The sequence below is a fragment of the Mytilus trossulus genome, chromosome 14, assembly GCF_036588685.1.
Source record: "Mytilus trossulus isolate FHL-02 chromosome 14, PNRI_Mtr1.1.1.hap1, whole genome shotgun sequence".
NCBI classification, from domain to species: Eukaryota; Metazoa; Mollusca; class Bivalvia; order Mytilida; family Mytilidae; genus Mytilus; species Mytilus trossulus.
In genome coordinates this window covers 48397571-48625547 of record NC_086386.1, presented here as the reverse complement: position 1 = coordinate 48625547, position 227977 = coordinate 48397571, and the positions used below count along the sequence as shown (strand labels likewise).

At 32.6% G+C, this 227977-nt stretch overlaps 3 protein-coding genes across 4 annotated transcripts; 2 read left to right on the top strand and 1 right to left on the bottom strand.

The window, feature by feature from the left end:
• Positions 1–31480: 31480 nt before the first annotated feature.
• LOC134697830 (zonadhesin-like) lies at positions 31481–135223 on the top strand. The gene is made up of 52 exons (XM_063560117.1): positions 31481–31487; positions 33285–33518; positions 34486–34587; positions 36468–36712; positions 39530–39840; positions 49374–49672; positions 51335–51537; positions 56662–56854; positions 57832–57933; positions 58960–59067; positions 60053–60157; positions 62056–62163; positions 63598–63699; positions 64648–64755; positions 65177–65278; positions 87552–87659; positions 88101–88202; positions 88913–89020; positions 89717–89818; positions 97974–98081; positions 98612–98713; positions 99052–99159; positions 99848–99952; positions 100329–100436; positions 100916–101017; positions 101343–101450; positions 103370–103474; positions 103940–104044; positions 106166–106267; positions 107209–107316; positions 108114–108215; positions 108823–108930; positions 110499–110600; positions 111889–111996; positions 112599–112700; positions 113429–113536; positions 114521–114622; positions 115095–115202; positions 116124–116225; positions 117302–117409; positions 117974–118075; positions 118973–119080; positions 120311–120412; positions 120687–120794; positions 122243–122350; positions 122904–123142; positions 123709–124028; positions 130858–131153; positions 132091–132296; positions 133343–133538; positions 134603–134686; positions 135174–135223. Exons 1-52 carry the CDS (start codon positions 31481–31483, stop codon positions 135176–135178), a joined length of 6834 nt encoding a protein of 2277 aa, XP_063416187.1. The 3' UTR covers positions 135179–135223.
• LOC134696555 (uncharacterized) lies at positions 44015–47265 on the top strand. Its single transcript, XM_063558411.1, has 2 exons — positions 44015–44228; positions 45010–47265. Exon 2 carries the CDS (start codon positions 45010–45012, stop codon positions 47068–47070), a length of 2061 nt encoding a protein of 686 aa, XP_063414481.1. The 5' UTR covers positions 44015–44228; the 3' UTR covers positions 47071–47265.
• On the bottom strand, positions 91696–96836 carry LOC134696556 (uncharacterized). Of its 2 annotated transcripts, none has more exons than XM_063558412.1 (5): positions 96747–96836; positions 94866–95511; positions 93819–93950; positions 93479–93524; positions 91696–92706 (listed from the first exon to the last, which is right to left on the bottom strand). In XM_063558412.1, exons 2-5 carry the CDS (start codon positions 95490–95492, stop codon positions 91910–91912), a joined length of 1602 nt encoding a protein of 533 aa, XP_063414482.1. In that variant the 5' UTR covers positions 95493–95511; positions 96747–96836; the 3' UTR covers positions 91696–91909. The 2 variants fall into 2 exon arrangements, with proteins under 2 accessions (XP_063414482.1, XP_063414483.1); XM_063558413.1 differs by lacking the exon at positions 96747–96836 and adding an exon at positions 96352–96467 and having other exon boundaries at positions 91697–92706.
• Positions 135224–227977: the final 92754 nt, after the last annotated feature.

Below are 227977 nucleotides of genomic sequence, written 5' to 3'. Positions count from 1 at the left end.
GCGTAAGATACCGAAAAGATATTCAAACTCAGAAGTCGAAAATAAACTAACAACACCATGGTAATAAAAATGAAAGACCAATAGACAACAACAGTATACAAAACACAACATGGAAAAACAAAGACGCTGCAAACATGACTATCTACTCATATTTTTAAATTTGTTTGTATTTTAAAATTGTATTCAAATGACGTAATAGGTTCTTTGGTTATAAAAACTAATTCAAACAGGTAAACACCTTTTTTAGTTTTTCTGTTATTCAATTCTTAATTCTGTTCTTTTGTGGAACAATTATGAAATTAAAACTGTTAAAATAAGTGGTTGCCAAGGACGGTGAATGGTTCAAGGGAATATGGGATAATTAAGGAACATTGTGTATATACCACCGAGCCAAACAAACCCATTTATGTATATATATGCTTATTTTGCCAGAAGGAAAGTTTTTCCGCCTTGTGCACTCGGATGAAACAAATGAGAGATCATTATCAAAATAAATCCTTCAAAACTTTATAGATACAAGGCTCAACTTAATAGGCAACTTGATGCTCATTACAACAATCACCTAGACAGTGATGACGTCATATATTCCAGATGGAAATGGTTAATGTGACATAAATCAATTATAAGATTTGTACCAGTTAACGAAATGCAAGAGAAAACAATTACGGCATTTTTCTACTTCAAGTTCGAATTCCACGGAGATATATTAACATTTTAAAATAATGATTTTGAAATTATCTTTAAGACAAACGATACAAACGTAACATTCTATTGTTTCCTTTTTCCGTTCCGTATACATGTATTTTAACTGAAGCAAATATACAGAGGGCGATCACAAACCATGAGTCGAGGGAAGACAAACTACCCGAAAGCCAACACGAAATAAGGGATAAGACAAAAAGTTAGGTCTGAGGCATGAAGACTAGTTCTCCGAAAACTCAGGTACTCCGGGGTGCTTACCGCTGCCTTAGCGACAACAATTTATGTTGATCATGTGCTGTTAAACCGGGAGATAATCAAAAAGAAGTAAAGCCATAGAACAAAACTGACAACTTTAACATATTATTGGTGATCTGGTTCCATTACGGTCGCTGGTCATTAATATGATATTTTCGAAGATATGTCATCAACTTTATCTTCAAGATCATTTGGTTTGAATTCTTCTTTGTAAGAATCAATTATCTTTAATTATCTTTATCAGGAAAACATTTCTATGAACATCAATTTCTGGACAAAATTCAATTGTGAGATACATAAACTCTATTAAGGGGTTTCTGGAATTCTGCCACTTGAAAAATAGAAAGTTTATACTGGGAAAATCAGTCTTGTCTTTTGATGTTAATTGGTCTCATCATGCACTTACTATAATTTATTTTTCTATTGTCTACGATGGCTTTAATTCAAATTTCAACTGTTCAGATACAATTGTCACTAAACGTTGTTTTATTTGTAACAGCATTATCGATGAGTTAACCAGATATATGTGAAATATCGGCCTTCATTTCACTTTAGCCGTTTAGCGTGTTAATTGACCTAATGAAACATAAACATTAAGAAACAAGTCCGTGTCAAATGTTAAAAAAAAAAGAACGAGAAGATAAGTTTTACTTCCCTATTAATTTATTCCAATTTTGTTTAGGTAATGGCAAACTTATGAATTTAAGTCGTTTTGTAGAAAGAATGGTGCACAATTATTCACAAAAATTGAAATAGTATTGGTGAAAAGAAAACTAACTCTAACTAACTAGTTGTCAGTTTGTTTTAGATTTTTGAGTTTCACTGCCCCTTTAATTGGTATCTTTTTTCCCTCTCTTTTCTTACCCTTCTAAAACGAAATTGGCATTTGTCTCGGTGTTATATGTTTTATGTGTTGATACTTTCTGTTATATTTGTGTGTTGATACTTTCCGTTATGTTTATAATTTAGTTACGAGTGATGGTTTGTTGTTGGTCCTTTGTTCTTTTTTTTTTAATTTGGTTAAGATATAATTATTGTGTTGACTTACTTGATATGATCAAATAGTTGAGCTTTAATCATTATATATAAATTATAGTGATCATACCTTTAATAACTACTTTCGAGTTGTTCATGGCAAAAAATGTAAAATCACAAAATTATAAAAACAAAAAAAATCAAATTCGGGGATACAAAGTAATTGATAGTTTTCTATGTTATATTTTGTGAATCGTTGCCTGTCTATTGGCCGTTAATCTTTTTGTCCATGATGTTTTCAGTTTTTTTATTCATGAGTTTGAATGTCCCTTTAAATCGGTATCTTTCGATTCTGTCTTATTTTATATGATAGAGCTGTGCATATTATTTTATAAATTTCGTTCACCTGAAGTGATATACTGGATATCCTCCATGAGGGACACCGAAACCCTAATAGTTTAAAACCAAAGACGTTACATTATCTAAACGGGTTAAGGGCATAAGAACAGGCCAAATTCATCGAAGTTCAACTTTGCCTGATTGATTTAGAACCTTTGTCTGTCAATAGTTTTTTAATTATCGAACGGTTTATTTAACAACACAGTTGTAAAAGTGGAGCGAGCAATTCAATAGGGATATCAAAAAGCAAAAGTCGGACACAAACTGGCAATGATTGAAATCAACATACTTTATAACTTTTACTGTCACCATCACAAATTGATTGCCTCACCAATGACACGTTTCGCCGTCTCAGATCTTTTAATACCAGTCTGGTCGTATGTAATTTCAACAATTATGTCATATTCCCCACTATGATGTATTGACAGTGCGAATTTGCATATTGGGCGATGTATGTATAGAAGAAGACGCTCACAATCTCGACGCACACGGTTTCGCTCTTTTCTTTTTTTGGAGTTCATGCCAATCCATCAGTTTTTATTTCTTGCCTTGATTTGTTTAACGATATTTGAACAAATTACAGATGCCTGAATTTATAGTTAAACAAAAAAAGATGAGATATAACATTTGCTAGAACTAGTCTTTTATAATAGCTGATTGGTCTCGTGTTATGTAACACAAAAGATCGTTTGTAATCTGCTGATTCCTTTTGTCTTGTGTCAATATATATAAATAAACTCCTCATAGATACCAGGACTAAATTTTGTATATACGCCAGACGCGCGTTTCGTCTACAAAAGACTCATCAGTGACGCTCGAAAGTTAAAAAGGCCAAATTAAGTACGAAGTAGAAGAGCATTGAAGACCAAAATTCCTAAAAGTTTTCCCAAATACCTCTAACGTAATCTATGCCTGAGGTATAATATTCCTCTTGTTCTCTTGGATAAAAAAATAATGTGCTTTTCGTCCTCTTATGTCAATAGATTGTAATACACGCGTCTTCTTAGATCAATAGGTTATATTCATCTCGTCCTATTGGATCAATATATCATATTCCTCTTGTTCTCTTGTTCTCTTGGATCAATAGGTTATTTTAATCGTCCTTTTGAATCATTAGATTATATTCCTCTTGTCCTCTTGGATCCATATATAATTTTCCTCTTGTTCTCCTGGGTCCATATATAATATTCCTCTTGTTCTCTTGTTATATTGGATCCATATATATAATATTCCTCTTGTTCTCTTGTTCTCTTGGATCAATAGATTATTTTATTCGTCCTCTTGAATCAATAGATTATATTCCTCTTGTCCTCTTGGATCCATATATAATTTTCCTCTTGTTCTCTTGGATCCGTATATAATATTCCTCTTGTTCTCTTGTTCTCTTGGATCCATACATAATATTCCTCTTGTTCTCTTGTCTCCATATATGATATTCCTCTTGTTCTCTTGGATCAAAAAATTATAATGCTCTGGTCCTCTTGGATAAATAGATTATATTCCTCTCGTCCTCTTGGATCCGTTTATTGTATTCCTCTTGCACGTTCTCTTGGATCAAAAGATTATCTTGCTCTCGTCCTCTTGGATCAATAGATTATATTATACTTGTCCTGTTGAACGAATGGATTACGGTAATTGTTTTGGTCACAGTCGTTCTTTTGTTATTTTGAATGAATGTAAAGGTTTTGGCGGGGTTCGTGTCGCTCAGTCTTTAGTTTTTGTGTTGTAATTTGTGTAATATGGTTTGTCTATTGGTCTTTTCATTTTTAGCCATTGCGTTGTCTGTTCAATTTCGACGTACGAGTTTTATTATCCCTCTGGTATCTTGTCATTCTTTTAAAGGACAGTAGACTACTTACGACAAAACATATGTGCACCATCCATTGTCAGTTGTTATGATTCTCCAAAAAAAAAAAAAAAATCGAACACCAACTTGTATTATGAACCGCTTGAAATTATCATGTTTAATTTCGAGGTCATAATTTAGTCCACCGTGTCGATGTATTTGGATCACGAGAGAATGTTTTGTTGCCACGAATCTCAAGACGGCAGAAGAAAAGTAGTTAAATTAACAGATTAAATCCCTTACCCTACAGTGTCTTTTCACAAGGTATTGACGTTCATAGCAGGAAATGCATACTATAATGATCATTACCCAGTCTGGGTTTGTTTGAGATTTATTCAATTTGGTCCGTTTTTTCTTTTGGTTCGGTGCACTTTATGAATTCAGGAACTAAGAAAATCGCTTTACTGTTACGTAATTTTAAGAGGAGGCAAATCACGGCCTCCAACAATGAGCAAAGCCCATATCGCATAGTCAGCTATAAAAGACCCCGGAATGAGAAACGTAAAACAAGAAAACTAACGCCCTTCTTTATGTACAAAAATTTAACGTAAAACAAATATGTAACACATAAAAAATGTTGATAATTGTCGAGCGGTTGGTTTTGTCTGTTTTGTGGACTTCCTATTTTGAATTTACCTTGGTACTCAATCTTTTTATCATCAATATAAATACTTATTAATTTCAGCGAATTCTGTTTGATAACTATCGTAACAGGTGTTTTAAAGTTCATCGGAATTATGTTATGCCTTTGGTATGTGACTGAATAATGATTGACATTTTGCTCTATTTCGTTTGATTTTGACTTTTATCCGAAACTTTATGTGTTAATGATGGCAAATGTGCAAAGGGTTAAATTCTAATTAAACATTAAGATTGCGCGTTGATGTATGATGAAACAACGCACTTTAAGGTCACATAAAAAGCGAATTTATTGTGATTATAATGTTTAGGGAAATGTTGAATCAATGCATGCATACATACTGAAATAATTCCGCTGTGGTATTTTTTTTTACGTTGATTACAAATCCTTGATGTATTAAACCGACAGAAACCCATCAACTATAATAGGAAAACAACACAGGAACACAGAAGTTCAACAAAAACAAAAGCCAACATAATAGAAGCGAACTATCTGATAGCAACTGTTAAATTCCTGATTTGGTACAGGACATTTAAATGAAAAATGGTGGGTTAAAAATGGATTTTTTTAATAACCAAAACTCCTGCTTATATGACAACACACACAAGACCACTCACCAGAGAGAAACGCACATTCAAATTTTCTGACAGTCGACACAACTTGCAACCCACAAACAACAACGAACATCTTCCATCATCAACAGACATCACAGGATACTGTGAAAGTACTTTAATTCTTGGGTATCAATTTTCGTGGTTTGAGCAATAATTACATATTCGTGGGTCTTTAAATTCGTGGATTTTTTTTTTTTTTTAAATTATTGAAAAAATTAAAGCCTTTAGAAATGAATGTTACAAATAGTCTGGATTGAAGGTAATTGCAAAGTAAACATTGACCCGTGTAAGTGTAAATCGTCGTGACAACACTAATTAACCCAAGCCAATGTGCTCAACAGATTAAGGACCATCAAAGGTGTTAATTAGGCTATAAACATGTCACATGAAGAAATTAGTATCATAAACAAATGCTATAAACATATCTTGAATTGTCAAACAGTTCTTATCAAACTCAAGCCCAGCATGAAATTATTATTTCCCATATGTACGAGAACTAAGGATATAAAATGAACACAATATCATACTAGCATATAAATACCGGAAATCTGACTTTAATCAAAAATATAGATCAAAAGTTGTACAGTTTAGGTTATTAAAGATTACATGGGTATAATCCTTCATGCAGTTGTAGTTCTGTGTCTGCTTTTAAAGTATTCTCAGATTCGAGGTTATTCAATATATTCTCTAGATCATATCAGAAGTCAAACCTTCATGGGGATTTTTCCATGTCTTGTTTCTTGCTTGGACACTTAATTCGTGGACAAAGTCATCCACGAAAACCTCGAAAATTGGTACCCCACGAATTAAAGTATTTTCACAGTATCACAAACAGTAACACAATTATGTAACGGGCATGCAATCTCAAACTTTATACATTTTTTTTCACAATATCAGTACAAACATTTTTTTCTCACAATAATGGTTTTGAAAGACAATTTTATAATTATTTGTACTACATACGACGAGACGTAATACACGATCCAACCAAAACCATAACAGAAACCTACAAAATAACCACATGACTGTTGGCTGTACGAAATACTGCGACACATCGTTTAGCAATGCAAATTCACACTCGGTTGTATACCAGTTTTGTTCAGTATCTTTGTACTTATCAGACATACGACATAGATGTTAAACCACAATCTAAACCGTGATAAAAATATCATTAACGTATTATTTAGATATGTAAACACCTTACGACGGAGCCGAGAGTATGTTACTGCTGAGAAATGGGAAATTTATAACTGAGAAGTTGAAATCATCCCGTTTGTCAAAGAAATAAGTGTGGAGTCGTTAATCGGTGTTAATATTTAGGATAATACAGTAACTAGTATCAAGGTATGAAGCAGTCCTTTTTGTATCAGTGGTATCTTAATTTCAAGCTCACTGAGATATATGAGATGTAGAATATAAAAAAAAATATAAAAATACTGACTCAAATACGGGTTATTCAGTGAAAGGACATCATCAATATATAAAAATTAAAGAATGTTGCATGGTGCTTTTTATTTTTGTCTTAAAAAGGATCTGAAGGAATTCTGCTTCATAAGAGTACAAAAACAAGTGGACCAGAAGGTGTGCGCAATAAGTACACATTGGGATACCGACTGTCCGTTGAAATATTAATCCTCCAGACTCAAAAAATAAGTTGTTGAATAAAATGTCTAGCATTTTGATATTATCATCTTCAAACTTATATATACGATCTCCATTTGTATTAGAGAAAGCTCTGTATTATTGAGCATGGAGAATATTAGTGAAAGGCGTTGGATAAAAATCAACGGTCTTTAGGTTACTACAAAATTGCAGGTATTGTGATCTAAGATTTAGCAGTAGATCATTATATTTTTTTAGAATCCGCATCTGACTGACACCACTGATTGAATATAATCTCATCACAATACTTTGAAAGTCATCGTTTACTGTTCATAGAATAGTAGTCAAAATTTGATCCAGCTATGTAAAGTTCTTTATACGAAGTAACTCGGTTAATTATAAGCACAGAGCCATGTCATATGTTTTGTTATCAAGTATAATGGCGGCAGCTGCAGTTTTTATGTAGAAGAAACGAGCGTTTGGCTTATAATAAAGTAAAATTACAAAAATACTAAAATTCCGAGAAAAATTTAAAACGGAAAGTCCTTAATCAAATGGCAAAATCAAAAGCTCATACACATCAAACAACTGTCATATTTATGTCTTGGTACAGGTTTCTTATATAGAAAAGGTTAGATTAAACCTGGTTTAATAGCTAGCTAAATTTGTCGCATCAAATTCCATTATATTGGCAACGATGTGTGATCAAAGAAACAGACATAATAGGAAAAAAATGTAAAAAATAGGGATATATTAGTCAACATTGTGTTATAATCTTAATCTATAAAACAATCAAATATGTAAGAAAGAAACACAAAAATAGACACAAAGCACATTAATAAAAATGAAAGACAAGAATACTAAAATGTACAGTAGTACAATAACATAATGACGGGATGTATAAGCACAGAGCAATGTCATATGTATCAAAGAAAAATAAAAGGCATATACTAGTAGACAATGCACATAGAAAAACATGAAAGACAAGATTTTTTTTTTATCATAGAACAATGACAGTATGTACAAGTACAGAGCTACGTCATATGTATATAAAAAAATGATATAATTAATATTAATTATAGAAAAATGAAAGACAAGATCACAAAATATTATCATAGAACAATACTGAACTATAAGCCTGGTATCTTTGATAACAATTCACATCACTGGATCGATGCCGCTGCTGGTAGACGTTTCGTCCCCGATGGTACTGCCAGTTCAGTATTCAACACTTCGGTGTTGACATGAATATCAGTTATAATTTTAATAAATTAACTGATTGCAAAAGTATGAATTAATCGGAATTCTCTGAAAAATTATCCTAGGCATATATTACCCCAGCCATATTTGGCACAACATTTTGGAATTTTGGGTCCTCAGCCACAGGCACTTGTCTCAGAAAAAAAAAATTCCTATATACCTTATTATAACACAAGGTACTTAACTTGCATTTTAGAAATTCTTCAGCGGTTTGCAAAATTATTACGATTGACATACTTTGGTAGGATTGCTACGGATGATTCCGAAAACAAATGTAGGCATGTTATACACCATTATATAGATAAATCAATTTAGATTTACGATGTAACAAGCTTTAGTGGGGTTGACAGCCTATAAAGCGACATATAACGGAACTTCGTCAACACCTAACATTTTTCTAAAATGCAAGTTAAGTACCTTGTGTTATAATAAGGTATATAGGAAATTATTTTTCTGAGACAAGTGCCTGTGTCCTTAGCTCAATGTTCTTCAACTTATTTTGCTTTCTAACTATTTTGATCTGAGAGTCACACATGGGTCTTATATAGACGAAACGCGCGTTTAGCGTATCAAATTAAAGCCTGGCACCTTTAATAAGTTTTATAAAAATTGTGATTTTTTAAAATTTCATCCTTTGTTACAATGTTAATGAAAAGGTATGCTAACTAGTTGTGCTGTTTATTCCGAGTTAATTTGTGAGACATTGCAAATAACAGTTTTCGCATACGAAGACAGTATTTTTGTAGGTTTTATCTGCTGAAACAACGACATATTTGTCCTGGAGAGGAAATCTACAGTTTTCTTCTATGCATATAGATATATATTTATTTTATAGTAATTTATAATTACTACTTATTAAATTGTATAAGAATTATATTGTTATTATTTCAGGGTCATTTTTTTAGATATTAACATCAATTCTGATGAAATAAAGAACCTATCAACGTGTTTGTGTTGATTTAAATACATGGGAAGCAAGACTACATTTTATAATAAATAAAAATAGAATATATCCAGTATATATTCTAATAACATAAAATCTTAATTAACATAAAACATAAAAATATAGCTATACCACAGAGGTTTAATCATTCACAACAAAAAGATACTGGTAAACATATTGAAGTTAAAAAAAGTTGTTATCTTTTATCTGAACAGTTCTTTTAACGATAAAAATAATATGCCTGAGTAAATATCTGGCAATTTTTAGTTTTTAAGTTAACTTGTCTACTCTGGTAGGTCAATACCGGTTTGACAATTCACTTGCGGTCAATGTGTTTAAACTTTTAGTAGTTGTTATTTGCCGATATAGAGCAACAAGATACATGTACTGTACTGTCTGAAAAGCTACTGAACGACACGGACTTCAGTGCAAGCAAGTTATCTTTTCAGCACTTAATTTATTGAAGGAGGCTTGCGGGTAAAATATTTTTTTTTTGAAAAAAATGAAGCATTTATTTTTCATTACAAATTTTATTACTTAACTTTAGAAGTTATCTCCTTTTGGTGCAAAAATGTCATTTTTTGGCATTGAAATCGAAGACATTTTTCTAACTCATCAGTGACCTCTATTTTTTTTATTGTTGTTTTCGAATAAACTGTACATCAACTAAATAATTGTAAAATTTTAGCGATTTCTGTTATTTAGTTCTTTTTTAATTTAGATATTACCTCTTTTTCTCCTATCAGTTCAACAGAAAATAAGTACTTTTACAAAAATTGTGAGCGTAAATTATTTCATTTTTCTATTAAGTATAAGATAAAGTTCATTTATAGAAAAGTATAGCGAAATCCTATATTAGATAGACGAAAAAAATATTTAGACCCGCGAACCCCCTTAAATTAAAGTCAAGTAATCTAAAAACTGTTTGAAAGACTAATCTCCATTTACAGATTAATGTTTCAAACTTTTCAAAGAATTTTCAGATCAAAATGTTCGTTTCGGACTAAACAGACTAAAATGTGTTAACTAGTGTAGATCAGATGTAGTGTACTCCTCTTGTTTGTGTAGTATTTCATGTTCAATAGTGATGCAAGTATTCACCAAGCTGCTGTAGAAGCTAAACAATGTGCCTTCACTATCATATCTGTCTTTTTTTGTAAACAAAATGCCCAAACTTAATTAATTTCTTTATAACAAGCAAAACGTTATGATAAGTGAGTCAATTGTTACGTCACAATATATGAGTAATATCCTGAAATTTCGTTCACCTTCAATTTATATTATACGAGGAGCACTAATCACTGATCTTTTAGCGAAAATATTTTAACTGATCAAAATACAAAAAAAATCTCACTATCAATAATTATTATGAAAATTAAAAGATCGGTAGAGCAATCTGTATAGTAACGACGAAAGGACACTGAATACTTCCACTAAAGAAAAATACATACGGGCACAAATAAAGGCAACAGTAGTATACCGCTGTTCAAAACTCATAAATCCATGGACAAAAAACAAGAACGGGGTAACAAACTAAAACCGAGGGAATCGCATTAAATATAAGAGGAACACAACGACACAACGCTTAAAAGTAACACACACAGAAACGGACCAACCATCAGACAAAATCCCACGAGAATAACAAATATAACATCAAAACCAAATACATGAATTTGGGATAGACAAGTACCGTTACAAGTCTTATCGCAATGTGAATTTACACTCAAAAATAATAAGAAAAAAAACAAACGACTCAACGTTAAAATGTAACACACACAGAAACGAACTACAATATAACAATGGTCATATTCCTGACTTGGTACAGGACATTTTTATAGAAAAAATGGTGGGTTGAACCTGATTTTGTGGCATGTCAAATCTCGCTCCTTAATGGCAATGTTATATAATATAAAATTGAAATGACAACATAATATTACAGGACAACAATACATATAAATAGGAGAACGTTTTGGACAAAGAAATACATGATTAAAAGATAACAAAAGGCATCAGGTCTCAAATTCAATACGCCAAAATTGCGCCTCGTCCACACAAGACTCACCAGTGACGCCCAGATATAAAAGATCGAAAGTGAAAAAGTTGTACAGCACTGAATATCAAAAGTTGAAAAAGGTTGTGTCAAATACGGCTATGTTTTTCTGCTTGGGATAAGAACATCCTCATTATTTAGAACAAATTATGCTATTGCAAACAGTTAATTTTATCAAATTAATCATCAACAAAAACGGCTGAACAAAACAAAAGTAACGGAAGATCTCTATAAGTAGACTGAATAGTTTTATATCACATAATGACATCTACGTTTCTGATAAAATTAAACTACAAATACCCCACACAAATCCAGGGTGAACGCAGGTAAATAGTTCTACTAGCGGAATTCCTCATGCTGCTCAAGACAAGTTAAAGATCAAATCATAAGTTAAATTCTGGGATGTCTTAAAGACATGATTCTGATAGCAATAAATGAAAAATATCCGCGGTAATCTGTAACACGGTATTCGATTACGGTCAAGCAGATCATCAAGGGATTTTTTTAACTTCCGAAGTGACGAGTTTTAAATACTAGTACTTTATATTCTTTGGTGCGTAGCATCTCTTATAAGCATAAACCATTGCCATAAGAGAAGTTGGAAACACAAGATATATCTAAGGGATTTTGGAACCCTCACTTGCTTGAAACCAACTAGAGTTGGTACTCTCAAAGTAATCATAGTTCCAATTATAAATGCTGATTGATGTATATATATTAATAAGTTGAAAAGAATATCTGGTTTATAGACCAGTTGCCAGATCCATCAATGCAACTGTAACATTGGTATGTTACAACTTATCTAACAGTATATATAAGAACACCCAATGCATACGACTATGCGTTGTATGTTTAACAGGTAATGCAGATTCATTTTCAAATTTAAAAGCGCGATACGGAACATTTCATAACAATGAGCAACATTATTATGAATCAAGAATATATTTTTTGTACGTTTTATTAATGAAACACATTCAACTGATTAGGAGCGCAATCGAGTTTAGATTAAAAATAAAGGATTCTTTACAAAAAATATTAGTAGTATTATTGTTTGACTTTAGAATGGGATACCGGTGTGTCGATATACGAGGTATCGAAGATATCGATATAACACGTTAAAGCAAAACACATATAACAGTTGATTTTACGTTTTTGAAATAAGAAAACACTTCTAAGATGATTATTTAGATAAAAAAGGGCACTGAAAAGAAAACATAAATATAAAACTGTATCATAATTCTGAATATGAACATGAATCATTTAAACTAAATATAACAGGTATAACAGCAGTATCTCTTCAGACAACTACTTGCGATTTAAAAAAAGTAAATACAAATACTTTGTTCACATTGGTATTGTTGTATAATTGAAGCTGCAGTGACATTTATTCGTACAAAAGACGGTTAGGTATTGTATAGACTACAGAAATATAAATATGTTACAACAAGGGATACCAATCCATTACCCATAATTAACACTTGTCTTAATTGTTTTCATATTTGGGATATATTCAGGTAAATACTTATGTTATTGGAAATAATAAGATAAATACTTATGTTATCGTAAGATACATTTTGTTCACTATAACGGAAAAAAAATTGGTTTATGTCATTGGCTATAACATCTGATAATTTTTCTTTGACATATTAAATTCCTTTTACGCCTTTAAACCTGTATCCTTTTGATCATGCTTTCTAATAAAATTGAGAATGGAAATGGGGAATGTGTCAAAGAGACAACAACCCGACCAAAATAAAAAAAAAAAAAAAAAAAAAAAAAAAAAAAAAAAAAAACACAACAGCAGAAGGTCACCAACAGGTCTTCAATGTAGCGAGAAATTCCCGCACCCGGAGGCGTCCTTCAGCTGGCCCCTAAACAAATATATACTAGTTCAGTGATAATGAACGCCATACTAATTTCCAAATTGTACACAAGAAACTAAAATTTAAATAATACAAGACTAACAAAGGCCAGAGGCTCCTGACTTGGGACAGGCGCAAAAATGCGGCGGGGTTAAACATGTTTGTGAGATCTCAACCCTCCCCCTATACCTCTAACCAGTGTAGAAAAGTAAAAGCATAACAATACGCACATTAAAATTCAGTTCAAGAGAAGTCCGAGTCTGATGTCAGAAGATGTAACCAAAGAAAATAAACAAAATGACAATAATACATAAATAACAACAGACTACTAGCAGTTAACTGACATGCCAGCTCCAGACTTCAATTAAACTGACTGAAAGATTATGATTTCATCATATGAACATCAGGCACAATCCTTTCTAAGTTAAGTGCATATCTCTATTTTCTGCTTAATGGTCATGCTATTTATAAATGGGCTGTGCGTATTTGTCTAGCTTTTTTTTGTAAAGAGGTTTTCTAGAAATGGCTAATATAAACCAACAAAAAAGTCCAGCGTTATGATGTTAGAGCAAATTTTTTCAGTATTTGTACCATTCCTCCCCAGTAGGTGGTGAACGTTATGATGATTCGTGGCAATAATATTGTTAGAAGCTTTTTCAACTAGAACAATTCCAAAATACTTACACCCTAGACTGCAAAACAATTAGTCAAAGTTTAAGTGTCATGGATTTTTATGGTTATTCTTTTTTTATCAATGAATTTTACGATCCGATGTATAAATTTGGATTCTCATACTATTTGAACCGAATGTACTAAATGGAATTAATGCACGAAACACATGGAACGAGCACTGAAGTAGTGCTTTTACGTTTATTTTACCATTATTACATCATTATGTTATATAACATGAAGAAAACATGTGTCATGTGCATTGTATTACGTTTTGGTTCGTTAAAAACTAATAATACTATTAACCCTAGATTCCCGATCTCTCTATAATATATGCCCAGAAGATTCTGTCTTAAATGTCCTGTAGTGTTTTCCTGTCGTGAAGGATTGTACTCCATTTTTGTTTCATAGAGTACTACAGAAACACGTATCCAACAATGTAATTTTGCGCTTTTAACAACAAGAATATATCATTCAAAAGTACCTATCTGTCATATTGCATATGGAGTTATATGGTGCAAGCGTGTATATTTACAATTAACATATATTACTTATACGATGTATATGTAAAAATAAACTCCTTTATCAATAAGGAAGATGTATTTTCCTTTTGTGGAAATTCATTAACTTCTACTTTCCATGTTTTGTAAATCGATTCGAATTTCGTTTAATAAATTTGTGTTTTATCAGCGTAAAGATGAAGTCAATTGAGCAGTCTGTACACGTTAGATCTTTGATTACAATGTGTAAGCACGTGTAATTAAAAGAACAACAGGTGGGACATATTGCCACCAAATATATTTACAGAAATGTAATTGATTATGGCTAAATATCCCTTCTATTGTTGAGAAAGACCTGACGAGGTCACTATGGTCCTTTGGATTTTAGTTCTTGCATGTTCCATTGCCATCAAAGAGATAACTGCATCAGGTAAAGTGGTTCTTAACATTCTCCTTTTATCTATATTGCATTGTAACAGTTATAGAATGTTTTTTGTCTTAATAAACGTATTTTTGCATTTTTGTCATAAATGGTTTTGTTGTGTCATAAATATTAATAAAATATAATCGTGTTTGGAGATTCTTGTTCAGAAGATGACGCGTCACTGCTCTTACACAAAAGATTTGCATCTATAAGGTTTACATTTTATCGTGGAAAAATAAAAACTAAATATGAATTTGTAATGAAGATTGAAAAAAGACGACTTTCTTTCCGTCTTAATATTTATATATATAAATGTTGAAATTCACACTTTATTCTTTTCCAAAAAAAGATTATAAATCCCCTGTCATTCAAAAATATACCACAATTCTATCATCATTTTATTCTAAGAATTTGTTAACTCGCATTTTCCGTAGAAGTGTTGCTAGAGTATCAAAGACGTTGTTTTTAATGGTTTAGATTCAAAATAAAATGAAGTTAAAAAAAAATTTGTTTACATAGTTATGTCAGAATAGTTTTTACGTAAACAGCACAATATTTCATTGTACAAATACATTTACAATGAAATTCAAAGAAGTGATTGTGATATAGTTGTTTTAATCCAAGACATTCAAGACTCTGGTAGATAGATGTTTCATTGAAAATCATACCAAACCTTTTTGATTTAGAAGAAAGTAAACTTAATATACTAGTTTGTTAAAACTTAACTAAAGAGGCAACACAACTTATATGAATAACTAAATACATTTGACCATACAATAGGCTGCCGCACATCTAACCCCTCAGGCTGTAAAAATGACATACAAACAAAGACTAACAGCACCAACGAATAACGTTTGATCCAGATAACTTTGATTGTTAAAGGCAGACAAAATGACTCTGTGGGGTTGAATAAAGTTTCCATTTTAATTTATTTCTGTTGTGTAGTTTTGAAATATTTATATAAAAAAAACCGGTTACTTTCCTTGGAATTTATTTATCAGCAGAGTTATTATCAGAAAATCTTTCCATCTTTATTAAAATTCATTATAGCATAGCTTCGTGTGTATATTTTAAGGTTCAAATAATTGCATTGCCTATTTCTAAATCCAGCACCAAATTATAAACCCCTGAAGTTAACCATAATTTTGTATGATTTAGATAAATTACGTGCTTTTTATGATTCTTTCTATTTGGTCGACAGATAGCACTTTTCTACTCTATATACCACACTTCCAACCACGAAATCAAAGAGACGTTCTCTCTTTTAAATAAATGTTTCATTGAAAAATCGCTTGTCCCACTTGAGGTGTATATATTTCACAAGTTGACGTTTTAGATTTTAATGAACGTTATTCACGTATAACTGGTAAACAAATAAACTTTGTGATTTCGTTACTACAAATCAATTTAAACTTACTAAATTCTATCATAATACAAATGTATAATAAAAAAAAACCTTTGAATTGTCTGTACCTGTATATTTCTTACTAAAACGAGATACACAATCGTAATTTGTTGAGTGATCTTATTCGTAGAGTCCTTAAATTTAGATACGATCCATGTAAACGAATTGATCATTTGAATAGATATAAAAAGAAGATGTGGTATGATTGCAAATGAGACAACTGTCCACAAGAGACCAAAATGACACAGACATTAACAACTAGATGCATTCCTAAAGGTTATCAACTTTGCAAAAATAACCAAATATATATGAACAGTAATAAGTTCGCATGTTTACTTATATCTTGGCATTGACCAAAGCGATGCTTTGTTCATGTTTTTTGTTACGTCTTCATCTTAAATCTCTTTGATGTGTATTGGTTGATACTTATGTCTTTGCGAACATTAATTGTTCATCATTTGATTCAAGTCTGTCATGTTACCATTCGTAAATTGGATTGTTCTAGATTTTGCCGTTAGTTTTCTCGATTGAATTATTTTGCATTTTTCATTTCAAAGTCTTTTTCAGCAGACTATACGGTTACGGTTGTTCACATAGTTGAAGGCCGTGTGCAACATACACTTTTTGCTTATGTCCACGTCATTTGAACTATTGGACAATTGTCCCGTTGGCTATCATGTCATCTTAGGCCTTATTTCTGTATTAATAAAATTGAGAAAGGAAATGGGGAATGTGTCAAAGCGACAATAAACCGACCATGTATATTTATAGAGTCGTGTAACAGTTAATGTCAAGTACTTTGTGACAAGTTTTAAATTTTAACATTATGAGTTTAGCAAATACATAGGCAATAGACTTTTTCTTTTTATAGGAAATTTTGAGACATTTGTGATTTACAGGCTGATATTCAATATGCATGTATTTAAACTGAAGGATGTTTAACATTTTTTGTAGCTGAACCTAACGATGCCATTATTAAAAAAAATTACATATAAGTGCTAACCTTATAATAATCAATATTTTAAGATGAGTTATGCAAGACATTTTTACTAAGCCATATACTACTCAGCAAAATGTCATGCATATGAGCTCTTAATTGTTCAAAAGGGCGATTTTCTTAATGATCAGTCACAGTTTAATAAAGAACACAGAGGTGAATGTTTCAATCGATCCAAAACGTTAGAAGGGAGTGGCGTATATAATGAAAGTTAACAAAGCTATGGTCTCTCATAAGTCCACAAAGAAGTTGACTTCAATAAAAACTGCAAAAACAAACGTTTTTTTTTTTACCATAATCCTGACTTGATACAGACATTTCCCGCAGAAAACTAGGTTTAAAACTAGTTAAACCTTCCACTTACATGACAATTATTCTCAATGTTACATATAACTAATTTTCGATTCGGTGTTGCAGATTTATGACTTTATGCAAAGGATAAAGTTACAAACATCAATTTGTTCATTCAAAAGTATAGTAAAACATTAATATGTCGCGATTGTAAACGAAACCCTTCAATTTTGAAACGTTCGTCACAACGAAGCAATAGATTACAAAATATAATTATCACGTTGTGAAAAAAACTGATAATAATAATGAATGAAAAGTACAACACATTATTGTTATCATTTAATTTTACCATTTTCTCTAAGTATAGCAAATGGCGAGAAGGGCAAGTTATAGTTTTACGATTTCATTTTTATGATACATATATATTGGTATGGGAAAACATTACTAACGTACTTTCCTTTCAACAAGTTTATACTTTACAGTGACACACCAATTATCTGTATATGGCCAGTATCAAAGACTCTGTATGTGCCTGTCCCAAGTCAAGAGCATGTATTTCGATGGTTGTCATTAGTTCCTGTCTGTCATTTTTTGTTTTTGCAAACAGTTATTAATTATAAGTCATCCGTTTTCTCAATTAAACTGTTTCATTTTTTTCATGTCGAGGCCTTTCTAGTTTATCCGACTACCAGTATATGGTATTCGTTTTTCTCATTGTTAAAGGCCATACCGTGATGCCTATAAGCTATAATTGCTAACATCCACTTCATTCAGTATACTTTGTGGAAAGTGGTCTGGTTAGCAATTCGATGATACCACATCTTTTTTTCATAAGAAAAATTTATATATTGAAAACCAGAAACTATTCCAAACAAGTTCTTTAATGGTAGTTGTCTCATTTGGTAATCATGCAAAGCTCCTTATTTATTTATTTCTGTTCTGTATGTGATTATTTACAAATTCAGAACACAGCAAGTATGTTGGCCTTTGATTGAAAAATATGACCTTAAATACTTATAATATTTTAATAACTGAGAAAAAATTCTACATGACTTGCTTGTTTTTCAAAAGGATTTTTCTGCTGTAGTTCAAAATAACGGCAAGATGTTACTGAAATGTAGTCACAAAAATACCCGGCGAGCTCCAAGTTAAATTCAAATAGAAGAAACACCTGACAAAACCAAGCGCTTGACTAATTTATCAAACAGAACGACAGGGAAACAACTATCATATATCTAACATGGTAAAGGATTTGCAAACCGGGTTTTATGGCTAGCCTAAACTGATGATAAACTTACACACTTTTGTGGAAAGTTCTGTAAGGAATGATAACGCCTTGAAAAATTACTAAAGCTAGATGACACTTAGTTTCATATCAATTTTGTGATGAATAATTATATCTATTCTTTTGAATTATAATATTCTTGTTCTTGGAAAATTTTAACATTTTTTATCATTAATAATGATTGACTTTGAACAACAAACTTTTTTTTTCAATATTAAATATTTAGTCTGTTAAATTGAATCAGAGACTAACAGTAATATTTCTCTTTGGCTATCGATAAATAATTTCCTTATATATAATTATAAATAGCAAGTATTTGTATAGTTCTAACTTTATAAATCGTTGTAAATAGGGAAAACAGATCCGGACATCCTGGCATTTACATTTGTCAGGAGGTGATGCCATCCGGAATCCTCTAGATTTTTCATCTATTTGAAGGGGATTACTGATTATTTATATTGCCGATTATTTTTTTACCAGAGGTAATAGTATGTCAAAAATCAAAAAAGAGATATTATATAGTGTCTTTAACAGTATTAAAACAGTAAAATTACTATATTCAACTGGTTACGATATATATCAATTAAATTAATTTGCAATAAGTCTATGGAAAATCTAGAGGAATCTTATCCGCATCACCTCTCAACATTGTTTACATAACAAAAATGCTAATCATTGATTGGTCAGTTACATGTTGTGATGTCACTGCAGATCTGATCTAAACGGCTAGTTATACGGGACTGTATCATAGGTTTTAACTCGCATCTTTTATTTAGGAGAACAAAACTCCGAAATAATATCGGCGGGAAATATGACCCATAACAAAATGAAAAAAATATCGAATTCCAAGTAAATTTAAAACAGGTAAAACCATAAAACTGAGAAAAGCAAACACTATTAATCAACGAAACAAATGAAAAACAGCTCCCATGGTATACTAATTACAGATCTTTATGCTCAAAATTCAATGTAAAACGTTGCAAAACAGAAATATGATAAAACAGCCTAGCTAAGTAGTATAAATAAATATGTGTTAACTGTAAACAGGTTGTGGTATTAATCAAATGGGCTATATCGTCTTGGTACCTGTTTTGACGCGGACCAGAAATGACGCACCAATTTAGTTTTGGGTTTTATATTTCTAAAATAAAAGCCGTGACGTCATTGATAATTACTATTCTCTTATGGTTGGGGCCTGTTATCTATTTCTCGCATGAATAGATAATTCTCGTATCACACTGTCCGGAGTGTGATACGAAAAATTGATACGAAAAATGCGTTAATTTGATTGGCCAACGAAACCTCCTGAAACGATATTGCGGCATTTTCATTGGCTATTCTTTAGGTCATTGTTGACAGTTAAAGGTCACAATGATGTAGATTTCCTCCATTGCAACGGAGATAAGCGATTTCTTCAATAATATAGAAAATACGCACACTTTTCACCTTATTATATATTCTTATTCAAATATTATTACATTCTGAAGCGTACAAAATGTTTAAAAAAGTCTTATGTTGAAGATTGACGACGAACAGGACATATGACGTCACAATGCAGTTATGTTCAAGCGACTGGGTCGACGTTTCGCGGATTTTTTTTATTAAGCACCAAAAGCATGTTTACCATAAGAGAAATAGGTTTCACAACTCGGGAGAATTAGATATCGTTTGATATCAACTCTCTTTATTTAATTTAAATAGTAATAACAAACTCGCCACAGGCTCGTTTATTATTATATTGAAATTAAATAACTCGAGTTGATATCAAGCGATATCTAATTCTCACTCGTTATGAAACCTATAATTCATAACATGATGCCATTGATGGTGAAGGTCATATGACTACAACATAGATGCCTAAAACCCTGTCCAGAAATGTTTTTATTGCTTGAATTATTAAAGATAGTGCAATTTCCGCCATTTCATTAAGGTCAAAAACAGTCTACCCTTCCCCAAATGATTATCAGTCCTAAATCCACTTTGATCGGCAAAAGAATGTAAGCGCATGCTTCCCAAGTTTGTGTTTTTCAAATCATGTGACTGTCATGTGACATAGTTTTACATTTAAGCGGGAATCCCTGTAGAACAAATGATCATCGCTTATATAATTTTCTATGGTTTATCGATTTTTTTCATTCATTGTATGAAGTATACATTGATAAATGTATAATGGTCAATGTTGTTTTATGAATGCAATTACTTCTTATTTTCAAGTAGAAAGAATATATATGTCACTTTGATAAATTTTGAACAATTTAATATAAAATTTTAAATAAAATATAAGTTACAATTAAATTAATGAAAAATTTGTGTTGCTATCAACATGATCATAAAAGTGACTGTAAATGTCAAAATTTGTTAATAAAATTGAATTTTTTGATTAGTGTTAACTTTAAATTATCCGGATTGAAGCATCTTTTCGAACATCAGGTACATGCAAGTGTTTTGTACTGGTTTGTAAACAGTGTGTCATTACTGGTACCCTTCACAAGTTGACAGTCTGTTTGTAATGTTAGCAAACATGATTTTTATTGCTATTACTGTTTCAAAAATCAACTGTTTAATGATTGAAATATTTTAACAAGTAATTAATCTTTCATTCTGTTCTGTTTTTCTAATTCTTTTAAATGGTAGATTAAATGTAGAGACAAACACAACGTTAGGTCTGTCATTACTGGTTCCTCGGGGATAGTAAGAATCATAGTCACTTCAACACCTAGTAAATACTAGTTTGAGATTACTCTTGACGTCCCAGGGCCGTAAATTGCCTTCCCTATAAGGGGAGGCAGTTGAGGTTTGCCGAGCGATGCGAGGCGACAAATTTTGTGGACCTTTTTATGCAGAAAATGCAATGTAGTTCCCCAGAATTCACCTCTTGATAAATTTGTGTAATATTTCAATAAATTAGCGCCTGGAATATATTGAAAATATTTATTATCCAAAGTTAGATAACGTGTGCAGGTAAAGTAAGATTTTTTTTCCTTTGTCCTGCTTTATAACTCTTCAAAAGCTATTATTACTAAGTTTTAGGGAACCAATTTGCATACTTAAAATGAAATGCCCCCTGAAGTTGAATATTTTTTTTATGGTTTATCAGGGTTTTTGGCTGTCCAAATGGAGCTATTTTACTTCATTTCAGAGACACAATTTTCAAACATTAAAATGAAAATGCATATTTAATAAAACTTTAATTATCAAAATCAAATTATTATAGGGTAACACAGTTTGTTTACACTGAAAGTTTTATTCGGTTATTTGTCAAATGCTAAAGGGATTTTTCTGTGCCTGTTCGAATCCCATCTCTTTAGCACTTATATGCATTCAATCTTGCAACATTGTGACTTCTATGTAGATGTATGTGTTGCATAGAGAGACTACACAATCTGCTTTCCGTCATTGTTCACCTGTTCCATGTTTTAATTGCATGACATTGCGTTTGAATGCTTGCTCTATCGAATATTTTTACCCAACCTCCTTAATAGGCGTAAGAGTAACAACCAGTACTATTAAAATAAAGCATGATTTTAACCATTTGTTTGGTTTTTTTTCAGTGTTTTTTTCTTCCTTTTTTCTCCCTGCATGCCTCTATGTAATTTACGGCCCTGTGTCCAACGACTGTTTTGCCAGACAAAAGAATTAATTGGTGTCAGAGTAATCCTAGATGAAGTAAATGCCTAGTCACAAATCACCAGGTAAAGTCATTAGTTTATTTGGTACCAGACTTTAGCCAAGGGCAGTGGCAATGCACAGGGTTTTGTTTAGTGGGTCAGACTATGTTTTACTGTCTGGCGATCGCTATCCAATTTAAAAAAGTGACCAGCAATTGACAGTAAAACCTTGTCTGATCTAAATATTGGATTTCACCATATTTTTCTATAAATGAACTTTATCATATATTTAATACAAAAATGAAAAAAAAATTGGGTTACCATTCATTTAAGCTCACAGTCTGCTGCCCAGGGCAGATCCAGCCATTTTAAAAAGGGGGGGTTCCAACTATATGCTTCCATTCAAATGCATTGATCAGCCCCATAAAGGAGGGTTCCAACCTTGGATCTGCCAATGGTCTGCCTTCAAAAATAGCATACATTTTTTTAAAGGTACTTTTTTATCTATTGAACTAATAGGAGATATAGAGGTAATATAAAAATGAAAACAGAACTAAATTACAGAAATCGCTTAAATTACCAATAGTTTAGTTTAAGTACAGCTTAATAAAAAAAAATAATTTAAAAATATAGGTCAATGATGAGTTACAAAATATGTTTCTATATAATGCCAAATCATTGCATTTTTGCAGTAAAGGGAGATAATTTGGAGTTTTATCAATGATATATATACATACTTTAAAAGTCATATGGGGGCAAAACAAATTTATTTGTTAGGTTGATTTTTGTACACCATATGATAAAGTAACAACTACAAATGTAATAAATATAATTGGTAATGATTTTTTTTATTTTTGATGAAATTTTGTACTCAAGCACTGAAAATTTTTATCCCATATGGGCCATTATTCAACAAATGGGTTAATTTGACCAATTTTGGTGATTGTCCCTAACTAATGATAAAATTATGAATGGAAATATGAAATATGTAAAAGAGACAACAACCAGACCAAAGTGCTGATAACAGCCATGGCCACCAATGTGTCTTCAATGCATTGAGAAAATCCCACACCCAGAGGTGGTCCTTGGCTGGCCCATAAATTAAAATCTGTACTAGTTCAGCATTTTCAGTGAAAATGGAAGTCATACTAACAATGACTAAACTCTGAAAACATATAAATGAATATATTCATTACAAAGAGAACATTTTTCTAATAAGCTGCAAGTCATAAATTATTTATACACATTAACTCAATTCATATTATTTATGATTAGTCCTATAACATACATTTAAATATGTATGACCTTGTGTGAAATATTTTCTTTTGTTAACTTTCTGATAAATTGTTATTTGTTAATATTTGTTGTTTTTCTATCAATTACCTGTGAAATCTTAGCTCTTATGGTCCTTTTATGTATAATTAAATGATATAGTCTATAAAAAAAAGAAAGAACATCTGGTATCCATCCGCTGAAACCAGTGTCTCGCCTTCTTTTGCTGTCTCATTAAAAGGTATCATGCATGGTAAATTGTTTAAACAGGGTCCCAGATAGCTTCAACTAGATGAAAAAGTTGTGTAATTTTAGAACTTATCCGGAAGGGAATAAATAGCGATTAGGTACGTGTATTAAAATTTTAAAAGCGTTAACCACAGAGTGGATGTAATGTTTCCTGGCAGAAAAACTAAGTCTGGATATATATATTCTTTTTACAAAATTTACTTCAGGATACTAAACGAGCTTCTGTTCAAGTTTGGTAGAAATCCATATCAGTTTAAAAAAAGTCCAAAAAAGCTTTAACCACAGAGTATATATTTGTGGACACGGCTGACAACGAAACTGAAGACTGAATGTAGAATGGCTATCAGCTATGTCTTGCTTTTTTTACTGCTTTACATCTTAGCGACAGTAAGGCTACCCAACACTGAGCCATCAAAAATTCTCAACTCAATGCAAGTCTTTAAATTGCTCCTAGCACCTTCTAGAGTGGAACTCTTAGCAAAAAAAAATTTAATAGACTTTGTAACATGTAAAATGTAACACACAAAATTGGGTCCACTAAAAAATAAAACAACAAACTGGAAAGTTGTAAATACTTAAAACTAAAAAAATATTTAAAACAAAAAATTATTTAAAACAAAAAAATATTTAAAACAAAAAATGATCACACCGGTGACATCCCATTTGTCCGACAACCATAATTCCGACAGCCCACTATTCTGACAGCTCATTACTCCGACAACCCATTATTCCGACAACCCATTACTCTGACAGCCCATTATTCCGACTGCGTTTTTCTGTGTATGGTATAAATTTTCTATAAAAAGACCAATTCCGTTCTCTATGATATGTGTGGTTGTCCGTCTTGATTACAATTATTCTTTCCATGCGGGATATTTGTCTCAGTATATTGGATTTGATACACATACTTATAGCAACTGCTCAGTCTTTACCCTCGTCCAATATTCGTTTTACATGTCAAGGTACTTTATCTATCTTTATATTTCGTTGTTTGTGTGTCCAATATCAGTCTGTGCTGTTCTAGTTCGGTATTTTTTGCATTTGTGTCTTGATCTACCTTTTTTTATAAAAAAAGAAGATGTGGTATGATTGCCAATGACACAACTATCCACAAGAGACCAACATGACACAGACATTAACAACTATAGGTAACCGTATAGCCTTCAACAATAAGCAAAGCCCATACCGCATAGTCAGCTATAAAAGGCCCCGATATAAAAATGTAAAACAAATTAAAACGAGAAAAAACTAACGGTCTTATTTGATGAACAAAATAAACCCGGGACAGTGGTATAACAGTCAGTACAACATAAGAATGAACTATAAAAATCAGTTGAAAAAGGCTAACTCATCAGATGGACAAAAATACAAGTGGACGTGGCCGGGTACTTGTACATCCTGACAACAAAAAGACACAAGGAACAGATCTTAGAGTACTCGCAGTTATCTGAAAGTTAGTTCAAAGCCACTATTTCAACTAATAAAAAAATCATGCATCTAAGCTTTAAGACTTAACTAGATCTTCGGTTCCCACCCCCTTTTCGCGTATCAGGAGAGTGATGTTTCCCCCACTATTAACTTCATAAATAAATACATCGGAGTTGTATAACACTACCTGCCCTCTTTGGTCGCAACACTTTCTCTCCTTGTATCACTTATCAGCATTCTGAGTTTTATTTAAATTAATTTTGTCGCAGAAATATACAGTCAACGCTGTTGGAACTTTTCAACTACCAATAGTCACTTTGTTCAATATGATGGAACTTTTAAACCAAAGGAAGATTACAAAGGAACTAGTTATTTCGGCTAGTTAGTTCTTTCCGTTATTTCCAAATTTGAAACAAAAGAGCATTTACATTTGTTTTTGCCTCTCCATATTTTGGATATATATCATGTATATAAATTTGCTGCATAAGACAATTTTTATTTCATTTTGAGTATTCATGGTATTAAAACATTTTTGTTGAAATAAAAAAAAATTATTAAGCTCCATGTACATGTTTTATTAGGATTTGAAACAGAAATATTCCAATGTCATTAATTCATTTAAATATATTTTTTTTCATTTTCCAACAATTAGAGGGATGATGATATTGAATATATGGCAGGGTTTGAAGTCTGATTAATTCATTCCTAGCCAGCTACTTTATGTTTGCTGGAAAAAAAGAATTGCACTTGCAAAGATTAAGTACTTGGTTGAGAAATTTGAAATTTCATCAATACTGACAAAAATGCATGTTGGGAAAAGTTAAGGTCAAATAAGATATCCTGTACTAGCTTTGTGGTTATTTGAAGAATAGTTTCAAAAAAAGTGTAATGAACTATCTGCTTCTGTATTGGCCCTGCAGGATTTTCAATCAGTTGTATAATCATGATAATGGCCCTCACCACTTCTTTGTACTGATAACCATGATAACCAAGAAATCAATGAATCTCAGAAATTTAACTATCATATATATTCGTCTTAAATTTATGAGATATAAAACCCTGAATTTATTTTTTATATTTTATATTTCGGCATAATTTGTTGAATTTGTCCTTTGTTATATTTAAATTTATTCAGAGAGCCTCAGGGCAGATTAGTATTTTTACTAACTGATGTTACCCTCTTTAAATAAACTCTTTATTAATGTATCATTATAAATAATTCATGATATTTAATTACAAAAGAAGTTTTCTCTAAAAGACTTTTCTTTGGTGAATATTTTTGCACCCAAATAAATTGGAATTCTAATGCAATTTGTAAGGATAATTTTCATTGGACAATCCGACATTGACAAATATTTATTAGAGTTAGATTCCACATTCAACCAGTCTCTGGCGGAAATTAGTTTGTTTAAAGTATTATAAAAAAAATACATTTTAAACAAGTATATAACATGAAAAAGGCAAATACATGTATTAACAACTTACATCATGAACATGTACAGGAATGTTGCATAACTACATTTTAAACATATATACAACATGAAAGAGGCAAATACATTTGTGTACATGTATTAACAACTTACATGTACATGTATGTTGCATTGATCAACATGTATAGAACATCAAATAAAACAGATTCATTGCTATAAAAATGACTGTCAGATATTATAACTATGCATATGCCAAACACACTTACTGGCTCCTGTTATAGTATAGGGGCCTTTTTTGGCTGAGTGGTCCAAGTAGTCCAACTACTGAAACACTAGCTATAGCCAGTCAACACTTCAGTTGTGAGTTTGATCCTGTGACTGGTAGGTGGTGCACTTGACTTTAAGAAAGGACAAAAACACTTAACACTTACATGTTTTTGGGACATGCACTTGAAATACAGCAGTGTAAAATATAGCAAACATTTAGCTGGTACTTAAATTTCACTGTCCATGTTTAAAGAGTGTTATTGACTGAACCCAATTACAGTTTTATTTGCATTTGTCTATATGGCTTTCTTCCAGTAATAAAACATGTTGACATAAAACAATAGTGTCTTAAGGTGGTACCTAACACTACAGGGAGATAACTCTGTAAAGTCAGCTAAGCGTTTTAATTACGCTGTGTTGTAAAGGGAATATTAAGCTTCTCTGTGATCAAAATAAGTGTTTGTCAAACTGCTATACAACCAGTGTAATTTTTCTGAATAAACGGTTGGTTCAAATTTTTTGAAATTTATATATTTTTGTCAAAGGGTCAAAGTTAATACTTTGTCAAAATTTTAAGAAAATTGAACAGCCAAATTAATTTTAGTTCAGGGGTTGGGTACCACCTTAATAGTAATACTTTGTTTTCTTTAACCTTGAAATGTTATTGATATCAGTTTACTCCTAGATTTGTTATATGAATAAATAAATAATAATTTTATTATAGTGTCACATATTTGATCAGACAATATATATATACAACAAGTCATAATACAAACAAAGATCAAATATCCAGCCATAGAATAGACTTACAAAATGACTTATGAGACACTGAATTCATTATATTTTTAAAAATGTTTGGATAAGGCCACACTTAAGAATATTTTGGTTTGCCCAAACCCTACCCAAAGGTTGAGACAGTGGGTAGGTAGGTAGGCATTTTTTTTAAATTTTTTTTTAAAAGAAATTGAAGTATCAGATGTTTATTAGTCTTCATGCCTATTTGATTAAAAAAAAACTTCTTCAAATCAGGACAATAAAAGAATTTGAGTAGGCAGCTTTTTTCTGGGTAGGTAGCGTTTGGGCAAACAAAACTATTATTTATTATGGCCCAAAACATTTCCAAAGTTTTTATACTAATTCTACATGGTTAGAAGAAAAAATACACAAAGTACTGACCTTTGACAGGCATCCCTGTTAGTAATATTTGAGGAAAACTAAATTTCTGACAGTTACTGGTACTATAGTCAAATGATAGTAGATTAGTGGAAAGACACGTTTTCTCTTAAAACTTGTTATGCTTCTTCAAAGGGTATCTATGAATGTTTTTAATCATTATCATAGTTTGTCTCTTTGCAACAATGTTAAGATCATAAAACAGAATGAGTTTGTTTTCCCTAACCCAACCTACCTAGACAATAGGTGCAATTAAAAAAAATATTGTCTTGATGTGAGAAAGTTTTTTTTTAAATCAGTTTTTTTTTTAAATCAGTTAAAAAATGCCGACTAAAAAAACATCTGAAACTTTTAATTCTCTTTGTAGAAAAAAAGAAAAAGCATACCTACCTACCCACTGACTCTACCTTTAGGAAGGGTTTGGGCAAACACAAATATTTTTAAGTGTGGCCTAATTTATTTTGTAAAGATATATGCATTGTAATCCCATTTGATTTCCTTGTACTGTATAAAGTTGTAATATATTTTGAATGATCTTTTAACTGGTTTAAAAGACATCATCCCTTCGTGCTAACATTACTCCTTGTATCAGTGATGATTTACTGAGGGTCTGGAAGGGGGTAGGGTCTTAAATTATGTTTTCTTTATATTTTTGACTATTTTTATGTCGCCACAGTAGCCAAGGGGGCAAGAAGTGTGTCCCATGTTCATCTGTCTACTGTCCAGAAAGTATCCATAATTTTGTTTCCATTCTCTTAAGGTTCATCATAACCTTTTGGCTAAAATGGCCGTATTTACACCCCAAATTTTACTCTGAGTACAGACTAACCTATACACCTGCAACAGTTTTAAGGGATGGCAGGAACTAGATATATAAATTTTAAATGCATTTTATGTTTCAGAAAATTATTAACTTTTCTAGATTTTGCTATCCATTTTTTTTCGTTCCTGCAGAAGGTGCAAAAATTAACTAAGTAGTGAAAACGATTGAGAAGCTCCCCTCATATAATCAATGTTGTGAGTAGTATTGACTTAAATGGACAATAGACACCTGTATACAATAGGTGATTTAACAGGTTTAAACTGTGTAACTGAGTGGACCGTATCAAATGAAACTCGGGTGTTTGTTTATTTTGCTATCTTCTGCAGACTGAAAAAAATGCACATCAAAATGCAGGTAAGTTTTTCATTTTCTGAAACGTAGACTTCATATAACTTTTATATATCTAGTTCCTGCCATGCCTTAAAACTTTCCTGAATGTGACAGTTTGTCTGTACTCATAGTAATTTTTGAGGTGTAAACACGGCCATATTTTTCAATTCCTGATGATGAACCTTAACTTAAGTTTGCCTCAAACAATATTATTATACTTATACACAATGCATATACCGGTAACCTCAAAACACAGATCAAATTTTTATCATTCAGGAGTTATGGCCCTGTATAAACATGAACGTTTTGAAACCTGTCGTTTCTGTTTCTGGTCCCTTACTTTAGTTTGCCCCAATTAAGTATTATATGCTATGAAACTTATACACAATGTTTATTACCTCAAAACATTGAGTGGTGTTTCTTTTATGGTTCATAAGTTATATATAATGAAAAATTACTATATATAAATCTGTTGTTTCCCTTCTCTTAACTTAGTTTGCCTTAACCATAGGTTATAAAACTTATGCTAACAATGACCACAAAATAGTCTGTAACTACATGAACCCTGCATCTGTATGTGTAAGTTGACTTGTGCATTTTTACAAAATGGGCATTTGTGGCTCATAGACACATTCTCCATTTATTTTCTCTCTACTTTTTCTTTTTGGTCTGTTATTTTCTATTCCTTCTATTTAGTACCTTATTTAGTATTATTCTCTAATAAATTAATTTTGGATGTAATGCGTCTTCTGATTGGCTGACGTTATTTTGTTATGAGCCCATAGACATAATTTAGTCATGTGACTGTAACGTCATCAACGTTTTTTCATTGTTTTCTACGGTTTAAAATGGAATTTAGAATTAAATTTTAAGAAATGACTGTAATATTTTTTCTGTCTATTCGAAATAACATAAAAAATGTGGTGCACACTGTTAAATAACCCGCTACACACGTTTTTCAGTGTGCACCAAAATTTTTATGTTATTTCGAATAGACAGAAAAAATATTTCAGTCATTCGTTAATTGTTCTTTATTTCTCTTTTGGTGGAATATCATGCTTGTTCATACATTTATATCTATTTTTGGTGAACTAAAATATTAAATAAATTTCTATTACAAGACTGTCAACCAACTATTTTTTCACTCCAGTGGTCAGTTTAAGTTTATAGGTTGAGATTTTCTCTACAGTAAAATATAGCTATGCTTGGCCTTTAATAGGAATATGGATTTTTTGTCACAACGGTTATTATGCCTGTTTGACAAATGTCATATGGTGCTTGCCCAATTCAATGTTTCAGTGATCAAAATAAAAAAAAATCCCAGTACAAAAAATAACAACATATCAATCAGATTTTGACAATGTAGACCAAAAATAGTTAAGACCATGTAGACCAAAAACTGGTAGACAAATTCTTTTGGAGTTATTGCCCTTAGATGACATTTTTTACCTTTTTTTTGTTTGTTCAATGTCTAGAAAACCATTATAAATATTGAATAGAGAGACGCTTGGAAAGCAAACATTTTTAGGAAGGCAAAATCTACAAATAAGCCATACATGGATGAATTTGTCTATTTGATTCTCCTTTTAAAATGAGTTATTGCCCTTAAATTAATTTTTTTAAATTTTGTATGTTCTTTTGTTTGTTATCTTAAAAATTTGATAGTTCTAATAGGGGAGATAGGACCTTTATTGGGACTCCAGGATCAGGTGTTTTTAAGCTAGGGATTTCAGGATTGACCCTTTCAGGATTCCGGAATTCTATTTTTTCGAATTTCGGGACCTCAGGATTTCGTGTTTTTAAGCCTGGGATTTCGGGATCAGGACCCCTCCTATCCCCCCTCTTCTAAGAGAAAAACTTTAAATGGCAAAAATAATCATTTAGGTCAAATATGATCTAAATTGTCAAGCAACTCCTTGATATCTTTTGACATAATGGCTTAAAGGAGATAAACCTTATTTTTTGTGTGTTTTTTGTCTTACGTATCTTGAACACTATTTTAAAAGAGAGAAACTTTAGAGAGCAAAATTGATCTAAAAGACAATGTATAAGTTTATAAAGAGGATATCACCAGTTGACTCCTTTTAGGAGTTATTGCCCTTAAAAGACATTTACTCAATGTTGTCTATAACTTTGAATACTATGATACATGTAGTTAAAGAGAACTTTTAGATAGCAAAAATGATAAGTGAGAGACTAAATCTATTTGTAAGTGAACATGGCAGAATGGTAAGTCAACTATACAGGAGTTTTTGCCCATATTTAAATATGAATCTTACCCTTATTTTTGGATTTTGGGCAAAACTGTAGCAAAAGAGAAACTTCAAGCAACAAAAATGATCAGCTGTAGATTCTGTTGGATACCAATTTTGTGGATAAAAATTAACCACAAGGTTGAATGTTCAACGAATGACAAATTTCCTATAAGCCGACTTCCACTAAACCATGATATTGAAAACCCATGAACATGCAAGTTTCGTGTAATTCACGAAAATTGGTACATTGTACATGTACCACCAAAAATAAATGAATCCACAGTAAGTCACATACTGTGGATTCATTTATATTCGTGGGTATCAATTTTCGTGGTTTGAGGAAAACCTGTATTTTCGTGGATATTTAATTTCGTGGTTTTGACAAAGTCTGCATGCATTCCTTAAGAATATTTGTTATTCGTTGAACATTTAAATTCGTGGTTCTCTTGTACCCACAAAATCCACGGAAATTGGTATCCATTGAATATTAATGAATCCACAGTAGCTGAAATTGACATACCACTGTTGATTTATTGAGTTATTGCCCTTAAATGAGTTTGATTTTTAACCAGTTTTTGCATTTTTGGCACTAATAATAGAAGAGAGTACCTGTAAACAACAGAAATGATCAGCAAAAAAGAGAAGTTTAGCGTGTGCACTCTTGTTTAACCAGTTATTGCATTTTTGGCACAACCTATAGTTGAGAGTACTTGTAATTACCTGTTTACGTAGCAGTAAGCAACAGAAATGATCAGTAAAAAGAGAATTTTAGTTATGAATTATATTCTAGTCTGCAATATTGGATAGTGGCCTTGGTTTAAGACTCAGTTGAATACCCAGGCTCTAATTTATTAGGTCTATATAGCTTATTCATTATGCATTATAACCACAATATTTGTCATCTTTGTTATGTGATTGAATCCATTAAAAGTAGAACATGCATAATTTTTCCATCTGTTAGTTTACAATTGACCTTTTCCTTAGTTTCAGAGGTCATTCACATATAAAATAATCCAAATACTGCAGCATGTTGTAGTGTGTCATTTTAATTTACAAACCAGGTAGGACTTTATAGCACCTATAATTATGTGTATTCAATTTACTGAAGATATTCATCTTTGGAAATTCATGGTTAAAAACCCTGTGTTCTATGGTTCAGAAAATGTCTGCTCTTTATCTTCAGAACCAATATGATTTCAAAGTTTATACTTGACATATAAAAAAGAAGATGTGGTATGATTGCCAATGAGATAACTATCCACAAAAGACCAAAATGACACAAACATAAACAATTATAGGTCACCGTACAGCCTTCAACAATGAGCAAAGCCCAGACCGCATATAGTCAGCTATAAAAGGCCCCGATAAGACAATGAAAAACAATTCAAACGAGAAAACTAACAGTCTTATTTATGTAAAAAAAATGAACGAAAAACAAATGTGTAACACATAAATAACGATAACCACTGAATAACAGGCTCCTGACTTGGGACAGGCATATACATTTTTAACCAACATGCATATTAACCATCATTAGAGGATTTGTCCTTAAGTATGTACAAATTCCTAGGTCAAAAGTCTGTCTGTCTGCCTGTCTGTCCCTAACAAATTATCCATTCAAATTGGACTTGATGGAACAATTGGGTATCAAGATACAATGTATTATTGTAACATTAAGTGACATTAAACACAAATCAATGAATAAATTCACCAATCCTTTCTATTTTTAGGTGACAAGACTGCAATTTTATGTAAAACAAGAAGATGCAGACCAGGATCGCTGGAGAGGAGAGTATGTCGGATACCTCATTCCAAAGGCATTACCTCAATCCTAATGATGAGGGAATATTCCCATAACCTCTGTGAAAAGGATGTGACCTTCGGAGCTGACAATAGAGGAAGACTATGGACTGATGGGGGATGTGATGGACGGTTTCAAGTCTGTTATACTACACGAAAAGCTGGTATTTTATTGATATCAGATGCATGCAGATTTAAATTGCATATATACATGTATAGCGTACCAGCCGTATGGTCACCTATATTTGTGAATGTCTGTTTCATTTTGGTCTTTTGTGGATAGTTGTCTCATTGGCATTCATACCACATCTTTGATTTTTTCTTCAGCAGAGTACAAAAATTGCGGTTGATAATGATTGTATTGATGAGAACTTTTTATGCCCCACCTACGATAGTAGAGGCGCATTATGTTTTCTAGTCTGTGCCTCCATTCTTTCGTCCGTTTGTTCGTTCATCCTTTTGTTCGTTTGTCCGTTCGCTTTAGGTTAAAGTTTTTGGTCGAGGTAGTTTTTGATGAAGCTGAAGTCCAATCAACTTGAAACTTAATACACATGTTCCCCATGATATGATCTTTCTAATTTTAATGCAGATTATAGTTTTGACCCCAATTTCATGGTCTACTGAACATAGAAAATGATAGTGCAAAGTTCAGGTTAAAGTTTTTGGTCAAGGTAGTTTTTGATGAAGTTCAAGTTACATCAACTTGAAACTTAGTACACATGTTCCCTCTAATTTTAATTCCAAATTTAAGTTTTGACCCCAATTTCATGGTCCACTGAACATAGAAAATGATAATGCGAGTGGGGCATCCGTGTACTATGGACGCATTCTTGTTCTGGAATATTTTTCCCAAAAAAAGTGATAAAACAAGTTTTCTTTTCTTTTAGATTTCTTCTTAATTAAATTGAAATATGAATATGAAAAGTTGATGTTTTTTATTTATAATTTCAGTATGCTTTGATGACAGTGAATGTGGTACTAAGGCTGGATGTTTTTTATTTATAATTTCAGTATGTTTTGATGACAGTGAATGTGGTACTAAGGCTGGATGTTTTTTATTTATAATTTCAGTATGCTTTGATGACAGTGAATGTGGTACTAAGGCTGGATATTTTTTATTTATAATTTCAGTATGCTTTGATGACAGTGAATGTGGTACTAATGCTGAATGTTCTGAGGGAAACTGTCGCTGTATGAAAGGATATTTTGGAAATCCTTACCATCTCTGTGAAGGTTAGTACAGTAAAACCTGACTATACCAAATCATTGAGATTATGTACGGTTTTGGCAGGTATTCGGTTTCATCAGGTTCACAGCGCATAAAATGTGGTATGATTGGTCTTCAGAACAAGTTTGGATTAGAGAGGTTTCCAGTTTATTCAGGGTTTGGTTTAGTCAGGTTTCACTGTATAATGAAAGATATCATATATAGGCAAAAAGGAAAAAAAAAATGTTCTCTCGAAAACAAAAATCATAAAATTGTCAAAAATCTTTCATATGACAATAGATCAGATGTTCAGTTAATAATTAATAAGGAGATGAGACAGTGTTAAACAAGTTTTTGAAAACTCAACCCTCCCTCTACCTAGGGCAGTGGTGTAACACTACAACATAAGAAAAAGTATTAGAATCAGTTTCAAGGGGTACAATCAAAATCACGTGATAGATATACACACACCGGAAGTAACGGAAGTAACAGTCGAGCAGACCGCTTGAAAAGTAAGTAGTCGTATTTACTTGTTTATATCAACAAAATTTAATAAATAAGGTAGTGCACCGAATGTCGGATACTATCTAGTTATGAAATACACAATTATCCTTGCTGGAAATCGTGCAGTTAATGCTAACACTTCGACACAAAAATTATTCGAAAATTTGGAACTGTGTCGAAGTGTTTGCAATAACTGCACGCTTTCTAGCAAAAACAATTCTGTATTTTAAAACTGCATACTATCCGACATTCGGTGTGCCAACTTATTAATCAAAATTTAATTGATATAAACAAGATAATGCAACTACTAACCTTTCAAGCGGCGAGTTCGACTGTAACTTCCGATGTGTGTATATCCATCACGTGATTTTGATTGTACCCCTTGAGTTTGAAAGGGTTTGTCAAAAAGACATAAAATAACCTAAGCACTAACTACTATATGAATACCAAAAGTAACTGAAAATTAGTTCCAAGTCCAATTTCAACTAATAAATGAACAAGATTCTCCCTAACACCAATACTAATCAGTACACACCTAAGCAATTATATACAAAGATGTCATAAAACAGTCTTGAGAAATGCATGATCTTATGTCTTACATGTACCAAAATATTAAATAGGAAAAGGATTAGGGTCATATGTTATAATATGTTATAATAAAAGAAAGTAATACATGTTAAGTTATGTATTAAACTACATGTGTTAAAAATAAAATCAATGTTTAGTACAGATAGAGTAAATATTCAATAGTCAATACAATATAAGATAGATAGAAATAAGAAGATGTGGTATGAGTGCCAATAAGATAATTATCAATCCAAGTCACAGTTTGTCAAAGTAAACCATTATAGGTCAAATATGGTCTTCAACATGGAGCCTTGGCTCACAGCAAGCCTTAAAGGGCCCCAAAAGAGACTGGTGTAAAATCATTCAAACAAGAAAACCAACGGTCTAATTTATATGAAAAACAAAAAGAGATGTGTCTGGTTAAGTCTTTAAATAACCAAATAGTTTCTATGAGTACATGTATTATATTAATTTGCTCATTAATGTGAAAATAAGGATATGATATCTGATTCTACAAAGTACTTATTTCTGTTAACGTGTATTTTGTGAAATACATTTGAATTTGGGCTTAAAACTTCTTGTAAAAACTTGGGAAAACCGCTTCATATTGAGATCTTGTCACAAACAAATAGATATGAGCAACAGTAATACCTGAAAAAATATCAAATTTCAAGATGTCATCTATACATTTACATAAATGTTAATAAATGTAAAATATCTTTTTGGATATATAAACTTTAATATGTCAAATATGTTAATTTTAACATCTTTTATATTGTATTAAGGTTTCAACTATTTTACTTTTAATGACATCAGGCATTTGCTTTATTTTAAGATTTGTGCACCTGTTCTGCATATGGAGATCCACATTACAGACAGTTTGAAAAGAAGTATTTTACATTCAATGGCTTTTGTAAATATACCATGACAAAGTTTGACGATCCTCATGGAAACTGTTCCTTTAATATTGAAGTAAAGAATGAGCAAAGGGGAAGTAGAAGGAGAGTTTCCTATACCAGACTGATAGATGTATATATGTATGGTATGAAAATACAACTTCATAAAAAGAAAAAAGTTTATGTAAGTAGATTGTGTGTTTAATTCACAAGCTTTTCAAACTTTTTAAATAGAATTATGACACATTTTGATTGTGTGTGTAATCCACAAGCTTAAAATAGAATTATGACATATTTTTATCTCAATTACCAATGGCCCATAAGTAACAGAAGAAGTGACGCCCACTTTTCCCCCTACTTTTTAAACGCAAATTAGATGGAGCAAGAACATTTTTGTGCATGTCAAACTATTTATTTTCTCCCCACTCCATTTTCTGTTTAAACACTAATTAATCAGAGCAGACATTTTTTGTGTACATCAAACTATTGTTTTGTCAACCAATTTTCTTGCTCCCCACTCCCTTTTCCCCCTTCTTTTAAACACCAATTAAATAGAGCAGGACATTTTTTGTGCATGTCAAACTACTGTAAATTCTGAAATATTGCGATGTTTTAATAATTTCAAAAACTGCAACAGGGTTATAATTGTAATAATTTAAACTGACGCATTTTGAAATATTTTATATGAATAAAAAAGGATTTTTCTCAATATTGCAAAGATTAAAAAAGATTTGAAATAACAAAATCACGATATTAAGTGCACGCAATAATTTCTGAATTTACAGTATTTTCTTGTCAACCAACTTTCTTGCTCCCCATTCAAAACTACCTACTGCATGCTGCTTATAAATTGGCCAAATGGGTTTCATTCCACACAATAAAATTCTGTTATTACAACCTGAAGAACAGAATTGCAACTAAGATCGTTTTCCTTTATGAGAGAAAAAAGTTGTTTTTTCTTTGAGGATCTTAATTTTTGCTTGATTTGTTTACTTACACTAGTACACACTTCATTAGAAGTCATTAATATCCGATCGTGTTGTGGTTAGGCCTTAATTATCTCGTCAAGTGTAAAAGATGAAGTTTAATCTATTTACTAAACTATTGATTTGGACTCTTGTGTACCTAAGTATTTTTTAATAGTTTTTCAATCTGTTACAAACATTAACAGGTGGACTTGAATTATTCATTGATGCAATAAATTATGAAAGAGAATTGTTTATACATTGGAAAGGTGTGTCTAAATTAAAAAAAAGTAGGCAAGATCATTAGAAATAGTATATGTATATTGGATTGTATATGACCTCAGTAATATATCCCACAAAGTTAAAGAGAGAGAATTAAAAAGAAAAGAAAAACAAGGGAAAATGGTCTTTAATATCTAATAAACATTGTATCTTCATTCCAATATTTAGTTATTACTCTGTACCTAAATGTAATACCAAGTAAGCATTGTCTAACTTTTTATACCTGTAGGTCTAGTACAAAGCTGTGTTATTTATTCTATTGAACCTGCATAGAAATGAAAAAAATATCATTAAAACAAACATTATATACTAGTATATATTTGTTTAGGGGCCAGCTGAAGGACGCCTCTGGGTGCGAAAATTTCTTGCTACATTGAAGACCTGTTGGTGACCTATTGCTGTTCTTTTTTCTATGGTCGGGTTGTTGTCTCTTTGACACATTCCCTATTTCCATTTTCAATTTTATTAGTTAAAATTTTCCTTCTTTGCATTGTTCAGCTTTAATATGTTTAAGGAACGAAATTGTTATAAGTATTTGACAAGATGGTAGTTTAAATATACTACCAACTACCAGAACATTTTAAGTTGGTATGCTCAATCCTCCTTTTATGTACTTTGCTTTATAAACATGTATTAGGAATCTCTATATATTAAAAAACAATAAAAAATGATATTTATTTTACTGTCTATGTTTATTCAATAAAAGATAAATGTAATATATGTTCATGTATGAGGTCTGTAGCACTTTGTTTTTTATTGTGATATTATAATGAGGGCGGATCCAGCCATTTTAAAAAGGAGGGAAGGTCCCAACCCAGGACAAAGGGGGGGGGGGGGGTCCCAACTATATGTCCCCATTCAAATGCATTGATCGGCCAAATAAAAGAGGGGGTTCTAACCCCCCCCCCCTGGATCTGCCAATGATAATTAAATTGGACTACTTTGCCTCTTTAGCATGCTGGCATGTCAGTTAACTGCTAGTAGTCTGTTGTTATTTATGTATTATTGTCATTTTGTTTATTTTCTTTGGTTACATCTTCTGACATCAGACTCGGACTTCTCTTGAACTGAATTTTAATGTGCGTATTGTTATGCGTTTACTTTTCTACATTGGTTAGAGGTATAGGGGGAGGGTTGAGATCTCACAAACATGTTAAACCCCGCCGCATTTTAACGCCTGTCCCAAGTCAGGAGCCTCTGGCCTTTGTTAGTCTTGTATTATTTTGATTTTAGTTTCTTGTGTAGAATTTGGAAATTAGTATGGCGTTCATTATCACTGAACTAGTATATATTTGTTTAGGGGCCAGCTGAAGGACGCCTCCGGGTGCGGGAATTTCTCGCTACATTGAAGACCTGTTGGTGACCTTCTGCTGTTGTTTTTTTATTTGGTCGGGTTGTTGTCTCTTTGACACATTCCCCATTTCCATTCTCAATTTTATTCTATATTTCTTCATTATTTTCACATTCATTAAATATAAAGTTAAAAAAAATCACTATGAAATATATAAATCTTATATAAGAGCAAGATTTTTACTGAAAGGTTTTACAATTTATTTACATTTTGTACAATACAAAAATCTTTTCTGAAGCTTTCATGCACAAAAATAGGAAAATTAATGATGAAAAATACACATGTTACAATCTAATGTAATGCATAATATGAAAAGAAATACTTTTTCTATGGAGTGATTATCATTTAAGTATTTCCTTATAAATAAAACATTTTTTGTAATTGTTTATGTATTTATTTTTAGATAAATGGCTTATTACAATATATGCCAGTCAAACTTGTGCACCAGAATGTGACAATCTATAACACTGGAGAATATGGCCGTCTGGTCACAGGGTGTGGCGTATCAGTCTTGTGGAATGGCAAGTCAGAGGCTATTGTTATGGTACCTAGAAAGTATGGTGCAAATCTTACAGGTCTATGTGGGAATTGTAATGGGAAAGATGATGATTTAGTCACCAGGGACGGGACAGATGTGTCTGGAAAGAGAAATTATGAAGTGCTTATTGGTGAAAGTTTTGAAGTCAAAGATGACACTGGTTTTCAAACAGAAAAGTTAGTTTTGTTATGATGTTTATGCTAAGATATAAGAAGATGAGTGCCAATAAGACAACTCTCCATCCAAGTCACAATTTGTAAAAGTAAATCATTATGGGTCAAAGTACGTTCTTTAACACAGAGCCTTGGCTCAAGCCAAAAAGCAAGCTATAAAGTGCCCCCAAAATTACCATTGTACAACCATTCAAAAGGGAAAACCAACAGTCTAATTTATATATAAAATGAGAAACTGACTGACTCTATAGATTTTTCCACGTCCATTAGTCTGTATGTACATCTATATTTGGTTAAGAATTGCAATGTAATACATGTACTTGAAGCAGAGGAGGCAATGACAAAACTGAAATAAAAACATTTATAAGCATTCACATTTCACATTTCCATGGAGGTAATTTAGCCTTGCATCATCAATCATATTGATTTACATAGTTGAAATGTCCAAATATTGCCATTGTAATTTTTACATGCACTCTATCATCAAAAGTGTATGGTTTATTATAGGCGATCATTTGTATACCAAGAAGAATGCTCTATTTTCAAATACAGGCAATTTCAGAAAGTAAGGCCACACCAATTTGATTCCTTGTTCGACGGACCCGCCCGCACCTATTTTTTTCAAAACAGATTTTTTTAATTTTTATTATATTCCCGCTTCCCGCATCCGGAAATGAAATCATGTCCATTTCCCGCATCGTTTTTTTTGTAAATATAATGTAAAGATCTCAACATTTGTTTTTTAAAATCACAGTCTAGCCTTTATATAACGATTTTAAACCTATCAGCACCCCACAACACTGTAAATATCTGCGAGAATATTTGTTTCAGAATGGAGCCAATTTATTCCAAGCGAGAGTGCTCCGATATAAATAGAAATACCAGTACAGAACAAAACGTTGGTTTCTTTCCCCCTAACTTATATTCCCTATAAAAAAAATGTTCGTTGTTAAAATAAAGTACAAAGAACTTCTGAAGGATTTGCCTTCAACTGCAATTATAGTGTATGGTGACGGTCATACCTGCTGCAGGTTTGTTCTGGTTGATTCAGAGACCTGTCGTTCAGCAGTTATCGTTTGTTGATGTGGTTCATTGGTAAATTTTTCCCGTTTGGAAATATAATTTAGATCGTTGGTTTTCCTGTTCGAATTGTGTACAATACTAAGTTGTGGTCCCTTATAGCTTGCTGGTTGGTCTTGATCAAAGCACTGTGTAAAAGGCCGTACTTTGACCTATTACATGTTATTATCAGGTTGGGACTCACCCTCCCTCAGACAAGGGCCTTGAAGGGGTCATTTTACCATGTTTACTGTTCAGTCTGTTGTAGAAAAGAAAATAGAAATACTAAGGATTTGTACAGTGCTACTATACAAAACCTTTGACAACTTAGAATTTTTTACTCAAAAAGAGGAGAAATACATTATATTTTAAACAACTTTTCTAAAAGAGGGATGGGTCCACTTATTTTGAATAATATTAAACTGTTAAAGTAAATGTGTTAACATGGTTAAAGTCCAGGAATATAACAAAATTCTTGGACATGTTTTGACCATTTAATACCAAATATTATAGTTCTTTGGGAAAATATAAGCCCTTTTGTACTTAAAGTGTTTTTACAAAAAAAATATATTATGACTTTAATATTTTGACCCCTCATAAAAGGGATATTCATAACATTAAGGGGTTGTTCTGAACCTGATTATGACTTGGATGGAGAATTGTTTCATTGTCAGTCACACATACATAGACCAGATTTAATTATTCAATTATTTCTTGTCGAACAGGGAAAAATACTTCATAAATTAAAGAAATGTCAAGGTACAAGTGATAAATCAAGTTTTAATATAGCCAAAACCTACTATTTTATGTTTACAAAAAAAAATTATAATCGCTCGCCTTTACTTTTTAAGCTTCGCCTCAAAAAGGACAAGGTATGATAAGCTATTGCAACTGGCCCCCTATTTTTCCCAAAATTAAAATGAGTAAAACCTGTTCAAAATCACATTATTTTAAAAGCTAATTATCAAATCTTTCAAAATATCAAAAGAACTGTCATGATTATGTGTGTTAAAATGATTAAATGCCTCGCTCTATTCCTCTTAATTCGTGAATTTTAACGAAATCGTGATTTTTGTGACCCTTCCAGCACAATTTAAACTATGAGCGGACGCGAGTACCACGACGATACTTGTGTGTGTTGTTTGTTTGACATATATGATTAAATGTTTTTAATATAATCGTGGTACTCGCGTCCGCTCATAGTTAAAAAATAACATTTCCTCCCCAAAAATATGCCGTTTTTTGACGGATGATAAAAGTATATAAACCAAGGACCGGATCGGACTATCATTTCCGAATCTGCATTCTTAAAGCTGAACCTACGATGCTGGAAACAAAATTAATGTTTACCGACGAAATGGGATAGGAATAGTTTGTGTGTTTAATGGTAAGTATTCCTTCATGGTTTTATTTAAGAAAATGGTTAAATATTGTGAACAGAGGATATATAAATAACTTTTTCAAAGCTTTCAGTTTCAAGTAAAATGAACTAGCATCCAAATATATCGGTATTTTTTCTTGTGCATTCTTTTATACCCTTTCTCATTAAATGTCAAAGTTTGTGGGGCAATGACTGTTTGTTATTCCTGTTAATCAACATTCAAGTTATGTCACAGTTGATTATAAATGAAGTTCCGAAACATGTACTCAGCCGGCTGCCTCCCCCTCAAAAGACAATTGAAAAAAAATACCACATATCGAATATTCAGATCATCTTCAGAGAGAAAGACGGTATAAATTTATCTTCAGAGAGAAAGACGGTATAAATTTATCTGAAGTTATTAAAGATTTATAGATTTAATCGAAGTTCATGTACAGTTCTTTAGAAAACAAAGATTGGAAAAAAGACGGCCGAGTTTAATGAGGGGCCTAATGGGGGGTCCTCATCACGGATCACGGAAAACAAAAAATATCTATCACGATTCACAAAAAATTAACATTACCAAATCACGACTTAATTTCCTCAAAATCACAGATCACGATAAAAATTGGCATCTTTCACGGATCACGAAATGAAAACATCCTCGATCACGAAGAACGAAATTAACCCATCAGCCCCCTCTTTAATGTAGCAGACGATTTTCAATGATTTTTTTTGATTCAAGGATAGTACAGCAAAAAAAATATCGGAATTTTTCCATGAAGTAAATTTGCAAATATATAATCTATAACCTATGCAAACACTGAAATTAAATATTAAAAAGGTATTTAGAAACAACGTTTAACACTATGTAAATACACCATATCTATAAATACATCTTATTTCTATGAAATATTAATTGTGCGTCCGTGGCGTAATAGGTTAACGGTGTAGCTGGAAATCCTAACATAAAGAGTTCGAGTCTCACTATAGTGAATATTTTTGGAAATTTGTTTTTCAATATAATATTCTTATACTTATTCAAACAGCAAGTGCAATGCAGATAATGATTATTAATTTCCTTTTTTTTTGTTTTTTTACACATTTTGAATCTTAACAGCGGAATATATTTAGAAAAATCGTATGTTTTTTGTAATGTGTCTGCGTAGCGTGACATACTCGAAAGAATGAAAACAAAAAAAATAATTCATACAATTAAGCAGTTAGTCGAAGTACTGTGTTAATTTGAATACGTATATGTATTTTCCGACTTGACAAATTATCTGCGTTTTGAAAGAAAATAGCGGCCATCGCATTTCGTTTAAAACTTGTTTTTAAACATTTTTTTTTTATAGATTATATCGTTGGTTTTTCTGTTTTAATGGTTTAACACTATAGTCATTTTGGGGACCTTTTATAGCTTGCTGATCGGTGTGAACAAGGACACCATATTGAAGACCTTACGTTGACTGTAATATGTTTTTACTTTTACAAATTGTGACTTGGATGGAGAGTTTTCCCATTGGAACTCATACCTTGTATCTATCCAAAATCGGAAATCTCGGCGTCAGCGTTTATTTATTAATTGATTCGAATAAGCAGGAATATGCACATTAGAAAAACTCAGAGATTGGAACTATCATTCAAATCGATTTACAGACTAAAAATCGTGGTATAAAAAAATCTATATATAAAAAAGAAGATGTGGTATGATTGCCAATGAGACAACTACCTACAAAAAGACCAAACTGACACAAACATTAACAACTATAGGTCATCGTACGGCCTTCACCGATGAGCAAAGCCCATACCGCATAGTATGTCGGTCTATAGTGTTAAACATCGCCGGATCGTTGTGTTTTTTTAATGAGTTCCTTGTCTCTCTTTTTCAGTTATATTTAAAAAATTTCACAGATAATGACAGAATGGCATGACCTGTAAGAATATCACGTTTGAACCAATGTCATAACAGGTGAATATATACATAGCAATTATAAAACAATTATGATTTAGAAAAAAGAGTTTTGCCAGATCGTACGTCGTTCGCCTATCCGTTCATTCATTGGAATCACAAAGAAAGACCGAAATCCTATTCACCAAATAAAATAGCATGTATCACAGTTGTCCTCAGTTGATCCTAATGCTAATCTATCTGATATTAGTATTTTGGAAATTATTTGTGGAGGATCAAAAAGGGGAAGGCGTCGGGGGGAGGGGGTGTCAATGGAACCCAATCTGATATTTTACAAGTCTATGGATCTCTATAAAATTGTACAGAAAGTAAAACCCGATAGTAATTTTAAGATGTTCTGGCCTCGGACCATTTAGGGAAAATGGGCCAAAACTATAAATACCTCTCCAAAATTTTGGAAAAAAATGCTAATTCTGAACAATTTCAATAGAGTTCAATATTCCAAATATTTGAGTTTTTAATATGCTTAATATAACCATTTTAATTTTGTACACTTTTCTAAATTGAGGTCCAAAACTTAAACTTTGTTTGATTAAAAAAAGCCGGACATTTACTTGGTCGCAAACCCTTTAAGACATTTTAACAACAAAAAAAACACTGTGTAGAATTATGGGTAATGTTATGGAGTGGAACATACTGTAAAGTCTTTTGATTTGACGGTTAAAATTATATAATACATTAAAACAAAATAAAACATATTAGAAACATAAGTACGATGTACAATGTAGACTGGTAATTTCTGGAGGCAAAGAAGTATATGGGCAAATAATTTCTATTGCAGATGGTTAAAGAATACAAGTGTTCCTTGTGTGGGAAGTGTCACCTTAAAGATAGACGTCCTATTAAGTCTACACCTTTAAAGAAATATGTATCATCAATAATTGGACGTAATGTAGAAAATGATGAAGTTATCTGTGGAAAATGTAGAACTATGTTTAACAAATCGGCTAAGACAAATGTACAGACGAACAACAATACTTCTGAAGACAGTGATTCTGAATTTGTGGTAGAAAATTCACCAATTATCGATATCCAAAGTCCAAAAACAATTCACCTGAATATTTCGTCAACGCATACTTCTCATAAATACTGTATAATATGTAAGAAAAAAGGAAATAAGCGTGTTAAACTATGCGTTGTTCCTTTGAAAGCAAGAACACAAGCATTTATACAAAACGCAATATTTGTTGACTCTAAAGCAAGATGTTGCACGTCTCATCTTCAAGAACATAATTTTTCTCGAGCATCACTGATGATCCTGAAAGCTAAATACACTAAATCTTTCTTCAGCCGTACCGAAATTGTAGCTCTTCTAGAAAATGTCCGGCTTACTATGTCAAAATCCTCTATTTTGGATTTTGATAATCCATCTAGACTAACAGACGATGATTATTTTAACTTAACTGGGTTAACAAAGCAGCAGTTTGAGGATTTGTCAACTTACACTACTACAATACGTCAATCTAATGTAAGATCTGTTCGAACATGTTTGGCAATACTTTTGACTAAATTACGCACTGGTCTTCCTAATCAAATTCTTGGAACTATATTTTCACTGACAAAAAGCCAAGTTCAAAGAAGTATACACAGCGCTCGAACTTCTTTGCAGTCATTTGTTACTCAGAATGTAGGGTTTCAGCACATAAGCCATGTTGATTTTGTTGAGAATCATACAACTGCCACTGCTCAAACACTTTTTGGCAACAACGAAAAAGTAGCTATTATAGTAATGGACGGCACCTACATATACATCCAAAAAAGTTCAGATTACAAATTCCAACGCCAATCATATAGCTTGCATAAACATCGTCCTTTGGTAAAGCCAATGGTGGTTGTTGGGACAGACGGCTATATTCTTTCCGTTTTAGGTCCCTACTTATCCAATGGTAAAAACAACGATGCAGCTATTACTAAACATATGGTGGCAGTGAATGCTGAAGGAATGAATGAATGGCTTCAACAGGATGATGTATGTATTGTCGATAGAGGTTTCCGTGATGTTGTGGAATACCTTGAACAACAGGGTTACTCTGTTCAGATGCCACTATACCTTAAAAAGGGTCAAAAACAGCATACAACAGAAGAGGCAAATAGCAGTAGACTAGTTACAAAAGTCAGGTGGATTGTAGAAAGTGTTAATGGTAGGCTGAAACAATGGCGTTTTTTTGACAAGGTTGTTTCCAACCATTACATCCCTTTCATCGGAGAATTGTTACGGTTAGTTTGTGCATTGTGTAACAAATATCGACCTGCAATTGCCAGCTCAAATGCAGATGATATCAAAATAGCTGAGGTAATGCTTGATAAATGCAAGAAAGGAAATTTAGTTCAAGCGATTGTTGAAAATGAGGGATTGATAAATAAACGGGTAATATATACACTAGTTGATGGATCCTCAGCGGATCAGCTAAAAGATTTCCCGGTCTTGTCCGAGGAAAAACTCTGCCAGATAACAATGGGGATATACCAACTAAAACAATCCCCTTTATATGTTAGAGAGCATATTGGTGATGACAGTGTATATCAGCTATATGTTTGTAAGATCAAGGAGAACTTGATTAAAATCAAATTGCAGTCTCGTTTTAGTAACAGCGCTACCCACAATGTATTTGTACAGTATACATTAGACGGTGAAATAAGTGGGTGGTACTGTACTTGCAAGGTTGGAGCCAGAATTGTTGGATGTTGTGCCCACGTATCCAGTGTACTTTGGTACTTAGGATTACACCGACTTCAAAATACATCTATTAATAGTCCCAGATTTACGAAGTCAGTTTTGGATGCCTCAGATCTACCCGAATTAGACACTGACAGTGACGGTAGTTCTGATGTTGAGGAATGATTCTACAATGTGTCTAGTAGTCGTTTGGCTCCGGTGGCAACTTCTTAATATTTTAATGATTTAGAACTTTCCAGAAACATTTATATAGTCAGACATAACAAAATAGTATATATAAGTAAGGATGAACAGTATTAATAGGTATTGGAAATAATTTATTTGTCAATCTAGATTTAAACTTTTTATTCTTCAGCTACAAATGTACTAGTATACCGTTTACCTAATGTTTTATTAGTGTTTTATTTGAAACTAATGTTGTTGTTGAAATCCGCTTTGTTTATACACTGCTGGAAAGAGTTTCCATTGGCATTCATACAGCATATTCTTAATTCATATCATTATATGGTTATTTTCTGTCTCATTTGGTCTGTTGAGGAGAGATGTCTCTGTGACAATCATACCACATCTTCTTTTTTATATGTATATTCATTTTGTTGCCAAATTATTATTGTATACTATAAATGAGATAATATTTTGTTAAGTCTACTGTTTTTATGACTTGCTGAGGGTAATGGGAAGCTATCAGTAAGATTAATAGATGTTTATCCTGTTGTCCTGCAAATATACCAGGAAATAGCAAAGACCATTGACTGTTTCTTTGTCATCATATATATTTTTGGTTAAGCTTTCTGAGAAATCTTACTGAAAGGAGGACATTGGCTATGATATTAGATCAAAACTATTTACTTCTGCTTTATCAAAGCGGCATTCTTTTATTTTTCCATTCTGTATAATATGAAACGTAAAGCTGGTATTGTTTTTAGTATTAATGTCCAATAATGAAAGATTAGATGACATTGACTAATATTAAAATGAAACGAAGTTCGATTATCACAAAACATGTATTTTGAAATTGGACAGAAGCACCACATTGGATTCTGATAATGTGTAATTAATAGCTTAGTTTATTACATGACATGGGTTAATTGTAAAGTTTTTGTTTTTTAGTCCACTACCGACGACGTCGAAGGGACTATAGGTTTGCACTCTGCCACCTGTCTGTCTCTTGCTCGTTCGATTTTTACTGTTCTACTTGTGCTGTATACTGCTGCATTTATTTTTTACTTTTAACATAAAAATAATTACCATAGCTGTTATATCTATCATCTAAAAATTAATATATAGCAGTGTTCCTTTCACCTTTAACTAGGATTTTTCAAAAAAAATAATCATGGATTCTGAAATATACAAATTCTACTGGGCTTGCTTTCAAAGTTTTTTTTAACTTCAATTCATTTGCAGTTATGTCAGTATTTTAAATCTGAGTATATGTTTCTAACTCACAACCTTCAATGTTTATTTCACTTATTAAACACTTTGTTCAAATAGACTTCTTTTTATTTATTTAAAACAAAACAACTAAAGTAAACATCGTGAAACCTGGAGATTTGAGATTAATAGCAATGATGCAGTAACCCTATGACACAAAGTACTAATTTTTTTGTTCATAGAAAATACGTTTTTTCTATTTACGTTATTCAAAGAAGGTGACATAATTTCATATAAATACACATGATGGTATTTAGCAGATTTGTTTTGTAAGTTAAAAAGATGCCATATCGCCATTTGCAATTCTCAAAATCACTATTTTTTGTATAAAAACAACCTTTTCACCAAAAATACTTACCAAGTATTTATAAAACTTGAAAGATGTCTGTAATAGATTTCACTTCTCATTCTTATAAGATTTTGAGAAGAACTGGTGAGTAGTACCGAAGTTCCGGCCATACATGGTATAATTCTCAAAATCAGTGATTTTCATATAAAAAATCAAGTTTTACCCCCAAAAATGTTGTCTGGTCCCAACAAAAATTTAACATGGTCTTTTACTTCTTTAGATATAAATTGTGTTAAAATTTAGCAAAAATCTGATCAGTAGAACAAAAGTTGTATTCCAGTAACTCACTTCAGAAGGAAATCTGATATAAAAGGTTACATATAGAACTACATTTACATATGCACATGCAGTGACGCGCATGCGCGTGATAGCACCAAAAAATTACCATATTTCAAATGCCACGTCCCTAGGCTTGAATTACTGCCATTATGGATTATTTTCAAGAGGGGGCCAAAAATGGTCCTTATCATACCTTGTCCTTTGCAAATTAAATATTTTTTTATTAAAATTTTCAAATCGCTCGCTCGCCCCAATTTTTGGAGTCCAAAAATCCGTAGAACAAGAAATTAAATTGGTGTGGCCTAACACCAGGTTGAAAATACAGTATGAATGATATATAAGAATAAAAATGCACCTGTGAATTATCATTACTTAAGATTTAATATTTACGAACATTCTGTTTTTAAAGATGTGAGACCAAAGCTATGGATGATCCCTGCACTGGTATCTTAGACCAGTATGTAGAGAAGATGGAATATTGTGGAATGCTACATATAAAAAACCAAGCCCATAGTCCCTTCCGAGACTGTATAGAAGACCATCAGGATTTGGCGGAGACTTTGTATGCTTCCTGTCGATATGATGTCTGTGCATACTACCATGATGTCCAGCGTAGAAATAAGATCGTGTGTGAATCGTTAAATAGCTTGGCCGCTGAGTGTGAATCTAGAGGTGTGATTGTCAAATGGAGGAGGGAAAACTTTTGTCGTATGTATTGGTATATAAAATATATGTACAGTCTTTGTATGGGCTTCCCTAAAAGACTTGCCCAAGTTTGAAATAGTTTATTGTGTTAAATAACCATGATGCCACAATTGGTGCCTATCCTGCATATATAAAGGACAAGAACATGTAAATGAGATACAAGTATGAACCCTGCATTGTGCTTAACAGATATTGCACATGCTAATTATATATAAAGGTTACAGTAAGACAGTAAGCATCCCTTACTTGGACACATTATTCATACTTAGAGTCTAACCTTTGCATTTAGGGTAGTTCTGAACAGTAAATTCCTTATTTTAAGTCAATTGCTTAACCAGACAAGGAATCAAACCCTTTACCGCACATACTTGATTTGAGCATACTACCACATGACCACCAAGGTGGCTTTGACCCAATAAAAAATTTGTTCATGATTGATTAACTGTTTATTGATCTTTTCTATATTTAGATGTTCTATATTTAGATGTTCTATATTTAGATGTTCTACTATTTGCTGTTATGGTTCATCTCAAAAGCTTAAATTGCAATGACATTAATGTAACATTTGTACATTACAAGAGCTAAGCAAAAATTATGGAAAAAACAGCTTTAATAGGATTAGTATGTTCAATTAGGTAATTGATCAGTGTGAAAATTCCTAACATACAATGTCATATTTCATATCTGAACTTTAAGTTTAAATTTATTCAAAGAACAAGAATCACTTGTTTAAGGTGGTACCTAACACTACAGGGAGATAACTCTGTAAAATCAGAAGAATATTTTAATGACGTCATGCTGTTAAGGGAATATTAAGCTTCTCAACGATCAAAATAAGTTTTTGTCAAACTGCTATATAACCAGTGTAATTTTTCTTATAAAACGGTTGGTTCAATTTTTTTGAAATTTTTATATTTTTGTCAAAAGTTCAAAGTAAATACTTTGTCAAAATTTTAAGAAAACTAAAGGAGCCAAATCAATTTTTGTTCAAGTGTTAGGTACCACCTTAAATATTCTTTAAAAATTATTATAAGTCATTGATATCTATTCCAACACAATACAATCAGCACAATACGTAGCAGTATGCTTATTTAATGATTCTATCCCATATGATCTTATTGTATGGTTTTTCATACTTTTCCAATCCAGCAAGGAGATCTTTGCAGCAGTCTTTCATATTTATTGGATATTTAAACTCACAACTTCATGTGATAGGAGATTTTGTAAGACACATTTTTCCACTTTATCATGGCACATCCTGTCTTGCCTTAATCTGTTCAAATATCTTTTTGATAACTTTTAGGTCTGGCATTTATTAAATTACAAACATAAGGTCAGTAAAATGTTGTCCTGCAATAATTTGTTTCCTTTAGAAATAAAAATAGAAAATAAAATGGGTCTTCAGGTTTACATATCAACTCAGGGGCAGATCCAACCATTTTAAAAAGGGGGGGTGTTCTAATTACATGTCCCCTTTCAAATTAAATGCATTGATCAACCCCAAAAAAGGGGGGTTCCAACCCCGGACCCCCCTCTGGATCCGCGCCTGCAACTGCATTGACAATTTCTTTCTTTATCAACCTTAGAAGATGCACCAATATTTGATAATATCAATCCTTTCAAATGAGTAAATTTCAATGTCCCTTTCTGTTCTTTCTGTTACAGCAATGTCATGTCCTTCAAACATGAAATACAGTTCTAATGTGGGTGGCTGTCCTGCAACATGCCTAGATCCATACCCTGATCCTGCCAAGTGCCTATTTCCACCATCAGAAGGATGTCAATGTTTACCTGGCTTTGTTAGCAGTGGGGATAACTGTGTACCAGTTGATGATTGTGGCTGTGAATCAAAGATGGGTTATATACCAGTATGTCATATTATCAATAATTATTAGAGTTTTTTGGGAGGGATATAGTAATGTCATTAACCATTTCCTTCATAATCATGCAAAAAAAAGAAATACTCTGTAATATTATTTCCACTGGAACAAATTCTACAGAATTTGTTTTTTCCAGAGTATATGATATTTGTTCCAAATTTATAAATAGAAATATATATTATGGCATTGTTTATAAGAAGATTTTCAGAGAACTTCTGTTAGGGGGGAACACATTTGCTTTGACATTTGTTAGTTGAACATGTCATATGTATGTTACACTTTGTTTATACTAAGATGTGTGAGCTTTTGATTTGTTATTTGGTACATTTTGGTAAGGGACTTCTTTCTCTGTTGAATTTTCCTTGGGAGTTTGGTACTTTTGTCATATTACTTTTTAAGGGGTGTACTACTGCAAATCCAATAATTGCCAAATTTTGTAGAATGATTATCCATGAGATAATTAACTTAACGTTCTTGTCACTTGATAGCATTATAAATCATGTTTAGACATTGCTATTCAACTGTTTTTGTCGAGCCTGCAACTTTTGTTGCAGAAAGCTCGACATAGGGATAGTGATCTGGCGGCTACGGCGGCAGCGGCAGCGTTAGCTAACTTCTTAAAAGCTTTATATTTTAAAAGCTGGAAGACCTGGATGCTTCATACTTTGTATATAGATGCCTCATGTTATGAAGTTTCTGTCAGTCACATGTCCAATGTCCTTGATGTCATTTTCATGGTTCAGTGACCACTTGAAAAAAAGTTCAGATTTTTTGTAATGTTGAATTCTCTCTTATTATAAGTAATAGGATTATTATACATGGTATGTGCGTACCTTGCAAGGTCCTCATGCCCGTCAGACAGTTTTCACTTGACCTCTACCTTATTTCATGGATCAGTGAACAAGGTTAAGTTTCGGTGGTCAAGTCCATATCTCAGATACTATAAGCAATAGGGCTAGTATATTCGGCGTATGGAAGGACTGTAAGGTGTACATGTCCAACTGGCAGGTGTCATCTGACCTAGACCTCATTTTTATGTTTCAGTGGTTATAGTTAAGTTTTTGTGTTTTGGTCTGCTTCTCTTATACTTTATGCAATAGGTCTACTATATTTGTTGTATGGAATGCTTGTAAGGTGTACATGTCTAGCGGGCAGATGTCATTTAACCTTGACCTCATTTTCATGGTTCAGTTGTTATAGATAATTTTTTGTGTTTTGGTCTGTTTTTCTTATACTTTATACAATAGGTCTACTATATTTGTTGTATGGAATGATTGTAAGGTGTATATGTCTAGCAGGCAGATGTCATTTGACCTTGACCTCATTTTTATGGTTCAGTGGTTATAGTTAAGTTTTTGAGTTTTGGTCTTTTTATCTAATATTATATGCCAAAGGTCAACTATATTTGGTGCAGAGCTCCAGATAAGCTGCGCATTTGCGTGATCACGCAATACAAATAATAGAAAACCCAATGCAATTGACCATTGCAGGGTTCAATAACCCAATTAATTTAAAGGAAAGCCCAATTATATGCCAAAACCATGAGTTCTCAACCCCTTTGTTGGCTACCGTTTGCGTTATTTACCCTAATCTGTTTTCACTTGTTGCGTAAATCTGTTTTGATTGTATTTATAATTGGAAATGTCCTTTCGTTCTAAAAATAGTTCCCTGCATCAAGTAGCTGAAATGGGTCCCTGTTGGAATTTTCCCTTGCTCAAAAGGTACACGTGTTTTTGAAATCATTTCGATTTTCTCGGCGTTTATCCAATTAGCGTGTGTCATGTTGTCATATTTTTTTCGAATTGCTCGAGATTTTTCATAACATACATTGAATTAAAACGAAAGTGAATGTCCGATAAAAATATTGAATAGAAGCATGTTTTTGGCTTCTTTTGAATAACTGAGGGAAAGATATGATGATAACAACACTCAGCCAGTGTTTTTAGGAAGCGTCCGTCGAACCCATAGGCGTGTTTGCGTACCTTAACGAGAACATTGCTAAAAAACATGCTTGTCGTGCTGAGCTTGGTAGAATTCCACTCAAAAATAAAATTGTTTTTTCAAGCATAAATTTTCTAGAGCATATACTTTCATCAGAAAATACACTTGTAAATCAAATTTTCTGTGCAACAAGATTTTCAAACCCTTGGATCCTAAAAACTCAGTGCATTTTACAAAAATTAGGATATTCATATCTTGTTGAAAAAAGTTGTCTAACAAAGCAGCACTTGGGACAAGTAAAACAGAGAATTTATGATCAATACTTGCAAAATCAAAATGCAAACATACAGGAGTCTTCTAAGCTCAGTTTCTTTCGTCAAGTCTACAAAATGGGTCAAAGACCATCATATGTTGATTCACTAAATAATTTAAATGATAGAGCAGCAATATGCAAAATACGCATAAGTGCACATCCTTTAATGATTGAAAGGGGAAGACATCTTAATATTCCTAGAGAGAAAAGGTACTGTCCTGTCTGTAAAAATGGTGAAATTGAGGATGAACAACATTTCTTATTAAAATGCAATAAATATACTTCAAAGCGAGAAATATTAGAAAATAAAATAAATGTTGTATTTCAAATACAGCGTAACATTACCGTTGATGAAAAAATATCTCTATTGGTCAATAATAACTCAGCATTATTACTAAGACTGTCTTCCTCTTTCATATCAGAGTGTCTAAATATAAGAAATAGTGAACTTATATGATACATCATTTTGTAACTTTTCATAATTTAGCATGATATGTTATCATGGAACCTTTCATTCTACCATGTCAATTATTATAGTTGTATGTATAGGTCTTAATCATTTATTGTTAATGAGTTTGTGCCAATAAAAATATTTGTATTTGTATTTGTATTTGTAATAAACACGAGACTTCGTCAAAACTGAATCAGTTGCCGTTAGAAAATGTGAAAGGCTAAATCAATTATGAAATGATATGTTATTGGAAACCAAAAGTTCTAATAAGGGATAACTTAACCCAGATTTATGTTAATTGAATAAAACAAAAACGTTCAAGTATAATTAGAGTTTATACATGTATACTATTTTTTTTTCGTTTTACGGTTAATGAGTGAATACACACACAGGCATTCCTCTCAGAATTTTTATATAAAGGTATATAAGAGAAAAATAGATCTGAGGCGAGTGCCTGGGAATACTCATATCCGTTATTTACAGTTTACATAAGATGTGAGAAAATACAAAACTGGCAGAAGGTTTGAAACGGGACACAAATTAAACCTACAATTACTCGTCAGTGAATTAAGAAAATAAAATAGCTATATTATTCAAAGAAAGAAACATATTTAAAATGGAAAAACATCCGGGGTTGATATTGTCTAAATATTAAATAGTATGCTGATGAAACAACCCAATACATTAAGGAGCTTGGTGGTGAAAAACCCAATTTGATATTAACTCGAGGGGTGAATTTGAATTGAAAATGCAATTAAAAATCTGTATCACCCAATTACGTAAGAAAATGGTGGGTAAAAACCCCAATTTGTGAATTCTTATCTGGAGCTCTGTTTGGTGTATGGAAATATTTTATGATCTATATTTCAGTCCTGCACGTTTTATTAGACCATGACCTTAATTTCATGGTTTATTGCACAGTGTTAAGTTTTTGTGTTTTGGTCTATTTTTCTTTAACTATAAGTAATAGGTCAACTATATCCAATGTGTGGAAGCATTGTTAGCTGTACATGTCTGCCTGGCATGGTTCATTTGACCTTGACCTCATTGTTATGGTTCATTGGTCTTTGTTTAGCTATCTTTCTTAATGTTAAGTTTATATGTGACAGTTGTAATAAAGCTTTATACTTAGGACTATCAACATAATATCAATGATTAGTAAATGAGCGAGACATTTCAGTGTGTGCACTCTTGTTCTTTATTGGAATATTCTATCACTTGCTGTCTAAAGAAGGTGTTATATAGTAAGGCCAAAAAAAAATATATGTCTGTTTCCTGCTGCCAAGGCAAATAAATCAGGGTTTGAAGGTCAGGATTTTTTTTTTTTCATTATTTTTTTTTTATATAATTTTTGCACTCCCTGTCAGATTTGCACTCGGTTAAATGTCATGTTTGGTTAGGGTCCTGTACCCCAAAATGATTTAATCTCTTTAAAGAAGCTTTAATTGAAAAATCCTCCCAGTGCCGACATTTTTTAAACCTTAATTGTAGCACATTAGTGCTGGGATCAGCCATTTTGATTGTTTGGGCATAGTAAGATACGGATCTGGATCGGACTGGAAACGAATTTTTCCGGACAGGAAACAAATTTTTCCGAACCGGAAACGTTTTTTTTTCGGAATTGAATAAAAAGATCTAGGGTCGGGGGTTTGAGTCAGGGTCGGTCGGGAAACAGGAAACAGACATATATTTTTTTTTGGCCTAATTGGAGAGTCTTTCATTTTATCAGTCAGTTTTGTTTGATTGTATTCTTGTTGGTTTGTCATTTTTCAGGAAAATTTGCTTTTTTGGGGATAGTTGATTTCATGGTTTTTCCTTAGTCTGCATACCAACAGATAAGATAGAAATGTGTATTTTCTTGAACATTTCAACTTTTACCCACAAAATCCACAGAATTTAGTATCCCATGAATAATAATGAATCTACAGGTTGCATTTCTGTAAATATTGACAATGTAATTTCCAATAGCAACTCCTTTTACGGCTTAAACTGTACCACTTTAACTAAGAAGTTTTGAAAAAAATGTAATCCTAGAATTGATAGTTCATATGCACCACAATTTTTTTCAAAGGTCAAAATATAGGTCTGTGCAGCATATTTTCAACGTTTATATGCCCTGAACTTCTCAGAGTTTAAACTAACACTAATTTTTTTAACTACCTCTACCTTGAATGAAAGGTTACCACAGATTTCAATGTAAACAATATGCACATGTATATTTAGTGGTAACATTTCAAAGTTATGTCTCTGTGAGATGGAACACAGAGAGCATAACTGGGAACCAGTATGTAAACAAAATTAATTTTCTATGAATATACAAGATCTCCAACAAAAGAGGCGTGTTTTGAGAAACAGCTGTATTTACTAAGTGCAACCTACAGTATTAAAAATAAATATTTATTGACAGGTTGGAGAGTCTATGATGACATTAGATTGTTCTAGCCTGTTAATTTGTAACTATAACAATGGAACAGGATCGTTAGTAACAACACCAATCAAATTACATTGTCATCAGTATGCCTCATGTGGTCTGAAAGGAGGCAAACCTAGCTGTGCCTGTAAACAGGGATACTTTGGTGATGGGGTAAACAGTTGTTACCGTAAGTTCTAATATTTAAAAAAAATATAATTTGAATTATAAATGACATAATCTAACAGATTAATTGTAACAATTCTGGACATTTTAGCTTTATACAATTTTTTAATATTTTTTTTATTGATTTAAAGTTCACATTTTACATGGAAGTTTAGATTTGTTCATACCTAAGATATGTTTGGTTACATCTTCTGACATCAAACTCGGACTTCTCTTGAATTGAATTTTAATGTGCGTATCGTTATGCGTTTACTTTTCTACATTGGCTAGAGGTAAAGGGGAGGGTTGAGATCTCATAAACATGTTTAACCTGCCACATTTCTGCGCCTGTCCCAAGTCAGGAGCCTCTGGCCTTTGTTAGTCTTGTATTTTTTTTTAGTTTAGTTTCATGTGTACAATTTGGAAATTAGTATGGCGTTCATTATCACTGTACTAGTGTATATTTGTTTAGGGGCCAGCTGAAGGACGCGTCTGGGTGCAGGAATTTCTCGCTACATTGAAGACCTGTTAGTGACCTTCTGCTGTTGTTTTTTTCTATGGTCAGGTTGTTGTCTCTTTGACAAATTCCCAATTTCCATTCTCAATTTTATATGATGTCCCTGTATACCCATTAGATTGTTTTGTTGAGCATACCTGCTATGCTTGTCAAATATAAAGGGTCATCTAAATCTTCAGATCTCTTAAGATAACTTCTACTTTGTATCAGACTCCTTCAGACAGGAAGATCTCTAAAAGTATTAGAGTATAAGGGTAGTTTTGTAGAGAAAATATTGTTGTATTGTACAGGACAATTTTAATGACCAATGAAGTATACCTTGAATTTAGTCTTAATAGTTGACTTAACTTTGCTTATCTTGATTTTGAGAATTTTTATCATAACTAAAATACCTTTGAGCATATTTTAAGGCATTGTCCTGTCTATTGTGGATTTATATATCAAAAAATTCACATTGTATCCTTTTTTGTTGTTTTTGTCTACAGCTCTTTGTAATGGAAAGAAATGTTCTGATTTTGCTCACTGTGAGGACAACCGCTGTGTATGTGATCATGGTTACCATGGAAATGCCTACATTGAATGTGAAGGTGAGTATGTTATTATATTCCACTTTAGAAGGACACATTTTAATTAAGGGTTCAGGGCTTGGTGGCCATGTGTTCTACGTAGTTTTACTACTGTTTTCACTAGCCAGTCAACAGTAAGGTTGTGAGTTCAAACCCCGCAGTTGGGGTGAACTTGACTGCAATCTTTATTGTTTTCTCTAGGCACTCCAGCTTCCTCTACCAATAAAAACTACCATTGCAAAAAAGCTCAAAAGGTGCTTCAAAGTGGCTTTAAAACACCAACATTCATAATCAAGGTTTCAACCATACAGTTGATATTGTTAGTGGTTGCTTTACAGTTTTATAGTGTATTTAATGTCAGAATTTAGGATGCTTTATTGTAATCTATTATTTACTAATTGTAAACTTCAGCTTTCTAGATACTTTATGTCAAGTGTAACATCATTTCTCTAACTTTTGTTCTTTTTTCACATTTCCTGAGCAGTGTGAGAAAAATATTCCCCCTCACTAGTGAAAAATTGTGAAGTTGAGTTTACTTGTTCTCTTTTGAATTTTCTTATTGTGACGTCATGAAAAAAGGCGACCATGCCTGATGACATCACATCAAAAATACACAACTTTCCTCAAACTTTTGAAAAAGAAAGATAAAAATCTTTAGAGAAACAGATTTCACCACTGTAACTGGTGTATTACGATATTTCTGAACTCTCAACAGTTAAAATTTATTTTTTTAAAGAGCTCGACAACTTAACTGTCTCGAGTGGAAAAATATCATTATACACTTGTTGCAGTTGTGGAATCTATATAGAAATCATCTATATTCTGAATTGTACATGTATCACCTTTCTTCATGCCTATGTTTAGCCAACGTTTAAATTCTTAGAGTGAAACACCACCTTTGGGAAGTCAGAATAACTGAATTCTGAAAAACTATAATTATTACTCCTCAATTTTTTAATTTTTAATGCAGGGATATTTTATGGTAAGAACTGCCACTGTGAGGCTGTGTGTGTCAATTATTTTAAATTAGTTCTTGTTCTTTTACAGTTGCCGGGATATGTTATGGAAAGAAATGCCACCGTAATGCTGTGTGTGTCAATTATAACTGTGTTTGTAAACCAGGATTTATTGGTGACGGATATCATAGTTGTCAGAGTAAGGCATTATGGGTAATAAAGTTGGACAAGAAGAGGGGGTATTTTATGATTCATGCTGTCTGTGTTTATGATTTTGTAGACTAACTATTTTTTTTTTTTTTTTTTTCCCCAGAGATGACTTAAGAAATATAAACAGACAAAATTGCGGAGCGGTTGTCAAATATACTTAGATGAAAAGGTTATTTTAAACAGTTTTTTAAATTTAATGTGAAATCACATTTCTCAAAAATTACAGTTGAATTACAACATTGACAAAGAAGTTGTGTACTGATTCACTTAGCCAGGCATTACTCAAGCAGAATTTCAACCTATGGTCCATTAAATAGCATACTGTTAACAGATTAACTGAATGAAGTTTTCAAGTGCAGAATTAAGACCTTGATATGACGTAAATAAAGTGCAATACAGTGAAATCATATTTTTTTTTAGAATGGTCACTTTACATGGATTAATCTCCTTATACATGGAGAATTTCAGGAAAAGAATTCTTGTCTTGAGTAACTAAGTGATATCTGTAGATTTTTGACACATTAGTGCTTATTGTTGACTTGCACATAGAGTTTGCGTTTTTTATTTTTTTCGTAGAAATGTAAAAAAAATACCTCCTTCTACACTTGTATGAATGCCTTTCCTTTCCAACTTTTTAATGTATTTTTAAAATTCTCAATCCTCTTTGTAAAATTTTTGGCTACCTGAAACAATTTACCTCAAACAAATTTTGTAAAAATCACATGTCAGATTCATGTAAGGTAATATGCATCTAGATTTAAAATGTAGTGTTAAATATCAATCACATATCAGTCCACTCTATGCATCAACCTTGAGAATAAATTGACCTTGAATATATTCATGTAAGGTCAGACTCCAACATTTTAAAAGTTTTCATACACAGCTGTAGGTACAACGCATGAAACCAAAATATCACTTTTTAATAGGTAATTGGAATGTGGAATAGATTAATTTTTGATTTTATATAATTTCAGAATTATGTAATGGACATAGCTGTGTTAAGTATGCCTTCTGTGATGGACATAATGGATGTAAATGTAGAAATGGTTTCCATGGTGATGGATATTCAAAATGTGACAGTAAGCATACATAAGTGATAGATATCTTTAAAATTCGAGTCACAAATTACCATGAATTTAAGAATCCAACTTAATATATTTGTTTAAATTTAGATAAATTCATATTGAATGTGAATTAATAGATTAGGACTGCATATATGAAGGTATTAATTTTATAGTTGTACTGATTTCAGGCTAAGTTTCAAATTGTAGTCAAAATTTTGAATTTTTGTGTGTTCAATTTGCTATTCAATATATTTAACCCTTTCCTCCATAGTGACACCTTTTGACACCACCCCCTTTACTCCATAATGTTGCCTTTTGATGCCTGTGTAGTACCTCAGTTGAAACGCTTTGACTACAAAGTGTCTGGAGTAGACTAAATAAAATTTGTATCCAATTTGAAAAGGAATATCATAAGAATATCTGACTAAAATTTATTTGATGAAATATTTGTTTTTCACAATGCATTAATACTTGAAAGCATATTATCAGAATTTTATTGAAAAATTCTATGCCAATCCAGTATGCAAAAAAAAAAATTCAATGGAGTTAACAGTAAATATAATATCTTAGTTACAGATTAGAGCAAAGATCATCTGTTCACGAGAACTCCTTTATACCACCATAGAAGTTCTTGGTTTACTTAGAAAAAATATAGATTCAGATCAGTTCTAGTGTTTGAGACATAAAATGCAATGAAAGTGATGACTATGCAGTATGGGCTTTGCTCATTGTTGAAGGCTGTTCAATGACCTATAGTTGTTAATTTCTGTGTCATTTTGGTCTCTTTTGGACAATTAATTGTCTTATTGGAAATCATACCATGTATTCATTTTTAGCTCACCTGGCCCAAAGGGCCAAGTGAGCTTTTCTCATCACTTTGCGTCCGGCGTCGTCCGTTGTCGTCGTTATCTGTCGTCGTTAACTTTTACAAAAATCTTTTCCTCTGAAACTACTTGGCCACAATCATCATTGGGGTATCTAGTTTAAAAAGTGTGGCCGGTGACACGGTCAACCAATCAAGATGGCCGCCATGGCTAAAAATAGAACATACAGGTAAAATGCAGTTTTTGGCTTATAACTCAAAAACCAAAGCATTTAGAGCAAATCTGACACGAATTTCATTGTTTATCAGGTCATGAAAATTTCAGATGAATCGACCAACCCGTTGTTGGGTTGTTGGGTTGCTGTCCCTGAATTGGTAATTTTAAGGAAATTTTGCTGTTTTTGGTTATTATCTTGAATAATATTATAGATAGAGATAAACAGTAAACAGCAATAATGTTCAGCAAAGTAAGATTTACAAATAAGTCAACACAACCAATATGTTCAGTTGACCCCTTTAGGAGTTACTGCCCTTTATAGTCAATATTTAACATTTTTCATAAATATTTGTAGATTTTTCGAAAATATTTTCCACTGTAATTACTGGGCCAAGTTCATTATAGATAGAGATAATTGTAGCAACAAGAATTTTCAGTAAAGTAAGATGTACAAACACATCACCATCATCAAAACACAATTTTATCTGTTTCCATTGTTTAATATGCACATAGACCAAGGTGAGCGACACAGGCTCTTGAGAGCCTCTAGTTTTATATATATTTTATGTGTAATGATTTTATATTAAATAATTGTTTATCTGAATATCTACAGCATAATGAAATGGTGTGACAGGGAAAATACCACTAGAATAATCTTCTGAACACCCCAAAATTAGTTTCCTAACTTAAGTTTGCCTCAACCAAATATTATGAAACTTAGACACAATTTTTATTAATACAAGATACATATCAAGCTTAAATGTGGATTGTTTCACTTTTACTGTTCTTGAAGTATGTCCCCTTTAAAACTTCATATGTGAGTGGGGGCATCATCTAGGTCCTATGGACACATTCTACCTTAATTTATTTTAGAAATACAGACCTGTGGTGGACGACTTTGTGCTAAGCAGGCTCATTGTATAAATGATCAGTGTATGTGTAAGTCTGGTTACTATGGACAGGGTGCAACAGAATGTACAGGTATGTGTTAATCTGGCTGTAGTGGACACAGATCTTGTAAAGTATGTGATAGTCTGCCTATTAAATACCAATATTTGAGTAAATAGAAATTATTTTAAAAACAGACTACGAAATGCTGACACAACCTTTTTTTGTCGAGCCTTCGACTTTAGTCGAAAAAGCGAGACTAAGTGATCCTACATTCCATCGGCGGCGTCGTCGTCGGCGGCGTCAACAAATATTCACTCTGTGGTTAAAGTTTTTGAAATTTTAATAACTTTCTTAAACTATACTGGATTTCTACCAAACTTGGACAGAAGCTTGTTTATGATCATAAGATAGTATCCAGAAGTAAATTTTTTAAAAATAAAATTCCATTTTTTCCATATTTTACTTGTAAATGGACTTAGTTTTTTCTGCAGGGAAACATTACATTCACTCTGTGGTTAAAGTTTTTTAAATTTTAATAACTTTCTTAAACTATCCTGGGTTTGTACCAAACTTGGACAGAAGCTTGTTTATGATCATAAGATAGTATCCAGAAGTAAATTTTGTAAAAAAATAAATCATTTTTTTCCATATTTTACTTTTTAAAAATGGACTTAGTTTTTCTGCGGGGAAACATTACATTCACTCTGTGGTTCAAGTTTTTAAAATTTTAATAACTTTCTTAAACTATCCTGGGTTTGTACCAAAATTGGACAGAAGCTTATTTATGATCATAAGATAGTATCCAGAAGTAAATTTTGAAGAAAAAAAAAATCCACTTTTTTGGATTTTTACTTTTAAATGGACTTAGATTTTCTTTCAGTTAACCTTACATACTTGTATTAAAAGTCTACAGTTAAAGTTTTTAAATCATTTATTAGATTCATAAACTATGCTGGATTATTACCAAACTTGGACAGTAGCTTCTTACAATCAAAAGATTGTATCAAAAGGAATATTTTTATTGATCTTTTTCCTCATTTTTGTTGCGCCTGCGATTTACATCAAAAGTAGGCGAGACACTGGGTTCCGCGGAACCCTTAGAAATTTTTCCAATCTACACTACTTTGTCTTGCTCAGTAGAATCACAACAGAGTCAAAAAGTTTTATATGCTGTAATGTTTCATGGTGCAAGAAAAGTAAATTTTCATGATGAAATAAATGATTTAAAAAAAAAAATTGGATAAAGATAAAAAAATAAAAGAATAAAATTTACTCATTTTATTTATTAGATAAATTTAAAAAGAATGGTATAACAGCAGAATAATTATAACCTTTGTCAATAAGTTCATCATGCTTAATAGAAAGATACTATTGCATTTGTGTCCTTTGTCCATTACATTGCCTTACAAAACTATTAATGAAATTTTTTGAATAATCTTTTTGTGGAACTTCATAGATTGTCTCCCCTTCCTAAAAATGAAATAAATTACTTTGCTATGTAGTAATTATTATTAATTATTTTAGAATTATGTGGTGGGAAAAGATGTGTTGGTAATGCTGTTTGTATCCATGGCAGTTGTTTATGCAAAGAAGGTTACCATGGAAATGGTTATTTTAATTGTGAAAGTAAGTTATTCAAACCATTAAATCAATTAAAGTCCTAAAAATAATCTCCCCTGCTTCCATATTTGTTATAATATTGTTTGTATAATTCATTAAATAGACCTTATCATTATTTAGGAATCTGTGACATTTGACCTCAGAATATGCACTTTTATTGACTGTATACTTTGTATAAAATTCACTTTGGCTTTGAGGAGTCAGACTTTGCTACATCAAAATTTGATGGGAACCCTTGTTTTGTCCAGAAATATCCAATAAGGTGTATGAAGGCTAACAATACTGATAGAGTAAATAACTTAAAACAAATTGTTCCTTAGCTACTGCATTAGATATAACTGCTAATGACAAGAACACACCATTTTAACCAATGCTAACAAAAGTAATGTCTATTTTTATGCCCCACCTGCGCTAGTAGAGGGGCATTATGTTTTCAGGTCTGTGCGTTCGTTTGTCCGTCTGTCCCGCTTCAGTTTAAAGTTTTTTGTCATGGTAGTTTTTGATGAAGTTGAAATCCAATCAACTTCAAACTTAGTACACATGTTCCCTATGATATGATCTTTCTAATTTTAATGCAAAATTAGAGTTTTTATCCCAATGTCATGGTCCACTGAACATAGAAAATGATAGTGCAAGTGGGCCATTCATGTACTGAGGACACATTCTTGTTTTGTTTTTTTTGCTAATTAGCCATAAGATATCTGTGTAGACATATTGTGTTCATCAGTAGTTTATATTATACACTTCAATTCTTGCAAACACATTTTTACACATTACAGAACCTTCTAAATGTTCCAAAGTCAGATAGTTCTACATCCTATGTAACGTCTGCTAAGAAGGATAAGTCATTGACATTTTGCACAGCATTTCAAACATAATTGAGCAAATCATGCTTTAAAAATCTTAGTTTACCTATGTGAAATAAAATATGGTGAACACTGACTTTGTTTACAGTTGATGGGCAGTGTAATGGACACAGCTGTGCTGCAAATGCATATTGTCAGAATGGTAAATGTCAGTGTAGACTAGGTTACTATGGAGATCCGTACATTGTGTGCAGACGTAAGTTGAAAAGCTTCTATCTAGGACTTCTATGTATGGAATTGAAATAAAAGTACCAATTTTTCACTGGGAATTGATGTTCTTGATTTTTCAGAGAAGATAGATTATGCAAATAAAAACATTTCTACTAAGTAAAACTTGGATCTCTTCCTTTTTAACTAAAGTTAATAAATTGGGAAATGGGCTTGAAAGGTCATAACTTCTATTAAAGAAGATACATTAAATGTTCAGTGGTATATGCAAAAATATTCTCTCAAATCTTGCACTCAGTTATATTATTTGACCCTGATATTATATTTATAAAGCATAACATTTAAAAGTTTGAAGAAATAGTATTATAATTTGATATATTTTTCTTTGTTGTAATAATTTCATGTAAGAATGACAAGTTAACTATCAATTTTATTTTCCTCACTCGTAGCTCTGTGTAATGGAAAGAAATGTACAAAGAGTGCTATCTGTGACCAAGGAAAGTGTACATGTAAATATGGTTACCATGGCAACCCATTAGTAAAATGTGAAAGTAAGTATGACAATAACCATCATGAAAAATATTTGAACTGGTTTTGATGGTTTAGTCTAGATGCATGTATTCATTATGGATTTCTTGATGTATGGTTTCCAATTAAAATCATAATTCTCTTTTGTCAAGCCTTCAACTTTAGTCGAAAAAGCGAGACTAAGAGATCCTACTTCCTACTATCCATTGTCGTCGGTGTCCTCGTTGGCGGGGGCGGTGTACACAAATATTCACTCTGTGGTTGAAGTTCTTTTAAATTCTAATAACTTTCTTAAACTATCCTGGATTTCTACTAAACTTAGACAGAAGCTTGTTTATAATCATAAGATAGTATTCAGAAGAAAATTTTGTAAAAATAAAATTCCATTTTTTCCGTATTTTACTTATAAATGGACTTAGTTTTTCTGCCGGGAAATATAACATTCACCCTGTAGTTAAAGTTTTTAAAATTTGATAACTTTTTTAAACTATCCTGGCACTGGTATTAAAGAGATAATAGTAACTGCAATTACGATTATCCCAATATGGCGACGGTAGATATAGGTAAAATCTTTAAACTCGTTTTTCTTAAATGTAGCATGTATTTGTCAATAGTTACTCAGCTGCAAGGTTTATCTATACCATTTCATCATATTTGAATCGTAACGGTGCACTGGAATTGTCTCAGCGCTGTGAAAATAGCCGTTGAAAAATTCGGGATGATAATCGTAACTCGGAAAAAAGATAATCGTAATTATGTATCTTAAAATAAAAAAGATAATCGTAACTGGAAACTGTTTTATTAATATTGACACTAAAAACGTAAATCTGATAGCATATTATGAAATTATGGCGATGAATTATTTACGAAACGTACCAACATCTTATGTAATTTCTTTTTATGCATATATAATTAAAAGTTCTTATGAAAACAGCTACATACTAGTATATCATACAATTGGAAGTGTGAACAAGCTTCAAGAAATTTGGAAATGGGAAAACACGAACTTTGTTCATTTACAGAAATTTCGAAACACTAGGTAAGCCACAAACTATGTGAATGAGCGATGGAAATTATGATACATGATAATAATTGTCAGGCGACACGCATGTGTCACCTTATATCAGATTTCTGATTAAGACAGTAAACAAAAATTAATTTCTGAAGTAAATAGTAAATATAGTTAATATTGTTTAAATTCATTTATTGCAGGTGGTTATATGTGCTATTTCTGCCCCCGGTGATTTAATTCTAGAACATACCCTATTATGCCATAGAAGTAGGAAAGACATTTAGTATTCGTCAAAAACCGTTTGACGAGAAATTAGTGACTACAGTTTTCATGTCACTTCGATCATTTTTCATGGATGATATCATAACTTAAAAGCTATGATGAACAAGGGAAAACTTTGAAAAGTGTTTTACAGTGTCCTTTCGGAGTCTTTTATAGCTGACTATGCGGTATGGGCTTTGTTCATTGTTGAAGACCGTACGGTGACCTATATTTGTTAATGATGAGTCCTGTCGGTCTCTTGTGGAAAGTTGTCTCATTGGCAAACATACCACATCTTCTTATTTATATTGGCTACTTTATGACTGTCACTGAAATTTCAGTATTTCAGATATAAACTATAAAAAAATCAAATTTAATTTTGAATTATGATAATATGACATCCTTAAATCATTTAATGCTATATAATTACATTAGATGTATGTTTCATTATAATACGTTATTCTGATTGGCTAATTACACATCACATGTTATTCCGTAAGCAGTTGCATGAGACAATAACATTTCATTCATGATGACACGAGGTCCCACAATAAGTGCACAGGTGAATTTAAAAATTTAACTTCATGAAAATCGTGTTTTTTTAATCGGAACCAGGCGCGTAGCTCCCTATACGCCAACACGCAGTTACGTGCACATCGATTCGGCATGCAAAAAAAAAATAATGGTAAAATAAAAACTTATAAATTGAATGTTAAAGGAAACATCTATGTTGTCACTTTTTTAATTGATGAAATATCATTGAATAACGGCATATGGTTTCAAAATAAAAGTTTTATTGGAATTGATGGCAAAATCGGACAGTAACTTGTATCTTTTACAAGATTTGGATAAGAAATGTACTTCGGTCAACGCTTTTACACCCCAATAAATTTACAAAAAGAAGCATTCAATTCTTAAATAAGATTAGAGAAAGATTGGCCCTACATGGGATTCTTTGTGTATTATGAAATTAAGTAACGTGGAGTTCATTGACAAACATGGATTTGTGTTCTTTTATAGTTTGGCCAAAAGCCCGAAAATCAAGAAATAAAATTGATGTGGCTTTAAATTTTCTTACAAGAAATACTTATTCAAAGAATGACTGCAAAATTGAGAATAATTGAATAACCCATATTCCGCAAAATAAGAAACAAACTTATTAAAAATTCATAAATACTCGGTATATGAAAAATATGCTGCATACATATGCATGGAAGATATTGTAGAGAAAAATATTGAAGGTACTAACTAAACAAGGAACATTTTTGTATTTGCATGCTTGCCATATAATTCCTACTTTTCTATTAAATTACATTTTTGACACACAAAATACCATTGAAATGCTGAAAGACACATTTATTATGTTTCAGTTACTATTATCCGATTAAGAAAATTACGATTATCAAAGAAGAAAAATACCATAGAGTTACGATTATCATCCCGAATTTTTCAACGGCTATTTTCACAGCGCTTAGACAATTCCAGTGCACCGTTACGATTCAAATATGATGTAATGGTATAGATAAACCTTGCAGCTGAGTAACTATTGACAAAAGCATGCTACATGTAAGAAAACTGAGTGTAAAGATTTTACCTATATCTACCGTCGCCATATTGGGATAATCGTAATTGCAGTTACCATTATCTCTTTAATACCAGTGCCTTGGTTGGTACCTAACTTGGACAGAAGCTTGTTTATGATCATAAGATAGTATCCAGATTATTTTCAAAAGTAATTTTTTTGTATTTTACTTTTAAAATGGACTTTATAGTTTTTCTGCCAGGAAATATTACATTTAGTCTGGTTAAAGTTTAAAAAAATTTAATAACTTTCTTATACTATTTTGGATTTAAACCAAACTTGAACAGAAGCTTGTTTATGATCAAAAGCTAGTATCTAGAAAGAAAATTTGTTTACTTCTGGATAACATTGCATTCAGTCTGCAGTTAAAGTTTTTAAAACATTTATAAGATTCATAAACTATCCTGGATCTGAATTTTTACTAAACTTGGACAGAAGTGAATAATTTATTGATCTATTTCCTCATTTTTGTTGGGCCTGCAATTAACAAAAAGAGAAGGCAAGACACTGGGTTTTGCTGAACACTTACACATATTTTTTTGGGATACGATTGCTGTCAAGCAATCTGTAGACTTTTACCATTGACCCTATGATACACTCCCTCACGTCATTCGTTTTATTCTAAACATTCAGCAACATCTCAGATTCTTATGATTGTCTTGCTTTAAAAGGTAAAAACAAGCAAAACAATTGAACATAAACAACTTTCCTGTAATGTTTTACTCATAATCTTCATGTGTGATATTTTCCTTGACTTATATGCGTGTTTTTAACAATACGGAAAATCAGAATTAAACAGTATTTATATTTAGTGTTTTTATAAATTTAGAAACACGTCAGAGGGAATTCCAAAATTTTGATAACTTGCGAGAGTTCTCTGAAAGTCGATCGATAATTCTATTTCTGTCACAAGAACTGAAGTGGAGTATTTCTATATTTTACCGTTATGAAACTGATATTTGATACTGTACTCTCATAAAGAAATGGAGAACCATTCATCATATCATTTAATAAACGTTCTTGTTCCAAATCGCAAGTCGCGGTTTGTTTATGTATTAATGTCCATGCGTGGTCTCACTAATTAGAGACAAAAAGAATTGTAGAGACAAAAAGCGTCAAGAAGCGACAAGAAGAATAATATTAGCAACAAGAAACTATTTAGCGACAAGAAAACATTTTTTTATTTATATTACTTATTCGAAATAAGTATTAAAAAAATAGGCAAAAGAAAACAATTTCAACGACAGGAAAGTTAATTTTGATAGGGGAAAAAATTAAACTTGTAAATCTAATTCAGTTGCTACATTTGTTTACATGATATTTTATAAGGTATCACAGGAAGTATTACCTTTACCCTGTCGTTTTAGGGTATTACTTTTACTTGTGTTTTAGAACAATAATATATTTTGTCTTTTTATATGTTTTTAAAACCATTTTTGTACAATATATAATTAACTTGCAAAATGCATTATTTGTGCATAATTGTCCAGAAAATACATACTCAAATTGTGAAATACAAATTAAGAACTGAAATCAAACAAGAGGAAAACATAATTAAAATGTGAATATTTTTCATCATTTTATTTAGTGTATTGTCTCATTTAACGATATTTATCATGTTTATGCATATAGATTGAAGATTAAAGGAAACTGATGGCAATCTTAAGTTTTCAACAGGTGTTCACTATTCGGTACAATAATTGAATATTCTGGTGCGTGTAATTGATGAAGGTGTTAATGGATGTTATTGTTGCAATATAACAAAGGACACGCACCTAGTTAATCTCATTTGTTGGTCTTAATTGTGTATTACCATTGAGTGAAGCCACAGCTAATGTTGGTCCTATGAGGAAAAATTAATTGTACAGTTAGGAAGGAAATAATATTTCATGTTTTTGTTTTATTAAATCCTTCAAAAGGAAGGTGACAAATCTTTGTCTTTATTTTCATTTTATAGCGTTTACATTTCCTTTGCTCTTACACATGTATAATTTCTACATCTATTAATATGATAATAAAAAGTACACAATCTCTTCGTCAAATTTTTTTTATTTCTTCATCTTTCAATATAATCCTAAAAAATTATTTTAATGTATGTGATAACAAAATGTATTCTTGTCGCTAAATAGCTTCTTGTTGCTTTTTGTCACTTATTATTTTTCTTCTTGTCGCTTTTTGTCGCTAATTCAGTGGGAAAGCCAGTGACATTGAAGAGCTACTTCCGGTAGTCCCGCGGGAAAGGGGACATAATCTAAAAATTTTGAGGTGGCGCTGTAACCAGCGTGTAAACAAAAACGTAGCCTGTGCTTCAGACAATAAATCTATTAAAACAACTTATCATCCATCAGTATTTGAGGTTAAATTTTCATTAGAATAGATTTTGTTAAATGACTGTAAAAAAAATCATTAAAATAATTGTTTCGTTATTAAAATATGACAAAAAAGGTTTCGACCTCCTTTCACTTCCAAAAAACCGCGGGTAATTCCCCCGTCTAGAAATATCTGACACAATTGCATCCTAAAGCTTTTCATTGGTTGAGATATAAATACATGTGACCTAGATAGAAAAAGGCACATGACAATACCAATAACTTCCCGTCACTATTTGTCTTGTTTACATAATTAACGCTTGAAAAGGGGGGTAAAAAACGACATTTTCCAGGCATTTTTGGAATTATTTTATCGCAAAATGGAGCACTAGAACTACCAATTACCCGTTTCAAACAACACAAATGATAAGAACAATGCAATAGGATAATGTTTTCTCGAATTCAAACATATTTTAGTAGAAAATGGTGAACTATTGAATGAATTGTTCGGTCTTTTGTTGATTTGCCCTTGTTGCTCAGACTTTCAAAATCAATTATTTGTTTTTGATATGAAATCATTATGCAGTATGTAACATATTTTAGTTCCTACACTGATATTAGTTTTGTGTTTCACAGTTAGTTCAATTGACTGCTGCTCCCCTCCCCCTTTTTCCTTCTTTCAAGGAAACAAAACCATTAAACACATGCCAGATGAAAAGTTAATCTCTACATCTCTACACAACAGACTCAAATAAGATATCTATATGCAAGCCAGGAAAATCTTTAGGGTAGTTGTGTTGTATACATAAATATTAAATAAAAGAATTTATCCAGCCTTATAAGGGTCCCAAATATTAAATGGGTCTTATTGTTCTTATTTCACAACTTGGGACATTTTTAGCCATATGTTCACAACTCTTGAGTTGTTAGTATTAATTCATTCCTTTTATGGGTGTATATATAAGCCATGTACATGCATAACTATTGATCAATCAGCAGAACACTATCCCATAAGTCTCCGTTCATATATTGAGATCACCCCTAGTTTTTGGTGGGGTTCGTGTTGTTTATTCTTTAGTTTTCTATGTTGTGTCATGTGTACTTTTGTTTTTCTGTTCGTCTTTTTCATTTTTAGCCATGGCGTTGTCAGTTTGTTTTAGATTTACGAGTTTGACTGTCCCTTTGGTATCTTTCGTCCCTCTTTCATGTTAATACATGTATATGACTTAAAGTGGAATAAAACAAAGGCCAAGTTGCTTGTAAGATCAAACTTGAAGATGCCTTGTATATGTCTCACTGATTTTGCTGGTTCTGTTTTATATTATTAAAATTAGTGTTAAATCCCACACACCTCTTATTTCATACCGGTACTATTCTTTCAACACGAGTCTCTCACAGTGGACATTTTAGGTACTGTAAATTCAAAGTTATTGTGAAGTTTTTATTAATGCAACAATGTGACTGGATGAATATCTCATTAAAAAGAACTTATATTCTGATAGCTTATTTTATATCAATCTGATTAAAATACAGTGAATTTTGCATTTTAGATCATTCTTCAAAGATAGCAATAAAAATGCACACAATACTCTTTGAATTTACAGTATTAAAAAACCAATGTTTTACACAAATCATGTGATCCCATGTGGGAAAAGAACACTTGGGCATATAATTCTTAATTCTACATGTTGAGCAGGATCAACTTTCTCATTCAGAGCACCCAAGATCACCTTTATTTTTGTGCAGTTAATTTTGATTAAGAGTCGTGTGATCCATGTCATAAAGTAGACACATGATTGTCTTGTGAATGTCTTCGATGTTTTTTTGTGTGATGGTTTTATCCAAGTTTTCAACTTACAGTTAATTGTCCTTAAATAACATCCACCTATATATCAGTAATACATTGAAACTTGACCATGCAAATCCCCAACTTGTGATTAAACATGAAATAACTTTTTATGTTGATAGATTGTCATTGTAAACAAATTGGAAAACCAATCAGGCTACATCCCACTGCAAATGTTTGCACCTGTCCTAAGTCAGAAAGTTGATGTACAGTAGTTGTCGTTTGATTATGTAATTTATACATGTTTCCTGTGGTTTATTTTGTATATAGATAAGAAGGCTCCATGTTGAAGGCCGTACCTGGACCTATAATGGTTTACTTTTATAAATTGTTATTTGAATTGAGAGTTGTCTCATTGGCACTAATACCAAATCTTCCTATATCTATAAACATTGGACATAGTTGTTTTGCACCGATTATTTACCATTTATACAATGGTTTGGTGGATAACCCATCCAGGGTTGGTTTTGGATATAGGTGATAGAAATTACTTGCTAACACTTAGTTTATCCAAATAGAACACTAAAGCATACATAAGATTCAATTTTTATTAAACTAAAAACCAAGAGTTTTTTTTTTTTAAAATGAAAGAAAAGAAAAAAATACACCAGCTACATTATCAAGCTTTAATACATTTAATATTTAATAAAAGAATGTAATAAAAGTCCTTTTCAATTTTCCATATAAAAATGGATTTTGATATGATTGGCAATGGGACAATGTCCTTTTGTATCAGTCCTATGGATCATAATCCAATAACTTGCAGATAATTTAGTCACTGTACTTGACAAATGAATGTCAAGATAAAAACTACAAACTGAATAACTAGCATTAATACACAGAATGAATAGCATTCACAATTATAGGGTACTTAGGGTGCAATACCGTCTTTCCCCAAAACATAGACAGAATGACCAGCATTCACAATTATAGGTACTTAGGGTGCAATACCGTCTTTCCCCAAAACATAGACAGAATGACCAGCATTCACAATTATAGGTACTTAGGGTGCAATACCGTCTTTCCCTAAACAAAATATAATGACTAGCATTCAGTTACAGAAACAGTAGTCTTTCAATGCAGGAAGAAAATCCCCAATAGTGACTCATATTATATTTTACATTTTAGGTTGACTTTTTGTCAAAATTTGTTTCAACTACAGTAATTGTCAACATAGAAAATTTATTCAAGAATTTATATCCTTGAAGTTAGTACCTTTTGATCTTGTTTTATCAAATAGGCTCTGCTGAAAATGATAAATGTAGCTGTGTGTATATTTATAAACAAAAATAAGTTAAAGGATGAAAAATATAAAAATAATGTAAAAATGAAGCATATGTAAATAAAAATTTAAATAAGTAAAATGAAACATGTAAATACAAATCTAAATGAGTAAAATTAATCATATGTAAATAAAAATTTAATAAGTAAAAAAATAAATAAACTTTTAGAAATTAAACAAAAAAACTTAAGACTTTGAATCTAAATAAAAAATAAAAACGCCAATAACGATATATCTTAAAAATGTAAGATGCATTAATGTTAAAAAGTCTGTGTGAAACATCATCTACGTGTGAAACACCATCTACGTGTGAAACATCAGCTACATGTGAAACATCAGCTTCGTGTGAAACATCCTCTAATGTCAAATAGTCCTCTGTTTCATAAATCCTCAAAACTGAAATGTTCTTCATTCCTAGTGTTATCTGTAAATATAAAAGATACATAAATAAGAATTATTTTCAACTTCTAATTAAAGCAAGTATTAGTTAACTGTTATAAAATTATAGTCATATTCTAATTGTCTACTGATTCTTTATAATGCAGTCCAACAATAATGATTAGTTTCACATTTCAAAATGAATGTTTCTAGTTTCACTCAGACTTTTTAAAATATATTTTGTAATCCTCATTTTAATCAAACTAAAATAAATTTTATTGTAATAGTAAATAAACAAGAGTAAATAAGCTTTAATAGAATATATATAAACAAATTAGACTAAGGATGTAAATAAATCACCTATGTCTATGCCTTTATATGATATGTCTAAAGAGAACATAACCATGATACAACTAAATATTACATATATACTCAAAGACATTATTCTATGAATTTATAAATATACTTGATCTTTAATTGACCACTTTAACACATCAAATTTTTTTTATTATAAAAATCATGTCATATATATATTTATAAATAACAAAGTTAAACTTCATTTTGTAACATTATATTATCAATTCTGTTTACTAAAATGCAACATGTAAGAATGTTACAATAATAATTAATTAAAACAATAACTCCAACGAACAATAATGCAGCCACTTAAAATTAATTTGCAGTTGTTAAGATTTACTCCTTACTTTACTTGTGGAGATGCCAAAGCAGTAATGTGTCTACATGAAGGTTGCAAATTTAAACCCTCCTCGTGTGGGTTAGCTCAACTGCACTATCTTAATAGACTAGGGCGACTCCTAATGACGGATTATTTATGAGCATTCTTAATTCTAGTACCAATAAAAACTGGCTAGCACAACATATAAAAAGTGGTGTTAAACATCAACAAGCAATTCATTAGATATATATTATATCTATCTATAATTTGTGGTTTTTTTTTTAGTCCTACTTATTGAACCTTTCAATTTTTATCCTAAGATTGATTTTAGCTCTATTGGTAAATGCTATTTCAAAATAGTTCTGAGCCAAGCATCAATGCAAATAAATTTTAAGTAGACTAATATTTTAAATATAAGAACAAAGCACAATTTGCAATCAGAAAAATTCAAATCAACAATAACATGAATAATTCTCTTGTGCAGACAGATTTTTAAAGAAATCTGTTATAAAGCAAACTGTTAATCATATGAATATATGTACATGCACAATGAATACCATATTAGGACCATGTGGACTCTCAGTATTGTGTGGTAACTTTAGCCATTATTTGTTTCACATTATAACACTGGGCTAGTACATGTATACAATTCGAAACTTTAATTTCCTTCCCAGATCAGTCATAAATAATATAGCTAAATTGCTATCAAACAGGACTTTTGGATTCTAAATAGATTCATATTAATGGTTTTGTATAATCAATATTATTTCTATTTTTCAGTAGATGTCTGTTAGGGACTAAATATGATACATAGAATGTCTTCTCTGTTTAAGCTTTACACACATCAATTAGAAAACAACTTTTAAAATATAAGTTCTCCTTTAGTAATGTGTGTGTAAATTTCAGTCCCTGTTTCATAAGCATTATATACAACAAAAAAACATTTCATAAAACATAATATTCTATTTATGTAAGCAATATTTACATATAGATATAATAACATGAAATAACACTAAGATATTTACATAGATTGAGTGCAACTGACCTGAAAAGACTTTCACATAAAGTAAATACCACCTGGCATTATAGGGAAATATTCTAAAGTCATAATAATACTAACAATTGTATCATAATGTATTCAATAATACATTAGAGACAATTAAAAACTATATTAAATATAACAAGAAACCTAAGCAGATACTAATCAACTATGTTTTGTTCATATAAAAAGTAATACTGGGATTTGTCAAATATAAAAAAATTCATTGAATATATAGAGTATCTTGGTTGTAACATCATGAGCAGTCACATATCCACCCCTGTGGACAACGTATCATGATGACATAAAGGAATTCAAATTCATTTGATAACAAAAACAAAGTTAAAATGGTGTGACATTAAAATAAAGATGTCAGATCAGTAAATTATGTTGGTCACAATTTTATGTAAATTTAACTTGTATTTATATATATAAATATTTACATAGTAGAATAGTCACCAAAGAGACTATACATGTATCTTTAAGATATTTTAAATCAACTGTGCATGTGACAGCCATAAATTTGTATTTGGACTATTAAAATCAATAGATCATTATTTAATGGAAATATGAATAACATATCCTGGTTGTAACATCATGAAAAACCATATATCCACAATGATGGACAACTTATCATGATGACATTTAGGAAAACAATTTTGAAAAAAATATAATAACATCTATAGATCTTTAATGCATAGGCTATATAACATTTGTTGCAAATAGTCCATTTGCCAATTACCAATTTGATTCTGTTATTACACACTTTTTAAGCAAATTACTTCCCTTTGTCAATCGTAGACTGGTTCCATACCGGAAAAAAATATTGGCTTTAGCCTGAATGCAAAGCATGATGAATTGAAAGAGATGTATCGGTGGTTAAACAATTTTTTCACGCAAATTAATTTCTGATGTCAATAGTATTTTGTTAAACAACAAATTAATGTTATTAAAAGATTTGAAACCCTTATAAATTACTCACATTACGCACAGATCATATATTTGCTCTTTCTGCTAGCTCTGCATTGTAAATAAAAATTAATGTCCCTTACAAGGGAGACAACTTTTTTAAGGGATCTCTAATTACAGGGTCATTTACGGAAATTGGCAAATAGCCTATTGAATGCCAATAAAATTCCATATAAGTTCATATAATCATATGCCGTCAGTTTGATCCTAATTAAAAACTACTATCTATTGATGCCAATAAATATAACATGGTACAGAATTGACTTTTAAATTGTGACCAATACTTGGGTCATTAAGATTGATAAATATATGACCTAAAAGCTGAAAATATAAAAAAAGTTGTACAGAAACTGCAGTCTGGTGAAAAATTAAATATCTCAAATTAGGGAAAACAATAAATGTAATGGAAATTTTGTGCCTCTACCAAGTCGAGGGTTCATTTCATTCTTAGATGGATCATATGTTCACAATCTATGTTGTCTGTTATGGTGTCCAATATTTTTTTGTAGTAGATATAATTCATTGGATGTATAGTTTAACTATATAATATAAACAAAATGAAGAACAGCAATTAAAGCATTATTTCCTTTTTTCACTGGGCAAGGCTCCATGTTGAAGGCCATACATTGACCTATAATGGTTTACTTATTTTTAAATTGTTATTTGGATGGAGAGTTGTCTCATTGGCACTCACACCACATCTTCCTATATCTATATACTGATTTTACGTGATGTATGGATGTCCATCTCCTATCTCTATAAAATATATTCTATAAAACAAATATGTAACATAATTACAAGTCTTCTGATGCAAGATAAAACATATCAAGGTCTGAAAATAGATGTGCTTCGGCAGGGTCATCAACATCATCATTATCATCATCATCATCATCATCATGATCATCATCTATCTCAACATCACTAATTTCATCTGATAACATATCAGAGAGAGAAATATCTAAGGTGTCCGACTTATCTGGCAGATTTACACAATTAATGCATTTACATCCAGGACCACAAAAACCATCCTTAGAATCAGACTTAGATTTTCTGCATTTGCAGCGATTAGTGGAACAACCTGTCTTACAAGAACATCCCTTTGTGTACCACTGAACTGTCTGCTCTACTTTCTGAAAATTTCCTTCAGTGTCCCATATACATTCAAGTAAATTATTACTTACCTTCCATCCAAAATCTGAAAGAGGGGAGAGCTGAAGGAAATTTTCAGAAGCTTGTGCCCAAAACTGAAATACCCAGCTTGATCTTAGCCAATGAAATTTCAATGCCTCAGAATTAGGCATGATTTCCTGTTCTGAAAGGACTCTTTCCCACATTTTTTCCCTAATTTGAGATATTAATAATACATGTTTATCATGAATATTTTGACCATGAAGACTGTCATATAAGGATTTCACAGAAGTCAGTGGCAAAAATGCAGTGGAATATTTAGAAAAATACACTGCTGATATCAATCTATAAAATGCAAACAGTGCACCTTCTGAATCAAAATCTAACAAACATGCAGTTTCTGTACCAGTGATAAATGTAGCATTCTTCCTAAATACATCAAAAAAGGTTTTCTTTCCAAAACCTTTAAAATATGAGACGTAGTCACAACCACTGTATATATACAGCAATTGTATACATGACTCAATATCTTGAATACCCTGAAAACAAATATCATTCTGTAAGGCTACAGAAAATTCATTCATATTAATAAAAAGTTTTTCATATGGGGAATCTTTTAACTGTACATACAGTGACTTATCACTGTTTTTTACAAGAGAGAGACCTATGAAATAAACATCAGTGTCTGGACTATAAATGATAACTGTTTGAGCAGTGGAATTAACTGCATGAAGCCACACTCTAGTGTCAGCCTCTTCATGGTCACCTGATGCTATCATGTATTCTATTGATGTATTAGAAATAGCAAGTCTAGCCTGATCTTTATACTGGTTATCAAATCCACCACCAGTTATGAATGAGCATTCAGAATTTAAAAATTTCTGATTTGCAAATGTAAGGAAGTGCTCTGAAATAAAATTTACTAGAAGCCTTTTCTGTTTACGGACTGACAGAAAGGATCTCCAGTTAGAGGGTAAATCAGTAGCAGGAGATAATTGATCAAATTCAACAGTTTGATCAGATATATCTCTTCTGGATCTTTCAATGTCTTTAGGACTGGTACCCTGTCTGTTTGGGTGATCAAATACCAAATGAACCTCAGTTGCCTTAAACTGAAAGTGGGGTCGTACAACCCACTTATCAAACAGAAACCGTGCATAATCTAAAAATGTTTTATGCACAGACAGGGGGATGGTGTTTATAATAAACATTCCATCTATTACATAGGCTATATCAGTATTAAGTGGGGGTGGGGGTAAACTTGAAATAAAGGATACTGGATACATCTTCTTAAATACAGAAGTAGCCCAAGATTTTTGACCTTTTTCTGGTATTCCATCTGCATCACATATTGCCCTGGGTAATTGCAGAAACTGGTCTAAATCTGAAACAGCTTTGTTCGAAAATTTGGAAAAAGCTATTTTTTTTCTCAGGCAGGAAATAACTGTCTTGTGATCTTTTATTTCCTTCTTCTGTTTAGTAACAGTGACCTTGGGAGCAGAAAATGTAATAAGGTTTCTTCTTCTTCTTGGGGGGGCTTTTTTAGAAGAAGAAGCTACCAAAAAACACTGTACATAATTTATAAGGTCGTCATGTCCATACCGTCTGTAATTCAATAGGCTGTCTGACTGTTCGTCTGTTGCATTAATGTCCAAAAAAATGTGGTGTAGAGTTTTTTTATCATCTGAAATAAATAATGTGGACTGCTCCAACTGAGAAAAGTATTCATTTATATTTCTCTCTTGTAATTGTACATATGGGACAGTCATTTCAGTATGATGGGGAGAATCTCTGTTAAACCCTAATTGGGTTTTTAAATTATCAAGTGTTTCTGCTCTGTATGGCAGATAATAGGTTAATGTTGCCAGTGAAGACTGGCTGAATGAATTTAAAGCATTCTTTGTTTTCAAATTAATTTGCATCTCATGAGCTTCATCAAGAGCTACAGAGAAATAATTTTCCCCAGAAATGGAAACTGAGAAACACCCTTTTTGAAAAAAGTCCAAAACATCAGGCGGGAAGTTTTGTAAATCTGCAAGGTGATAAGGTATCATCCTTAAATAGTTATGCTTGTCAAAGGCATGAAACAAGCAAGCCAATTGTTTCAAGCATGCATTTCTCAGTTCCCAGTTTCTGGTTCTAATAGCCATATAAAAACCAAGATAATTCAAAAAATCAGTATGAATAAAAGAATCCCAAAAAGAGAACGTGTCACTTTTGGAACTCTGGTCATATCTCCAATTTGTAAATTCTGATAGGAGATCATTTGAAAATGCAGAAAAAATCTCTATTTTCTGAGAACATATTTGGATCCACAAAGAATCAATATCACAATTATTTTTCTCATCAACAGAATTTATATTCATAGACGAAAAAATATCCTCTATTATGTGTTCAAAAGAGGTTTTACATTCTATGATTTTATCTGAAACTGAAAGAAAAGAACTAACCTGGTACCTCAACATAGCTTCCCATACTTGTAATAAAAATCTATGGGTAACAGCAAATTTAGTACAATCAGTTAAAATTCTGTATGTAGAGCCATGATGTAATTTGGATGCAAGTTGTTTCAGACCAGCATCCAAATACACCTTCATAAATATTGGCAATAGATTTTTGAGTATGTGCCAATCCCCTGGGTATGGAAGAACCCAGGACAAGTTTGCACCATACTCACTCTTTAACTTAATCAAATGGTCATAACTTTTGCCATCCCCTACTACAACAATATATTTGCACGATTTACCAATTTCAAATTTATCGTGCAAAATGTTAAGAACCTTTAAAACTGTTTCCTTTTTGTCGGCAGCATCATCTAGAACAGCAACAGAAGTAAAATCAGACTTCTCAGTTTTTTCTGACGGAATGGAAAGAAAAGTTTTAATTCCAGGTATCTGTATCTGTTTGTCATGTAACAAACATTTGGTAAACCCATACCTATGTACCAAGTCAGTGAATTCAGTAAAAGATGCAGCTTCTCTAGGTGTAACATCCAAAAATGAAGCAGTCAAGTTTTCAAATTGATTCCCCTGGCCCGATCGGGAGGGTCCAATTTTATCATCTGGATTTACAATAGACTGAATAAAGTCGCATGTTAGGGAACGATCTCTAGATAACGCTGTGCAAGTTGAAACTTTATCAACAATAGCAACAGCACTTGAAATTAAGTCTACCTCACATGAACTGCTTTTAATGTCTGAAGTAATAATATTAGCTTCAGATGAAATACCATTAACAAGCAAAGGAACAGCACTATCATCTAAATCAGTACCACAAGACTCAGAACTGCTGATACTAGTAAATAAAGAAGGACAAGGAGTTACTGCCTGTATGGTTGTTCCATGAAAACCACTCTTATCTTTACCTACACCAACAACAGAATAAGACTGATTTTTATCTAAGTTATCAAAACTAGCTACAACAAAACTGTTTGAAGTAAGAAACCTTTGCTGCTGTTCTAACTGCCTACATCTGTTGGTAATGTACCTTCTTAAGGAATCTTTTGACACTCCAAGACCTAGTCTAGCATTTATTGATAGAAATGTAGACGAGGCATTAGAGAACTTGTCACAAATATCAGTCACTAGAAGATGTAAAGGTTGTACACACTGAGCATTTTGACAATTAAATATACAGCTACACATATACAATCTTGGAAATGCTCTATTTACATTAAATGGGGTCTCAATATAATGATGATCCCATGATGCAACAGTTTTTACAAATTCTTTGTCCTCTTTGTCAGTTGCACTCAACCTATATAAAAAGTTCCACAGAACTGGGGGAATCTGATTTATTTCATGCTTAGCATCAAAAGCATGTATATCAGGCAAACATGAGTTTGCAGTCTTACCTGTGGTATATGATTTAACAAAAGACCTCAATATTTGTAGTGCTTCACTCAAAATTTCATGTTTTGGTGTAATTTTATTTTTCATAGCTATAATGGTAGAATTTTTTTCTATCAACTGTTCACTGATATCATTTTTCTCAGATGTAAGCTGGTTATTTTTAACAGTAAGACTATGTAAACAGTTTATAAAATTTATCCCGGTTCTATATATTAAACGTCCATCCTGTTTTCTTTTAGGCACAAAAACCTGCAAACACTTACTGAATCTAATTTTCAACATTTTAAAAATCCATTTATTGCTGTGCTGTAATTTTTTTAGATCAGTTTCAGATATAACATATTCAAATTTTGCTATATTAATATATAAATACTGTTTGAACTTTTCATATATATTTGGAAGCAACAAAGATTCTTCCTTCAAAAAGGATTCTAAAACAATATCTTTAATTTGCTCAAAAGTATAAAGATCAATATTTTCTTGGCTAACAGACTCGTCAAACTTAAATTTTTGAACTTGTTCACACATATATTGGGAAGTTTGATATTTCAAATCTTCCCCAGCATCAGACCTACAAAATGCATTGAAATTTTTGTAACATAGTGAACAGCAAAATATTTTTTCTTTAGTATCTACATCAGTGTCATGTTGTAATTCTAATGTTAAATATTTTGTGAAAATATCAACATTCTCTTTAACTATAGAAATAAACCTCTTACTGGAGGACTTTTCACATATGACACACTCAACATGCTGAGATATTTCTCTTTTAAAATTACTTAAAGCATTATAATGAATATGACATAAAATACCATTTACATTACATTTGTCTGAAAATTTATCTAAAAAGTTTATATCAAATTTTCTTTCTAGTAAATTTGGATCAATAGATGTTAAGTGATCACCTTTTTCTGAGCATAAATTAAAATTATGGAGAAAACATGTACTTTTACTTTCATTTGCTCCATCTACATTTGAACAAGGTTTTTTTGATGATGAAACTCCAATTTCATTTTCCTCAGTAACTTTTGCAAATGCACGTTTAAATTTCATTTCGCATGTTCTGCAAATACAAGCACTTTCAGAATAATTATACATTTGAACAATAAACTGAAAAAAATCATAATTATCAGTTTTTTTCTGGATAAGATGAATATACCTATCATTGTGACGTTCACAGTGAATGCAAGGTCCAGGCTCTCTTTCAGGATGTACCTTAAAACAGTTGGTCTTTTTAGACATATTTTTTAATTTGTCAAAATAATCTCAGTATTTAAAGGTTTAAGTTTGAGCGTTCCTGATGAAGGACTTGAGCATACCTGATGAAGGACCTACATAATTGTAAGCTTTTCTGACGAAAGACCCGAGCGTACCTAATGAAGGACCTACATAATTGTAAGCTTGTCTGATAAAGGACCTGAGCGTATCTAAAGAAGGACCTACAGTTGTAAGCGTTCCTGATGAAGGACCTAAATATAAACAAAAATTTTGCGTTTGCTACATGTGTATTCACATTTTATTTTATATTGGTACTAGATATTTTTAAAATTATACCAAGCCATATAAAAACCACAAATAAGCTATGTGACATATATGCTGAAAATGAATACACAACATTTTATATAAACGATGAAATAAGTCTTTTAAATACTGAAAAGGGTACTTGATTCTAAAATGTAATGCTAGAACATGATGTACCTAAAGAACTTTCTCATGTAGCCCTAAATTCATGTATATATGCAAGTATGGTAACTAAAATGCAAAAATTGCAAACATATTAACAAACAACACAAATAAAAAACAAAACAAAGAATACAATAAGGATGTCAATAATCTGGAAAACCTGAAATATGTTTAACTTATTTTATCAGAATGGACCAATATTTAACAAAATTGCAATGCTGTTGACAAACAATGGGCAGTTGTTTGGGTTCGGTTTCACATAACTATTTCAGTTTTTAAAAGAAAAAATCCTGTTTTAGCAAAGGTTGAACTTTTTTCTATGCAAGAAAACTAAACACTATCACCACACGACCTCAATGAATGTAGATGAAATTATGACGAAGCAAAAGTTTGTGTTGACAAAATTAAAATTCCATGCAGTGAATTACCATGTGGTCTATAAAAAGCTTGGGTTTTAGCTTCGAAAAGGGTCAATATCTCACTGTATACCGATCGGATCTATGGAAATGGTGTAAGGAATATTGTGCGAACCTTTCTACATTTGAATTAATAATTATGATAAAAAAATAATGGGATTTTGTGAGCTTAGAAACCTGCTTTTTATGAATGTCTGTTGAAAATGGCGCTGAATGATGCGCTTCCTTTTCAAAGCCTCAGTTGCAGTTCGACAAGGAGTGATGGGTAATTATGCAAATAATTGGGGACATCCATCATCATTGATGCTATTTTTGGTCATTTTATATTTAAATATAGATTAGGATGCAAATGTGTCAGTTATTTTCAGAAGGGGAAAACACCCGCCATATTTTTATCTTCCAAAACAACGTAGTCACTTGTCATTTTCAGAAGCTCGTTTCTTGTAAAATAAAATCTCCTAAGAAGAAAAAATAGCATGGTCACCTGTAAAACTTACCTATATAACTAATTGATGATGAAATGACACAAGTTTAATTGTCTTTAATGATAAATTTCTCGAAAAATCACACGTACACGATGTAAACAAATTGCCGCGATGGCGCGATACTGTCGCCCTCTATAAAAAATCGCGATTGTCGCCCTTTATATTTTGGACTTTACGTCATATGGAAGGAGGCGCAGAATCGATCCGTGGCTTTCCCACTGATTAGTGAGATAATTAGTGAGACCCCACATGCATGTAGTTTTCCTGATTTCAAGGGGTATCAGATTGAGTGATTCCCCGCTTCATTGATTAATTTGAAACTCATGGGATTCTTTCTATGTCTGTCTGCATATGGAGGGCTATTGTTGTTGCATAATTTTAAATCACATGCATAATTCAAATTAAAATAAATGTTTCATCTTAAAAATTACCTATAACACCCCTTCAGTACATGTTATCGTTTCGAGTTGTCTCCCTTTTCGAAGTATTCGTCAAGAAGAATTAACTCGTTAATGCCGATAAACGTCGTATTATATTAAGAACGATCTCAATGTAAACCGAGGAGTGAATACGGAAAGGAGTCATGCCCTCTGACCCAAAGGAACTTCAATAATTAAAGAGTAAGAAATGTGGTTCCTCCTAAACTGGTCCGCCGTTCTATATATAGCTTCGCACCGAAGGTCAGTGTAGCGATAAGTGAACACAACAGGGGTCCAGTTTAGGGTTCTTCCTAGAGTTACGGTGATAAGATACGGAAGCAAGTTAACTCGTACATCGGCATTGGAACCAAAAAAGTTAACTTGTACTACTGGGAAGTCGTAACATTCAGAAAAATATATAAAAAATATGATGTTTTATGGGTTTCTGTTTGTAATAATAATAGACTAATAACTAATTTAACTAATAATAGAAATAAAGTTGAATTACTTGAATTTTACACAGGAGTTAAAAGAAAACTTAGACAAAAATAAAGAATGTTTTAAAGCATTAATGACTATAAGACTAAAGACATTAATGTTTTAACTGATCTTTCAAACTAGAACATAGGCGGATCCAGCCCCCCTTTTTTTGTGGAAAAAATTTGGTTGATTATAAAGGGAATCATTGAAGCATGACTGGAGCGGGCCCCCTCTTAGGTCAGTCAGCGGGCTCCCCCTTAAGAAAAGTTCTGGATCCGCCACTGTAGAACTTAATCCAGAGGAAAGTTAAAACATTGCTTTAACTGTACCTTATTAAAATTGAACATGTTGAATATGTATATATCCAATTTAAGTTAATTAAAGCTGTAATCCATGATCACAAATTGAATGCTATGTTTACAATTGTGGAAAGGCATGTGCTTTTTTTGCGGTGAAAATGCGGACCCCCTTAATAGGAATCAGTTAAATTTCATTGTTACATGATTTATTTATAGACAGTAAAAATAATTTTGGCAATCATTTTGACTAACTGCTAAGATTTAATTATTCATGAAAAATTTTCTTCAGGTGAAACTGTATATACCTTAATTATCTACATCTGCCACAGTATTTTCTATCCAATATTCAAGGAACATAAGCTACAAATTGGTCATTGTACTTTCAAATTATATACATTTTACAGACTTAAGAGGTATTGGGTCAAAGTAACGTATATCATGTATATTCATCATTTAATACCATTTGAATGCATTTAAATAAGTTGGTATGAGTTAGCAATGGTACGAGTTTGCATTGGTACAAGTTTTTTTTTAGTGGTACAAGTTTACAATGGTACAGGATAACTTTAATTCGATAAAACACAATAAGTACATGGCTCATACACTTGTAACGGGGATTGGCTATTCTTTAAGTTGAGTGACTATACAGATTGTTACATTTTGCATGTGCAGTTGAATTAGTTTAGAGAATAATACTATCCAGCTGTACCAGGGTTACTGGCCAAAAATGCTTGAGACTCACGCATGTTCATGCTTTTTTTGCAACAGTATTCTTGGATCTATTTTTTTCCTCTTTGATCTCTCAATTTTGGCCAAATCTCATGCATTTGTTTAATGAAAATTTGGCAGAACTGCTATACATGTGTCAATGAAAACTATGGCAATCGTATCCCTCAGAGCATTCTGCTCTTTGATTTTACAATTGATTCATTATATTTTTTCAATCTTTAATTCAGATTCTAGGATTTCAATAGCAAAGTTTGATATCATGGTTACTTTATACCAAAATGTAGAGTAAATAAAATATAAATAGTGAGTTAAGCCAGTTAATTTGGTTCTATATCTCTGATGCTTTGGACAGAATTCTGAATTAAAGGCATATAACCATACAGTTAATAAGAAAATGACTTTCCTAAAGTATAAACATCCCATTTTCATATAGACCAACAACTTTTCATATACATAGAAAAAAGGAAAATATATAATATAAAAAAGTAAACCAACTTTTCATATGTAATTTACCCTTTACACAAAAACATTTGTAAGGGTTCCACAGAACCTGGTGTCCTGCCTACTTTTGCTGTAAATCACAGGCTCAACAAAAATGAGGAAAAAAATCAATAAAAATATTCCTCTTGATACTTTCTCTTGATTGTAAGAAGCTTCTGTCCAAGTTTGGTAAAAATCCAGGATAGTTTTTGAATCTAATAAATGTTTTAAAAACTTTAACTGCAGACTGTATGTAATTTTAACTGGAAGAAAATCTAAGTCTATTTAAAAGTAAAATACAGAAAAAATGGATTTATTTTTTTTAAAAATTTACTTCTGGATACTTTCTTTTGGTACAAACCCAGGATAGTTTAAGAAAGTTATTACAATTTTAAAAACTTTAACCACAGATCAGGGAATGTAATGTTTCCCCGCAAAAAAACTAAGTCCATTTATAAGTAAAATACAGAAAAAATGAAATTTTATTTTTACAAAATTTACTTCTGGATACTATCTTATGATCATAAACAAACTTCTTTCCAAGCTTGGTAGAAATCCAGTATAGTTTAAGAAAGTTATTAAAATTTCAAAAACTTTAACCACAGAGTGAATATTTGTGGATGCCGACGCCAGCGACGCCGGCAAAATGTAGGATCGCTTAGTCTCGCTTTTTTTACTAAGGTCGAAGGCTAGACAAAAATGAATTAGTTATACAGTGAATACCAAAGTTCAAAGTTTATATCAGTACAATATATATATTGCACTTAAATATAACTATCCTTTTTAATGAGATGTGTTTCATATATATGGATAAAAAAAAGTCTTATTAAAATGTAAAATTTTTAGCTACAGATTCATAAATGAAAATGTTCTTTTACATTTGAAATTTATTTTTGTTTTGTTTTTAGGAGGGGAGATAACTATCTCTTTATTGATTTTGGAGTGTTAATTATTTCATTTTTTTTTTTATAGCTGTGGATGTATGTAATGGTAAACACTGTGCACCTAAAGCCATCTGTATGAACTACCAATGTACATGTAGACCTGGGTACTTTGGAGATGGATATGTCAAATGTGATTGTAAGTTTTGAAGAGTAGCTAGGTTTAATATGTTATATTGGAACATACATTTTGTTCTGTTTATTTGTTACTTATTATTTGTGTAACTTTATTTGTCATTATTTTTTCTATAGATTTTGAATTAACAGCTGAAGCTTTATAATTTTATTTACCTTTTTATATATATTTTTTTTTTATCAAATGGAGATTAATTCCTCTTGCTGAGAAAAACAACCCTCAAAAACCTATTTGAATTTGAGGTTACTGTGTCAAAGGTCAAAGTCTCAACAGCTAAACTATTTCCCCAAGTTTCTATATAAATCTCCAATTGTAAACAATTTTTAAAGACAAATAAGTATGGCATTGAAGTAACATTTAAAATAATCAACAACAAAACCTTACCTTTTCTTTAAGTTATTTAAATAGTAGTTTAAGAATGAATTATTTCTTCACTCTTTTAAGCACTATGTAATGGTAGAAAGTGTGAAGAGAATGCATACTGTTATAAAGACACGTGCCAGTGTAATGATGGATTTCATGGAAATGGGTACATTAAATGTGAAAGTAAGTCTTGTCAATCTTCCTTTTGAACATTGTTTTAGAATTGAATAAAACCAAAATATTTTCATGCTGAGTGATTTTTTCTCTATATTTTTTTTTAGAACTACAGGAAATATTGACATGTTATTTTAGCCATAAGCAGCCAAACACAACAACAAAAAAATCACAACTGGGATGAAAAGAGTTGAACCAGATTTACTTTAGCCGTTGAAATATTGTATTTTCATAATGGTTTGACACTTCTGAATGTTGTGAATAGTTTTGAAATGCAAAAACTATTGAGCAAGCTTGAAAATATAATTGATATCACTAATGACTCTCACAAATAGATGTTGGACCAATTTTAGGGCTGGTAAATTTTCCAAATAATTTTCCCAATAACAATTCTGCTAGTCTTTATACCTCTTTCTGTTGCATTTCTGATGTAGTAAATAGTATTTGATGCCTTTAGCAGTCCAATCATATCACATCTCCTTATTTTCATATTTATTATAAAACTCTAATCGATATTTTGGTCTAGTACACTGGTGGTTTTTTGTCCTATCAACATTATATGCATAGGAGCAGATTACTACCTAAAAGTTCAAGATCTGTCTGCAAGTCTGGATTTTAATGTGGGGTCTGAAAAGGTGCATGTCATCAACTTTTACAACTTAAATTGATATAAATAGATAAACCAATTTTTTCATTAAACTATCATTTTGATTTTCCAGCTAAAGATTTATGTGGCGGAAAACAGTGTGCACCAAATGCCAAGTGTATTAATTACCACTGTGTATGTAAGGATGGCTATGTTGGAAGTGGTTACATAGAATGTGAAGGTTTGTATGTTGTCTTATTTTTATACCTATATGCATTTGAAATGTTGATGAACAAAATCATAAATTTTGTTACTTTAGATCTACAGAATTATTCTTCAACCTGGAAATGTCATTTTGGTGAAAGTTAAAATGCATCATGGTGAAATAGCCAGTGTTTTTAATCAACTGAATCATTAATTTATTAATAAATGAAGCAGCAAATGTGATTTTTGTACATGTATATGTACCACACTAGAAAAAAGCTGACGTGTAGTTGTTAGCATATTAATGGACTACTAACACAAAGGTTCCTGGTTAAGGAACTGAATTTTTGGCTCTCTCTTGACACCATTCGGAGTATGGTCTTGAGAAATGATGATAGTACGTCGGAAGGGGACAATAAATGGCTGACCCCTGTTAAGAGAGAGCCATATCTGTTGCACGTAAAAGAAACCCTTGTAGATTTTGAAAAGAGCAGGCTAATGCCGCTACAAAGCAGCACTCGCACCTGCGAAGTAGAAAGGGATTAATATAAGTTGCCATAAATATTAACTTGTTTCCCAATCCACTATAAACAAATATATGTTTAAACTAAACTAGACTTATTGAAATTCATCTTGGTGAAAAAGCCAGGGTTTCATTTGACTATATTCTTAACTTATTAATGTATGAAATACACCAGTTTATATTTCTTCAGATTTTCTTTCAATCTTTCAGAACTCTGTAACAACAGAAAATGTGCTAAGTATGCTGTGTGTGTACATGGACAGTGTCAGTGTAGAGATGGTTTCCATGGGAACCCACTGACAAGGTGTACACGTAAGTAAAGTCTGTAAATTTCATTGTTTCATCAAAAAATAAAAAAAACAAGAGCAAGCCTCTTGATTTCATTGAAAATTTTATTTCAAAGAACACTGAACAATTAACATAACCCATACAATTTAAAGAAATCATATAGATATTCATGTTTCTAATATTATGTTTTACTATCAAAAACAAAAAGAAATATCATACAAACATCACCCTTCTTATTTTAACTTTGTATGTTAATTTTAAAAAGATACAATTTTCAATTCAAAACTTTTTTAAATTCTCAACTTGAGTAGTTATAATTTATAGTCAATACAATTTTTTCTCAATAAAATTCTCAATAAAATTCTGTTAGACAATAAAGATGCATATCAGTTCCACAACAACACTCCATAAGACTGCAATTTTAATAGAATTATGGTTGACTGCTATACAGGCGTTTTAAGGTGGTACCTTACACCACAGGGAGATAACTCTGTAAAGGGAATTTTAAGCTTCTCAATGATCAAAATTGGTGTTTGTCAAATTGCTATATAACCAGTGTAATTTTTCTGACAAAACCGTTGGTTCAAATTTTTTCAAATTTTGATATTTTTGTTAAAGTGTCAAAGTAGATACTTTGAAAATTAAACGAGCCAAGTTAATTTTAGTGAAAGTGTTGGGTACCATCTTTTAAAGACATACATACAGAAATTAAGAACAGACAAACAAAGATTGGTACATCAAATTTGACATCTTCTTTGATGTAAGGGTAAATCTCCTGATTGGTAACCAAGTTCAATTTCATTCATAACTTCAAAGATGGTGTAAAAATGTGACAACTACTGCTTAATTAGATCTCTGTCCATTCTGATTTTACTATTGTCATTAACTTTAAGAAAACTTGATACAAAATAATATTTATGTGCGCACAGGAAATAAGATTTATTTTTAAAGCATGCTGTTAAATTTAAAAAAATCACCATGTTTTTCAGAAAATGAAAATTTGGATAAACATTATTTCTTAAACAGATCCATTGAAATACAGTTCAACATTTTTTTTTTTACTATAAAATGTTATTAAACTCACAATTACATTTATATTTATTTGTAATACATTTTACATATATATAAATATTTATTAAACATACAAATGCTTGTAAAAATTCACATGTTAAATAAAAAAAAAAAGGAAATCTCCATTAGATTATGTCATTTGACTAAACCTGTTGGTTCAGATAAGTTAGATTTTAAAACATTAAAGTAGTTCTGTTTGAATTTTTCAATAACCATTTGGACATAGTGCCACAGATAGAATTATTTTGATTTACTCAAAAGGAAAATATAAAAAAGAAGATGTGGTATGATTGCCCATGAAACCAACTCTCCACAAGAGACCAAAATGAAACAGACATTAACAAATATAGGTCACCGTATGGCCTTCAACAATGAGCAAAGCCCATACCGCATAGTCAGCTTTAAAAGGCCCCGATAAGACAATGTAAAACAATTCAAACGAGAAAACAAACGGCCTTATTTTTATAAAAAAAAAAGAATATTATACATGTTATACAGATAAGCAGATTATTGTCAAAATATAATTTAGTAACTTGTTAAATTCCTAGAAGTACATTTTTAAGTATAAACATATTTTTATATATAGAAGCTAATACATGTAATATGGACTTTGCTAATATGTGTAGCTAATTTTTTTTGTCTCTTGAATTTCATAATTTTCAGCATTTGTTCAGAAAAGTATAATGGAAAAAAAAACAGTTTAGCAAAAATACTTCATATTCTTATTTTTTTATATATATATATATAATGAAAAATTGGTCCTCATCTCGATTTGGAGTACAGAACCAATAATCAAAATATAGAATTTGAAAATTGTTGAATGAACAATTTGTAATTTAATGCAAATCAAAACAGTACAACACTGGTCTTCTAATATTTTGAAATTGTTTGTTTTATCGAACCCTTCCTTTAACATGTTTAAGGAAATAAATATAACTTCTAAAAAAAATTCTTTTATATACTGTCTAATTATCAAAAATGTTTAACAATAATTCCTTTACAATAAGTTCAAGAATACAATGCAAAAATAAAGGAACAAAGAATTTACATCTGGTTGAAAATGTGCACAAATCCAGTTGGTTCATTAAAGGTTATAAGTTTCTTTTGTTTTTGATTGTATCTGGGATCGTTTAGACCTTTCATTGATGTCAGTTCCTCCGTGGTAACAGTCGTATACCACTCTCCGTCAGACGACACATGTTGTATTGTTCCATCACGACAGGATACATAAAGACTACCATCTTGTAGTGTAAATACACTCGTAGCCGAAGATTGTAACGCAGTCGTGAAGATTTCATGACCAGCTGTTGTGTAACAGTTTAGAATATTTTCGTTTGAAGTTTCATTGTAGAATATTCTGTCACCACAAGCATGTACTGTGACGGGTTGACACTCTATTGGAAGTTTCTGTGGAGTTTTTCCAGTGTCAGGGTCAGTAGTCCATAGTCCTTGATCTCCACCAATCAGAAGCTTGTTCTCTATTGTTGTGACGGAACTCATATGATGCATGTCAGGTACTGTTATCGTTCTCAATAATTGTCTAGCATTTATGTCATAAGTATAAACTACAAGTGGCATTTCCATGAATATAACTGCTACTGTTGAGTCATTGACGGCTGTTATTTTCACTGGTTGTCCCAAGCACTGTATTATCTCTGGTTGGGATCCATCTGCATTACAAATCAATAGTTTTTTAGTGTTCCACAAGCAGATGACAAGTTTTCCATCATCCATGATCACTGCATCAGATATATCATCTGTGTGTTCTTCATTGAGTATTTTTGTTAGGTCAAGTTCACTATGTTGACAGAATATATCTTGTCCTAGCTGATACTGTTTTCCTGTTTAAAAAGAGAATTGCAGAGAAATAAGTATCCCTTGAGTTTGTGATTTATTTTAGCAGATCTTAACTGACATTTATGTACTTGTTAAATCATGCCCTTGTTTTAATAATCTGTACATTTTTTTCTGTGTTGTGTGTCTGTTTGTTAATGTTTTTGGTGAATGAAGTTGTTGTCACTTGTTTTTTACCAGATTTCCTTGTTCACTGAACATGGAAACATGACCATGAAAGTGTGGACATGGTGTCATATGAAAACATATTCTTGTACATGGGTTTGATCTTAGTTGCATCAATTTTCAATTGGTATCAGCATTGTTAAGTCTCCACTATAAGAAATTGAAAGGAGGAAAACTAATTTACCCAGAATTGTTCACACATTGTATGAAACTCAGCTGAACTAGGACAGACCTTAGTTATTGTTTGACAAAGTGTTATGATATGTGGCATGTAGGTGTATCACCATAGATGACAAAGTGTTATGATATGTGGCATGTAGGTATATCACCATAGATAACAAAGTGTTATGATATGTGGCATGTAGGTGTATCACCATAGATGACAAAGTGTTATGATATGTGGCATGTAGGTGTATCACCATAGATAACAAAGTGTTATGATATGTGGCATGTAGGTGTATCACCATAGATAACAAAGTGTTATGATATGTGGCATGTAGGTGTATCACCATAGAACAAATGTCTTGTATCATCAAAACTCTAATATCAGAACTTGACAAACATTTTAAAATATTCCCAGTTAATCATACTTACTTAAAGAGCTATCTGTGTGAGACTGACATCGAACACCTCCAAGTGCCTGAAATTATTATACAAAAATGTTATGTCAAAAGTGTCAATGCAAGAATTACACATAGCCAATATTGGTAATTATTTGTAATAACCTGTGTGTAGTGTTATATTCCTGACCACATTCATATATATACAATGTATATGTTATTTATTTAAAAAAGTTTGATTCTAGAAAAAATATTGTGCCATATATATACATGGTAGCTGAGGATTTTTTTTCCAAATATATTAATACATTATACATATCCCTATTTACATTTATGTGTCTTATATATATATAGAACTATAAGTAATTTAGTACCTTATTTGGCTCATTAGTAGTAGATGTAGAAGATCTCAATCTTGTGTCCATTGAGACTATCAGATTTCTTAATTCAAGCAAAGTGGAACACAAATCTTGAATTGGACATCTCTCTGGTTCTCTGTTGTCAACCTAATGAAATATCAAATTAGAATTAAAAATGTGGAAGAATTGAATTAATTGATTATTAAAATTCATAGTACTGTTGTTATTATTGTTGATAATGTGGATTAGTGTAGTAGAAAGGATATTTTTTCAAGAAGAAGAAAAAGCAACATCAAGCATTCATTTGTATTAATTTACGTTTTTTGATTGAGTTACGTCTGCCAATTGATATTTTATCGTGTGTTTTTCTAGGTTGTGATGTTATGCTATTGTTTCAGAAAAAGGGAGAAGGTTTGGATCCATTTAAACCTTTAATCCTGCTGCAAATGTTTGTACCTGTCCTAAGTCAGGAATCTGATGTACAGTAGTTGTCGTTTGTTTATGTAATATCTACGTGTTTCTCGTTTCTCGTTTTTTTTAAATTTATGTAGATGAGACCGTTGGTTTTCCTGTTTGAATGGTTTTACACTAGTAATTTTGGGGCCCTTTATAGCTTGTTGTTCGGTGTGAGCCAAGGCTCCGTGTTGAAGGCTGTTCATTGACCTATAATGGTTTACTTTTTTTTTTTTTTTTAAATTGTTATTTGGATGGAGAGTTGTCTCATCATTCTCATTGGCACTCACACCACATCTTCCTATATCTGTATATGGCATAGATGGATTTCAGCTATTCTTTTTACAGGTTTTTGGTCCCTCTTGGTCATGTTGGTCAAACCATAATATGGTTGAACAGAAACCTGTTCAGGTTGCTTTAAAGTGACTTGTTGACCTGCAGCAATGTTTAAGCTAGACTTAGTGATATTTGGAGGTACCCTGGTGGAACCCCTATCTGGACCATGAGTTAATAGTTCTTGTTTATTTTTGATTCTTTGTCAATTATTTTAATGGAGATTGGTATGGTCAATTTGCTATCCAATATTTTTGGTTATATAATATTACATACCTCATTAGGTTTGATAATGCCCAGTAGGATCTTGCAGTATCTCACTCTAAGACGGTCATCCAGGGGTCTCTCCTGTATCTGCATCAGTTCATCTTGTTTGCTGGGGTCAAGATGTAGGACGTCATCCTGTAAATCGTCCCACAATGCATCAAACTCTTCCTTATCCATGGAGCCACATGTATTATGACATAAATAATCACTCTTAAATTGTCTGAGGGAACTGATGGCATTTTTGTCCTTTCCGAGAGCAAAACAGTTCAACAAGATCAGGCCAGCCAATGATATGTCTAGTTCTTCTAGTTGGACAGAATTAGCCGTGTATTGACAATGACAGCTGTGATTACTACCTATATCTTTCTTTGGCGTGTATAGAAGATCCCACTCGTCATAGACCAGTGGCAGTTCATCATGGTTTGAACAAGACTTTTTGTCGACACAGCACCATACATTTCTATGTCGTAGGTGAAATAAGATATGTATCACAGATTCACTGTTGAGGAAAGCCTGAAATGTAGGAAAGCCTCTTTTCTTGTACTCTTTTTCCACTCGCTGGTGGAACATAGGTGTGACTATCTCTAATATTACTGATCCAACAATAAAATAGCGTCTCTTATCTTCTCGATCCATGATGTGATTATAAATAATGCTGAAGTGTAGAGAGAACATTATTATTATTACAAATTTGGAGAGCTTACAATTTATCTTCTACTTTCTCTTTTAAATATTGATTTGGAATACACCTCTGTTCTTTTGGGTTCCAAAATCAAAAGTGTATTGGAAAGGAGTAATTTTTAAAGGTATAAAGAAAATGATGAAGATATATACATGTAGAGCATGTTGGGTAAATGGTGGTACACAATCCAATTATCAGTACCAACTGAAATAATTCATTAAAACAATTGATTTGAAAATGTTTTTGTATATATCATTTATATTTGATAGGAATAATTAGAAATAATAAGATAATATATACATTTTATTAATATTATTATAAGTTCTTATTTCTAGTTAAATTGCTTTTCAGAGCTTTTTTGTCCACAATGATTTGGATCAGCCTTTGTACAAGTCATTCCAAATTTATTTTAAATTTAGAAAGAACAGAGCACAATATAAAGGCAAAACAGAGATTTAAAGATTTTAATGGATACAACAATTTTGTCTTTATATTTGATATTGGAAGATCAAAGTAAAAGTAAGAAAAAGGTGGCCAGCTTCCAACTATTTAATAAATTATGGAAACATTGTTTCCAGGACTTGCTTACACATCATTGCAGGACATAGAATGGGGTCATATTTGTTTGATTTGTATCTTCATGTACTGACTTTTGAATTCATAAATGAAAGGGAGTAAAGTTCTAACTATGAAATTTTCAAAATGAAAGTTAATTTATAATTTTGCCTGGAATAGTTAAATACAGAAAATTTACTTCTTTTTTCTTACAAATAATGATACTAAGTTATGATTTTCATTAGACAATCTTCTTACCTGCTAAAATTATGCTCATATGAACAGATTTCGACTTTTCCAGATAAAACTGATGACTAAGAATTTGGGAGTTCCCTACAAACCTGGGAAGTTTTTGTTCTATTTAAAGAAACAAGTCACATGATTATTTGGGATTTGATATAATAAGGAAGATATACTGCTACCTAAACAATACAACATAATGTTAGATATTTTTATCCAATAAAATAAAAGTTAATATAAGATGATGCAAACCTTTTGTAAATAAAACTTCATAGAATTTAAAAATAAAACAATTCAATATCCAAGACTGAATTTTTCTGCTACAACTAGAAATTAAACAACATTACAAGACTGAAGAGTTGTAACATAATGAACAGTTATTAGTTTAAGCAATTGCAGTAAATTCCACTTACTTGGTTGGTACTACTACACATATAGTATTTTAGATTAGGTAAGAATAACTTTCAGATTTCTAAGGGGAATCACATTGACTATTTGTGAACAGTAAAATAGGAAATTACCTATGCTATTTTTAGTAACAAAATTTTATGGGTTAAAATTGACTTGATTAGGATATCTGCACATGCTTGATATTGATCAGTGACAAATTTACAAAAAATATGCAGGTATCTTATATATAGTGGAGATTTGTTAATTTAGAATAATACAGATGAGTACAATTTAGATGAAAAGATATTTTCATCTCCCATAAATCAAAAGTAGCATGAGGAATACATAAATTTGCCTCCTTCAGTGTGTATTTTTTATGAACTCATTTCAGGTACAACAAAAGGTCATGACAAGAAATTTTAAGCTCATATTTATAGTCCATGTCACAAGATATCCTTAAGAAAAAAGGTTATTACCCAGCCATCCAATCTTAAACACGATCCTATATATACATGACTGCACACTAAAAAGAGGAATTGTAACCTATTGTCATCTAACTTGTATTATAGTTGTTTCCACATGGAAATGTTGGACACTTTATACATGATATTTAATAATTGATTGCTGTATAGTTTGTGTTTTGACATACTCGTACTGATTTCATTTATAATCTAAAAATTCAAATTTATACAAGTATTGGGAAAACTGAGATAGGTAGATCAATTTATAAACACTCAGATAATATAAGTGGTTACCATTGCTTCATTTTTCACAAACAATTCTCAGCTGCTATTTATATTGAGCTGAAAATGGACAAATATTTAAATACATTTGACAAGTTTTTGTTTTCCTTTGATGAAGTGGCAAAGGCAAGGGGCTTTCTGTTGGGCTTTCTGAACCATGTATTATATACATCTTATCACTATTAGCCTACTCGGCCAGCCGACCCGGCTGCTTGACCTTTTGACGCATACAACAATCACTTTTCCATTATGGCATCAGATATTTTGTTTTATGACGTCAAAATTTTAAGGGAACCTGTGTGATATCCAGTAATGGCGGACAAATAGCGATAAGGTGTATTGTGATAAGGTCTGTTATATTTGGTATCCTGCTTGTAGTTTTATTAGCTTTGGCAAAAAATATATGTCAATTATTTAAATCAGATTACTAATTTTCTTGATATTAATTAAAAGATATTTATACATTTTCATGGATATAAAAGGGCATTTAATTAATTTTCATTTTAGCTATTGAATATTGTGATGGCAGACAGTGTGCATTAAACGCAAAGTGTAATAACTTCCAGTGTGTATGTGATTATGGTTACTATGGCAATGGATATTATGTGTGTACACGTAAGTATTCCCTTTGTATTTCCCTTACACCGATATTTGTGAAAATTTAAAATTTCTTTATTCTGAATAAGTTATTTTCTGAAAAGTTTTAATTTCATTTAGCCTTGCTTTATTTATTAATACGGTTAAATTATATCTTTTTAGATTTGTTTGAAATTAAATTTAAATTAGTCAAATACCAAAATCTTAATTGTGACCAAGGGAAATAACTCACTCAAATTGTATCATATTTAAAAAACATTTTATACTATTGAAATCAAATACAATTACAGAATACATTTTACATGGATTTTGGAAAGATAAAAACCAAAACTCAAGTCATTTATAAAGAAAGAGTAAACTATAACTTTTGTTAATATATAATATGGAGGAATGATTATCAAAAGAAAAAAATGAAAGACATGCATAATTCAGTATAAAAGCAAGAAAATAAATCACACAAAAACTGTTCCATAGTTTCCAACTGTAAGAGTGTATTGAAAAATGATAATAATCAAGTATGTAAGAAACAATTTTATTTTCGTCATTAGCTTTATGCAACAATGTACGATGTGTGGAATATTCTGAATGTCAGAATGGTCAGTGTATGTGTAAAGAGGGTTACCATGGTGATGGAACAAAAAAATGTGAAGGTAAGAAATATTAAAAATAAACAAAATGACCATATAGATTTAAATGTCTGATCACAGATGTCAGTTTTTTGTGAATGTAGTTTAATTTTCAGAAAGCTACAAATGATCTGTTTATATTTTCATACATTAGCAAATTTGATGCTGAAATGTACGTTATTAATGAAACTTCATTAAAATGAAGTCAAAACAAAAGAATAGTTTTATCTTATATTATAAAACATTTTTTTTACAATAATAGAAAATATTTAAAAAAAATCATATTATTTTAATTGAGAATGGAGCTCGAGGTTTTTCTAAAGTTTTGATTATTTTTTGACTCGTGTATGATTTTCTTACAGTATTGTCATTGTGTGGAGGTAAAAAATGTACCACTAATGCTGCTTGTATAGACTATCAGTGTCAATGCTTACATGGTTACCTTGGCAATGGTTACAATCAATGTCAAAGTAAGTATTTAAAAACAAGAATAATGTATAGCATGATTATTTAAAATTGAAATTGAAGTCAAAATCAAACCCGTTTAAATTTTTTTGTCCAGAACACAGTTTGTATATGCTATGATAGTAAGAAAAAAATATCATATGGTTTAATTAGGTTTGCTGAGGATGTGATCTTTCTATTTTTTTTTTGTTTTTTTTTTGTTTGTTATTCTTTTTATTTGAGAAAGTATTTTTTTTGTTAAAAATGAAACCATGAATATTAAATATCCTTATTTGTATTTTTCAAGTTAAGAATGTTTGATATTGGGGAAATTTTTTATCAGCCAATAAAAATTCAGTAATTATTTGAATGTTTTTACTGTTGCAAAAGACTGAGTGATGCTTGATTTAAAAAATAAATAAAAAGGCCAAATGAAATAGGCAGTTGAAGAGTATTGAGGACTTTAATTTCCTAGAGTTAGTGTAAATACAGTTTAGTACAGCCACAGTCATATATTCCTTAGATGTAGTGTCAAATACTGAGCCAAAGTTTTCTTATCCTAGGGTAGAGATGCATAGAACACATTCTTACTTTACAATACCATTAAAAGAAGAAAACCAGAAGGGCTATTTTAAGATTTATTTCCCAATGGGTTTCTGTATTAAAAGAACTTGAAATTTTGTTTTGTTTGATAAAATATAAAATGTTTTTTAGAATTATGCAATGGGAAAATCTGCAAGGAAAATGCCTTTTGTTCTGATGTAGGGGGATGTTTGTGCAAACCAGGTTACCATGGTTGTGGAACAAAGCTTTGTGAACGTAAGTTTAGATTACTATTTACTTTATATATGAGATTCGCAATAACTATATCCACACTATGAAAGAAGAGGGTATACTAGTTTATTTCTGTTTGTCTGTCGCTGCTCCATGTAAAAGTTTGCCATTCTGTCTGTCCCTTTATGTGTTTGTCTGCCAATAAGTTTGTCTGTATATCAGCACTTTTTTTCAGAGTTATTGTAAATTTAAGAGTCATATTTTTGGCAATATTAATACTCCTGAGAATATCCAAATACACTTATACAACAGGGTCATTTAACTGACTTCTGATTAATAACCCTTTGAGCATTCCAATGTTTTCTTGCATCAATTTCAATATGCAGACTTTATTATTTACAATTGTATGTTTACATTTCAGCATTAAGTGTTTGTGGAGGGAAATCATGTGTAGCCAACGCCCACTGTTTTGATTACAAGTGTGTATGTGACACAGGCTATGTAGGAAGCGGATATTCAAAATGTGAAAGTAAGAGTTTTAGTTATACTTTTTAAAAAGAAGATGTGGTGGGATTGCCAACGAGACAAATCTTCACAAGAGAACAAATGACACAGAAAATCTATAGGTCACTACAGCCTTCAACAATGAGCTAAACCCATACTGCATCATCAGCTATAAAAGGTCCTGAAATGATCAATGTAAAAGACATTGAACAGGAAAACTAACAGTCTTATTAATGTACAAAATAATGAACTGAGAACAAATGTGTAACACAGAAACAAAAAACAACCACTGAATTACAGGCTCCTGGCTTGGAACAGGCACATACATAATGTATGATCAAACAAAAATTTCAAAAAATATAATTATAAAGATGTTACTCACACATTCATACCATTTATAACATAGAATATTAAACTTTATAGGATTCAATGATTTAAAGCAGGTTTTTTTTAGGAAACGATAAAGTAACCTATAGATAATAATATGCAATTTTATGTTTATAGAACTTTGTAAAAATAGAAAATGTGCAGCGTATGCTTTTTGTGATGCAAATGAATGTATCTGTCAAAATGGTTACCATGGAAATCCTTTTCTGAAGTGTGAACGTAAGTGAATATTGATACATTGTACAAATCAGTTTAAAAAGGAAATTTACAAAAGGTTTTGATGGACTCTACACTTGGAAACATGAGAGATGTTAGAAATCAAATAGTAAAAAGTTATGATAAATGTCATAAATTTGAAAAATGGTAATGGTTAAGAAATAAAGATAAACATAGAATAAAAAGTTGGTAGTTCAAGTTCAATATTTATAATTTTTATATGACAGCAAAAACTATACTGCTTGAAAACATACTTCTTTTCAAATACTTGAATAAAATGGTGTCATGAATAATAAAAAAGATTTTTTTGTGTATTTTTATTTTATAGAGGAAGGACTGTGTGATGGTAAAGTATGCACAGCCAATGCAGTGTGTGACAACTACAAGTGCCATTGTAGGCATGGTTACCGTGGTGATGGATATAAATCTTGCACCAGTAAGTTTACAAAATATATTTGAAGTTATTTCCAATTAAGAAGAAGTCATTATAATTTGTATGCCCCAGTAGAGGGGCATTATGTAATCTGGTCTTTCCGTCTGTCCCGCTTCAGGTTAAAGTTTTTGGTCAAGGTAGTGTTTGATGAAGCTGAAGTCCAATCAACTTGAAACTTAGTTCACTTGTTGCTTATGATATGATCTGTCTAATTTTAAAGCCAAATTAGACTTTTGACCCCAATGTTATGGTACACTGAACATAGAAAATAAAAGTGTGAGTTTCAGGTTAAAGTTTTTTGTCAAGGTAGTTTTTGATGAAGTTGAAGTCCAATCAACTTGAAACTTAGTACACATGTTCCCTATGGTATGATCTTTCTAATTTTAATGACAAACTAGATTTTTACCCAATTTCACGGTCCATTGAACATGGAAAATGATAGTGCAGTGCATCTATGTACTTTGGACAGGTTCTTGTTTTAACATCGATTTCATACAGTAATAAAAGATACACCATTTCTTTTGAAAAAAAGTTAGTAGATAAAACAAAATACTGTATTAGATTCTGACATACTGTTTCTAGAATTTTAAAGCTGTATATATTTTTTTGCCCAATTTACATAAATAGAGGGGCATGATTGTTTCTAGTCCTTGTGTCCCTCTTTCTGTTATGTCTGCTAGTTGTCAAAACTATGAAACTCTAATGTTTATATGTCATTTTTAACTGGATTTTTGTGACAAAAATGTCGGTTATTGATTTGGGGATGCTCGGCGGGCGGGCAGCAATCAAATGTTGTCCGTGCATTAATTCATGAACCGTTCAACCAAAGCTTTTAAAATTTTAATATGTTGTTACTGACAACTAAATGAAGGTCAAGTTCAATAATGGCGATTTTGACTTTTACCGTTCAGGAGTTATGGTTCTTGAAAGATTGAAAAATGGCGTTTCCAGTCGTGTCCGTGCATTTACCAGTGAACTGTTCTACCAAAGCTTCCCAATTTTTTATAAGTTGTTACTGGTGACAAAATGGAGGTCAAGTTCAATAATGACGATTTTGACTTTTACCGTTCAGGAGTTATGGTTCTTGAAAGATTGAAAAATGGTGTTTCCAGTCGTGTCCGTGCATTTTCTCATGAACCATTCAACCAAAGCTTTTCAAATTCTAATATGTTGTTACTGATGACAAAATAGAGGTCAAGTTCAATAATGATGATTTTGACTTTTACTGTTCAGGAGTTATGTTTCTTGAAAGATAGTAAAATTGCGTTTCCAGTCGTGTCCGTGCATTTACGCATGAACTGTTCTACCAAAGCTTCCCAAATTTTAATATGTTGTTACTGATGACTAAATGGAGGTCAAGTTTAATATTGACGATTTTGACTTTTACCGTTCAGGAGTTATGGTTCTTGAAAGATTGAAAAATGGTGTTTCCAGTAGTGTCCGTGCATTTTCTCATGAACCATTCAACAAAAGCTTTTCAAATTTTATTATGTTGTTACTGATGACAAAATAGAGGTCAAGTTCAATAATTACGATTTTAACTTTTACCGTTCAGGAGTTATGGTTCTTGAAAGATCGTAAAATGGTGTTTCCATTCACGTTGTTGCATTTACTCACGAACCATTCAATCTAAGCTTTTCAAATTTTAATATGTTGATACTGATGACAAAATAGAGGTTGAATTTGATATTGACGATTTTCACTTTCACCAATCATCAGTAATGGTTTTTGTGATATTGCCAGGACACAAATAAATGCTAATAAATCCGGTTTGCTGTCGTTGTGACAGCCTCTTGTTAGAACTGTGCAATGGGAAAATATGTGTGGCTAATCATACTTGAAAATTATTATTCTTTGGAAAAGATCTTAGTATAAACAATGAAACTCTAATGTTTATATGTAACATTATTTGTCATTTCTAGAACTGTGTAATGGGAAAATATGTGTGGCTAGTGCTGTGTGTAGTCCACATGAACATTGTGTGTGTGGTCCAGGTTACCATGGTGATGGACTTAGAAAATGTGAAGGTATATTAAATAGTTGTATAAGAAAGCAATGTTTTGATAAGGAATAATACGCTTACTATATATGTATGAAAATTGCTACTTTATCAATGAAAACTTTGAAATGTTAAATATTCATTGTTGTTTTAAGATATATTTAGTTCTAAATCTGTGTGCTGTTTCACTACAACAAACATTTAAATCCAGCATAGAACTATTACTGTGACTTAGTATCAACACTTCAGTGATTACATCAATGCATTCAACTGTACCAAGGACATCTTCTTTTTTTTATTTTTTTGTAAATTAAAAATAGATAAGCACAAGATATATTGTTTTACCCAAACCCACTGGGAAGATGAAAGCTGGAAAATCGGAACACTTTAATTATTTTGATGACCTAAAGCACTAAAAAGCAGGCACGAGATAAAGATTTGTGACAAGCCTGCTCTAATATATTAACAGTTTTTATATAACTTATATTTTTAGTTCTATCTTTATGTGGAGGTCGAGTTTGTCATCAGTATGCTGTCTGTGAAGATTACCAGTGTAAATGTAAATTTGGTTACTATGGAGATGGCATCACATGTACAGGTATGTTCCAATTCTGTCAATAGAAAGGACATAACTTAAAAGAAGAAAAAATTGTGGTTCCCAACAAAGAAATATTGGTTCTATAGTTACAGCAGATTCCATTGAGTGTGTAGCCAAAGGTAATATCTTTGGTTAGCTTGCTTGTTAGCTGAACAGTGGAGTCATTGTTAGGTTAAGTAAATTACCCTACTTTAAGAATAGACTAGTACGACAGAAAACCAATCTATTTGTCTGTTGGACTATGCTACTTTGAAAGGAGGGTAGTATACCTTACCTAATAAAGACTATACAGTTCAGCTAACAAGCAAGCTAACCAAAGATACAATCTTTCGCTACACACTCAATGGAATCTGCTGTAAACAGGGTTTCCGCTGGCGGTCGCCATTTTCGCAATTTGCGAAAAAATAATAATTGTGGCGATAAAAATTCGTCATTTGCGAAAGAATTTGGCGAAAGAAATATATAGAACGATTTATTTTCCTCCATCTTGTTTATTTACTTTTTTCGAGTTTCTCGGACTTTACCCGATCAGACAATACTCGGAATTCACCTTGACCTCATTAAGGTTTGGACAGAAAATCAATAATCAGCTGATTGCATTTTATAGCTATCGACAACAAAGGACTATATTAATAAAGGTGTTGATTGAATTGTTTGACAAAATGATATGGTTAAATGGCTTCTGCTAAATGTCACATACAGAATTTATTTACCACTTTGCGACGCACGTGTTTGAAGCAAACTTTTGACGTCTCCTCCGCTTTTAAAGATAGTTTAGAAAAGAAAGCTGTTGTTGTGACGAAAAATGTCCAAAAGCAAGAAAAATCTCGGATTTAAAACTTTAATTATCCTTTGACTTAAATATCGGTAATTGATTAGGAAGACGTTTTTAAAGTCGTTTGAGTGATTCACGTGTTTTAAGCCTAGTTTTACGTCTCAACTTTTTCATTTACGATGGTCAAGAAAAGAAAACTGTCGTTATGAAGAAATCTATCCAAAAGGTTGGCTCGAATGAGAGTAGCCCTTCAATGTAATGACTACACATGAAACGAGGGATCAATTTCATGTGATAAAAGCTTTTGTTTTGTAGTAAAACAAAATTCTTAGTACTGAAGGGAACATTAGTATTTTTCTTTTAAAGAAATTTTCACTACGAACTATACTGGTATTATATAATCAAAACATGTCCATTAATTTTGTTATATTCCAGGACATATATCTTCTTGATTATGTAAAGTATAGTGGCCCAATCAATGGCTTTAGAAAAGTTGTTTAAAATACAATGAATAGTTTTCCCTTTTAAGTTAAAAAAAATCTGCTGTTTTAAAGTAAATTTTTAGTGTTTATTCATTAACATGTAAACTCTAAAATAAGTTTGAGAGTATAATCATAGACGCAATGGGCAAAATCATCTTATTTAAGGGGGAGGGGGGGGGTAGAAAAAAATGTAAATTTTAAACGAAAAATATAGTTATGTTATTTGGCGAAAAAAAAAAAAAAGTGGCGAAAAATATATTGTTTTGGCGAAAGAGGTGGCGAAAAAAATAATTGACCCAGGGGAAACCCTGGCTGTAAATGACATATTTATTACCATAATAACCATATGAATATGTGCAAAAATACAGGAAAAAAACAAGTCAATATGTTTGTGCATAATGAAACAGATTGGTCATAATTTATTTTTGCAAGAAAAGTACTTGCATCTTTAAGACAAATAAACTCATCATAGATACCAGTACTAAATTTTGTTTAAACGCCAGACAAGCATTTCGTCTATAAAAGACTCATCAGTGACACTTGAATCCAAAAAAGTTCAAAAGGCCAAATAAAGTACGAAGTTGAAGAGCATTGAGGACCAAAATTCCTAAAAGTTTTGCCAAATACAGCTAAGGTAATCTATGCCTGAGGTAGAAAAGCCTTAGTATTTCAAAAATTTAATTATGTGAACAGTAAATTTATAAATATAACCATATCAAATGTTGTTCTGTATTTTGGATTATTCTGCAATCAACATTACTCTTTTACCCTGACAGCAGCAATCACCATATAATCAGTGTCGACACACAGAAACTACAAATTATATTGTTAATTTTAATTTTTTTTTACTTTGTTTTGAAACAGCATATTGTGGTGGCCACAAGTGTAAAGAACATTCCAGTTGTATCGGGGAGGAATGTAAATGTGAAATAGGTTACCATGGTGACGGAAAAGTTAAATGTGAAGGTATGTAAGAACTAATTTTAGAGCAAGGAACGACTTAATTTAAATACATGTATATACATATTGATCCAAAATTTTCTTCGTAATGTATATCCTTCTTCTGACTTTGACAAAATTACAAAATCAAATACCCACGAAAATGCAAGTTTTCCTCAAGCAACGAAAAATTGGTACCCACGTATATAGAGGAATCCACAGCAGCTAGCATAACCAGACCAAACAATAAAACTAAATTGTCTCGTTCAGGGTCACATGTTAAGTAAACCTAGGATTAAACTATATAAATAACAAAAAATGTGAAATTGAAAATAATCCTCACCAAAGATTTCAAGCTGTCTATGTTTGCAAAGATTGTTAAACACCTAAAAACAAATGTAGAAATAGTGGTAGCAACACTAAATACTGTAAACCAACTTATTTTTCGCAGATACTTTAATTTGCGTTATACCCTTTCTTGACCACTTCGCGGTTATTTAATTTCACGATTTTCTGATTTACTTGATGAAGTTTAATAAGGAAAGATCCAAGGTTTACACATTTGCGACGATTTATATTCACGTTATTTTTCTACTCGCGAAAGTCACGAAAATAAATCGCTCACGAAAATAAGTTGGTTAACAGTAATGTTCATTTACCTTATCATTTAAAGGTGGTTCCTTTAATTAAAAGCATTGGGGACAGTGGGACACTTTTTTGGACCCCAACCACGCTTTATGTGTTATTTTCATTTTCTTACTGAATATTTAGTATAAATGCCTTATATCCCCCCTCCCCCCACACAAACAAAAACACAAAATTTGGAACAGCCTTTATACCAATACATGGTCAACTTGAATATGAATCTACTAATACTGTAATTAGATTAATATTGTGTGCATGTAATGAAAATGATATAAACTGAACATGTAAAATAATATGTATGCTTCCTTATGATTTAATTTCAGATGTTGGAACTTGTGGAGGGAAAGTTTGTTGTAAAAATGCAGAATGCCTTAACTACCATTGTGTTTGTAAAAAGGGTTTCTATGGAATAGGAAATGATATGTGTTTACGTGAGTATGAAGATATAAACTAGAGCTCGCTTTTATTTTTGTGATTCAATTGCTCCACATCCATCTTGTAGCATGCCAACCTCAAGCAGGAGAGGTCATGTGATTTATCCTCAGTAGTGTCCAACCATTTACTTGAACATGGGTATTTGCTGCGTCTCCATGTTATATATAGGGGGAGGACAGGGGTAAGGGAGATAGGGAGAAAGGGGTGGGAGAAAGGGTGTAGGAGAAAGGAGAGGAAGGTTGGGAGAAAGGAGAAAAAGTTGGAGAAAAAAATAAAATATGAAAAAATAAAATATCTCTCATTTTTCCGGTAAATTAAAAAAAAAAAATAAGGAGAAGAGGTCGTAGGAGAAAGGAGAAGAGGGATGGGAGAAGGGAGAAGGGTACTCCCCTGTCCTCCCCCTCATATATAGGAGTAAGTCCAATGACTGGTTGACTAGGAGTACATAAATGTGTCCTGCATGGTAAGATGACATCTTATTTTATGGATGGTTACCTTGTGAAAAAGCATAAAAAAATAGTGGTTTCAGTGGGTTGGTCTAGTACAAATTAAGCAGGGTTAATATCATATCACATAATAGAATAGGATAGGAGAAAGAAATAGGTTTTCCTGAATATATGAATTAATTATTGGAGGTAAACAGCCCTTCAACATCATTTTTCCTCTATTCATTTTTAAAACTAAAGGTTGTAAATGTAAAATTGCAAAATTCAGAATACCAATTACGGCAATGGACACAAATTCATGTTAAAAAATCTCCATTTTATGCAAGTTTTTTTAAATTATTTTATAGCATACTGCAATAACAGGAAGTGTGTACACAGTGCCAACTGTGTGGATGGTAAATGTTTGTGTAAACAAGGTTACCATGGAGATGGATACTATAAGTGTGAATGTAAGTCTGATTTTTCTTAAAAGTTCTGTTCAACTTTGACCATAAATTTGTTGTGTAGGACAATAAACACCCCAGATAACGTTTTTCCCTACTTTTCCTGAACTGTTATCACTGTACAATTTTATGTCAAAGTTTACAATTGGTAAATTTGAAACATCATTAATACATAAAGAAATGACAGGACAACAATATTTTGTAAATAATTTGTTTTGACAGGTATATCTATCCATTTGCTGTAAGACATTTAGCTCTAAATATAATTACAGTGAATATAAAATATACTTCTCTACATCTGCATCAAATTGTTTTTTATGGGTAATTATCTCAATAGTATCACACCACATTTCCTCATTTTAAATTTGACCTTATTTTTGTGCTTCATGCATATGATCAGGTATGATTTTCTCGGAAATGGTTGGAAAAATCCAGCCGGCTTTAAACATTGACCTGTAAAATATTTTGTAAATTAATTTGTTAACTATACATGAGCTACTGACAAGCTTTATATAACCTTGACCTTGGAGTGTATAGAACTTTAGAATAGATTATTTGCAGCAGGAGGGACATCTCAATGTTTGAGCTCATGTTTTTTTTTGTTTTTTTTTAGTGTTGGGGATATGTAATGGAGAGAGATGTGCTGAACATTCTGAGTGTGTGAATTACAAATGTGGATGTAAACATGGTTACTATGGTGATGGTTACAGTCAATGTGAGGGTAAGTGTGTAAATTATTAATGTGGATTGAAACATGGTTACTATAGTGATAGTTACAGCCGGTGTAAAGATAAAAACATGTATTTTGTGTGTTGATTAAAAATTTGAATTCACAGACGGTAATTATGGTGATTGTTATTGTAATATAAAAGTAAGAACCTGCAGACCCTGTTGATTTAAAGTGCTGTAGTACACAGTTACTATGGTGATGGTTACTGATTATTTAAAATTTAAAACCTGCAGAGGCTGCTAATTTAAAGTGAAAAGGAAATCATTATTACTATGGGGATAGCTATTTTACTTTAGAGGTAGGAAAATGAAGTGTGAGTTTTTGCATATGATGAATTTAAAGGGGCACTAGCTGTCAAATCCATGGTCACCAATTTGACTTAAATTCTCATAATTGATTGATAACAATGTGAAACATTTTTCCAAACTATCAAAAGTCTAAAATAAACAGTTTACAGAGCAAGGGGTAGATAATATTTAGGTTCGTTTCGTGTGTATTTTAGTCTAGAGGCCATCTAATAAACTATTGATGTGACCTCATATGACCATATAAGCGATAAAAACATAAATAAAGATATGAATAGATGAAACCAACACGTGATGGATTTTCATAGGTCTGTTTGATTTTATTTTATAGATTAAAAATAGATGTTTCTCATTGTTTTTAACTGTATAAGAATGATTTTATGTGAATCGAATTAGTAATCAAATGATTTACTGTAGTTTCATTTTCATTGTAGACATTCTTTTTCTTTGAATAGGCAGTACACATTCAATGCATGCGTTGTCAATCTCTAGCTAGGGGTTAAATTGAAGTTCACATGAATACGGATTTAAAGGGATCGACTCATTCACTTGCAAATGAATAACAAATTATTAATGTTTCTTAGCGTAATTTGACAAAATTGAACCTTTTTGGCTGCAATAAGGGAATTGTTATTTCACTATTTCACTTTCATTATTGACTGAACAGAAAAAAATCACACTTCAGATTTTTTAAGGTGGTACCTAACACTACAGGGAGATAACTCTGTAAAATCAACTAAACGCTTTAATTACGTTGTGTTATGAAGGCAATATTATTAAGCTTCTTAATGATCAAATTACTGTTTGTCAAACTGCTATATAACCAGTATAATTTTTCTGATAAAACAGTTTGTTCAAAAGTTTTAAAACTTTCATATTTTTGTCAGAGGGTCAAAGTAAATACTTTGTCGAAACTTCATGAAAATTAAACGAGCCAAATTAATTTTTGTAAAGGTGTTGGGTACCACCTTAAATATCTCGTAGCTAGTGCCCCTTTAAACATGTTTATGAATAATGGTGGTCATTACTTCCTGTTGATTAAAGGATTAAACCATAAAATCATGAATTATTAGTATATTGAATACATGAAAAAACTCATAATGTTAAAGCTCAGATATGATCAGAGCAATAGTGATTCTGAAAATGTATCTATTCTTCAAAATGAAATTCTTTGAACCTGTGGTATGCACTGATTGATCCTTGCATTTGCTCTGTGTAATTCTATGTAAAATTACACTCTTATTTTTTTTGCAGCTCTGTGTGGAGGCAAACCTTGCATGCCATTTTCTGTCTGTCGCAATGAAACTTGTCAATGTATCGGTGGTTACCATGGAAATGGATTCATACTTTGTGAGCGTAAGTATTTTTCTTTAATTATACCCCCGCTTTAAAAAAGGGGGAGTATACTGTTTTACCTCTGTCTGTCCGTCCGTCAGTCCGTCCGTCAGTCAGTCCGTCCCATGAAACTTTCGTCACATTTTTCTCAGGAACTACAATACAAGGATTTCTGAAATTTGGTTTCAGGGTTTATCTAAGTCAGCTATACCGTGTGATGCATTTTCAGATTGATCACTTGACAACTTCCTGTTTACCGAACACTTGTATGATTTTACACATGATAGCCAAGTTGAAAATTTTCGTCACATTTTTCTCAGGAACTACAATACAAGGATTTCTGAAATTTGGTTTCAGGGTTTATCTAAGTCAGATATACTGTGTGATGCATTTTCAGATTGATCACATGACAACTTCCTGTTTACCGAACACTTGTATGATTTTACACATGATAGCCAAGTTGAAAATTTTCGTCACATTTTTCTCTGGAACTACAATACAAGGATTTCTGAAATTTGGTTTCAGGATTTATATAAGTCAGCTATACCGTGTGATGCGTTTTCAGATTCATCACTGGACAACTTCCTGTTTACCGAACACTTGCATATTTTTACACTATTAATATTATCCACTTGCGGCGGGGGTATCATCAGTGAGCAGTAGCTCGCAGTTTCACTTGTTAAGATAATCTTATAGTGTGAACAAATTATGAGCAACATTGCTCAATTCATTCATTGCTCTTGTTTTAATTTGGTTAATGAAGAAGTTGACAAAAGTATTACTACATTTGTAGTTGATTTTCTGTCATAATTTTGAAAAAAATATCTTTATTTTTGTGGGAAAAGGAAATATTTAAAGATACAATAGGAATAAATGTATTTTCAAAATTATATGAATCAGATGCGGTACTGTGGATTCATTAATATTCGTTGGATACCAATTTTCGTGGATTTCGTGGGAACAGGAGAACCATGAATTCAAATGTTCAACGAATAACAAATTTTCTTAAGGAATGAGTGTAGACTTTGCCAAAACCACGAAATTAAATATCCACGAATATGTAAATTTTTTTAAACTGTAGGAGTGAGATTCATTATTCCTAATTTAGTCATAATTTTCAATTCCAATTTTTCTATGGGCTTATATGTAGTCTTTGGCAAAACCACAAAATTTCATATCCAAGAAAATACTACTTTTCCTCATTCCCTGAAAATTGGCCTATTTTATTTGATAAATTGTAACAACAGTTGTAGAAAGCCCATTTATGGTATTCATGCTTGCAAATATTTATTTTCATTTTATTTGTTAGCCCTGACTCGGTGTGGAGGACATACTTGTCATTTCAATGCAGAATGTATGGATTTTAAATGTCACTGTAAATATGGCTATACTGGAGATGGCTATCAAAACTGTGTAGGTAAGACCAGCTTATTCAGACTTTATAAAATTATAGCTAAGCATAGTTTAATGGGAAATATCCATCTACAAATTGACAAAAGAAATTGGCAAACAATATATTTTGTTTTTAAATTTCATATTCATGAAATAAGGTATCTGTGCTCAAACTAAGTTTCCAATGCAAATATAAAAAAGAAGATGCCAATGAGACAACTATCCACAAAAGACCAAAATGACACAGACATTAACAACTATAGGTTACCGTACGGCCTTCAACAATGAGCAAAATTGATTTTGATTGATTGATTGTTGATGTTTAAAGCCAATTTCAGCACTACTGTATATGAAAACTCCCAGATTTTAAGGTGGAGAAGGCATATGCCCTGAGAGAACCATTAATCTTCAACAGGAAAATTGGTAATCATAGTCAATTCAGATTGGAGTTGAATGCACCTGCAATGTGCTGAATTTGAATTTATAACCTCAATTTAAACTGAAAAGGATCACTATAACAGACTGAGACACTAAACTTACATCTAAATTTCCCCAAGGGTTTTAACAATATATTCTTATAAATTTACTTGTTGAATTATAATTAGCAGTTAACATTGTATATTTCAGCTCTCTGTGGAAATCATCGATGTGTAGAACATTCAACATGTGTCAGGAATCGTTGTGAATGTGTTACTGGTTACCATGGAGATGGTACATACAAATGTGAAGGTCAGTACTTTGATTGCATGGCATGTTTGAAATGTTATTAACTTTAATGGAGAAAGCAGTTACATTGTAACTTGCTTAATCCGACACACAGAGGTACAAGAAAAAAATGTCAGATTAAGCTTGGTGTCGGAAAACTCAAGTTTTTTTCTGCAATGATATGCATACTATGGGACCAGGAAAATGTGTTAAAGCAGGATGTTGGAATACTCAGGTGTTGAATTAGGCAGGCTACACTGTAAAATAAAATGGTTTTAGATATTTGTGTCCTAGTTTATAATCATACATAGATATAAGATGTTATATATACTGCGGATTCATTATTATTTGTTGGATACCAATTTTCGTGGGAACAGGTGAACCTAATTTTCTATAGGCTTGTATGCAGATTTTGGCAAAACCACGAAATTAAATATCCACAAACATGTAAATTTTTCTCAATCCAGAAAAATTGGTACCCACGAAAATAAATGAATCCACAGTATATAGAATTGCATAGCAATGTTATATTTCCAACAAAGGGTAATATATTCTATGATATTGTGGTACTAGAAATATAGCTTCAAACTATCAACATCATCATTGATATAATGATTACATTTCATTGAAAGTTAATGGCGAACAGTACTTTGTGCAAATGGTATTTGTGTGGATGGAACATTTTTAATCTAATGATGGGACAACCTAAATGCTTGTTGTGATAAATCTACATTTATTGTAATTTATTGTAGCTGATGGTATATGTGGAGGGAAAATTTGTGCCCCTAATGCTCGATGTGACAACTTTACATGTGTCTGTATGAATGGCTACACTGGAGATGGATTTCACAGATGTGATGGTAAATTAAAAATATATTAAGTAGCAGATTTATTTTTTAATTTGAATTTAAACACGAGATTGTCTCAAACAAAATTTCAATCAATGAAACTAAATATTCTGAGACTGCCGTATGAAAAATAAAAGCTGCAAAGATTTAACATTTTGTGTGAACTGTATTGCTGTGTTTTAGTTTAAAGGAGTTAATATGTATGGTAAATTTCATGATTCTTTCTTTTGCCTCAGACAGAATGAATTCATCTGATATTTGAAGAGACCATTAATAAAAGATCTAAATGCTATCTAGAATTTTGCTAAACTTGTCACATTCCTTAGATGTTTTAGTGGATAGTTTTCTCATGGCAAGCATACCAGTTTTCTATTGAAGTCATGAAACAATGATTTTCACGCTAACACATAAAAAGTACTGTATAAAGGTGAAAAGTAAGATATAAGGTATCTATTCAGGACTTTCATCAATGAAATACAAATAAATGCTGGTTAAACAATTAGATAATTCTACTTGGTTTAGTTTAAACATATTTATTTATAGTGGATTGGAAAACAAGTTTTACAACTTATATTAATCCTTTTCCACTTTGCGGGTGTTGCCTTGTTGCGGCATTAGCCTACTCTTTTTCGAAATCTACAAGAGATATGGCTCTTTCTTAACACGGGTCAGTTATTTATCGTCCCCTTCCGACGGACTATCATCGTTTCCTCAAGACCATACTCGCAAATGGTATCAAGGGAGAGCCGAAAATTGAGTTCCTGAAATTTTCATCCCAAACGGGAATCGAACCAGGGACCTTTGTGTTAGTAGTCCGATGCACTAACCACTACACCACTGCTCTCTCTACTTGGTTATTTTAATAGAATAAACTATAGTTTAACCATTAGATAATTCTACTTGGTTAGTTTAATAGATTAAACTATAGTTTAACCATTAGATAATTCTACTTGGTTAGTTTAATAGATTAAACTATTATTTTTTATATTTCAACAGAATTGTGTAATGGCAAGAAATGTCATGACAAAGCATTCTGCTACAGAGGTCAATGTACATGTAATACTGGTTACCATGGTGATGGAATAAATAGATGTGAAGGTTTGTATACCAGTGGTGACCAAAAAAAAATACCTTCCCTTGAACCGAAGAGAAATTTTACTCTTAAATATTTTGCAGATTCTGTGCTATGAAAAATTGCTACTGATTACAAGTTCACAAGAAAAGAAAACGTTGTGGTAAATAGTTGGGGAAAAACAATTCAAAAGTATAACCAAAGTTGTCATATTAGGTTATCGTTTCCTTTTTGAGTATCAATCTTTGGGGACAACAGGCTATAGAAATTCTATGTGAAATTGATTTTAAATTTATTTTGGGAATAAATTCATTATTCATTACATTAGGTTATACATGTATTATAATTATTTTGGGAATAAATTCGTTATTCATTACATTAGGTTATACATGTATTATAATTATTTTGGGAATAAATTCGTTATTCATTACAATAGGTTATACATGTATTATAATTACCTGTCAGTTTTGAAATAAACAAATTTGATCTGATTTTCAGATGACAGATTCTGTGATGGTAAGACCTGTGCTGCCAATGCTGATTGTATAGACTTTAAATGCCAGTGTAAAGAACGTTTCCATGGAAATGGATATACTTACTGTGAACGTATGTAGTAACAGATTTATAAACATTTAACATTTAATAACATTTTTCAAGTCACCAGAAATACAGTTTCTTACATTAGTAGAGAAAGCTGACTACAACATATTATCTTAATAAAAAAGTTAATTTATGTTCCAGGTTATATAGGTGTGCATTAATAACACCTGATGAAAAGACTTGACTGTACTTTCTATATGTGATGGACACGAGATGATTTTTAAAGGGAGATTGAACATATTTAAAATCACAATTGTCTTCATTTAACAAGAAAAATCAGTTACATTTGGAGAATTTTTTTTTTTATGCCCCACCTACGATAGTAGAGGGGTCCGTCCATCTGTTCGTCTGTCTGTCCGTTCGTCCCACTTCAGGTTAATGTTTTTGGTCAAGGTTGTTTAAGATGAAGTTGAAGTCCAATCAGCTTGAAACTTAGTACACATGTTCCCTATGGTGTGATCTTTCTTATTATGTTGCCAAATTCAATTTTTTACCCAGTTCACTGTCCATTAAACATGGAAAATGATAGTGCCAGTGCATCTGTGTACTTTGGACACATTCTTGTTAACCTCTAATATTGAGAAAAGAACTGTATATGAGTTATTTGCTCAGTCATGTTGATATATTTTGAAGGCCATGGTTTTATGCCAAGGTCATGAGGTTCCAAAGTAGGAATAAGTCATAAATATAAACAATAATTCAAAAGGTTTTTTTGGGTGTTTTTTTTTTTGGGGGGGGGGGATACAGTGTATGTATAAACCAAGGGAAGATTGGGCAATGTTCTTGATTGCAATGAAAGGAGCTAATATATCAAATTGAATTCTGTAGACAAAAAAATGTCTGGTACAGTTAAAGTTATACATTTATGTTCACTATTCCCTCATTAAAACTTGTAATATATGTTTTTATTATTGATTTTATTTCTAGCCCTTTGCAGTGGTAAAATCTGTGCTAAATATGGATTGTGTATAGATGGATGTTGTACATGTCAGCCAGGTTACCATGGAAATGCTTATGTACTGTGTGAATGTAAGTTATAACTTATAAGATTATCTTTAGTAATCACTCAGTCAGCACTTTCTATATATTGTATTACATCAGGTGATTTTTATGACCAGTATGAATATAGAAAATTCACGGTTAAAACTAAGCTTTTTAAGTGGCTACAATTTATTGTCAGATCAATGCTTAACACAAAATAGGATTGATTGATTGATTGTTGGATGCTTAACATCTAGTGGCAAATGTTTCATGCATTTTCAGGACTATTTTACGACTAAGGAAAGAGCTAACATATCAAATTGGTTGAATTAACCATTGTTCATTCAATACAATTTTCTTTAAGATAAAAGAACACATACCTCAAAATACTGTTTTGAAGAGATATTATCCAAGTTTGTATCATACAACCAATATCAACCTTCAGTTAAAAAATATTTTTTTAGAATGACAAGTTTTTTCATGATGTTTTTGCTCTGAATCATCCATGAAATTTAGCCTAGGCCATAGTTATTATATTTTTAGTTTTACGAAATTTTTTGACAAAACCAATGGGTAGGAGGACGAAAAAAAAAAAAAAAAAAATGCTGCTGCTGATTTTTTTTTTATACCAACCGTCAATATAAAATTTTTTTTTTTTATTTCACCAGGAGAATTTCTACTAGTGTAACAACTATTTTTTTTCTTTCTTGACAAGGTTTGAATTGAAAATCAATGTGCAACAATTTACTTAATCACCAAGAGCATAAATTAGATTCTTTCATGCAGTTATGAACTAAAATTTATTTTTTTGGCATGAAAAACACAGGGTCGGAGGAGAAAAAAAAATAAAAATCAACATTTTTAATTTAATTTTTTTTCCTGTTTGGCAAAAATTAGGGTAGGAGGGTCTGTAAAACTAAAAATAAAAAAACTACGGCCCTAACTTATTTTATTTGAATTTAATCTTTTTGTCAAGTGATATTTTTTTTTTTTTTTTTTTTTAAAGTATAGAATGAGCAGTACTGTTGTTGACAAGTTGCAGTCATCAATTGTAGATTTAAAAAAAAAGTTCTGTTTAGTTTAAAGAGATAAGTAACACAAAATATGCTATATTTTTTTTACAGTGAAGAAGTTTTGTGGAAACAAGACCTGTGCTGAACACTCAGAGTGTTTGAAATATCAATGTCAGTGTAGTAAAGGATATACGGGAAATGGATACAGGAAATGTGACGGTAAGTATAGATATAAGGACGCAATGTTAAGATGACAATACAGAGAATGTCATTATAGGTGATGCTCTAAACTGAAAGCAGATATATGATCAGCATTTCATCTTTTTTGTGACGAAAACTATTAAATTGAACAGCAACACCACAATTGTTAAAACCTAAATTTATGTCAGAATTTTATCCTTCCACTGATACCTAGAACATATTATGGTTATAGATTTTTTTTTAGATTTTTGTTCGAGGGTGAAGTTATTGGGTACCAATTAGCATTATCTGGTGTTCTTGTGTCTTCCACATATGAAGTACATTTTGGAGTACTGTGGATTCATTTATTTTTTTGGGTATCAATTTTAGTGGATTGATAAAATCTTGCATTTTCCTTGATATTTGATTTCGTTGTTTTGTCAAAGCTACAAATAACCCTATGACAAATATTTGCTATGTTGAATATTTAAATTCCTGGTTTACCTGTACCAACATCTCACGAATAATAATGAATCCACAGTATATGAAGTATGTTGAAGTGTTTTTTTGCTTTAATTTCATACAATGCATACTATATTTCAGCTTTGTGTAATGGTAAGAAGTGTGTAAGGAATGCCAAGTGTGTACACAACATGTGTGTATGTGATGAAGGTTACCATGGTGATGGTTACTACAGATGTGAAGGTCAGTAAACATATTGTCCTTTTATTGTCCAAAAGCTGTTAAATATTTTTGGAACTGGTATACTAGAAACTTAAGACAAAAAAAGGAGGAATACTGCTTCAAGAACTTCAGTTTCTTTGTGTTATAAGCAATGATTGAGGAAGAATTCATGCTAGACTTACAGTAGCAGTTCAAATACTTTTGCTTAATACCTAAATTGTTTTTTAGAGTTGTGTTTTATGTTTAAATATCTTCATAACTGGGATTTATATAGCACCACATTCATTCTTCCATTATATTCAAAAGCACATAATTTGTCAGGATTTGAAAGGACTATTGTATAATAACTCATGAAAGTATGAAATTCATTTATGTATATAGATATAGATAGATATGGTATGAGTGCCAATGAGACAACTCTCCATTCAAGTCACAATTGATAAAAGTAAACCATTATAGGTCAGGGTACTGTCTTAAATACAGAGCCTAGACTTACACTGAACAGCATGCTCTAAAGGTTCCCAAAAATTACTAGTTTAAAACCATTCAAACGGGAAAACCAACAGTCTAATTTATATAAAAAACGAGACACAAGAGAGACTTGTGAACCACTTAAACAGATGACAACCACTGAACATCAGATTCCTGACTTGGACAGGTGCAAATATTTGCAGCGGGATAAAAAATTTTAATGGTACCAAACCTTCTCCCTTTTCTGAACAGTAGTATAACATCACAACATAGAAAGACAAACTATAAAATATCAATTGGAATGACTCAACTCAATCAAAAAAAGAAGTGACACAAATAAACACATAATGAACAAATAAATTTGATCTGTGATACAATGTAAATACAGAGTTGATAAAAATAAGGGATAATAATCTACATATTGAAATTTGATTTATTTTAAAATAGCTGATGGATTTTGTGATGGTCATATTTGTTCCAAGAATGCCCAGTGTGACAACTTCTTGTGTAAATGTCAAAAGGGTTACTATGGTGATGGATATACAAGATGTGATCGTATGTATAATGTATTTACTTAAATTTAATTATCACCAAAAAAGTATAAGCTAGTTTACATTTACTGATGTACTAAATATATATGTAGAATTATCACTTTTTTCCTTATGATTCTAGCATCTTATTTGTGTTAGGAATTGGAAAAAATTATGGATTTGATGAAATTGAAATAATGAAGTGAAAGGGGGATATTTTATGAAAAAAATGTATATTATATTTGTATTGAATGATTAATGACAGGAGACGATTTTACAAAATCACCCCTTGAGAGGTATTAAATTACTGTGAAAATACTTTATTCGTGGGGTACCAATTTTCGTGGTTTTCGTGGATGACTTTATCCACGAAGTTAAGTGTCAAAGGAAATAAAACAACCATTGTCAAAATCAAGACATGGAAAGATCCCGATGAAGGGTTGACTTATGATATGATCTAGAGAATATATTGAATAGCCTCGAATCTAAGAATTCTTTAATAGCAGTCACAGAACTACAGCTGCATGCAGAATTATACCCATTTAATCTTTAATAACCTAAACTACAATTTTTGATCTTTTAATTCTCATAAAAATGGTCCTTAATCTGTTGATCACTTTATCTTGGGTTAATTAGTGTTGTCACTACGATTTACACAGGTCAATGTTAACATTGCAATTTCCTTCAATCCAGACTATTTGTAACCTTCTTTCTTAATGCTTTAATTTTTCTATTTTTTTTTTTTTTAGAAAACTTAAAACATGCACGAATTTAAAAACCCACGAACATGTAAATATTGTATAGAATTACCTTAAAACATATGGGGAGATAATTTATATAGAACTACCTTAAAACATATGGGGAGATAATTTGTATACAATTTATACCTTAAAACATATGCTTGATATAAACAAATTTATTTTCACCTTACGTAGGATATATATTTGTTTTAACAATCACTTTGAAAATATACAAACAGAAGTAATATGGAAGAAATAATACACCATCATTGTGAAAGAAATTGCAGATGATAATTGTGTACAAATTCTTCAACAATATTTGGATGTATAGTAGATCTTTTAAGAAATGTTAGATATGTATAAAAAGATGCTGTGTTAATAAATAACTAAAATAAACCCTTTCTGTAGAAACAAAACATTGCACACAACCTTTCCTTTTTTTTAATTTGTACTTAGTGAAATGACTGATTGAGATTGATGCATAAAATTTATATTCTTTTATGCTTCAATTCCAGCTTTCTGTGGTGGTAAACTATGTGTAGAAAATGCTCATTGTGTGGCAGGCAGGTGCAGTTGTCATACTGGTTTTCATGGCAACCCATTCTTTAAATGTGAACGTAAGTAAAATTTAGAAAATATTATGAACTACAGAGTTATAATTTTTAAACATAAGTATTCTAAAATGTCTTTGGATACAACCTCATTGAACTGGTTCAATTACAGCAAGTTCTGTCAAAGATGAGCCATGTATTTATTACTTTAAATGCTATGAATATTAAAATTTTGTTGAATTTATCCTGATGCAATTGAGGCAAAAAAAAATATATTACACAAATATTCCAAGCAATTGCAGGCTTCAATGGAATTAAATTTAATTATTGATTTTTTCAGCTTTGGATTATTGTGGAGGAAAGAGATGTCACATGAACGCCATGTGTGAGGATTATAAATGTAAATGTAGAAAAGGTTACCATGGAGATGGATATTATTTCTGTGATCGTAAGTACAAAAAATTCAACTAAAAATTATCAAAACAGAAAAGAGATAAAAAGCATGTTTGATGCATTTTAATATTGAATTTTATAGTATTGTGTCTATAAGATTGATATCTGATCTAAAATATGTTCATATGTATATTTGACTTAATTTAAGAATGCTAACTGCCATCATGCTATGTTTTAGAATTTAGAAAACAAAGAACACATGTGACATAAATATTTGTTTCAAGGATTATAAATGAGGTTATATCAAGTGGTGTTTTTATTTGATACCAGGGCTTCCAAAAATTTTCTGAGCCAGCCGGACATTTTATATCTGATCCGAATTTTAATCCCCAAGACTAAGTCACAAAAGGCAATTATGGTAATCAGATGGCCATCCCAATGATTGACATTAGATTAAAAACGATATTAAACTTTACTTTGATATGAATTTGATGTTCTGACATAAACTGTTAAAATTGGGATTGCATCATTCAAAGTGTGCACATCAGCGTGCTCATATCTGCATTAGACTCTTGAATTGTGCAAAATGACGTTGTCAAGAACTTTATTTTCGTTTTTTAAAGTCACATTTTTCAAAACCGGATGTTGACTTGACAATGGTAAAACATGGACCATAAAGGGATACATAAAATCCGTGTACGTTTACATAGCACGACTGAGCGAAGAAGCTCTTTCCACGTTATTTCTTCAACAAAATACTTGAAATGAACGTTAGGTACAGGTATCAATGATAGTTTTAGAATTTTGAAGAAATGTAGGATGCATAATTGAATTTCCCACCTCTGCACATGCGCACACGTGTTCTTGTTCATACAACGTAGTTCTGACGATTTTTTCATGTTAAACCTTTTTAAAATGTTTCAAGAAATCAAGTTTATAAATGTATTTATTATGAATTTGATCTTTTGGACTAAATCAATTTGATACAAACCGCTGAAATGTTCGAAAGTAACAACTAATTAGCCTTGATTAAAATTAGAAAGTATTGAAGTAAGGGTTGTTTTGATAGTAATTAATCAACATGTCACTTTTATGACCGGAAATATATGGCTGTTAAAGGCAAAATGTTGGGGCAAAAAGATCGTGAATTATATTAAAATGACCGAAAAAGCCTTGAAAAATAAAAAGTATATGACCGTTTCATGCTTTTCCCATCCGTCATTTACCGGACATTATACAAATGACTGGAATATATGACCGTTTTGGAAGCCCTGTTGGATACATACTCTTTTGAGACAAAATTGTTGGAAAATTGATTGCATGTACTCTTATTCCAGGAACAATCAATTTGCAGTAATAAACAATTATTTACAAAAATGAAATTGTCAATAAGTCATGATTTTTCATCTATCAAAGATTTTTTCTTGTTATTTGAAGAATTTTTCAATTGATTAAATATGAAATAAGAAGTTCAAGTGTTTTACTGAATATTTTATTTTACAGCTGAAGGGTTCTGTAAAGGTGTGAAATGTGCTCAAAACTCAGAATGTGTTGATGGTCGCTGTGTGTGTAGAGGAGGATTTGTAGGGGACGGACATAGAAAATGTGAACGTGAGTATAAAGTTTGAACTTAAATTGTCTACACTTTGTTATGGGTCTGCTTAAGCCATATGAAAATCTTGGTCTAGAAAGTTCAAAATAAAATATTTTTCATGGATACTTTGAAATTTGTGGACTTGAAAAAGTTTGCTTACAAACCGGTTAAAAATTAGTATCCAATAAATAGTAATAATTATGAATACTTAATAATTTTTATCATATCCATGTTGCTCAAAAAACTTTGTATTTGTGAAGATATGAATTATAATATACATGTTTATAATCTATACATGTAGGAAATATTTCTATGATCTGATAAGATGTCTACCTAGGATACAAAGAAAATTTGAGACATAGCCGATCTAGTGTCTTCTTAGCAATACTAAATTATTCTTAACCTAAACCTAACCATAACCCATTCCGTATCCAATCCAAACACTAGCACTAAAACCACACCATTACCTAACCATAACCATAAATGAACACTGACTCTAAATTATAAGAACCCCTTAAGGAAAAAAAGGCAATTTTGTATATTTATCTTTATTGTTTCTTTCATTAATAGGCAAATGTATCTGCTCAGCCTTTAGTAATGCCTACATCAAGACTTATGATGGACAGTTCATTTATCACAATGGAGCCTGCAGATATACTCTAACTAAATCGACAAGATTCCCTGATCCTTGTGCCTTTCACATTGATGTCACTATGAGAAGTGATGACTATGGGGCATCTAAGATTAAGGCTGTTGTAGTGGAAATATTTCACCGTAGAATACAGCTTGGGCCTGGCTACAATATTTATGTAAGTTTCATATCAATATATTGCTAAAAAAATATCCCAAACAAATTACATTGTCAACGATCAATATTTAGAAATTAAGGCACGATAAAACCTGCTAGAGATTTTACTGACTCATGCAATCTACCACTTTGATGCAACATCTTTTGTGACGTTCATTTTGATTGGATATAAATGTCACAAGTTTTCATGGCATCAATTCACAAACTATGTTTTACAGATTTTAAATGTATTTTTTCACATTGTTTTATTATAGTTTCATTAGAATAGAGATAACAATATTGTATTTCAAGCTCAAACGGCATCAAGCAAGGATTTGCGACAATCAAATCACGAATTGATGCCGTTGGAGGTTAAAATACAATAAATTTATCTCCTAAATCTACTACAATATTCATGCAATAATTCTACATAAGAGCTTTTTGACTTTTGTATTATACTGGACACATACAGTATTCCATTGCAACAAATTTTATAATTACTTTTATTAACTTCTCCCTTCTAACCTTTATATGTCATTGTGTTTATTCAAAAGTACCATGTCAAATTTTTGTTCATTTCTCTTTCAGGAAAATGGTTATCTACATTATTTACCGCTATCATTACACAGTCAACAGATACATATAAGATACACGGGTAACTGGTTACTCTTGACAACGACCTGTGGGTTACACGTATGGTGGAATGGTGACTCATCTGTGATGGTTCAAGCCTCTAATGCATGTAGTAGTCACCTGACTGGTCTATGTGGCAACTGTAATGGGAAATATGTTGATGATTTTATTACACGGCATGGAAGTGACGTATCAGGGTATCCAGCAGTCAAGAGAGATCTAGAAATCATCAAGAGTTATATCGTCACTATGAATGGACAACCAATCAATATGCAGTATGTATTCTTATCTTTGGAAAGATTGAAAGAAAGTTATTTAACAAATGATAAAAATATTTAATAAAAAACACAGTATTCCATTTCAACAAATGTATCAATCACTTATTCACTTCTCATTTTTTAACTACATTTTCTCATTGTTTTGTTAATGTCCTATATTTTTCTTACTTCATACTTTGATAGTTCTTACTTCATACTTTGATAAGTTTTTCAGTCACTAGAAGGTCAATTCAAATTGACATTGAAATCTAGATGAAATTTCTTTAATTTTTGTTTTTTTATTTTTAACAATACATACATTTAGTGGGTTATTTTTGCGGGGTGTAAATTTCGATTATTTTCGATAGAACAAAAATCTTCAAAATAAATTCCGCCAAATTAAAAGTGAACACGCAAGGTATTGATAAAAATTGTGAATCCACCAAAATATTTTGTATACTGTGGAGGTTAAAAGTAGGATATTTTCGCTAATATAAACAAATACGTCTGTTCAGCCATAACTTTTAATAACAACTCCAAGAGCCCACGGCGACGTCACTGAAGTCGCCAACGTTGCCAATGGTAATGTACAAAAGATCTACAAACTTAGGAACGTCGTAATCCCGCGGTAATCTCGACATACTGCCTGGGGGCCGCAAAAAGTGCAAATTATCTTAAATTTCACATTAACTGTCCATATTTGTAAATAAATCAAATTAAAAAAGTCTCTATCTCCATGAATGAACTAAATTGAATTAACTGAGTTCTTGTTCACATAAATGAAAAATTTGAATTAACTTTGAAAGTCCTTTTGAAAATTGTTAATCTTCTTCATCATTTTCGTCTACATTGGTTGTCCACTTTCATATCCTCTCCCGGGCCTTGATGCTCGCATTTCGTTTCGGTCTAGTACTTCTTTGCGTTGTGTCTTGATGTTGCTCGTCAGTGTGATCGCTTGTAACATCGGAATGTGTCCCCAATACTTCCAACGGAAATAGTTTAACGATCGGTCGGGAAGTCTCACCATTGCTTGTCTGTATCCGTGCTGCTCGCACATGTCCATCATTGCCTCTGATAAGTTCATTAACTATACCTAGTTTCCAATTGACTCTAGGCGATTCATTATGTATTTGAACTATGTCTCCAATTTGAATAGATTGTTCGTTTTTTCCTTAAGTTTTGTGAAATTCACGCAATGAAGTTAAGTATTCGGACTTCCATCTGGTCCAGAAGTGTTGTATTAATAAAGTTTGTCTTTGTGCACATTTGTTGAGTTCTTTGTGGTTCATATAGGTTGGATCGTTGAATTCCTCTATGTCTATTTGCGGATATGGCAGTGTTGATATTCTTCTACCATACAAAAGATGAGCTGGGGTTAACGTCTCGCAATCTCTGATATCTGATGAAAAATATGTAAGTGGCTTGTCATTTAAAATTCTTTCTATTTCTGTCACGACAGTCTGTAGAGTTTCCATACTAACTTGAGTTCGTCCAAGTGTCTTTTTCAAGCTTGTCTTTGTTAGCGCAATAAGTCTCTCCCAGAATCCACCATACCACGGTGCGCATTTTGGTATGAATTTCCATTCTATTCCTCGTGTAGACAACGTTTCTTTTAGTGTTGCCTATTCACATAATCTTTTTAGTTCCTCTGCTCCTGCGATGAAAGTAGTTGCATTATCTAATATAAGTGTCTTAGGTATTGATTTGCAGCTTACGAAACGCCTAAAAGCTTGAACAAACGAATGTTCGGTTAGGTTTGGTACCACCTCTAGATGAACGGCTCTGGTAGAAGCGCAGGTAAACAGGCATATATATGCTTTTGTTAAAATTCTATTTTCGTCTCTTACAAGTAATGCTCCTGTAAAGTCCACTCCAGTGACTGTAAAGGGGGGTGCTTCCTGTAATCTGATTTTTGGTAAAGGTGGTGGGTCTGGTGCAACGTACGATTTTCCATTCACTTTGCGGCAAATAACGCATTTGTGGAGTAATTTCTTTGCATACTGTCCAATAGGTTATTTGCGGCAAATAACGCATTTGCGGAGTAATTTCTTTGCATACTGTCAAATAGTTGGTATCCAAAACGTTTGTCTAATATAGGTGACTGTAGCATTCATTCCACTATGAAGTAACTTTTCGTGTGCGTCCAATACAATTAGTCTAGTTAACGGATGATTTGACGGTATAAGGTACAGAAATTTCGCTGATTCTGGTATTGGTGCGTTGTGTATTCTCCCGTTACATCTAATAAGACCGGTTTCGTCTAAGAAAAGTCCCAATTGTCGGACTCTGGGTACTTTATTTGTGTTTCTGTGTTGTGCTCCTCTCAGATATGACATTTCATCTGTATACGTAGACTCTTGACAATCTAGAATCCAAGTATTTACTGCTGTTTGAATTTCATTTACCTCCTGTGGTCCGCTTTTTCTGGAAATCCTATCCCGTCTACAGTTGCGTATAAAACGGATGACATACGCGGTAATACGTAATAACTTCATGTAAGATCCATAGTTCGAAATATCCAATATGTTTTTTATACTGCTTAGACTATTTTGGTGCGTCATATTCAAGTTGTCCAATTCCTCTTCATTTTCTCTGTCATCTACCAGTGACGTCAAAACGGTGTTTGTTGAGCTGTTTAGTTCTGGCCATTTTGTACTATCTGTTAACCAATGTGGTCCTTTCCACCAAAGTATACTCTGGTCAAATTGTTCAATTGTAAGTCCTCTTGTTAGAAGATCTGCCGGGTTGTTATCAGTAGGGCAATATCGACATTTGTATGGATGCGCCAATTCTGTTATTTCCTTCACTCAATTAGCTATAAAACGTTTCAAAGTCTTCGTAGATGTTAGCCAATGAAGAACGATGCTGCTATCTGACCAAAATACAATTTTTGGATAATTAAGTGTTGAATGAAGATGTGCAGCTAGTCGTGCGCCGATGATTGCTGCCATAAGTTCAAGTTGTGGGAGGGTTAAGCATTTGACTGGTGCTACTCTGGTTTTCGCCATTACTAAAGTTGTTTCGTTTTCGTTACTCAAATAAGCTGCTGCGCCGTACGCCTTTGGACTTGCGTCTGTAAATACATGAAGTACTAATTCTGTTGATGTTGATGGCTTGCTAAAATAATATCGAGGAATAGTGAATTGTATTGCCTTTTCCAAATCTTTGGTCAAATCTATCCACGTAGTCTTTAAATTATCTGGTATAAGTTCGTCCCAATCTAATCCATATTTCCATAACTCTTGTATCAGGATTTTTGCTCTAATTGTAATCGGACTAAGTAAGCCTAGTGGGTCATAAATCTTTGAAGAATATTTCAAAACTTCTCGTTTAGTTACATGTTGAAGTAGTTCCGGTGTAGGAATATCATGCTTAGGGTAAAAAATCTCGTTGCTACGACTGTTCCACAACATTCCAAGTATTTTGGTATACTTATCCGTATCTAGGACGTTTTCTTCTTTAGCTAATTCTAGTAATTTAGCACTGTTTGAACTCCATGATCTCAAGTTGAATCCAGCTCCAGCCATCAAGCTTCTTGCTTCTTTGAAATACGTAAGTAAATCTTCCTCTTTGTTCATACTAGACAATATGTTATCAACGTAAATATCTCTTTCTAGAATTTTAGCTGTTTCACTGTTTCCGAATTGTTTCAAATGTTTCTGTATTGTGGCGTTGAGTATAAAGGGCGAAGACGTCGCTCCAAATAACACTGCTTTGAACCTATAAGTTTTCAGCTGACTTCCTGGATTTGTAGGGTCACTAAGCCATAAAAATCGGGTAACATCTCTATCTTCTTCGCTCAATCCAACATGTAAGAAAGCTTTCTCAATATCAGTACATGTAGCAAACTGGTTGGCTCTAAACTGTACTAGGAGTTTTGTCAAATCATTTAATTTTGGTGGTGTGTCCATAAGACAATCATTTAGACTTGGATGACTTGGTGATTGACGACAACTGCAGTCGTATACTATTCGCATAGGAGTTGTGCTAGATTCCTTGTGTATAGGGTGGTGTGGAATGTAATGAATTTTCCCGCCTTTTTGTTCATTTTCATCTACTGTCTCAACAAATCCTCTGCGTTCCTGTTCGGCGATTATATCTCCATACTTCTTTAGTAGTTTAGGATCTCGACTAAGTTTCTTAATAACGTTCTCTGTTCTTCTTCTTGTGACTGTATAGTTTGATGGTAGTTTGTCATGTTCCTGTTTCCATGGCAACTTTGCAAAGTATTTATTACCTCTGAGTTCAATCGAAGTGTCTTGATATGTTTCCAAAAAATCTGTATCCTCTTCGTCTGTTTCCTTGAGTTAATACCAATCGATTCCAATCTCCAAAATGTTTCTATATCATGCTCTTCCGTTTTATGAGAAATAAGAATATTAAAAATGCTAGTACCCATCAATGAGTTATCCCTCTTGTCGCTTACTGGACCGGAAAGTAAAAAACCTAACTTTGACCTCACGGCGGTTGGACCATTTCCCCGTATGACTTCATCCTCGACTAAGTCCCAGTAGTAGTCAGCTCCGATCAATAACGATATTTCGAAAGACTCTTCCTGTGTTACCGGATGTGCTAACTTAAGTCCCCGTAAATAATTCAGTCCTCTGTTGATGTGGCGAATATTGTTCTGCAAAGGTACGGCAATCATTGGTACAATTAGAACGTTTATCGGTATTTTCTGTCCTGCATCTGTTTCTACGAACTCTGTCGATTTATCTAAATGTCTTACGTTTTTCTTTCTATCTCCAAATGATGATAACTGTAGAATTTCAGTTCCCTCTGACTGTAAATTAAGTTTTCTTGCTAAATCTTCGGTCACAAATGATCTCTGTGCTCCCTCGTCAAAAAGTATATGGGTATCTCTACATGAGTGGTGCTACTGCAGTTTTTAAAAGAACATTTGTACGTACCTCGACTGACGATGAGTATAAAATTGATGTGTCATCTTCCTTCTGATTCGTGTCATTTACCAAATGTACAGATGTCTGATTAGCTTGTCCATTGTTACCATGAAAATTCATATGCTGTTGGCTGTAATTTGTATTTTGCACGCTTTGTCTACTTCTGTCATTATCGTAGTTCTTGTTGTTAAATTGGCGTACAGTACACAGACTTGTGTGATGTCTTTTGTTGCAATTTCGGCATAAGTGTTTTGACTTACATTCATGTATACGATGTGTTCCAAGGCAGTTGAAACACAATTTCTCCCGTTTTACAATGTTCATACGTGCTGCTGGATCCGATATGTTCGTGTAATGCGCTGTTGTGTGTACATCGCGGCAGAATACACAAGGTTTGGTATCTAAATTCTGGCGTATATGTCTTGTATTTAGAGCTTGATTTTGGCGGGGTTTTGTTGATTTAGTTCCAGTAAAGAAAGATGATGTACTTGGTAAATTGTCAGAAGTTTCAGTGTCTTGTCCCACGTCAATTATGTTTATCTCATTGCAAATACTTTTCCGGAGGTCTCGTAATAACCAGTTTTCTGTTCCATGTTCACGGGAAAGGTTTTTTTTAATTTCTCCCGGTAATTTTTTCAAACTAATTGGTACAAGTAATGTTCCATACGAGTCTTGTGACTGGCCCAAAGATTCTAGCCCTCTGACGCAAGTTTCCATTTGATCATAGAATTGTCTCAAACTAATAAGATGGTTTCGTGGTGATGGAATGTCTAATAATGCTTGTATGTATGCTTGCGTGATTTTGTGTGTTTGTCCGAATCTTTCCTTCAATAAAATAATGGCGTCCGCATAGTTTGCATTGGTGAGCGCAAAACCAGCTATGATGCGTAAAGCTTCATTTTGTAACTGCGCTTTGAGGTAATTAAATTTCTGGACACCTGTCAATGAAGGGTTTAAATGTATGGCGCATTCATACGAATCCCAGAAAGTTTGCCACTCTAATATATTCCCTGTGAATATCGGAAGTGAGAGTTTGGGTAAGTAGTGATTCTGACTGCTTGCGGATGTATACGGATTTAAATTAGTACTCATTGTGTTGCTAGCTTGAGAGAACGGATTTTGTGACGACTGCGTGCATGAGTTTTCTGTGAGGTTTGCTGAGACAAACGGTTGAGAGTCAACATTTAATATTTGGGATGAAGTTTCACTCTGACGTGTCTTAGGTGTGGTATGAGTATCTCTAACAAAATTTCTTATGTGTCTGATTTTGGTTTCTAACGTAATACAATACTCATCTGAATCTAGAATTTCACTTTCAATATCTTCTGCTTCCGCTAGCTGGAGTATCTGCTCGTTCAAATTGTTCAATATCTTTTGCTTCTGAAGAAGGTTTTCAAATGTTGCGGTCAACTCTTCTGGATCGAAATCTGTTTCTTGCTTCGCTGCATCTATCTTCCGAAAAAGTTTTGTAACAGCACTTCTGTTCCTGGATCTTATCGCTTTGAGCTTGCTTAAATCCTGGTCACGGCACCATAAATGTGGAGGTTAAAAGTAGGATATTTTCCCTAATATAAACAAATACGTCTGTTCAGCCATAACTTTTAATAACAACTCCAAGAGCCCACGGCGACGTCACTGAAGTCGCCAACGTCGCCAATGGTAATGTACAAAAGATCTACAAACTTAGGAACGTCGTAATCCCGCGGTAATCTCGACATATACTTTATTCATGGAAAATTTTGAATTAACACCTGTAAAATTAACCGGTTATACGGTAGCACTCATATTAGCTTTCTATAAATAAATTTATAGTTTAGGAAGCTTGTGTTATCCATACTTACTTTTTACCTGCATTGAATAGAACCAATAAAATGAACTGTAGTTTAAAATTGTTTTGTTTCTCTTAAGAAACAATATTTTCACAATTAATTATATATTTTTCTCAGGTGTATTGGTACCTTAAAGAAAAGTGCCAAATGTACCTTGACCCAGGAATCCTATGTAGCTGATGCAAGAATATGTGGTTACATGAAAGTACAGAATGAGCATACCCCATTCAGAAAGTGTAACCATCTGTATCCAAACTTAGCCAGGATGATGTATGACGCCTGTCGTAGAGACGTTTGTATGAACTTTGGCAATGATGCTTTAGTACAAAAGAGGGCATGTGTTTATGTCCAACAGATGGCCATGGAATGTCTACAAAGAGGTATACTGGTGAAGAATTTTAGATATCACTGTGGTAAGTATTTTTAACTCTTTTTCTTTATTTTTTCTTTATTTTCAATAGTCAGGATTTAACATCACCCTTACAGCACCACCTGACTAAGGTTGTACAGGGTTTCAAATATTTAACAACATAGGAATATTGTTTTATCAAGATTTACACAATCGAAAATCTCTTTTTTTTGAAAATCTCTTTTTTTTTCTCTCTCTCTCTCTCTCTCTCTCTCTCTCTCTCTCTCTCTCTCTCTCTTTCTGAGACTCTTTCTCTTTTTTTCTTTCTCTCTTTTTTCTCAATCTCTTCATATAGAAATATCTACAATATATAAATAGAAATATCTACAATATATAATAGGAAAAAAAAGTTTGCATGTACTATGCATACATTACATGTTGTTTGCTCTGTTCCATAAATAGGTGAAAAAGATATATATTGATATAGATTTAGGTATTTTTAACTTGACAGAGCTCTTTCCATATTTGTCTTTAGATCATCCAGAACTGTTATGTCACCATTAACATTATACAAGAATCATATATGGGATTAATACTGCCTGAAATGAGATAGAAAATGATAAAAAAATTATCAGATGTATCTATAACACTGTACCCTCAATCCATAATCCATACACAATATTACTTTTCACTATATGTTTTGGGCACAAATTTAAATGAACAACGGAGAAGGAGTTAAATAAAGGCTTGTCCCCCCCCCTAAAAAAAATAAATAATAAAATAATGATTCCACAGTAAATTATTCAAAAGTTACTAAAATTGACAACAAGATATGAAAATCACACTGATTATTTTTTAAAATAGATTCAATGATGGATCCTTTCATTGTATTTTACAGTGAGCTGTGCATGATCATGTTTATGCACCCGGTGCACTGCAACCTTTATGTACAGGATTGACTGTCAACCATGTCTGTATTAACTTTTTAAATACTATTTCAGGTATGAAGTGTCCTCTAAACTCTGTATACAGTTCAGAAGTTACAGCATGCCCTGCTGACTGCATGGATAGAACACCCACCACATGTGATAGTGGCTTGCCATTCTCTGAAGGGTGTACTTGTAAGGCAGGATACTACAGGAGTGGACATGAGTGTGTACCAGCTAGTCAATGTGGTTGTTATTGTCCAGACAGACATTATATACCTGTAAGTACATGGATGACACACCCTCGCCAAAATATTTCCATATCTTGGTCACGGCACCAGTTGCATAAACCAAACATACCATAGGAATTTGTCTGTCTATTTATTAAACATTAATGCATGCCTTATAAGGTTTTTTGACAAAAAGCTTTCATATTTTGTAGGCTTTGTGTTTATCAAATATTGGCTGTGAATGATCAACAGCTATGATCAATCTTTGTTAACAAAAATTCTCATAGAACAAGAAGAACTTAAACTTTATAGTCAGCTAATAATGTATTCTTCATAATTGATGTAAATATTTCGTTCAGAATATTTAAGTTCACAGAATATTTGTTTTAATATAAAAAAAATTGCATACCTTCAAAATGTCCTGATGACTGTTACCTTGTAAAAAATCACCCTTAGTGTGTTGGTCTTATACAGATCATGATTCAAATTCTGTAGCATAAACATGTTTTTCATCCTGAATATGCATATTATTTGCCACTGAACATTTAAAAGTCCTCCATCATCATCATATCATTAAAATGATTTTTAAATTAGGTTTTCTACAATATCTCACAGATTATACAGAATATTGATATTGAATTGTTTGACATGTTTTGAACTTTAATTGGAATTGGTTAGCAAACTTTCCAGTGAATTTGAATCTCTGGTAACTTTATTTACCTTCCATCACATTTTGAATTCAAGAAGTTACTTCCAAAAATATTTCAAATAGTAAAAAAAATACTTTTTCAACAAAGCTCAATTTGATAAATTTTAAGAATCATAGAAACAAATTAAGAAAAAAAATAGATTAAGGATGACTTTGTTATAAACGTTTTCACAGTTAAAGCTTATTTTTTAGTCAAAGTTTTAAATATAGATTTGTATATGGTTTAAGTTTAACCATGTAAGTTCCTGTCCTATTTGAAAATAAGGAGAAGTGATATAATTGCCAATGAGCAGACTATCTACCAGATTGTAAATGACAAAGAATGAATCAATTCTATATAGATCACTATCATTTGTAATTCCACAATTTAACTTTTTTTATGTGATAGCTGGCTAAGTCCTATACAACAGAGGATTGTTCTGAGACAGTGAAGTGTCAGATGGTCCATGAGAGACCAGAGTTCAGACATACACAGATAGGAGTGCAATGCCATCGTAATGCTACATGTAGTTTGAAGGATGGCATACCTGCATGTATGTGTTTAGGAGGGCTGGTGGGTGATGGGTACAAAGTCTGCCAACAGAGTAGGTACCAAGTCATCTGATAAGTTAGATAGAATTACTGTAAACCAACTTATTTTCGCAGATACTTTATTTCGCGTTTACCCTTTCTTGACCACTTTGCGGTTACTTAATTTCGCGATTTTCTGATTTTCCTGATGAAGTTTAATAAGGAAAAAACCAAGGTTTACATATTCACGACAATTTATATTCGCGTTATTTTCTACTTGCGAAAGTCGCCAAAATAAATCGCTCGCGAAAATAAGTTGGTCCACAGTACTTGTTTATAGAATGACAGCACTCATAAAATTTGTATGTGCAAACATTTAAAGATTAAAGCATGCATCCTTTTAATTGATGACTAAGATTCATAAGCAATATACAAAAATAAATATTTCAAAATTAATAATGGCATACTCCATAGAATAACTTGTTTATACAATACACATAAAATTTAAATGATTAACATTTATAACACATGCATACCTGTAACTTATGATTAATCAGCAGTTGAAAATATAAAAATGTTGAAAGTATAAAGGTATAGAACTTGAACATTCAAAACACATGAAAAAAACCAATTCATTATGACCAGTAAAATTGTCAAAAGATCTTTTTTCAATCAATCCTTATTCATAATCTGAATTATGGGGATTTCATTGTTTGTACCCAAAAATGAAAAACATCGCAATTTATAGGTTGAATTTTAGAATAATTCTTAGCAGTCACAGGTTGTAGTGTACAGTACACTGTTACTAATAAATTTGAGACGAAGACTTCAAATTACACAGTGCTTCAGATACACAAATTGACATACACAGAAAATTGATATTTTTCTCTGATTGGCATACAGATTGAAAATAAGTCTATTTCGATCTATGCCATCAAATAATAAGTGTGTTTTTATAGTGACAGACAAACAAGAAATTCAAATATTGAAGGAGTTGTGATACCTAGTGGTATATAAACATCACTGCATTTCAATAATTGTCAATATATCTTGTCTATTTTCTGAGCCTTCTCTTGAGACTGGCACATGATTTTAAACTAGAAGTACAATTAATATTTGACCTTTGTATTTATTTCAGAAATATTGCCTTCAATAAGGTCAAGTAGTAACCATTTAATTGGACACGATGTAAATCATAAATTTTTTAGCAAAGTATTTTATGGTAAGTTTTCATCATTGAGGTTCCTTGTGTATGATATATTACACAATTACACAGTAATTTATAAGTGGGGTAAAAGAAAGAAAGGAAAAAAGAAATATTGGGGAGAACAGTCATTTCTCTTATTTAATTTATAGTAATCATGATTAAAGCAGTGTATAGTGTTGAGAAATTAATTTAATAAAGAATTGGTCTATTTAACTGAGTTGACAAAGAATTTCATTTCGAGGTCTATGTGATAAAATGAATAAATGTACCTCCAAATGGGATTTAATGTTATTGCTAAACTTGGGGCTTTTTTTTCTCTAATCTGTGCTTCACCCATCCATTAGATTTTTCATTGCTAGAGGTTAGTATAAACATGCAATAAAATCATCAAATTATCATTTATGCACCTGTTACATTTTATAAAATAAATGTTTTAAAACTTGAATGATATTTTTAAAATATTTTCTTTATATTTGATACACTGTTTTTTCTCTCATTACAGGTTGATTCTGCTGGCGAGGGATATTTTGTACCAAATGTGATAATAAAAAATGTCACTGATTTTAGAGTTGTTTCTGCGTTTCTTTCCCGTCAACTTAAGAGTAGAATACTTGTTTCACTTCATTCTTCTCTTAAGTTGAGTTTAAAGAGTTTTTTTGGCATTATAAAGGCTAAAGCCAAAAGAACAGGCAAACTTTAATGAGAAAGGAGTAGGTCCAGTAAGACCACTTTTTGGCCCCAAAATATAGCAGTTTTACAAAATTGTTAAAATGTAATCCTTTAGTTACTTATTTGACAGTATAAAGCTTCTGCTACATAAATATGGCCTGTTTTTGACAATACACTGCACATATATCAGGTACTAGCACCATTAGGTCATGCTAAATAACTGAAATCTTCACAATTCTAGCATTTTAATTAATTTTTAGACGGTTTTCGTGTAAAACAAAAGTGGCTGCATTTGTGTTCATCCTTAATATTGAAATGTAAGTTGTATTTAATGGTAATACATAACGTATATAAAGGTTGAGGATGAACACGGATGCGGCCACTTTCATTTCTGACAAAAACCATCTGAAAAGTGATATTTTTCGGCATATTTGGAAGGTTTTTACATATTTGAGCTTGAATCATATCGTTTTTTTAAAATGACTAAAGCAGTTAAAATCTTTCACAAAAAGTTATTGAATCAAATGAAATAGCCACTTAAGTGTTTTAAAAGTGATCAAAATTTTTCGTTAGATAAGCAGTTGAAATCTTTCACAAAAATTTATTGAATCAAATGAAATAGCCACTTAAGTGTTTTAAAAGTGATCAAAATTTTTCGTTAGATAAACCTGAAATTTGAGACCAAAATCAGCCCTTACCGGACCTACTCCTTTACACACAGAGGTCTCTGGCATAGGGCATCACCTTTCACAAAAGTCTTTGGATATCTTGCTCAGCTTCTGTGTAAGAAATTGTGAATTCAATCCATAATCTAGAGGAATGTAGTACTAACAAAATTGGTAATTTCAGCTTCTCTCCCAGCATGTTGCGTTTATAAGGTTCATTGAATTTTGGTCTTATGTTGTCTTGTATTATTTTAATTTTAGTTTCTTGTGTGCAATTTGGAAATTAGTATGGCGTTCATTATCACTGAACTAGTATATATTTATTTAGGGGCCAGCTGAAGGACACCTCCGGATGCAGGAATTTCTCGCTACATTAAAGACCTGTTGGTGACCTTCTGCTGTTGTTTTTTGTTTGTTTTTTTGTTTGGTCGGGTTGTTGTCTCTTTGACACATTCCCCATTTCCATTCTCAATTTTACATAGTCTTTCTCTATAGTCAGAATAACTTCATATGTGGTGCTCATGATATGATATATTTAATTTTTTGAATTGCCTTTCCAATATGCCAAAATATCTTAGAAATTTTATAATGAGGTTTTGTGGTGTTCTAAAACAAAACAAAGACCACTTACGGGCTGGAAAGACGATAAGACAGTTTTCAGGACTTACAGCTTCACTGATGGTCTTCAGATGAAAATGAAGTGAATTTCATCAATTTTAAAGTGGCGTTAAAGACCAATAATGAATAACTCAATCATTGTATATATCAGGCGTTTTACATACATATCTTATCCTTATTGTACAAGAATGTATGCATTTGAAATTGAATTTGACAATAGGAATTTTCCAGCATCGTATAATGATGAATCCCGATATGACTGTAATATGTGCCACTGGACGTGAACCTTAATCTTTGTAACATTGTAATCCCTAAAAGAATGGGAGAAAGTTAAAGCAACTTAGCTTTCAACTTTTATCAACCACAGTAGAAGAACGCTAAGTTTTTAGAAGATACCTTTGTAAAAGTCTTGTACTATGTTAAATATTTCAAATTATTTAAGTTCCGTTACTAACTTAAAGTCGACAACTTATAATGTAGAATATTATTTTGAATAGAAAAGGGTGTTTTCTATTTTTGACTATTGCAAATTTTTCGAGAATGAATCGAGCAGTCTCTATTCGAATGCAGCATTCACTAACTTAATAGACACGTCTTTGACAATCAATATCGTGAACCACTGACAGTGTCTTGAAAGATCCAATGTGCAAAAATGTGAAAAAAGGGGGTACAGAGTATTGTCCCTGCTAAACTGAGTTGTGCATGTTTCAGCTCTGGGGTTCCCAGTGAAGACATTTTTTTTTAGATAAAACATTTGAGGTACACAGTCTGTAGAATGAAACAAGAGTTGAAACGGTGATGTTTGTCTTGGTGTATGCTTAAAAATTAACTTAATCCGAACTGGTTAGATATGAAATGAAGTCACAAGTCACATGCGAAAATTCGCTGCTTAAAAAGGCAGAGTTGCCCTTCGTACAACTTTGACACGTAGTCCCTCAATGGCTCAATGATCTAAAGCATAAAAACATATCATAAAGCTCACTATTAAAGAAATAATATGAATAAAACTTTTAGCCATTAAAGATTTTTATATGCAAAACATAAAACACAGCAAAAATAGCTCACTTACATAAAAAATGACAGGAACTATATTCATAGACAACCGATTACGAGCAACCAAACAGGTCATTCTTTAACATCTTTTTCTATTTAGTTCTTTGAGTCTCTCTTTTGCTTTTTCTCTCTCACTTTTTTACGCATGACATAATACCTTAACTTCAAAGTTTTAATATATATATACATATATGTTTGTGAATTGTGCATCAATATGAAATATGGGATAAACGTCAATGAGACAGCAACCTAGCAACATAAATAACCAAAAGCTATTAGTTTGGTTTGAATGGAAGCCAGATATATATGCGGGTGTTTTTCACTCAGTTTTTTTTCTCTCAACGAGCTAGCATATCAACAACAAAAAAGTATTCAAATGTGCTATGACTCGGCTACTGTTCTTTTTTTTTCTTAAACTCTTTTTAAAACGTCTTGCTCTATTCGATTTGACAGATAAAAAACAAAACTATCTATCAAACGAAAACTGGATCAAGTGATAAAGAAGCTTCTTTCATTAGTACAAATTATTGCTTCATTGCTGATTTCAGAGTTGGAAGCTTGGTCCGACTCTAAAACTATGTTTGACAATTTTTGGCTACTCCAAAACTATGTTTTACCATTTTCCAGCCGAATGTCAGTAGTTTTCTCTTGGTGCACCAGCTTTCTTCGCCATCATATAGCTGGTCGCCATGAAATAGCAACTAAAAGTGGCGTTAAAGACCAATAATGAATAAATCAATCATGGTATATATCAGACGTTTCACACACAGATCTTATCCTTATTGAACAAGAATCTATGCATTTGAAATTGAATTTGACAATAGTAATTTTCCAGCATCGTATAATGATGAATCCCGAGTTGACTGTAATATGTGCCACTGGACAGGAGTCTTAATCTTTGTATCTTGTAATACCTAAAAGAATGGGGAAAAAGTAAAAGCAACTTAGCTTTCAACTTTTATCTACTTAGCTTTCAACTTTTATCTACCACTGTAGAAGAAAGCTAAGTATTTAGAAAATACCTTAGGGTTTGAAGGGCCAAGTATCATAGGAGGGACCTATTTTTGAAGGTTGATGTGTCCATCATATTACATATGTGGCAACCTTTTGTGAAAGCCTTGTACTAAGTTAATTATTTAAATTATTTAAGTTCCGTTACTAACTTAAAGTCGACAATTTATAATGTAGAATATTCTTTTTGAATAGAAAATGGTGTTTTCTTTTTTTGATTATTGCAAATTTTTCGAGAATGAATCGAGTAGTCCCTATTTGAATGGAGCATTCACTAACTTAATAGACATGTCTTTGACAATCAATATCGTTAACCACTGACAGTGTCTTGAAAGATCCAATGTGCAAAAATGTCAAAAAAGGGGGTACAGAGTATTGTCCCCGCTAAACTGAGTTGTGCATGTTTCAGCTCTGGGGTTCCCAGTGAAGACATTTTTTTTTAAGTTAAAACATTTGAGGTACACAGTCTGTAGAATGAAACAAGAGTTGAGACGATGATGTTTGTCTTGGTGTATACTCAAAAATTAACTTAATCCGAACTGGTTAAATATGGAATGAAGTCACAAGACACATGCGAAAAGTCGCTGCTTGAAAGGCAGAGTTGCCCTTCGTACAACTTTGACACGTAGTCCCTCAATGGCTCAATGATCTAAAGCATAATAACATATCATAAAGCTCACTATTAAAGAAAAAATATGAATAAAACTTTTAGCCATTACAGATTTTTATATGCAAAAAACAAAACACAGCAAAAATAGCTCACTTACATCAAAAATGACAGGAACTATATTCATAGACAACCGATTACGAGCAACCAAACAGGTCATTCCTTAACATCTTTTTCTATTTAGTTCTTTGAGTCTCTCTTTTGCTTTTTCTCTCTCACTTACTTACGCATGACATAACACCTTAACTTCAAAGTTTTAATATATATATACATATATGTTTGTGAATTGTGCATCAATATGAAATATGGGATAAACGTGTATGAGACAGCAACCTAGCATCATAAATAACCAAAAGCTATTAGTTTGGTTTGAATGGAAGCCAGATATATATGCGGGTGTTTTTCACTCAGTTTTTTTTCACTCAACGAGATAGCATCTCAACGACAAAAATGTATTCAAATGTGCTATGACTCGGCTACTGTTCATTTTTTTCTTAAACTCTTTTTAAAACGTCTTGCTCTATTCGATTTGACAGACAAAAAAATACAAAACTATCTATCAAACAAAAACTGGATCAAGTGAGAAAGAAGCTTCTTTCATTAGTACAAATTATTGCTTCATTGCTGATTTCAGAGTTGGAAGCTTGGTCCGACTCTAAAACTATGTTTGACAATTTTCGGCTACTCCAAAACTATGTTTTACCATTTTCCAGCCGAATGTCAGTAGTTTTCTCCTGGTGCACCAGCTTTCTTCGCCATTATATAGCTGGTCGCCATGAAATAGCAACTAAAAGAGGCGTTAAAGACCAATAATGAATAAATCAATCATTGTATATATCAGACGTTTTACACACAGATGTTATCCTTATTGAACAAGAATATATGCATTTGAAATTGAATTTGGCAATAGTAATTTTCCAGCATCGTATAATGATGAATCCCGATATGACTGTAATATGTGCCACTGGACATGAACCTTAATCTTTGTATCATTGTAAAACCTAAAAGGATGGGAGAAAGTTAAAGCAACTTAGCTTTCAACTTTTATCTACCACTGTAGAAGAAAGCTAAGTATTTAAAAAATACCTTAGGGTTTTAAGGGCCAAGTATCATAGGAGGGACCTTTTTTTGAAGGTTGATGTGTCCATCATATTACATATGTGGCAACCTTTTGTGAAAGCCTTGAACTAAGTTAAATATTTCAAATTATTTCAGTTCCGGTACTAACTTAAAGTCGACAACTTATAATGTAGAATATTCTTTTTGAATAGAAAATGGTGTTTTCTTTCTTTGATTATTGCAAATTTTTCGAGAATGAATCGAGTAGTCCCTATTTGAATGGAGCATTCACGAACTTAATAGACATGTCTTTGACAATCAATATCGTTAACCACTGACAGTGTCTTGAAAGATCCAATGTGCAAAAATGTCAAAAAGGGGTACAGAGTATTGTCCCCGCTAAACTGAGTTGTGCATGTTTCAGCTCTGGGGTTCCCAGTGCAGACGTTTTTTTTTTAAGTTAAAACATTTGAGGTACACAGTCTGTAGAATGAAACAAGAGTTGAGACGATGATGTTTGTCTTGGTGTATACTCAAAAATTAACTTAATCCGAACTGGTTAAATATGGAATGAAGTCACAAGACACATGCGAAAAGTCGCTGCTTGAAAGGCAGAGTTGCCCTTCGTACAACTTTGACACGTAGTCCCTCAATGGCTCAATGATCTAAATCATAATAACATATCATAAAGCTCACTATTAAAGAAAAAATATGAATACAACTTTTAGCCATTACAGATTTTTATATGCAAAAAACAAAACACAGCAAAAATAGCTCACTTACATAAAAAATGACAGGAACGATATTCATAGACAACCGATTACGAGCAACCAAACAGGTCATTCCTTAACATCTTTTTCTATTTAGTTCTTTGAGTCTCTCTTTTGCTTTTTCTCTCTCACTTATTTACGCATGACATAACACCTTAACTTCAAAGTTTTAATATATATATACATATATGTTTGTGAATTGTGCATCAATATGAAATATGGGATAAACGTGTATGAGACAGCAACCTAGCATCATAAATAACCAAAAGCTATTAGTTTGGTTTGAATGGAAGCCAGATATATATGCGGGTGTTTTTCACTCAGTTTTTTTTCACTCAACGAGATAGCATCTCAACGACAAAAATGTATTCAAATGTGCTATGACTCGGCTACTGTTCATTTTTTTCTTAAACTCTTTTTAAAACGTCTTGCTCTATTCGATTTGACAGACAAAAAAATACAAAACTATCTATCAAACAAAAACTGGATCAAGTGAGAAAGAAGCTTCTTTCATTAGTACAAATTATTGCTTCATTGCTGATTTCAGAGTTGGAAGCTTGGTCCGACTCTAAAACTATGTTTGACAATTTTCGGCTACTCCAAAACTATGTTTTACCATTTTCCAGCCGAATGTCAGTAGTTTTCTCCTGGTGCACCAGCTTTCTTCGCCATTATATAGCTGGTCGCCATGAAATAGCAACTAAAAGAGGCGTTAAAGACCAATAATGAATAAATCAATCATTGTATATATCAGACGTTTTACACACAGATGTTATCCTTATTGAACAAGAATATATGCATTTGAAATTGAATTTGGCAATAGTAATTTTCCAGCATCGTATAATGATGAATCCCGATATGACTGTAATATGTGCCACTGGACATGAACCTTAATCTTTGTATCATTGTAAAACCTAAAAGGATGGGAGAAAGTTAAAGCAACTTAGCTTTCAACTTTTATCTACCACTGTAGAAGAAAGATAAGTATTTAGAAAATACCTTAGGGTTTTAAGGGCCAAGTATCATAGGAGGGACCTTTTTTTGAAGGTTGATGTGTCCATCATATTACATATGTGGCAACCTTTTGTGAAAGCCTTGAACTTAGTTAAATATTTCAAATTATTTCAGTTCCGTTACTAACTTAAAGTCGACAACTTATAATGTAGAATATTCTTTTTGAATAGAAAATGGTGTTTTCTTTCTTTGATTATTGCAAATTTTTCGAGAATGAATCGAGTAGTCCCTATTTGAATGGAGCATTCACGAACTTAATAGACATGTCTTTGACAATCAATATCGTTAACCACTGACAGTGTCTTGAAAGATCCAATGTGCAAAAATGTCAAAAAGGGGTACAGAGTATTGTCCCCGCTAAACTGAGTTGTGCATGTTTCAGCTCTGGGGTTCCCAGTGAAGACGTTTTTTTTTTAAGTTAAAACATTTGAGGTACACAGTCTGTAGAATGAAACAAGAGTTGAGACGATGATGTTTGTCTTGGTGTATACTCAAAAATTAACTTAATCCGAACTGGTTAAATATGGAATGAAGTCACAAGACACATGCGAAAAGTCGCTGCTTGAAAGGCAGAGTTGCCCTTCGTACAACTTTGACACGTAGTCCCTCAATGGCTCAATGATCTAAATCATAATAACATATCATAAAGCTCACTATTAAAGAAAAAATATGAATACAACTTTTAGCCATTACAGATTTGTATATGCAAAAAACAAAACACAGCAAAAATAGCTCACTTACATAAAAAATGACAGGAACTATATTCATAGACAACCGATTACGAGCAACCAAACAGGTCATTCCTTAACATCTTTTTCTATTTAGTTCTTTGAGTCTCTCTTTTGCTTTTTCTCTCTCACTTATTTACGCATGACATAACACCTTAACTTCAAAGTTTTAATATATATATACATATATGTTTGTGAATTGTGCATCAATATGAAATATGGGATAAACGTGTATGAGACAGCAACCTAGCATCATAAATAACCAAAAGCTATGAGTTTGGTTTGAATGGAAGCCAGATATATATGCGGGTGTTTTTCACTCAGTTTTTTTTCATTCAACGAGATAGCATCTCAACGACAAAAATGTATTCAAATGTGCTATGACTCGGCTACTGTTCATTTTTTTCTTAAACTCTTTTTAAAACGTCTTGCTCTATTCGATTTGACAGACAAAAAAATACAAAACTATCTATCAAACAAAAACTGGATCAAGTGAGAAAGAAGCTTCTTTCATTAGTACAAATTATTGCTTCATTGCTGATTTCAGAGTTGGAAGCTTGGTCCGACTCTAAAACTATGTTTGACAATTTTCGGCTACTCCAAAACTATGTTTTACCATTTTCCAGCCGAATGTCAGTAGTTTTCTCCTGGTGCACCAGCTTTCTTCGCCATTATATAGCTGGTCGCCATGAAATAGCAACTAAAAGAGGCGTTAAAGACCAATAATGAATAAATCAATCATTGTATATATCAGACGTTTTACACACAGATGTTATCCTTATTGAACAAGAATATATGCATTTGAAATTGAATTTGGCAATAGTAATTTTCCAGCATCGTATAATAATGAATCCCGATATGACTGTAATATGTGCCACTGGACATGAACCTTAATTTTTGTATTATTGTTACACCTAAAAGGATGGGAGAAAGTTAATGCAACTTAGCTTTCAACTTTTATCTACCACTGTAGAAGAAAGCTAAGTATTTAGAAAATACCTTAGGGTTTTAAGGGCCAAGTATCATAGGAGGGACCTTTTTTTGAAGGTTGATGTGTCCATCATATTACATATGTGGCAACCTTTTGTGAAAGCTTTAACTAAGTTAAATATTTCAAATTATTTAAGTTCCGTTACTAACTTAAAGTCGACAACTTATAATGTAGAATATTCTTTTTGAATAGAAAAGGGTGTTTTCTATTTTTGACTATTGCAAATTTTTCGAGAATGAATCGAGCAGTCCCTATTCGAATGGAGCATTCACTAACTTAATAGACATGTCTTTGACAATCAATATCGTGAACCACTGACAGTGTCTTGAAAGATCCAATGTGCAAAAATGTCAAAAAAGGGGGTACAGAGTATTGTCCCCGCTAAACTGAGTTGTGCATGTTTCAGCTCTGGGGTTCCCAGTGAAGACATTTTTTTTAAAGTTAAAACATTTGAGGTACACAGTCTGTAGAATGAAACACGAGTTGAAACGATGATGTTTGTCTTGATGTATACTCAAAAATTAACTTAATCCGAACTGGTTAGATATGAAATGAAGTCACAAGACACATGCGAAAAGTCGCTGCTTGAAAGGCAGAGTTGCCCTTCGTACATCTTTGACACGTAGTCCCTCAATGGCTCAATGATCTAAAGCATAATAACATATCATAAAGCTCACTATTAAAGAAAAAATATGAATAAAACTTTAAGCCATTACAGATTTTTATATGCAAAAAATAAAACACAGCAAAAATAGCTCACTTACATAAAAAATGACAGGAACTATATTCATAGACAACCGATTACGAGCAACCAAACAGGTCATTCCTTAACATCTTTTTCTATTTAGTTCTTTGAGTCTCTCTTTTGCTTTTTCTCTCTCACTTATTTACGCATGACATAACACCTTAACTTCAAAGTTTTAATATATATATACATATATGTTTGTGAATTGTGCATCAATATGAAATATGGGATAAACGTGTATGAGACAGCCACCTAGCATCATAAATAATCAAAAGCTATTAGTTTGGTTTGAATGGAAGCCAGATATATATGCGGGTGTTTTTCACTCAGGTTTTTTTCACTCAACGAGCTAGCATCTCAACGACAAAAATGTATTCAAATGTGCTATGACTCGGCTACTGTTCTTTTTTTTCTTAAACTCTTTTTAAAACGTCTTGCTCTATTCGATTTGACAGACAAAAAAATACAAAACTATCTATCAAACAAAAACTGGATCAAGTGAGAAAGAAGCTTCTTTCACTAGTACAAAATATTGCTTCATTGCTGATTTCAGAGTTGGAAGCTTGGTCCGACTCTAAAACTATGTTTGACAATTTTCGGCTACTCCAAAACTATGTTTTACCATTTTCCAGCCGAATGTCAGTAGTTTTTCTGGTGCACCAGCTTTCTTCGCCATTATATAGCTGGTCGCTATGAAATAGCAACTAAGAGTGGCGTTAAAGACCAATAATGAATAAATCAATCATTGTATATATCAGACGTTTCACACACAGATCTTATCCTTATTAAACAATAATCTATGCATTTGAAATTGAATTTGGCAATAGTAATTTTCCAGCATCGTATAATGATGAAACCCGATATGACTGTAATATGTGCCACTGGACATGAACCTTAATTTTTTTATTATTGTTACACCTAAAAGGATGGGAGAAAGTTAATGCAACTTAGCTTTCAACTTTTATCTACCACTGTAGAAGAAAGCTAAGTATTTAGAAAATACCTTAGGGTTTTAAGGGCCAAGTATCATAGGAGGGACCTTTTTTTGAAGGTTGATGTGTCCATCATATTACATATGTGGCAACCTTTTGTGAAAGCTTTAACTAAGTTAAATATTTCAAATTATTTCAGTTCCGTTACTAACTTAAAGTCGACAACTTATAATGTAGAATATTCTTTTTGAATAGAAAAGGGTGTTTTCTATTTTTGACTATTGCAAATTTTTCGAGAATGAATCGAGCAGTCCCTATTCGAATGGAGCATTCACTAACTTAATAGACATGTCTTTGACAATCAATATCGTGAACCACTGACAGTGTCTTGAAAGATCCAATGTGCAAAAATGTCAAAAAAGGGGGTACAGAGTATTGTCCCCGCTAAACTGAGTTGTGCATGTTTCAGCTCTGGGGTTCCCAGTGAAGACGTTTTTTTTTTAAGTTAAAACATTTGAGGTACACAGTCTGTAGAATGAAACAAGAGTTGAGACGATGATGTTTGTCTTGGTGTATACTCAAAAATTAACTTAATCCGAACTGGTTAAATATGGAATGAAGTCACAAGACACATGCGAAAAGTCGCTGCTTGAAAGGCAGAGTTGCCCTTCGTACAACTTTGACACGTAGTCCCTCAATGGCTCAATGATCTAAATCATAATAACATATCATAAAGCTCACTATTAAAGAAAAAATATGAATACAACTTTTAGCCATTACAGATTTGTATATGCAAAAAACAAAACACAGCAAAAATAGCTCACTTACATAAAAAATGACAGGAACTATATTCATAGACAACCGATTACGAGCAACCAAACAGGTCATTCCTTAACATCTTTTTCTATTTAGTTCTTTGAGTCTCTCTTTTGCTTTTTCTCTCTCACTTATTTACGCATGACATAACACCTTAACTTCAAAGTTTTAATATATATATACATATATGTTTGTGAATTGTGCATCAATATGAAATATGGGATAAACGTGTATGAGACAGCAACCTAGCATCATAAATAACCAAAAGCTATGAGTTTGGTTTGAATGGAAGCCAGATATATATGCGGGTGTTTTTCACTCAGTTTTTTTTCATTCAACGAGATAGCATCTCAACGACAAAAATGTATTCAAATGTGCTATGACTCGGCTACTGTTCATTTTTTTCTTAAACTCTTTTTAAAACGTCTTGCTCTATTCGATTTGACAGACAAAAAAATACAAAACTATCTATCAAACAAAAACTGGATCAAGTGAGAAAGAAGCTTCTTTCATTAGTACAAATTATTGCTTCATTGCTGATTTCAGAGTTGGAAGCTTGGTCCGACTCTAAAACTATGTTTGACAATTTTCGGCTACTCCAAAACTATGTTTTACCATTTTCCAGCCGAATGTCAGTAGTTTTCTCCTGGTGCACCAGCTTTCTTCGCCATTATATAGCTGGTCGCCATGAAATAGCAACTAAAAGAGGCGTTAAAGACCAATAATGAATAAATCAATCATTGTATATATCAGACGTTTTACACACAGATGTTATCCTTATTGAACAAGAATATATGCATTTGAAATTGAATTTGGCAATAGTAATTTTCCAGCATCGTATAATAATGAATCCCGATATGACTGTAATATGTGCCACTGGACATGAACCTTAATTTTTGTATTATTGTTACACCTAAAAGGATGGGAGAAAGTTAATGCAACTTAGCTTTCAACTTTTATCTACCACTGTAGAAGAAAGCTAAGTATTTAGAAAATACCTTAGGGTTTTAAGGGCCAAGTATCATAGGAGGGACCTTTTTTTGAAGGTTGATGTGTCCATCATATTACATATGTGGCAACCTTTTGTGAAAGCTTTAACTAAGTTAAATATTTCAAATTATTTAAGTTCCGTTACTAACTTAAAGTCGACAACTTATAATGTAGAATATTCTTTTTGAATAGAAAAGGGTGTTTTCTATTTTTGACTATTGCAAATTTTTCGAGAATGAATCGAGCAGTCCCTATTCGAATGGAGCATTCACTAACTTAATAGACATGTCTTTGACAATCAATATCGTGAACCACTGACAGTGTCTTGAAAGATCCAATGTGCAAAAATGTCAAAAAAGGGGGTACAGAGTATTGTCCCCGCTAAACTGAGTTGTGCATGTTTCAGCTCTGGGGTTCCCAGTGAAGACATTTTTTTTAAAGTTAAAACATTTGAGGTACACAGTCTGTAGAATGAAACACGAGTTGAAACGATGATGTTTGTCTTGATGTATACTCAAAAATTAACTTAATCCGAACTGGTTAGATATGAAATGAAGTCACAAGACACATGCGAAAAGTCGCTGCTTGAAAGGCAGAGTTGCCCTTCGTACATCTTTGACACGTAGTCCCTCAATGGCTCAATGATCTAAAGCATAATAACATATCATAAAGCTCACTATTAAAGAAAAAATATGAATAAAACTTTAAGCCATTACAGATTTTTATATGCAAAAAATAAAACACAGCAAAAATAGCTCACTTACATAAAAAATGACAGGAACTATATTCATAGACAACCGATTACGAGCAACCAAACAGGTCATTCCTTAACATCTTTTTCTATTTAGTTCTTTGAGTCTCTCTTTTGCTTTTTCTCTCTCACTTATTTACGCATGACATAACACCTTAACTTCAAAGTTTTAATATATATATACATATATGTTTGTGAATTGTGCATCAATATGAAATATGGGATAAACGTGTATGAGACAGCCACCTAGCATCATAAATAATCAAAAGCTATTAGTTTGGTTTGAATGGAAGCCAGATATATATGCGGGTGTTTTTCACTCAGGTTTTTTTCACTCAACGAGCTAGCATCTCAACGACAAAAATGTATTCAAATGTGCTATGACTCGGCTACTGTTCTTTTTTTTCTTAAACTCTTTTTAAAACGTCTTGCTCTATTCGATTTGACAGACAAAAAAATACAAAACTATCTATCAAACAAAAACTGGATCAAGTGAGAAAGAAGCTTCTTTCACTAGTACAAAATATTGCTTCATTGCTGATTTCAGAGTTGGAAGCTTGGTCCGACTCTAAAACTATGTTTGACAATTTTCGGCTACTCCAAAACTATGTTTTACCATTTTCCAGCCGAATGTCAGTAGTTTTTCTGGTGCACCAGCTTTCTTCGCCATTATATAGCTGGTCGCTATGAAATAGCAACTAAGAGTGGCGTTAAAGACCAATAATGAATAAATCAATCATTGTATATATCAGACGTTTCACACACAGATCTTATCCTTATTAAACAATAATCTATGCATTTGAAATTGAATTTGGCAATAGTAATTTTCCAGCATCGTATAATGATGAAACCCGATATGACTGTAATATGTGCCACTGGACATGAACCTTAATTTTTTTATTATTGTTACACCTAAAAGGATGGGAGAAAGTTAATGCAACTTAGCTTTCAACTTTTATCTACCACTGTAGAAGAAAGCTAAGTATTTAGAAAATACCTTAGGGTTTTAAGGGCCAAGTATCATAGGAGGGACCTTTTTTTGAAGGTTGATGTGTCCATCATATTACATATGTGGCAACCTTTTGTGAAAGCTTTAACTAAGTTAAATATTTCAAATTATTTCAGTTCCGTTACTAACTTAAAGTCGACAACTTATAATGTAGAATATTCTTTTTGAATAGAAAAGGGTGTTTTCTATTTTTGACTATTGCAAATTTTTCGAGAATGAATCGAGCAGTCCCTATTCGAATGGAGCATTCACTAACTTAATAGACATGTCTTTGACAATCAATATCGTGAACCACTGACAGTGTCTTGAAAGATCCAATGTGCAAAAATGTCAAAAAAGGGGGTACAGAGTATTGTCCCCGCTAAACTGAGTTGTGCATGTTTCAGCTCTGGGGTTCCCAGTGAAGACATTTTTTTTTAAGTTAAAACATTTGAGGTACACAGTCTGTAGAATGAAACACGAGTTGAAACGATGATGTTTGTCTTGATGTATACTCAAAAATTAACTTAATCCGAACTGGTTAGATATGAAATGAAGTCACAAGACACATGCGAAAAGTCGCTGCTTGAAAGGCAGAGTTGCCCTTCGTACATCTTTGACACGTAGTCCCTCAATGGCTCAATGATCTAAAGCATAATAACATATCATAAAGCTCACTATTAAAGAAAAAATATGAATAAAACTTTAAGCCATTACAGATTTTTATATGCAAAAAATAAAACACAGCAAAAATAGCTCACTTACATAAAAAATGACAGGAACTATATTCATAGACAACCGATTACGAGCAACCAAACAGGTCATTCCTTAACATCTTTTTCTATTTAGTTCTTTGAGTCTCTCTTTTGCTTTTTCTCTCTCACTTATTTACGCATGACATAACACCTTAACTTCAAAGTTTTAATATATATATACATATATGTTTGTGAATTGTGCATCAATATGAAATATGGGATAAACGTGTATGAGACAGCCACCTAGCATCATAAATAATCAAAAGCTATTAGTTTGGTTTGAATGGAAGCCAGATATATATGCGGGTGTTTTTCACTCAGGTTTTTTTCACTCAACGAGCTAGCATCTCGACGACAAAAATGTATTCAAATGTGCTATGACTCGGCTACTGTTCTTTTTTTTCTTAAACTCTTTTTAAAACGTCTTGCTCTATTCGATTTGACAGACAAAAAAATACAAAACTATCTATCAAACAAAAACTGGATCAAGTGAGAAAGAAGCTTCTTTCACTAGTACAAATTATTGCTTCATTGCTGATTTCAGAGTTGGAAGCTTGGTCCGACTCTAAAACTATGTTTGACAATTTTCGGCTACTCCAAAACTATGTTTTACCATTTTCCAGCCGAATGTCAGTAGTTTTTCTGGTGCACCAGCTTTCTTCGCCATTATATAGCTGGTCGCTATGAAATAGCAACTAAGAGTGGCGTTAAAGACCAATAATGAATAAATCAATCATTGTATATATCAGATGTTTCACACACAGATCTTATCCTTATTAAACAATAATCTATGCATTTGAAATTGAATTTGGCAATAGTAATTTTCCAGCATCGTATAATGATGAATCCCGATATGACTGTAATATGTGCCACTGGACATGAACCTTAATTTTTGTATTATTGTTACACCTAAAAGGATGGGAGAAAGTTAATGCAACTTAGCTTTCAACTTTTATCTACCACTGTAGAAGAAAGCTAAGTATTTAGAAAATACCTTAGGGTTTTAAGGGCCAAGTATCATAGGAGGGACCTTTTTTTGAAGGTTGATGTGTCCATCATATTACATATGTGGCAACCTTTTGTGAAAGCTTTAACTAAGTTAAATATTTCAAATTATTTCAGTTCCGGTACTAACTTAAAGTCGACAACTTATAATGTAGAATATTCTTTTTGAATAGAAAAGGGTGTTTTCTATTTTTGACTATTGCAAATTTTTCGAGAATGAATCGAGCAGTCCCTATTCGAATGGAGCATTCACTAACTTAATAGACATGTCTTTGACAATCAATATCGTGAACCACTGACAGTGTCTTGAAAGATCCAATGTGCAAAAATGTCAAAAAAGGGGGTACAGAGTATTGTCCCCGCTAAACTGAGTTGTGCATGTTTCAGCTCTGGGGTTCCCAGTGAAGACATTTTTTTTTAAGTTAAAACATTTGAGGTACACAGTCTGTAGAATGAAACACGAGTTGAAACGATGATGTTTGTCTTGATGTATACTCAAAAATTAACTTAATCCGAACTGGTTAGATATGAAATGAAGTCACAAGACACATGCGAAAAGTCGCTGCTTGAAAGGCAGAGTTGCCCTTCGTACATCTTTGACACGTAGTCCCTCAATGGCTCAATGATCTAAAGCATAATAACATATCATAAAGCTCACTATTAAAGAAAAAATATGAATAAGACTTTAAGCCATTACAGATTTTTATATGCAAAAAATAAAACACAGCAAAAATAGCTCACTTACATAAAAAATGACAGGAACTATATTCATAGACAACCGATTACGAGCAACCAAACAGGTCATTCCTTAACATCTTTTTCTATTTAGTTCTTTGAGTCTCTCTTTTGCTTTTTCTCTCTCACTTATTTACGCATGACATAACACCTTAACTTCAAAGTTTTAATATATATATACATATATGTTTGTGAATTGTGCATCAATATGAAATATGGGATAAACGTGTATGAGACAGCCACCTAGCATCATAAATAATCAAAAGCTATTAGTTTGGTTTGAATGGAAGCCAGATATATATGCGGGTGTTTTTCACTCAGGTTTTTTTCACTCAACGAGCTAGCATCTCGACGACAAAAATGTATTCAAATGTGCTATGACTCGGCTACTGTTCTTTTTTTTCTTAAACTCTTTTTAAAACGTCTTGCTCTATTCGATTTGACAGACAAAAAAATACAAAACTATCTATCAAACAAAAACTGGATCAAGTGAGAAAGAAGCTTCTTTCACTAGTACAAATTATTGCTTCATTGCTGATTTCAGAGTTGGAAGCTTGGTCCGACTCTAAAACTATGTTTGACAATTTTCGGCTACTCCAAAACTATGTTTTACCATTTTCCAGCCGAATGTCAGTAGTTTTTCTGGTGCACCAGCTTTCTTCGCCATTATATAGCTGGTCGCTATGAAATAGCAACTAAGAGTGGCGTTAAAGACCAATAATGAATAAATCAATCATTGTATATATCAGATGTTTCACACACAGATCTTATCCTTATTAAACAATAATCTATGCATTTGAAATTGAATTTGGCAATAGTAATTTTCCAGCATCGTATAATGATGAATCCCGATATGACTGTAATATGTGCCACTGGACATGAACCTTAATTTTTGTATTATTGTTACACCTAAAAGGATGGGAGAAAGTTAATGCAACTTAGCTTTCAACTTTTATCTACCACTGTAGAAGAAAGCTAAGTATTTAGAAAATACCTTAGGGTTTTAAGGGCCAAGTATCATAGGAGGGACCTTTTTTTGAAGGTTGATGTGTCCATCATATTACATATGTGGCAACCTTTTGTGAAAGCTTTAACTAAGTTAAATATTTCAAATTATTTAAGTTCCGTTACTAACTTAAAGTCGACAACTTATAATGTAGAATATTCTTTTTGAATAGAAAAGGGTGTTTTCTATTTTTGACTATTGCAAATTTTTCGAGAATGAATCGAGCAGTCCCTATTCGAATGGAGCATTCACTAACTTAATAGACATGTCTTTGACAATCAATATCGTGAACCACTGACAGTGTCTTGAAAGATCCAATGTGCAAAAATGTCAAAAAAGGGGGTACAGAGTATTGTCCCCGCTAAACTGAGTTGTGCATGTTTCAGCTCTGGGGTTCCCAGTGAAGACATTTTTTTTTAAGTTAAAACATTTGAGGTACACAGTCTGTAGAATGAAACACGAGTTGAAACGATGATGTTTGTCTTGATGTATACTCAAAAATTAACTTAATCCGAACTGGTTAGATATGAAATGAAGTCACAAGACACATGCGAAAAGTCGCTGCTTGAAAGGCAGAGTTGCCCTTCGTACATCTTTGACACGTAGTCCCTCAATGGCTCAATGATCTAAAGCATAATAACATATCATAAAGCTCACTATTAAAGAAAAAATATGAATAAAACTTTAAGCCATTACAGATTTTTATATGCAAAAAATAAAACACAGCAAAAATAGCTCACTTACATAAAAAATGACAGGAACTATATTCATAGACAACCGATTACGAGCAACCAAACAGGTCATTCCTTAACATCTTTTTCTATTTAGTTCTTTGAGTCTCTCTTTTGCTTTTTCTCTCTCACTTATTTACGCATGACATAACACCTTAACTTCAAAGTTTTAATATATATATACATATATGTTTGTGAATTGTGCATCAATATGAAATATGGGATAAACGTGTATGAGACAGCCACCTAGCATCATAAATAATCAAAAGCTATTAGTTTGGTTTGAATGGAAGCCAGATATATATGCGGGTGTTTTTCACTCAGGTTTTTTTTCACTCAACGAGCTAGCATCTCGACGACAAAAATGTATTCAAATGTGCTATGACTCGGCTACTGTTCTTTTTTTTCTTAAACTCTTTTTAAAACGTCTTGCTCTATTCGATTTGACAGACAAAAAAATACAAAACTATCTATCAAACAAAAACTGGATCAAGTGAGAAAGAAGCTTCTTTCACTAGTACAAATTATTGCTTCATTGCTGATTTCAGAGTTGGAAGCTTGGTCCGACTCTAAAACTATGTTTGACAATTTTCGGCTACTCCAAAACTATGTTTTACCATTTTCCAGCCGAATGTCAGTAGTTTTTCTGGTGCACCAGCTTTCTTCGCCATTATATAGCTGGTCGCTATGAAATAGCAACTAAGAGTGGCGTTAAAGACCAATAATGAATAAATCAATCATTGTATATATCAGATGTTTCACACACAGATCTTATCCTTATTAAACAATAATCTATGCATTTGAAATTGAATTTGGCAATAGTAATTTTCCAGCATCGTATAATGATGAATCCCGATATGACTGTAATATGTGCCACTGGACATGAACCTTAATTTTTGTATTATTGTTACACCTAAAAGGATGGGAGAAAGTTAATGCAACTTAGCTTTCAACTTTTATCTACCACTGTAGAAGAAAGCTAAGTATTTAGAAAATACCTTAGGGTTTTAAGGGCCAAGTATCATAGGAGGGACCTTTTTTTGAAGGTTGATGTGTCCATCATATTACATATGTGGCAACCTTTTGTGAAAGCTTTAACTAAGTTAAATATTTCAAATAATTTAAGTTCCGTTACTAACTTAAAGTCGACAACTTATAATGTAGAATATTCTTTTTGAATAGAAAAGGGTGTTTTCTATTTTTGACTATTGCAAATTTTTCGAGAATGAATCGAGCAGTCCCTATTCGAATGGGGCATTCACTAACTTAATAGACATGTCTTTGACAATCAATATCGTGAACCACTGACAGTGTCTTGAAAGATCCAATGTGCAAAAATGTCAAAAAAGGGGGTACAGAGTATTGTCCCCGCTAAACTGAGTTGTGCATGTTTCAGCTCTGGGGTTCCCAGTGAAGACATTTTTTTTTAAGTTAAAACATTTGAGGTACACAGTCTGTAGAATGAAACACGAGTTGAAACGATGATGTTTGTCTTGATGTATACTCAAAAATTAACTTAATCCGAACTGGTTAGATATGAAATGAAGTCACAAGACACATGCGAAAAGTCGCTGCTTGAAAGGCAGAGTTGCCCTTCGTACATCTTTGACACGTAGTCCCTCAATGGCTCAATGATCTAAAGCATAATAACATATCATAAAGCTCACTATTAAAGAAAAAATATGAATAAAACTTTAAGCCATTACAGATTTTTATATGCAAAAAATAAAACACAGCAAAAATAGCTCACTTACATAAAAAATGACAGGAACTATATTCATAGACAACCGATTACGAGCAACCAAACAGGTCATTCCTTAACATCTTTTTCTATTTAGTTCTTTGAGTCTCTCTTTTGCTTTTTCTCTCTCACTTATTTACGCATGACATAACACCTTAACTTCAAAGTTTTAATATATATATACATATATGTTTGTGAATTGTGCATCAATATGAAATATGGGATAAACGTGTATGAGACAGCCACCTAGCATCATAAATAATCAAAAGCTATTAGTTTGGTTTGAATGGAAGCCAGATATATATGCGGGTGTTTTTCACTCAGGTTTTTTTCACTCAACGAGCTAGCATCTCGACGACAAAAATGTATTCAAATGTGCTATGACTCGGCTACTGTTCTTTTTTTTCTTAAACTCTTTTTAAAACGTCTTGCTCTATTCGATTTGACAGACAAAAAAATACAAAACTATCTATCAAACAAAAACTGGATCAAGTGAGAAAGAAGCTTCTTTCACTAGTACAAATTATTGCTTCATTGCTGATTTCAGAGTTGGAAGCTTGGTCCGACTCTAAAACTATGTTTGACAATTTTCGGCTACTCCAAAACTATGTTTTACCATTTTCCAGCCGAATGTCAGTAGTTTTTCTGGTGCACCAGCTTTCTTCGCCATTATATAGCTGGTCGCTATGAAATAGCAACTAAGAGTGGCGTTAAAGACCAATAATGAATAAATCAATCATTGTATATATCAGATGTTTCACACACAGATCTTATCCTTATTAAACAATAATCTATGCATTTGAAATTGAATTTGGCAATAGTAATTTTCCAGCATCGTATAATGATGAATCCCGATATGACTGTAATATGTGCCACTGGACATGAACCTTAATTTTTGTATTATTGTTACACCTAAAAGGATGGGAGAAAGTTAATGCAACTTAGCTTTCAACTTTTATCTACCACTGTAGAAGAAAGCTAAGTATTTAGAAAATACCTTAGGGTTTTAAGGGCCAAGTATCATAGGAGGGACCTTTTTTTGAAGGTTGATGTGTCCATCATATTACATATGTGGCAACCTTTTGTGAAAGCTTTAACTAAGTTAAATATTTCAAATTATTTAAGTTCCGTTACTAACTTAAAGTCGACAACTTATAATGTAGAATATTCTTTTTGAATAGAAAAGGGTGTTTTCTATTTTTGACTATTGCAAATTTTTCGAGAATGAATCGAGCAGTCCCTATTCGAATGGAGCATTCACTAACTTAATAGACATGTCTTTGACAATCAATATCGTGAACCACTGACAGTGTCTTGAAAGATCCAATGTGCAAAAATGTCAAAAAAGGGGGTACAGAGTATTGTCCCCGCTAAACTGAGTTGTGCATGTTTCAGCTCTGGGGTTCCCAGTGAAGACATTTTTTTTTAAGTTAAAACATTTGAGGTACACAGTCTGTAGAATGAAACACGAGTTGAAACGATGATGTTTGTCTTGATGTATACTCAAAAATTAACTTAATCCGAACTGGTTAGATATGAAATGAAGTCACAAGACACATGCGAAAAGTCGCTGCTTGAAAGGCAGAGTTGCCCTTCGTACATCTTTGACACGTAGTCCCTCAATGGCTCAATGATCTAAAGCATAATAACATATCATAAAGCTCACTATTAAAGAAAAAATATGAATAAAACTTTAAGCCATTACAGATTTTTATATGCAAAAAATAAAACACAGCAAAAATAGCTCACTTACATAAAAAATGACAGGAACTATATTCATAGACAACCGATTACGAGCAACCAAACAGGTCATTCCTTAACATCTTTTTCTATTTAGTTCTTTGAGTCTCTCTTTTGCTTTTTCTCTCTCACTTATTTACGCATGACATAACACCTTAACTTCAAAGTTTTAATATATATATACATATATGTTTGTGAATTGTGCATCAATATGAAATATGGGATAAACGTGTATGAGACAGCCACCTAGCATCATAAATAATCAAAAGCTATTAGTTTGGTTTGAATGGAAGCCAGATATATATGCGGGTGTTTTTCACTCAGGTTTTTTTCACTCAACGAGCTAGCATCTCGACGACAAAAATGTATTCAAATGTGCTATGACTCGGCTACTGTTCTTTTTTTTCTTAAACTCTTTTTAAAACGTCTTGCTCTATTCGATTTGACAGACAAAAAAATACAAAACTATCTATCAAACAAAAACTGGATCAAGTGAGAAAGAAGCTTCTTTCACTAGTACAAATTATTGCTTCATTGCTGATTTCAGAGTTGGAAGCTTGGTCCGACTCTAAAACTATGTTTGACAATTTTCGGCTACTCCAAAACTATGTTTTACCATTTTCCAGCCGAATGTCAGTAGTTTTTCTGGTGCACCAGCTTTCTTCGCCATTATATAGCTGGTCGCTATGAAATAGCAACTAAGAGTGGCGTTAAAGACCAATAATGAATAAATCAATCATTGTATATATCAGATGTTTCACACACAGATCTTATCCTTATTAAACAATAATCTATGCATTTGAAATTGAATTTGGCAATAGTAATTTTCCAGCATCGTATAATGATGAATCCCGATATGACTGTAATATGTGCCACTGGACATGAACCTTAATTTTTGTATTATTGTTACACCTAAAAGGATGGGAGAAAGTTAATGCAACTTAGCTTTCAACTTTTATCTACCACTGTAGAAGAAAGCTAAGTATTTAGAAAATACCTTAGGGTTTTAAGGGCCAAGTATCATAGGAGGGACCTTTTTTTGAAGGTTGATGTGTCCATCATATTACATATGTGGCAACCTTTTGTGAAAGCTTTAACTAAGTTAAATATTTCAAATTATTTAAGTTCCATTACTAACTTAAAGTCGACAACTTATAATGTAGAATATTCTTTTTGAATAGAAAAGGGTGTTTTCTATTTTTGACTATTGCAAATTTTTCGAGAATGAATCGAGCAGTCCCTATTCGAATGGAGCATTCACTAACTTAATAGACATGTCTTTGACAATCAATATCGTGAACCACTGACAGTGTCTTGAAAGATCCAATGTGCAAAAATGTCAAAAAAGGGGGTACAGAGTATTGTCCCCGCTAAACTGAGTTGTGCATGTTTCAGCTCTGGGGTTCCCAGTGAAGACATTTTTTTTTAAGTTAAAACATTTGAGGTACACAGTCTGTAGAATGAAACACGAGTTGAAACGATGATGTTTGTCTTGATGTATACTCAAAAATTAACTTAATCCGAACTGGTTAGATATGAAATGAAGTCACAAGACACATGCGAAAAGTCGCTGCTTGAAAGGCAGAGTTGCCCTTCGTACATCTTTGACACGTAGTCCCTCAATGGCTCAATGATCTAAAGCATAATAACATATCATAAAGCTCACTATTAAAGAAAAAATATGAATAAAACTTTAAGCCATTACAGATTTTTATATGCAAAAAATAAAACACAGCAAAAATAGCTCACTTACATAAAAAATGACAGGAACTATATTCATAGACAACCGATTACGAGCAACCAAACAGGTCATTCCTTAACATCTTTTTCTATTTAGTTCTTTGAGTCTCTCTTTTGCTTTTTCTCTCTCACTTATTTACGCATGACATAACACCTTAACTTCAAAGTTTTAATATATATATACATATATGTTTGTGAATTGTGCATCAATATGAAATATGGGATAAACGTGTATGAGACAGCCACCTAGCATCATAAATAATCAAAAGCTATTAGTTTGGTTTGAATGGAAGCCAGATATATATGCGGGTGTTTTTCACTCAGGTTTTTTTTCACTCAACGAGCTAGCATCTCGACGACAAAAATGTATTCAAATGTGCTATGACTCGGCTACTGTTCTTTTTTTTCTTAAACTCTTTTTAAAACGTCTTGCTCTATTCGATTTGACAGACAAAAAAATACAAAACTATCTATCAAACAAAAACTGGATCAAGTGAGAAAGAAGCTTCTTTCACTAGTACAAATTATTGCTTCATTGCTGATTTCAGAGTTGGAAGCTTGGTCCGACTCTAAAACTATGTTTGACAATTTTCGGCTACTCCAAAACTATGTTTTACCATTTTCCAGCCGAATGTCAGTAGTTTTTCTGGTGCACCAGCTTTCTTCGCCATTATATAGCTGGTCGCTATGAAATAGCAACTAAGAGTGGCGTTAAAGACCAATAATGAATAAATCAATCATTGTATATATCAGATGTTTCACACACAGATCTTATCCTTATTAAACAATAATCTATGCATTTGAAATTGAATTTGGCAATAGTAATTTTCCAGCATCGTATAATGATGAATCCCGATATGACTGTAATATGTGCCACTGGACATGAACCTTAATTTTTGTATTATTGTTACACCTAAAAGGATGGGAGAAAGTTAATGCAACTTAGCTTTCAACTTTTATCTACCACTGTAGAAGAAAGCTAAGTATTTAGAAAATACCTTAGGGTTTTAAGGGCCAAGTATCATAGGAGGGACCTTTTTTTGAAGGTTGATGTGTCCATCATATTACATATGTGGCAACCTTTTGTGAAAGCTTTAACTAAGTTAAATATTTCAAATAATTTAAGTTCCGTTACTAACTTAAAGTCGACAACTTATAATGTAGAATATTCTTTTTGAATAGAAAAGGGTGTTTTCTATTTTTGACTATTGCAAATTTTTCGAGAATGAATCGAGCAGTCCCTATTTGAATGGAGCATTCACTAACTTAATAGACATGTCTTTGACAATCAATATCGTGAACCACTGACAGTGTCTTGAAAGATCCAATGTGCAAAAATGTCAAAAAAGGGGGTACAGAGTATTGTCCCCGCTAAACTGAGTTGTGCATGTTTCAGCTCTGGGGTTCCCAGTGAAGACATTTTTTTTTAAGTTAAAACATTTGAGGTACACAGTCTGTAGAATGAAACACGAGTTGAAACGATGATGTTTGTCTTGATGTATACTCAAAAATTAACTTAATCCGAACTGGTTAGATATGAAATGAAGTCACAAGACACATGCGAAAAGTCGCTGCTTGAAAGGCAGAGTTGCCCTTCGTACATCTTTGACACGTAGTCCCTCAATGGCTCAATGATCTAAAGCATAATAACATATCATAAAGCTCACTATTAAAGAAAAAATATGAATAAAACTTTAAGCCATTACAGATTTTTATATGCAAAAAATAAAACACAGCAAAAATAGCTCACTTACATAAAAAATGACAGGAACTATATTCATAGACAACCGATTACGAGCAACCAAACAGGTCATTCCTTAACATCTTTTTCTATTTAGTTCTTTGAGTCTCTCTTTTGCTTTTTCTCTCTCACTTATTTACGCATGACATAACACCTTAACTTCAAAGTTTTAATATATATATACATATATGTTTGTGAATTGTGCATCAATATGAAAGATGGGATAAACGTGTATGAGACAGCCACCTAGCATCATAAATAATCAAAAGCTATTAGTTTGGTTTGAATGGAAGCCAGATATATATGCGGGTGTTTTTCACTCAGGTTTTTTTCACTCAACGAGCTAGCATCTCGACGACAAAAATGTATTCAAATGTGCTATGACTCGGCTACTGTTCTTTTTTTTCTTAAACTCTTTTTAAAACGTCTTGCTCTATTCGATTTGACAGACAAAAAAATACAAAACTATCTATCAAACAAAAACTGGATCAAGTGAGAAAGAAGCTTCTTTCACTAGTACAAAATATTGCTTCATTGCTGATTTCAGAGTTGGAAGCTTGGTCCGACTCTAAAACTATGTTTGACAATTTTCGGCTACTCCAAAACTATGTTTTACCATTTTCCAGCCGAATGTCAGTAGTTTTTCTGGTGCACCAGCTTTCTTCGCCATTATATAGCTGGTCGCTATGAAATAGCAACTAAGAGTGGCGTTAAAGACCAATAATGAACAAATCAATCATTGTATATATCAGACGTTTCACACACAGATCTTATCCTTATTAAACAATAATCTATGCATTTGAAATTGAATTTGGCAATAGTAATTTTCCAGCATCGTACAATGATGAATCCCGATATGACTGTAATATGTGCCACTGGACATGAACCTTAATTTTTGTATTATTGTTACACCTAAAAGGATGGGAGAAAGTTAATGCAACTTAGCTTTCAACTTTTATCTACCACTGTAGAAGAAAGCTAAGTATTTAGAAAATACCTTAGGGTTTTAAGGGCCAAGTATCATAGGAGGGACCTTTTTTTGAAGGTTGATGTGTCCATCATATTACATATGTGGCAACCTTTTGTGAAAGCTTTAACTAAGTTAAATATTTCAAATTATTTAAGTTCCGTTACTAACTTAAAGTCGACAACTTATAATGTAGAATATTCTTTTTGAATAGAAAAGGGTGTTTTCTATTTTTGACTATTGCAAATTTTTCGAGAATGAATCGAGCAGTCCCTATTCGAATGGAGCATTCACTAACTTAATAGACATGTCTTTGACAATCAATATCGTGAACCACTGACAGTGTCTTGAAAGATCCAATGTGCAAAAATGTCAAAAAAGGGGGTACAGAGTATTGTCCCCGCTAAACTGAGTTGTGCATGTTTCAGCTCTGGGGTTCCCAGTGAAGACATTTTTTTTTAAGTTAAAACATTTGAGGTACACAGTCTGTAGAATGAAACACGAGTTGAAACGATGATGTTTGTCTTGATGTATACTCAAAAATTAACTTAATCCGAACTGGTTAGATATGAAATGAAGTCACAAGACACATGCGAAAAGTCGCTGCTTGAAAGGCAGAGTTGCCCTTCGTACATCTTTGACACGTAGTCCCTCAATGGCTCAATGATCTAAAGCATAATAACATATCATAAAGCTCACTATTAAAGAAAAAATATGAATAAAACTTTAAGCCATTACAGATTTTTATATGCAAAAAATAAAACACAGCAAAAATAGCTCACTTACATAAAAAATGACAGGAACTATATTCATAGACAACCGATTACGAGCAACCAAACAGGTCATTCCTTAACATCTTTTTCTATTTAGTTCTTTGAGTCTCTCTTTTGCTTTTTCTCTCTCACTTATTTACGCATGACATAACACCTTAACTTCAAAGTTTTAATATATATATACATATATGTTTGTGAATTGTGCATCAATATGAAATATGGGATAAACGTGTATGAGACAGCCACCTAGCATCATAAATAATCAAAAGCTATTAGTTTGGTTTGAATGGAAGCCAGATATATATGCGGGTGTTTTTCACTCAGGTTTTTTTCACTCAACGAGCTAGCATCTCGACGACAAAAATGTATTCAAATGTGCTATGACTCGGCTACTGTTCTTTTTTTTCTTAAACTCTTTTTAAAACGTCTTGCTCTATTCGATTTGACAGACAAAAAAATACAAAACTATCTATCAAACAAAAACTGGATCAAGTGAGAAAGAAGCTTCTTTCACTAGTACAAATTATTGCTTCATTGCTGATTTCAGAGTTGGAAGCTTGGTCCGACTCTAAAACTATGTTTGACAATTTTCGGCTACTCCAAAACTATGTTTTACCATTTTCCAGCCGAATGTCAGTAGTTTTTCTGGTGCACCAGCTTTCTTCGCCATTATATAGCTGGTCGCTATGAAATAGCAACTAAGAGTGGCGTTAAAGACCAATAATGAATAAATCAATCATTGTATATATCAGATGTTTCACACACAGATCTTATCCTTATTAAACAATAATCTATGCATTTGAAATTGAATTTTCGAGAATGAATCGAGCAGTCCCTATTCGAATGGAGCATTCACTAACTTAATAGACATGTCTTTGACAATCAATATCGTGAACCACTGACAGTGTCTTGAAAGATCCAATGTGCAAAAATGTCAAAAAAGGGGGTACAGAGTATTGTCCCCGCTAAACTGAGTTGTGCATGTTTCAGCTCTGGGGTTCCCAGTGAAGACATTTTTTTTTAAGTTAAAACATTTGAGGTACACAGTCTGTAGAATGAAACACGAGTTGAAACGATGATGTTTGTCTTGATGTATACTCAAAAATTAACTTAATCCGAACTGGTTAGATATGAAATGAAGTCACAAGACACATGCGAAAAGTCGCTGCTTGAAAGGCAGAGTTGCCCTTCGTACATCTTTGACACGTAGTCCCTCAATGGCTCAATGATCTAAAGCATAATAACATATCATAAAGCTCACTATTAAAGAAAAAATATGAATAAAACTTTAAGCCATTACAGATTTTTATATGCAAAAAATAAAACACAGCAAAAATAGCTCACTTACATAAAAAATGACAGGAACTATATTCATAGACAACCGATTACGAGCAACCAAACAGGTCATTCCTTAACATCTTTTTCTATTTAGTTCTTTGAGTCTCTCTTTTGCTTTTTCTCTCTCACTTATTTACGCATGACATAACACCTTAACTTCAAAGTTTTAATATATATATACATATATGTTTGTGAATTGTGCATCAATATGAAATATGGGATAAACGTGTATGAGACAGCCACCTAGCATCATAAATAATCAAAAGCTATTAGTTTGGTTTGAATGGAAGCCAGATATATATGCGGGTGTTTTTCACTCAGGTTTTTTTCACTCAACGAGCTAGCATCTCGACGACAAAAATGTATTCAAATGTGCTATGACTCGGCTACTGTTCTTTTTTTTCTTAAACTCTTTTTAAAACGTCTTGCTCTATTCGATTTGACAGACAAAAAAATACAAAACTATCTATCAAACAAAAACTGGATCAAGTGAGAAAGAAGCTTCTTTCACTAGTACAAATTATTGCTTCATTGCTGATTTCAGAGTTGGAAGCTTGGTCCGACTCTAAAACTATGTTTGACAATTTTCGGCTACTCCAAAACTATGTTTTACCATTTTCCAGCCGAATGTCAGTAGTTTTTCTGGTGCACCAGCTTTCTTCGCCATTATATAGCTGGTCGCTATGAAATAGCAACTAAGAGTGGCGTTAAAGACCAATAATGAATAAATCAATCATTGTATATATCAGATGTTTCACACACAGATCTTATCCTTATTAAACAATAATCTATGCATTTGAAATTGAATTTTCGAGAATGAATCGAGCAGTCCCTATTCGAATGGAGCATTCACTCACTTAATAGACATGTCTTTGACAATCAATATCGTGAACCACTGACAGTGTCTTGAAAGATCCAATGTGCAAAAATGTCAAAAAAGGGGGTACAGAGTATTGTCCCCGCTAAACTGAGTTGTGCATGTTTCAGCTCTGGGGTTCCCAGTGAAGACATTTTTTTTTAAGTTAAAACATTTGAGGTACACAGTCTGTAGAATGAAACACGAGTTGAAACGATGATGTTTGTCTTGATGTATACTCAAAAATTAACTTAATCCGAACTGGTTAGATATGAAATGAAGTCACAAGACACATGCGAAAAGTCGCTGCTTGAAAGGCAGAGTTGCCCTTCGTACATCTTTGACACGTAGTCCCTCAATGGCTCAATGATCTAAAGCATAATAACATATCATAAAGCTCACTATTAAAGAAAAAATATGAATAAAACTTTAAGCCATTACAGATTTTTATATGCAAAAAATAAAACACAGCAAAAATAGCTCACTTACATAAAAAATGACAGGAACTATATTCATAGACAACCGATTACGAGCAACCAAACAGGTCATTCCTTAACATCTTTTTCTATTTAGTTCTTTGAGTCTCTCTTTTGCTTTTTCTCTCTCACTTATTTACGCATGACATAACACCTTAACTTCAAAGTTTTAATATATATATACATATATGTTTGTGAATTGTGCATCAATATGAAATATGGGATAAACGTGTATGAGACAGCCACCTAGCATCATAAATAATCAAAAGCTATTAGTTTGGTTTGAATGGAAGCCAGATATATATGCGGGTGTTTTTCACTCAGGTTTTTTTCACTCAACGAGCTAGCATCTCGACGACAAAAATGTATTCAAATGTGCTATGACTCGGCTACTGTTCTTTTTTTTCTTAAACTCTTTTTAAAACGTCTTGCTCTATTCGATTTGACAGACAAAAAAATACAAAACTATCTATCAAACAAAAACTGGATCAAGTGAGAAAGAAGCTTCTTTCACTAGTACAAATTATTGCTTCATTGCTGATTTCAGAGTTGGAAGCTTGGTCCGACTCTAAAACTATGTTTGACAATTTTCGGCTACTCCAAAACTATGTTTTACCATTTTCCAGCCGAATGTCAGTAGTTTTTCTGGTGCACCAGCTTTCTTCGCCATTATATAGCTGGTCGCTATGAAATAGCAACTAAGAGTGGCGTTAAAGACCAATAATGAATAAATCAATCATTGTATATATCAGATGTTTCACACACAGATCTTATCCTTATTAAACAATAATCTATGCATTTGAAATTGAATTTGGCAATAGTAATTTTCCAGCATCGTATAATGATGAATCCCGATATGACTGTAATATGTGCCACTGAACATGAACCTTAATTTTTGTATTATTGTTACACCTAAAAGGATGGGAGAAAGTTAATGCAACTTAGCTTTCAACTTTTATCTACCACTGTAGAAGAAAGCTAAGTATTTAGAAAATACCTTAGGGTTTTAAGGGCCAAGTATCATAGGAGGGACCTTTTTTTGAAGGTTGATGTGTCCATCATATTACATATGTGGCAACCTTTTGTGAAAGCTTTAACTAAGTTAAATATTTCAAATTATTTAAGTTCCGTTACTAACTTAAAGTCGACAACTTATAATGTAGAACATTCTTTTTGAATAGAAAAGGGTGTTTTCTATTTTTGACTATTGCAAATTTTTCGAGAATGAATCGAGCAGTCCCTATTCGAATGGAGCATTCACTAACTTAATAGACATGTCTTTGACAATCAATATCGTGAACCACTGACAGTGTCTTGAAAGATCCAATGTGCAAAAATGTCAAAAAAGGGGGTACAGAGTATTGTCCCCGCTAAACTGAGTTGTGCATGTTTCAGCTCTGGGGTTCCCAGTGAAGACATTTTTTTTTAAGTTAAAACATTTGAGGTACACAGTCTGTAGAATGAAACACGAGTTGAAACGATGATGTTTGTCTTGATGTATACTCAAAAATTAACTTAATCCGAACTGGTTAGATATGAAATGAAGTCACAAGACACATGCGAAAAGTCGCTGCTTGAAAGGCAGAGTTGCCCTTCGTACATCTTTGACACGTAGTCCCTCAATGGCTCAATGATCTAAAGCATAATAACATATCATAAAGCTCACTATTAAAGAAAAAATATGAATAAAACTTTAAGCCATTACAGATTTTTATATGCAAAAAATAAAACACAGCAAAAATAGCTCACTTACATAAAAAATGACAGGAACTATATTCATAGACAACCGATTACGAGCAACCAAACAGGTCATTCCTTAACATCTTTTTCTATTTAGTTCTTTGAGTCTCTCTTTTGCTTTTTCTCTCTCACTTATTTACGCATGACATAACACCTTAACTTCAAAGTTTTAATATATATATACATATATGTTTGTGAATTGTGCATCAATATGAAATATGGGATAAACGTGTATGAGACAGCCACCTAGCATCATAAATAATCAAAAGCTATTAGTTTGGTTTGAATGGAAGCCAGATATATATGCGGGTGTTTTTCACTCAGGTTTTTTTCACTCAACGAGCTAGCATCTCGACGACAAAAATGTATTCAAATGTGCTATGACTCGGCTACTGTTCTTTTTTTTCTTAAACTCTTTTTAAAACGTCTTGCTCTATTCGATTTGACAGACAAAAAAATACAAAACTATCTATCAAACAAAAACTGGATCAAGTGAGAAAGAAGCTTCTTTCACTAGTACAAATTATTGCTTCATTGCTGATTTCAGAGTTGGAAGCTTGGTCCGACTCTAAAACTATGTTTGACAATTTTCGGCTACTCCAAAACTATGTTTTACCATTTTCCAGCCGAATGTCAGTAGTTTTTCTGGTGCACCAGCTTTCTTCGCCATTATATAGCTGGTCGCTATGAAATAGCAACTAAGAGTGGCGTTAAAGACCAATAATGAATAAATCAATCATTGTATATATCAGATGTTTCACACACAGATCTTATCCTTATTAAACAATAATCTATGCATTTGAAATTGAATTTTCGAGAATGAATCGAGCAGTCCCTATTCGAATGGAGCATTCACTCACTTAATAGACATGTCTTTGACAATCAATATCGTGAACCACTGACAGTGTCTTGAAAGATCCAATGTGCAAAAATGTCAAAAAAGGGGGTACAGAGTATTGTCCCCGCTAAACTGAGTTGTGCATGTTTCAGCTCTGGGGTTCCCAGTGAAGACATTTTTTTTTAAGTTAAAACATTTGAGGTACACAGTCTGTAGAATGAAACACGAGTTGAAACGATGATGTTTGTCTTGATGTATACTCAAAAATTAACTTAATCCGAACTGGTTAGATATGAAATGAAGTCACAAGACACATGCGAAAAGTCGCTGCTTGAAAGGCAGAGTTGCCCTTCGTACATCTTTGACACGTAGTCCCTCAATGGCTCAATGATCTAAAGCATAATAACATATCATAAAGCTCACTATTAAAGAAAAAATATGAATAAAACTTTAAGCCATTACAGATTTTTATATGCAAAAAATAAAACACAGCAAAAATAGCTCACTTACATAAAAAATGACAGGAACTATATTCATAGACAACCGATTACGAGCAACCAAACAGGTCATTCCTTAACATCTTTTTCTATTTAGTTCTTTGAGTCTCTCTTTTGCTTTTTCTCTCTCACTTATTTACGCATGACATAACACCTTAACTTCAAAGTTTTAATATATATATACATATATGTTTGTGAATTGTGCATCAATATGAAATATGGGATAAACGTGTATGAGACAGCCACCTAGCATCATAAATAATCAAAAGCTATTAGTTTGGTTTGAATGGAAGCCAGATATATATGCGGGTGTTTTTCACTCAGGTTTTTTTCACTCAACGAGCTAGCATCTCGACGACAAAAATGTATTCAAATGTGCTATGACTCGGCTACTGTTCTTTTTTTTCTTAAACTCTTTTTAAAACGTCTTGCTCTATTCGATTTGACAGACAAAAAAATACAAAACTATCTATCAAACAAAAACTGGATCAAGTGAGAAAGAAGCTTCTTTCACTAGTACAAATTATTGCTTCATTGCTGATTTCAGAGTTGGAAGCTTGGTCCGACTCTAAAACTATGTTTGACAATTTTCGGCTACTCCAAAACTATGTTTTACCATTTTCCAGCCGAATGTCAGTAGTTTTTCTGGTGCACCAGCTTTCTTCGCCATTATATAGCTGGTCGCTATGAAATAGCAACTAAGAGTGGCGTTAAAGACCAATAATGAATAAATCAATCATTGTATATATCAGATGTTTCACACACAGATCTTATCCTTATTAAACAATAATCTATGCATTTGAAATTGAATTTGGCAATAGTAATTTTCCAGCATCGTATAATGATGAATCCCGATATGACTGTAATATGTGCCACTGAACATGAACCTTAATTTTTGTATTATTGTTACACCTAAAAGGATGGGAGAAAGTTAATGCAACTTAGCTTTCAACTTTTATCTACCACTGTAGAAGAAAGCTAAGTATTTAGAAAATACCTTAGGGTTTTAAGGGCCAAGTATCATAGGAGGGACCTTTTTTTGAAGGTTGATGTGTCCATCATATTACATATGTGGCAACCTTTTGTGAAAGCTTTAACTAAGTTAAATATTTCAAATTATTTAAGTTCCGTTACTAACTTAAAGTCGACAACTTATAATGTAGAACATTCTTTTTGAATAGAAAAGGGTGTTTTCTATTTTTGACTATTGCAAATTTTTCGAGAATGAATCGAGCAGTCCCTATTCGAATGGAGCATTCACTAACTTAATAGACATGTCTTTGACAATCAATATCGTGAACCACTGACAGTGTCTTGAAAGATCCAATGTGCAAAAATGTCAAAAAAGGGGGTACAGAGTATTGTCCCCGCTAAACTGAGTTGTGCATGTTTCAGCTCTGGGGTTCCCAGTGAAGACATTTTTTTTTAAGTTAAAACATTTGAGGTACACAGTCTGTAGAATGAAACACGAGTTGAAACGATGATGTTTGTCTTGATGTATACTCAAAAATTAACTTAATCCGAACTGGTTAGATATGAAATGAAGTCACAAGACACATGCGAAAAGTCGCTGCTTGAAAGGCAGAGTTGCCCTTCGTACATCTTTGACACGTAGTCCCTCAATGGCTCAATGATCTAAAGCATAATAACATATCATAAAGCTCACTATTAAAGAAAAAATATGAATAAAACTTTAAGCCATTACAGATTTTTATATGCAAAAAATAAAACACAGCAAAAATAGCTCACTTACATAAAAAATGACAGGAACTATATTCATAGACAACCGATTACGAGCAACCAAACAGGTCATTCCTTAACATCTTTTTCTATTTAGTTCTTTGAGTCTCTCTTTTGCTTTTTCTCTCTCACTTATTTACGCATGACATAACACCTTAACTTCAAAGTTTTAATATATATATACATATATGTTTGTGAATTGTGCATCAATATGAAATATGGGATAAACGTGTATGAGACAGCCACCTAGCATCATAAATAATCAAAAGCTATTAGTTTGGTTTGAATGGAAGCCAGATATATATGCGGGTGTTTTTCACTCAGGTTTTTTTCACTCAACGAGCTAGCATCTCGACGACAAAAATGTATTCAAATGTGCTATGACTCGGCTACTGTTCTTTTTTTTCTTAAACTCTTTTTAAAACGTCTTGCTCTATTCGATTTGACAGACAAAAAAATACAAAACTATCTATCAAACAAAAACTGGATCAAGTGAGAAAGAAGCTTCTTTCACTAGTACAAATTATTGCTTCATTGCTGATTTCAGAGTTGGAAGCTTGGTCCGACTCTAAAACTATGTTTGACAATTTTCGGCTACTCCAAAACTATGTTTTACCATTTTCCAGCCGAATGTCAGTAGTTTTTCTGGTGCACCAGCTTTCTTCGCCATTATATAGCTGGTCGCTATGAAATAGCAACTAAGAGTGGCGTTAAAGACCAATAATGAATAAATCAATCATTGTATATATCAGATGTTTCACACACAGATCTTATCCTTATTAAACAATAATCTATGCATTTGAAATTGAATTTGGCAATAGTAATTTTCCAGCATCGTATAATGATGAATCCCGATATGACTGTAATATGTGCCACTGAACATGAACCTTAATTTTTGTATTATTGTTACACCTAAAAGGATGGGAGAAAGTTAATGCAACTTAGCTTTCAACTTTTATCTACCACTGTAGAAGAAAGCTAAGTATTTAGAAAATACCTTAGGGTTTTAAGGGCCAAGTATCATAGGAGGGACCTTTTTTTGAAGGTTGATGTGTCCATCATATTACATATGTGGCAACCTTTTGTGAAAGCTTTAACTAATTTAAATATTTCAAATTATTTAAGTTCCGTTACTAACTTAAAGTCGACAACTTATAATGTAGAATATTCTTTTTGAATAGAAAAGGGTGTTTTCTATTTTTGACTATTGCAAATTTTTCGAGAATGAATCGAGCAGTCCCTATTCGAATGGAGCATTCACTAACTTAATAGACATGTCTTTGACAATCAATATCGTGAACCACTGACAGTGTCTTGAAAGATCCAATGTGCAAAAATGTCAAAAAAGGGGGTACAGAGTATTGTCCCCGCTAAACTGAGTTGTGCATGTTTCAGCTCTGGGGTTCCCAGTGAAGACATTTTTTTTAAAGTTAAAACATTTGAGGTACACAGTCTGTAGAATGAAACACGAGTTGTAACGATGATGTTTGTCTTGATGTATACTCAAAAATTAACTTAATCCGAACTGGTTAGATATGAAATGAAGTCACAAGACACATGCGAAAAGTCGCTGCTTGAAAGGCAGAGTTGCCCTTCGTACATCTTTGACACGTAGTCCCTCAATGGCTCAATGATCTAAAGCATAATAACATATCATAAAGCTCACTATTAAAGAAAAAATATGAATAAAACTTTAAGCCATTACAGATTTTTATATGCAAAAAATAAAACACAGCAAAAATAGCTCACTTACATAAAAAATGACAGGAACTATATTCATAGACAACCGATTACGAGCAACCAAACAGGTCATTCCTTAACATCTTTTTCTATTTAGTTCTTTGAGTCTCTCTTTTGCTTTTTCTCTCTCACTTATTTACGCATGACATAACACCTTAACTTCAAAGTTTTAATATATATATACATATATGTTTGTGAATTGTGCATCAATATGAAATATGGGATAAACGTGTATGAGACAGCCACCTAGCATCATAAATAATCAAAAGCTATTAGTTTGGTTTGAATGGAAGCCAGATATATATGCGGGTGTTTTTCACTCAGGTTTTTTTCACTCAACGAGCTAGCATCTCGACGACAAAAATGTATTCAAATGTGCTATGACTCGGCTACTGTTCTTTTTTTTCTTAAACTCTTTTTAAAACGTCTTGCTCTATTCGATTTGACAGACAAAAAAATACAAAACTATCTATCAAACAAAAACTGGATCAAGTGAGAAAGAAGCTTCTTTCACTAGTACAAATTATTGCTTCATTGCTGATTTCAGAGTTGGAAGCTTGGTCCGACTCTAAAACTATGTTTGACAATTTTCGGCTACTCCAAAACTATGTTTTACCATTTTCCAGCCGAATGTCAGTAGTTTTTCTGGTGCACCAGCTTTCTTCGCCATTATATAGCTGGTCGCTATGAAATAGCAACTAAGAGTGGCGTTAAAGACCAATAATGAATAAATCAATCATTGTATATATCAGATGTTTCACACACAGATCTTATCCTTATTAAACAATAATCTATGCATTTGAAATTGAATTTGGCAATAGTAATTTTCCAGCATCGTATAATGATGAATCCCGATATGACTGTAATATGTGCCACTGAACATGAACCTTAATTTTTGTATTATTGTTACACCTAAAAGGATGGGAGAAAGTTAATGCAACTTAGCTTTCAACTTTTATCTACCACTGTAGAAGAAAGCTAAGTATTTAGAAAATACCTTAGGGTTTTAAGGGCCAAGTATCATAGGAGGGACCTTTTTTTGAAGGTTGATGTGTCCATCATATTACATATGTGGCAACCTTTTGTGAAAGCTTTAACTAAGTTAAATATTTCAAATTATTTAAGTTCCGTTACTAACTTAAAGTCGACAACTTATAATGTAGAATATTCTTTTTGAATAGAAAAGGGTGTTTTCTATTTTTGACTATTGCAAATTTTTCGAGAATGAATCGAGCAGTCCCTATTCGAATGGAGCATTCACTAACTTAATAGACATGTCTTTGACAATCAATATCGTGAACCACTGACAGTGTCTTGAAAGATCCAATGTGCAAAAATGTCAAAAAAGGGGGTACAGAGTATTGTCCCCGCTAAACTGAGTTGTGCATGTTTCAGCTCTGGGGTTCCCAGTGAAGACATTTTTTTTAAAGTTAAAACATTTGAGGTACACAGTCTGTAGAATGAAACACGAGTTGTAACGATGATGTTTGTCTTGATGTATACTCAAAAATTAACTTAATCCGAACTGGTTAGATATGAAATGAAGTCACAAGACACATGCGAAAAGTCGCTGCTTGAAAGGCAGAGTTGCCCTTCGTACATCTTTGACACGTAGTCCCTCAATGGCTCAATGATCTAAAGCATAATAACATATCATAAAGCTCACTATTAAAGAAAAAATATGAATAAAACTTTAAGCCATTACAGATTTTTATATGCAAAAAATAAAACACAGCAAAAATAGCTCACTTACATAAAAAATGACAGGAACTATATTCATAGACAACCGATTACGAGCTACCAAACAGGTCATTCCTTAACATCTTTTTCTATTTAGTTCTTTGAGTCTCTCTTTTGCTTTTTCTCTCTCACTTATTTACGCATGACATAACACCTTAACTTCAAAGTTTTAATATATATATACATATATGTTTGTGAATTGTGCATCAATATGAAATATGGGATAAACGTGTATGAGACAGCCACCTAGCATCATAAATAATCAAAAGCTATTAGTTTGGTTTGAATGGAAGCCAGATATATATGCGGGTGTTTTTCACTCAGGTTTTTTTCACTCAACGAGCTAGCATCTCAACGACAAAAATGTATTCAAATGTGCTATGACTCGGCTACTGTTCTTTTTTTTCTTAAACTCTTTTTAAAACGTCTTGCTCTATTCGATTTGACAGACAAAAAAATACAAAACTATCTATCAAACAAAAACTGGATCAAGTGAGAAAGAAGCTTCTTTCACTAGTACAAAATATTGCTTCATTGCTGATTTCAGAGTTGGAAGCTTGGTCCGACTCTAAAACTATGTTTGACAATTTTCGGCTACTCCAAAACTATGTTTTACCATTTTCCAGCCGAATGTCAGTAGTTTTTCTGGTGCACCAGCTTTCTTCGCCATTATATAGCTGGTCGCTATGAAATAGCAACTAAGAGTGGCGTTAAAGACCAATAATGAATAAATCAATCATTGTATATATCAGACGTTTCACACACAGATCTTATCCTTATTAAACAATAATCTATGCATTTGAAATTGAATTTGGCAATAGTAATTTTCCAGCATCGTATAATGATGAATCCCGATATGACTGTAATATGTGCCACTGGACATGAACCTTAATTTTTGTATTATTGTTACACCTAAAAGGATGGGAGAAAGTTAATGCAACTTAGCTTTCAACTTTTATCTACCCCTGTAGAAGAAAGCTAAGTATTTAGAAAATACCTTAGGGTTTTAAGGGCCAAGTATCATAGGAGGGACCTTTTTTTGAAGGTTGATGTGTCCATCATATTACATATGTGGCAACCTTTTGTGAAAGCTTTCACTAAGTTAAATATTTCAAATTATTTAAGTTCCGTTACTAACTTAAAGTCGACAACTTATAATGTAGAATATTCTTTTTGAATAGAAAAGGGTGTTTTCTATTTTTGACTATTGCAAATTTTTCGAGAATGAATCGAGCAGTCCCTATTCGAATGGAGCATTCACTAACTTAATAGACATGTCTTTGACAATCAATATCGTGAACCACTGACAGTGTCTTGAAAGATCCAATGTGCAAAAATGTCAAAAAAGGGGGTACAGAGTATTGTCCCCGCTAAACTGAGTTGTGCATGTTTCAGCTCTGGGGTTCCCAGTGAAGACATTTTTTTTAAAGTTAAAACATTTGAGGTACACAGTCTGTAGAATGAAACACGAGTTGTAACGATGATGTTTGTCTTGATGTATACTCAAAAATTAACTTAATCCGAACTGGTTAGATATGAAATGAAGTCACAAGACACATGCGAAAAGTCGCTGCTTGAAAGGCAGAGTTGCCCTTCGTACATCTTTGACACGTAGTCCCTCAATGGCTCAATGATCTAAAGCATAATAACATATCATAAAGCTCACTATTAAAGAAAAAATATGAATAAAACTTTAAGCCATTACAGATTTTTATATGCAAAAAATAAAACACAGCAAAAATAGCTCACTTACATAAAAAATGACAGGAACTATATTCATAGACAACCGATTACGAGCAACCAAACAGGTCATTCCTTAACATCTTTTTCTATTTAGTTCTTTGAGTCTCTCTTTTGCTTTTTCTCTCTCACTTATTTACGCATGACATAACACCTTAACTTCAAAGTTTTAATATATATATACATATATGTTTGTGAATTGTGCATCAATATGAAATATGGGATAAACGTGTATGAGACAGCCACCTAGCATCATAAATAATCAAAAGCTATTAGTTTGGTTTGAATGGAAGCCAGATATATATGCGGGTGTTTTTCACTCAGGTTTTTTTCACTCAACGAGCTAGCATCTCGACGACAAAAATGTATTCAAATGTGCTATGACTCGGCTACTGTTCTTTTTTTTCTTAAACTCTTTTTAAAACGTCTTGCTCTATTCGATTTGACAGACAAAAAAATACAAAACTATCTATCAAACAAAAACTGGATCAAGTGAGAAAGAAGCTTCTTTCACTAGTACAAAATATTGCTTCATTGCTGATTTCAGAGTTGGAAGCTTGGTCCGACTCTAAAACTATGTTTGACAATTTTCGGCTACTCCAAAACTATGTTTTACCATTTTCCAGCCGAATGTCAGTAGTTTTTCTGGTGCACCAGCTTTCTTCGCCATTATATAGCTGGTCGCTATGAAATAGCAACTAAGAGTGGCGTTAAAGACCAATAATGAATAAATCAATCATTGTATATATCAGACGTTTCACACACAGATCTTATCCTTATTAAACAATAATCTATGCATTTGAAATTGAATTTGGCAATAGTAATTTTCCAGCATCGTATAATGATGAATCCCGATATGACTGTAATATGTGCCACTGGACATGAACCTTAATTTTTGTATTATTGTTACACCTAAAAGGATGGGAGAAAGTTAATGCAACTTAGCTTTCAACTTTTATCTACCACTGTAGAAGAAAGCTAAGTATTTAGAAAATACCTTAGGGTTTTAAGGGCCAAGTATCATAGGAGGGACCTTTTTTTGAAGGTTGATGTGTCCATCATATTACATATGTGGCAACCTTTTGTGAAAGCTTTAACTAAGTTAAATATTTCAAATTATTTAAGTTCCGTTACTAACTTAAAGTCGACAACTTATAATGTAGAATATTCTTTTTGAATAGAAAAGGGTGTTTTCTATTTTTGACTATTGCAAATTTTTCGAGAATGAATCGAGCAGTCCCTATTCGAATGGAGCATTCACTAACTTAATAGACATGTCTTTGACAATCAATATCGTGAACCACTGACAGTGTCTTGAAAGATCCAATGTGCAAAAATGTCAAAAAAGGGGGTACAGAGTATTGTCCCCGCTAAACTGAGTTGTGCATGTTTCAGCTCTGGGGTTCCCAGTGAAGACATTTTTTTTTAAGTTAAAACATTTGAGGTACACAGTCTGTAGAATGAAACACGAGTTGAAACGATGATGTTTGTCTTGATGTATACTCAAAAATTAACTTAATCCGAACTGGTTAGATATGAAATGAAGTCACAAGACACATGCGAAAAGTCGCTGCTTGAAAGGCAGAGTTGCCCTTCGTACAACTTTGACACGTAGTCCCTCAATGGCTCAATGATCTAAATCATAATAACATATCATAAAGCTCACTATTAAAGAAAAAATATGAATACAACTTTTAGCCATTACAGATTTTTATATGCAAAAAACAAAACACAGCAAAAATAGCTCACTTACATCAAAAATGACAGGAACTATATTCATAGGCAACCGATTACGAGCAACCAAACAGGTCATTCCTTAACATCTTTTTCTATTTAGTTCTTTGAGTCTCTCTTTTGCTTTTTCTCTCTCACTTATTTACGCATGACATAACACCTTAACTTCAAAGTTTTAATATATATATACATATATGTTTGTGAATTGTGCATCAATATGAAATATGGGATAAACGTGTATGAGACAGCCACCTAGCATCATAAATAATCAAAAGCTATTAGTTTGGTTTGAATGGAAGCCAGATATATATGCGGATGTTTTTCACTCAGGTTTTTTTCACTCAACGAGCTAGCATCTCGACGACAAAAATGTATTCAAATGTGCTATGACTCGGCTACTGTTCTTTTTTTTCTTAAACTCTTTTTAAAACGTCTTGCTCTATTCGATTTGACAGACAAAAAAATACAAAACTATCTATCAAACAAAAACTGGATCAAGTGAGAAAGAAGCTTCTTTCACTAGTACAAAATATTGCTTCATTGCTGATTTCAGAGTTGGAAGCTTGGTCCGACTCTAAAACTATGTTTGACAATTTTCGGCTACTCCAAAACTATGTTTTACCATTTTCCAGCCGAATGTCAGTAGTTTTTCTGGTGCACCAGCTTTCTTCGCCATTATATAGCTGGTCGCTATGAAATAGCAACTAAGAGTGGCGTTAAAGACCAATAATGAATAAATCAATCATTGTATATATCAGACGTTTCACACACAGATCTTATCCTTATTAAACAATAATCTATGCATTTGAAATTGAATTTGGCAATAGTAATTTTCCAGCATCGTATAATGATGAATCCCGATATGACTGTAATATGTGCCACTGGACATGAACCTTAATTTTTGTATTATTGTTACACCTAAAAGGATGGGAGAAAGTTAATGCAACTTAGCTTTCAACTTTTATCTACCACTGTAGAAGAAAGCTAAGTATTTAGAAAATACCTTAGGGTTTTAAGGGCCAAGTATCATAGGAGGGACCTTTTTTTGAAGGTTGATGTGTCCATCATATTACATATGTGGCAACCTTTTGTGAAAGCTTTAACTAAGTTAAATATTTCAAATTATTTAAGTTCCGTTACTAACTTAAAGTCGACAACTTATAATGTAGAATATTCTTTTTGAATAGAAAAGGGTGTTTTCTATTTTTGACTATTGCAAATTTTTCGAGAATGAATCGAGCAGTCCCTATTCGAATGGAGCATTCACTAACTTAATAGACATGTCTTTGACAATCAATATCGTGAACCACTGACAGTGTCTTGAAAGATCCAATGTGCAAAAATGTCAAAAAAGGGGGTGCAGAGTATTGTCCCCGCTAAACTGAGTTGTGCATGTTTCAGCTCTGGGGTTCCCAGTGAAGACATTTTTTTTAAAGTTAAAACATTTGAGGTACACAGTCTGTAGAATGAAACACGAGTTGAAACGATGATGTTTGTCTTGATGTATACTCAAAAATTAACTTAATCCGAACTGGTTAGATATTAAATGAAGTCACAAGACACATGCGAAAAGTCGCTGCTTGAAAGGCAGAGTTGCCCTTCGTACATCTTTGACACGTAGTCCCTCAATGGCTCAATGATCTAAAGCATAATAACATATCATAAAGCTCACTATTAAAGAAAAAATATGAATAAAACTTTAAGCCATTACAGATTTTTATATGCAAAAAATAAAACACAGCAAAAATAGCTCACTTACATAAAAAATGACAGGAACTATATTCATAGACAACCGATTACGAGCAACCAAACAGGTCATTCCTTAACATCTTTTTCTATTTAGTTCTTTGAGTCTCTCTTTTGCTTTTTCTCTCTCACTTATTTACGCATGACATAACACCTTAACTTCAAAGTTTTAATATATATATACATATATGTTTGTGAATTGTGCATCAATATGAAATATGGGATAAACGTGTATGAGACAGCCACCTAGCATCATAAATAATCAAAAGCTATTAGTTTGGTTTGAATGGAAGCCAGATATATATGCGGGTGTTTTTCACTCAGGTTTTTTTCACTCAACGAGCTAGCATCTCAACGACAAAAATGTATTCAAATGTGCTATGACTCGGCTACTGTTCTTTTTTTTCTTAAACTCTTTTTAAAACGTCTTGCTCTATTCGATTTGACAGACAAAAAAATACAAAACTATCTATCAAACAAAAACTGGATCAAGTGAGAAAGAAGCTTCTTTCACTAGTACAAAATATTGCTTCATTGCTGATTTCAGAGTTGGAAGCTTGGTCCGACTCTAAAACTATGTTTGACAATTTTCGGCTACTCCAAAACTATGTTTTACCATTTTCCAGCCGAATGTCAGTAGTTTTTCTGGTGCACCAGCTTTCTTCGCCATTATATAGCTGGTCGCTATGAAATAGCAACTAAGAGTGGCGTTAAAGACCAATAATGAATAAATCAATCATTGTATATATCAGACGTTTCACACACAGATCTTATCCTTATTAAACAATAATCTATGCATTTGAAATTGAATTTGGCAATAGTAATTTTCCAGCATCGTATAATGATGAATCCCGATATGACTGTAATATGTGCCACTGGACATGAACCTTAATTTTTGTATTATTGTTACACCTAAAAGGATGGGAGAAAGTTAATGCAACTTAGATTTCAACTTTTATCTACCCCTGTAGAAGAAAGCTAAGTATTTAGAAAATACCTTAGGGTTTTAAGGGCCAAGTATCATAGGAGGGACCTTTTTTTGAAGGTTGATGTGTCCATCATATTACATATGTGGCAACCTTTTGTGAAAGCTTTAACTAAGTTAAATATTTCAAATTATTTAAGTTCCGTTACTAACTTAAAGTCGACAACTTATAATGTAGAATATTCTTTTTGAATAGAAAAGGGTGTTTTCTATTTTTGACTATTGCAAATTTTTCGAGAATGAATCGATCAGTCCCTATTCGAATGGAGCATTCACTAACTTAATAGACATGTCTTTGACAATCAATATCGTGAACCACTGACAGTGTCTTGAAAGATCCAATGTGCAAAAATGTCAAAAAAGGGGGTGCAGAGTATTGTCCCCGCTAAACTGAGTTGTGCATGTTTCAGCTCTGAGGTTCCCAGTGAAGACATTTTTTTTAATGTTAAAACATTTGAGGTACACAGTCTGTAGAATGAAACACGAGTTGTAACGATGATGTTTGTCTTGATGTATACTCAAAAATTAACTTAATCCGAACTGGTTAGATATGAAATGAAGTCACAAGACACATGCGAAAAGTCGCTGCTTGAAAGGCAGAGTTGCCCTTCGTACATCTTTGACACGTAGTCCCTCAATGGCTCAATGATCTAAAGCATAATAACATATCATAAAGCTCACTATTAAAGAAAAAAATATGAATAAAACTTTAAGCCATTACAGATTTTTATATGCAAAAAATAAAACACAGCAAAAATAGCTCACTTACATAAAAAATGACAGGAACTATATTCATAGACAACCGATTACGAGCAACCAAACAGGTCATTCCTTAACATCTTTTTCTATTTAGTTCTTTGAGTCTCTCTTTTGCTTTTTCTCTCTCACTTATTTACGGATGACATAACACCTTAACTTCAAAGTTTTAATATATATATACATATATGTTTGTGAATTGTGCATCAATATGAAATATGGGATAAACGTGTATGAGACAGCCACCTAGCATCATAAATAATCAAAAGTTATTAGTTTGGTTTGAATGGAAGCCAGATATATATGCGGGTGTTTTTCACTCAGGTTTTTTTCACTCAACGAGCTAGCATCTCGACGACAAAAATGTATTCAAATGTGCTATGACTCGGCTACTGTTCTTTTTTTTCTTAAACTCTTTTTAAAACGTCTTGCTCTATTCGATTTGACAGACAAAAAAATACAAAACTATCTATCAAACAAAAACTGGATCAAGTGAGAAAGAAGCTTCTTTCACTAGTACAAAATATTGCTTCATTGCTGATTTCAGAGTTGGAAGCTTGGTCCGACTCTAAAACTATGTTTGACAATTTTCGGCTACTCCAAAACTATGTTTTACCATTTTCCAGCCGAATGTCAGTAGTTTTTCTGGTGCACCAGCTTTCTTCGCCATTATATAGCTGGTCGCTATGAAATAGCAACTAAGAGTGGCGTTAAAGACCAATAATGAATAAATCAATCATTGTATATATCAGACGTTTCACACACAGATCTTATCCTTATTAAACAATAATCTATGCATTTGAAATTGAATTTGGCAATAGTAATTTTCCAGCATCGTATAATGATGAATCCCGATATGACTGTAATATGTGCCACTGGACATGAACCTTAATTTTTGTATTATTGTTACACCTAAAAGGATGGGAGAAAGTTAATGCAACTTAGCTTTCAACTTTTATCTACCCCTGTAGAAGAAAGCTAAGTATTTAGAAAATACCTTAGGGTTTTAAGGGCCAAGTATCATAGGAGGGACCTTTTTTTGAAGGTTGATGTGTCCATCATATTACATATGTGGCAACCTTTTATGAAAGCTTTAACTAAGTTAAATATTTCAAATTATTGAAGTTCCGTTACTAACTTAAAGTCGACAACTTATAATGTAGAATATTCTTTTTGAATAGAAAAGGGTGTTTTCTATTTTTGACTATTGCAAATTTTTCGAGAATGAATCGAGCAGTCCCTATTCGAATGGAGCATTCACTAACTTAATAGACATGTCTTTGACAATCAATATCGTGAACCACTGACAGTGTCTTGAAAGATCCAATGTGCAAAAATGTCAAAAAAGGGGGTGCAGAGTATTGTCCCCGCTAAACTGAGTTGTGCATGTTTCAGCTCTGGGGTTCCCAGTGAAGACATTTTTTTAAAGTTAAAACATTTGAGGTACACAGTCTGTAGAATGAAACACGAGTTGAAACGATGATGTTTGTCTTGATGTATACTCAAAAATTAACTTAATCCGAACTGGTTAGATATGAAATGAAGTCACAAGACACATGCGAAAAGTCGCTGCTTGAAAGGCAGAGTTGCCCTTCGTACATCTTTGACACGTAGTCCCTCAATGGCTCAATGATCTAAAGCATAATAACATATCATAAAGCTCACTATTAAAGAAAAAATATGAATAAAACTTTAAGCCATTACAGATTTTTATATGCAAAAAATAAAACACAGCAAAAATAGCTCACTTACATAAAAAATGACAGGAACTATATTCATAGACAACCGATTACGAGCAACCAAACAGGTCATTCCTTAACATCTTTTTCTATTTAGTTCTTTGAGTCTCTCTTTTGCTTTTTCTCTCTCACTTATTTACGCATGACATAACACCTTAACTTCAAAGTTTTAATATATATATACATATATGTTTGTGAATTGTGCATCAATATGAAATATGGGATAAACGTGTATGAGACAGCCACCTAGCATCATAAATAATCAAAAGCTATTAGTTTGGTTTGAATGGAAGCCAGATATATATGCGGGTGTTTTTCACTCAGGTTTTTTTCACTCAACGAGCTAGCATCTCGACGACAAAAATGTATTCAAATGTGCTATGACTCGGCTACTGTTCTTTTTTTTCTTAAACTCTTTTTAAAACGTCTTGCTCTATTCGATTTGACAGACAAAAAAATACAAAACTATCTATCAAACAAAAACTGGATCAAGTGAGAAAGAAGCTTCTTTCACTAGTACAAAATATTGCTTCATTGCTGATTTCAGAGTTGGAAGCTTGGTCCGACTCTAAAACTATGTTTGACAATTTTCGGCTACTCCAAAACTATGTTTTACCATTTTCCAGCCGAATGTCAGTAGTTTTTCTGGTGCACCAGCTTTCTTCGCCATTATATAGCTGGTCGCTATGAAATAGCAACTAAGAGTGGCGTTAAAGACCAATAATGAATAAATCAATCATTGTATATATCAGACGTTTCACACACAGATCTTATCCTTATTAAACAATAATCTATGCATTTGAAATTGAATTTGGCAATAGTAATTTCAGCATCGTATAATGATGAATCCCGATATGACTGTAATATGTGCCACTGGACATGAACCTTAATTTTTGTATTATTGTTACACCTAAAAGGATGGGAGAAAGTTAATGCAACTTAGATTTCAACTTTTATCTACCCCTGTAGAAGAAAGCTAAGTATTTAGAAAATACCTTAGGGTTTTAAGGGCCAAGTATCATAGGAGGGACCTTTTTTTGAAGGTTGATGTGTCCATCATATTACATATGTGGCAACCTTTTGTGAAAGCTTTAACTAAGTTAAATATTTCAAATTATTTAAGTTCCGTTACTAACTTAAAGTCGACAACTTATAATGTAGAATATTCTTTTTGAATAGAAAAGGGTGTTTTCTATTTTTGACTATTGCAAATTTTTCGAGAATGAATCGAGCAGTCCCTATTCGAATGGAGCATTCACTAACTTAATAGACATGTCTTTGACAATCAATATCGTGAACCACTGACAGTGTCTTGAAAGATCCAATGTGCAAAAATGTCAAAAAAGGGGGTGCAGAGTATTGTCCCCGCTAAACTGAGTTGTGCATGTTTCAGCTCTGGGGTTCCCAGTGAAGACATTTTTTTTAAAGTTAAAACATTTGAGGTACACAGTCTGTAGAATGAAACACGAGTTGAAACGATGATGTTTGTCTTGATGTATACTCAAAAATTAACTTAATCCGAACTGGTTAGATATGAAATGAAGTCACAAGACACATGCGAAAAGTCGCTGCTTGAAAGGCAGAGTTGTCCTTCGTACATCTTTGACACGTAGTCCCTCAATGGCTCAATGATCTAAAGCATAATAACATATCATAAAGCTCACTATTAAAGAAAAAATATGAATAAAACTTTAAGCCATTACAGATTTTTATATGCAAAAAATAAAACACAGCAAAAATAGCTCACTTACATAAAAAATGACAGGAACTATATTCATAGACAACCGATTACGAGCAACCAAACAGGTCATTCCTTAACATCTTTTTCTATTTAGTTCTTTGAGTCTCTCTTTTGCTTTTTCTCTCTCACTTATTTACGCATGACATAACACCTTAACTTCAAAGTTTTAATATATATATACATATATGTTTGTGAATTGTGCATCAATATGAAATATGGGATAAACGTGTATGAGACAGCCACCTAGCATCATAAATAATCAAAAGCTATTAGTTTGGTTTGAATGGAAGCCAGATATATATGCGGGTGTTTTTCACTCAGGTTTTTTTCACTCAACGAGCTAGCATCTCAACGACAAAAATGTATTCAAATGTGCTATGACTCGGCTACTGTTCTTTTTTTTCTTAAACTCTTTTTAAAACGTCTTGCTCTATTCGATTTGACAGACAAAAAAATACAAAACTATCTATCAAACAAAAACTGGATCAAGTGAGAAAGAAGCTTCTTTCACTAGTACAAAATATTGCTTCATTGCTGATTTCAGAGTTGGAAGCTTGGTCCGACTCTAAAACTATGTTTGACAATTTTCGGCTACTCCAAAACTATGTTTTACCATTTTCCAGCCGAATGTCAGTAGTTTTTCTGGTGCACCAGCTTTCTTCGCCATTATATAGCTGGTCGCTATGAAATAGCAACTAAGAGTGGCGTTAAAGACCAATAATGAATAAATCAATCATTGTATATATCAGACGTTTCACACACAGATCTTATCCTTATTAAACAATAATCTATGCATTTGAAATTGAATTTGGCAATAGTAATTTTCCAGCATCGTATAATGATGAATCCCGATATGACTGTAATATGTGCCACTGGACATGAACCTTAATTTTTGTATTATTGTTACACCTAAAAGGATGGGAGAAAGTTAATGCAACTTAGCTTTCAACTTTTATCTACCCCTGTAGAAGAAAGCTAAGTATTTAGAAAATACCTTAGGGTTTTAAGGGCCAAGTATCATAGGAGGGACCTTTTTTTGAAGGTTGATGTGTCCATCATATTACATATGTGGCAACCTTTTGTGAAAGCTTTAACTAAGTTAAATATTTCAAATTATTTAAGTTCCGTTACTAACTTAAAGTCGACAACTTATAATGTAGAATATTCTTTTTGAATAGAAAAGGGTGTTTTCTATTTTTGACTATTGCAAATTTTTCGAGAATGAATCGAGCAGTCCCTATTCGAATGGAGCATTCACTAACTTAATAGACATGTCTTTGACAATCAATATCGTGAACCACTGACAGTGTCTTGAAAGATCCAATGTGCAAAAATGTCAAAAAAGGGGGTACAGAGTATTGTCCCCGCTAAACTGAGTTGTGCATGTTTCAGCTCTGGGGTTCCCAGTGAAGACATTTTTTTTAAAGTTAAAACATTTGAGGTACACAGTCTGTAGAATGAAACACGAGTTGTAACGATGATGTTTGTCTTGATGTATACTCAAAAATTAACTTAATCCGAACTGGTTAGATATGAAATGAAGTCACAAGACACATGCGAAAAGTCGCTGCTTGAAAGGCAGAGTTGCCCTTCGTACATCTTTGACACGTAGTCCCTCAATGGCTCAATGATCTAAAGCATAATAACATATCATAAAGCTCACTATTAAAGAAAAAATATGAATAAAACTTTAAGCCATTACAGATTTTTATATGCAAAAAATAAAACACAGCAAAAATAGCTCACTTACATAAAAAATGACAGGAACTATATTCATAGACAACCGATTACGAGCAACCAAACAGGTCATTCCTTAACATCTTTTTCTATTTAGTTCTTTGAGTCTCTCTTTTGCTTTTTCTCTCTCACTTATTTACGCATGACATAACACCTTAACTTCAAAGTTTTAATATATATATACATATATGTTTGTGAATTGTGCATCAATATGAAATATGGGATAAATTTAACGTGTATGAGACAGCCACCTAGCATCATAAATAATCAAAAGCTATTAGTTTGGTTTGAATGGAAGCCAGATATATATGCGGGTGTTTTTCACTCAGGTTTTTTTCACTCAACGAGCTAGCATCTCAACGACAAAAATGTATTCAAATGTGCTATGACTCGGCTACTGTTCTTTTTTTTCTTAAACTCTTTTTAAAACGTCTTGCTCTATTCGATTTGACAGACAAAAAAATACAAAACTATCTATCAAACAAAAACTGGATCAAGTGAGAAAGAAGCTTCTTTCACTAGTACAAAATATTGCTTCATTGCTGATTTCAGAGTTGGAAGCTTGGTCCGACTCTAAAACTATGTTTGACAATTTTCGGCTACTCCAAAACTATGTTTTACCATTTTCCAGCCGAATGTCAGTAGTTTTTCTGGTGCACCAGCTTTCTTCGCCATTATATAGCTGGTCGCTATGAAATAGCAACTAAGAGTGGCGTTAAAGACCAATAATGAATAAATCAATCATTGTATATATCAGACGTTTCACACACAGATCTTATCCTTATTAAACAATAATCTATGCATTTGAAATTGAATTTGGCAATAGTAATTTTCCAGCATCGTATAATGATGAATCCCGATATGACTGTAATATGTGCCACTGGACATGAACCTTAATTTTTGTATTATTGTTACACCTAAAAGGATGGGAGAAAGTTAATGCAACTTAGCTTTCAACTTTTATCTACCCCTGTAGAAGAAAGCTAAGTATTTAGAAAATACCTTAGGGTTTTAAGGGCCAAGTATCATAGGAGGGACCTTTTTTTGAAGGTTGATGTGTCCATCATATTACATATGTGGCAACCTTTTGTGAAAGCTTTAACTAAGTTAAATATTTCAAATTATTTAAGTTCCGTTACTAACTTAAAGTCGACAACTTATAATGTAGAATATTCTTTTTGAATAGAAAAGGGTGTTTTCTATTTTTGACTATTGCAAATTTTTCGAGAATGAATCGAGCAGTCCCTATTCGAATGGAGCATTCACTAACTTAATAGACATGTCTTTGACAATCAATATCGTGAACCACTGACAGTGTCTTGAAAGATCCAATGTGCAAAAATGTCAAAAAAGGGGGTACAGAGTATTGTCCCCGCTAAACTGAGTTGTGCATGTTTCAGCTCTGGGGTTCCCAGTGAAGACATTTTTTTTAAAGTTAAAACATTTGAGGTACACAGTCTGTAGAATGAAACACGAGTTGTAACGATGATGTTTGTCTTGATGTATACTCAAAAATTAACTTAATCCGAACTGGTTAGATATGAAATGAAGTCACAAGACACATGCGAAAAGTCGCTGCTTGAAAGGCAGAGTTGCCCTTCGTACATCTTTGACACGTAGTCCCTCAATGGCTCAATGATCTAAAGCATAATAACATATCATAAAGCTCACTATTAAAGAAAAAATATGAATAAAACTTTAAGCCATTACAGATTTTTATATGCAAAAAATAAAACACAGCAAAAATAGCTCACTTACATAAAAAATGACAGGAACTATATTCATAGACAACCGATTACGAGCAACCAAACAGGTCATTCCTTAACATCTTTTTCTATTTAGTTCTTTGAGTCTCTCTTTTGCTTTTTCTCTCTCACTTATTTACGCATGACATAACACCTTAACTTCAAAGTTTTAATATATATATACATATATGTTTGTGAATTGTGCATCAATATGAAATATGGGATAAACGTGTATGAGACAGCCACCTAGCATCATAAATAATCAAAAGCTATTAGTTTGGTTTGAATGGAAGCCAGATATATATGCGGGTGTTTTTCACTCAGGTTTTTTTCACTCAACGAGCTAGCATCTCAACGACAAAAATGTATTCAAATGTGCTATGACTCGGCTACTGTTCTTTTTTTTCTTAAACTCTTTTTAAAACGTCTTGCTCTATTCGATTTGACAGACAAAAAAATACAAAACTATCTATCAAACAAAAACTGGATCAAGTGAGAAAGAAGCTTCTTTCACTAGTACAAAATATTGCTTCATTGCTGATTTCAGAGTTGGAAGCTTGGTCCGACTCTAAAACTATGTTTGACAATTTTCGGCTACTCCAAAACTATGTTTTACCATTTTCCAGCCGAATGTCAGTAGTTTTTCTGGTGCACCAGCTTTCTTCGCCATTATATAGCTGGTCGCTATGAAATAGCAACTAAGAGTGGCGTTAAAGACCAATAATGAATAAATCAATCATTGTATATATCAGACGTTTCACACACAGATCTTATCCTTATTAAACAATAATCTATGCATTTGAAATTGAATTTGGCAATAGTAATTTTCCAGCATCGTATAATGATGAATCCCGATATGACTGTAATATGTGCCACTGGACATGAACCTTAATTTTTGTATTATTGTTACACCTAAAAGGATGGGAGAAAGTTAATGCAACTTAGCTTTCAACTTTTATCTACCCCTGTAGAAGAAAGCTAAGTATTTAGAAAATACCTTAGGGTTTTAAGGGCCAAGTATCATAGGAGGGACCTTTTTTTGAAGGTTGATGTGTCCATCATATTACATATGTGGCAACCTTTTGTGAAAGCTTTAACTAAGTTAAATATTTCAAATTATTTAAGTTCCGTTACTAACTTAAAGTCGACAACTTATAATGTAGAATATTCTTTTTGAATAGAAAAGGGTGTTTTCTATTTTTGACTATTGCAAATTTTTCGAGAATGAATCGAGCAGTCCCTATTCGAATGGAGCATTCACTAACTTAATAGACATGTCTTTGACAATCAATATCGTGAACCACTGACAGTGTCTTGAAAGATCCAATGTGCAAAAATGTCAAAAAAGGGGGTACAGAGTATTGTCCCCGCTAAACTGAGTTGTGCATGTTTCAGCTCTGGGGTTCCCAGTGAAGACATTTTTTTTAAAGTTAAAACATTTGAGGTACACAGTCTGTAGAATGAAACACGAGTTGTAACGATGATGTTTGTCTTGATGTATACTCAAAAATTAACTTAATCCGAACTGGTTAGATATGAAATGAAGTCACAAGACACATGCGAAAAGTCGCTGCTTGAAAGGCAGAGTTGCCCTTCGTACATCTTTGACACGTAGTCCCTCAATGGCTCAATGATCTAAAGCATAATAACATATCATAAAGCTCACTATTAAAGAAAAAATATGAATAAAACTTTAAGCCATTACAGATTTTTATATGCAAAAAATAAAACACAGCAAAAATAGCTCACTTACATAAAAAATGACAGGAACTATATTCATAGACAACCGATTACGAGCAACCAAACAGGTCATTCCTTAACATCTTTTTCTATTTAGTTCTTTGAGTCTCTCTTTTGCTTTTTCTCTCTCACTTATTTACGCATGACATAACACCTTAACTTCAAAGTTTTAATATATATATACATATATGTTTGTGAATTGTGCATCAATATGAAATATGGGATAAACGTGTATGAGACAGCCACCTAGCATCATAAATAATCAAAAGCTATTAGTTTGGTTTGAATGGAAGCCAGATATATATGCGGGTGTTTTTCACTCAGGTTTTTTTCACTCAACGAGCTAGCATCTCAACGACAAAAATGTATTCAAATGTGCTATGACTCGGCTACTGTTCTTTTTTTTCTTAAACTTTTTTTAAAACGTCTTGCTCTATTCGATTTGACAGACAAAAAAATACAAAACTATCTATCAAACAAAAACTGGATCAAGTGAGAAAGAAGCTTCTTTCACTAGTACAAAATATTGCTTCATTGCTGATTTCAGAGTTGGAAGCTTGGTCCGACTCTAAAACTATGTTTGACAATTTTCGGCTACTCCAAAACTATGTTTTACCATTTTCCAGCCGAATGTCAGTAGTTTTTCTGGTGCACCAGCTTTCTTCGCCATTATATAGCTGGTCGCTATGAAATAGCAACTAAGAGTGGCGTTAAAGACCAATAATGAATAAATCAATCATTGTATATATCAGACGTTTCACACACAGATCTTATCCTTATTAAACAATAATCTATGCATTTGAAATTGAATTTGGCAATAGTAATTTTCCAGCATCGTATAATGATGAATCCCGATATGACTGTAATATGTGCCACTGGACATGAACCTTAATTTTTGTATTATTGTTACACCTAAAAGGATGGGAGAAAGTTAATGCAACTTAGCTTTCAACTTTTATCTACCCCTGTAGAAGAAAGCTAAGTATTTAGAAAATACCTTAGGGTTTTAAGGGCCAAGTATCATAGGAGGGACCTTTTTTTGAAGGTTGATGTGTCCATCATATTACATATGTGGCAACCTTTTGTGAAAGCTTTAACTAAGTTAAATATTTCAAATTATTTAAGTTCCGTTACTAACTTAAAGTCGACAACTTATAATGTAGAATATTCTTTTTGAATAGAAAAGGGTGTTTTCTATTTTTGACTATTGCAAATTTTTCGAGAATGAATCGAGCAGTCCCTATTCGAATGGAGCATTCACTAACTTAATAGACATGTCTTTGACAATCAATATCGTGAACCACTGACAGTGTCTTGAAAGATCCAATGTGCAAAAATGTCAAAAAAGGGGGTACAGAGTATTGTCCCCGCTAAACTGAGTTGTGCATGTTTCAGCTCTGGGGTTCCCAGTGAAGACATTTTTTTTAAAGTTAAAACATTTGAGGTACACAGTCTGTAGAATGAAACACGAGTTGAAACGATGATGTTTGTCTTGATGTATACTCAAAAATTAACTTAATCCGAACTGGTTAGATATGAAATGAAGTCACAAGACACATGCGAAAAGTCGCTGCTTGAAAGGCAGAGTTGCCCTTCGTACATCTTTGACACGTAGTCCCTCAATGGCTCAATGATCTAAAGCATAATAACATATCATAAAGCTCACTATTAAAGAAAAAATATGAATAAAACTTTAAGCCATTACAGATTTTTATATGCAAAAAATAAAACACAGCAAAAATAGCTCACTTACATAAAAAATGACAGGAACTATATTCATAGACAACCGATTACGAGCAACCAAACAGGTCATTCCTTAACATCTTTTTCTATTTAGTTCTTTGAGTCTCTCTTTTGCTTTTTCTCTCTCACTTATTTACGCATGACATAACACCTTAACTTCAAAGTTTTAATATATATATACATATATGTTTGTGAATTGTGCATCAATATGAAATATGGGATAAACGTGTATGAGACAGCCACCTAGCATCATAAATAATCAAAAGCTATTAGTTTGGTTTGAATGGAAGCCAGATATATATGCGGGTGTTTTTCACTCAGGTTTTTTTCACTCAACGAGCTAGCATCTCAACGACAAAAATGTATTCAAATGTGCTATGACTCGGCTACTGTTCTTTTTTTTCTTAAACTCTTTTTAAAACGTCTTGCTCTATTCGATTTGACAGACAAAAAAATACAAAACTATCTATCAAACAAAAACTGGATCAAGTGAGAAAGAAGCTTCTTTCACTAGTACAAAATATTGCTTCATTGCTGATTTCAGAGTTGGAAGCTTGGTCCGACTCTAAAACTATGTTTGACAATTTTCGGCTACTCCAAAACTATGTTTTACCATTTTCCAGCCGAATGTCAGTAGTTTTTCTGGTGCACCAGCTTTCTTCGCCATTATATAGCTGGTCGCTATGAAATAGCAACTAAGAGTGGCGTTAAAGACCAATAATGAATAAATCAATCATTGTATATATCAGACGTTTCACACACAGATCTTATCCTTATTAAACAATAATCTATGCATTTGAAATTGAATTTGGCAATAGTAATTTTCCAGCATCGTATAATGATGAATCCCGATATGACTGTAATATGTGCCACTGGACATGAACCTTAATTTTTGTATTATTGTTACACCTAAAAGGATGGGAGAAAGTTAATGCAACTTAGCTTTCAACTTTTATCTACCCCTGTAGAAGAAAGCTAAGTATTTAGAAAATACCTTAGGGTTTTAAGGGCCAAGTATCATAGGAGGGACCTTTTTTTGAAGGTTGATGTGTCCATCATATTACATATGTGGCAACCTTTTGTGAAAGCTTTAACTAAGTTAAATATTTCAAATTATTTAAGTTCCGTTACTAACTTAAAGTCGACAACTTATAATGTAGAATATTCTTTTTGAATAGAAAAGGGTGTTTTCTATTTTTGACTATTGCAAATTTTTCGAGAATGAATCGAGCAGTCCCTATTCGAATGGAGCATTCACTAACTTAATAGACATGTCTTTGACAATCAATATCGTGAACCACTGACAGTGTCTTGAAAGATCCAATGTGCAAAAATGTCAAAAAAGGGGGTACAGAGTATTGTCCCCGCTAAACTGAGTTGTGCATGTTTCAGCTCTGGGGTTCCCAGTGAAGACATTTTTTTTAAAGTTAAAACATTTGAGGTACACAGTCTGTAGAATGAAACACGAGTTGTAACGATGATGTTTGTCTTGATGTATACTCAAAAATTAACTTAATCCGAACTGGTTAGATATGAAATGAAGTCACAAGACACATGCGAAAAGTCGCTGCTTGAAAGGCAGAGTTGCCCTTCGTACATCTTTGACACGTAGTCCCTCAATGGCTCAATGATCTAAAGCATAATAACATATCATAAAGCTCACTATTAAAGAAAAAATATGAATAAAACTTTAAGCCATTACAGATTTTTATATGCAAAAAATAAAACACAGCAAAAATAGCTCACTTACATAAAAAATGACAGGAACTATATTCATAGACAACCGATTACGAGCAACCAAACAGGTCATTCCTTAACATCTTTTTCTATTTAGTTCTTTGAGTCTCTCTTTTGCTTTTTCTCTCTCACTTATTTACGCATGACATAACACCTTAACTTCAAAGTTTTAATATATATATACATATATGTTTGTGAATTGTGCATCAATATGAAATATGGGATAAACGTGTATGAGACAGCCACCTAGCATCATAAATAATCAAAAGCTATTAGTTTGGTTTGAATGGAAGCCAGATATATATGCGGGTGTTTTTCACTCAGGTTTTTTTCACTCAACGAGCTAGCATCTCAACGACAAAAATGTATTCAAATGTGCTATGACTCGGCTACTGTTCTTTTTTTTCTTAAACTCTTTTTAAAACGTCTTGCTCTATTCGATTTGACAGACAAAAAAATACAAAACTATCTATCAAACAAAAACTGGATCAAGTGAGAAAGAAGCTTCTTTCACTAGTACAAAATATTGCTTCATTGCTGATTTCAGAGTTGGAAGCTTGGTCCGACTCTAAAACTATGTTTGACAATTTTCGGCTACTCCAAAACTATGTTTTACCATTTTCCAGCCGAATGTCAGTAGTTTTTCTGGTGCACCAGCTTTCTTCGCCATTATATAGCTGGTCGCTATGAAATAGCAACTAAGAGTGGCGTTAAAGACCAATAATGAATAAATCAATCATTGTATATATCAGACGTTTCACACACAGATCTTATCCTTATTAAACAATAATCTATGCATTTGAAATTGAATTTGGCAATAGTAATTTTCCAGCATCGTATAATGATGAATCCCGATATGACTGTAATATGTGCCACTGGACATGAACCTTAATTTTTGTATTATTGTTACACCTAAAAGGATGGGAGAAAGTTAATGCAACTTAGCTTTCAACTTTTATCTACCCCTGTAGAAGAAAGCTAAGTATTTAGAAAATACCTTAGGGTTTTAAGGGCCAAGTATCATAGGAGGGACCTTTTTTTGAAGGTTGATGTGTCCATCATATTACATATGTGGCAACCTTTTGTGAAAGCTTTAACTAAGTTAAATATTTCAAATTATTTAAGTTCCGTTACTAACTTAAAGTCGACAACTTATAATGTAGAATATTCTTTTTGAATAGAAAAGGGTGTTTTCTATTTTTGACTATTGCAAATTTTTCGAGAATGAATCGAGCAGTCCCTATTCGAATGGAGCATTCACTAACTTAATAGACATGTCTTTGACAATCAATATCGTGAACCACTGACAGTGTCTTGAAAGATCCAATGTGCAAAAATGTCAAAAAAGGGGGTACAGAGTATTGTCCCCGCTAAACTGAGTTGTGCATGTTTCAGCTCTGGGGTTCCCAGTGAAGACATTTTTTTTAAAGTTAAAACATTTGAGGTACACAGTCTGTAGAATGAAACACGAGTTGAAACGATGATGTTTGTCTTGATGTATACTCAAAAATTAACTTAATCCGAACTGGTTAGATATGAAATGAAGTCACAAGACACATGCGAAAAGTCGCTGCTTGAAAGGCAGAGTTGCCCTTCGTACATCTTTGACACGTAGTCCCTCAATGGCTCAATGATCTAAAGCATAATAACATATCATAAAGCTCACTATTAAAGAAAAAATATGAATAAAACTTTAAGCCATTACAGATTTTTATATGCAAAAAATAAAACACAGCAAAAATAGCTCACTTACATAAAAAATGACAGGAACTATATTCATAGACAACCGATTACGAGCAACCAAACAGGTCATTCCTTAACATCTTTTTCTATTTAGTTCTTTGAGTCTCTCTTTTGCTTTTTCTCTCTCACTTATTTACGCATGACATAACACCTTAACTTCAAAGTTTTAATATATATATACATATATGTTTGTGAATTGTGCATCAATATGAAATATGGGATAAACGTGTATGAGACAGCCACCTAGCATCATAAATAATCAAAAGCTATTAGTTTGGTTTGAATGGAAGCCAGATATATATGCGGGTGTTTTTCACTCAGGTTTTTTTCACTCAACGAGCTAGCATCTCAACGACAAAAATGTATTCAAATGTGCTATGACTCGGCTACTGTTCTTTTTTTTCTTAAACTCTTTTTAAAACGTCTTGCTCTATTCGATTTGACAGACAAAAAAATACAAAACTATCTATCAAACAAAAACTGGATCAAGTGAGAAAGAAGCTTCTTTCACTAGTACAAAATATTGCTTCATTGCTGATTTCAGAGTTGGAAGCTTGGTCCGACTCTAAAACTATGTTTGACAATTTTCGGCTACTCCAAAACTATGTTTTACCATTTTCCAGCCGAATGTCAGTAGTTTTTCTGGTGCACCAGCTTTCTTCGCCATTATATAGCTGGTCGCTATGAAATAGCAACTAAGAGTGGCGTTAAAGACCAATAATGAATAAATCAATCATTGTATATATCAGACGTTTCACACACAGATCTTATCCTTATTAAACAATAATCTATGCATTTGAAATTGAATTTGGCAATAGTAATTTTCCAGCATCGTATAATGATGAATCCCGATATGACTGTAATATGTGCCACTGGACATGAACCTTAATTTTTGTATTATTGTTACACCTAAAAGGATGGGAGAAAGTTAATGCAACTTAGCTTTCAACTTTTATCTACCCCTGTAGAAGAAAGCTAAGTATTTAGAAAATACCTTAGGGTTTTAAGGGCCAAGTATCATAGGAGGGACCTTTTTTTGAAGGTTGATGTGTCCATCATATTACATATGTGGCAACCTTTTGTGAAAGCTTTAACTAAGTTAAATATTTCAAATTATTTAAGTTCCGTTACTAACTTAAAGTCGACAACTTATAATGTAGAATATTCTTTTTGAATAGAAAAGGGTGTTTTCTATTTTTGACTATTGCAAATTTTTCGAGAATGAATCGAGCAGTCCCTATTCGAATGGAGCATTCACTAACTTAATAGACATGTCTTTGACAATCAATATCGTGAACCACTGACAGTGTCTTGAAAGATCCAATGTGCAAAAATGTCAAAAAAGGGGGTACAGAGTATTGTCCCCGCTAAACTGAGTTGTGCATGTTTCAGCTCTGGGGTTCCCAGTGAAGACATTTTTTTTAAAGTTAAAACATTTGAGGTACACAGTCTGTAGAATGAAACACGAGTTGTAACGATGATGTTTGTCTTGATGTATACTCAAAAATTAACTTAATCCGAACTGGTTAGATATGAAATGAAGTCACAAGACACATGCGAAAAGTCGCTGCTTGAAAGGCAGAGTTGCCCTTCGTACATCTTTGACACGTAGTCCCTCAATGGCTCAATGATCTAAAGCATAATAACATATCATAAAGCTCACTATTAAAGAAAAAATATGAATAAAACTTTAAGCCATTACAGATTTTTATATGCAAAAAATAAAACACAGCAAAAATAGCTCACTTACATAAAAAATGACAGGAACTATATTCATAGACAACCGATTACGAGCAACCAAACAGGTCATTCCTTAACATCTTTTTCTATTTAGTTCTTTGAGTCTCTCTTTTGCTTTTTCTCTCTCACTTATTTACGCATGACATAACACCTTAACTTCAAAGTTTTAATATATATATACATATATGTTTGTGAATTGTGCATCAATATGAAATATGGGATAAACGTGTATGAGACAGCCACCTAGCATCATAAATAATCAAAAGCTATTAGTTTGGTTTGAATGGAAGCCAGATATATATGCGGGTGTTTTTCACTCAGGTTTTTTTCACTCAACGAGCTAGCATCTCAACGACAAAAATGTATTCAAATGTGCTATGACTCGGCTACTGTTCTTTTTTTTCTTAAACTCTTTTTAAAACGTCTTGCTCTATTCGATTTGACAGACAAAAAAATACAAAACTATCTATCAAACAAAAACTGGATCAAGTGAGAAAGAAGCTTCTTTCACTAGTACAAAATATTGCTTCATTGCTGATTTCAGAGTTGGAAGCTTGGTCCGACTCTAAAACTATGTTTGACAATTTTCGGCTACTCCAAAACTATGTTTTACCATTTTCCAGCCGAATGTCAGTAGTTTTTCTGGTGCACCAGCTTTCTTCGCCATTATATAGCTGGTCGCTATGAAATAGCAACTAAGAGTGGCGTTAAAGACCAATAATGAATAAATCAATCATTGTATATATCAGACGTTTCACACACAGATCTTATCCTTATTAAACAATAATCTATGCATTTGAAATTGAATTTGGCAATAGTAATTTTCCAGCATCGTATAATGATGAATCCCGATATGACTGTAATATGTGCCACTGGACATGAACCTTAATTTTTGTATTATTGTTACACCTAAAAGGATGGGAGAAAGTTAATGCAACTTAGCTTTCAACTTTTATCTACCCCTGTAGAAGAAAGCTAAGTATTTAGAAAATACCTTAGGGTTTTAAGGGCCAAGTATCATAGGAGGGACCTTTTTTTGAAGGTTGATGTGTCCATCATATTACATATGTGGCAACCTTTTGTGAAAGCTTTAACTAAGTTAAATATTTCAAATTATTTAAGTTCCGTTACTAACTTAAAGTCGACAACTTATAATGTAGAATATTCTTTTTGAATAGAAAAGGGTGTTTTCTATTTTTGACTATTGCAAATTTTTCGAGAATGAATCGAGCAGTCCCTATTCGAATGGAGCATTCACTAACTTAATAGACATGTCTTTGACAATCAATATCGTGAACCACTGACAGTGTCTTGAAAGATCCAATGTGCAAAAATGTCAAAAAAGGGGGTACAGAGTATTGTCCCCGCTAAACTGAGTTGTGCATGTTTCAGCTCTGGGGTTCCCAGTGAAGACATTTTTTTTAAAGTTAAAACATTTGAGGTACACAGTCTGTAGAATGAAACACGAGTTGTAACGATGATGTTTGTCTTGATGTATACTCAAAAATTAACTTAATCCGAACTGGTTAGATATGAAATGAAGTCACAAGACACATGCGAAAAGTCGCTGCTTGAAAGGCAGAGTTGCCCTTCGTACATCTTTGACACGTAGTCCCTCAATGGCTCAATGATCTAAAGCATAATAACATATCATAAAGCTCACTATTAAAGAAAAAATATGAATAAAACTTTAAGCCATTACAGATTTTTATATGCAAAAAATAAAACACAGCAAAAATAGCTCACTTACATAAAAAATGACAGGAACTATATTCATAGACAACCGATTACGAGCAACCAAACAGGTCATTCCTTAACATCTTTTTCTATTTAGTTCTTTGAGTCTCTCTTTTGCTTTTTCTCTCTCACTTATTTACGCATGACATAACACCTTAACTTCAAAGTTTTAATATATATATACATATATGTTTGTGAATTGTGCATCAATATGAAATATGGGATAAACGTGTATGAGACAGCCACCTAGCATCATAAATAATCAAAAGCTATTAGTTTGGTTTGAATGGAAGCCAGATATATATGCGGGTGTTTTTCACTCAGGTTTTTTTCACTCAACGAGCTAGCATCTCAACGACAAAAATGTATTCAAATGTGCTATGACTCGGCTACTGTTCTTTTTTTTCTTAAACTCTTTTTAAAACGTCTTGCTCTATTCGATTTGACAGACAAAAAAATACAAAACTATCTATCAAACAAAAACTGGATCAAGTGAGAAAGAAGCTTCTTTCACTAGTACAAAATATTGCTTCATTGCTGATTTCAGAGTTGGAAGCTTGGTCCGACTCTAAAACTATGTTTGACAATTTTCGGCTACTCCAAAACTATGTTTTACCATTTTCCAGCCGAATGTCAGTAGTTTTTCTGGTGCACCAGCTTTCTTCGCCATTATATAGCTGGTCGCTATGAAATAGCAACTAAGAGTGGCGTTAAAGACCAATAATGAATAAATCAATCATTGTATATATCAGACGTTTCACACACAGATCTTATCCTTATTAAACAATAATCTATGCATTTGAAATTGAATTTGGCAATAGTAATTTTCCAGCATCGTATAATGATGAATCCCGATATGACTGTAATATGTGCCACTGGACATGAACCTTAATTTTTGTATTATTGTTACACCTAAAAGGATGGGAGAAAGTTAATGCAACTTAGCTTTCAACTTTTATCTACCCCTGTAGAAGAAAGCTAAGTATTTAGAAAATACCTTAGGGTTTTTAGGGCCAAGTATCATAGGAGGGACCTTTTTTTGAAGGTTGATGTGTCCATCATATTACATATGTGGCAACCTTTTGTGAAAGCTTTAACTAAGTTAAATATTTCAAATTATTTAAGTTCCGTTACTAACTTAAAGTCGACAACTTATAATGTAGAATATTCTTTTTGAATAGAAAAGGGTGTTTTCTATTTTTGACTATTGCAAATTTTTCGAGAATGAATCGAGCAGTCCCTATTCGAATGGAGCATTCACTAACTTAATAGACATGTCTTTGACAATCAATATCGTGAACCACTGACAGTGTCTTGAAAGATCCAATGTGCAAAAATGTCAAAAAAGGGGGTACAGAGTATTGTCCCCGCTAAACTGAGTGGTGCATGTTTCAGCTCTGGGGTTCCCAGTGAAGACATTTTTTTTTAAGTTAAAACATTTGAGGTACACAGTCTGTAGAATGAAACACGAGTTGAAACGATGATGTTTGTCTTGATGTATACTCAAAAGTTAACTTAATCCGAACTGGTTAGATATGAAATGAAGTCACAAGACACATGCGAAAAGTCGCTGCTTGAAAGGCAGAGTTGCCCTTCGTACATCTTTGACACGTAGTCCCTCAATGGCTCAATGATCTAAAGCATAATAACATATCATAAAGCTCACTATTAAAGAAAAAATATGAATAAAACTTTAAGCCATTACAGATTTTTATATGCAAAAAATAAAACACAGCAAAAATAGCTCACTTACATAAAAAATGACAGGAACTATATTCATAGACAACCGATTACGAGCAACCAAACAGGTCATTCCTTAACATCTTTTTCTATTTAGTTCTTTGAGTCTCTCTTTTGCTTTTTCTCTCTCACTTATTTACGCATGACATAACACCTTAACTTCAAAGTTTTAATATATATATACATATATGTTTGTGAATTGTGCATCAATATGAAATATGGGATAAACGTGTATGAGACAGCCACCTAGCATCATAAATAATCAAAAGCTATTAGTTTGGTTTGAATGGAAGCCAGATATATATGCGGGTGTTTTTCACTCAGGTTTTTTTCACTCAACGAGCTAGCATCTCAACGACAAAAATGTATTCAAATGTGCTATGACTCGGCTACTGTTCTTTTTTTTCTTAAACTCTTTTTAAAACGTCTTGCTCTATTCGATTTGACAGACAAAAAAATACAAAACTATCTATCAAACAAAAACTGGATCAAGTGAGAAAGAAGCTTCTTTCACTAGTACAAAATATTGCTTCATTGCTGATTTCAGAGTTGGAAGCTTGGTCCGACTCTAAAACTATGTTTGACAATTTTCGGCTACTCCAAAACTATGTTTTACCATTTTCCAGCCGAATGTCAGTAGTTTTTCTGGTGCACCAGCTTTCTTCGCCATTATATAGCTGGTCGCTATGAAATAGCAACTAAGAGTGGCGTTAAAGACCAATAATGAATAAATCAATCATTGTATATATCAGACGTTTCACACACAGATCTTATCCTTATTAAACAATAATCTATGCATTTGAAATTGAATTTGGCAATAGTAATTTTCCAGCATCGTATAATGATGAATCCCGATATGACTGTAATATGTGCCACTGGACATGAACCTTAATTTTTGTATTATTGTTACACCTAAAAGGATGGGAGAAAGTTAATGCAACTTAGCTTTCAACTTTTATCTACCCCTGTAGAAGAAAGCTAAGTATTTAGAAAATACCTTAGGGTTTTAAGGGCCAAGTATCATAGGAGGGACCTTTTTTTGAAGGTTGATGTGTCCATCATATTACATATGTGGCAACCTTTTGTGAAAGCTTTAACTAAGTTAAATATTTCAAATTATTTAAGTTCCGTTACTAACTTAAAGTCGACAACTTATAATGTAGAATATTCTTTTTGAATAGAAAAGGGTGTTTTCTATTTTTGACTATTGCAAATTTTTCGAGAATGAATCGAGCAGTCCCTATTCGAATGGAGCATTCACTAACTTAATAGACATGTCTTTGACAATCAATATCGTGAACCACTGACAGTGTCTTGAAAGATCCAATGTGCAAAAATGTCAAAAAAGGGGGTACAGAGTATTGTCCCCGCTAAACTGAGTTGTGCATGTTTCAGCTCTGGGGTTCCCAGTGAAGACATTTTTTTTAAAGTTAAAACATTTGAGGTACACAGTCTGTAGAATGAAACACGAGTTGTAACGATGATGTTTGTCTTGATGTATACTCAAAAATTAACTTAATCCGAACTGGTTAGATATGAAATGAAGTCACAAGACACATGCGAAAAGTCGCTGCTTGAAAGGCAGAGTTGCCCTTCGTACATCTTTGACACGTAGTCCCTCAATGGCTCAATGATCTAAAGCATAATAACATATCATAAAGCTCACTATTAAAGAAAAAATATGAATAAAACTTTAAGCCATTACAGATTTTTATATGCAAAAAATAAAACACAGCAAAAATAGCTCACTTACATAAAAAATGACAGGAACTATATTCATAGACAACCGATTACGAGCAACCAAACAGGTCATTCCTTAACATCTTTTTCTATTTAGTTCTTTGAGTCTCTCTTTTGCTTTTTCTCTCTCACTTATTTACGCATGACATAACACCTTAACTTCAAAGTTTTAATATATATATACATATATGTTTGTGAATTGTGCATCAATATGAAATATGGGATAAACGTGTATGAGACAGCCACCTAGCATCATAAATAATCAAAAGCTATTAGTTTGGTTTGAATGGAAGCCAGATATATATGCGGGTGTTTTTCACTCAGGTTTTTTTCACTCAACGAGCTAGCATCTCAACGACAAAAATGTATTCAAATGTGCTATGACTCGGCTACTGTTCTTTTTTTTCTTAAACTCTTTTTAAAACGTCTTGCTCTATTCGATTTGACAGACAAAAAAATACAAAACTATCTATCAAACAAAAACTGGATCAAGTGAGAAAGAAGCTTCTTTCATTAGTACAAATTATTGCTTCATTGCTGATTTCAGAGTTGGAAGCTTGGTCCGACTCTAAAACTATGTTTGACAATTTTCGGCTACTCCAAAACTATGTTTTACCATTTTCCAGCCGAATGTCAGTAGTTTTTCTGGTGCACCAGCTTTCTTCGCCATTATATAGCTGGTCGCTATGAAATAGCAACTAAGAGTGGCGTTAAAGACCAATAATGAATAAATCAATCATTGTATATATCAGACGTTTCACACACAGATCTTATCCTTATTAAACAATAATCTATGCATTTGAAATTGAATTTGGCAATAGTAATTTTCCAGCATCGTATAATGATGAATCCCGATATGACTGTAATATGTGCCACTGGACATGAACCTTACTTTTTGTATTATTGTTACACCTAAAAGGATGGGAGAAAGTTAATGCAACTTAGCTTTCAACTTTTATCTACCCCTGTAGAAGAAAGCTAAGTATTTAGAAAATACCTTAGGGTTTTAAGGGCCAAGTATCATAGGAGGGACCTTTTTTTGAAGGTTGATGTGTCCATCATATTACATATGTGGCAACCTTTTGTGAAAGCTTTAACTAAGTTAAATATTTCAAATTATTTAAGTTCCGTTACTAACTTAAAGTCGACAACTTATAATGTAGAATATTCTTTTTGAATAGAAAAGGGTGTTTTCTATTTTTGACTATTGCAAATTTTTCGAGAATGAATCGAGCAGTCCCTATTCGAATGGAGCATTCACTAACTTAATAGACATGTCTTTGACAATCAATATCGTGAACCACTGACAGTGTCTTGAAAGATCCAATGTGCAAAAATGTCAAAAAAGGGGGTACAGAGTATTGTCCCCGCTAAACTGAGTGGTGCATGTTTCAGCTCTGGGGTTCCCAGTGAAGACATTTTTTTTTAAGTTAAAACATTTGAGGTACACAGTCTGTAGAATGAAACACGAGTTGAAACGATGATGTTTGTCTTGATGTATACTCAAAAGTTAACTTAATCCGAACTGGTTAGATATGAAATGAAGTCACAAGACACATGCGAAAAGTCGCTGCTTGAAAGGCAGAGTTGCCCTTCGTACATCTTTGACACGTAGTCCCTCAATGGCTCAATGATCTAAAGCATAATAACATATCATAAAGCTCACTATTAAAGAAAAAATATGAATAAAACTTTAAGCCATTACAGATTTTTATATGCAAAAAATAAAACACAGCAAAAATAGCTCACTTACATAAAAAATGACAGGAACTATATTCATAGACAACCGATTACGAGCAACCAAACAGGTCATTCCTTAACATCTTTTTCTATTTAGTTCTTTGAGTCTCTCTTTTGCTTTTTCTCTCTCACTTATTTACGCATGACATAACACCTTAACTTCAAAGTTTTAATATATATATACATATATGTTTGTGAATTGTGCATCAATATGAAATATGGGATAAACGTGTATGAGACAGCCACCTAGCATCATAAATAATCAAAAGCTATTAGTTTGGTTTGAATGGAAGCCAGATATATATGCGGGTGTTTTTCACTCAGGTTTTTTTCACTCAACGAGCTAGCATCTCAACGACAAAAATGTATTCAAATGTGCTATGACTCGGCTACTGTTCTTTTTTTTCTTAAACTCTTTTTAAAACGTCTTGCTCTATTCGATTTGACAGACAAAAAAATACAAAACTATCTATCAAACAAAAACTGGATCAAGTGAGAAAGAAGCTTCTTTCACTAGTACAAAATATTGCTTCATTGCTGATTTCAGAGTTGGAAGCTTGGTCCGACTCTAAAACTATGTTTGACAATTTTCGGCTACTCCAAAACTATGTTTTACCATTTTCCAGCCGAATGTCAGTAGTTTTTCTGGTGCACCAGCTTTCTTCGCCATTATATAGCTGGTCGCTATGAAATAGCAACTAAGAGTGGCGTTAAAGACCAATAATGAATAAATCAATCATTGTATATATCAGACGTTTCACACACAGATCTTATCCTTATTAAACAATAATCTATGCATTTGAAATTGAATTTGGCAATAGTAATTTTCCAGCATCGTATAATGATGAATCCCGATATGACTGTAATATGTGCCACTGGACATGAACCTTAATTTTTGTATTATTGTTACACCTAAAAGGATGGGAGAAAGTTAATGCAACTTAGCTTTCAACTTTTATCTACCCCTGTAGAAGAAAGCTAAGTATTTAGAAAATACCTTAGGGTTTTAAGGGCCAAGTATCATAGGAGGGACCTTTTTTTGAAGGTTGATGTGTCCATCATATTACATATGTGGCAACCTTTTGTGAAAGCTTTAACTAAGTTAAATATTTCAAATTATTTAAGTTCCGTTACTAACTTAAAGTCGACAACTTATAATGTAGAATATTCTTTTTGAATAGAAAAGGGTGTTTTCTATTTTTGACTATTGCAAATTTTTCGAGAATGAATCGAGCAGTCCCTATTCGAATGGAGCATTCACTAACTTAATAGACATGTCTTTGACAATCAATATCGTGAACCACTGACAGTGTCTTGAAAGATCCAATGTGCAAAAATGTCAAAAAAGGGGGTACAGAGTATTGTCCCCGCTAAACTGAGTTGTGCATGTTTCAGCTCTGGGGTTCCCAGTGAAGACATTTTTTTTAAAGTTAAAACATTTGAGGTACACAGTCTGTAGAATGAAACACGAGTTGTAACGATGATGTTTGTCTTGATGTATACTCAAAAATTAACTTAATCCGAACTGGTTAGATATGAAATGAAGTCACAAGACACATGCGAAAAGTCGCTGCTTGAAAGGCAGAGTTGCCCTTCGTACATCTTTGACACGTAGTCCCTCAATGGCTCAATGATCTAAAGCATAATAACATATCATAAAGCTCACTATTAAAGAAAAAATATGAATAAAACTTTAAGCCATTACAGATTTTTATATGCAAAAAATAAAACACAGCAAAAATAGCTCACTTACATAAAAAATGACAGGAACTATATTCATAGACAACCGATTACGAGCAACCAAACAGGTCATTCCTTAACATCTTTTTCTATTTAGTTCTTTGAGTCTCTCTTTTGCTTTTTCTCTCTCACTTATTTACGCATGACATAACACCTTAACTTCAAAGTTTTAATATATATATACATATATGTTTGTGAATTGTGCATCAATATGAAATATGGGATAAACGTGTATGAGACAGCCACCTAGCATCATAAATAATCAAAAGCTATTAGTTTGGTTTGAATGGAAGCCAGATATATATGCGGGTGTTTTTCACTCAGGTTTTTTTCACTCAACGAGCTAGCATCTCAACGACAAAAATGTATTCAAATGTGCTATGACTCGGCTACTGTTCTTTTTTTTCTTAAACTCTTTTTAAAACGTCTTGCTCTATTCGATTTGACAGACAAAAAAATACAAAACTATCTATCAAACAAAAACTGGATCAAGTGAGAAAGAAGCTTCTTTCATTAGTACAAATTATTGCTTCATTGCTGATTTCAGAGTTGGAAGCTTGGTCCGACTCTAAAACTATGTTTGACAATTTTCGGCTACTCCAAAACTATGTTTTACCATTTTCCAGCCGAATGTCAGTAGTTTTTCTGGTGCACCAGCTTTCTTCGCCATTATATAGCTGGTCGCTATGAAATAGCAACTAAGAGTGGCGTTAAAGACCAATAATGAATAAATCAATCATTGTATATATCAGACGTTTCACACACAGATCTTATCCTTATTAAACAATAATCTATGCATTTGAAATTGAATTTGGCAATAGTAATTTTCCAGCATCGTATAATGATGAATCCCGATATGACTGTAATATGTGCCACTGGACATGAACCTTACTTTTTGTATTATTGTTACACCTAAAAGGATGGGAGAAAGTTAATGCAACTTAGCTTTCAACTTTTATCTACCCCTGTAGAAGAAAGCTAAGTATTTAGAAAATACCTTAGGGTTTTAAGGGCCAAGTATCATAGGAGGGACCTTTTTTTGAAGGTTGATGTGTCCATCATATTACATATGTGGCAACCTTTTGTGAAAGCTTTAACTAAGTTAAATATTTCAAATTATTTAAGTTCCGTTACTAACTTAAAGTCGACAACTTATAATGTAGAATATTCTTTTTGAATAGAAAAGGGTGTTTTCTATTTTTGACTATTGCAAATTTTTCGAGAATGAATCGAGCAGTCCCTATTCGAATGGAGCATTCACTAACTTAATAGACATGTCTTTGACAATCAATATCGTGAACCACTGACAGTGTCTTGAAAGATCCAATGTGCAAAAATGTCAAAAAAGGGGGTACAGAGTATTGTCCCCGCTAAACTGAGTGGTGCATGTTTCAGCTCTGGGGTTCCCAGTGAAGACATTTTTTTTTAAGTTAAAACATTTGAGGTACACAGTCTGTAGAATGAAACACGAGTTGAAACGATGATGTTTGTCTTGATGTATACTCAAAAGTTAACTTAATCCGAACTGGTTAGATATGAAATGAAGTCACAAGACACATGCGAAAAGTCGCTGCTTGAAAGGCAGAGTTGCCCTTCGTACATCTTTGACACGTAGTCCCTCAATGGCTCAATGATCTAAAGCATAATAACATATCATAAAGCTCACTATTAAAGAAAAAATATGAATAAAACTTTAAGCCATTACAGATTTTTATATGCAAAAAATAAAACACAGCAAAAATAGCTCACTTACATAAAAAATGACAGGAACTATATTCATAGACAACCGATTACGAGCAACCAAACAGGTCATTCCTTAACATCTTTTTCTATTTAGTTCTTTGAGTCTCTCTTTTGCTTTTTCTCTCTCACTTATTTACGCATGACATAACACCTTAACTTCAAAGTTTTAATATATATATACATATATGTTTGTGAATTGTGCATCAATATGAAATATGGGATAAACGTGTATGAGACAGCCACCTAGCATCATAAATAATCAAAAGCTATTAGTTTGGTTTGAATGGAAGCCAGATATATATGCGGGTGTTTTTCACTCAGGTTTTTTTCACTCAACGAGCTAGCATCTCAACGACAAAAATGTATTCAAATGTGCTATGACTCGGCTACTGTTCTTTTTTTTCTTAAACTCTTTTTAAAACGTCTTGCTCTATTCGATTTGACAGACAAAAAAATACAAAACTATCTATCAAACAAAAACTGGATCAAGTGAGAAAGAAGCTTCTTTCACTAGTACAAAATATTGCTTCATTGCTGATTTCAGAGTTGGAAGCTTGGTCCGACTCTAAAACTATGTTTGACAATTTTCGGCTACTCCAAAACTATGTTTTACCATTTTCCAGCCGAATGTCAGTAGTTTTTCTGGTGCACCAGCTTTCTTCGCCATTATATAGCTGGTCGCTATGAAATAGCAACTAAGAGTGGCGTTAAAGACCAATAATGAATAAATCAATCATTGTATATATCAGACGTTTCACACACAGATCTTATCCTTATTAAACAATAATCTATGCATTTGAAATTGAATTTGGCAATAGTAATTTTCCAGCATCGTATAATGATGAATCCCGATATGACTGTAATATGTGCCACTGGACATGAACCTTAATTTTTGTATTATTGTTACACCTAAAAGGATGGGAGAAAGTTAATGCAACTTAGCTTTCAACTTTTATCTACCCCTGTAGAAGAAAGCTAAGTATTTAGAAAATACCTTAGGGTTTTAAGGGCCAAGTATCATAGGAGGGACCTTTTTTTGAAGGTTGATGTGTCCATCATATTACATATGTGGCAACCTTTTGTGAAAGCTTTAACTAAGTTAAATATTTCAAATTATTTAAGTTCCGTTACTAACTTAAAGTCGACAACTTATAATGTAGAATATTCTTTTTGAATAGAAAAGGGTGTTTTCTATTTTTGACTATTGCAAATTTTTCGAGAATGAATCGAGCAGTCCCTATTCGAATGGAGCATTCACTAACTTAATAGACATGTCTTTGACAATCAATATCGTGAACCACTGACAGTGTCTTGAAAGATCCAATGTGCAAAAATGTCAAAAAAGGGGGTACAGAGTATTGTCCCCGCTAAACTGAGTTGTGCATGTTTCAGCTCTGGGGTTCCCAGTGAAGACATTTTTTTTAAAGTTAAAACATTTGAGGTACACAGTCTGTAGAATGAAACACGAGTTGTAACGATGATGTTTGTCTTGATGTATACTCAAAAATTAACTTAATCCGAACTGGTTAGATATGAAATGAAGTCACAAGACACATGCGAAAAGTCGCTGCTTGAAAGGCAGAGTTGCCCTTCGTACATCTTTGACACGTAGTCCCTCAATGGCTCAATGATCTAAAGCATAATAACATATCATAAAGCTCACTATTAAAGAAAAAATATGAATAAAACTTTAAGCCATTACAGATTTTTATATGCAAAAAATAAAACACAGCAAAAATAGCTCACTTACATAAAAAATGACAGGAACTATATTCATAGACAACCGATTACGAGCAACCAAACAGGTCATTCCTTAACATCTTTTTCTATTTAGTTCTTTGAGTCTCTCTTTTGCTTTTTCTCTCTCACTTATTTACGCATGACATAACACCTTAACTTCAAAGTTTTAATATATATATACATATATGTTTGTGAATTGTGCATCAATATGAAATATGGGATAAACGTGTATGAGACAGCCACCTAGCATCATAAATAATCAAAAGCTATTAGTTTGGTTTGAATGGAAGCCAGATATATATGCGGGTGTTTTTCACTCAGGTTTTTTTCACTCAACGAGCTAGCATCTCAACGACAAAAATGTATTCAAATGTGCTATGACTCGGCTACTGTTCTTTTTTTTCTTAAACTCTTTTTAAAACGTCTTGCTCTATTCGATTTGACAGACAAAAAAATACAAAACTATCTATCAAACAAAAACTGGATCAAGTGAGAAAGAAGCTTCTTTCATTAGTACAAATTATTGCTTCATTGCTGATTTCAGAGTTGGAAGCTTGGTCCGACTCTAAAACTATGTTTGACAATTTTCGGCTACTCCAAAACTATGTTTTACCATTTTCCAGCCGAATGTCAGTAGTTTTTCTGGTGCACCAGCTTTCTTCGCCATTATATAGCTGGTCGCTATGAAATAGCAACTAAGAGTGGCGTTAAAGACCAATAATGAATAAATCAATCATTGTATATATCAGACGTTTCACACACAGATCTTATCCTTATTAAACAATAATCTATGCATTTGAAATTGAATTTGGCAATAGTAATTTTCCAGCATCGTATAATGATGAATCCCGATATGACTGTAATATGTGCCACTGGACATGAACCTTACTTTTTGTATTATTGTTACACCTAAAAGGATGGGAGAAAGTTAATGCAACTTAGCTTTCAACTTTTATCTACCCCTGTAGAAGAAAGCTAAGTATTTAGAAAATACCTTAGGGTTTTAAGGGCCAAGTATCATAGGAGGGACCTTTTTTTGAAGGTTGATGTGTCCATCATATTACATATGTGGCAACCTTTTGTGAAAGCTTTAACTAAGTTAAATATTTCAAATTATTTAAGTTCCGTTACTAACTTAAAGTCGACAACTTATAATGTAGAATATTCTTTTTGAATAGAAAAGGGTGTTTTCTATTTTTGACTATTGCAAATTTTTCGAGAATGAATCGAGCAGTCCCTATTCGAATGGAGCATTCACTAACTTAATAGACATGTCTTTGACAATCAATATCGTGAACCACTGACAGTGTCTTGAAAGATCCAATGTGCAAAAATGTCAAAAAAGGGGGTACAGAGTATTGTCCCCGCTAAACTGAGTGGTGCATGTTTCAGCTCTGGGGTTCCCAGTGAAGACATTTTTTTTTAAGTTAAAACATTTGAGGTACACAGTCTGTAGAATGAAACACGAGTTGAAACGATGATGTTTGTCTTGATGTATACTCAAAAGTTAACTTAATCCGAACTGGTTAGATATGAAATGAAGTCACAAGACACATGCGAAAAGTCGCTGCTTGAAAGGCAGAGTTGCCCTTCGTACATCTTTGACACGTAGTCCCTCAATGGCTCAATGATCTAAAGCATAATAACATATCATAAAGCTCACTATTAAAGAAAAAATATGAATAAAACTTTAAGCCATTACAGATTTTTATATGCAAAAAATAAAACACAGCAAAAATAGCTCACTTACATAAAAAATGACAGGAACTATATTCATAGACAACCGATTACGAGCAACCAAACAGGTCATTCCTTAACATCTTTTTCTATTTAGTTCTTTGAGTCTCTCTTTTGCTTTTTCTCTCTCACTTATTTACGCATGACATAACACCTTAACTTCAAAGTTTTAATATATATATACATATATGTTTGTGAATTGTGCATCAATATGAAATATGGGATAAACGTGTATGAGACAGCCACCTAGCATCATAAATAATCAAAAGCTATTAGTTTGGTTTGAATGGAAGCCAGATATATATGCGGGTGTTTTTCACTCAGGTTTTTTTCACTCAACGAGCTAGCATCTCAACGACAAAAATGTATTCAAATGTGCTATGACTCGGCTACTGTTCTTTTTTTTCTTAAACTCTTTTTAAAACGTCTTGCTCTAATCGATTTGACAGACAAAAAAATACAAAACTATCTATCAAACAAAAACTGGATCAAGTGAGAAAGAAGCTTCTTTCACTAGTACAAAATATTGCTTCATTGCTGATTTCAGAGTTGGAAGCTTGGTCCGACTCTAAAACTATGTTTGACAATTTTCGGCTACTCCAAAACTATGTTTTACCATTTTCCAGCCGAATGTCAGTAGTTTTTCTGGTGCACCAGCTTTCTTCGCCATTATATAGCTGGTCGCTATGAAATAGCAACTAAGAGTGGCGTTAAAGACCAATAATGAATAAATCAATCATTGTATATATCAGACGTTTCACACACAGATCTTATCCTTATTAAACAATAATCTATGCATTTGAAATTGAATTTGGCAATAGTAATTTTCCAGCATCGTATAATGATGAATCCCGATATGACTGTAATATGTGCCACTGGACATGAACCTTAATTTTTGTATTATTGTTACACCTAAAAGGATGGGAGAAAGTTAATGCAACTTAGCTTTCAACTTTTATCTACCCCTGTAGAAGAAAGCTAAGTATTTAGAAAATACCTTAGGGTTTTAAGGGCCAAGTATCATAGGAGGGACCTTTTTTTGAAGGTTGATGTGTCCATCATATTACATATGTGGCAACCTTTTGTGAAAGCTTTAACTAAGTTAAATATTTCAAATTATTTAAGTTCCGTTACTAACTTAAAGTCGACAACTTATAATGTAGAATATTCTTTTTGAATAGAAAAGGGTGTTTTCTATTTTTGACTATTGCAAATTTTTCGAGAATGAATCGAGCAGTCCCTATTCGAATGGAGCATTCACTAACTTAATAGACATGTCTTTGACAATCAATATCGTGAACCACTGACAGTGTCTTGAAAGATCCAATGTGCAAAAATGTCAAAAAAGGGGGTACAGAGTATTGTCCCCGCTAAACTGAGTTGTGCATGTTTCAGCTCTGGGGTTCCCAGTGAAGACATTTTTTTTAAAGTTAAAACATTTGAGGTACACAGTCTGTAGAATGAAACACGAGTTGTAACGATGATGTTTGTCTTGATGTATACTCAAAAATTAACTTAATCCGAACTGGTTAGATATGAAATGAAGTCACAAGACACATGCGAAAAGTCGCTGCTTGAAAGGCAGAGTTGCCCTTCGTACATCTTTGACACGTAGTCCCTCAATGGCTCAATGATCTAAAGCATAATAACATATCATAAAGCTCACTATTAAAGAAAAAATATGAATAAAACTTTAAGCCATTACAGATTTTTATATGCAAAAAATAAAACACAGCAAAAATAGCTCACTTACATAAAAAATGACAGGAACTATATTCATAGACAACCGATTACGAGCAACCAAACAGGTCATTCCTTAACATCTTTTTCTATTTAGTTCTTTGAGTCTCTCTTTTGCTTTTTCTCTCTCACTTATTTACGCATGACATAACACCTTAACTTCAAAGTTTTAATATATATATACATATATGTTTGTGAATTGTGCATCAATATGAAATATGGGATAAACGTGTATGAGACAGCCACCTAGCATCATAAATAATCAAAAGCTATTAGTTTGGTTTGAATGGAAGCCAGATATATATGCGGGTGTTTTTCACTCAGGTTTTTTTCACTCAACGAGCTAGCATCTCAACGACAAAAATGTATTCAAATGTGCTATGACTCGGCTACTGTTCTTTTTTTTCTTAAACTCTTTTTAAAACGTCTTGCTCTATTCGATTTGACAGACAAAAAAATACAAAACTATCTATCAAACAAAAACTGGATCAAGTGAGAAAGAAGCTTCTTTCATTAGTACAAATTATTGCTTCATTGCTGATTTCAGAGTTGGAAGCTTGGTCCGACTCTAAAACTATGTTTGACAATTTTCGGCTACTCCAAAACTATGTTTTACCATTTTCCAGCCGAATGTCAGTAGTTTTTCTGGTGCACCAGCTTTCTTCGCCATTATATAGCTGGTCGCTATGAAATAGCAACTAAGAGTGGCGTTAAAGACCAATAATGAATAAATCAATCATTGTATATATCAGACGTTTCACACACAGATCTTATCCTTATTAAACAATAATCTATGCATTTGAAATTGAATTTGGCAATAGTAATTTTCCAGCATCGTATAATGATGAATCCCGATATGACTGTAATATGTGCCACTGGACATGAACCTTAATTTTTGTATTATTGTTACACCTAAAAGGATGGGAGAAAGTTAATGCAACTTAGCTTTCAACTTTTATCTACCCCTGTAGAAGAAAGCTAAGTATTTAGAAAATACCTTAGGGTTTTAAGGGCCAAGTATCATAGGAGGGACCTTTTTTTGAAGGTTGATGTGTCCATCATATTACATATGTGGCAACCTTTTGTGAAAGCTTTAACTAAGTTAAATATTTCAAATTATTTAAGTTCCGTTACTAACTTAAAGTCGACAACTTATAATGTAGAATATTCTTTTTGAATAGAAAAGGGTGTTTTCTATTTTTGACTATTGCAAATTTTTCGAGAATGAATCGAGCAGTCCCTATTCGAATGGAGCATTCACTAACTTAATAGACATGTCTTTGACAATCAATATCGTGAACCACTGACAGTGTCTTGAAAGATCCAATGTGCAAAAATGTCAAAAAAGGGGGTACAGAGTATTGTCCCCGCTAAACTGAGTGGTGCATGTTTCAGCTCTGGGGTTCCCAGTGAAGACATTTTTTTTTAAGTTAAAACATTTGAGGTACACAGTCTGTAGAATGAAACACGAGTTGAAACGATGATGTTTGTCTTGATGTATACTCAAAAGTTAACTTAATCCGAACTGGTTAGATATGAAATGAAGTCACAAGACACATGCGAAAAGTCGCTGCTTGAAAGGCAGAGTTGCCCTTCGTACATCTTTGACACGTAGTCCCTCAATGGCTCAATGATCTAAAGCATAATAACATATCATAAAGCTCACTATTAAAGAAAAAATATGAATAAAACTTTAAGCCATTACAGATTTTTATATGCAAAAAATAAAACACAGCAAAAATAGCTCACTTACATAAAAAATGACAGGAACTATATTCATAGACAACCGATTACGAGCAACCAAACAGGTCATTCCTTAACATCTTTTTCTATTTAGTTCTTTGAGTCTCTCTTTTGCTTTTTCTCTCTCACTTATTTACGCATGACATAACACCTTAACTTCAAAGTTTTAATATATATATACATATATGTTTGTGAATTGTGCATCAATATGAAATATGGGATAAACGTGTATGAGACAGCCACCTAGCATCATAAATAATCAAAAGCTATTAGTTTGGTTTGAATGGAAGCCAGATATATATGCGGGTGTTTTTCACTCAGGTTTTTTTCACTCAACGAGCTAGCATCTCAACGACAAAAATGTATTCAAATGTGCTATGACTCGGCTACTGTTCTTTTTTTTCTTAAACTCTTTTTAAAACGTCTTGCTCTATTCGATTTGACAGACAAAAAAATACAAAACTATCTATCAAACAAAAACTGGATCAAGTGAGAAAGAAGCTTCTTTCACTAGTACAAAATATTGCTTCATTGCTGATTTCAGAGTTGGAAGCTTGGTCCGACTCTAAAACTATGTTTGACAATTTTCGGCTACTCCAAAACTATGTTTTACCATTTTCCAGCCGAATGTCAGTAGTTTTTCTGGTGCACCAGCTTTCTTCGCCATTATATAGCTGGTCGCTATGAAATAGCAACTAAGAGTGGCGTTAAAGACCAATAATGAATAAATCAATCATTGTATATATCAGACGTTTCACACACAGATCTTATCCTTATTAAACAATAATCTATGCATTTGAAATTGAATTTGGCAATAGTAATTTTCCAGCATCGTATAATGATGAATCCCGATATGACTGTAATATGTGCCACTGGACATGAACCTTAATTTTTGTATTATTGTTACACCTAAAAGGATGGGAGAAAGTTAATGCAACTTAGCTTTCAACTTTTATCTACCCCTGTAGAAGAAAGCTAAGTATTTAGAAAATACCTTAGGGTTTTAAGGGCCAAGTATCATAGGAGGGACCTTTTTTTGAAGGTTGATGTGTCCATCATATTACATATGTGGCAACCTTTTGTGAAAGCTTTAACTAAGTTAAATATTTCAAATTATTTAAGTTCCGTTACTAACTTAAAGTCGACAACTTATAATGTAGAATATTCTTTTTGAATAGAAAAGGGTGTTTTCTATTTTTGACTATTGCAAATTTTTCGAGAATGAATCGAGCAGTCCCTATTCGAATGGAGCATTCACTAACTTAATAGACATGTCTTTGACAATCAATATCGTGAACCACTGACAGTGTCTTGAAAGATCCAATGTGCAAAAATGTCAAAAAAGGGGGTACAGAGTATTGTCCCCGCTAAACTGAGTTGTGCATGTTTCAGCTCTGGGGTTCCCAGTGAAGACATTTTTTTTAAAGTTAAAACATTTGAGGTACACAGTCTGTAGAATGAAACACGAGTTGTAACGATGATGTTTGTCTTGATGTATACTCAAAAATTAACTTAATCCGAACTGGTTAGATATGAAATGAAGTCACAAGACACATGCGAAAAGTCGCTGCTTGAAAGGCAGAGTTGCCCTTCGTACATCTTTGACACGTAGTCCCTCAATGGCTCAATGATCTAAAGCATAATAACATATCATAAAGCTCACTATTAAAGAAAAAATATGAATAAAACTTTAAGCCATTACAGATTTTTATATGCAAAAAATAAAACACAGCAAAAATAGCTCACTTACATAAAAAATGACAGGAACTATATTCATAGACAACCGATTACGAGCAACCAAACAGGTCATTCCTTAACATCTTTTTCTATTTAGTTCTTTGAGTCTCTCTTTTGCTTTTTCTCTCTCACTTATTTACGCATGACATAACACCTTAACTTCAAAGTTTTAATATATATATACATATATGTTTGTGAATTGTGCATCAATATGAAATATGGGATAAACGTGTATGAGACAGCCACCTAGCATCATAAATAATCAAAAGCTATTAGTTTGGTTTGAATGGAAGCCAGATATATATGCGGGTGTTTTTCACTCAGGTTTTTTTTCACTCAACGAGCTAGCATCTCGACGACAAAAATGTATTCAAATGTGCTATGACTCGGCTACTGTTCTTTTTTTTCTTAAACTCTTTTTAAAACGTCTTGCTCTATTCGATTTGACAGACAAAAAAATACAAAACTATCTATCAAACAAAAACTGGATCAAGTGAGAAAGAAGCTTCTTTCACTAGTACAAATTATTGCTTCATTGCTGATTTCAGAGTTGGAAGCTTGGTCCGACTCTAAAACTATGTTTGACAATTTTCGGCTACTCCAAAACTATGTTTTACCATTTTCCAGCCGAATGTCAGTAGTTTTTCTGGTGCACCAGCTTTCTTCGCCATTATATAGCTGGTCGCTATGAAATAGCAACTAAGAGTGGCGTTAAAGACCAATAATGAATAAATCAATCATTGTATATATCAGATGTTTCACACACAGATCTTATCCTTATTAAACAATAATCTATGCATTTGAAATTGAATTTGGCAATAGTAATTTTCCAGCATCGTATAATGATGAATCCCGATATGACTGTAATATGTGCCACTGGACATGAACCTTAATTTTTGTATTATTGTTACACCTAAAAGGATGGGAGAAAGTTAATGCAACTTAGCTTTCAACTTTTATCTACCACTGTAGAAGAAAGCTAAGTATTTAGAAAATACCTTAGGGTTTTAAGGGCCAAGTATCATAGGAGGGACCTTTTTTTGAAGGTTGATGTGTCCATCATATTACATATGTGGCAACCTTTTGTGAAAGCTTTAACTAAGTTAAATATTTCAAATAATTTAAGTTCCGTTACTAACTTAAAGTCGACAACTTATAATGTAGAATATTCTTTTTGAATAGAAAAGGGTGTTTTCTATTTTTGACTATTGCAAATTTTTCGAGAATGAATCGAGCAGTCCCTATTCGAATGGAGCATTCACTAACTTAATAGACATGTCTTTGACAATCAATATCGTGAACCACTGACAGTGTCTTGAAAGATCCAATGTGCAAAAATGTCAAAAAAGGGGGTACAGAGTATTGTCCCCGCTAAACTGAGTTGTGCATGTTTCAGCTCTGGGGTTCCCAGTGAAGACATTTTTTTTTAAGTTAAAACATTTGAGGTACACAGTCTGTAGAATGAAACACGAGTTGTAACGATGATGTTTGTCTTGATGTATACTCAAAAATTAACTTAATCCGAACTGGTTAGATATGAAATGAAGTCACAAGACACATGCGAAAAGTCGCTGCTTGAAAGGCAGAGTTGCCCTTCGTACATCTTTGACACGTAGTCCCTCAATGGCTCAATGATCTAAAGCATAATAACATATCATAAAGCTCACTATTAAAGAAAAAATATGAATAAAACTTTAAGCCATTACAGATTTTTATATGCAAAAAATAAAACACAGCAAAAATAGCTCACTTACATAAAAAATGACAGGAACTATATTCATAGACAACCGATTACGAGCAACCAAACAGGTCATTCCTTAACATCTTTTTCTATTTAGTTCTTTGAGTCTCTCTTTTGCTTTTTCTCTCTCACTTATTTACGCATGACATAACACCTTAACTTCAAAGTTTTAATATATATATACATATATGTTTGTGAATTGTGCATCAATATGAAATATGGGATAAACGTGTATGAGACAGCCACCTAGCATCATAAATAATCAAAAGCTATTAGTTTGGTTTGAATGGAAGCCAGATATATATGCGGGTGTTTTTCACTCAGGTTTTTTTCACTCAACGAGCTAGCATCTCAACGACAAAAATGTATTCAAATGTGCTATGACTCGGCTACTGTTCTTTTTTTTCTTAAACTCTTTTTAAAACGTCTTGCTCTATTCGATTTGACAGACAAAAAAATACAAAACTATCTATCAAACAAAAACTGGATCAAGTGAGAAAGAAGCTTCTTTCACTAGTACAAAATATTGCTTCATTGCTGATTTCAGAGTTGGAAGCTTGGTCCGACTCTAAAACTATGTTTGACAATTTTCGGCTACTCCAAAACTATGTTTTACCATTTTCCAGCCGAATGTCAGTAGTTTTTCTGGTGCACCAGCTTTCTTCGCCATTATATAGCTGGTCGCTATGAAATAGCAACTAAGAGTGGCGTTAAAGACCAATAATGAATAAATCAATCATTGTATATATCAGACGTTTCACACACAGATCTTATCCTTATTAAACAATAATCTATGCATTTGAAATTGAATTTGGCAATAGTAATTTTCCAGCATCGTATAATGATGAATCCCGATATGACTGTAATATGTGCCACTGGACATGAACCTTAATTTTTGTATTATTGTTACACCTAAAAGGATGGGAGAAAGTTAATGCAACTTAGCTTTCAACTTTTATCTACCCCTGTAGAAGAAAGCTAAGTATTTAGAAAATACCTTAGGGTTTTAAGGGCCAAGTATCATAGGAGGGACCTTTTTTTGAAGGTTGATGTGTCCATCATATTACATATGTGGCAACCTTTTGTGAAAGCTTTAACTAAGTTAAATATTTCAAATTATTTAAGTTCCGTTACTAACTTAAAGTCGACAACTTATAATGTAGAATATTCTTTTTGAATAGAAAAGGGTGTTTTCTATTTTTGACTATTGCAAATTTTTCGAGAATGAATCGAGCAGTCCCTATTCGAATGGAGCATTCACTAACTTAATAGACATGTCTTTGACAATCAATATCGTGAACCACTGACAGTGTCTTGAAAGATCCAATGTGCAAAAATGTCAAAAAAGGGGGTACAGAGTATTGTCCCCGCTAAACTGAGTTGTGCATGTTTCAGCTCTGGGGTTCCCAGTGAAGACATTTTTTTTAAAGTTAAAACATTTGAGGTACACAGTCTGTAGAATGAAACACGAGTTGTAACGATGATGTTTGTCTTGATGTATACTCAAAAATTAACTTAATCCGAACTGGTTAGATATGAAATGAAGTCACAAGACACATGCGAAAAGTCGCTGCTTGAAAGGCAGAGTTGCCCTTCGTACATCTTTGACACGTAGTCCCTCAATGGCTCAATGATCTAAAGCATAATAACATATCATAAAGCTCACTATTAAAGAAAAAATATGAATAAAACTTTAAGCCATTACAGATTTTTATATGCAAAAAATAAAACACAGCAAAAATAGCTCACTTACATAAAAAATGACAGGAACTATATTCATAGACAACCGATTACGAGCAACCAAACAGGTCATTCCTTAACATCTTTTTCTATTTAGTTCTTTGAGTCTCTCTTTTGCTTTTTCTCTCTCACTTATTTACGCATGACATAACACCTTAACTTCAAAGTTTTAATATATATATACATATATGTTTGTGAATTGTGCATCAATATGAAATATGGGATAAACGTGTATGAGACAGCCACCTAGCATCATAAATAATCAAAAGCTATTAGTTTGGTTTGAATGGAAGCCAGATATATATGCGGGTGTTTTTCACTCAGGTTTTTTTCACTCAACGAGCTAGCATCTCAACGACAAAAATGTATTCAAATGTGCTATGACTCGGCTACTGTTCTTTTTTTTCTTAAACTCTTTTTAAAACGTCTTGCTCTATTCGATTTGACAGACAAAAAAATACAAAACTATCTATCAAACAAAAACTGGATCAAGTGAGAAAGAAGCTTCTTTCATTAGTACAAATTATTGCTTCATTGCTGATTTCAGAGTTGGAAGCTTGGTCCGACTCTAAAACTATGTTTGACAATTTTCGGCTACTCCAAAACTATGTTTTACCATTTTCCAGCCGAATGTCAGTAGTTTTTCTGGTGCACCAGCTTTCTTCGCCATTATATAGCTGGTCGCTATGAAATAGCAACTAAGAGTGGCGTTAAAGACCAATAATGAATAAATCAATCATTGTATATATCAGACGTTTCACACACAGATCTTATCCTTATTAAACAATAATCTATGCATTTGAAATTGAATTTGGCAATAGTAATTTTCCAGCATCGTATAATGATGAATCCCGATATGACTGTAATATGTGCCACTGGACATGAACCTTAATTTTTGTATTATTGTTACACCTAAAAGGATGGGAGAAAGTTAATGCAACTTAGCTTTCAACTTTTATCTACCCCTGTAGAAGAAAGCTAAGTATTTAGAAAATACCTTAGGGTTTTAAGGGCCAAGTATCATAGGAGGGACCTTTTTTTGAAGGTTGATGTGTCCATCATATTACATATGTGGCAACCTTTTGTGAAAGCTTTAACTAAGTTAAATATTTCAAATTATTTAAGTTCCGTTACTAACTTAAAGTCGACAACTTATAATGTAGAATATTCTTTTTGAATAGAAAAGGGTGTTTTCTATTTTTGACTATTGCAAATTTTTCGAGAATTAATCGAGCAGTCCCTATTCGAATGGAGCATTCACTAACTTAATAGACATGTCTTTGACAATCAATATCGTGAACCACTGACAGTGTCTTGAAAGATCCAATGTGCAAAAATGTCAAAAAAGGGGGTACAGAGTATTGTCCCCGCTAAACTGAGTGGTGCATGTTTCAGCTCTGGGGTTCCCAGTGAAGACATTTTTTTTTAAGTTAAAACATTTGAGGTACACAGTCTGTAGAATGAAACACGAGTTGAAACGATGATGTTTGTCTTGATGTATACTCAAAAGTTAACTTAATCCGAACTGGTTAGATATGAAATGAAGTCACAAGACACATGCGAAAAGTCGCTGCTTGAAAGGCAGAGTTGCCCTTCGTACATCTTTGACACGTAGTCCCTCAATGGCTCAATGATCTAAAGCATAATAACATATCATAAAGCTCACTATTAAAGAAAAAATATGAATAAAACTTTAAGCCATTACAGATTTTTATATGCAAAAAATAAAACACAGCAAAAATAGCTCACTTACATAAAAAATGACAGGAACTATATTCATAGACAACCGATTACGAGCAACCAAACAGGTCATTCCTCAACATCTTTTTCTATTTAGTTCTTTGAGTCTCTCTTTTGCTTTTTCTCTCTCACTTATTTACGCATGACATAACACCTTAACTTCAAAGTTTTAGTATATATATACATATATGTTTGTGAATTGTGCATCAATATGAAATATGGGATAAACGTGTATGAGACAGCCACCTAGCATCATAAATAATCAAAAGCTATTAGTTTGGTTTGAATGGAAGCCAGATATATATGCGGGTGTTTTTCACTCAGGTTTTTTTCACTCAACGAGCTAGCATCTCAACGACAAAAATGTATTCAAATGTGCTATGACTCGGCTACTGTTCTTTTTTTTCTTAAACTCTTTTTAAAACGTCTTGCTCTATTCGATTTGACAGACAAAAAAATACAAAACTATCTATCAAACAAAAACTGGATCAAGTGAGAAAGAAGCTTCTTTCATTAGTACAAATTATTGCTTCATTGCTGATTTCAGAGTTGGAAGCTTGGTCCGACTCTAAAACTATGTTTGACAATTTTCGGCTACTCCAAAACTATGTTTTACCATTTTCCAGCCGAATGTCAGTAGTTTTTCTGGTGCACCAGCTTTCTTCGCCATTATATAGCTGGTCGCTATGAAATAGCAACTAAGAGTGGCGTTAAAGACCAATAATGAATAAATCAATCATTGTATATATCAGACGTTTCACACACAGATCTTATCCTTATTAAACAATAATCTATGCATTTGAAATTGAATTTGGCAATAGTAATTTTCCAGCATCGTATAATGATGAATCCCGATATGACTGTAATATGTGCCACTGGACATGAACCTTAATTTTTGTATTATTGTTACACCTAAAAGGATGGGAGAAAGTTAATGCAACTTAGCTTTCAACTTTTATCTACCCCTGTAGAAGAAAGCTAAGTATTTAGAAAATACCTTAGGGTTTTAAGGGCCAAGTATCATAGGAGGGACCTTTTTTTGAAGGTTGATGTGTCCATCATATTACATATGTGGCAACCTTTTGTGAAAGCTTTAACTAAGTTAAATATTTCAAATTATTTAAGTTCCGTTACTAACTTAAAGTCGACAACTTATAATGTAGAATATTCTTTTTGAATAGAAAAGGGTGTTTTCTATTTTTGACTATTGCAAATTTTTCGAGAATTAATCGAGCAGTCCCTATTCGAATGGAGCATTCACTAACTTAATAGACATGTCTTTGACAATCAATATCGTGAACCACTGACAGTGTCTTGAAAGATCCAATGTGCAAAAATGTCAAAAAAGGGGGTACAGAGTATTGTCCCCGCTAAACTGAGTGGTGCATGTTTCAGCTCTGGGGTTCCCAGTGAAGACATTTTTTTTTAAGTTAAAACATTTGAGGTACACAGTCTGTAGAATGAAACACGAGTTGAAACGATGATGTTTGTCTTGATGTATACTCAAAAGTTAACTTAATCCGAACTGGTTAGATATGAAATGAAGTCACAAGACACATGCGAAAAGTCGCTGCTTGAAAGGCAGAGTTGCCCTTCGTACATCTTTGACACGTAGTCCCTCAATGGCTCAATGATCTAAAGCATAATAACATATCATAAAGCTCACTATTAAAGAAAAAATATGAATAAAACTTTAAGCCATTACAGATTTTTATATGCAAAAAATAAAACACAGCAAAAATAGCTCACTTACATAAAAAATGACAGGAACTATATTCATAGACAACCGATTACGAGCAACCAAACAGGTCATTCCTCAACATCTTTTTCTATTTAGTTCTTTGAGTCTCTCTTTTGCTTTTTCTCTCTCACTTATTTACGCATGACATAACACCTTAACTTCAAAGTTTTAATATATATATACATATATGTTTGTGAATTGTGCATCAATATGAAATATGGGATAAACGTGTATGAGACAGCCACCTAGCATCATAAATAATCAAAAGCTATTAGTTTGGTTTGAATGGAAGCCAGATATATATGCGGGTGTTTTTCACTCAGGTTTTTTTCACTCAACGAGCTAGCATCTCAACGACAAAAATGTATTCAAATGTGCTATGACTCGGCTACTGTTCTTTTTTTTCTTAAACTCTTTTTAAAACGTCTTGCTCTATTCGATTTGACAGACAAAAAAATACAAAACTATCTATCAAACAAAAACTGGATCAAGTGAGAAAGAAGCTTCTTTCATTAGTACAAATTATTGCTTCATTGCTGATTTCAGAGTTGGAAGCTTGGTCCGACTCTAAAACTATGTTTGACAATTTTCGGCTACTCCAAAACTATGTTTTACCATTTTCCAGCCGAATGTCAGTAGTTTTTCTGGTGCACCAGCTTTCTTCGCCATTATATAGCTGGTCGCTATGAAATAGCAACTAAGAGTGGCGTTAAAGACCAATAATGAATAAATCAATCATTGTATATATCAGACGTTTCACACACAGATCTTATCCTTATTAAACAATAATCTATGCATTTGAAATTGAATTTGGCAATAGTAATTTTCCAGCATCGTATAATGATGAATCCCGATATGACTGTAATATGTGCCACTGGACATGAACCTTAATTTTTGTATTATTGTTACACCTAAAAGGATGGGAGAAAGTTAATGCAACTTAGCTTTCAACTTTTATCTACCCCTGTAGAAGAAAGCTAAGTATTTAGAAAATACCTTAGGGTTTTAAGGGCCAAGTATCATAGGAGGGACCTTTTTTTGAAGGTTGATGTGTCCATCATATTACATATGTGGCAACCTTTTGTGAAAGCTTTAACTAAGTTAAATATTTCAAATTATTTAAGTTCCGTTACTAACTTAAAGTCGACAACTTATAATGTAGAATATTCTTTTTGAATAGAAAAGGGTGTTTTCTATTTTTGACTATTGCAAATTTTTCGAGAATTAATCGAGCAGTCCCTATTCGAATGGAGCATTCACTAACTTAATAGACATGTCTTTGACAATCAATATCGTGAACCACTGACAGTGTCTTGAAAGATCCAATGTGCAAAAATGTCAAAAAAGGGGGTACAGAGTATTGTCCCCGCTAAACTGAGTGGTGCATGTTTCAGCTCTGGGGTTCCCAGTGAAGACATTTTTTTTTAAGTTAAAACATTTGAGGTACACAGTCTGTAGAATGAAACACGAGTTGAAACGATGATGTTTGTCTTGATGTATACTCAAAAGTTAACTTAATCCGAACTGGTTAGATATGAAATGAAGTCACAAGACACATGCGAAAAGTCGCTGCTTGAAAGGCAGAGTTGCCCTTCGTACATCTTTGACACGTAGTCCCTCAATGGCTCAATGATCTAAAGCATAATAACATATCATAAAGCTCACTATTAAAGAAAAAATATGAATAAAACTTTAAGCCATTACAGATTTTTATATGCAAAAAATAAAACACAGCAAAAATAGCTCACTTACATAAAAAATGACAGGAACTATATTCATAGACAACCGATTACGAGCAACCAAACAGGTCATTCTTTAACATATATTTCTATTTAGTTCTTTGAGTCTCTCTTTTGCTTTTTCTCTCTCACTTATTTACGCATGACATAACACCTTAACTTCAAAGTTTTAATATATATATATACATATATGTTTGTGAATTGTGCATCAATATGAAATATGGGATAAACGTGTATGAGACAGCCACCTAGCATCATAAATAATCAAAAGCTATTAGTTTGGTTTGAATGGAAGCCAGATATATATGCGGGTGTTTTTCACTCAGGTTTTTTTCACTCAACGAGCTAGCATCTCAACGACAAAAATGTATTCAAATGTGCTATGACTCGGCTACTGTTCTTTTTTTTCTTAAACTCTTTTTAAAACGTCTTGCTCTATTCGATTTGACAGACAAAAAAATACAAAACTATCTATCAAACAAAAACTGGATCAAGTGAGAAAGAAGCTTCTTTCATTAGTACAAATTATTGCTTCATTGCTGATTTCAGAGTTGGAAGCTTGGTCCGACTCTAAAACTATGTTTGACAATTTTCGGCTACTCCAAAACTATGTTTTACCATTTTCCAGCCGAATGTCAGTAGTTTTTCTGGTGCACCAGCTTTCTTCGCCATTATATAGCTGGTCGCTATGAAATAGCAACTAAGAGTGGCGTTAAAGACCAATAATGAATAAATCAATCATTGTATATATCAGACGTTTCACACACAGATCTTATCCTTATTAAACAATAATCTATGCATTTGAAATTGAATTTGGCAATAGTAATTTTCCAGCATCGTATAATGATGAATCCCGATATGACTGTAATATGTGCCACTGGACATGAACCTTAATTTTTGTATTATTGTTACACCTAAAAGGATGGGAGAAAGTTAATGCAACTTAGCTTTCAACTTTTATCTACCCCTGTAGAAGAAAGCTAAGTATTTAGAAAATACCTTAGGGTTTTAAGGGCCAAGTATCATAGGAGGGACCTTTTTTTGAAGGTTGATGTGTCCATCATATTACATATGTGGCAACCTTTTGTGAAAGCTTTAACTAAGTTAAATATTTCAAATTATTTAAGTTCCGTTACTAACTTAAAGTCGACAACTTATAATGTAGAATATTCTTTTTGAATAGAAAAGGGTGTTTTCTATTTTTGACTATTGCAAATTTTTCGAGAATTAATCGAGCAGTCCCTATTCGAATGGAGCATTCACTAACTTAATAGACATGTCTTTGACAATCAATATCGTGAACCACTGACAGTGTCTTGAAAGATCCAATGTGCAAAAATGTCAAAAAAGGGGGTACAGAGTATTGTCCCCGCTAAACTGAGTGGTGCATGTTTCAGCTCTGGGGTTCCCAGTGAAGACATTTTTTTTTAAGTTAAAACATTTGAGGTACACAGTCTGTAGAATGAAACACGAGTTGAAACGATGATGTTTGTCTTGATGTATACTCAAAAGTTAACTTAATCCGAACTGGTTAGATATGAAATGAAGTCACAAGACACATGCGAAAAGTCGCTGCTTGAAAGGCAGAGTTGCCCTTCGTACATCTTTGACACGTAGTCCCTCAATGGCTCAATGATCTAAAGCATAATAACATATCATAAAGCTCACTATTAAAGAAAAAATATGAATAAAACTTTAAGCCATTACAGATTTTTATATGCAAAAAATAAAACACAGCAAAAATAGCTCACTTACATAAAAAATGACAGGAACTATATTCATAGACAACCGATTACGAGCAACCAAACAGGTCATTCTTTAACATATATTTCTATTTAGTTCTTTGAGTCTCTCTTTTGCTTTTTCTCTCTCACTTATTTACGCATGACATAACACCTTAACTTCAAAGTTTTAATATATATATATACATATATGTTTGTGAATTGTGCATCAATATGAAATATGGGATAAACGTCAATGACACAGCAACCTAGCATCATAAATAACCAAAAGCTATTAGTTTGGTTTGAATGGAAGCCAGATATATATGCGGGTGTTTTTCACTCAGTTATTTTCACTCAACGAGCTAGCATCTCAACGACAAAAATGTATTCAAATGTGCTATGACTCGGCTACTGTTCTTTTTTTTCTTAAACTCTTTTTAAAACGTCTTGCTCTATTCGATTTGACAGACAAAAAAATACAAAACTATCTATCAAACAAAAACTGGATCAAGTGAGAAAGAAGCTTCTTTCACTAGTACAAAATATTGCTTCATTGCTGATTTCAGAGTTGGAAGCTTGGTCCGACTCTAAAACTATGTTTGACAATTTTCGGCTACTCCAAAACTATGTTTTACCATTTTCCAGCCGAATGTCAGTAGTTTTTCTGGTGCACCAGCTTTCTTCGCCATTATATAGCTGGTCGCCATGAAATAGCAACTAAAAGTGGCGTTAAAGACCAATAATGAATAAGCTATGCAATACTATCTTGTACCATATAAAAGATACCAAACTTCACTACAAATTCAATAAAGAAGTATAGGATTAACAATAGCAACAAAAAGCTTGATGTTAGGTAATACATTGATATCGTCAGGAAATAGCTAGTAATTTTACAAAATAGAGCTTTCGATGCTTTGCTTTCAAATGGCTAACATTTCATATACGTTTATTGGAAGAAAACCTCAATAGAGATGTCAAACATTGCATTTAAAATAGCTATCGCGTAAATTTGCTGTCATTCACCGCCAGGTTTGCGGACCTTCAAATAAATATTTATATTCTATTTTAATCAGGTTTAATTTTAATAAAGAAATTAAGATAATCAAAATGATATGTTACTAATTACTCAAAAATACATACAAAAAAAAGATGGTTACAAAAAATATATTACTATTTGTTTTTGAATGAAAAGAATATAACTGATTCTCGTATTTATCATTATTATTGGAAATTAAGGGGAGATAACCATAAAAATTATGGATAACATTTTTATACGACCGCAAAATTTGAAAAAAATTTCGTCGTATATTGCTATCACGTTGGCGTCGTCGTCTGCGTCGTCGTCGTCGTCATCCGAATACTTTTAGTTTTCGCACTCTAACTTTAGTAAAAGTGAATAGAAATCTATGAAATTTTAACAAAAGGTTTATGACCACAAAAGGAAGGTTGGTATTGATTGTGGGAGTTTTGGTCCCAACATTTTAGGGTTTAGGGGCCAAAAAGGGCCCAAATAAGCATTTTCTGGGTTTTCGCACTATAACTTTAGTTTAAGTTAATAGAAATCTATGAAATTTTGACACAAGGTTTATGACCACAAAAGAAAGGTTGGGATTGATTTTGGGAGTTTTGGTTTCAACAGTTTAGGAATTAGGGGCCAAAAAAGGGCCCAAATAAGCATTATTCTTGGTTTTCGTACAATAACTTTAGTTTAAGTAAATAGAAAACAATGAAATTTAAAGACATTGTTTATGACCACAAAAGGAAGGTTGGTATTGATTTTGGGAGTTTAGGTCCAAACAGTTTAGGAATTAGGGGCCAAAAAGGGACCCAAATAAGCATTTTTCTTGGTTTTCGCACCATAACGTTAGTATAAGTAAATAGAAATCTATTAACTTTAAACACAAGGTTTATGACCATAAAAGGAAGGTTGGTAATGATTTTGGGAGTTTTGGTCCCAACAGTTTAGGAATAAGGGGCCCAAAGGGTCCAAAATAAAACTTTGTTTGATTTCATCAAAATTGAATAATTGTGGTTCTTTGATATGCCGAATCTAACTGTGTATGTAGATTCTTAACTTTTGGTCCCGTTTTCATATTGGTCTACATTAAGGTCCAAAGGGTTCAAAATTAAACTTAGTTTGATTTTGACAAAAAATGAATTGGTTGGGTTCTTTGATATGCTGAATCTAAAAATGTACCTAGATTCTTGATTTTTGGCCCAGTTTTCAAGTTGGTCCAAATCGGGGTCCAAAATTAAACTTTGTTTGATTTCATCAAAAATTGAATAATTGGGGTTCTTTGATATGCCAAATCTAACTGTGTATGAAGATTCTTCATTTTGGTCCTGTTTTCAAATTGGTCTACATTAAAGTCCAAAGGGTCCAAAATTAAACTTAGTTTGATTTTAACAAAAATTGAAATCTTGGGGTTCTTTGATATGCTGAATCCAAACATGTACTTCGATTTTTGATTATGGGCCCAGTTTTCAAGTTGGTCCAAATCAGGATCTAAAATTATTATATTAAGTATTGTGCAATAGCAAGTCTTTTCAATCGCAAAGTATTGCGCAATGGCAAGAAATATCTAATTGCACAATATTGTGAAATAGCAATTTTTTTTTTAAATTAGAGTTATCTTTCTTTGTCCAGAATAGTAAGCAAGAAATATCTAATTGCACAATATTGTGCAATAGCAAGATTTTTTTTTAATTGGAGTTATCTTTCTTTGTCCAGAATCAACTTAAATCTTTGTTA

What these genes read in the sequence shown, in the direction of transcription:
- LOC134697830 (XM_063560117.1), top strand. An exon ending in TTATACTACACGAAAAGCTG is followed by an intron (nt 33,519 to 34,485) that starts GTATTTTATTGA and finishes TTATAATTTCAG; the next exon opens with TATGCTTTGATGACAGTGAA. An exon ending in TCCGTACATTGTGTGCAGAC is followed by an intron (nt 64,756 to 65,176) that starts GTAAGTTGAAAA and finishes CCTCACTCGTAG; the next exon opens with CTCTGTGTAATGGAAAGAAA.
- LOC134696555 (XM_063558411.1), top strand. Translation starts at nt 45,010, where the DNA reads ATGGTTAAAGAATACAAGTGTTCCTTGTGTGGGAAGTGTCACCTTAAA.
- LOC134696556 (XM_063558412.1), bottom strand. Translation starts at nt 95,492, where the DNA reads ATGGATCGAGAAGATAAGAGACGCTATTTTATTGTTGGATCAGTAATA. An exon ending in GCATTATCAAACCTAATGAG is followed by an intron (nt 93,951 to 94,865) that starts GTATGTAATATT and finishes ATATTTCATTAG; the next exon opens with GTTGACAACAGAGAACCAGA. An exon ending in TCACACAGATAGCTCTTTAA is followed by an intron (nt 92,707 to 93,478) that starts GTAAGTATGATT and finishes CTTTTTAAACAG; the next exon opens with GAAAACAGTATCAGCTAGGA.